Source organism: Cnephaeus nilssonii (genome assembly GCF_951640355.1).
Source record: "Cnephaeus nilssonii genome assembly, chromosome: 17".
NCBI classification, from domain to species: Eukaryota; Metazoa; Chordata; class Mammalia; order Chiroptera; family Vespertilionidae; genus Cnephaeus; species Cnephaeus nilssonii.
In genome coordinates this window covers 2964984-3239461 of record NC_137088.1, presented here as the reverse complement: position 1 = coordinate 3239461, position 274478 = coordinate 2964984, and the positions used below count along the sequence as shown (strand labels likewise).

The window sequence follows — 274478 nt, the reverse complement described above, 5'->3', positions numbered from 1 at the left end:
CGCGCCCCAGGCCACGCACCAATTAGGGGAGAGCTGCGATACATCTGTAGCAGTTTTTTTTGTTGTTGTTTTGAAACTGTTACGAGTAAAAGATAAATATCCAGTAAAAAAATCGCCGTGTAGCCCTGGCCGGTTGCTCAGTGGTTAGAGCGGCAGCCCATGGACCCAAGGACCGTGGGTTCCATTCCCGGTCAGGGGCACGTGCCCCGGTTGCAGGTTCCCCAGCCTGGTTGGGGCAAGTGTGGGAGGCAGCCAATTGACGTGTCTCACACCAACGTTTCTCTCTCTCTCTCTCTCTCTCCTCCCTTCTCTCCTCCCTCCTCCCCCCCTCCCCCTTCTCCCTCCCTTCTACTCTCTCTAGAAATCAATGGAAAATATATCCTCCGGTGAGGATGAACAACAAAAATTGGCCGTATATTCCTTGCAGATTTCCGTGCCTATGTTAAATACTTCCCTGGCTGCAGTCTGGCCTCTAGACCTAGCTTTTCCGGCTTATCTTCCTGACTGTTTCCAGCCTTACCCGCAGGTGTGATGTCATAGCTACTGAACGCCGGCTTCCCGGGCTAGCGCTGTCGGTTCCGCTTCGGCGCTGACCCCGTAGCCGCACGACCAGGAACCTCGGTGTGCGTCCAGTGGTTGCATTTTACGTTGTCTTCCCTACCCCGTGTCAGGGATCCTGCTGGTCAGCTGACTCCTAGCGCTTGCTGCCGGGAACCAAGTGCCTCTCATATTCCATGAACAGAACATCCCCTGACCCCGCGACTCATCGCCCTTCCCGGCGGGGGTGGTTCCGTTTCCGTGGGTGAACCCAGCAGCGCGGAGATGTTTGCAAGGAGCACAGCGGCACAGGGAGGAGGGAGACTGACCAGTTCCGGTCCTTTTAAAACAAAGTAAATGTGTTTTTAAACGCGCTTGTCAGGACAAAGGAGAAGGGGTGCCCTTCCAGAGAACGGGGAAGTGTCCCGTGAAGAGGTCGCGGTCACCCGGCCAGAGAACCCGGGCGTGTCTTAGTCACGGCAGCTGAGAGGCTGGGTCGTTTCAAAGAAGAGCGCCCTCAGAGGAAGCTGCCGATGGGCACGTCTGGCCAAATAAGGCAGGGGCCAGCCGGCAGCGTGGCCCAGCCCGGCCCCGGCGCGAGGCCAGGGCAACCAAGGAAGCGGGTTCTGAAAGTAGCGACCCACGCACGGGGATTCTCAGAAAAGCCCTCTTCGTTCCCGAGCGGGAGAGTTCCTGACATCGGCCTGATGTGTGTGCGGCCTCCCCCTCCCCTCCCCCTCCCCGGCGAGGGAAGCGCTGAGCCGGCCTTGAGCGCACAGCTCAGGTTGAACTTGAGGCCATGAGCTCGGTGACTCTGCAGAATTTCCCACCGCGGCCGATGGCGAGGGCTCTCTTCCCCCACAGGAGCGGTTCAGAGGGGGGGGCGGGGGCTCCGCCCTAGAGAGAGGGCCGCGACCCCACCCCAGGGCCCTTTCCAGTCGTGGCGTTCAGGCTGCGCCGAAGCGGCCTTTAGGAGCTAAAGGATCGCCTGTCCTTTCCCCTAATCCCTCTGAGCACCATGTTCCCCGTGGGCCACGGGAAGGTCACGCCATTTGCTCGACTTTTTCACAAGACGGTTGGGGCGGGGGCGAGCGATAACTAGGCGACGTGACCGAACCTTCCCCGCGATCTGGACTGTCCTAGTGCCGCGTGCCTCGCTCCGCCGCGCCCTCGGGTCACAGGCAGAGCCCAGGCTGAGGTGAGCCAGGGCCTCGCCTCGCCTGCCCGAGCCACGCAGGGTGGGACGTGAGCTGCCCGGCCTCCGGCCGCGGAGCGACTCCTCCTCCAAGAGAAACACACGCCAAGAGCCATGAAATGGTGACAGGACAGGTCAGCTGTCGCCACTATGACAACCTCCCAGCTATGGCCCTTCTATTAGAAGCTACAGTGTGTGTGTGTGTGTGTGTGTGTGTGTGTGTGTGTGTGTGTGTGTCTCCATCTATCTTCTCTTTTTTTAAGTTTCCATTTTTGCCGATTTAGGGGCATGGTGTTTTTATTCATGGTTTTTCATGGTAGTAATACAGGATCCGTGTAGAAAAACTGCAAAATACGGTAAAGTCAAAACTAAAAGCCCGGCTGGCGTGGCGCAGTGGTTGAGCGCTCATCTCTGAGCCAGGAGGTCCCAGTTCCACTCCCGGTCAGGGCACAGGCCTGGGTCGCAGGCTCCATCCCCAGGAGGGGGGTGTGCAGGAGGCAGCCGATCCATGACCCTTTCTCCTCATGGATGTGTCTAGCTCTCTCTCCCTCTCCCTCTCTGACGTCAATAAAAATATTTTTTAAAATAAAATGCCGTCTGTGTGCACCCCTCTGAGAGTAAGCCATGGGCAGCCACACCCCTGCTCCCCTTCCCCCCCTCATGGGCGCCTTCCCAGGTGATTTTCTGAAACCTGCAGGCCTGGTCTTCCCCAGAACCCTGCAACGACAAGTCACGGCCAGCCGCCGCTGTTTCCAATTTTAAAATATTTTTTTAAGTGACAAAGCCAGCCTGCCATCGATGCGTTTTAAGCTCTAAGTGACCTCGCCGGCTCCCCCAGCTCCGCCCGCTGGGCACCTGACCCCGGCGGCGGCGTTTGGGCGTTTGGCGTGTGGAGCCCCCGGCTGCGGGGCTTCCCGGGGAAACGGGTTTTTCTTTTCCCGCGATGTCAGCCTTTGCACCGTGGGCTCCGATGGGAACAAGGTTTTCACATCATGGCAAGCTCATTCTCATTCTGTAGAACTTCCTGAAGAGAGACTGCTCAAGGAAGCAACGAAGGCAAGCGCTGGTGACAGGACAAGCCCGTATTTAAAATAAAAAAGTCCAACGTGCCATCCCCTAAGGAGCCTAAACACAGAGACAGAATGGGAGCGTGTTTACGAATTGAAATGCATAAAGATACGTGTTTTTTTAAAGTTCAGAAATCGATCCAAATAAGGGATAAAAATGATACCACAAAACAGCATGGGAATATGGACAATTCCATCCTTGATACTGAGAGGAGAGGGAGCTTTTTGGGGGGAAACGCATAGCTTCAACCAGAACAAACTCCAAACGGATTTTTAAATTATTCTTTTTTTTTTTTAATTTTATTGATTTTCTACAGAGAGGAAGAGAGAGGGATAGAGAGTTAGAAACATCGATGAGAGAGAAACATCGATCAGCTGCCTCTTGCACACCCCCTACTGGGGATGTGCCCGCAACCAAGGTACATGCCCTTGACCGGAATCGAACCTGGGACCCTTGAGTCCGCAGGCCGACGCTCTATCCACTGAGCCACACCGGTTTTGGCCAAACGGATTTTTTTAAAAAATAAAAAAAGGCAAGCTACACGGTGGAAGCTGCTGGAGCCCAGGAAGAGAGCACGCTCCTGCTGACCTCGGAGTGCAGGTCCCCGCCACCGCGGCGAGGCCAACGCCATCGCAGAAAATGCTGATCGATTCACCTCCATCAGAAGAAAGCCGCTGTGGCGAAAGGCAAATGAGAAATGAGATAAAGATGTTTGCAACGCCTTTGGCTAATGAGCCTTTTCAAACTGAGAGAAAAAGGGTGAGCAGGGCAACAGCAACCCTGAAAGGAGAGAAACTGGGGAAAAAACGAGATGCCGTTTTTCTCTGCATTCCCACCCAAAACCTACAACATGGGTCACGACAAGCAGAAAACAAACGTCGGTCAGTACAGCGTTTAGCCCGACCGGCGTGGCTCTGGGTCAGCATCGACCTAGGAGCCAGGAGCTCACGGTTCGGTTCCTGACTGGGGCACGTGCCAGGGTTGTGGGCTCGATCCCCAGTGGCGGGGGGGGGGGGGGGGATGCAGCAGGCAGCTGATCGATGGTTCTCGCTCATTATTGATGCTCCTATCCCTCTCTCTCCCTTCCTCTCTCTAAAATCAATAAACACAGTTAAAAACAACAACAAACATTCACAAATACGTCTTACACCAATAACCCTGACAGTGAGTACTTCCTACACTTTTCTTTTTTTTTTTTAATATATTTTATTGATTTTTTACAGAGAGAAAGGGAGAGGAATAGAGAGTTAGAAACATCGATGAGAGAGAAACATCGATCAGCTGCCTTCTGCACACCTCCTACTGGGGATGTGCCTGCAACCAAGGTACATGCCCTTGACCGGAATCGAACCTGGGACCCTTGAGTCTGCAGGCCGACGCTCTATCCACTGAGCCAAACCGGTCAGGGCACTTCCTACACTTTTCTAAGAAGACCAGCGAGAGCGGTGAGGTGCTGCCCGCGCAAGGCGGGGCCAGGGCCTGCGCGCGCCTCCCGCGGGCCGTGGCTTCGGGAAGGCCGGCGACCGTGAGCAGCCTGGACGGCAGCAGTACCCCCGGGCGTGCCAACGGCAAGTCTGCTTCCCACTCAAACGGTTTCGTCTTTCTTGGGTTGCTAGGAAGACGGTTTCTTTAACCTGACAAGATAACAGATTTCTTCCCAACGCAACCGCGTGTTTATCTTACGTTTCGCACAAGATGTACCTTCGGTGCATCCAGATCTTCCGAGCCCGTCACGCAGCGTCTCGGTCTGCGCGAGCCAGGCAGGATCGGCCAGCACTGCCAAGAAGAGTGACGTCCGGGCCGCCCGCGGCTCCCGCTCTGACAGATTAGCGTGAGCAGCCCCTTTGGCAGGAGTGGCTTCTACCAGCTCCGCAGGAAATAATGTGATTTTTGCTTTTATGTCGTTACACACGGTCCACGCGGTACCTGGCTTCATCGTGAATAGTAAACACAGCCCGGACCGCCTCTGGTCGCTGGTCTCTTCGATGGAACTCTCTAATAAACAGCTGGTTATGACCTTAACACTAACTAGGGAAAGGAGCTAACCAGCACCTATTTTTACGGATTTTTTTCCTACTTAAAAAATGCAAATCAAAGAAAAACTCCTCTCAACACTTGTCAGATCCCTGTGAACGCTCCGTATAAATGGGCTGCGCCGATGCCAGGAGGAACGGGAGGCCAGATCCCGCTCTCCCACCCAAGCCCCCCCCACACACACACACACACACACACAGCATACAGCATACAGCAAGCCATTTAGCAAGAACTGAGAATGGACAGGATTCCCCGATTTCTCTGCACGGTGGCCAAGGTCGGGTTTCCGTCGTCACCCTCACAGTTGAAAAGCCCTCCGGCCGGCTGTTCGCAGCACAGAACAAGGTGAGTGTTTCCGAGCATCTCAGCTGCGGCCTCCGTGGGTCCCAGCGAGAGGCGTTCATCGCTCCGCAGGCCGAGAAACCGCGCTCAGGCCTCCCCCTCAGGCCCGCCCACGGGGCAGCCGTGGCCAGGGCCGCACGAAAGGGGTCCCACGGGGAACAGAATACGTTAAAAACGAACGCCGCGTAGAGCGTGCCTTGTTCATTATCGGGGTGCCCTGGAGCCGTTAGGGGGTCGTTTAGACTAGAGCCACCTTAAGAGCAGGTGCTTTCTACAGAAGCTGGCGCGGCCGTGGTCTGCGTGGATCCGGCCACTTAAGAAGGCCACGTCCTGACCCACGGGGGCAGCTGCTCGCAGAGAAAAGCCAGGTCCGTCTGTGCAGCAGCCCACGGCGTGAGGAGGACGTGGTGTTGCCTAGCAATGCGGCTGGGGCACAGGAACCACAGGGAGGACGGACTCACGCCCACGGGAAGTCGTGTTACTCATACACACGGCCACGCGCCCGCACACGCCTCTGACACCTCGGGAGGTGTGATGCGCTGTGAGCACAGTCACAGTCACAGCGGGCCCGGCCTCCGGGCGCGGGGACCCACACGCCCGGCGATCGTCACCTCCGCGCCACGGTCCGTGTGACGATCTGTCACTTTAGGGGGAAATGTGACCACAGCCCTCGCAGTCACAGGACCTGTCGAGAGAAGCAGCACCCACGTTCACAGAACAGATACGTCAACATGTAACGGAGAGGGCGCGGGCTTGACGCGTAGAAACCACTTGGATCGCCATGTGTTTTCATAAAAGCCAGGCGTGGGGCCAAGGCCGAGATCAGCCAGGTCAGACACCGGATGGCAGCCCCGACCCGGTCCTTCGCCTCGTGGTTCATGTCGCTGCCCCTGACGCTCCTCGCGGGTGAGATGGGAGTAACAGTCACAGTTAACGGGGGGCGTGACATGGAGGGGCCCGTGGGGGGGACAGAGACACAAAGCCTCTGGCCCGCCTCTCAGTTCCCCAGCGGCCACCAGCGACCCCCGCCCTGTGGTTTGGGGGGTGAGGACTGGGTGTCCGGCAGAGGGGATGAGGGCCTCAGGTCCCCTCCCTGCCTGAACCAGAGGCGAGGAGTCGCCCCGCCCTTTCCTCTCCCGCCCCGTCCGAGCTTCTTCCACAGTCAGAGGGCCAGCGGCCAACCCCGTTCTGAGACGGAGACCCAGGACCCCACGGGGGCCACTCCCCAAAGGGCAGGCCACCCCCAGGTCGGCAGCTCCAGGGCCCCGCCCCGAGCATCGCACGCCTTCCCCAGCCCTGTCCTCCCAGGTCACAAAGCGGGGGGTCCTCTCAAAGGACTCCCCCTTTCTTCTTTCCAGCTGACCTCGAGCGTGCCCTTGGACGATCCAGGTCTGGTAGCGCTGTGATTTTCTGGACGCACGTCGCTCCCCCGGGCTGTGTGGAGGGGGGCTGGCGGGGGGTGCGGGGGTGGGGGGAGCCATCCCCTCTGCCTGAGCTGGGAGCCCCAGGTCCCAGCAGGTGCCTCCCTGAGGCCCGTGAGAGAGGGAGCACGCTGAGCCGCCGCCCCCCTGGGGAGAGACGAGCAATTAGCAGGGCCCGGGGCAGCAGGAATGAAAACAAAGTGTGCACCCTCCTGGGGAAAGGCGGCTCCCGGTGATTTGTGGTGACCACGGAATCTCCTGGGCTCTGTTTTAAGATTAAATGTGAATCAGGAAACAACTTTTATTCTTTTTTAAATTATATTTTATTTTTATTGATTTCAGAGAGGAAGGGAGAGAGAGAAACATCAATGATGAGAGAGAATCATTGATGGGCTGCCTCCTGCACGCCCCACACTGGTGATCGAGCCCGCAGCCCGGGCCTGTGCCCTGACCGGGAATCGAACTGTGACCTCCTGGTTCATAGGTCGACGTTCAAATACTGAGCCACGCCAGCCAGGCAGGAAACAACTTTTAAAAGATATTTTAATTTGTGCCTAATGTCCTTTTTCTTCTATGAAGTTGGGCATTTTTTTTTTCTTCTGAACTGTGTCGAACAGAATTAGGTTACAAGGCCCATGGTTACGTATTACGTTCTAGAAAATTCCATCCATTGAGATAAGAATAATTTTTTTCCTTTGGCTTTTAACAGCCCTTGAGACAACAGTAAGTTAGAAGAGTCATGGAAGGAAGGATCCCATTTGTATTCGCAGCAAAAAGATTAAATTCCTGGGAATAAACTGAGGAGTGACGAGCTTATTCGAAGACAACTTATCTTTAAGCTGATGGGGGTGAAAAAGAAGAGTCGAACAAATGAAAGGGCATCCATATCTTTAGATTAAAAACAACAACATTCTAGCCTGGCTGTGGGAGCTCAGTGGTTAAGCATCGACCTATGAACTAGGACAGTGATGGCGAACCTATGACACGCGTGTCCATTTCTGATGACACGCGGCCGCATGCCGAGGATGAAACATTTGCTGCTCCTGAGGATGAAACATTTGCGACTAGAGTCTTGGAGTTAGTTTTTTCCTCAAAGTGACACACTACCCGAGTTATGCTCAGTTTTTTGGCGAAGTTTGACGCACCAAGCTCAAAAGGTTGCCCATCACTGGACTAGGAGGTCGTGGTTCGATTCCCGGTCAGGGCACACGCCCGGGGTTGCGGGCTCGTTCCCCGGTTGCGTGTGTACAGGAGGCAGCCGATCAATGTTTTGCTCTCACATGGATGTTTCTCTCTCTCTCCCGCTCCCTTCCTCGCTTTCTAAAAGTCAATTTTAAAAACCCTCTTTTCAAAAAAGCTCCATTACCAAACCAGATGCCGTTTCACCCGCCCCCTGGGAACAAGAAAGGCAGACTCCCTGTTGGAGAGCGCGTGGCCACACAGACACTTGGGGCTCACTGATGAGCGTGTAAGCTGGCGCGCCACCGCCGCGGGCTGTTGGGCACCGCACAGCCAGGTTGTGCACGGCGGCATGGCTCGGGTGGAGCATCGACCTCGGCACCAGCAGGTCATGGTTCGATTCCTGGTCAGGGCACATGTCTAGGTTGTGGGCTCGATCCCCAGTGCGGGGCCTGCAGGAGGCAGCAGATCAATGCTGATGTTTCTCCCTCATCGATGTCTCTGTCTCTCCCTCTCCTTCCCTTCCCTTTCCTTTCTCTCTGAAATCAATAAAAACATTTTTTTAAAAGATAAGAAAGGCCACGTGGCTGCCATCGAGTCCCAGCGTCTCCTCCCTAGCGACCCGTTCTGAAGGAAGCCACTGAGGGAGGGCGCTGTCTCCGACCCGGCGCCTCTGACACAGGCCTGCCCCGCCCTTCCCGGCAGCACCTCCAGGGCCTGACCGCGGCTCCCCTCTGTGCTTCCCGAGCCCCGAGGGCCCACGGGCAGCGATGGTGGTCCGGGCCCCAGGGAGGTCAGAGCAGAAGGGGGCGCAGGGCCGCCGGCCACGGGAGCAGGCAGGCTGAGGCAGCTCGGCACTCACCGAGGCCATCACACCAGCCCGCAGACGCCCCGCTGATGGGGAGGGTGATTACGGGTGAGTCAGCGCCGGGCCGGCCGGGTCACACACGGGGCTTGTGGTTCGGAGCTGCTGTCCTCCCGACACGTAGCAATTGCAGCGTGAACCGCTCAGGTCGGTCTCTCCTGCTTGGCCAACTGTGAGATTTCTGGAAGAAGGAAAGGACGTGGGGGAGGGAGAGGGGGAAGGAGAAGAGGAGGGAGTGGAGGGGGGGAGGGGAGAGACAAGGATAAAAAGGGCAAGCACTCTCCGAAGGCCCCTGAGAAACGTCTCACCCCCCTCTCTCCGGAGCCCAGGGGACCATGTTGTTATCTACCGCGGTCTGTGGTCTGCTCCCGTGCGGAGCGGGCGTGTCCCAGGGTTGATGCTTCAACTTTCTTTAAAAAAAAAAAAGTTTTTATTGATTTTTAGAGAGAGAATAAGGGAGAGGGAGAGAGAGAAACACCAATGATGACAGAGAATCATGCTCACCTGCCTCCTGCACGCCCCCCACTGGGGATCGAGCCCACAACCCGGGCATGTGCCCTGAGCGGGAATGGAACCGTGACCTCCTGGTTCATAGGTAGATGCTCAACCACGGAGCCACGCCGGCCCAGTGTCCACTTTCTCTAGAAACCTGAGTGCCTCCCTCCGCGGCCCAGGGCCGATGGCAGCTGCCAGGCCTCTCTCTGCTGGTCCCCACCACAGTCCCCGCCACAGACCCCCCACGGCCCCCCCCACAGCCTCCCTAGGACAGAGCAGGCCGCCTGAAGGCGAAGGGCAGCACAGAGGCCTTGCCGTCTGCACCTGCGCGCGTGAGCCCATGGGGTGCAGACGCGCCAGCCGTGGGGGCGCAGCTACCGCCGCTTTTCAATCCCTCTCCACGCCAAACCGCAGTGTGTCCCGGCGTGAATCGGGGTGCCGAGTCCTCCCGGGGCTCGCAGCGAGGGCCACCGCAGCTCCACGTCGTCCTGGGCCAGAGGTCTGCTCTGCAAAGCGCTGGGCTCAGCAGTGACCTGTGCTAATCCTGAGAAATCCCATCCTTCCCCCCTGAACTCCTGAGAGAGAACTCCCCTCCCCCTCCATTTCCAGGAGCGCTTATCTGGAAAGCTCTCTGCGGACAGTTACCCTTCGTCACCCTCCTGTGGGGTGGCTAACGTCTGCTGTCCCCATTTTATTGCCCAGGACACCGAGGGCATGGAGTGCATGGCGGCAGGACAAGCCCTGGGTCAGGGCAGCGCGGGGGCAGAACTCGCTGTTCCTGCGGCCTCGCCGCTCCCTGAGCCGCCATAAAACAGGCTTTTGAGAATCCCGCAGCGCTCCATCGGCGACCGGGGACGTGGCAACCGCACCTGTTCACGTTACTCATTGACCGGCAGCCAGAGCCATTCGTTATTAGACCCTCCGCCTAGCAGGAGCTCTCCCCGAATTCCTCGCTGGCTATAATCAATCAAACGCTTCCTTCCTTGTAACCCGGTGAGAGGGCGGCTCCAGCAGACCCACAGTCAAAGCTCCCTGCCAGGTCTCCCCCCACCCCGAGGTCCCTCTCCAGTCACCCAGGTGATCACCCCGGCCCTGCAGAGCACACCCCTGCTTCCTCCCGACCCCTCCTCCCTCCTCCCTCCTCCCTCCACCACCCTGTCCTTGGGAATCTCTTATCTTCAAGGCTCATGAGAATCTCCTCCCTGATGCGCCCCTCCCAGGTCCCCGCCTCTCTGCTCTCTTCCTTTGAAGCTTATCTGACACCATCTCCCGCAGGGCGGCTGGCTCCCCTGGGCCCCTGCCCCTCCGGAGGTGATCAGCTACTTCGGTGTTTGGTCACGTCTCCACGATCCCAGAGGAAAGACGCAGCGGTGGATAAGCGTTTCCTGCAAAGGCTGGTGTGTGTTGATTTTTATTATATGTTTATTGATTTCAGAGAGGAAGGGAGAGAGAGAAACATCAATGACGACAGAGAATCGTGGATCGGCTGCCTCCTGCACGCCCCACACTGGGGATGGCGCCCGCAACCCGGGCACGTGCCCTGACCGGGAATGGAACCGCGACCTCCTGGTGCACGGGTCGACGCTCAGCCACGGAGCCACGCCGGCCGGGCTGCAAAGGCTGGTTCCGTAAATGTCTGTGGCTTTGCAGCCGGGAGCAGGCTCCGGGCCCCGCTGCTGTCTCTGGTTCAGCCCTTTACAAATAGGAACTCCACCCTGGCCTCCCAGGTCAGCTGGGGCCTCGGTGTGTCCTCGGGCCCAGTCTGCGAGGTGTCCTATGACTTCACCCATGGTCTTGAATGATGGTGGAAACCACGTACGTACTTGCAGGAATGCTGGCGTGATTGGGGGCTGTTGTGCGCGTGTAGGAATAGCGGCGTTGGTGATCGGGGACGCTTTCTCCCGGTTTCTAGTAACTGCGAAAGGTCAGTTGGGGCACAGCGCCAAATATAGGTGTCCCCCCGAAATGCACACACACTGTAACAGCTGAGACTCCTTATTTCACTCCTGTCCAGTGTTAACAAGCCCTGTGCATCGTGTGGGGAGGGCCTGGGGTCGGTGGGCGGGCTGGTGTGAGTAGGAGGGGGCCCACCGGGGGGTGGGGGGAGGGGACATATGTCATACTTCCAACACTAACGATGAAACATAAACAAATAGAATAAACCCTGGACCTTTCTAGACTCTACACTTTTTGTCCTTTGAAGATAACTTACCTCCTCTGGGACCCGTATATTGATTTTGTTTTAAAAATCCCAACAGTTAAAACGCGGGGGGAACCAGCGTGCGGGTGGGAGCCTGAACTCGGCGTCCCGGCTGCGTCCCTCTGCGTCACTGCGGGGCCAAATTCCACCCCCGACGAGGCTCCCGCCCGCCGCGTGCGTGGCGCTCCGGGAAGTGGGTCATAAAACCAGCCGGGCGGCTGATAGGAGTGTGTTTCAAGGTGTTGCGAAACCTCCCGTTTGTTCCGCCACGGATGGCTCCGCAGCAGGATCCTGGACAAGTTAATCTTTATCAGGCTGAGCCTCCAGGAAGGAGGACCGAGAAACCGGCCGCACGTCTCGCTGGCCGGGGCCCGCGCGGCCGAGCCACAGGCCCTCGCTGTTCCGTCCTTCCCTGCATCGCGCTTGGCGGCGGCGGCGGCTAACGGGTGCAGTGCAGACCCTGGCTTCGCCGTCAGCGCTGTTGGGTTTCCTTTCTTTTCAGCCATGAGCCCTGGGAGCCTTTCCGAAAACCTCACGCTCGCACCCCAGCCTGGGTTCCGAGGGGACCCCGCCCAGGGCAGCGGGGCCTGGATTGCCGGTCCTTTGCCAGGTGCGGTTCAGGAAACGCCGCGGTGAAGCTGTCTTAAAGATGTCACCTCGGGCCCGGCCGGCGTGGCTCCGTGGCTGAGCGTCCATCTGTGAACCCGGAGGTCACGGTTCGCTTCCCGGTCAGGGCACATGCCAGGGCTGGGGGCTCGATCCCCAGTGTGGGGCGTGCAGGAGGCCGCCGGTCCATGATTCTCTCTCATCATGGATGTTTGTATCTCTCTCTACCTCCCTCCCTCTCTGAGATCAGTAAAATACATATATTTTATGTCACCTCTGCACGTGAGTGACCTGTGACCGTGTGTGGGAAGCACCTCGTGGTTCCATTGGCCCGTGGGGTCCGGCCGTCTTGGGAGAGCGCAGGTGCCCCGCCCCGGGAGCTGCCCGCACAGAGGGAAGGTGGGCGGGGCAGGCAGCCTGGACAGCTCGACGCCTCCCTTTGGACGGGGAAGCCCTCGTGTTTCACACAGAAAGTTCTGTTTCGCCAGGCGGCCGTGGGAGGAAGCAGAAAACGGCAAGAAGGAAGTTATACAATTTCCTTGCAAAAGTGCTCTTCAACACTCGAGCCGCTTAACGCAGCGGCCGGCAAACTCATCAGTCAGCAGAGCCAAAGATCAGCAGCACAACGATTGAAATTTCTTCTGAGAGCCACATTTTTTAAACTTAAACTTCTTCTAACGCCTCTTCTTCCAAACAGACTCGCCCAGGCCGTGGCATTTTGTGGAAGAGCCACACTCGAGGGGCCAAAGAGCCGCATGTGGCTCGAGAGCCGCAGTTTGCCGACCACAGGCTTAACACATACGAAGGCTCTATAGCCCGAGATAGTAGAGGGTTTGATTAAAAATAACCTTGTCCTATAAAAGCCTGTCTGAGCTACAGAAAACGATAAAGACACCTTTGTCTCATTAAAAGACAGTGGGCTTGCCCTAACTGGTTTGGCTCAGTGGATAGAGTGTCGGCCTGCAGGCTGCAAGGTCCCGGGTTCGATTCTGGTCAAGGGCATGTGCCTTGGTTGCAGGCACATCCCCAGTGGGAGGTGTGCAAGAAGCAGCTGATCAATGTTTCTCTCCCATCGATGTTTCTAACTCTGTATCCCTCTCCCTTTCTCTCTGTTAAAAAATCAATAATATATATATATATTTTTAAATCGTAGATATTAAAAAACAACAAGACAGTGGGCTTTAAAAAAGCTGACTCTGAGCAACAACAACAAAAATGCAGTGGGCTTTCGCGCTAGAAATAGCCACCACTTTAAAACTCTATCGTTTGACGTCTACGTACGTGTTCTATTCAGAAAATGCTGTTTCTGTGCCTACCCCGGCTCAGGACAGACAGGGCAACGCGCGGACGGTGCCGGGATCGATCTGCTTCCTAACCTTTGCACGAGGCCGGTGTCGAAACTGAGCAAGCAGCGTCGGGGGGTGCTCCGGGCGCCTGGGAAGTAGGTGAGAGGCCGCGGTCGGCCGCGGCGGCTCCTCTGCGGCTGGTGCGGCTACGCTCGGTCCGTCAGGAGGAATCCCGGCCGGTGCCCCTCGGTGAGGCCAAATCCGCCCAGCACTGGCCATCTTCCATGAGTGGCTGCCGGCCCCGCCGCGCTATTTCTGCTTTGTCGTCCCTGGGATAGCGTCCTCGACCCCTGTCCACTGGCGGTGGCTACATGGGACAGTGACAGGCCCGGCTGGCGTGGCGCAGAGGTTGAGCGTTGACCTATGAACCGGGAGGTCACGGTTCGATCCCGGTCGGGGCACAGGCCTGGGTTGCTGGCTGGATCCCCAGTGTGGGGCATGTAGGAGGCAGCCGATCCATGATGCTCTCTCATCATGGATGTCTCTATCTCTCTCTCCCGCTCCCTTCCTCTCTGAGATCAATAAAATATATTAAATAAATAAATAAATGGGACATTAAGGATGAAAGTTTATTCTTGCAGAACAGGCAGAATGCAGGTAATGCCCAACAGAGGTGGGTAAGGGTAGGTAACGGGGACATACATGTCGGGGAGCCGATAGATGGTGAGAACGGTAACGGGTCATAGCATGGGCGGGGGTTCGGCTCCGGCACCGGGCGCCCACGGGACAGCGATTTCACCCCTTGCAGCCTTTTGGAAGAATCAGCAGAGAGTCTCTTTTTCAAAGTGAACACCCCAGGACAGGCATTCTCTCAGCCTGCCCCGCCAGGGGCTCTGAAGGCCTCCAACTTCTTCCCTTTGTGAGCTGGCCGTCATCGTCATAGTCGTGAACACCTACTAAGCGCCGCTGCCTGCAGTCAGGTCTTACATGGCTCGTTTCCTCTCGAAGCAGCGCTAGGAAGCGAGTGCTAGTATGACCGCCTGCTCTGTGTGCCTTCGTCTCCCTCCCCTGCACACCTGGCCTCCTGTTTCACAGCCCTTCCTGTCAACACGGACCAGGGTGGGTGCGGCACCCCGTCAGGAGGGAGCCCCTGAGGAGGAGACGCGCCCAAGGGACGGGACACAGATCAAGGCCCCTTCCTAAAGCCCACGACCCCCCCCCCCCCCCCCCTCGCGCCCGCCTCACTCCCTACACAGCTCGGCTCCAACAGGGAGAAGCGCTGCCTTAGGTACCACATGCAGCCACGTAGGCCCTCGCTGGCCGGGGAGCGAACGCGCTGTTCTCCGCTGGGCCGGTGGCCGAAGAAGGCGCGATGGGTGAGGACACAGACTGGGCCGAGGAGTGAGCCGGGAGCAGGTCTGCGGCTCGGAGAAGCGTTGACTCGGACCGGAGGGAACAGGACACCCGCGGGGATGAGCGGAGCCGGAGCGGAGCGGGCCGCGGCCTCGCCAAGTGGCTTCCGTGGGCGCGGACGTGGACTTCAGGTTTGGGTGTTTGCACTTCGTTTGGGGCGGGTGGCTCTGCAGACCGGGCCTCCCTGGGAAGGGAAGCCGCCACTCCCGGGGCTCTGCGGGGGGTGCCGGGGGGCGGTGTTTGAAAAGTGAAGAGTCAGAGTCGGGGTGCAAGGTCGTGCTTTCACTCGAATGGCTCCGAGGCGTTCAGGACGTGAACGCCCTCCCTCCAGCCCAGGCTGCGGGGTCAGCCAGCCGCCCACCGCCAGGGAGCAGAGGTGGCTCCGCTCCGGCTCCCGGAGGCTGAGTCTGTTAAACTTCCTTTCCTTTCTCCTCCCTCTGGCCACGGAGTGGGGCCCTTGGGCATGTCTGCCTGGCGTTCCCGTACTTCCTTATCCGGGTGTGTTTTTCCTCCCCCGACTCGCGCCCCTTGGTTTTCAGTCCTGGGAGAGCTCACACCTGTATACTCTGCTTCGAACCCCCGTCGGGACGCGGCAGACAGACAGACAACAGGAAGTGCTCAGAGTGTTGAGATGGCAGATCACACGAGGCCAGAGTCCTTTGGGCTAAAGAGACAGCCCGGTGAGGGGTGAGGGGTTTATCCTGGAGACTCCTCCTGGGAGTCAGCGCCTCCAGCATTCGAGTGGCAGGGCTCACGACTGGGGGGGGGGGGGGGGACCAGGGGGACTCGGGGGCAAGGGGAGGAGGGCTGGGGAGAGCGCTGAACAGGCCCCGACTTGGTGGGCGGCTGTGATCTGAACGCACATCCACAGGCGTGGCTTCCTCTTCCTTCCCTGAACGTCGCCGTCACCCTTGGAGCAGTGTTGGTCTTTCTCTGGCTGAAGAGCAACACCTGGGAACCGTGTAAAACGGGCCTCGTTTGGCTGCATTGTTTCTACCGCTCGCGCTTGGCATTTTCTATGTCTGACCGCACCTGGGGCGTCGTTTCAGGAGAGCCGTGGACGGCGGTGTTATTCGGCAGCTTCGGTCGCCGGTCGTTGACGAAATCCAGCAAACGCTGTGGCTGTGTTCAGGGCCGCTCTGCGTCGCCCTCCTGGAGGCCGCACCATCCTCAGAGCGGGGAGGGCTGCCTGGCCGCCCGGCCTCCCACGCCTGAGGAAATGGCTGGGCTGCTCTCTCCTCCCCCCCCCCCGCCCCCCTCCCCATCCTGAGCCCCGGGGCCAGAGGCAGCTCCCGATGGCAGGGCCGGGGCTGGGGAATTCCTTCGCCCTCAGCTCTCACCGCCAGCAGCCCTCTGACCCTGGCCGCACCCCAGCAGGCACGCAGGGCTGAGCGGTGAGGAGACGAGGCTCAGAGGTGGAGTCTGTTTGGGATCTTAGAGCCATTCCGTTGGACACCTGGGCCAGGACACAGGTCAGCCGCGTTGTATGGCGATGTTAGCATGAGCCATTTCCACGGGGACCCCTGCCTCACCGAACACGTGGGAGGATGGAGAGAAGAGCATCTCTTGGCGCATCCAGCGTGGCTCAGTGGTTGAGCCTCGACCTATGAACCAGGAGGTCACAGTTCAATTCCGGGCCAGGGCACATGCCCGGGTTTCGGGCTTGATCCGCAGTGGGGGGCGTGCAGGAGGCAGCCGATCCATGATTCTCTCTCGTCGTTGATGTTTCTGTCTCTCCCTGCCTCTCTGAAATCAATAAACATGTTTTTAAGAAAGAAAAGCATCCCTTCGTGCCAATGATGGCAAACACCAGGCTGGCCCCCTGGGGGCGGATTCTCGGGCTTGTGAAAAACGTGTCATCCGAGCTCAGCTAAAGCCGCTGATTGGCAGCTGGGGGGTGAGGGCGGGTGGGGATGCCCGGCTGCCAGGTGGTCCCCCGCTGCAGCATACGCTCCACCTTTCCGTCAGGGCCACGGTCTCACGTAAAAACAAAACGCTCCACGTTTCCTGCTCCACGCTCCCCAGAGCCCCGGGAAACGCAAACGCGGTGCCTTCCCGGGCTGACATTTGGAAGCACCGTTCTCCTCCTTCCCTTCCTCTCGTTAGAGAGGAAACCACGCGGGCCACGGCAGGAAGCGCCCGGTGGGACCTGGAGAACGCGGGTCCCGGGCCTCGCTCGGCTGAGGGCTGCGCGGCGAGCGTGCCACCCCCCGGGGCCTCGCTCTGCACAGGAAACCTAGGGGGTTTCCTGTCTGCGCCCCGCGCTCTCTCCTGCCTCCGATTCTGTGATTCATTCCGAATGTGGGTTCCTCCTGCTCGCTGTTCGCTGTTGGTTCTGTGGGGGCTCCTCGTTCTTGGCTTCATTTCCCATCGCAACCGCTGTGTCCTCGCCCTTGATGGTAACCAGTCACACCGGCCCAGCCCCACGCTAACCTGGTAGCAAGTGTTCTACCTGTCAGCGCGTCCCCGCTGCCTCAGAAAGGGGGGAGCCGGCCCAGGTCGCCTTAAACCGTGGGAACGGTCTGCCCACCCGGAGAACCAGAGTGAAGCCATAGCTCAGTATTGGGGGAGGCTTCTCCATCCAGTTCTCTGTGGGGGTTTTTTTTTTTTTAATGTATTTTATTGATTTTTTACAGAGAGGAAGGGAGAGGGATAGAGAGTTAGAAACATCGATCAGCTGCCTCCTGCACACCCTCCACTGGGGATGTGCCCACAACCAAGGTACATGCCCTTGACCGGAATCGAACCCGGGACCTTTCAGTCCGCAGGCCGATGCTTTATCCACTGAGCCAAACCGGTTTCGGCTCTCTGTGGTTTTTGTCGACTCAATACCAACCCGGGTTCACAGCTTCTGTCCGCAAATAGCAGGAGACTGCGGTGGGTCTGGGCCTCGAAGAAGAATACCCCCCTCTGTCCTCCGCGCCAGGGGATGCTCCCTGGACCCCTCAGGAAACGCTCATTGGCCTAAGCGGGGGCACCCCGTCATTCCTGAACCCACTCCTGTGGCCCGAGGAGGGCTCTTTCAGGCTTAGACCCGAATGTGTCTGAACCAATCACGGGTCAGGGGGCAGGGCTACCAGCACAGGCTTAGACCAGTCAGAGCCCACCCCCGGAGCGGCAGCCCAAACCCTGACCTACATCAGGCTTCCGGGGCGCAGGAGAGGATGTTGGGGAGTCGGTCTCATTGTCCCGCTCCGTCCTGCCTGGTCACCGCTAAGAGCTCGGTGAGTGCGTGTTCTGCCCTCTGCACGCAAGGCACCCGGTTCATGTCTGTGAAACCGAAGGGACTTTCAGGTGACGGTGAAAACATAGACCCAGCCCGGCTGGTGTGGCTTCAGGGTTGAGCATCGACCCAGGAACCAAGAGGTCACTGGTTCGATTCCCAATCAGGGCACATGCCCAGCTTGTGGGCTTGATCCCCAGGAGGGGGGCGTGCAGGAGGCCGCCGGATGGATGATGTTTCTATCTCATCGATGTTTCTATCTATCTCTTTCTCCCTTCCTCTCTCTCTAAAAATCAGTAATAAAATAAAATAAAATAAAAACATGGATCCAGACAGAGGCATGCACGCTCTCCTTCCCTCCACTCTCTCTGCTCCGGCAGAGGCTGCCGCTCATGTTCCCTCACTCGCCCCGCTGTTTACACTCCGCCCTCTTATTTTTAGCCATAGCTTCCCTCCGTCTGCTGATAACCAAATATTTCCCGAGTAATACGTTTCTGAATATGCATGTTCTCTAAGTGGGAATACAAGCCGGCTTGCCAATCTCGCACTTACACTTGGCGTGCTGCTGGCCGGACTCCGAGAAAACGAGAGAATGTACGACAGCGGCGGGTCTGTTTCCCTCAGAGCAGAACCAGCTCCTTTGATTCTGACGGAGTCGGTGCTTCTCACGGACTTCCGAGCAAGCGCACACCCTGAGGTGCTTGGACGTATGGATCGTGTGTGTGTGTGGGGGGGTGAGCGGGGGACGGGACCCAATCCAACCTATAGGACTGAGACAAAGTAACCCAGGTACCCACTGAGGTTCTTGGGCGACGGAAATAAAATGAAACGGAAGAAGAAACACAAAATAAAAGTCCACTCATCAGAACGAGTGTCCGGGGGCACGGGAAAGCGCGTCCACGGAGGCCGCACTCCCGCCCACGGGGTGAACGGAAATGGAAGAGACGCGAAAGCCCCCCCCACACACACACCCCGGGCGTCTCATCAGTGTGACCCCGCCCTGTCCGCTCAGTGAGACGGCGTGGAACCAGGGGGTCACGGGCTGTCGGAGTGACGGGGGCTCTGAAACCTCCCCGGTCAGGAGCCCAGAGCAGCGGAGCTCGGCGCAGGTCCTGAGTGCAGGTCACAGGGGAGGGGGTGGCAGGTGAGAGGCGGAGACGTGGGTCTCTGGTTTTGATTTCTACCGCCATGACCTTCCAGGGGCCCCGAGTGAGAAGCTGGCCGGCCCTGCCCTCCCGAGGTACAGGACACCGTCCTCTTCGGGGACACCAGCTTACGTGGGGGCAGCCATGGCCGCTCAGGGAACAGAGATAACTCCAGACCCCAAATCCTGCTTGGAAAAGCGGCCCGAGACAAGCGCTGCACAGTAATTGGGGAAAGATTAGGTAATTATGAGGTGTGCTTTGTTAACGGCTTTCCCTGCGTCAGTTCCCTTTAAAATCGGGAGATTCGGGGTCTTTCAAAACATCACCGTCGTCGCAGAGAGAGCAGGCCCTGAGCAGTGCCGGCAGGCCCCCCCTCTGCTCAGTGAGGCGGTCTCAGCGCGGGCCGGCCGGCCGGGCGCCTCTCGTCTCCCCGGCGGCGAACGCATCGGACCTGACCCCCGCTCCGCGGAGGCGCGTTGGGCATATAAAGGCCACACGCCCCGTGTGCAGTTCAGTGACGCTTAGAAACGGTGTCGCGTGGAGCGGCCGTTGTCGTAAGCCAGGTGAAGGTGGTTCCATCTCCCGCAGTGAGGTCCCTCCTGCCCTGGGCGGGCGGGCCTGTTCCCGGCGCTCACCTAGGCCACCACCAATCCGGCTCCTGTCGCTATACACGGGCCTTTCTGGATCCTCCTCGTACGTGCGCGACGGGCTCGCTCCTGTGTGGCTTCTCTCGCTTAGCCCGTGTTCCTGAGGCCCAGCCACACTGTAGCTCGTGTCAGCACCTGCTCCTTCCGGGTCTGGGAGGATTCTGTGGCGTGGCGTGGCGTGGCATGCCACCCTGTGTCGATTTATCGAGGTTGTTTCCAGCTCGGGGCTGCCATGAACACAGCCCCTGCGAGCATTTGCGTTTGTGGGCCAGTCTGTGTGGACACGGTCTCGTTTCTCTGGGGCAGACCCCGGGAGCGGAATTGCTGGTCGTTGGGTCGTTTTGTGTGTGACTTTTTGAGAAATCGCCAGATGCCTTTCCACAGGAGGAAAGCGATGTGGCTGGTGTTTGAGATGAGGAAGGTCATTTGCTCAGAGCCAACCGCTCCTTCCTACACCCGCCTCCCGCACCCCCAGCCTGTCCTTCCGAGGGCTCGGGCCTGGACGCCAGGGGTCAGGGAAAGGCTTGGGGACAGGACCCTGGAGGCACTGCCACAGCCCTGCTGGGGTGGAAAGACATCCGTCTGTCGAGGGAGACTTTCTAAGAAAAGTCCTAACGGCACCAAATGTAAAGCGCCCGCAGCGACCGTTTGGTGGGGACGGAGCCTCCGGGAGGATGAGCGCTCGGAGGTGGGCGGCGGGGATGGCCACGCACGTCTCGAATAACCTAGTGCCGTGGTCAGCAAACGGCGGCTCGCGAGCCACATGCGGCTCTTTGGCCCCTTGAGTGTGGCTCTTCCACAAAATACCACGGCCTGGGCGAGTCTATGTTGAAGAAGTGCCGTTAGAAGAAGTTTAAGTTTAAAAAATTTGGCTCTCAAAAGAAATTTCAATCGTTGTCCTGTTGGTATTTGGCTCTGTGGACTAATGAGTTTGCCGACCACTGGCCTAGTGGCCCTGAGTTGTACGCTTCGGCGTGTGCATTGTATGTGTATTTCACCACAACTTGTTTTAAGCCGAGAACCGCATCTGGTCACGCCTCTCCTGCGCACGAACCCTTCTTCCCACCCACTCGGGACAGAACCCCGATTCCGGAGCGAGGCCCACAGAGTCTGCACGGTCCGGCTCCGCCCTCCTCCCACCCGCCCGCGCCTCGGTCTCGCTCGGTCACTTCTCGGCGGCCACTCTGGCCTCCCTGTCCCTGAACATTGAGCCTTTGTTCCCACTGGTCCCCCTGTCCGAGAGGGGGGCCCGATTTCTCCCGGGGGACCGTCCTCCAAGCCTCAACTCAAATTCACCCTCAGGCAGCCCCCCACGTCCCTCTGTCCCTCTGTCCCCGACTGCCTCGCTTCTCACGGCTGCCTTCCCCACCGAGTCCAGGTCCGCGGTGCTGAGCCCCCCTCGGCTTCCTGATACTCGCGCCCCCGCCCCAGCGGGCGGCCCGGTACGCGGCGAGCCCTGGATAAACATGTAGGTAACACGATAAACACATGAAAGGACCTTTCAAGTGCCAAGGAATGGGACTTAATTGCGTTTTTAACGATGCTGGGCTGGTGTTTAAACGTTCGTTTTGAAGTTGGCTTTCTAATAAAAAGCATAATAGCTCTCTTGGCCTGGTGAGTCCCCCATTAGTGACTTTTACAGGCCTCGTTCCCACGTGTAAGCGTGACGTGGGAAAGAGGGCCCAGGGAGACGCGTTTCCCTTGGGTTGGTTATTATTCTCAGACGCCCCTCAGAAGAGCGAGGCACAAAAGGTTACGATATTCCTTAAGCGCCTCCGCACACAAATTATAAAAAACAAAGATCACGGAAAAGGGACTCACACACCCTTCTGACTACACGTTTTCCAGAGCAACGTGAGTTCCTTCACTGAAAGTCGAAAGAACGAAGGCTCGGCTCTAAAATTACACCGGGGAGTGGACACACCGCTTCCTGAGAAAGATGGAAGCGCAAACACGGAACCCGCACGTTAAAATGCTGGGATGTCGATGGAGCCCGCCTCGTCCATCCTGGCTGCCTGGTCAATTCACGATTTGTAACCAACGTGGCAATTTCAGAAGCGCCTGCCTCCGCGTTACCCGTGTGAAAGCTGCAAAATGGGAGCAATTCGCCGGCGTCCCCACCCTCTGTCCGCAGGGAACTGGCGGTCCCGCCCGCCTGGCACCTGCGCGGGGCTGCCCGCCGAGGCCCCGTCCATCGTCCATCGTCCTGTCCAGCTGAGCCCTCCCTTCCCTCGCCCAGTCCTTCAAGCCGCCGAGACAGGCAGGAAATCTGATCAACTGAACCCTAACGGCGTGCTAATGGAACCCCAGCCTTCAGGGGGTGGCACAGGCTGTCCCCAGCCTTCCGTGTGCCCAGCGGCCCCCGAAAGAGAAGCCTCCATCAGAAGGCGCGGCCCCGGCTCCCGGGGTGACGGAGAGGCGCAGGAGGAGGCCGCGGCCGAGGTGGGGCGTAGAGTCCCAGGCGCACTTACTAACTTCCAGCCTTTGCGGCCATTCATGGTGTCGTGTGTACATTTGAGATCAGAAATGAGCGGGGCGAGAAAACAACAGAATGAGAGGGCCAACGAACTATCACCATGACGGGTCCTTGGGGCGAAGGGAACACCCGGTACTTAATCAAAAAGACAGAGAAAGAAGCATGAATATGCCGAACCAGGGAAGGGGGGCCCGGTTCCATGGCTTTGAAATACCATCCCTCAGGGAGAGAGAGCCAGGCTCCTGGGAGAAACGGCCGGCCCCGGGCTGAGGCGTCCCGGTCGGTCGGTCGGTCGGTCGGTCGGGGTGGGACGGCCTCTCCCAGGCAGTCAGGCGCTTCCAGGGGTGGGCGTGGCCTCCTGAAAAGGACAGAGGGGCCAGCCTGGCGGGACCTTCCTGGCCAAAATTCAGGCAATACGAGCATCAAAATAAATCTAAACAGGCATGGATTGTGACACACTGATTTTTCAGTTTTTTATTTTTTTAAATGTTATCATACTGCCTTTAATACGTTTTTATTGATTTCAGAGAGAGGAGGGAGAGGGAGAGAGAGAGAGAGAAACATCAATGATAAGAGAGAATCATGGATCGGCTGCCTCCTGCACGCCCCCTCCTGGGGATTGAGTCCACAACCCGGGCTTGTGCTCTGACCGGAAATCAAACCGTGACCTCTTGGTTCACAGATCGACGCCACACCCGCCAGGCAACATATTGATTTTTTTAAAATCCACAAGTCCATACTGTTACTAAAAATTAATGGTGGGCAGAGGGCAAGCTTTTTTAAAAACCGAGTAATGCCACCTAATTAACATAGAGGGAATGAGAGAAGTAGAAAAACCGCCCCCTACATCACCATAGTATAACTGACTCGGACAGAAATCACCGTGTGTGGAGGTTGATGGAGAACAGGGCAGCCTCACGACCTGGCGGGAATTACTCATTAATGGCACAGGGGACGTGCGCTGGGTAATTCCTAAGGAACTGCACGGTGATCTGGGCAGGCACCACATTCACCAAGTGATCACGACGAACATGGCCACTGACCGGTCGCGGCGATCACGGGGACCCTGAGCGAGGCACCGGCGAGCACGCAGTATTCCGTCAACAAGTGTCCACGCTGCTCATCGTTAGGGGCATCTGCTCCTGGCGCCTGGGCTCCCGAAGGACCAACAGCCTGGAAGACAAAAGGGGCGACTAGACAGAGGACAGCTGGACGTCATGCCCCCCTCGATGTCACGTGTCAGGCGGACATGATCGGAGACCCGTGGGGAGAGGTGACGATGGTCTACCCGTTAGCTAAGATCACTGCATCGCTGTCCACTCCTTGCGTATGATCATTAAATCATGGTCAGGCAGGGGACTGTCTTCGTTCTTGGAGATTTGCTTATAATGAGCTTAAGTATTTAGGGTTGAAGTGTCATCATGCCTACAACTAATTCTTACATGATTTAGGAGGAAAAAGGAAATATTTATGGCATTTCTGTGTGTGTGTATGTGTGTGTGTGTGTGTTGGTGTGTGTTGGTGTGTGTGTGTGTGTGTTTGTGTGTGTGACTGAGTGTGTGTGTGGTGTGTGAGTGCATATGGTGTGTATGAGTGTGTGTGCGAGTATGTGTGTGTGTGTGTGTGTCGTGTGAGAGTGTGTACATGTGAGTGTGTGTGAGTGTATGTGTGTGTGAGTGTGTGTGGTGTGTGTGTGTGAGTGCGTGTGGTGTGTGTGTGTATGTGTGTGTGGTGTGTGAGTGTGGTGTGTGAGTGCGTGTGGTGTGTGTGTGTATGTGTGTGTGGTGTGTGAGTGTGTGTGTGAGTGCGTGTGGTGTGTGTGTGTGTGTGTGTGGTGTGTGAGTGTGGTGTGTGAGTGCATGTGGTGTGTGAGTGTGTGTGTGTGGTGTGTGAGTGTAAGTATGTGAGTGTGTGTGTGCGTGTGTGAGTGCGTGTGGTGTGTGTGTGTGAGTGTGTGAGTGTGTAGTGTGTGAGGCCTGACCAGGGCTCGGCCTGCATGCATTCACCCCAACCTTTCAAAGCTCTGATGCGTGCGAGGAGAGCATGCTGATGGAGCCATATAAAGCTCCGAGTGACCTTATCAAGTCAGAGTGCCATGTATGGTCACATTGGGGATAAAGGCACAGCGAACTGTAGTCAGAATAACTGTCGTTCATCGGCCACTGGCTACGTGCCCGGGAACAGAATAGCTGCTTCTCGCACATCCTCACGGGACCCTCGCAAGAGCCCCTTCCAGGAGAGTCACCCTTACCGCGGAGATGGAAACGCGCGAGGGGCGTCAGTACGCCCTTTCCTCGGAGCGCGCTGTGAGCGCGTGTCTGCGGGGACCCTCGGGCGCATCCGTTCAGTGGTAGGATCTTCCCTCGCTGCCATCGCTCTGGCAAACACTTAGTGAGCGTCTCCTGCGTGCGGGTTCCTGCGGGGTGTGACGGGAAAGACTGAACAATTCCAGATGCCTCTTCCCCCGAGGACGCTCGGGGTCCAGTCCTGAGGGCCGGCGTGTGACTGGCCACACCTCTGCTGTCCCCGCTGTGTGGGTGCTGCCAGGTGCTCTCACGCACCATCCTGAGAGCCGCCTCGGGCGACTGGCCTGGCGTAGCTGGCCCCACGCCGGCGATGGCCTCGTCACCGCGACAGGTGGGCGGGGGTAGGGGTCTTGGTTCCAGAGGCCCCCCTGTAGGCCGGACGTGAATTGAGGAAACTGGATTATCAACAAACTTCGACAGCACTGATGGTTGAGTTTAACTCACAACATGTGCCAAGGTGCCAGCCAACACCTGGGTTACTATTAACGAACCTGCAGGCACCCCAGTGTTATCTGGGCCACCACCGCCATCTCTTCTGCGTCCCGCACCCTTCGGCCCTGACCCTCAAATCACACCGGTCTTATGCCCGGTCCTCGGTCGTGCCAAGCCCCTTCCCACCTCAAGGCCTCTGCCCCTGTGGTCCCCTTACCCAGGGCCCTTCTGGCCAATCTCTGATGGCTGCACCTCTCGCTCCTTAGGTCTCATCCTAAGGGCTGGTGGCCTCCTCATCTTTCACCCCGTTATTCTCTCTCTCGGTGCTTGTTCAGTTCCGTCTTGGCAGTCATCGTGTTCAGAAACTGATTTTACGTGTTTCCCCGTAGATGGTCTGTTTCCCGCCTCCAGTAGGACGGAGGTAACATTTGTATTTCCAGCACCACAGAAAGGCACATGCTGTGAACAACGTGTGTCCCCCTGAAGCTCACATGTGGAAGCCCTCACCGCAATGTATGTGATGGTACTTGGAGGTGGGTCTTTGGAAGGTCATTAGTGTTAGATGAAGTCGTGAGGGTGGGGCTCTCACAGAGGGATTAGTGCCCATATAAGAAGAGATACTGGAGAGGAAACTCGCTCTTTCCTTTTCTTTCTTTGCTCTCTCTCCCTCCCTCCCTCTCTCTCTCTCCCTCCCTTCCTCCCTCCCTCCCTCTACCCCTCTCCATGTGAGGACACAGGGGGAGGGCAGTTGTCTGCAAGCCAGAAGATTGCTCTCTCCAAAACCCAGCCATACGTGCCCCTGATCTTGGATATCCAACCTCCAGGACTGGGAGAACATAAATTTCTCTTATTGAAGCCGCCCCAGCAGACTAAGACAGCATCCACTAAATCTCCGTCGAATGAGCAAAGATATAACCTCCCGTATATAATCAAGAGCTAGCTACATTTTATCATCTGAATGGTCCTGGGTGATTTTTTTGTAACGTGTCCGCTGGCCAGGGTTTCATCCTGTATCTGCCAGGCCATCGTGACACGGAGCGTCATTACACACCCCTTGTCTGTGCCTCTGTGCGTCCGCTATCACAAATCCCTGTCATTCTAAACGTTATTGGGAGATACATCCGGGCCAAGCCCGTGTGCACAGCGCTCCGATCAGATGTCTGCACTAACCGAGCTTATCCGTCAGACAGCTTTCATTTTATTTTACTATTGTAAATGCTGGACAAGCCCTGGCTGGGGTGCTCAGTGGTTAGAGCCCTGGCCTGTACACGGAAGGGTCGTGGGTTCGATCCCCAGCCCCAGCAGGCCACGTGTGGGAGGCAAACAGTGAAGCGTCTCTCTCCCGTGGAAGGCAGGGGGAGGAAGGATGTGCGATCCTCGGCGATAAGAACTCAGCTGCAATGTGAACAGACCTATGGTGGCTGCCTGTGGGCTGAGGAGGCGGGGCCGCAGGGGCGCCTTCACGTACCACCTGACCTTGCCCCGCCCCCCCCCCCCCCCCCGGAGTCCTCACGGGGGAGAGTTCACCATGGTGGGCAGGGAGCCGGGCCAACAGAACTCCTCGAGGCATCTGGGCTTTCCCAGGGTGTGGGGGGCTGCCAAGGCCCATGAGGGGTGAAGGGGCCGGGAGAGATCCCCAGGAGTGCAGAAAGCCGGGGTGGAGGGCGGAGAGACGTGGAAAAGCCATCAGCTGGGCACAAAGCAGCGAGACCTCCCACGGTTCGCAAACCTGTTAGCTCAGTTTTGAAGTCCAGGCGGATCTCAAGAATCTCAGCGATGCTTGGACCCCAGGCTCCGCTGAAGTCCTAGCCCCGCTTCAAAATAACCGAGAGCAGTGGCGAGCCGAGCCAGAGAAGAACGCGACAGCAGAGCCCAGATCCAGGCCAATTACAGGTCCCACGGACGCAGCCGCTCACCGGGAAGGGGCTCGCGCTTTGGGGAGATAAATATTATTTGCTTTGTACCCTACTTTTCTTTGCTACATAATAGCCAGCATGCAATAAGAGAATTCAAGACCCTATGGAAATGCAAGAAAATTCCGCCTCGTGGTTAATATAGAAAAGCAGCAGTAGAAGCAGATACAGAGGTAGGTTAGCAGTTGAAATTGTCAACGTGGGATACAAAGTACCTATGACATAAAAACGTTAAAAAGACCTCATGGAGCCCTAGCTGGTGTGGCTCAGTGGATAGAGCGCCGGCCTGTGGACTGAAGGGTCCCAGGTTCGATTCCGGCCAAGGGCATGTGTCCCAGTTGTGGGCTTGATCCCCAGTGTGGGGCATGCAGGAGGCAGCTGATCAATGCTTCTCTCTCATCATTGATGTGTCTAGCTCTCACTCCCTCTCCCTTCCTCTCTGAAATCAATAAATATTTTTTTTTTTTTAAAAAAAGATCTCATGGAAAGCAAGGCAGCAGGCATGAAGAGATGGGGGAATTTCAACAGCGTCATTGAAACTAGAAAAAAGAACCGCTTGGAGAGGGTAGAAATGGAAAAACAGTATTGAGAATAAATTCATTAGATGACTCAACAGCAGAGGAAACTGCATCTGACAGGGTTGGGGCTAATTTTAAACAACCCAACATACATGTAAATGCTGTCCCAGAAATAAGCGCAGAGGGACAACATGGCGGGAGAAATGGTTGCAGCTTTACCCAAACCGATGAAAAATATCAACTCACAGAACCAAGATGCTCAGCACACCCCATGCAGGAGAAATACAGAGAAGCCAGGCCTAAACAAATCAAAGCCAACCTGCTGGAAAGCCGTGGTAAGAGCTAAATGGGAAAAGCAGTCAGGGGGAGTAAAAAGGCATGTCTTTTGTGATACAAAAGACAGGTGACTTTTCACTGGCATTACTAGGGGCCAGAAGACAATAGAACCTCTTCAAAGTGATCAAAGAAATGCGCTGCCCCATCGTACTTCCAAAAGGAAGATGAAATAAAGACCTTTTCAGACAGACAAAAGTGGGGGCTTCACCGCCAGCAGGCCAACAAACACTACACGGAGAGCTAACGGAAGTGTCTCTGCAGAAGAACCCCAGAAGGAAACTCAGATCGCAGGAAGACACGAAGAGCAGCAGCAGCAGGCAGGTGGGTCGATGTCAAAGACCTTTCACAGGGACATATCTCCATCTATACTTATCTCTTTGTGGATGGTATTTTAAAAGACTATTGACTGTTTAAAGCAACCCCCACATATTATATATATATATATATATATATGAAGAAATAAAATGTAGGAAAAGAGCACAAAGGTGGAGGGGGGAATACATAGAATTATATTGTCGTGAGGTTCTGACACATCTGTAAAGTTGTATACCAGTATTTTTTTAGATACTAAAAAAGGTAGACTGGGATGACTCCAGGATGCACAGCGTAATCTCTAGAGCAGAGATTCCCAAAGTGTGGTCCCCAGACACACATCAGCAGCAGCATCTGAGATTTCAGAGCGGAAGGGACATGGAGAGAGAGAGATAGAAACATCAATGAGGAGAGAGAATCATTCATCAGCTGCCTCCTGCAGGCCCCCCACTGAGGACCGAGCCTGCAACCCAGGCATGTGCCCTGACTGGGAATCAAACCGTGACCTCCTGGTTCATAGGTCGGTGCTCAACCACTGAGCCACACCAGCCAGGCTGAGTTGCCCATCTGTTTAGCTCTATCACAGGTCTGTTTTAATAAAACCTTCAGCTGTTTCTCGTGCATGTTAAGTGTAAGGACCACTGACCTAGAACCACCACCAGAATACACCGCCACGAAGTAGAACTCAAAACAGGAGATACAACAAAATGATGAAAAATTGCAATACGCCCAAAAGCAGGCAGGAAAGTAGGAGCAGAAACAAAGAATAAATGGGGTAAGTAGACAATAAATACAGAGGTGGGAGATTTAAACCCAGCCGTATTAATAATTACCTCAACTGTAAATATATTAACCATCCCATAAAAAGTCAGAAATTGTCAGATTGACAAAAAAGCAAGATACAACAGTATGCTTTTTTTACAAATATACAGTCCTACCTAATAATCCTACCTAATAATAGACAAATATGCAAATTGACCATACCTCCGACACACTCACAAGCCACGCCCGCAAGCTACGCCCACCATCTGATCAGAGCGAGTATGCAAATTAACCCAACCAAGATGGCTACAGCCACAGAGAGCAAGGTTTCCTAGGTAACAGAGGAAGCCAAGCTTTCCACCTGCCCTTGCCAGGCCTAAGCCTCCACTCAAGCTACAAGGTTTCAATTATAGAAGGTAAACAAATTCAAACAGAAATGGCGGCAGAATGGAGCTTGAGAGAGCAGGCCAGGGTTGCTCCCGGCAACAGGGGAAGCAAAGCTTTCCACACACCCTGGCCGGGCCCACCCGCTTAAGACTACAAAGTTTCAATTATAACCCCAACAGAAATGGCTGCCGACCGCGGAGGGAGCCCCAGGCGTGGCTCTGCTCCAGGCTACAAAGTTTCAATTGTAGAAGGAAAATAAATTCCAGATACCAGGGCCTCCACTTGGGTTGCCAGGGGGCGTGGCCGGCCTGCAAACCACCACAGGCCCCTCGCTCAGGCCACCCCATGCCCCAAGGGAACCCCCACCTGATCCGGGACACCCTTCAGGGCAAACCAGCTGGCCCCCACCCCTGTACCAGGCCCCTATCCTATCTAATAAAAGAGTAATGTGCAGATTGATCATCACTGCAACACACAATATAGCTGCCCCCATGTGGTCAAAGATCCTGCCCCCATGTGGACACAAGATGGCCACCACAAGATGGCCAGCAGGAGAGGGCAGTTGGGAGGCACCGGCCTGGAAGGGAGGGCAGTTGAGAAGGACCAGGCCTGCAAGGGAGGGCAGTTGAGAGGGACCAGGCCTGCAAGGGAAGGCAGTTGGAGGTGATCAACCCTGCAGGAGAGGGCAGTTAGGGGTGACCAGGCCGGCAGAGGAGGGAAGTTGGGGGCAAACAGGCTGGCAGGGGAGTGGTTAGGGGGTGATCAGGCTGGCAGGCAGAAGCAGTTAGGGGCAATCAGGAAGGCAGGCAGGCAAGCAGTTGGGAGCCAGCAGTCTGGATTGTGAGAGGGATGTCCGACTGCCCGTTTAGGCCCGATCCCACTAAACGGGCAGTCGGACATCCCTCGAGGGGTCCCAGATTGGAGAGGGTACAGGCTGGGCTGAGGGACAACCCCCCTCCATGCACGAATTTTGTGCACTGGGCCTCTAGTTCTATTATAAAGACACAGGTTGAAAGCCCAAGAGTAGGAAAAAAAATTAGTATGCAAACACTAAGTATAAAAAAGCAAATGTGGTTATGTTAATCTCAGACAAAGTAGACTTTAGAATAGTATCAATCCTAAATGTGTATGAAACTAAGAATAGAGTTCCAAAATGCATGAAGCAAAAACTGACAGGAATGGACAAAATCTACCCTCATCGTTGGAGAGATTTAAAGACTCCCGTGTCAGTAACAGCAAGACACAGAGACCAAAAAAATCAGTAGAGAGATATATTTGAGTAGAGCTGTCGACCAGCTTGACCCAGTTGATTTCATACCACATGGTAGAATCCACATTGGACGTTTATCAAGATAGGCTATATTCTGGGCAATAAAAAATGTCTGGCCCGACTGGCATGGCTTAGTGCTTGAGCATCGACCTATGAACCAGGAGGTCATGGTTTGATTCCCAGTCAGGCAGGGCACATGCCGCGGTTGTGGACTTGATCCCCAGTGGGGGGGCGTGCAGGAGGCAGCCGATCCGTGATTCTCTCTCATCATTGAGGTATCTCTCTCTCCCTCTTCCTTCCTCTCTGAAATCAATAAAAAATATTTGTTTAAATGTCTTAATACATGTCAAACATTTAAAACCTACAGCGTGCATCTTCTGGCACAATAGTAATATATTAGGAATCAATAATAGAGAGATCCCTGGCATAGCACACCTGTTTGGACAGATGAAATAAACAACAGTGGCAACACCAAAGGCTGGTAGGGTTACAGAGACACTAGGTCTCTCACACATTCCATCGGAAGCACCAAAAGCTGCCGCTGCTCTGACCAGTCTCTTTGAAAAACTGAACATGCGTTACTGTAGGGACCCAGGACTTATGCTCCCGGGCAACTATCCTGGAGGAGAAAACTTATGTCCACACACAACACATGTGCCCTCCTGTTCACAGGAGGTTTGTTTCTAGCCAACGAGGGCAACAGCTCAACTGTCCTCCAGTGGGTACGTGGCTAAACAAACGCTAGCCCGTCTCGATCATGGAAGAATATTACTCATAATCGGAAAGAAACTTGCTATTGAGACACCGCCACGTGGATGGATCTCAAGAGATTATGCTGAGCGGGGAGAGAAAAAAAAATCAGTCTCAAAGGTTACGTGCTCTAAGGTTCCACTTATATAACATTCTTTCAACGAGAATATCCTGGAAGTGGAGAACAGGTGAGAGGTTGGCTGGCCTTGGGTGGGGGGGGGGGGGGGAGAGGGTGTGGCTCGGAAGGTGTAGCGAGGAGGGACTTTATAGTGAGAGGACAGTGCTGCCTCTGGATGGCGGCGGCGGTTACATTAATCTACACATGTCATAAAATCGCATGGGGTTATGCAATACGCACGCCAACGAGTTCCTGCAAAACGAGTGGAATCTGAGAGCTGTCTGCGAGCTGGGCCGGTGCCGATGCCCTGCTCTCGATAGTGTGCGTTAGTTCCATCCGGGGGCCCCACCCAGGAAAACCGGGGGGAGGACTCGGGGAACATCTCTGTATTATTTCTGGAACTTTCTGTGACTGCACAGTTTTTTTCAAAAGGAAGAAGGTTAAGAAAAATGAGCAAATATTTGGAAATTAAACAACACTCCTCTAAAAACCTTTTATTCAAAGGAAAATCACAAAGGCTATTAGAACATATTTTGGCCTGAACGAGACTAAAGCAAAAACAAAAACCAAATATTGTGGAATACTGTGAAAACAGTGCTTTGAGAGCAAAAAAAAAAAAAAAATAGCTTTCAGCACGTATAACAGGAGAGAGGTTTGAAATCAATGACAGTGCCTTGCACCGCCCGAGACTAAAAAAGCAGAGCGAGTTAAATCCAAAATCACTAGACGGGTACACAGGACGAGCTACATCCTCTGAGTCCATCAACAAAACCTCCAATAAGTTAAGGGGTTAGAAAAAAATTGGAGGTTGCATAAACATGACCTCTGAGCAAGAAAGGTGGGGTTTTGTGCAGGGGGCTGTAACAGTAACCCTCGTGTCAGTCGCCCCGCCTAGGAAAGAAACGTCTGTCCTCCCCTCCCCTCGTACAAAATATGCTCTCTCCACACTTAGACGAACAGAGAGGGCCCGAAGTGTCAGCAGTGCCTGGCATAGCGGCTCGCGCTCCATCGCACACCTCTAGAGGGAGCTCTCGCCATCTGCAATGGGAGTGGCGCCCCCTGGAGTTGAGCAGTGCACAGCCAGGCAGCCATAGCACAGTGATCAACAGCACGCGCCCAGGAGCCCAACGAGCCTGAGGTCTGTTTCCAATCCTGAGGCCCGGGCCTACAGCCGAGGGCAGGTTATGTCCCCTCCCTATGCCTTCATTCCCCTCGTTTTTTCTTTAAATCCTCACCCGAGGATATTTTTCCATTGATTTTTAGAGAGTGTGGAAGAGAGAGGGAAAGACAGAGAAGTATCGATGTGAGGGAAACACATCGATTGCTTGCCTCCTGCATGCGCCCCGATCAGGGCCCGGGCCAGGGAGGAGCCTGCAACCGAGGGACATGCCCTTGATCATCAGTCACATCCGCTGGACTGTTAATATTTTCAATTAAAGGTCAGGTAAGGGCAATAAGTATGGAAAACTTTTAACAAATTCTAAGAATGAACCACGGAAGCGGCGACGTCTGGGTTCATACCAGTCTTGCAGACGTGGGCCGGCTGGCGTGGCTCAGTGGCTGAGCATCGACCTCTGAACCAGTCACCATTCGATTCCCCGTCAGGGCACAGGCCCCGGTTGTGGGCTCGAACCCCAGTGGGGGCGTGCAGGAGGCAGCCGATCCATGATTCTCTCTCATCATTGATGTTTCTCTCTCTCCCTCATCCTTCCACTCAGAGAGCAATAAAAAAAAAAAAAAAGCAATAAATACATGAGAAGAACGCAGAGACCCAGGACAGGCTGCATGGCCTCCTGGCCTGGGGTTCTGCTCGCTCCCAGCTCCGGGCAGCCCTTCCCTCCAGCGAAGGCTGCGATGGCAGAAGCCAGAAGTCTATTCCGGGAGGGAGCGAGGGAGGCAGGGAGCGACCGCTGCGCCCCGAGTGAGGTCATGCCAGTCAGCAGTTAGAAAAGCAGGCATTTCTCACACTTGCTAATGAGCTTGACGCTCGTGAAACATCAACAGGAAGTGGGAGCTCTCCAACGCGCCCCGGAGGAAACCCACTCCCAGTGTGGCCGCCGCTGTCAAGGTCACTGCCAAGTCTGATCACACACACACACACACACACGCTTGAGGTCCGTCCGCACCCCGCCGGGCGATGACCCCCTTTCTCAGCCCTCCCCGCAGCCGGCCGGGGCTCCGGGGCGGCGGGGCCGGGGCTGACCCGGCGCTGGGAAAGGCTGACAGTCATCTCTCCACTCCCGGCGGGCGGGCGGCGGGGCAGCGCCGGGGTCAGTGAAATCCCCGCCGGGCCTGGTTTTAGTCATGAATTTCCACCGGCCCCTCCCCTCCCGCGGCCCCGGGGGCTCGCGCCGCGGCCTTGGCCTGGCCGCCGCCTCCCCGCTCCGGGCCGAGCGAGAAGGTCACCGCGCCCGGACCTCGCCGGGGAGGCGGCGGGGCGGAGGCGCCCGCGGGGACGCAGGGGCCTGGGCGCGTGGAGGCCTCGCTGCCCCGGCTTCTCCCCCTCCTCCTTCCCCAGGCACCTCCGTTCGTAGGAAATAAAACTAAAAAACAAAACCACAAAACCGCAAAAAAAAAAAAAAAAAAAAAAAACCTGTATTTTTTTCTCTGCCAGCCCGTGCAGCCAGTGGCCCCGATTAATTCCCCAGGCTGCCTTCCCCCCGTGGCCCAACGGTCCCCCTCCCGGAGGTTCCTGTAAATCCGGGGCGGGATCTGTGTTTACGTCCCCAGGGTCTCTCCAGCGGCACCGAGTGGGGGGCGCGGGACGCGTGGGGAGCGAACGAACGCCACGCTCACGGCGCCGGGCGCGGACTTCCCCTCCCGCTCCGCGCGGCCCGCACACAGCGCCGCCAAGCCCCTGGCGGGCGCGGGGATGGCCGACCCGGTCTGGGTCCCCGGCCTGAGCCCGGCCACGTGAAGCGTCCCGCCCCGGCCGCTGCGGGGCAGGCGTCGCCACCCGGTTGTGTAACGCAGCAGCCGGAGGGGAGGCGACCCGGACGCCGCGCTCGGGGGGCGGGGGCGGGGGGGGGGGCGCAGGAGGGAGGGAACGCGGGGCGCCGCGCCCGCAGCCTCTCGGTGCTAGACTACGGAGTGGGGGGTGGGGGCACCCAGGGGGGCGCGCACGTGGTTGCCCGCGACCCGTAGGCAGTGCCCGCGGGCGGAGCTCGGGGGAGCGGGGGCGCCGCGCACACCCTCGGCGGTCAGGTGCGCGCAGCGTGCTCGCCGGCGGCCTCGGCTGCCCCTGCGCTTGGCCGCCAGCCCGCTTCCCATGGGGTGACATCCGCCCCGCCCCTCGGCCCCTCCCCGCGGCGGGCAATTCCTGGACGCTGGGCAGCGGGGTGGGGGCAGGGAAGCCGGGACGGGAAGAAACCCCAGCCTCTGGGGAAGGCAGGGGGCCCGGCGACTCCCTCCGCTGCGCGCGGGTTCCTGCGAGCGGCGGGCGGGGGAGGAGGAAGCGGGCTGGGCTGGAGCGAGCGAGGGGATATTCCTCTCCTGGCTTGAGTCAGACGCTGGCGGATCCGTCCTCCCCCGTCCCTCCCAGGAGACGGGAACTTACTTCATTTCCCTGGGGCAGGTTCGCCCACGGTACCACCCACCCCCTGGCTCCCCTTCCAGCCTCTGCGCCCCCCACCCCCCCGGCTGGGCAGGACCCAGGCTGCGCTGCCACCCCCTCTTCGGGGAAAGGCAGCCGCACCGCAGACACCTGGGGGCCCGGCCGGGGTGGGGGTGGGGGCCCCTCGCAGCCGCGAGAGCGTTGTCCAACACGTGAGACTCATGTGATGAAGGCGGGGGAGGGCGGGCAGGTCGCTCCTTCCCTCCCCGGCAGCGGCCAGACGTGCCTGGAGTCACAGGGTAGAACACGTAGCTCCAACCCACCCACTCGCTCCCATTTAACCCAGCCCGCAGCCTCTCCATTACTCCGCGGCTCCCCCCGCCCGGCCCCCGCCCTCCCCGCCCCCCCGCGCGCTCCTCGCGCCTCCCCGCCCGCCCCGCTTCTCATTCACTTGGCTCGCGCGGCGCAGAAGGCACCGGGAGCACACACCGCCGGGCTGTGCGCAGAGCCGGAGCAGCGGCCGCCGAGACCCCATGCACGCCCCCAACTGAAGCCAGCAGCACCTCGCAGCCGCAGCTCCCGGCAGCCCCGCGCATTTCAGGGAGCTCGTCCCCAGAGGAAGCCCAGCGGAGAGGGCTCCGAGGCGCCTCCAGGACTGCAGACAGGAGCGCACAGTGGCCCCGGCTCGCCGTGCCATGGAGCGGATCCCCAGCGCGCAGCCGCCCCCCTCCTGCCTGCCCAAGGCACCAGGACTGGAGCCCGGGGATCTACCAGGGTAAGTGGGCACCCCTGTCCCCTCAAAGCCTCAACTCCAGCCCTACGTTCTGCACCGCTCTCGGCTCGGAGCAGTTCCGGGCGCACCCGGGGGTTCTTGCCCGCCAGGCTGTGCAGCCCGGGCGCACGCACACTCACCATCCTCCTGGCCCCTCTCCCTGCAGGATGGATTTTGCCCAAATGTACCAAGTGTACAAGTCGAGACGGGGAATAAAGCGGAGCGAAGACAGCAAGGTAAGATCCCCCGCGCCCCTGGGAACCGCAGCCCCAACACGCGCTGAGTTTCCAAGAAAAGTTTTCTCACTCGGAGGCTGAAGGGGGGTCTGCAAGGTGCGGGCGCGGCGCCTCTCCCGCGCAGCGTGGAGAAGAAGGGGCAGGAGTGGGTGGTTCTGGGTGTGACTGCCGCGCTGCCCCGACTCTTCCCGAGCCGCGGGGTCCGAGGGGAGGGCCGCTCGCCCCGGCCTCGGCGCCCACCGCCTCCCCGTGCGCCTTGCAGGACACCTACAAACTGCCGCACCGGCTCATCGAGAAAAAGAGACGCGACCGGATTAACGAGTGCATCGCCCAGCTGAAGGATCTCCTGCCCGAACACCTCAAACTTACAGTAAGTGAGAAGCTGGCCGCGCTCCCAGCCGGCTCCCCCGCCTGGAGGGCGGGCGGGGGTCACTCGCCGCCTGCAGGCTCCGCGGGGAACTGCAGAGCCCAGGGCTGGGTCCCAGCCGGGCCGGCTCTGTTTGGGGGTACCCTTGCCCAGGGCTGGGGTTTCCGGGTAGCCTCATGCAAATGAGTGAGAACCGCTTGGACTTCTCCAAGTTGGCGCCAGCCCCAGCCGGCCTTCCCCTCTGGTGACGGATGTTCAGAGCTCCCGGGTTTTCCTGACTCGAGTGGACCACCAACACTCGGGTTTTATTTACCTCCTTTTCTCCCCCCTCCCTTTTTCTTTAATGAGAGGACTTGTTTTGATGTGTGATCTTTATGTCCCGTCCTTTCCTGGCAGTAGCCAATAGCTTACTAGCGTGGCGGCCTTTGGTGGGGGAAAGGGGGGAAATTAGTGTCTAGGGAGGAAGCAAAAGCCGGGGTGAGCTGGGCGTTAGGAAAGGGCGCCAGGGAAAGCCGCTTGGCTGCCAGGCGCACAAGTGCCTCCGGGGATGACACGGCCGCGGAGAGAAACGTTAGCCGGGTCGGGAGGGAGGGAGGGAGGTCGGCCGCAGCTGCTGGAGAAACGGTCCTGCCAGAGCCTTCTCCTAAGGTCGCGGCTGCGTCCCGGCGCCTCCAGGGACAGCGGCACGCGTCTTCCTACTCTGTCACCAGGAGTGTATATTTCCTTGACCTGTGCCTTTAAAATTAAACTCAGCCGCGGGGAAGCCCCCCCCCCCCCCCCCGCCCCGTGGAGACATTTCTCATTGCTACCCACTGTCCCAGAGGTGGCCCTGTGCGCTGCTGACGCAGGCTCTCTGCTTGCAGACGCTGGGCCACCTGGAGAAGGCGGTGGTGCTGGAGCTCACCCTGAAGCACGTGAAAGCCCTGACGAACCTAATTGACCAGCAGCAGCAGAAGATCCTGGCCCTGCAGAGCGGGCTGCAAGCCGGTGAGTGCCCGCGCCTGGCCCGCATCTCGGGGCGGGGGATGGGGGAGGGGGGGCTCCAGCACAGACAGAGAGCCTGCGGGCCCAGCGCCTGCTCACACAGCGTGTGCACGTGCTCGCTGCGGGAGATGCCGGGTGAGCGTCCTCAGAGGTCAGGCTTTCCGAGTGGAACGTGCTGTGCCACCTGGCAGGGCGGCCTGGCAGTCAGGTGGCCTCTGGTTCCCGGGCATTTTGGCTTCGGAGTTTCTGGGTTCTGGGAGTGTTCCCCCTTCCTTGTCAAAGGCGAAGGCCCCTAGAATTGGCATCGTGGGTGTCTGGCAGCCGTTCATTGGAGGAGGCAGCGCGGGCATGCCCCCGTGTTTTCCTGGGCCTCGGCTTCCTCGTGGCTCGGTGTGTGGCATGATCCTGGCAGGGTGACAGCAGGAGTTCTTCCTGCATTTCATGTGGTTCCCCGAATAGCCACGAGGTATCTCGGGGAATTGCGCAACCGAGCGAAACTACTGGCGTTTCATCACCTGCTACTCCCCTCCCAGAGAATCACACTCCTTCCAACCTTCCCTCCGCCATGCGGCCGGGGAGGAACGCGGGGTTCCGCTCCCTCACCCCGTCCTTCTCCGCCTCCCTGGAGACCAGGGGGCGAGCATCACAGAATCCCCGCACCCGCTCCTGCCGGTCCCCCGCTGGAAACAGGAAGATGTTCAAACCTGATTCCTTGGGGGTGGTGGATCGAATGCATGGCAGAGGCTGGAAAGAGCCTGTCGGTTTAGAGATGGCAGCACGACTGTCGTGGGAATAAGCCGCTGAGAATTAGATCACCCGAGGTGGCACCTTTCCTTCATTCTTTCGTTCCGCGGCCATCTGGCCTCGGTCCGTCTGGCTGCCGTGACGCGGAGGTTCTGACCGTTGCCTCTCTGGGTTAGAAACATGCTCGGCTGTCCGTTGCATGTCCCTTGCCCTGAGAAGCCAGGACCACCCACACGTTCCACAGGAGGGGGCTGGCTCGTCGGTTGATCGCGGTCTGTCTCTCTGATGGGTCTTAGGCAGCCATGACACTCGTTTTCTCCCCGGATGGTTTCGATTTGATTCCTCCCACTTCTCAGGGCGGTCCACATCCTCTCTGGCCGTGTTCCTTTTGGAGTCGGGGACACAGATGCCCACGTGTGTTCGCAAACAGGGGCGCCCCTGGCCTCGGGGGGCTGGTGTCCGGGTGAACCCCGGGGCCCTCTGAAACGCCTTCCTTTGCCTCCGTCTCCGCCAGGTGAGCTGCCGGGGAGAAGCGCCGAGGCCGGGCAGGAGATGTTCTGCTCGGGCTTCCAGACGTGCGCGCGGGAGGTGCTGCAGTTCCTGGCCAAGCACGAGCACGCGCGGGACCTCAAGTCCTCGCAGCTCGTCACCCACCTGCACCGCGTGGTCGCGGAGCTGCTGCAGGGCGGCGCCCCCCGGAAGGCGTCCGACCCGGCGCCCAAGGCCGCGGACTTCAAGGAGAAGCCCGGCGCGCTGGCCAAAGGCTCCGAGGGCCCCGGCAAGAACTGCGTGCCCGTCATCCAGCGGACGTTCGCCCCCTCGAGCGGGGAGCAGAGCGGCAGCGACACGGACACGGACAGCGGCTACGGAGGCGAGTCGGAGAAGGGCGACGTGCGCGGGGAGCAGCCGTACCTCAAAAGTGACCATGGACGCAGAGAGCGGATCGGGGCCATCAAGCAGGAATCCGAAGAACCCCCCACGAAAAAGAGCAGGATGCAGCTCTCGGACGACGAAGGCCGCTTCCCTGGCGGTGACCTGATCGGCTCCCCGTTCCTGGGCCCGCACCCACACCAGCCCCCCTTTTGCCTGCCCTTCTATCTGATCCCGCCGTCGGCCACCGCCTACCTGCCCATGCTGGAGAAGTGCTGGTACCCCACATCCGTGCCCCTGCTCTACCCAGGCCTCAACGCCTCCGCCGCAGCCCTCTCCAGCTTCATGAACCCGGACAAGATCTCGGGCCCCTTGCTCATGCCCCAGAGACTCCCGTCCCCCTTGCCACCCCACCCGGCCCTCGACTCTTCCGCCCTGCTCCAAGCCCTGAAGCAGATCCCCCCTTTAAACCTGGAAACCAAAGACTAAACTCTGCAGGGGGTCCTGCTGCTTCGCGTCCCATCCTCCCTTTCAAAAAAAAAGAAAGAAAAGTGTGTGTGTGAGCGCAGGGTCGTCTGCGGCAGGGAGAGGAGCTGGGGTGGGTGTGTGGGCCCTGTGTTGGTTTAGGACCTTGGGCCCCTTTGGGGTGCCATGAAGGATGGCCCGCCGCCAGGAGACTTGGGGGGATTGTAGCAGGACCTCAGGGCTCGGCCCCACTCAGAGAAGAACCCCTGGCAGCAGCCAGTCAGCTGGGTTTTCAAAAGCTCCAGAGGCTGGGCCTGTGAGTCAGTCTTCGCTCTGGGATCCGGCCTGTGGCTTTGAGAAAAAGGTACTTTCAAAGGAGGGCTTTCCACAGCCCGGTTCCCAGCCGGCTCCCGGCCCCACCCGCCGGCCTCGCCTCCTGGCCGTGACTCAGGGCGCAGGGAGAGGGCGGCCAGGCCCAGCTTTCCGCTGAGTGGCGAGGTGGCCCCGGGGCCTCGCACGATAGCGGTCTGGGGAGGTTTCCGCGGGCCCGCTCCCACCCCGCCCGCACGGCACAGAGAACGCAGTTCCCTCCCGGCTTTCGGGGCGGTGGGCTGGCTGAGGAACTGAAAGGGCCTCCGACAAGCCCAGCTGCCGGGGGTGCGGGCGCGGTCCCCGGGGGCCTCGGGCACCTGTTTCCAGGTCTCGCTGTCCAGGGAACCGCGCCAGGGCCTGAGAGAGGCCGACGCCTCTGTTCCCAGCGCCCCGAAGCGCCTCAGGCTGCGTCACAAATCGCTACCTTCCACCAGCCAGGACTCGGCGTTCGGTTCTGGCCTAAAGCTCCTTGTAACCAAGCTTCGCTGCCTGAAGGCCTGCCTGGCCCTTTAACAAGACCCTTTCTGTAGCCTAATGCCCTCCCTCCCCCCCCTGGCCGCACCACCACCACCACCACCAACCCCCCACCCCCACCCCCCAGCACCACCACCACCACCAGGGCACATGGAGTCTCCTTCCGAGAAGGCTTCAAACTGCTTGGTCCAGGGGACCTGTCCCGGGACGTGCCCAGCCGGGCCCGCACCAGCACGGCATTTTCCAGATGCACGACGCTTGTCCGCCGACCGTGTTCTGACTCTTCCTTTCCCCGTTTTTATTTTGGTATCAAGTCGTTGCCTTTATTTGTAAATCGGTTATAAATATATATTCTATAACTCTATTGACGAGGAGACTTGCAGGCGTTGGTTTGTATAACTACTTGATCTGCACCTCGAGGACAATGAATGTATCCCTGCTCCTGAAGTGGGGGCTGCGTCTCTTTTGCTCTGGGGAGAGGGACGGTGTTTATATTTTGGAGCCTTCCTGAAGGTGTGAGGCTGTAAATATTTTTACCGACGCGTCGATGTTACGTGGCTGTTTTAAAGGACTGAATAAAATCACGCTCTTCCCGTGGAAGGGGAACGCGGTGTCTTGCATTTCTTAGAAGAACTCGGTGGCGAGGTGTGGCTGGCCCCTGCCCTCTCGGGGTCTGAAGGCGGCACCCCGTTAACCGCGGCGCCCTGCCGTTCGGCTTCTCCCAGCCTTGTCTGCAGACAGAAGGAGCCTAGTCCACGTCGTAGGCAAATATTTGCTGAAGTTTGGTGTGGTTTTTTTTTAACTAACCTTTGCTAGAGGTTTGTAATCACCGTGTGCTTCCTTCCATGGTTAAGCGAAAAGGGCATCTCCCACCCCACGCCCCGTCCCCGGGCATCTTCCTTAGGACCTGGCAGGAGATCCAAGAATGGAGCCGGGGCCTCGGTGTCCGGGGAGCCTGCAGGAGGGGGGCCGCGTGAGGAAAGGGTTCGTACGTGGTGCGCAGTGGTCACTGACGCCGGGGTAGCCGGGCCGCCTGAATTTTTCGAGTCCGGCGAGGTCTGATGGATTCGCCACATCCTGTCTATCGCAGCCGAAGGCAACATCCCATAATTATTTTCTACATCCTTCCTGCGCTTCCTCTCCAGGGGCGTGTGTGCGCGCCAGTGAGGATTGCTGTTCCTTCGTCCAGGGCTCTTTTGAAAAGGAAAACGTTCCGTGGGAAGAGAGGTGGGAAGTGGCCGGGTCCACCATCCGTGCCTCACCCGTCACCCTCCCAGAGGCGTCCCGATGCCTCCGGATGCCAGTGCCCGGCGGGCCATGCTCCCGCCCCCCGCCCCCGGCCCGCCCTCCAGCCCTCCCTTGTCTGGGTGCCGGGCAGGGACCCCGCTGCCCCAGGCCCCTGGGCAGCAGTCAGCCAGGCAAAGGCACCCCCTGCCACCAGGAGCGTTGGCTCCAGGTGTCACCTTCCTGCCTCCTAGGAGCCGGCGGGCGACGCGAGCGTGGCCGGGCTGCGTGAGCCGCGGTGGCGGGGTCTGAAGGCACAGGGGTCCCCAGACAGCACGGTGCTCTGGCAGGAGCCCCGGGCAGGAGGCAGGGGGTGAGCGGTGGGTGTCTGTCACGCCCGTGGCCACCGGCCTGCCTTTGACTGGGCGTGAGGTTCTGAGTGTCAGGGAGCGGACACAGCCCTCCTCCTCCCAGCCCCTGGGGGCCTGAAACGCCCCTGAGGTCCTCCGAGAATCGCCAGACTGTTTTGTTTTTTTCCAGGTAAAGACCTGAACCAGTCAAGCTTATCCTGGGGATGGAGCTCAGGGCGGAAACCAAGACCAAACGCGTCCTGCGTGCCCCCCTCTCCTGGGCCATGACTCACGGCTCGCTGTGGGGACAGCAGGAAGTGGTTGGAGCGACCTGCGTTACAAAAAGTTTTGCGGGTTCAACACATAGTCAGCGGAGAAGCCCCCCCTCCGGCCCCCGCCCCGCGCCCCGCGCCTGCCCGTCCCACGGCCCTGAAGTGACAGCTGTGGTCCCTCGGCCTCCTCCTGCTTCTGTTTGCCCTTGACCTTCCTCCAGCCGAGCTGAGCGGGTTCCAAGTGGCTCCGAGGGAGACGGGGACAAAGAGGACCTCTGTTTGGAAAGGGGTGTGTGCGTGTGAGGGGGTGAAGCTCTGGTTTGGGGCCCAGGAGAGGCGGCGGGGGGGGGGGGCGCGGGGGGGGGGGCGCGGGGGGGGGGGGGCGGGAGGGAGCGCAGGCTGGGGCTCTGGCCGCGTTCAGACAGGGCGTGATCTCCGCCCGCCGGGATGGTCTCACCCGGCGCTGACCTGCCTCGCCTGTTGACACAACTTCACGTTTCCGACTGCAGCCTTTCATGTGCGGCCCGCGGCTAAATGCGGCTGCCGGTTCCTGGAAGCCGACGTGCCTGGCATCGCGTCAGCAGAAACCTGATCCCGGGGAAGCTGGGCACGGCGGCAGGCTCGCTGGGCCCCCAGAATAGGGCCTGGCAGCGGCACCCAGAGGGAGGGAATCCGGGCGCTCACCCGCCGCCCGCAGGGCAGGGGCGGGGCCGGGAACTGGATTTAGGCAGGGCCTGGGACAAGGGCCTCCTGAACCAGAAGCGAGCAGCTTCCCACGGGTCATCGCTCCTCACTGAGGCCTGACAGCCTGGAAGTGCCAGGAGAGGTGCTGACTGTTGTCATTCACGTTGTGTCGACAAGTAAAAGCAGGCTCAGAGAGGGCAGGGAGGTTGCCCAAGGTCACACAGCTTTTGAGTCGCTGAACCATGAATGGGATGGTGAGTAGGTTGGATTGTAGCTCTCCTTAAGGGGATCCAGGTAAAGGCTTTCCCGGAATCTGGCTGTTAATAATAATAATAATAACACAAATACCGAGCCACTACTACGACTGACAGCAAACACAATGGCAGCACTTACTACAAGCACTCTTCACAGCCCTCCACACACAGCACTCGCTTTCCACCGTAACTCACGAGGTGGAGGGAATGCGGGCTCCCCGCGCTCACGGCCACACAGCGCCAGCCCTGGATGGAATGTACACCTGGGCGATTCGGCTCCAGAGTCTGTTTGCCCCCTACAAGCCGCACGGCCCGCCTCGTCAAAGAGCAGTCACAGCGACTCGGAATAGTAAAAGCAGCGACCGCCAGCCACCACGGTCACACCGTATCTGAACGCGTTTCCTATGCCAGGCGCTCCTAAGACCTTCCGTGAATTCTCTCCGCTTCCTCCCGCAGCTGTGAGGGGCGAGTGTTCACCTGCGCGTTTTCCGGACGAGAAAGCTGGAGGTCAGGGAGGGAGGGGCATCCCCGAGGTCACACGCGTGGAATTAGGTGCCGCGCTTCGTGCGTGATCTCAGTTAATCCTCCCGGGAGCCCCGCGGGGCACCCAGGAGGCCATCAAAGCTCAGAGTGAAACTCTTTGCCCAACTCTTTTTTTTTTTTAAGTTTTTAATATATTTTTTAATTGATTTCAGAGAGGAAGGGAGAGGGAGAGGGAGAGAGAGAGAAACATCGATGATGAGAGAATCATGCATGGATCGGCTGCCTCCTGCACGCCCTCATTGGGGATCGAGCCTGCCACCTGGGCATGTGCTCTTTGACCGGAATCAAACCGGGGACCCTTCAGTCCGCAGGCCGACGCTCTATCCACTGAGCCACACCAGCCAGGGCTGACCAACTCTTTATTTGCTTCCTTACAAATACCATCCCAGGGTCAAAAGATGGGTCCTTTCTCCAGCTCCCTGTTGAAGCACGCGCCCGTACCTCATTTCTTCGTATTTTTATTTTTAAAAATACATGTTTATTGGGCAGGACTATCCCGGCGGGGCGAGGGGGGGTGGTGGTGGCTATAGGGTTACTGTGCTGAGAAGGAGAATCTGGGTGGAGGAAATTCCATGTCAAAGTGTCGGGGGGCGGGGGGGCACTGCTTTTCTCATCCCTTAGGGTTAGGAGAGGCGGGAGGGGCCTGGGGCAGCCACTACGCGTGGCGTGGACCGTGGACCGTGGGATGGGCAGTTCTCAGGGAGGGGAACCGGAGGGGGGGGAATGCAGGGAGGGGGGCGGGAGATGGAGACTGGGTTTCCGGCTGTCCCCCTGGAAGGGAACCTGGGCGGGTGAGCTGGGACACCAGGCCTGCAGCCCCCCCCCCCCAGCTCCCCCAGCCCACCCGCCCAGGCCCAGCCTCCGCCCTGGCAGATCCCCGCTCTGGCTGGTGGGGGCCACGCAGGCGGCTGGCGCGGGGAGCAGGGCCAGCGGGAAGGCCCGACGGCAGGCCCGGCCGTCACCTCACCCGCCTCTGTCCCCGGTCCCAGAGGGAGGCTGAGGCCACTCAGAGCCACACACACACACACACACACACACACCCTTATCCCAGGCCATCTGTTTGGCCCGCGGACCAGACCGCGGAGCAGGAGCAGGGAGAAGCCGCTCCCATTGGCTGAGGAAGCCGCCCACACCGCCATCCAGGCTTGTGAAGGGGCCGGAGGAGGGCCCAGGGGCTCCTTCCCCGATCCACGGGCCCCTCCCTTCCCGGAGGCTTCCGGGCAAAGTCACAGGTCGGGTGTCAGGCTGAGTCCCTGAGGCTGCAGCCCAGCGAGGGACCGCCAGCCGGCACTGCGCCTGTCCCAGGCCTGCTCCCACCTCCGTCCGCCTGGGAGGGGAGGGAGGAAACGCGTGCTTGTTTGTTTGTTGGGAGAATGAAGGCAGTTTTGAAACCTCATTGTGGATGGTGTATGGGGGTAGAAGTTATGCAAATGGGGAAGATGAAGGAAACATCAGTCCATTTCCGGGGGGAGGGGAGAACCAGGAGGTCACGGTTCGACTCCTGGTCAGGGCCCATGCCCGGTTTCGGGCTCGATCCCCAGTGTGGGGTGTGCGGGAGGCAGTCAATCCATGATTCTCTCTCCTCGTTGATGTTCTACCTCTCTCTTCCTCTCTGAAATCAATAAGCATGTATTTTTTAAAATAAAAACACGAAGAAATGAGGTACGGGCGCGTGCTTCAACGGGGATGAACCTCGAAAACGTGATGCTCAGCAGAAGCCAGACACACAGTCACACGCCCAGCGGTGGGGCTGCTGAGTCAGCGGCAGGGGCGCCTGTCCTCCCGATGGCCGTCACCAGACTGCTGACCCCCGGGCTGTGATGGTTCCCATTCCTCAGCAATCCAGGAGGGCTGCCCGGCCGGGAGGCAGTTTGCAAGAAACGTCGGAAGGCTTGGGGCACGTGCATCTTAGAGCGAGGGAGTCCACCTCAGGAGTCATCCCGAGGGGGTTAGGGATCGGGTTTGCAACGATGAAGGAAACTCCAAGGATGGTCAGCTCTGTGTCGCGCTTAGTTAAAAAGAAAGAAAGAAAGAAAATCAGAAAAATGGCCTAGAAGAGCCGGTTGAGTGGGTTATGGTATGTGTAAATGCTGGAATGCCAAATAGTCCCGATTGTGTTGGGAAAGGATAGTTATCCTTTATTCACTGTGAAGGGGGAGAAGGCAGGTCACAAAACAGTATGTTCAGAATGATTCTGCTTTTTCAATAAAGAACAACGGGGCGTCCGCCTCAGTGGCCTCGCCTGTAAAATGAGGACAGATAGCAGCTCACTGGGTTGTCATGGGGATGAATGAGTTAAAATGTCCAGGATGCTGAGACCAGGGTCTGGCATGGAGGAAGCGGTGAGGCAGGCCTAGCTAAGATCACATTGTCATCATCGTCATCACTGTTTTATTATTATTATTATTATTACTAGAGGCCCGGTGCACGAAATTTGTGCACGGGGGCGGGGGTCCCCTCAGCCCAGCCTGCACCCTCTCCAATCCGGGACCCCTCAGGAGATGTCTGACTGCCGGTTTAGGCCCGATCCCCTGGCAGTCGGACATCCCTCTCACAATCCTGGACCGCTGGCTCCTATTCACTCACCTGCCTGCCTGCCTGGTTGCCCCTAACTGCCCCCCCTGCCAGCCTGGTTGCCCCACGCAGCCTTCTTGTTCAGTCATTTGGTCGTCCCTCACTAACCCCCCTGCCAGCCTGGTCGTAGGCAGCCATCTTGTGAGGGTGTAACGGTCAATTTGCATATTACCTCTTTATTCTATAGGATTATTAATTACATTATACTTGCACACTGCAACACAGTTTTAACCGTCTTAGCAGGACTTGGAGTTACTGTTCCTTTGAGAATTTTTGCTTTTCAATATTTTCTTTTCTTCTTCTTCTTTTTTTTTTTTTTACAAGGAACACGTGTTGTTTCTGTGATTTGTATTGTATCACGAAGGGCTAAGACAGGACAGGGGTGGACTCCTGAGGCGGTCTTGGAAACCTGTACCAGCAGAGCCCAGGAGAGGAGGTGGGGAGAGAGGGCAGGGCTTTGGGGCTGCCAGCTCAGCCCTGGGCAGGGCCAGTCCTACTCACCAGGAATAGGGCAACGCCCTCCAACGGGCGAATGGAAGGGTCTGGGGGAGCTCCCCCTGCCCACAGGCCCAGGCTTCCAGTGGGGACTTGAACAAGCAGAGAGATGACCAAAAGGTGCACACACCCTTACTTGGCAGCCCAGGAGGGTCTTCAGAGGGGCTCTGACTCGCTCACGGCCGGGCGCCTGGTTCCCAGCGTGGGACGGAGCAGCAATGCGGTGGGTGTTTCCTGAAAGAACCAGTGAACCGAGGCTCTGCTGTGTGACTGTGCACCATCCCTTCACTGTCCCGAGACTCGGTTTCCTCCTCCAGCCAATGGGGGTGAGTGACACGTAGGGACTGTGTGAGGAGGAGAAGAAAAGCCTGTATGTGGAGTCTGTAGCACCCAGGCCACGTCGGGGCCATGGCAGGTGCACACGCACTTGCTGAATAAATGAATGAAAAAGACGGAGTGGCCCAGGCGCTTATTCACGCTAGAGTGTAAATGACTGATGGGCCCTTCCTTCCTAAGAGAATTCTGGTAGGGGATAAAGGGAGAAGCTAGAAGCGGTCTAGTACGTATACCAGCCTCTGCTGAGGGCTGTGCGAGGCACTCTGCACGCATTATCTTGTGTCATCTCCATGTTACACACACCGAAACCGAGACTCAGGGGGATCGAGTGACTTCCCTGAGGTCGCACAGCAAGCAGGTGCACAGCCAGCACTGAAACCGACGTGTGACTTCAGGTCCTCGCTGAAGAGCCCTGGGTGTCAACCTGGACACCCTGTGAGGAGGCACGAGGGTCCGGGGAGTCCATGGAGACGAAGTCCGTTCTCTGTGCCCGGTGCTGAGTTACCCAACCGGCAGACAGCCCTGCCCGGGCGCTAGGAAAGCAGGCCCCGCTCCCTCCACCCCTCAAAGTGGAGACGAATTTCCTTCTGATGGTTCAGAGAAAAGCGTTAGGATCATCTTGTGAAGACAATCAAGACCTCGCCCGGCAGGCGTGGCTCAGGGGTTGAGCATCGACCTAGGAACCAGGAGGTCACAGTTCGATTCCCGGTCAGGGCACAGGCCAGGGTGTGGGCCTGATCCCGGTAGGAGGCGTGCAGAAAGCAGCCGATCCATGATTCTCTCTCACCATGGATGTCTCTCTCTCTCCTCTCCCTTCCTCTCTGAAATCAATAAAAATATCTTACAAAAAGAAAATGGAGACCTTACGGGGTGTCCCTACATCTATTTAAGTTTAGTGTTGTTTTCTGTTTGCCTTTCCCCCTCCTCCCCCACCCCACCCCGGCCTGTCTAGACCGCCCAGCCCCTGCTGTGCCAGGCCCCACGGGAGTCTGAGAGTCCGAGGGGACAGAGGACAGGGCCCCACAGCAGGCACCGCCCCCACGGCTCCCTGCAGGCCCCCCGCCCTGACCGCGCTCTCACGGGACCGGCCTCAGACAAGGCGCTCACTGTCCAGGCGTGTTCCCAGCCACCGCGTCCCGGCCGCCGGGCCTGCGGCAATGACTCAGCCTTTCACTGGGGAAGAACGCCTGACTGGCCTGCAAGTCACTTTTTCCAGCGGGGCCTGGCCTGGGCCGGGTGGTGGGAGGCCTGCACTTCACCCTTTGGCGCTTGCTGCCCAGAAGGCGTTCCGGGAGGCGGGGAGGGGGGATGCAGGGGGGGGGGGGGGTGTCTGGGAAGCGTCGGGGCTGGGATTCCGGGGGGGGGGGGGGGGCAGGTTGAGTTGCTTCAGTTGAGTCAGAAGAGGCCTGGATGCGTCCACCCGGTCCCCCAGCCTTTCCCGAGGGAAAGGACCCGCCACAAAGTGTGAATCTGCATCCTCTACGTGCGCTGCAGGGGGGGCGGGGCCCACCAGGCCGCACTGTGACCCCTCACAGCCCGGCAGGCACCGCGCCGGGGCTGGACCTGGGGCACACCTGGCCCCCTGCCGACCAGAGTGCGTTCCCTGAAAGGCGATGCTCCCGGGCGCTGCTGCCTTCCGTGAACCTGCCCCACCCCAGCTCGATGCCGCGGTCCGGTTTCAGAGCCGCTCACTTTACCTTCCTGACTCCCCTCCACCGACCCTGTCCCGAGGTTGGCAGGGCCTCCCCTGCACCGCCAGCCTCCCAGTGCCCTCCCAGTGCCTCCCAGTGCCTCCCAGTGCCTCCCAGTGCCTCCCAGTGCCCGGTGGCAAGGGAGCGGCGGTGACCATTAGTCAAAGGCTGGCGAGGGCGGGGTGGCCTGGGTGGGGGTGGCCCTGGGTGGGGTGCTCTGGGCGGGGTGCCCTGGGCAGGGTGCCCCTGAGCGGGGTGCTCTGGGTGGGGTGGCCTGGGTGGACCCTGCAGCACTCTCTCTGCAGCAAACGCCGGCCTTGCACCGGCCTCTGGGCTCTGGCTTAGAACTCCTCTCTGACTCTGATGAGCTGAGTCTCCCCATCAATGGCTCATTGGTTCAGGCAGCGAGGACACGGTGCACAGCACAGTCCCAGGCCTGTCCTCGTGCAGCGGGGGGGGGGGGGGGGGGGGGGGGGGGGGGGGGGGGCAGGCACAGGTGCTCAGCAGATGATCACCCACGTGGCAACCACAGCAAGCATCGGGTCCAGGTGGGCGGGGTGCGGCCTGGGGTGGGGGGTGCCCGAATGGCTGGCCGCAGGATGGGGAGGAGCAGGAGCAGTTACCTGGTTGGGGTGGGGAAGGGTGAGGATGATGTGTGTTCGGAGTTGAACTCTAGGCCCCCCAAAAGAGATGCCGAAGTCCCAACACCCCAATACCTCCGAGTGTGACCTTCTTTGGGAACAGAGTCCTGGCAGCGGCGATGGCTAAGCGTGAGGCCCTGGGTGGTGGCCTCACTCACAGGACCGGGGTCCTTATCGGATGGGGGGGTGCACCGAGAGTGCACCCGGGAAAGGCCACGTGCGCGTGGAGCCAGAGGCCCCAGGGAGGCACCAGTACGCGAGGAAGCCAGGCGGCGGGCCCGGCTCCCGAGGCGGGGAGAGGCCCGGACCCAGCCTCCCCGCGGCCTCAAGGAACCGGCCTGCCGACGCCTGCGTCTCAGCCCTGAGACCGCACGTTTCCGTCCTTTAAGTCACCCTGTCTGAGGTCCTTCGTTACAGTGACCCCAGCAGCTAAACGAGCTCCAGACGGAACCGCAAATGGGAAAGGGGGGAGGGCGGGCCTGAGGAGCAAGCCGGGATGCAGTCCAATCCCTTTATCTCTCATGAGAGGGAAGTGGGCCCGTGCGGGCGCCTCGGGCCACAATAAATATAATAAAAATAATAACCACCGTGAAGATGCCGCGAACGGATGAGATAAGCCGGGAGGCAGGAAGTGCCCGGGCTGTTGGGATGAGGCCGGAGCCTGTCTCCCCGGGCGAGTCGGCGGAAACCACGGGCAGGACACTGGACCCTCGTCTGCCTCTGGGACCGCAGGCAAATGCTCTCCGTCTCGTACCCTAGTTTTTCCATCTCTTTATTTTTCAAATGGATTTTAGAGAGCAAGAGAGAGGGAGAGAGAGATAGAAACATCGGTGATGAGAGAGAACCATGGGTCGGCTGCCTCCTGCACGCCCCCTACTGGGAATCTAGCCCACAACCAGGGCCTGTGCCCTGACCGGGAATCGAACTGTGACCTCCTGGTTCATAGGTCGACGCTCAACCCCTGAGCCAGACTGGGGAGGACTTTTGAATCTCAAAGGAAGAGATGGACACTTAGGCCTGGACTCTCCTTGTGGTCAGATCAGCACAGTAACTGCTTTCTCGCACGGAGAGCGCTCTCTCTGTCCCACCCCTGCCCCCTTCCTCGTCCGAATCGGCCCCCTCAGCGCCGAGGCCCTCTAATCACTCCTCTGTACGGGCCCCGCCCTGCTGCCCATGGGAAGGTCAGCCCCGTCCGTCCTCTTTCCAAGCTACAGAATCTCCCCTTGGTAATGACCGGTTCTTAAGGCCAACGTGCCGAGGCCCGAGGGACCCAGAACTCCGGCCTGTGAGTTGGCTGAGACCCAGGCCTGGGCCAGATGCGCCGGGTGGACAGGCCTGCGCGGGGCTGGGGAGCCCGGGGCGGTCACTCTATCTGCTGGCTGCCTTTGCCGGGGGACTAGATTTCACCCGCTATCTGCGCCTCCGATCTCCGGAGCGCCCGCTGCACCTGGGGAGGGAACGGACTGCTGGTTAGCTTTGAGGCCGGGCCAACCCCAAGACAAGAAGAGGCACATCCCAGCTTCAAAGGGCCGCGGAGGGCCGGAGGCGGGGCAGAGCCTGGCACCCCCGGAGACCCCGCTGCGGCAGGCACACGGGGCGCTGGCCTGCGGGCCTGCCGCTGGGGTGGGGGGGCCCCACAGGGGAGTCTAAGTTGCCATGAGCAGATTTAACAGGAATTTATTTTCCGTACGGCCTCGTCTTTCAGGAGAACAGCCGCTGGAGTCTTTGGAGGGAAACCCAGGAATGAAAGTCCTTTTGGAGAGAAAAAAAAATGGCCTTTTTTAAAAAAAAAAAAATGCACCCTGGCTCTTAGACACATGAGAACTGGAATAACTTTGGAGCATTTTCTTTTTTTTTTTAATATATTTTTATTGATTTCAGAGAGGAAGGGAGAGGGGGAGAGAGAGAGAGAGAAACATCAATAATGAGAGAGAATCATGGATCAGCTGCCTCCTGCACACCCCACACTGGGGATCAATCCCGCAACCCCGGGCATGTGCCCTGACCAGGAATCGAACCGTGACCTCCTGGCTCATAGGACTCACACACGGAGCCCCGCCAGCCGGGCTGGGGCTTTTTCTCTGTTCCTAGAACCACGCTGAGCACGTGATGTGCATGACCTCCCTTGACCTCGGGACACCCTGAGTTAGCGAGAATGACTCCTGACCTTGTACACTGGGGAAACTGAGGCCCGGGCACTTTTTCAAGGTCACGGCTAATAAGGGGCAGAGCCAGGAGTCAAACTCAGGCCTGACATCAAAGTCCTTGCTGTTACCCACAATGGGGCACACACGCTCCGTGGAGCCGCTCCTGCGTTCGTTCCTAAAGCACCTACTGTGTGACGGGCGCTGCTTTGGACGCTGGGGATACGGCCGGGCGTAAATACCCAGGCAGAACGCCTGCCCTCTCGGGGCGCACATGACGCCAACGAAACCCACAGCGTGAACGGGCGGAGCAGGGCCACAGGTGCTCCTTGTCGGCTGGCCCGCCCCCTCCCTCCTCCGAGGTCCCTCGTTCAGCGCACGTTCCTGAAAGCCCACCAGGGGTCGGGCACTGGTCTAGGCGCCGGGGCCCGGGGTAACCGGACGGAGGCGGCGCCTGCCCGGGTAGGATTTCCGTTCTCATCGGAGCCCCTGTCCTCCCCGCCCGCAGCTGCGGCTCCGGCAACGGCGCGGAATTGATTTGGGAGGCGCAGCTGTCACTCAGCAAACTGAGCCGGGGGGGCCAGGCTGGCGGGTGTGGGGGTCCCGGAGGCCCTCGCCGTCCCTTCCCGGACGTGACCCCGGCCCGAGGCGTGTTCCCCAAACGTGACCCCGGCCCGAGGCGTGTTCGAGGAAGCACTAGGCTAGAGGTCCACGGCTCCAGGTCTCCTGTCAGCTCTCCCGGCCTCACTCGCCATGAAATGGAGACACTGGACTGGCCAGCGGGTTGGCAACATGCGATGAATCCGCCCGGAAAAGGGCTGGGAGCGCTGCTGGACCCGAGGCCTGCACGCGTGGCGTCTCCCCGTGTCTGTGACCACGAAACTTCGGAGAGGCTCCTGTAAGCTGCCCTCGGGGAGGCGCAGGTCACGGCCACGGCCAGGCTGCCCGTCCCGCCTGGAGGCTTTTCCCGGACAGACTGCCGATCCGGGCCACCACGGAGTCCCGGGGCCGGGCTCCTCTCCTCCCTGCCAGTGCTCACAGCAACGCTGACTGTGTCCCTGACGACACTCACTGACCTCTGTGAGCGAAGCGCGTACCCGGGCTCCGGGAGCTGGGATCCCCGGGGTCTGCCCTCGGGGAAGAGAATTCCCAGGAGAAGCTTCTCGACCCGGGCAGCGGCCCCACCCCACCCCGGGGCAGGGGTGTCGTCTGCTCTGTCTTCTGCTGTGTCCCCAGTGCCCGGAACAGCGCCCGACACATAGTAGGCACTCGGGTAACTACCTGCTGAAAACTGGATGAGCGGCAGCGATGGCGGGAGGGACGCTGGAGGGCTGTTCTGGGCGGGGTCTCTCCCTCAGCCCCGGAGACCGCCCCGCAGGAGCCTCCTCCATCAGCCCACCTGGGAGCTGAGACCCTCCTCCATCAGCCCACCTGGGAGCTGAGACCCTCCTCCATCAGCCCACCTGGGAGCTGAGACCCTCTGCGGGCCACCGCCTCCAGGGAGGGCCGTCCTCACGCAACAGAACAGGAAAGGTTTATCAGCGATCACCATCGCCCTGACCTGCGGCTCCCCACAGCACCCCTCCCGCCAGCTCTGGCCTGCTTCCTGGAAGATGTGACCCTGTTCTCCGAACCCTGAGCGGAGAGATTTCATCACGGGCTCAAGGCAGGACCGGGAGGGCCGGGTGGTAAGTCATGTCAGACCTGGGGTGGCTGGAGGGTCAGGGAGACGCCGGAGACGTCACCAAGGAGGTCGAAGGAGCCGGTCCTTCTGTTCGGCACAGAGTGATGGGTCCTGCCTGAGACAAAAATGAAAATGATGGTGATTCAAAGGTTTTTCAAAGTCACCGTCTGCTATAGTATAGAATCTATATTCTTTTTTTTTTAATATATTTTTATTGATTTCAGAAAGGAAGGGAGAGGGAGAGAGAGAGAAACATCAATGATAAGAGAGAAGCATGGATGGGCTGCCTCCTGCACGCCCCACACTGGGCATCGAGCCCACCACCCGGGCACGTGCTCTGACCGGGAATCAAACCGTGACCTCCTGGTTCCTAGGTCAATGCTCACCCTCTGAGCCACGCCGGCCGGGCAAATGGTACATGTTTCAAAACAGCAGTTGCCGGGCCTAAAACCAAGTGTGGGGCCTGCAAAGCTCAGGCCCCGCGTGGCTGCCCGGCCACAGGCCCTCGAGCTGCTCTGCAATGACCCCCTGCCCGGGCTGGGCCAGCTCCCAGCTGACACTCCCGCCCCAGGTCCTGTCGCCCACAGCCTGGGCGCGGGCAGGTGTGCGCCCGTCGCTCAGGTGCGGGAATGAGGCTCTGAGAGGTGACCGGAAGACGCACTGTCCTGCGGGCACGGGATGAGGGTAGGATTGGAAGCCGGGTCAGCGGATGCTGACTCTAACGCGGGGGAGGGGGAGGCCTGGGGAGCAGAGCCCTGGGTGTGCAAGGCGGCTCCCTCCTGAGGGCTGGGCGTTCTCCGAGGGCTCAGTGTGAACCCACAGGCCCCACGGGCCCTGGGCTGGGAAGCGGGCGTGGCTCTGCCTGTCCTGGGACGGGGAGGGCGGAGGGGCCAGGGCAGGCGCCCCTGAGCACGCCCAGCTCCGAGGCAGGGCTGAGACCTGAGTCAAAGGGGCGGAGCCGGGCCGGGCCTGGAGGCCGCACTTCCCAGACTGAAGTTCAGCCTCTGCCACGGACAGCGCCTGGCATGCCGTCCCTGCCCCGGGGCCGGAGGCAGCTGGCACCCAGGGACCCCGGCTCCCCTCTTCCCTGCCCCTCCTCCCACAGCCCTCCGTGGGCCTCCCGGAAACCCGGTCATTCCCGCCCCAGGGCCGTGGCTCCGTCTCCCCTCCAACCCTAGTTCCAAGGTCGCCTCGGGAAAACAGGCCTCCGCTCAGCGTCCTTTCTAGAACACACCGTACTCACCGCTGCTGTACGACATGGGGAAAAGAATGTGTGCTCTTTGAGCCTCGGTTTCCCCATCTGTAAAATGGGGTTAATGCCTATTTGAGATTAACCCTCACATGGGCGTGTGGGTTGAAATAAGGCTGCCGTTCACGGAGGGCTTCCTGTGTGCCAGGCGCTGCACTAGTTCCCCAAACCCGGTGTCTAGAAAGTGCTTGATGACTATTTTTTTGAATATATTTTTATTGATTTCAGAGAGAGGAAGGGAGAGGGAGAGAGAGAGAGAGAAACTTCAATGAGAGAGAACCAGCTGCCTCCTGCACGCCCCCTACTGGGTGAGGATCAAGCCCGCAACCCGGGCACGTGCCCTGACCGGGAATCAAACCGGGACCGCTTGGCTCTCAGATGGACGCTCAACCACTGAGCCACACTGGCCGGGCCGGGTAACTATTAGCCACAACCGTGACTTGTATTACTGTCGCTGCTACTGCTAAACTTCATAGGTTGGGGTCCCTGACGGGAGGGGCTGTGTCCCCCGAGAGGCACCATGGCACCTCCAGGCCCGGGGCGGTCCCGGCCGGAAGCAGGCACAGCCCTGTGGGAAGGCAGCGGCCCGGAGACGGGGCGGCTTCCTTCTCTGGATTCCTCCCTGGTCTCGTGACTCGCCCGTCCTGCTCCACCCTGGGAGCCCCGCCCGCCCAGCCACACTCTCAGAATAAGCCCCACGCCCTGCGTGCCTGGGTGTCACCGTTTCCTGCCTCTCCGGTCACGGCTGCCGGGCCCCGAGGGATTTTCCAGCTCAGGGCGAGGCCGGGGGGCCGAGGCCGCATGACCTCGGAGCCGCGATGCAGGCCCAGGGGCAGAAAAACCCCAGGCGGCCGCCCGCGCGCCGGAGGGGGGCCTGGGCGGGGGAACCGGGCCGTCTCTCGGACTTCGCCCCTTGCCCGCCCGGGCTGGCCGTGGCTTGCTGACGGCACAGGCTGTCCTGGCTCTTGGCCAAGGGCCTCCGATTGGCTGGGCCCAAAACAAGAAATACCACTTCGTGTCTGAAAAACCTACGGCCAGGCTGGATCCGAAGCGATTCCAGTTCAGGGACCTGCCCCCCCCCCGCCCCCCCACCCAGAAAGGCCGGTATCCTCCGCCTCCCCTTCCCCTCAGACAGCCCCGAGGACGCTCGTGTCCTGCGCTGACCCCTGGCAGCCTCGGGGACACCATCGCAGTCGGATACCGTCCCCAGAGGGCTGTGTCCCCGCCTGGGCCCTCGCCCTAATCTCCCTCTGATCTCCCCACTCCCTCCGCACCTGTCGAGGGAGCTGGCTTCCAGTCGGCCTGGCACTGACTCACCGTGACGCCGGGCCATGCCCAGCCTCCTCCGGGCCTCGGCGGCCCCCCTGCAAACTGAGGCCCGAAGGGTCCCTTTAGCTCTGACCCTGTGGGACTCGGCGTGCAGAGGTGCAAGCACGGGTCCCTACCGAGGCCCGGCCCCCACCATCCCCCACCCGGGCCACCAGGACGGGATGGCTTCCCTGGGGAGCTGTGCCCGGGACTGGCCTCTGGGATGGACAGAGGGGATGTTTGGAGGACGGAGAAGGCCGCGTGTCCACCAGTGTCCCTGCCGCCTGCAGGTGTGCGCGGCTGGGAAGGAAGCCATTCGGGTTCAGCAGGAAACAGGAAGCCCAAGGTCGCACGCGGGGCGGGAGAACCCGGCGTTCAGCCACGTTTGCCGCGTCCCCTGTGGGCACCGGCTCGCCTGCGTGAAACGGGGGTCAGGAACTCCGGGTTCCAGTGCAGGAGGCAGAGTCCTCAGCGAGGGCTCTCTGGCCCGAGTTCCCCGCTCCCCGAAGCCATGGCCGTTGAGCGCAGGCGTGCAGAGGGGGGGTTCGCTGCCCACGGCGCTGGCTCGGTCGGCGGGGCCGAGAGTCAGGCCTCAGCTCGTCCCCGGCCGTGGGCAGCCACTGAGCTGCTGCTGCTGACACTGGCGAGAGATTCTCCAAATGTCCTAACGGGGGACCGGGAGCCACATCTGGGCCCAAATTCCACCCCCAAACCTCAGTGCGGCTGCAGGAAGCGCGGCCCGCGGCCCACACGGGGCGGCACAGGGGCCGTGTTCTCTCGGAGGCGGAGGCAGGAGGGCCCCGTGTCCAGGACGGCAGCGCCAGGGAGGCCGGAGTGGACGCCTCCCCCCGGTGACCCCGGAGTGCTTTCCGCGGGGGAGAGGGGGTGAGCATATTGCCGCCGCCCTCCGCCGGGCCTTTCCAAGGCTAATTTCGTCCTCCTAAATTCGTTCCTTTCTAAATGTGAAATTTACATTCATTTTTAAATGACCACGGACATTTGCAAACATAGTCACAGTGGGAGAGAACAGTATTAAGAACCTCGTACCCGCCCGGCCGGCGTGGCTCCGTGGTTGAGCATCGCCCGATGAACCAGGAGGTCCAATGCCCGGTCAGGGCACATTCCCGGGTTGCGGGCTCCATCCCCAGTGGGGAGACATGCAGGAGGCAGCCCATCCATGATTCTCTCTCATCACTGATGTTTCTCTAAAATCAGTAAAAATATATTTAAAAGAAGAAGAAGAGGAGGAGGAGGAGGAAGGAGGAGGAGGAGGAAGAAGAAGGAGGAGGAGGAGAGACTCCTACCCAATACCTCATTTCAAGAATGATCCATTTATGGACACTTTTATTTTATTTGTGTTCCTGCCCCCAAACCGGATACATTTAAATCAAATTCCAGACGATCCACAGTGTCATCGGTAAATGCTTTGATTGGTTGCTTCCTTTTTAAAATGCAACTAATCCGTTCCAAGGGGGAAATGTTTTTAATTAAAAAAGAAACAAAATTGCCCACAATGCAATCACCCAGTGTGGGTTTGAACAGAGCGGCTCCGTCCGAAGGAGTCGCTCCGACTGGGTTCGGATCCTCTTTGTCACCTGCACGCGGGCGAGCCTGAGCCAGGGGCCTTTCGGAGCCTCGGCATCGAGGCCGGGGCTGTGAGGAGGAGGGTGATGGTCGCCGCTGGCTCCACCAGCACCGGGCGGTCCCGAGGCCCATGACGGGCTCGGCCTCGGAGCTGAGCCGGAGCGCAGCTGCTTCCCACAGACGCGCGGAAGACTCCGGAAGGCAGCGGCCGCGTGGGAGGGACGGACACTTGTTTGCCAGTGGGGGTTTGGGACCTCAGCTCCCGGCCGCCCGCATTGCGTCCAGGAGCGGGCCTCCGTGCCGGGCTGCTGACGAACGCTCACATTTGATCAGAGTGACTTTTGCCTTCGGATTCCGCACACGCCCTTTGCTGCGGAGGGAAAGGAAGAGGAAGGGCTGAGCGGCAGATGCGGCCTGGGCATGTCCACTTCACAGACGGGAAAACTGAGGCCAGCGCGGGAAGCCAGAGCTGGGATCCAGAGCTGGCCAATGGCAGGGCTGGGGCCGGGGGCCGGGGGCCAGCCCTGTGACCTGGACAGGCTGACCCCCTGCCCCTCGCCGGCGCCGGTCAGAAACCTCGGAGAGGGTTATGCGGTGGGACGAGCACGGCTTCACAGAATCAGGGCCATCAGGTCTCTCCCAAGAGACTTTCGAAAGCCAAGCTTGCAGGGACCCCTGTCCAGAGAGACGGAGGTCACGGCCGAGGTGACTGGCCCAATGCAAACGACTTCCCTCCCTGTTCTCAGGAACCCCGATAAAGGGCTTCCTTCCCCTTTCTCACCCCTGTGCCTCCGCACCAGCCCCTCCTGTCACACCACCCTCCACCCCCTCCACCCTCTGGCCGCCCGCACTTGACCTTGCCCGGGAGTCGGGGGCCACTCGACTCTGCTCGGCTCGCCGGTTCCTTCTCTTCTTTCTGACGCGGACGGGGTCGTGTTTCACTTCTCCAGGCGAGAGCGGGGGCCGGGGTGCAATACGCCACCGTCACCTCATTTCTGGCAGCTGCGGGGGGCCCTGGGGCGAGGTGTCTCATTCTGGTTCTGCCACCAGACCCGCCCCTCCACCTGGCCCGCTCCGGTTTCCTCTTTCACGCCCCGGGGAGAGGCCTGTCTGCCGCACAGGGCGGGGCGGAGGGAACCGTGATCGAGGCTCACGGGAACTGAGCACCTACTGTGTGCTGGGCCAGCGCAGGCTGGGTCTCACGGAACCCCCACGCAGAAAAACAAGCTCAGAGAGAGGAGGTGCTGGCCCAGGATCGCCCCAGAGCGGCGGATGGGCAGGTGGGAGCATGGAGCTCTCCACCAGGTCCCCACACCGTCTTCCTAAAGTGGCGCCTGCGCTGGCGGGTGCGGCTCAGTGAGCTGGGCGTCGCCCCATGCAACCGAAGACTGCTGGTTTGATACCCGGTCAGGGCACAGGCCCGGCTCCAGGCTCCATCCCCAGTACGGGGCGTGCAGGAGGCAGCCGATGGATGTTTTGCTCTCACATTGATGTTTCTCTCTCTTTCTCCCCCTCCCTTGCTCTCTCTCTAAAAATCAATTAAAAAATCTAGCCCGGCCGGCCGGAGTAGCTCAGTGGTTGAGTGTTGACCTATGAACCAGGAGGTCACAGTTCCATTCCCAGTCAGGGCACATGCCGGGGTTGCGGGCTTGATCCCCAGTGTGGGGCGTGCAGGAGGCAGCCGACCAATGATTCTCTCTCATCTTTGATGTTTCTTTCTCTCCCTCTCCCTCTCCCTTCCTCTCTGAAATCAATCTATATATATAAAAAGCCAGCAACCAGAATGCCGTAACAACTGAAAACTGGACCAGTCGCAGTGATGCCCACTTTGGCCAGCGAACCAGCCCGATCTGGGTTGGGGCCGGCCGGCCAACCTCCTGCAGCCCCTCCCCTGACCAGTCCTGCCCCCGATGGACCCCCCCACCCCCCTCTCCCCCTTTCTCCCCTTCTCTCCTTCTCTCTTCCCCCCCCCCCCTCTCCCCCTCTTTCAATGACTCCTTGGGTCCCAGTGGCTCCTGGTAATTTTCCTTCATTCAAAATAGTAGATCCTCTCCCTGTAGAGCACGAGGGTTTGTGGGCTTTGAGCACACACAGGGGAGGAACTGTTTGGTGGAAGGCGTACTCATGTGCTCTCGCCAAACAGACGGGCACACAGCTCCCCCCGCTCCCCCATCCAGTCTCCTCTCCGCAGGCCTGTCTGCTGAAAGGCATCCACCGCCGGGTTGGGGGGGGGGGCGGGGGGTGCTCCCCATGTGTGGAGGGGGCTGCCTGGCCGTGGGGTTGCTGCACGCCCCACACAGGTATTGGTTTAGTTGTGGTTGGTAAGAAGGCACGAGGCAGGACGGAGAGAGAAGGAGGGAGAGGAAGAGAAGAAAAAGGAGAGAAGAGATAGTCCAACAAGACGGGGCATGAGAAACGCAGAGATCGAGAGCACGCGAGAAGGAGGAAGACTCAGAGGAGGGACAGGAAGCCCGGCCAGTGCCGCTCAGTGGCTGAGTGTCCACCTATGAACCAGGAGGTCATGGTTCGAGTCCCAGTCAGGGCTTGGTTTCTGTTTCCAAAGGCCCACATCCCGTCCAAACGCTTCCCAGCTGCCCTGCAGCCCGCACAGCAGCCCGCGGTGTGGGCCACCCGGCCGTCCACGGTCCGTTCCCACCTCCTGCCCAGAGGAAGTGGCAGGCTGTTGAGGGTGCAGACAAATCAATAGGTGGTTCCCACACCTGTGATAAGGGTGATGCCAGAAGTGAGTCCCCGGTGAGTCAGCGCCGGAGGAGGGGCGGCTCCCTCAGCGGGCAGGTGCAAATCAGGGAAGGCTTCTTGGAAGAGGGGACCACGGGGCTGATTCCTGAGAGGTGAGTGGAACAGGTTCCAGAAGGACCATGATGAGGGCAGGGACTTCTCCTCGTGTTGCCTCCCAGGTGGTGGACACGGCTGTCGGCAGCCCTACCCCATCTCATCGAACTGGATTGTTCTTCTGGTTTCTAAGCAGAGGAGGCTGAACCCGGCCAGCGCGGCTCCGAGGTTGAGCATGGACCTAGGAACCTGGAGGTCTCTGGTCGACTCCCGGGCAGGGCACAGGCCCGGATTGCAGGCTTGGTCCCCAGTGTGGGGCGTGCAGGAGGCAGCCGATCCATGATTCTCTCTCATCATGGATGTTTCTCTCTCTCCCTCTCCCTTCCTCTCCGAAACCAATAAGAACATATTTTTTTAAAGCTGTATCTTTTAGAAGAAGAAGAAGTGTAGGTGTTTCTCTCTTTTCCGCGTCCAGCACGGAAAGAGAGCGGGTCCAGTTCCTGAGCAGAGGAGCTGGGGATTGAGAAATAAAAGAAAGAAAAAGACAAGACACGAAGATAGAAGGAAAAAAGCTGGGAGCCGGGTGGGACCACCGTCCTCTCTGATGGAGGGACAGGGACCCAGAGCCGATACAGCAAGTTTATTTATACCCCCAATACCAGGGGGTTTCCCCAGAACTTAGGATCAAAGGAGATCATTTGCATTCCTGAGTAGGCCTGAGCATTCCTGGTGCTTGACTGGGTTTACATATCAAAGTCCCACTACCGGACACCTGGGCAAAGGTAAGAGTCAGTGCTGATAACACGTCTGCCTTTTTGGTAAATGTGTCGCCTTGGACTCAGCTGACAATAATTTAAAGAATGCCCATATGCCTTCCCAGGGGGCCCTCTACAAAGAAGAAGAAGAAGGAGAAGAAGAGGAAGGAGGAGGAGGAGGAGGAGGCGGGGGGGGGGGGGGGGAGGAAACAGGCACAGAGAGGGTGAGTAGCTTGTCCGGGGACACACAGCCCACACGCAGCTCTACTGCAGAAAACTCCGTGGGAGAGCCGCAGGCCGTGTCCGGGGCCGCGGGGCACACTAACAGGACGGCAGGCAGTGCGACGGGGCTGACCTTCGGGGCGTATTAAGGACGCGGGGCAAGGAGTGTGGTTGGGGGTCCAGAGGCAAGAGGCTGGCGGGAGGAAACCAGGCCCTGCTGGGAGCCAGCCTTTTCCTGTGGTGAGAGGAGGCCCTGAGGCTCAGAGGTCCCACCGCCCCTGCTCCTCTCCCCGCCCCCACTCTATAGGAGAGGACATGGAGGCCCCAGCACGTCCCTCACTTCCCCAGGTCACACAGCCCAGGGGGGTTGGGGGGGGGGAGACAGGGCTGCCAAACCCAGGCCCGGGCGGGACGGGCCCACCCCGGGGAGTGCCGGGCGCAGGGAGCAGGCCCAGGTCCAGGCTTTCAAGGCTTCCTCGGAAGATGGAAGTGTTTTCTAAACCAGAGACATGGGTCCGCCCGCCTCCTTCCCCTCGCACACCGCACACCCCGGTGGGCCCACCTGGTTCTGGCCTCACCCTCCCACCCACCAGCCTCTTGCGAAGGGCGAGGACTAAGGCTCTTTTCTAGAACCCGGGCGGGCGCCCCCAGCCTGGGCTTCCGCTGGCCCGGCCGTGGGGGAAGGCGGCCCGGTGAGCGGAGCCAGGCCTGCGGAGCCGCCACCGGGAGGGAAATGAAGTCCCGCACAGCACGGCGGCCGGGCTGGGCGGGCCGGGCCAGCCGGGCGGAGGCCAGCCCACAGGACGGTGCCCAGCCTGCGCCCGGGTAGTGCCCGCACGGCTGGGCCGGTCTCTGTGCCGCTGCCCGGGCTGCAGCCCCACGCGAGGCCGCCTTGCCCGGCCCGGCCCCAGCGCGGGGCTGTCTGGCGCCTGACTCTGCAGCCGCCGCTGGGCCTGTGCGGATCCCAACCGCTGCCGGCTCCGGGAGACACCTCTGTGCCTACACAGCGCGGTGCCCTCACCCGGCCGGCCCGGGCCACGGGCAGGCGATCCCTGCTCTCCCGGGGCTCAGGTGACGGCGACCCACACGGGGCTGGTCCCCTCGGCTGGGCTGCGAGGGGCTGTCTGGGCATCTCGAGTGCTTAGCGGCATCGCGGGCAGCAGCCCCCCTGGACACGACCCCCCGCGAGGCCTGCAGACGTCACCTAGCGCCCCCACCGGTGGGCGGGGGAGCGCCCTGGGCCCGGGCCCGCGAGGGACACGCCGCCGGCCTCACGCTCAGCTGTCCTTCCCGAGGACGCGGCAGCCAAAAGGTGCGGGGAGACACGTTCTCAAAGACTCTGTCTCACCCGGCACAGCCTCAGACATGGGGCCCCGGCGCCTCCCAGCCTGCCGGCTCCGAGTCTGCGCTTTAACACCCTCCCAGGTAGCCGGGGCGCGGGGAGGCGCGGGGAGGCGCGGGGAGGCCTGGGCAGGGCGGGGCGTCGTGGCCCAGGTGCAGGCACTTCAGGGGTGCCGAGGTCCGTACAGAGAGGCTGGCTCTGCGCGCAGACGCGGTCTCTGTCCGCGAGCCCGGCCCTCGGGGTGCCCATCCGCAGAATGGGGTGTGAGGCGCTCTCCGGGGTGGGGGGACTTAGGGCAAGCCCCTTGCACCTTCCTCTGGGCAGCTCCTTGGCGACAGGTGGAGGGGGGGCAGGACGCCGCCCGGAGAGGGGACCCCAACCCCACGGGGGCCCCCCGAGGTGGGACCCCACGGAGCGGCTGGGCGGGGCCCTCACCCCGAGCAGGCGTGTGGGTGCGGGCACGGCGCTCACACTCACACTCAGGAGCCGGCACGGGAGCGTGTGTGCGGAGGGGGGCAGAGCGCTGCCGCCTGAGCGTCTGTCCCCACGGCCAGACATGGTGACACGGCCATCAAGGAGCTTTTCCAGGCCCCGCCCCTCCCCGTCCTTCCCAGGAAGCCCCTCCTAGGCCTCCCCCTGCGGCTGCCAGGGAGGGGGGGCCAGCCCTACCCCCACCCCAGCCCAGCCCCCAATGGATGGGGTAAAGCCCGGGGCTTCCCTCGGAACGTCAGGCATTTCTAGTTACAACGCGTCCAAAGTCAAGGTGCTTATCTCACCCGCCCCCTCCCCGCAGCTCCACCGGCTCCCTTCCTTCCCTTCATCAGCCTCAGCCGCTCCCCAGGCAGCCGGAGGGGTGACGGAGAGTCAGGAGGGCCGAGCCTGAACCCTGCTGAGAGGGGGTGAGCAGCCCCCCAGTCACAGTGGGGTTCAGGTGAAACCAATGGTACACCATGCGGGCCGGGATGGGTCGGCTGGGGATGGTTGTAGGGGGGATGGGGGCAGGAGGAATGGGTGCAGGGGGGATGGGTGTAGGGTGATGGGGGCAGGGGGGATGGGGATAGGGGGGATGGGGCAGTGGGGATGGGTCAGGCAGGGATGGGTGTAGGGTGATGGGGGCAGGAGGGATGGGTATAGGGGGGATGGGTGTAGGGTAATGGGGGCAGGGGGGATGGGGGCAGGAGGGATGGGTGTAGGGGGGATGGGTATAGGGGGATGAGGGCAGGGGTGATGGGGGTAGGGGGGATGGGGCAGGGAGGATGGGTGTAGGGTGATGGGGCAGAGGTGATGGGGTCAGTGGGGATGGGGGCAGTGGGGATGGGGGCAGGGGGGATGGGGGCAGGGGGGATGGGGGCAGTGGGGATGGGGCAGGGAGGATGGGTGTAGGGTGATGGGGCAGGGGTGATGGGGTCAGTGGGGATGGGTCAGGCAGGGGTGGGTGTAGGGGGATGGGGGCAGGGGGGATGGGGGCAGGGAGGATGGGTGTAGGGGGGATGGGGCAGGGGGATGGGTGTAGGGGGATGAGGGCAGGGGTGATGGGGTCAGTGGGGATGGGTCAGGCAGGGGTGGGTGTAGGGTGATGGGGGCAGGGGGATGGGGCAGGGAGGATGGGTGTAGGGTGATGGGGGCAGGGGGATGGGGGCAGGGGGGATGGGGATACGGGGGATGGGGGCAGTGGGGATGGGTCAGGCAGGGATGAGTGTAGGGTGATGGGGGCAGTGGGGATGGGGCAGGGAGGATGGGTGTAGGGGGATGAGGGCAGGGGGGATGGGGTCAGTGGGGATGGGTCAGGCAGGGGTGGGTGTAGGGGGATGGGGGCAGTGGGGATGGGGCAGGGAGGATGGGTGTAGGGGGATGGGGCAGAGGTGATGGGGTCAGTGGGGATGGGTCAGGCAGGGGTGGGTGCCTGGCCCAGAGGCCTCAGGGAGGGTGAACCCTGTGTCCTGCGGCCCCTTCCGGGGGAACAGCCAGAGTGCTGTGTTGGGGTTCCTGCCGTGGGCCCCTCTGGGGGAGACAGTCGTATTTCTGAGGGTGCATTCAGCCACGGGGAGTCAGAGGCCACGGCTGGGGGTGCATTCAGCCACGGGGAGTCAGAGGCCACGGCTGGGGGTGCATTCAGCCACGGGGAGTCAGAGGCCATGGCTGAGGGCTGCTTCCTGGCGCCGTGGCCTTGGGTAGGTCACTTAGTCCGTCCGCCCTCAGCGCCTCCTCCGTGCGGGGTCGCTTACAGCTAAAGCCCCTCGCGGCGCTGTCCGCACGGTAACACACAGTGCCGCCGCCCTCGCACCCAGCACCTGGCCTCGTGCGCCCGCTCCTTGGCAGTGAGTTGCTGGAGGCCACGCGGCTCGAGCGGAGCGGAGTCCACGCGGCCGGCTGAGGCCCAAGGCCCAGCGCCCCGCCAGGCTGACTCACACACAAACCAGCTCCCGCCCCCGACCCGCAGCCCTCCCTCCCGCAGGCTCGCATGTCTGCGCAGGGAGGGGACACCGACTCCCTTTGCCTGCCAGCAGCCGTTCCCTTTCATTCCGGAAGCGGCCTTTCCTTCTCAGCCTGGGCGGCGTTTCTGTTGAGAAAGAGGATTTCTCTCCAGTGAGGTGGTTATGCCGCTAGAATGTGGGCCTCGAGCCACTGGGGAGATTCTCGCCACCGCTACCACACCCCCACCGTGCGCCTACGAAGGCAGAGTTCAGAACCAGAGAGCAGCCCATCCCGAACACTATCACTTGGGCACCTGGATACAGCCGTGCCTGAAGCCGCCCCCCGGGTGTCTTTCCCCCTCTCGCTGACTCACATCCCATTTCTGTCCCTGGCAACCAAGAGCACCTGGTTGGCGAAGGCCGGGCTTGTCTGATGCGAGACTCCTGTACCTTCAGCCACACCAGGCTGACTCAACCGTATAGAGACGAAAGAGGGAAAAGGCAAAACAAACAAATAAAAACTTTCTCTTTCGTGCGCTTTCATCTTCTGGAGACGGCGCCTGGGTTAATGGTGCTGAATGAGTGTGCAAGCGCGTTCAAGGAAGCCCCGCCCATGTCCACTCGTTAATAGCCTGGTTACCTGCGTCAACACTAGGGTTCTCTGAGCCAACCGGCGCTGTCCGCGTGAAACCTGTGTCAGCGCCACGCAAACCTGCCCAGCCCCGTTCCCGCTGGCCCCGCGGGAGCCGGCCGGAGCTGTGACCGCCCCCGAGGCCACCTGCCTGTCTCGGCGGCGCCGGGGACGCGTGCTGGCCGCGGCCCCCCTCCAGCGCAGGACCCACTCAGCAAATATGTGCCCCCCCCCCGCCCCGGGTGCACTCTCTTAGGGTGTCCGAACCGGGATCAGCAAGAGAAGCAGGTCCGTCCGTCCCACCGTGTCTCGGATAGCTAGCATTCCAGCGAGCAGGACGCAAGCCCTCTCCCGCCCTTCCCGGGGCCGCGGACCCTGACCGGGCGGCCCGGGGCCCCGACCTCAGCGCGGGCTGCGGTCCCCCGAGGCCTCGGGAACCCATCTGTTGGGATGTCGAGTCACTGAGTCATGAGCAGGAATGTCTGCCGCTGAACATCGCACCAAAGCTGCTAGACTCGCAGCTCCTCTGGCGGGTGACCCGGCTGCCCCGGGAGGGGGCAGGGGGGGGGGAGGTGTGGGAGGCGGGGAGCTGCTCTGTGCAGACGGTCACCCCGGGATGACCTCACCTGCCGAGTCAGTGACTCACGCCCTCTGCCCCCTCCCGGCCAGCTCCCGCTCGCTCGTTGGGAATACCTGAGGGGGAGGCCAGCCTGGGCGCTCGCTCGGTGACAGGAAGCTGGGCGAGGAGCTATTTTTAAAGGCCTGACGCTGTCTTGCTGTCGGTCGGAGGCGGCACCCCTGATGTGGGTCTCCTGTTAAAGCTGCTCCCGCCAATCAACCCCGGAAAATCCCCCTGGAGCAGGAGACATTGAGTAAGAAGGGAGACCGCTAAGGCCGTGTTCTCTTCATTTATTTTTTAATACATTTTTAAATATATGTGTTACACCGATTCTTATGGATTTCAGAGAGAAAGGGAAAGAGGGAGAGAGAGAGAGAAACATCAGTGATGAGAGAGAATCATGGATCGGCTGCCTCCTGCGCGCCCCACACTGGGGATGGAGCCCGCAACCCGGGCATGTGCCCCGACCGGGAATCCAACTGCGACCTCCTGGTTCCTAGGTCGAAGCTCAACCCCCGAGCCACGCCGGCCGGGCTCTCTTTCTTTTTTAAACTTTCCTCGTTGTGGGGAAATATACAAACAACTGGATGTGTCACGTCAGCCACCACTGAGTGTGCCATTCTGTGGCTTGAGGACAGTCACACTGATGCGCAGCCACCACCATCTCCAGACCGTGTTCACCACCCCGAGCAGAAACTCCCCGTGAAGCCCGGACGCCCCACTTCCTCCCCCTCCCCCACCCCTGGGAACCCTGTGCTACTTCCTGTCTCTATAGCGCTGTCCGTCCGAGGTCCCTCCTCTGCGTGGACTCGGACAAAACGCGTCCTTCTGGGACCGGGCTGGCCTCGCCGAGCAGGTCTTCAAGGTCCGCCGTGGGGTGGCACGTGTCGGGTCCCTTCCTTTCTGAGGCTGATGAGAGCCCTGGTGTGTCCGCGCCATCACCCCTCCATCCATTCTCCGGGTGACGGACAGGTGGCTCCGTGCCACGTGGGGCTGTGGCGGGGGGCAGGGGGGTTTGTCCTGACAGACCGCTTGTTTTCTGTAGCAGCTGTCTCCCCGGCACAGTGTCTCGGAGTTCACCTGTGCGTTGGGACCAGGGTGGCCAGCTCTGACGACTTGCTTCTCAAGAGTGCCGAGAAGATGACGTGAGAGGCCTGGGTAGGGAAGTGCTTTTTAACGCTGAAATGTCCTGTAAGAAACATGTTCTGTCCTGGCTGGTGTGGCTCAGTGGATAGAGCGTCGGCCTGCAGACTGAAGGGTCCCAGGTTTGATTCCCGACAAGGGCACATGCCCGGGTTGCGGGCTCGATCCCCCAGTGGGGGGCTTGCAGGAGGCAGCCGATCAATGATTCATCACTGATGTTTCTATCTCTCTCTCCCTCTCTCTTTCCCTCTCTCTGAAATCAATAAAGATATATTTTTTTAAACATGTTCTTACCTTGTTTATACTATTCGCTTAGCAACGTTTCCCCCGGGGCGGTCACGGAGCCCGACCCTGGGCTGCTTTCTAACTATAATACGTTTTAGAGGGAAGTGGTCTGAATAAACGAGGCTTTGGGGGGAGGGGTGCGGCTTTGGAGGGGACATCGTACCCACACTTTCACACCATTCCCCGCAGAGCAGAGCGCAGCCGTGACCAGGCCGCCCTCCTGTTCGTGACCAAGTGTCGTCATTCGCTGTGGGGCCTGGACCACGGCTTCAGCCTGTTTGCCTCCATTTCCTTATCGGCAAAGTGGGACCAACGTAATGGACCCGACCTCAGCGCGTGGCTGTGAAGGTCACGCGTGGGAGTGACGGTAGGAGGCGTGGCACGGGGCCTGCGTGTGCGGGCATGGGGCCAGTGCTCGGTGCACTTCTATTCCTGGGCATTCCTTAGTCCTTCTGTTGGACTCTTTGTGCCCTGGACGCCCCAATTATTACAGACCAGTAGAGATGAATGCGGGGTCTCAGGGCGATGAAAAGGCAGGCGTCCAGAGGCCAAGGGTCACATCTGCCCTTTTAGCTGACGCTTCGGTTCAGAACTCCAGTTCCGCACTCAGATCTGACCCACCTCCCGGCTGGTTTCAGATCAGCGGGGCCTTCTGAGTCCCCTGCTCTGTCAGATAGGATGAGCCCGACCTCCTGAGCTTATGGCGAAGACTAGCGGGTTCGTGTCTCGGCAGCCTCACCTGTTTCACCGCCGCGGGCTGTGCGTGGCCAGCTCCCCCTCGGCCTGGGCCCGGCACAGCGAGGTGCTCAATATAACCTCGCCCAAGTGACTTCCAGCAAGCACCACCACCGCCACAAAAGTCAATCAATAAAATAAAACAAGCAAGCACCACTGCCCGGCCGGCGTGGCTCAGGCGTTTAGTGTCGACCTATGAACCAGGAGGTCACAGTTCAATTCCCGGTCAGGGCACATGCCCGGGTTGTGGGCTCCATCCCCAGTGTGGGGCGTGCAGGAGGTAGCCGATCCATGATTCTCTCTCATCATGGATGTTTCTCTCTCTCTCCCCCCTCCCTTCCTCTCTGAAATCAATCAATATATATATATTTTAAAGAAAACAAGCATCACTTCACTGAAAGAGGGAGCAGCCGGCCAATCTTCTGGAGAATCACGAGAAACTGCTCCGAGGAAGGATAAGCAGAGGAAGGGGAAGAACCCCTGGGGGGACAAAGCCCACCTGGCAGGCGCGTGCTGCCTTCCAGCTTCAGCAGCTTCCAGGGCGAGAGCCTCTGAGACCTTGGCCCCGCACCCAGGGTGCCAGGAGGCCAGGGCCCCGCAGGGCGCCCTCAGGGGACGGTCTGGACCACAGCCAGCGGTGAGCGGGCTGAGCACTGGGTCACTCCTGGGGGCGGGCTGACCTCACCCAGGCTGCCAGGATGCTGTCATCTCCATGACAACAGAGGTGAGCCAGGAGGTGCCGAAAGCCCCCGCCCCCGCGCAGCCCGGCCCCCGCGGGGGATTCTTCTGGGAAGACGGTGACGTCGCCCAGGACCAGGTCACCCAGGCTGGGCGGGCGGGCGGGCGCCCTCGGGAGGAGCCGCAGCTCCGGGCTGGGTCCTCCCCCGAAGGCCCCGGGGGAAATGTGCCTTTGCCCAAACCACTTCCCCCTGCTCTTCCCCGACGCCCCGGGAAAGCCCAGCATCCTGACCGACCGCACTTGGGCCAACGCGAAGGGCCAGGGGGCTCCCAGGCGCTCCCGGGACGCCCAGGTCGCCTGAGACACCGCCTGGATCACGAGGGAGCCCCGCGTCTGGGTGGGGTGGCCGCGAAGGCCTCGGGCGGCGGGGGCCCGGCCGGGCTGGTCTCCATCGCCCTCTGCTGGACGGACGGCAGAGTGGCCCTGGCGTGCCCGCGGGGACACTCCCTGGTGCTGCGGGGTGTGGCGGGACTGGAGCGCGGGGTGGGGCTGTCCTCCTAGCACAGACCAGGCCACCGGCTCCCTCCCGGAGGCCGAGGGACCGGCCCGAGCCCCGCAGCTGCCCCGGGACCGAGGGCGGAGGGTGCGTTGACACCCTCGTGGCCCGGTCTCCGTGCTGTGTAAGCGAGCTTCTCTCCACATCGTCCCGGTTCTCACCGTGGTCCCGACCCTGGCCCTTTCCGGGGGACGCACAGTCAAAACCATTTCCATCGCAAAATCCTACGGGAGACGGGCCTTTTTCGCAGTTTCTCCCCCACGCCGTGCAGCGGGGGTTTCCAAGGAGCACGGGAGCGGGATGTTGTAACAGCCAGAGCCCAGGAGCAGAGGGAGGGCTGTCCGGGAAGACAGGGTCCAGGAGAGCAAGGAGGCAAAGCCATGCCCTCTGCCCATCGACTCTTCCCGTGTGAGAAAGCATAGCTCCTTTCTTTCATAAACACATGCTCCCAGTAACTGTTTACTATTTCAAAGCGAATTAACAATATTTTTTAAATTTTTTTATTGATTTCAGAGAGGAAGGGAGAGGGAGTGAGAGAAACATCCATGATGAGAGAGTATCATGGATCGGCTGCCTCCTGCACGCCCCACACTGGGGATGGAGCCCACAACCCGGGCATGTGCCCTGACCGGGACTCGAACCATGACCTCCTGGTTCATAGGCCGATGCTCTGCCACTGAGCCACGCCGGCCGGGCCAATACTTTTTAAGCTCCCAATATGGCAGATGCTAATAGGTATAACCCACGTGACCAGGCTCTTTAGGGTCCCCAACATCCTGGAGACCGTAAACGGTCCTGAGACCACGCCTGGGAGCAGGGCCTCTGTGGACAGCGGCCTCTTCCTCGCCGCTGTCACATCCCTGTCTTTCCCTTACCCCACAGGCCTTGTCACTAAAGAAATTACCTTGTTTCATCGAACTGTCAATCAGCTGGGGATCCTGATCAAACTCAGGTTTGGATTGGGTGGGCGGGGCTGAGGGCCGCCTGGAACAAGTCCCAGGTGCTGGCGCCTCCGCTGGCCCCGCGGCCACGCGTGGAGAACCGCCGCTCCAGGGCTCGCTCCGTCCTGTCCTTCCCGGCGGGCTTGCTGGGGCCCCTCAGGTGAAAGGGACCGCATGGCTGTCGGGCAGCAGGGAGAGAGTTTAGGATGGTTGTCGGGCAGCAGGGAGAGAGTTTAGGATGGTTGTCGGGCAGCAGGGAGAGAGAGTTCACACCCTAGGGCCTGCTCCTCTTGCTGGGGGCTGAAGCCCAGTGGGAGACATGGACGGAGGTCAGCTCATTTGCAAATCGGGAGAGATCAGAAAAGCAGGAGTCGGCCTGAAGAGGAAGTGGGGGTGCCTTTGAAAATCGGCACGGAGCTCCGGACAGGAAACTCAGGAGCGATTCCACCAGTGAGCACCGAGCCCGACGTGCGGGGACCCCGTGGCTGAGGCTGCGCACAGGCGGGGTTGTGCTGCTTCGGGTCCGGGTCTGCTGTCAGCCGGACCCATCCTCCACTCCCCAAGCACGGGGTCGAGGGTTAAAGCATGGGCCTCTGAGTTGTCGTGAAGAAAGCCGTTACTGCGAGAGGGGGAGCGTTCTGCGTATGGCATGGAGCATGTTTGCATTGGGTGGGCATCTGTGACCGCGTCCGCCGTCAGACGGGAGGCGGCCTCGTGGGCATCAGCAGGAAAAGGAGCGCGCAGGCCGGGCCTTCCACGCTCAGGAGGGAAGAAAGGAGGCTGAGCACGGCTCGGGCAGGCCGGTCCTACCCCCAGGGCAGGGATCACCAGCAGAAGCTTCCAGAGGCCGGGTGAGTCACGCCGGGGTCTAGTGGGTTCCGGGGGAGAGCAGCGGGACCTGGCGGGTTCTGGGGAGGGAGCCGCCTTGCCCTGGACGCCCTGGCGTGTGGCCACCAGCATGACGGAGGGCCCCCGGTGTCCAACCTTCCCGTTTTTTGGAGAGAAGCCTGAGTCCAGGGTATTTTGTGAAATGTATCCTTTTTTTTAATGTCAGGGAGAAAATAAAATTAAACACGCAACCGAGCCAGTGTTGTGTGGGGCTAAGCAGAGCACACCCTCCAGGCCCTGAGACCAACGAGGTGGGAGCCGGGTGATGGCTGTCCTGGCTGAGCCCCCCCACCCCCACCCCCACCCCCACCCCCACCCCGGGGGCAGCACCTGAGCGGGAGGGCCGGGGCTAAGGCGGAAGGGCTGTGAGATGACAGCGTTTCTGCGGAAAAGGAGCTGCTCAGAGGCGGGGGCCTGGGAAACACGAGAAGAAAATGTGAGGGAGAGAAAGGGAGACGTGTGTGTGTGTGTGTGTGTGTGTGTGTGTGTGTTTTATATGTATATTTTTTTAACTGATTTCAGAGAGGAAGGGAGAGGGAGAGAGAGATAGAAACATCCATGATGAGAGAGAATCATGGATCAGCTGCCTCCTGCACGCCCCCTACTGGGGATCGAGCCCACAACCCAGGCAGTGCCCTTGACTGGAATCGAACCTGGGACCCTTCAGTTGGCAGGCTGACGCTCTATCCACTGAGCCACACCAGCCAGGGCTGTTTTTTTTGTGTGTGTGTTTGGTTTAAGCCACTGTCCTGGGTGACCTTTGGGGCCTCGTTCGACTCTGGGGCTGGAAGCTGCTGATTCAGAACGGCCTGTGACCCTGACACATACGCAGTTTGTCACAGCCCTCGGGGCCGCCAGCGTCAGACTCCTCTCAAGTTGACACAGCGAGGGGGGCAGACAGTGACCTGAGAAGCTGGAGGGCCGTTGAGGTGGTTCACCAACGGTGGCGGGGGGGGGGGGGGGGGGCGGGTAGCTGACACGCGGCGCTGCCCCCGGCCCTCTCTGTCCATCTGCCTCTCGGCCCTTCCCTCCCGCCGGGCGGCGCCGCGGAGGGCAACAGGCCTTCTCGCTGGCCCTCTGGCAGCACCTGTGGGACCCCAGGCCAGGATGGAAGGGGCCCTTTGAGTCCACCACCCGCCCCACTGGGGACGGAGCCCTGGGAGTGGCCGGGCCTGGGTCCCAGCTCCTCCCTGCAGCCGGCAGGGCCCAGCCTTCCCGGGACGGAGGCTCATTGGGAAAACAAGGCAGGCCCCTCCCCGCTGGGAGGCCTGGGAACGGGGCACAGGAGCCTCCGCCGGAATCTGATAGAGGAGGGACATCCGACCTGTTCTTATTGACTTCAGAGAGGAGAAGGGAGAGGGAGAGAGAGATGGAAACATCCATGATGAGAGGGAATCCTGGATCGGCTGCCTCCTGCACGCCCCCCACTGGGGATGGAGCCCACAACCCGGGCCTGTGCCCTGACCGGGAATCGAACCGTGACCTCCTGGTTCACAGGTCAATGCTCAACCACGGAGCCACGCCGGCTGGGCTCATTTAACGTTAAAAAGCGCAGATCGGACTGTTTCATTCCGCTGCCTGAAACCCCTCCGTCGGCTCAGGGGAATGTCCAAACCCCTCACTGAGGCCACGCGCTCCACCCTCTGCCTCGCTCTGTGGCTGCTCGGCACCTCCTGTCCCCTCAGGACACCGACCGCGTCTTACAGGCTTCCGGCTTTTTGGCAAATGCTGCCCCTCCCTGTGCTCGTCATAGCTGGTCCCTCCCCCCCCACCCCCCCATGTTGAGCCAGCACCTACTTTTCCTTCCCGGTGTAGCTTTGATATCACCTCTTGCATGAAGGCCTCCCTGATTGCCTCTGACAAACACCCTCAGTCATGCGTCCGCCTCCTTCAGAGCACCTCTCGGTGCCAAGGGATGGTCCTGTGTGGGCTGGCCCCTGGGCGGCGAGCTCCGTGAGGGGCAGGGGCCGCTGCTGCCGGTGCACCTGCATCCGCAGACCCAGCGTGACGCTGGGGCCTGGCCAGAGCCCGGGAAGTGTTTGCCGAGAGGCTCCAGCGCCTGCTCGCGGCCTCCTCCTCCCACTGGGGAATGTCAGACTGTGTCGGTGTCCGATTCTGTGACTTGGGGAGCACCTGGGTAAAGAGGGCGCGTGTCCGTGGGTGGAATCGGTTAACTTCCCGAGGGCGCTGCGTTTTATTTGAAGCCTGTGAACGGAAAGGCTAGCGGGGCCATCTGCTCGGGGAGCGGGCGGACTTCGAGCTGAAGAGAGGCTCCCTGGAAACGCATCCCTCCTGGGAGGCCCGCCCTCCGGGACGGCTGCCTGCTCCTCTCCCCTGACAGGTGCTCCTCCTCGCCCCCGACTGCGGCTCCTGCTCAGCGTTTGCTGCCGCGAGGGGGCTGTTGTGAGGACTGGACGCGGCCTCTCTGAGAGCAGTTGGCGGCGGGAAGAGCCGGTGTCATCCGGGGGCTCGAGTCTGGACGCCAGGGCTCAGAGCAAGACAAGTGGTCCCAGCTGCCTTGCAGAGCACAAGGCTCGGCTTTGCCGTCAGCAGGAGCCAGGCCTGCTGAGCGGGAGCCTTTTCTGGCCTCGCCCGCCCGCGGGACCGACCCGGAGGAGCTGTGCTGCCCGCCTCTGCCCGCCCTGGCGGGGCAATCCCAGCCGGCGCTGAGCCTCTGGGCGCGCCCGTACAGGCAGAGGCCGGCCTTTGATGATTGATGAGCCTCCTGTTTGCCAGAAGGTGCTGCGAGCCAGGACGCCACTTCCCCAGAACAAATCCTGCCTGGATTTCAAAGCAGCTCACGTGAGCACCGGCCCCCAACTCCCCCGGTGACGCTGACCTCGATGAGTAACTTCCCGGGAGGAGTTCTCAGGAAGCGAGGGCACTGCCTAGTCCTCGCTCACGGTGCCAAGCGCGCCACCCCTTCGCGCAGACATGGCACTCGGCCTCCACGGCCCTGAGAGGCGTGAGGGTGCCGCACGGGGCCTCTGTGAGCGGGGGAGGCCACGAGGCGGAGAGGGATCGTGGTTGCGATGCCATCCCGGTCGCTAATCAGCTGACGCTGAGGTGGGAGGTGGCCCTGGAGTACCCACTGTGATCACCAGGGTCCTTGTGGACTGAATGATGGGAAGGGGCCCTGGCCGGTTGGCTCAGTGGATAGAGCGTCGGCCTGCGGACTGAAGGGTCCAGGTTCAATTCTGGTCGAGGGCACATGCCCGGGTTGCAGGCTCGATCTCCAGGGCAGGATGATGCTCTCTCGTCATGGATGTTCCTATCTCTCTCTCCTTCTCCCTTCCTCTCTGAAATGAATAAAAGTCTATTTTAAAAAATAATGATAAATAAATAAAGGTGGAAAGGGGCCCCTGGAAGTCACAAAGGGCTCCCCCTAGAGGCGCCCGGACAGCACGGCTCTGTGGACACTTGGTTGTTTCCCGGGGAGAAGAGTCTGGCATCTCTGACCTCCACGCTGTCAGGGGACCCTCTTCCGTGGCCGCGTGTTTGCTGAGGTGTAACTGACATGGAACGCTATATTGGTCTCGGGTGTGCGCCGTGATTCCCTATTTGCGGCTCTGCAGAATGGCCCCCGCGGTACGTCCAGGTGCCATCCGTCTCCGTCCGAAGTTACCGGAGAGAGAGCCAAGCGGGGCCTGGTTTGAGAGAGGAGGGTGTGGAATCCCAGCGGTTCGAAACAGCGCCTCCCGGCTCCAGGAAGGGCCAGGCGAGTGTGGGGGGACAGGGAAGCCGCCCCCGGGGGGTCCCATCTCACGGAGTCTTCACAGGCACATGGGAGGGAGGCTCGCCCTGTCTCGCGGCCGAGAAAGGGGGATGCGATAGGCGCAGGACGTGCTCAGGGCCCTGCTCACCGCAGGCCTGGCTGTCGGGCTGTTCAGTACCATCACGGAGGAGGTGGCGGAATTAACGCGTTGTTGTTTAATCCTCACCTGAGGCTATTTCCCCCCAGTGATTTTCAGAGAGAGTGGGAGGGAGGGGAGAGAGAGAGAGAAACGTTGATGTGAGAGAGACACATCGATTGGCTGCCTCCCACAGAGGCCAGGATCACGCCTGCCACCGAGGCTCGTGCCGTGGATCAGGAATCGAACCCAAGACCCCTCGGTCTGCAGGCCGGCGCTCTAACCACGGAGCCACCGGCGAGGCTGGAATTAATTTTCTAAAAAGTCCTTCGGAGGAGGAGGTGCATCTGAGCTTTCGGCTCATCGGCCATCAGCCCTGATACAAACAGGATTTCCGAGCCTAAGCTGGCTCTTCGCCCAGCTCCCTCATTGACGTCAACCCCGGGTCCCTTTTTGCCCAGGGCAGGGCAGGGCCGGCTGCGGCAAGGGAAAAAGAGCAGGTGTGTTCATCTGCAACGGGATCCGGGACTAAATTTACCCCGAGGAGGGATGTGCCGAGTTGTCTCTGAAGCAACTCCCCGTGAACCCAGGGCCCGGCCATGCCTCTCCCCCCACCCCCTCTTGGATTAGCCTCAGCGCCATCAGGAAACTTGGCATCCGTTCCAAATTCAGCCCTTCGCCCGGCCGGCGTGCTCAGTGGTGGAGCGTGGACCTGTGGACCAGAAGGTCAAGGTTCGATTCCTGGTCCAGGGTACGTGCCCGGTTGCAGGCTCGATCCCCAGTAGGGGGCGTGCAGGAGGCAGCCGATCCATGATTCTCTCTCATCATGGATGTTTCTCTCTCTCCCTCTCCCTTCCTCTCTGACATCAATAACAATATTTTCTAAAAAATAATAATAAAATAAAGTTCAGCCCTTCCCCAGCCTTTGCTGATAGACACGCTGATTATGTCCTAAGAGACCCAATCGAAGAGTCCAGGGGGTGGGGGGGAGGGGAAGGTTCCGGGTGGAGCGAGAAGTGCCCCCCCCCCCACCAGCACGCGGCCCCACAGCTGGACCCCGAGTTGCTCGCGGCCCGACTCCCGGCGGGGCACTGACTTCAAAGCCCAGGCCAGCGCCTAAGGGCGCTCACAGGTGGCCCACCTCCCGCGGGCCTGAGCGCAGCGCCGCTCACCCCATCACCGCACCCTCCCAGCTGCTTTCCCAGGCGGTGAACAGCGGGGGGAGGGGAAGTGACGCGCATTCACCACGGGCCCTCGCTCTCAGGGCCACGCCCGCCTCCTGCTCCCTGGGAGCCAGGCTTTGTTTCAAATCCCTCTGAGAGGTCTGCGGGCGGCTGTGGACGGGAGGGTCCCACATCGGCTCGGGGAAGCGACCAGACACCGTGCCCCGGCCCCGCGGCGAGGGAGAGGTGGCGGCGGGCTGCACCACGCACCCCCCTTCCCCGGCCCCCCACCAGGATGACAGCTGCTTTAGAACGGGGAGTTGCCCCTTTTTAAAGTCACACCCAGGCCCACCAAGGGATTGTGACGGAGCGACCGGCGGGTTGGAGGTGTGCGTGTCACCCGCGCCTGCTGTGAGCAGCCCTGGGCGCTGCGGGGCCTCCTGCTGTCCAAAGACGCCGTCTGTCCATCCGTCCGTCCGTCCGTCTCCCCGGGTCCCTGCGGGTCAGCATATTTAAAGACAGACAGACTTGAACTTGTCCCTCGGCTCCCGCTCGGTGTGAATCACAGCAGGACTCTGCCCGGGGACAGCCCGGGTCTCGGAACCCGGAATAGCAGCCGGGCTTGTCACCGTCACGGTGGGGCCCACGTGACCATGCCCTAGGCCTGGGGGGCTGGGCGCGTAGCCCCCGGTCACCTCCGCTGACAGAGGCCTGAGTCGCGCCCAGTCTGTGGCCGGACCCCGGGCGGAGGCCAAGAGCAGGGTGGCCTCTCCCGCTTAGAGGAGAATGAAGTAACGGCCACAGCACACCGCTCCCATCCACGGACCCTCCGCTGTGCGGGTTTAGTGGGCGTGGCTATTGTTACTCCACTGATGAGTAAATGGCGCGATTATTCTCGCAACAACGCTTGGTGCTTAAGAGATCGGATGGCATTTCACGGTTACCATCGCCTCGCGCTGATCACGTGCGTCTGAGACGCGATGACAGCTTGCTGGGCCTCAGTTCTCCCATCTGCAGAATGGAGACCATAATAGTCTCTGCTCCAGAGAGCCACCGGGAGGATTGGGTCGGATCGTGTCTGTAAGGCCCTTAACAGCGTGGCGAGGGCTCGTGACTGGAGGGGTCACTAACTTAGAAGCAGAACGCTGGGAGACGGCTGTTTGTGGGCCTTCAAGAGCTGGCCCAGGAGGAGGGGGAGGAGGGGAGGGGAGGAGGGGGGGAGGAGGGGGAGGAGGAGGAGGAGGAGGAGGAAGAGGAGGGGAGGGGGAGGGTTGGCCTTGTGGGGCCAACTGCTCTCGGCCTGCACCTGGTCAGCATCTCGAAGGATCTGAGCTTCCCACTAGTGATGGTCGGAAGGAAAAACCAAGAATGAAATCACCTTTACAAGCAAAGTGCGCTTTCTCAGCCATGAGCCATATATGGTGGTGCTCGGTGGCCGCCCGTGGACTTGAGCCGGGCAGGGGGGCGTGGTGGTGGGTGGTGGTGGGCATGGTGGGTGGTGGGCGGTGGTGGGTGGTGGGCGGTGGGTGGTGGTGGGCGGTGGGCGGTGGTGGGTGGTGGGCGGTGGTGGGCGGTGGGTAGTGGGCGGTGGTGGGCGGTGGGCGGTGGTGGGCGGTGGGCGGTGGTGGGCGGTGGGCGGTGGTGGGCGGTGGATGGTGGATGGTGGTGGGTGGTGGGTGGTGGGCGGTGGTGGGCGGTGGGCGGTGGTGGGTGGTGGGTGGTGGTGGGTGGTGGGCGGTGGTGGGTGGTGGGTGGTGGGTGGTAGGTGGTGGTGGGCGGTGGATGGTGGATGGTGGTGGGTGGTGGGTGGTGGGCGGTGGTGGGCGGTGGTGGGCGGTGGTGGGTGGTGGTGGGTGCTGGGCGGTGGTGGGCGGTGGATGGTAGATGGTGGTGGGCGGTGGTGGGCAGTGGTGGGCGGTGGTGGGCGGTGGGCGGTGGTGGGCGGTGGTGGGCGGTGGGTGGTGGTGGGTGGTGGGCGGTGGTGGGTGGTGGGTGGTGGGCGGTGGGCAGTGGTGGGTGGTGGGCGGTGGGCGGTGGTGGGCGGTGGGCGGTGGTGGGCGGTGGTGGGCGGTGGTGGGCGGTGGGCGGTGGTGGGCGGTGGTGGGCGGTGGGCGGTGGTGGGTGGTGGGCGGTGGTGGGTGGTGGGTGGTGGGCGGTGGGCAGTGGTGGGTGGTGGGCGGTGGTGGGTGGTGGGTGGTGGGCGGTGGGCAGTGGTGGGTGGTGGGCGGTGGGCGGTGGTGGGCGGTGGGCGGTGGTGGGCGGTGGTGGGCGGTGGTGGGCGGTGGGCGGTGGTGGGCGGTGGTGGGCGGTGGGCGGTGGTGGGCGGTGGTGGGCGGTGGGCGGTGGTGGGCGGTGGGCGGTGGTGGGCGGTGGTGGGCGGTGGTGGGCGGTGGGCGGTGGTGGGCGGTGGTGGGCGGTGGGCGGTGGTGGGCGGTGGTGGGCGGTGGGCGGTGGTGGGCGGTGGTGGGTGGTGGGTGGTGGGTGGTGGGTGGTGGTGGGCGGTGGATGGTGGATGGTGGTGGGTGGTGGGTGGTGGGCGGTGGTGGGCAGTGGTGGGCGGTGGATGGTAGATGGTGGTGGGCGGTGGTGGGCAGTGGTGGGCGGTGGTGGGCGGTGGGTGGTGGTGGGCGGTGGTGGGTGGTGGGTGGTGGGTGGTGGGCAGTGGTGGGCGGTGGTGGGCGGTGGGCGGTGGTGGGTGGTGGGTGGTGGGTGGTGGTGGGTGGTGGGCGGTGGTGGGTGGTGGGTGGTGGGTGGTAGGTGGTGGTGGGCGGTGGATGGTGGATGGTGGTGGGTGGTGGGTGGTGGGCAGTGGTGGGCGGTGGGCGGTGGTGGGTGGTGGGTGGTGGGTGGTGGGCGGTGGGCGGTGGTGGGCGGTGGTGGGTGGTGGGTGGTGGGCGGTGGATGGTGGTGGGTGGTGGGCGGTGGTGGGTGGTGGGCGGTGGTGGGTGGTGGCCGACCCAGGAGGGAGGAATCGTTTTCAGCTTTCCTTCCTGCCGGGGCTTAGCACCGAACCCCAGTCCTCACCAGCAGATGGAGGGACGGAGCACCTGCTGGTGGGCAGGGCGGAGGGGAGCCCCCAGGCCTGTGCTGCCACCCGCTGCGTCGGCGAGGAGGGGGGACGCCGGTCTGTGCCGTGAGCGGGGCCTAGAAATGGGGGAGAAGTTGCTCCCAGACGCATCTCCAGTCGGGAATGTCGGCGCCCGGTTCCCTTGAGAGCTGAGTTGTCTGCGGGTCTGACTATGTCGGGGAGTCCCGGGCTCTGCCCTTCCACGTCCTTTCCGCTGATGTCCCCAGGGCTGACCTGCCCCAGGCGCCGGACAGCCCCGCGGAGGACACGGGAGAGGGCGCCGCCTGGTGTCTGCCTCGGGAGTGCTGCTCTGCTGGGAGGCCCGGGCCCCGGAAGCCCTGTGCCCGCAGGGGCCCGGGCGCAGAGGGCAGAGCCGCGCCCCAGGCTGGGCTCTGGGGCAGCCTCGGTGGGACGCGGTGTTGGAACCGAGGCCTGCAGCCTGAGCAGGAACTGGCCGGCAGAGTGGGTGCCGGGGACGTGGGTGACGGGACGTGGCTGGGGAAGCTTCGGGTTTTTCGAGAAACAGGGAAACGGCCAGTGTGGCCGGAGGTCAGACGCCGAGGGGACCGTGGGGTGATCAGGAGCTGGGGGGGGCGGGGGGGGGCGGGGGACGCCCAGGGCCGCCGCCTCCCTCTCTCTTTGTGTGGCTCCTCGTGGTCAGTGCTGAGGCGGCCCAGGCCCGCCGTGGGCCCAGGTCTGCAGGGGGGGGCTCCCCCCAGGCGCGGGGAGCCGAGGCTGTCTGGCCCCTCCCTCTCTTTTCTCTCTCTCTCTTTTTTAAATACGTTTTTATTGATTTCAGCGAGGAAGGGAGAGGGAGAGAGAGCTGGAACCATCACTGATGAGAGGGAATCATGGATCGGCGGCCTCCTGCACGCCCCCCACTGGGGATCGAGCCCACAATCTGGGCATGAGCCCTGACCGGGAACCGAACCGTGACCTCCTGGTTCATAGGTCGACGCTCACCCCCTGAGCCACGCCGGTCAGGCCCGGCTCTCTTTTCTCTCGGGTGCGGCTGCTCAGCCTGTCCTGGGAGCTCAGTGCCCCGCACCGAGCCCAGTGCTGCCCACCCTCAGAGACTGGGGAGCCGTGGCTCAGCCCCTCGGGGTGCCGGGTTTGCTCTGTGCCTGGTGCTGCCTCGTCTCCCAGGAAAGAAACCCAGTCCCACTTCTCACCCCGGCGCCAGTGTCCGGTTCCTTCTCTCGTTCTCGTCCATAACGATGAGAATGGCGGCCTCCACCGGCCCCGCCTCGCCCGTTCGTTCAACTCGGGGTGACCGTGGCTGCCCAGCGTCCAGTCCTCGGGCACCCAGGGGAGCGGAATTGGACAGGGTCTTGCTCTTGACCCAGGCACCCCGCCGAGCACCTTCCCTAGGATCCCGTCTCGTCGCCAGGACAAGCCCAGGCGGTAGGGACTGTCGTTTGTGCCCATTTCATAGATGAGGAGACTGAGTCAAAGAGAAGTTAAGCAACTGGCCCACGGGCACGCTTCTCAGCAGGGGGCAAGGCTGGGATTTGAACCTGTCTGATCCCAAAGCCCAAGTTCCTTTTTGTTGTTGTTTTCCCTCACCTGGGGATATTTTTTCCATTGATTTCCAGAGAGAATGGAAGGGGGGCAGGGGGGGAGGCAGAGAAAGAAACATCGCTGGGAGAGAGACATCACTCTCACACGTGCCAAACCATGTACCTACAACCCAGGTCCATGCCCTTGACCGGGAATCGAACCTGAGACCCTTGGTCCACAGGCCAACGCTCTAACCACTGAGCAACCGGCCAGGGCCCAAAGCTCTTAACCAGCACCCTCAGTTCCCTCCACTTGCCTCTCTCCCTCTCTCTCTCTCTCTCTCTCTCTCTCTCTCTCTCTCTCTCTGAATTTCTGAGGCTGTCCTTACACACTGTGATTCTTCTACAGCCGGGGACTCCTGGCTCCCTCCCCTGCTTTCCCGTGGATCCAGGGCACCTCCCTGCCCCCCCCCCCACGCCCTGTGTGTCCCAGAGGGCCTCTGTCCCTGTCATCTGACGCCTGGATTCCCCTGTCACAGCACAAGCTGCTCTTCGGAGCTGGAGTTTCACCCACAGCCTGAGGCTCAGCCTGTCACTCAAAGGGGCAGGTGTCCCCTTTTCCCAGCACCGTCATTTCTGCCTGGCGCACCCCTGGGTCCCCAGCGGAGGGACAGGGTGCAGCGGACGCGCTGAGGTGACCCAGGGAGTGACCGAAAGACCCGAGCTTCTCCTAAGGGTCATGACTTTAAGGACGTGTTTCCCAAAGGGGGTGCCATCCTCCTCAGAGGAAGTCCCCTTGTGACGGAGCTTTTGGTTCCCACAGGGACCCCAAGGCGGGGGGGGGGGGAGGCGGGGAGGGTAAAGAGGGGAGTCTCCTGTCCGCCTGGCTTTGGGGGGAAGCATTGTCTTGTGTCTTGTGTCCCCTCAAGATTTGAAATGTCCCCCCAGACATTGACACAAACTGAACCTATTTTTTTAATTATTTGAGCACAGACCCTATATTTTTTATATGTAAACACAAGCACCAGCACAGTTTTTTGGGGTTTTTTTCCAAATGTATACTTTAAAAAAAAACAATTTTTTTTTTTCAGAGAGAGAGGAAAGGAGAGGGAGAGAGAAGTAGAAACGTCAGTGATGAGAAAGAATCATTGGTGGGCTGCCTCCTGCACGCCCCCCACTGGAGATCGAGCCCGCAACCCGGGGTTGTGCCCTGACTGGGAATCGAACCGTGACCTCCTGGTTCATCGGTTGACGTTCAACCACCAAGCCACACCGGCCGGGCTGTCCACATATATTTAAAGCCAGGGGAGCTGACTTTGGAAGTGGCTGTATTTGCCCGTGTTTAGACATCTTCTTTGCAAAGATTCTGAGTGACACTAAAAAGAACTCAGAGAGGAAGAGAGAGAGCGAGAGTGCCCACACTTCCAATTTTATCTCGAGGCTGCCTTGCCCCAGAACAAGGTTTTAGCTTTTGCAAGCAGCTCGGAGGGCGCACGTCTGCGAGACACGGGGCACGAGCGCCACCTGCTGGCCACGGCTGAGCACGTGCCAGCGCGCCCTCAGGACGGAGGGAAGCGTGGCGTTCAGAATACAGGCTGCCCCCGGGAACCCCATAGAAATCGGGCCAGGCTGCCGCCAGGGGGGCCGCAGGGAGCACCTGGGTTTGGAGCAGACGGAGCGGATTGGAATCTCGCCTTTGCTTAAGCAAGTGGCACGTCTCTTCGCCTCTGGACTCCAGAGCAGCGAGCCCAACAACACTTTCCGCGATGTGCAATGTCCACCATCCGGCTGTTCCACGCGGCAGCCACGGTCACCGGTTTGATGACCAGCCAGGGCACAGGCCTTGTTGGGTGGGATTGTTCCCCAGCGTGGGCGTGCAGGAGGCAGCTGATCCATGATTCTCTCTATCTCCCTCTCTCTCTTCCTTCTTCTCTCTCTAAAAAATCAACTTTTGAAAAACTAGATATTTTTTAAAGTATGTTATTTCTGCCCCGCCTCAGTGACCTTAAGTTCCTTCTCTCCCCTAAGCCTTATGGTCCATCGCTCAGCTGGTCTGGGGCACACGGGCGTTGGGTAAAGACCTGGGATCTTTCGGGGTGGGGTGTGCTGTGAGAAACGGTGACGACAGTGTCCCCGGCAGTGCGTACCCTCTGCCGCCCGGGCTCTCAGAATCGGAAAAGAGCGTCTGGATCTTCCCCAGGGTTCCTCCCCCGCGGTCCTTCCCCGCGGTCCTTCCCCGTGGTCCTTCCCCGTGGCCCTTCCCCGTGGCCCCTTTCCCGTGGCCCCTTCCCCGTGGCCCCTTCCCCGTGGCCCCTTTCCCGTGGCCCTTTCCCATGGCTCCTTTCCTGTATCCTTTCCCATGGCCCTTTCCCATGGTTACGTCCCCGCTGTCCTTTTCCGTGGCCCCTTTTCCCGCAGTCCTTCCTCGTGGCCCCTTCCTGGTGACCTCTTCTCCATGGCCCTTGAAAACCTCCCGCCGGTGCAGTGCACCCCGCGGCCATCAGGGGGAGCTGGGGGACCGGCAGCCGCACTGGCTGCCCTCACCAGCCCACCTGCCATCCGGGCAGAGGTTCACTTACATCTCACTTTTCTACGCCTTTTTCTCTCTTTTTTAAAATATTTTTATTGATTTCAGAGAAAAAGGGAGAGGGAGAGAGAGATACAGCAATGATGAGAGAATCATGGATCGGCTGCCTCCTGCACGCCCCCCACTGGGGATCCAGCCCACAACCAGGGCCTGTGCCCTGAGCAGAATCAAACCTGGGACCTTTCCGTTGCAGGCCTATGCTCTATCCACTGAGCCACACCGGCTAGGGTGGGGGGAGGGAGTATTTTCTAGTCCAGTTGTTTTCAAATGAGGGTCTCCCTCCCCCCCTCCCCCCGGACATCTGTCAATGTCTGGAGACATTTCTGGTTGTTACACCTGGGGGCGGGGGTGTGGTACGGCACCTCGAGGGACGCAGGGATTCTTAGGGTGTGCGGTGTGGCCTGTTCTGTATGACACGGCGAGGGTGGATGCGTGACATACGCGTTAGTGCAAACCCAGAGAATGAACAACCCGAAGAGCGAGCCCTAATGGGCGTGACGGACTCCGCGAATAATAACGGAGCGATATTGGGTCCTGAACTGTAACAAATAGAACAGATGCAATTGGAGGGTCAGTGAGGGGTGGGGGAGGGTCATGGAAGTCCCTGTACTATCTACTCCATTTCTGTGAGCCTTAAGCTCCCCTATAAAGTAATGGCTCTTGCCAAAACTGGTTTGGCTCAGTGGATAGAGCGTCGGCCTGTGGACTGAGGGGTCCCAGGTTCGATTCCGGTCAAGGGCATGTACCTTGGTTTCGGGCACATCCCCAGTAGGGGGTGTGCAGGAGGCAGCTTATCAATGATTCTCTCTCATCGATGTTTCTAACTCTCTATCCCTCTCTCTTCCTTTCTGTAAAAAAATCAATAAAATATATTTTTTAAAAAATAAATAAAGTAATGGCTCTTCTGAAATAATGAAGAAAATAAACTGATGGACAAAATAGGCCCGAGACATGGAAGCGTGGAACAGACTGTGGAACCTCGGAGGGAAGGCGGGGGAGGAAGGGGGGGTGGGATCCACCAAAGGACTTGTGTGCGCAGATGCATGACCCACGGACACAGACAATAGGGGGTGGAGGCCTGGGGCGGGGGGCGGGCTGGACAAAGTTCAAGGGTCACTGGGGGGGAGGGGACCTAAGTGATACTTTCCACAATAAAGATTGAAAAATAAATAAATAGAACAAAGCAAAATGGAGAATGCCTCCCTTTCCCACGCTGGGCCGGCTCGGAGCAGTGCAGCCGCCGCGGGGAAACAGGAGGTTCTGGAGCGGGAGGCCCTGCAGCTTTATCTCCTCCAAACCCCCGACCGACGGGGAAGGAAGCCCAGAGGCAGCGGCTCACCCAGGCGGGGGCGGGCAGTTGGCGGAGCCCGTGGCTGAGCCGGACGGACTGGGACCTCCTACCCCGTTAGGGCGCCTCCTCCCCGCCCCGGCCTGCGCACCCACGCTGCACCTGCACCGAGTGCTTCCTGCCTTCGCGTTCCGTCATTCCCGAAAACGGCTCACTTTTTTCTTTCTTTCTTTTTTAATATTTTATTGATTTTTCACAGAGAGGAAGGGAGAGGGACAGAGAGTCAGAAACATCGATGAGAGAGAAACATCGACCAGCTGCCTCCTGCACGCCCCCCACCGGGGATGTGCCCGCAACCAAGGTACATGCCCTCGACCGGAATCGAACCCGGGACCTTCCAGTCCGCAGACTGACGCTGTATCCACTGAGCCAAACCGGCTTTGGCACGTCTCACTTTGTTCTTACGATGAGCGTCTGGCCCAGCTCTAGAAGAAAGAGGCGCGTTTGTCCTGACGGGAACTCCCTACCGCGTCCTTCTCTTCTCCTGAGCCCACACTCTCCGCTTGTTTATGGACTAGAGGCCCGGTGCACGGAGATTCGTGCAAACATAGGCCTTCCTTCCCCTGGCTGCGGCCCCGGCTCCCCTCCGGCCCCGGCTCCCCTCCCCACCCGGGACCCGGGCCTTCGCTCTGGCCCTGCCGCCCTCCTGTAGCTCCCTCCACCCCTACGCCCCCCCCCCATAGCAGGCGTCCCGCCCCACCCCAGCCACTCCACGCCTGGGCATGCGCGCTGCCCAGAGGCCCGGAACGGCTGCTGCGGGGTGGAACACCTGTGTCGTCACCATGGCGATGATGCAAGCATCCCTGCCTGGCCGCGGCCATCTTTGTCGTGTCAATTTGCATATTCCCTCCTTATTGGCTGTGGGCACCGCCATCTTTGTCCTGGGGTGGCGGTCAATTTGCATATTCCGTCTTTATTAGCTAGGCTTTTTCTTGATTTCAGAGGTGATGGGAGAAGGACAGAGACAGGAGCGTCAATGATGAGAGGGAATCATTGATCAGTTGCCTCCTGCATCGAGCCCGCAACCCGGGCATGTGCCCTGACCAGGAATCAAACTGTTCATAGTTCCATGCTCACTCCAGCCCGGTTAGGTTAGGGTCAGGGTTAGGGTTAGGGTGGGTTATGGTTAGGGTTAGGGTTAGGGTTGGTTAGGGTTAGGGTGGGTTATGGTTATGGTTAGGGTGGGTTAGGGTTAGGGCCAATTAGGGTTAGGGTTAGGGTGGTTAGGATTAGGGTTAGGGTGGATAGGGTTAGGGTTAGGGTTAGGGTTGGGGTGGATTAGGGTTAGGGTTAGGGTTAGGGTTAGGGTTGGGGTGGATTAGGGTTAGGGTTAGGGTTAGGATTATGGTTAGGGTTAGGGTTAGGGTTAGGGTTAGGGTTAGGGTTAGGATTAGGTTTAGGCCGGGGCAGCTCGCACTCCTTTTCACCGCCGGAGCTGCCTCTGCCCCTGTGGGTTATGTCTGAGACCTGAGTGACATCACGGCTGCTGACAAACTCTGGTTCTGGGCCTGACTCGGCCAAAATGCGGCACCCGTGCCCAGGCTCAGCGCTGGCTGCTGAGATGCTCCGAGGCGACAATTGGAACTGAGGGAACATCACTCCATTTTCTTCCTTGTCCCAAACTGTTATCCCATCAGACAAATACCAAGCTAGCCACGGGGCCTGAGGGACTGTGTTGCTTTAAGTAGGCTGGCCCTGACCTTAAGGAGATGACCACTTAAAAGAGGTTCCAGCTGCGACATGTGCTGCCTGGCCTCAGTTTCTGGCGGCTCAAATCGGACCGATCTCAGGATGCGCCCGCTGGGGCCGCGGAAGCTTCTCTTTTACACAGCAGCCACGGAGCCACGGAGCCACGGAGCCACAGAGCGAGGACGGGGGTCAGTCCTCTCTGCTGCCCGCTCCTCGCCGCCCACATCCTGTGGCTCGGACGCCTGGCCCTTGCCCGTGGCCTGCCGGCGGTCCTGTGTCTGCGCCCATGTTCCCGGAGTCCCAGGTGTTGAACTTAATTCTAGACAAAGTTCAAGGGGAAGCATGGACCCCACCCCACCCCGACTTCGTAGGCCAGTGGACTGACTCCCGCAGACAGTGCCTCCTCCGTTCCAACCTCGGTCGGGGTGGTGTCCGCACCCCCGGTCCCGGGTGAGAGCGGGGCCGCAGGCCTGTGCACGGCCCCGTGCTCCGAGATAATAACGATAATAACAGCCTTTACGAAGGGCAGCCATTGTGAGAGCTTCGTGCGGACGCCTTCGTTCCCTGCGCCCAGCGACCCTCCGGGCAGGCCACAATGCCCTCTCCCGTTCATGGAGGCACAGAGAGGTCAAGCAGCTTGCACAGTTCACACAGCCGATGGGAAGAGGAGCTGCTATCAGAATCAGTCCTTCCAACTGTGTAGGCTTCCTACAGCCAACACTCCACCGAGCTGCCAGAGTGAACTTCTAAAAACAGAGATGGGCCGGCCAGTGTGGCTCAGCGGTTGAGCATCGACCTAGGAACCAGGAGGTCACCGGTTCGATTCCCGGTCAGGGCACATGCCTGGGATTCTGGTTGGATCTCCAGTGTGGGGTGTACAGGAGGCAGATTATCAATGATGTTTCTATCTCTCTCTCCCTCTCCCTCTCTCTCTGAAATCAATTTTTTTTTTAAATTTCTTTTCCCAAAACTAATCCCCTGGTGTCCCATCACAGCAAGAATAGAATCGAACCAGGGCACCGGGCCTCCTCCTCCACCCACAGCCCTCCCGCCCCCTGCCTGACTCACCTGAGCGCCCGCGGACTATTGCCATCCTGGAGCGTCCCCGTCCCTCCAGATGCGGGCCTGGCTCTCCTTCCGGCGCCTTCCCAAGCCAGCGCCACCCCGCCAGGAGGGCTAGTCGGACCCTAACTAAAACCTGGCCACTCCCGCCGCCCCGTGCCCGCTTTTCCTTACAGAGCTCAGCACTGCGTGGCGGCACAGCGTCTGTCTGCTTATTGTCACACGTCTCCTCGCTAGCATGTGAGCTCAGGAGGGCAGGGATTTTTTTTTTTTTAATTTGAAAGCCTTGCAGATATTTTTATTGATTTTTTAATTAAGTTGAACTTTGGAACAGGCCATCATTTACGTGGTGGAAAGTCAAAAGGGAAGTTTCGTTCACTCCCATGCCTGCCTCTGGCGATCCAGTGTTCCCTACCCCCATAAGAAACCGCTTTGATTAGTCTCCCAGTATTTCCTTACACATCGCTTCTCGGCCTTCGGCTAAGATCAAGTGCAGTATTTCTTTATGCAAATGTAATACATATTTGTACGTATGAGCCCATGTAATCTTACTTTGCTACTTATACCAAAAATATCATAATAGACATAGGCTGCACCTTGCATTTCTTCCTTGAAAATATTTTCTGGATGGACATCACTCCACATCAGTTCACTGAGTGCTTCCTCATCTTTTTCAAAGCTGTGTAGTATTCCCTTTGGGGGACATCCTATAGCTGACTCCATGAGCTCCCTGCCGATAAGCACTGTGGCTTCCATTTGCTGCTATTGCCACAGACGCAGGGCAGGGACTGTTATGCTGAGCCTCATGCACCAATCTTTTTTTTTCTTCTTTATTACATTTATTGGGATGACATTGGTTAATAAAATTATAGAGGATTCAGGTGTACCATCCTATAATACGTCATCTGTATATTGAATTGTGTGTTCACCACCCCAAGTCAAGTCTCTTTCCATCACCATGTATCCCTCCTCTTCTACCCCCACCCCCCTCTCCCTCTGGCAATCACCATACAGTTGTCTGTGTCTGTGTGAATCCCCAGTCTTTATATATATATATATATATATATATATATATATATATATATATATATATATATATTTATTTATTGATTGATTTTTTACAGAGAGGAAGGGAGAGGGATAGAGAGTTAGAAACATCGATGAGAGAGAAACGTCGATCAGCTGCCTCCTGCACACCTTCTACTGGGGATGTGCCTGCAACCAAGGTCCATGCCCTTGACTGGAATCAAACCTGGGACCCTTCAGTCCTCAGGCCAACACTCTATCCACTGAGCCAAACCGGTCAGGGCTGAACCCCTAGTCTTGACGTCTTTCTGCACGGAGTCAATAAACAATGGTGGCAAGAGTGAATTAACCGCCCGCCTGGTGTGGCTCTGAGCATCGTCCCAGGAACCAAGAGTTTGCTGGTTCGATTCCCGGTCAGGGGCCCTGCAGCAGGCAGCTGATCGATGGTATTCCTCTCTCATCGATGCTTCTCTCTCTCCATCCCTCCCCCTTCCTCTCTCTCTAAAAAATCAATTAAAACACATTTTTTAAAAACAATGACTTAACACGAAGGAGGGCGTGGTGCAAAGGAGCGCAGGGCGGCCCCGGTACTGCGCGGAGGCCCCGGCAGAGGGCGCTGCAGGCGGCGGCCGCTCCCCGCCGGCGGGTCCTCGCCGCTCTTGCCGCGCGCGCCGGCGCAGGGACGGCGTGGGGGGGAGGGCGAGTCATATGACCCGCTCGGCTTCCTGGCTCGGCCGCCGCCGCCCGCCCGCGTCCGTCCGCCCGCGTCGCGCCGGGGCCCGCAGCCGTTGGGGGGTCGGGGCCGAGGCCCGCTCGTGTGGAAGCCGCCGCCCGCCCGCCCCGCGCCCGCCGCCGCCATGCTGGCGCTCATCTCCCGCCTGCTGGACTGGTTCCGCTCGCTCTTCTGGAAGGAGGAGATGGAGCTGACGCTCGTGGGGCTGCAGTACTCGGGCAAGACCACCTTCGTCAATGTCATCGCGGTGAGCGCCCGCCCGGGCCGCCCCTCCACCGGGGCCGGGCCGGGCCGCCGGCGGCTGCCGCGCGGGGGGAGGGCGGGGACGGCGGGGCCTCCGGGGCCGGCGGGAGCGTCCCGAGTGCCGGGCGCTGCGGTCGGGGCGCGGGGAGGGCGGACGTGCGCTCGTCTGGTGGTTACCACGCCGGGGGGATCGGGGCTCCCCTGGGGCTTGCTTGTGGGGGGGGGGGGGGAGCAGCCGAGGGGTTAGCCCCAGCCGGCCTGTCACTTCCCCGGGGGGTGGGCCTTGGCGAGCCCGCGGGCCCGGGAGCAGCAGGAGAATCCGGAGGCTCTGTCCGGCCGCCGCTCGGCCCCCGTCCTCCGGGCGCGGGTGGCCCCGGCTCCCGCGGGACCGAGATGAGCTGGTGGCTGCTGCGCTGGCCCCTGGACGTGCCGGGCAGAGGCGCAGCCAGTCCGGGCTGTGCCACCGCCTTCGGCTCTGCTTTTCAGGGTTCCTGTCCTCAAGCGGGGGGGATGGGGGTGGCGGGCGCGACGGATCTGCAGAAAGTTAACTACCTTGACAAACGGGGTGTGGGGGCGTCGCTTCCAAGAGGAGGGAGGGCACTGGGCGGGGACCGAGCTGATGCCCGGCCCAGGGGATGGGTGTCTGGAGGGGAGTCGCCCCGGGAACCCATCCACAGCGCGGCGTGGGTTCGGGAGCGACTGCGTGCAAGGGGTGCAGGGGCGAGTGTCCGATTCCGGTGGCTTGGCGGTTGCGGGAAGAAAGAAGAGGGGAAGAGCCTCGTCGATCTTTATTTAGAGCCCACGAGCTGCCGTGACTCAGTCTTCGCCGCGCCCGTCCGGCTGGTCCTGGCTGGTCCTCCTCGGGACGAGCTTGCAATTATTCCAGAGAGATGGCAGCGCTGCTTGCACCTTTGGGGTGACAGCTGGGGCCCTCACTTACTGGGAGGCTGGCCGTCCAACTGGTTTGCTTGCAGGAATGATGCAAACACGCTCCCTCATTGGAGAGAAGAGGCGGCATGTGACTGTGAGCCCTCGCACTAATGGAGCAAGGATGAGTAAGGCTCGGAGGGAGGCTGAGCAGCTTTCCTTTGAAGAACGGGGCCTATAAGTATAAGCAAGCTTACCTACGTGCTTGCCTCGCTTGGTGCTGTCTTTTCCCCTGGAGGTGACCGTGTCTCAGCAGGTGTCGTAGGGGGGAATGGGGCTCTAATGCCACTAAAATGAATGGGGACAACTTTGGGCTAACTCTCCCTATTAGGACCTTAACATACTTTATTTTTTTTAACATATTTTTATTGATTTCAGAGAGGAAGGAAGAGAGAGAGATAGAAACATCAATGATGAGAGAATCAATGATTGGCTTCCTCCTGCACACCCCCCACTGGGGATCAAGCCCACAACCAGGGCATGTGCCCTTGACTGGAATCGAATCCGGTCCGCAGGCCGACGACACTCTACCCACTGAGCCAAACCATCCAGGGCAGGACTTTGATATACTTTAATGTGCTGCGGGAAAGATCAGCTGAGTGCCTGTGAGCTCCGTTAACTGGGCATTCTTTTTTTTTTTTTTTTAATATATTTTATTGATTTTTTACAGAGAGGAAGAGAGAGGGATAGAGAGTTAGAAACATCGATGAGAGAGAAACTGGGGATGTTCCCGCAACCAAGGTACATGCCCTTGACCGGAATCGAACCTGGGACCCTTCAGTCCGCAGGCCGACGCTCTATCCACTGAGCCAAACCGGTTTCGGCAACTGGGCATTCTGTGATAGTCCCTGTCTATCAGACTTGGAGTCTCCTTACCCTTTTGACAAGACTGCATTGATGAGAAGTGTAGATCGGGGTGTTGCTACAATCAGTTGTGTGTGTTGCAGTGAAGCAGTTATGTCTGGGAAACCTCAACAGAACTTGAGCCAACCTTTGAGGGACTCAACCAGCGCAGCTTAAAATGAAGAGCGAGAGCTGTGAGCCAGGCAGCCCTGGGTTTGCATCTGGCTCTGCGCTCTGCAGCCTGTGTCCTCGTTGGTCTCTGCTTTCTCACCTGCGAAGCGGAGGTGATCATATGTTTCCCACAGAGTTGCTCTGAGGGGTGAGTGAAATGACGTGTGTGACCTGACTAGCATCGTGCTGCCCACAGAGGTGCTAGGTCAATGGTGACGGTGGGTTTCACTTGTCGTGGGTACAGCCCTTCCATGCAGAAACATTGAGAAGGGAATTAACTGGGGTCATGTCCTTCTTTCAATCTGTGTATCCAGCTGTGGGCTGCAGAAGTGGATTTATGGATTGAGGCAGGTAATCCCAACACATCACATCTCTCCCACCCGCATTTTAAAATTTACATTATTTTTAACAACAACAAAACTTCTGGGAAGCTGTTGAACTCAGAATGAACCAGTGGTTCCACTATTACTTTAACATTAGACTATTGACTGTGTATTGGCTAAGATGCTAGGGGGGAGATGAGGCTTCCGAAAATGTCATACTTTTTCTTTTTAAACCTCTCAGACTCGAATCTAATCTGTGATTCTCATGGAATATGTTGAGGGTGAGGAAAAGGTTAGTAAGTAAAGCTGATTTTACAGACTTTTAAATAGAAAGTGTGTCCAAAATAGTAAATCATGCATTATCTTTTTTTAAATCAATTTTATGTCCTTTGTATTTTGTATAAAATGTTTTATAGGCTCAAAAATACAGATGTGTTGAGCACTGTGTCACTTTTATTCAGATTCAACAAGTACCTTCTCAAATATGAGAAGCTTCCGGTGGCCGAAACCGGTTTGGCTCAGTGGATAGAGCGTCGGCCTGCGGACTGAAAGGTCCCAGGTTCAATTCCGGTCCAGGGCATGTACCTTGGTTGTGGGCACATCCCCAGTGGGGGGGGTGGGGTGTGCAGGAGGCAGCTGATCGATGTTTCTCTCTCATCGATGTTTCTAACTATCTCTCTCCCTTCCTCTCTGTAAAAAATCAATAAAATATAAAAAAATAAAAAAGAAAAGCTTCAGGTGAGGCCAATTTTCTTTGGGTAAAAATCCATCTTTTGTAAACATCAAATTAAAATTTGGCTGTATTTCTGTCTTAAAGGTTTAAAAAACATAACAGATGTTATTGAACTTACTCCAGTGGCTGGTGGAGCTGAAATACATACAGTAGGTTTGGTTCATTCTGAAATGTTGACTTACAGAGGGTGTCACTCCTAGAATGCACATTCTTGTGGCTTTAAAGCTGAAATGACAATTCCTTTTCCCTGATGTTCTGTGCAGAGGCACTTGATGTACATAGTGTGCTCTGTGTTAGACATTGAGAAAAGAGACGCCTCTCGTCTCTACTGCTCTGCATGGTGTCAGGGATGATACAGGGCCCGCAGCTCAATGTGCCGGCAGTTATTGCGTAATAAGTCATGTGCCCTATATGTGTAATGTATGTTGAGCAATCTTTATTTTTAACTGAGGCTTAGATGGGTCATAGGATAGTTGCTAAGAAATATTTAATAGGCTCTACCAAAATGTTATAGGGTAAGTTTTGTAGACATTGTGTATTTTTGAAATGAAGAGCAGTATAAATTTTTGTTTACATTTTTGTGACGTGTTATACCACAAAGGTTAATCCAGTGAAAAGTTTATTACTGCTGAGAATTAGGGAAAGGAAAATTTGGGAAGATTATAGAAATATTAACCTGGAATCATTTGTTTTGTTTGTTTTGAATCCTCACCCGAGGATATTTTTCCCTCCTTTGATTTCTAGAGAGAGTGGAAGGGGGAGTGAGAGAAACATTGACGTGAGAGAGACACACCAATCAGCTGCCTCCTACATGTACCCCAACTGGAGCTGGGGAACCTACAACCTAGGTCCGTGGTCGGCAAACTGCGGCTCGCGAGCCACATGCGGCTCTTTGGCCCCTTGAGTGTGGCTCTTCCACAAAATACCACGGCCTGGGCGAGTCTATTTTGAAGAAGTGGTGTTAGAAGAAGTTTAAGTTTAAAAAATTTGGCTCTCAAAAGAAATTTCAATCGTTGTACTGTTGATATTTGGCTCTGTTGGCTAATGAGTTTGCCGACCACTGTCCTAGGTGATTCCCTTGACCGGGAATCCAACCCAGGACCCTATAGTCCGAGGCCTGATGCTCTCATCACTGGGAAAAACTGGCCAGGGCATGGAATTATTTTTTTAAGAATTTGTAGAAACCTCAATTAAGTGGTCTAATTTTACCCTCATTTTATAGATGTAGCTAGGAGATCCAATATTCCTGCACCACAGAGCTAATTAATAGAGAGAGAAAATTGGAATCCAGGGCCAGTGCACTTTCTGCTTCTCCTGTCTGCCTCTGTAGATCCAGTTGAGGTTAGAATCACGGAGCTGTGAATTAGGAGATCTTAATCCTTAAAATCTCTTTATATATAAGTATGCTCCTCTTATGAGTCTGGATAGCATTATGTCATTATTTGGGGTAAGAATGGCAGAAGTAGTTCTTAGTGAAAATGTGCTGTGGCTCATTCTAAAGTTGAACAAGTCTGACCTTTACTGTGGACACCAGCCCTGCCCTGAGGGATTCTTGAACAGCTTGAGCTGCGGAGCCTGAGGTCCCGCCAGGGAGCCTCTCTTCAGGGTTCCTCCCCCTCCCCTGTCCCATCATATTTTCCCAGCAGACCCCGCACCCCCAAAGCCCATGTCTCATTAGCAAGCTGTTCAAGTGCAATAGTGCGTTTAAATACGGACCCAGGACATTTCACACCATAAAGCACTTTGCAGGTTTCTCCAAGATGAAGTGGATGGTCACTGAGCATGGATACAGAATGCATCTTGCACCTATAAAAATAGATGTTTAAGTGTTATTTTTAGAAGTTTTTTCTGATTATCAAAATCATACAGGGCCATTAGTAGACATTTAAAAAGAAGAGTGTAAAGTAAAAGACACCACCTACCCCCACCATCCAAGGTTGGCTGCTGTCAACATTTCAGAGTAGTTTCTTTTGTCTTTTGTAAATGCGTGTATCCAAATGCCCTTTTTAAGTTTTGAGATTATACCATCTTTTATGTGTGTATCCTGATTTGTTTTCTTTTAGTTACAGTGTGTGCATTTTTCTACATCTAAAACCACTTTTTCCATTTCTTAAGGCACTGTTTATTTTTTTCAGTTTTATTGAGAAATAATTGACATGCATCCCTGTATAAGTGTAAGGCGTACAGCATGATAGTTTCATTTACATGCACTGTGAAATGGTTACTACTTTGGGTTCAGCTAACATGTTCTCATATCTATCTATATATATATATAAAAGCCTAAGCGACTATCCAACCATTTGACTGGTAGCTATGACACGCACTGACCACCAGGGGGCAGACGCTCAACGCACAGGCATGGAAACATGGAACAGACTGATGAATATCAGAGGGAAGGGGCTAGGGGGAGGGCAGGAAGAGATTAACCAAAGATCTTATATGCATACTAGAGGTCCGGTGCATGAATTCGTGCACCAGTGCGGTCCCTCGGCCTGACCTGCAGGGATCAGGCCGAAACCAGTAGTCCAACATCCCCTGAGGGGTCCCGGATTGCGAGAGGGCGCAGGCCAGGCCGAGGGACCCCACCGGTGCACGAGTTCGTGCACCGGGCCTCTAGTAGATACAATAAAAGAAAAGAAAGAGCCCTAACCGGTTTGGCTCAATGGATAGAGCGTCAGCCTGCAGACCCAAGGGTCCTGGGTTCAGTTCCAGTCAAGGGCACGTACCTGGGTTGCAGGCTCCTCCCCAGCCTGGGCCCTGGTCGGGGCGCATGCAGGAAGCAACCAGTCAGTGTGTTTCTCTCACATCGATATTTCTCTCTGTCTTTCCCTCTCTCTTCCACTCTCTAAAAATCAGTGGGAAAATATCCTCAGGTGAGGATTAAAAGAAATTTTTTTTAAAAAGAAAGAAAGGAAAGGAAAAAAGTTCTCCTTATGATGAGAACTCTCGGGCTTTCCCTCAACAAGAGCAGTGTTAGCTGTAGTCATTATGTTGTATGTTAATTACATACCTACGACTTAGCCTATAGATGCAAGTTTGTGCCTTTTGACCACCTTCCTCCAATCCTCCCTCCCTCCACCCTCTGCATCTGGTAACCACAAGTCTGATTTTTTTTTTTCTATGTGTTTTGGGGGGTTTGTTTTGTTTTTCAGATTTAGTGAGATCTTCTAGTATTTGTCTTTCTCTGTCTAACTTATTTCACTGGGCATAATGCGCTCAAGGGCCATCCATGTTGTCACAAATGGTAGGATTTCTTCATTATTTATGGCTGAGTAACGGTCCATTATGTATGTACCACAAGTTCTCTGTGCACTCATCCGTCAATAGAACACTTAGGTGGCCTCCATGTCTTGGCTACTGTAACTAATACTGCTGTGAGATGGGGCGCGATGTCTTAATGCCTTAGTTTGCATTTCCTTTGGATCTCTTCCCAGAAGCGGAATATCCAGATCATATGGTGTTTTTATTTGGAATTTTTTGAGGATCCTCCATACTGTTTTCCATAGTGGCTGTACCGGTTTACAATCCACACCCAAGCCAGCATTAGCTATTTCTTGTCTTTTTGATGATGGCCATTCTAACAGGTGTGAGTGATCAATATCTCATTGTGGTTTTAATTTGCATTTTCTTAATGACTAATGATGTTAGGCAGCTTTTCATGTATCTGTTGGCCTTTCATATGTCTTTGGAGAAATGTCTATTCAGGTCTTTTGCCTGTTTTGTTTTAAGTATGTTTTTATTGGTTTCGGAGAGGAAGGAAGAGAGAGAGAGAAACATCAATGATGAGAGAGAATCATGTATCAGCTGCCTCCTGCATGCCCCCCACTGGGGATCGAGCCCACAACCCAGGCATGTGCCCCGACAGGGAATTGAACTGTGACCCCCCCTGGTTCATAAGTCCATGCTGTGACCGCCCCCCCTGGTTCATAAGTCCATGCTGTGACCCCCCTGGTTCATAAGTCCATGCTCGACCACTGAGCCACGCTGGCCGGGCTTGCCTGTTTGTTAATTGCCTTAGTAGCTGTTGGGTTTTGTTTTGTTTTTCATTTTGCTGTCGAGTTGTATGAGTTCTTTTAACATTTTGGATATTAGTCCCTCATGAGATACGTGGTTTGCAAATATTTTTCACCATTCCATAAGTTGTCTCTTCACTCTGTTGATGGCTTCCTGTGCTGTGCAGAGCTGTTTAGCTTGATGTAGTCCCTCTTGGTAATTTTTTATTGTGTTGCTGGTGCTTTAGGTATCATATTCACAAACTGTTACAAGACCCATGGCAAGGAGCTTTATTTCTGTTTTCTTACAGAGTTTCATGATTTCAAGCTTACATTTAAATCTTTAATCCATTTGAAGTTCATTTTTGTGAGTGGTGTGAAACGTGGGTTTCATTCTTTTACATGTGAACATACATGCGATGAGTATACAGTTATCACAGCATTGCTGATTGAAGAGCCTGTGTTCTCGGCTCTGTTGTCAATATTAGTGGACATATGTGCTTGGGTTTGTTTCTGGGCTCTGGATTCTTCCCATTGGTCTGTTTGCCTATTTTTATGCCAGAATTACTGTTTTGATGACTATAGCTTAGTGCCATGGTCGGCAAACCGTGGCTCCGCGAGCCACATGCGGCTCTTTGGCCCCTTGAGTGTGGCTCTTCCACAAAATACCACGGCCTGGGCGAGTATATTTTGAAGAAGTGGTGTTAGAAGAAGTTTAAGTTTAAAAAATTTGGTTCTCAAGAGAAATTTCAATCGTTGTACTGTTGATATTTGGCTCTGTTGACTAATGAGTTTGCCGACCACTGGCTTAGTGTATAGCTTGAAATCAGGAAATGTGATGTCTTCTGCTTTGTTCTTTTTTTCTCAGAACTTCTTTGACTAGTTGGGTCATTTGTGGGTCCCTATAAATTTTAGAAGAGAGTAAAACTGTTTTGAATGCCTTCATAATTAGTTATGGCACCTCTTGTGGATATATCACAATATATCTGATCATTTCCTCATTATTGGACATTGGTATCCGGGGTTTTGCGGTTGTACATCAATTCGATCTGCAGTTCCTGAGGATGGGTTCCAGAGTTGACATCGCTGGGGTCAAAGGATGTGAGTCTATTTCATATCAGATGGCCACTTTACTTCCCAGAAAACGCATTCCCGCTAAGAAGGTCTTCCGAACAGATTTCATATATAAGGTTGGACTTCAGTAAAGAACTTTGTCCTTTGATATTTTTAGGGCAAAACATATTTACTAGTAGTTTGTCGGTAAGGTGAAATACAGCAGCAGTATTTTAAAAGTATCTTATTAGATAACTAGAGGCCTGGTGCACATGCACCAGTGGGGTCCCTCAGCCTGGCCTGTGCCCCCTCGCAATCCGGGACCCTTCGGGGGATGCAGGGATGGGGCGGAACCGACAGTCAGACATCCCCCAAGGGGTGTAGTAGTGCGCAGAGCAGCAGGTGGCCAGGGAGGAGCTGAGCCCACGCCCGGGCCGGGTGCCATGCCGCTCCCGCTCACCCCAGCCTCACTGCGCTGCTTGGTGAGCTCGCTGAGCGGTGCTCCCGCTGTGGGAGCGCACTGACCTCCAGGGGGCAGCTCCTACATTGAGCGTCTGCCCCCTGGTGGTCAGTACGCGTCATAGCAACAGGTCGGTCAACTGGTTGACTGGTTGCTTAGGCTTTTATATATATATAAATTGCTGTGAGTCTGTGTTTAATGTTTTAAAAAGTAAACTTTGCAATCAAGCCATATAAATACAACTCATTTCCTTTAGCTATCACAGTCTAATTAGTTTTAACACTTTGCACTCACTTGCTTTTTTCTCGATTCCTTTATTCTAATGCTAACCGTGTCGAGTCACACTCGACATCCGAGTGCAAAAGGTTAAACTTACTGGTGGATTGCATTAGAGGTTTATCTTCCAGAATTCTGACATATTTCCATGTGATCCTTACCATGTGGGATGCTGGTTTTTTGGCATGGTGCGGGGAGTTAAAAAATATTCTTTATGAAATCAGAGTCTAAGAAGTCTGCCAAGTAGACCATTTTTGAAGCTATAGTATATGAATTTTTTAAGTTGTATGACTTGAGTATCATTTATAATTACAAAAATTGATGCATGCCCTAGCAGGTGGGGCTCAGTTGGTTGAGTGTCGTCCCATGTACTGAGAGGTCACAGGTTCGATTCCAAGTCAGGGCACATGCCCTGGTTGTGGGCTCAATGCCCAGGTTTCGGGCTCCAACCCCAGTAGGTGGCATGCAGGAGGCAGCTGATCGATGATGTTTCTGTCTCATCGATGTTTCTATCTCTCTTACCTGTCTCTCCCACCGCCACCCAAATAAACAAAGGGGAAAAGGGCCAGGGGCTACCTTAAAAAAAAAAAAAAAGACACAGTTGAGGACAAGAAATTGTGTTGGATGAAGGAGAAAACGAAAGGCTGGAGAAGTCGATTGAATCCGCCCCACAAGGCCGCTGCGGAGCACGGGAGCCGCTGCAGGGTTGTCCGAACTGAGGACGGCCTGTGTTCAGAGGGTGGGTCAGGGGCAGTGCAGGGACTGCAGAAGGGAGGTGATTGCAAGGTTGTGACAAAGGTCTGTCTGGCTGAGACAGGAGGATGAGGACGTGGAAAGACGAGCGTTATTATGGGAGTAGAGTGGGTACAGTTAGCAGTTGGATCAGAGGTGCAGGGCAAAGGGGAATTTGTAGTCTAAGACCTTTTTAAGGACTTGAGTGAGTGACGGGGAATATGATTTTGCGATCAACAAGTAGCGGGGACGGGGTGGAGCAGGGGGCTGTGGGGCAGCAATGTACTCTAGTTAATGCTGAAGGGATGCTTGCTCGGGGAGGGCATTGATGCTGAATTTGGATACAGTGTGACCCAAACTGAGAATTAAATGCCATCAGTGCGTATCGCTATCCTCCGGCGGAGTAGGAGCCGCGATGTACGACAAGCCGTTGAGCATCCAGCCCTGGTTTCTCCTGGGAAGACCGGGGTGTGGGGTGTTTGCCTCGCTGCTGCTGGTTGTTCGGCGCAGGACTGAGCGGGCTGTTCTCTGCTCCTCGCGGCGCCGGGGCTGACTTGGTTTCCCTGTGGTGCGGGCGCCTCAGTGGTCCTAACCAGGCCTCCAGGCGGCTGGGCCGGGGCCGTCCTGGGCTCACGCTCCCTCGCAGCCCTGGGCGCCTTGGCTCTGATCGAAGAGCCTGTTTCTGGGTTTGTGGCCTGTCTTTCTGCTGAGAGGGGAGTGTGGGAGCTTGAAGACGGCGAGCCTGAATAAAGGATGGCCGATCTGGGACTCCGGTGCTGGGAAACACGCGATAGTGTTGGCTTCAGAATGTCAGTGTCCTTTCTTGTCAGGTTACCTCACTGATACCTCACCGTGTGGTGGAAAAGACAGTGTGACGCTCAGTCTTCCTGTTCCGGCGGCTGTTGGGTGTCTGCGCACAGACCCACTCGCGGTCTGCTGTGGGTTGGCAGTGTCAGAGACCGCACCGTGTGAGACAGACAGGAGGCGACTGGCACCTGCGCCGTGGTGTTCTTAAGCTGTGACCACGAAGGTCGCTCCTGACAGCCTGCCATCCGTCAGAGGATGTTTCCTGGGTCGGCCACACAGTCCTCGCCGCAGTCCACTGCGGGCGTGCTGGCCGTCGGGGCAGCCTGCCGGAAGGCTGCTGTTCGGTGGGTCCTCGTGGAGGGACACTTGCTTGCAGTTGCTGGTTCGGGCGTGGCCAGAAGAGACTGACTCTGAGTTGGCGTTTTGCTGCTTAGGCTGTAGACCAGCCGTCGCCAACCGGTGGTCCGCGAACCACTGGTGGTCGGTCCGTGAGGTCCGAAAGGTTGGCGACCGCCGCTGCAAACTCCGAGCCTCGTATTTATTTGCGACCTCTCAGTTGACCATCAAGTCGGTATTTTGTTGTTGCTGTTGAGCAAGCTAACATTCACTGCAAGCTTCTGCTCAAATGGTGACCTTGCTTCCTACCACCAGCACCGTAAGCGCCTGGAGCGTGCCACTGCAGGAGAAAGTGGCACTGGGGCTTTGGAGTTCAGACCTGGGTTCAAATCCCAATTAGGCCACTGCTTAGCTGTGTGTGACCTTGTGACCTTGACCTCAAGTTTCCTATTCTATAAAATGAGGTCAGTAAAGTGAATGGTGTTATGCTGCTATCATCACTATTATTATTAACTAGAGGCCTGGTGCATGAAATCCATGCACTGGGAGGGGGTGGGTCCCTCAGCCTGCCCTGCATCCTCTCACAGTCCGGACCCCTCGCTCCTTACCGCTTCCACAGAGGCGGGAGAGGCTCCGGCCACCGCTGCTGCTGCTCTCCAGCCATGAGCCCAGCCTGGCTTCTGGCTGAACGGCACTCCCCATGGGAGGGCACTGACCACCAGGGGGCAGCTCCTGCATTGAGCGTCTGCCCCCTGGTGGTCAGTGCACATCATAGTCAATTTTGGTCAATTTGATGTTAGGGTTTTATTATATAGGATAGGATAGTCTAAGTCAGTGGTTGGCAAACCGCGGCTCTTTGGCCCCTTGAGTGTGGCTCTTCCACAAAATGCCACGGCCTGGGCGAGTCTATTTTGAAGAAGTGGCGTTAGAAGAAGTTTAAGTTTAAAAAATTTGGCTCTCAAAAGAAATTTCAATTGTTGTACTGTTGGTATTTGGCTCTGTTGACTAATGAGTTTGCCGACCACTGGTCTAAGTCAGCGACACGTATCCTAGCTAATAACAGTGACGTGGTCTTGCTGCAGTGGTCGCGTATAACTGGGAAACATTCTTGTTGCTCCTGCCTCTTCCTGGACTCCTAATTGCCTGCCAAGCTCCCCGCCAGGTGGTAACAAGTGGGGGTACCGGCAGCTGCTGAGTAAATAATGATGTTAGCATCGAGAAGGCTCTGCAGTTTGGAACCTGAGCAGTGTACAATGACTCAGTATTTCAGACTGCCGTCATTTCAGAGCTGAGTGTCAGTGTGAAGCAGTGCTGATCACACTGATGGGCCATGGGGTGCTGAGTGTTTCTTCAGAGGGACTTGGCCATGACAGAGAACGTGGTCAGACGGCGGCCTTTTCTAGCCACACCCCTACTGCCAGAGGCGCTGGCAAGCGTGGAGGCAGAGGTGTCCACAGCTGTGTGAACAGAGCTCACAGATGGCATGAATTCCCGTCTTAAATGATTTCAGGGAATTAGTCACTTCAATGTTTTAAAAGTAAACAGTTACTAAGCACGCGTGGGGGAGGCACAAAGCAATCCACATGAGGTTGTTAGGGCGGGTGAGGTTGTAGATCTGGGAGGCAGAAAAGGCTCCAAGCGGCAGCACAGGCTGACAGATGACCCCCGTTCAGGGGATCCTGGTGGCGCCGTTCGCTGCCTCCGGGGCTGGCGCGCAGACACGGTCTTGCTTCCACCGCTGCCGCCGTGGGTTCCTAGACTGGTCTCCACGGTGAGGCGGGAGGACTGCCTGTCTGTTCACGCCAGGGGTGGGGATGGGGGTGCTGGTAGCTTCCTTCATCCTCCAGGCAGAGAGGAGAGCAGGTACCAGCCGTGCGTGCTGTCACCTGGCGTGAGGCGTGACGCGCTGGGATCCTGGGTGCATGTGGAGGACCTTCCACTCCTAACGCCTCAGGGTTCTGAGGAGCAGTAGGAGTCGTGGGTTCAGGTCTCAACGACGAGGCGGGTTCTGGTGGCTCCTCAGTGTGTCGCTGGCATTCTCATTGCCGGCCTGAGCGGCCACCCGTGCACGTGCGGCTCCCGCGAGCAGGACGCGGTTTCCCTGGAAGTAGAAGGAGGCGCCGGGGAATTGTGTGAGATGTTCATCCCAGTTAGGTCTGCCCAGCCCGGAAAACCGCCCCGTCTGACTTCCCGCAGAGAAGTGGAGCTGATCGGGAAGCAGAAGGGGTGACACCGAGGCATCGAGCGAGTCCGCTCACTGCCCGCAGGCGTCCTGTCCCCGGTTAGGGGTGTGGCACAGAGCGAGCCGGCCCGGCCTCCCTGGTCGTTCTCGTGTAGAGGTGCCAGGGCCGCGGCATGTTGGCACCTGCTTTCTGTGCAGACTGCCGTGAGCTGGGTGCTTCTCTGGGGGCCGGGCACGTGGATTTTAAAGTTAAGCTCTCCTGTTGGCTCTTCAGGAGCTCAGCCTCCTGCCTAAGTCCCGGCACGTGGTTCCTGTCCTACATTCTGGGTCCGGGGACGTTGGGGCAGGTTTCCAGGCAGCTTAGCCCGGAACCGGGGTCGGGGTACAGCCAGAGAGAAAAGGCGCCCGAGGGAAGCAGCTCTGTGCGGAACCGGGACTGGTCTGGTCTGCAGTTTGAGGCCGGAAGAGACGGTTCTGGACCCCAGGAGACTGACTGGTGGGTCCCTGCCGGGACCTGACTCCTCACCTTGCCCACCAGCGTTTGGGTGCACAAACTGACAAGACGACTCCACAAGTGGTTCCTCAGTCAAGGACTGTTGTTCCCCAATCACACCCAGACCGTCCGCTTCCACAGCTCGGCCGTGGACTGGCGTCAGCTCTCTCACCGGTGATGGATTCGTACGTCCTGGCCCTGTCTCATGTCATCGGACTGCTTCAGAACAGTGTGTCAGCCTTTTGAAATTGTAAACTCTCTCTTGGTATCAGGGTCATACTGGACTCAAAACGAGTTGGGAAATGGACCTGTTTCTTCTGTTTGGGGGAAGGAATTAGAATTGGTGTCATTTCTATTTAAAACGTTTGGCAGAATTCATCTGTAAAACCGTCTAGGCCTAGAGATTTCCTTTTAAAATTACTAATTCCCTTTCTTTTCCCCCCAGTCTTTTTATTAAGTTGTGGTTTAACATAACACTCAGTTTCAGGTGCACAACATAATGACTTCATATTTGTATGGACGGCAAAATGGTCACATGGTGAGGCTAGTTAACGTTCATCACCTCACATAGCTACAGATGTTTTTTCCTTGTGACGAGAACTTTTAAGATCAACTCTCTTGGCAACTGTCAACTATGCAGTACGGGACTTATAACTGGAAGTTTGTACCTTTGACCCCCCCCCCCCCCCCCGCCCTTTACCCTTCACCCCTCGCCTCTGGCAGCCACCAATCTGTTCTTTGTATCTATGAGTTCAGTGTGGTTTTTTTGTGTGTTTTTTTAAATAGATTCCACATGTAAGTGAATGTACCTGTTGGCCATCTGTAGTCTTCTTTGGGAAAATGTTTCTTTTGACCCTCTGACTATTTGTTAATACTTTTTTTTGTTTTGTTTTGCCATTGAGCTATTGGATTGCATGAGTTCTTTATATATTTTGGATACTGGCCCCATATCAGGTAGATGATAGGCAAATATTTTCTGCCATTTAGTAGGCTGCCTTTCCATTTTATTGATTTATTTTGCTGTTTGGAAGCCTTTTAGCAGTTTGACATAGTCCTACGTGTTCGTTTTTGCTTTTGTTGCCATTGCTTTTGGAATCAGATCCAAAAACATCTCTAAGACCAGTTTCAGGGGACTTACTCCCTGTTCTCTCCTGGAGTGTTGTGGGTTCAGGTCTTACCGTCAGTCTCTAACCTTTCTGAGCTCGTTGCTGGGTGTGGTGTAAGACAGTCGTCTCATTTCATCCTTGGACTGTGGGGTGTTCTCAGCACCATGTATTGAAAAGACTGTCCTTTCCCCCATTTTACCTTCTTGGTTCTTTGTCCTAAATTAATTGACCATATAGGGTATAGCAAATGTAGGTTTACAGTTGTGAGTACTTGAAACAGAGTTTACTTTCGTATTACTTATTAATTATTGTATTTGCTATACAGAAACTCTAAACCTACTTTTGCCCCACCCTGTGTATGTGTGGGTTTACTTCTGGGCTCTTTATTCTGTTCCAAATATTGCTTTGACTATTCAGGGTTTCATTTCTTTAATAGATTTCTGAATAGTCTATTCAAGTTTTTCTCCCTGGGTGAGTTTTGGTAAATTGTGGCTTTCGAGGATTTCGTTAGAGTTGTTGAAATTATGTGCGTAGCGTTTATCGTATTTCCTTATCTCTTTAATATTGGTAGGGTTTAGAGATAGCCCTTTTTTCATTACTAATATCGGTATTTTTATCTCCTGTTTTCTTTTGTCAGTTTATCCATCTTTTTAGAGAATCAGCTTTTGGTTCTATGATTTTCTTCTATGAATTTTCTGTTTTCAGTATTATTAATATTTACGGCTCTTAAGATATTCTTTTAGCATTTTTTTTTATTGCATTTAGAGGGGGAGAGAGAGAAATGTTGATGTGAGAAACATCGATCACCTGCCTCCTGCACGTCCCCTACTGGGGATCGAGCCTGAAACCGGACATGTGCCCTGACCTGGAATCAAACTGGTGACCTTTTGGTGCCTGGGACAACTCTCAACCAACTGAGCCACACCGGCCAGGGCTGCTCTTTAAGTTGTACAGTATAATGAATTGACATTCATCTATTATGAATTGATTATCACAGTAGTTACTTTAACATCCATTATCTAATATAAATTCAAAAAAAAAGAGAAACAGAAAAGGAAAAAAAGGTTTTTTCCTTGTGATGAGAACTCTTAGGATTTTACTCTTAACACCTTTCAAATATACCAATCGGCAGTGTGAACTACAGTTATAGTGACACTAGTAGCCCATTTGCAGGAAAAATCCTGCAAGCGGCCACTGTGGCCGCATGCGCTGCCGCTGCCGCCGCTGTTGCAGCCGCCGCGCCTGCACCCACACGCCTCTGCCACCCGCCCCGCCGGGCTTTCCCTCTGGCAGCCATCTTGCTTTCCGCTTTTCCTCCGTCTTCCTTCTAAGTTGTCTTCAGCCTTCACTCCTCCCTCCCTCCGCATATGCAAATTAACCGCCATCCTTGTTGGGTAATTTGCATACTCACCCTGATTGGCTGGTGGGCGTGGTTTGGGCGTAGCGAAGGTGCAGTCAATTTGCATATTACTATTTTATTAGGTAGGATGTGTTCTTTCTCTCGTTTCTGTGTTCTAACACACACTTGAGTCTGCGTTTCTGAGCACCTCTTTAGCTGCACCCCACAGATTTTGATGTTTTTTATTGAGTTTAAAATATTTTCTAATTTTCCTAGTCATTCCTTTTTGACCCATAGATTAATTATATATAATCAAATATTTTATTTCCAGGTACCTTTGTATTATTTCTAGCGTAAATCCATTAGCGTCAGAGAACACATTCTGTGTGACTTGAATTCTTTTAAGTTTGTTAGGTTTTGTTTTATGGCCAGAATGTAGTTTATCTTGAGTGACTGTTCCACATTCACTTGAAAAGAGTGTGTATTGTGCTCTCTTTGAGTGCGGTATTCTGTACATGTCAGTTAGGTCCCGTGTTTCTTAAAGGGCCATGGCGGTGGGCCCTTGGCCTTCGTGGGAAATACAGCCAGACATTGAGCGGCTTCCCCAGTTAGCAAACCGTGTATTTGCTAGGGCTCTCCAGCGCCGACTGGGGAGAGGGTCACTTCACACTGTCCGGCCTCATCAGAATTCCTGAAGGTCGAGCGACCTGCCTGTGGGGGTGGCCCCGAGCGGCTGGCAGGGGACGCGCCCTAGGAAGTAGTCCCAGACCAGCAGCTGCGCTGCCCTTCGGCGTGTCTGGATCTGGGGTTAGTGGGGCTCCTGACAGGCACAGCGAGCACAGAAAACAGCACTGGGGGCGGCTGGGAAGGGATCCCTTCAGGAGCGGGGTTCGCAGGAGGGAGAGTGTTAGGCCCCTCGTTGGAATTGTGGGTTTGAGACCATTTTAGTCCTCAAGAGTGGTCTTTGGAGAGGAGGTTGCTGCAGAGCGGCTCTCTTGGTGTCGCAGACAGTGAGGGTCATTGAGCCGCGACAAATGAGTTGAAGTAGAATGATAGCAGGCTCTTAATTAGTAGGTAGAGACTCCCTGTGCCGTTTGCTTTATAAAAAGTCCTAACCTAGCGGATTTTCATGTTATATTCCGTGTTCATAGCCTGATGTCAAAGAAAACTGGAGACTTGCACTCCGTGTTCCTGTTACCCAGAAAGAACTGGGTTCAAGTCCATGTTGCTGCTGCTTGGGGTGTTGTATATCCTGTCGGTGTGAAGAAAACCTACAGCAGTCAGCTTGAAAGTAAAAACTTTGCACCCCCAGTCCTGCCAAGATAAGCCTGGTTGCTTGCCAGATTACTGTAAATTTCACAGCAACAAAAAGACAAAACCAAAAACCCTAGCAATGTCACAGTCAACCTGGAGACTGCTTCCTTCCTGGACCCTGAGGGGTCAGGAGGGTCCTTCCCGGATGGAGGTTGATCAAGAGCCCGCTGAGGGCATGGGCAGTGCCTGCGGGCCTCGTAGGCCCCGTGCAGCTCAGCCGTGAGGAGTTAACGTTGCGTCTGGGGCTGGAGTGGGTCTCCTCGGGGGTGAAAGGATGCCATGCCGTGTCTGCTGAAGGCCAGCTGCTTGGGAGCAGAAACTGCTCTCTGCAGGAGCTTTTGAGACTCAAAGAAGGAAGCGAAGCCGAGGAAGGGAGTGGCGAGCGCGGGCGATGGAGATGGATTGGGCCCTGGCCAGCAGCAGCTGTGCGGGATGGGGCGGGAGGGAGGGGGCGGCCCTGACATTGAACGTTGCCTGCCACTTGGTTCTGTGTGGTGAGTACTGACCCCTCAGTACTTCCTCCCAAACCAGCAAACCCAGCGAGTTAGAGAGACTTATTTAACTCTGATTAATAATCGTTAACTGCCCAAATGAGTCTTAACATTGGCTTTTAAACTGGTGTCGGTGGGAAGGAATTTTGTCTGTAGTTGGAAGTAAGTCCGGGTTTGCACATAAGGCTGGAGAACAAGTCCTTTTCTTTGGGGAATTACTTCAGGAGCGAGTGTTCAGAGTGTTCTGGATTAGGAGAAAACGGGCATCATGTGATCCTTGAAACGCTCCTGCAGCTGATGCCGACCAGAGGGGTCCGCTGGCTTGTGCACATCAGAGCCCAGCGAGGCGGGCGGGAGTTCCCGCAGAGACGGAGGAGTTCCTGCACAGAGAGGGGGGAGATCCCGCAGAGAGAGGGAGGAGTTCCCGCAGAGAGGGAGGAGTTCCCACAGAGAGGGAGCAGTTCCCACAGAGAGAGGGGGGAGTTCCCGCAGAGAGGGGGGGGAGATCCCGCAGAGAGAGGGAGGAGTTCCCACAGAGAGAGGGAGGAGTTCCCGCAGAGAGAGGGAGGAGTTCCCACAGAGAGAGAGGGAGGAGTTCCCGCAGAGAGAGGGGGAGGAGTTCCCACAGAGACAGGGAGGAGTTCCCACAGAGAGAGGGGGAGGAGTTCCCGCAGAGAGAGGGGGAGGAGTTCCCGCAGAGAGAGGGGGAGGAGTTCCCACAGAGAGAGGGGGAGGAGTTCCCGCAGAGAGAGGGGGAGGAGTTCCCACAGAGACAGGGAGGAGTTCCCACAGAGACAGGGAGGAGTTCCCACAGAGAGAGGGGGAGGAGTTCCCGCAGAGAGAGGGGGAGGAGTTCCCACAGAGAGAGGGGGAGGAGTTCCCGCAGAGAGAGGGGGAGGAGTTCCCACAGAGACAGGGAGGAGTTCCCACAGAGACAGGGAGGAGTTCCCACAGAGAGAGGGGGAGGAGTTCCCGCAGAGAGAGGGGGAGGAGTTCCCGCAGAGAGAGGGGGAGGAGTTCCCACAGAGAGAGGGAGGAGTTCCCACAGAGAGAGAGGGAGGAGTTCCCGCAGAGAGAGGGAGGAGTTCCCACAGAGAGAGGGGGAGGAGTTCCCGCAGAGAGAGGGGGAGGAGTTCCCACAGAGACAGGGAGGAGTTCCCACAGAGACAGGGAGGAGTTCCCACAGAGAGAGGGGGAGGAGTTCCCGCAGAGAGAGGGGGAGGAGTTCCCGCAGAGAGAGGGGGAGGAGTTCCCACAGAGACAGGGAGGAGTTCCCACAGAGAGAGGGGGAGGAGTTCCCGCAGAGACAGGGAGGAGTTCCCACAGAGAGAGGGAGGAGTTCCCACAGAGAGAGGGAGGAGTTCCCGCACAGAGAGGGGAGAGATCCCGCAGAGGGAGGGAGGAGTTCCCGCACAGAGAGGGAGGAGTTCCCACAGAGAGAGGGAGGAGTTCCCGCACAGAGAGGGGAGAGATCCCGCAGAGAGAGGGAGGAGTTCCCGCACAGAGAGGGGAGAGATCCCGCAGAGACAGGGAGGAGTTCCCGCAGAGACAGGGAGGAGTTCCCACAGAGAGAGGGAGGAGTTCCCGCACAGAGAGGGGAGAGATCCCGCAGAGGGAGGGAGGAGTTCCCGCACAGAGAGGGGAGAGATCCCGCAGAGGGAGGGAGGAGTTCCCGCACAGAGAGGGGAGAGATCCCGCAGAGAGAGGGAGGAGTTCCCGCACAGAGAGGGGAGAGATCCCGCAGAGACAGGGAGGAGTTCCCGCAGAGACAGGGAGGAGTTCCCGCAGAGAGAGGGAGGAGTTCCCACAGAGAGAGGGAGGAGTTCCCGCACAGAGAGGGGAGAGATCCCGCAGAGAGAGGGAGGAGTTCCCGCACAGAGAGGGGAGAGATCCCGCAGAGGGAGGGAGGAGTTCCCGCACAGAGAGGGGAGAGATCCCGCAGAGGGAGGGAGGAGTTCCCGCACAGAGAGGGGAGAGATCCCGCAGAGGGAGGGAGGAGTTCCCGCACAGAGAGGGGAGAGATCCCGCAGAGGGAGGGAGGAGTTCCCGCACAGAGAGGGGAGAGATCCCGCAGAGAGAGGGAGGAGTTCCCGCACAGAGAGGGGAGAGATCCCGCAGAGACAGGGAGGAGTTCCCGCAGAGACAGGGAGGAGTTCCCGCAGAGAGAGGGAGGAGTTCCCACAGAGAGAGGGAGGAGTTCCCGCACAGAGAGGGGAGAGATCCCGCAGAGAGAGGGAGGAGTTCCCGCACAGAGAGGGGAGAGATCCCGCAGAGGGAGGGAGGAGTTCCCGCACAGAGAGGGGAGAGATCCCGCAGAGGGAGGGAGGAGTTCCCGCACAGAGAGGGGAGAGATCCCGCAGAGGGAGGGAGGAGTTCCCGCACAGAGAGGGAGGAGTTCCCACAGAGAGAGGGAGGAGTTCCCGCACAGAGAGGGGAGAGATCCCGCAGAGAGAGGGAGGAGTTCCCGCACAGAGAGGGGAGAGATCCCGCAGAGACAGGGAGGAGTTCCCGCAGAGACAGGGAGGAGTTCCCGCAGAGAGAGGGAGGAGTTCCCACAGAGAGAGGGAGGAGTTCCCGCACAGAGAGGGGAGAGATCCCGCAGAGAGAGGGAGGAGTTCCCGCACAGAGAGGGAGGAGTTCCCGCACAGAGAGGGAGGAGTTCTGCAGAGAGGGAGGAGGGCCGTCACTGGAGGGAGTGCCCGCACCCGGTCACAGGTGAGCTGCGCTTCCAGGGGGTGTTGAGGATAAAACCATTCCTCGTGGTGGCCCTGGTCGGCGCTGGTCACTGGTCGTTGCGTCTGGTCCTGGTGTCGGCCACGGTGCCCTTCATCTGGTTTCACTGCTTCTCAGTAGAGCGTTCCTCTTTTGGGGTTTGTCGGTGTTTTCTCCGGACGAGGGTCAGTTCCTGCGTTCTCCGCTGGCACACTGCACCAGGCACATGTGTCCCTCGGTGTCCTGTGGTGTCACTCTGAGGCAGGGCTGTCGCTCTGAGCCTCGGTGATGGGATTCGGATTGCCCGGGTTCGACTTCTCACTGTGACTCCAGCGCCCCTCCAGCACTGGCGGTCTGTGGGGAGAGACCCCGTGAAGGCCACGGGATACCCTGCTGCCCAGCAGCACTCCCCGAGACCTGGCATCCGCTTGCCTTCAGTTTTAAGCGCTTCACAGCAAAAAAATAAAAATGTAAAAAGTTGTTATTCTTCTTACTAATGTCTCTGGAATATAAGAGCAATATTATTACCAGAAATTCCACATATTAGAGACTATAAGGCACCATCATGCTGCCAACTAGGAAAGTGAGTACTGGTAGCCTGGCTGGCGTGGCTCAGTGGTTGCACATCGACCTGTGAACCAGGAGGTCACGGTTCCATTCCCGGTCAGGGCCCAGGCCCAGATTGCGGGCTCGATCCCAGTGGGAGGCATGCAGGAGGCAGCCGGTCCATGATGCTCTCATCAGTGATGTTTCTCTCTCTCTCCCTCTCCCTCCTCTCTGCAGTCAGTCACAATATATTTATAAAGAAAGAAAAAAAGAATGAGGGCCGTGAGGCCGTGGCCCCCCCGGAAGCGAGCTCCTCCGGGGGGCGCAGAGCCGTGCTGCGAGGCGGATGGCTGCTCTAACCACGTCTTCTCTTCCTCAGTCAGGGCAGTTCAGCGAGGACATGATCCCCACCGTGGGCTTCAACATGAGGAAGGTGACCAAAGGCAACGTCACCATCAAGGTACGTCACCCCCCCTCCGTCCGGGTCACCAGCAGGTGCAGCCGGGGGTTCCTGTTGGGAGACTTTTTGCGAGAGTGTTTGCAGTTCCTAGCTGACGAGCGGCCTGTGCCCGGGGCGTGGGAAGGTCCTCGCTCTCGTCCTCAGAGCTGCAGGGGGCGCCCGCAGAGCACTGGGCGCTGGCAGAGCCACTGTCGGGGTGGGTGGTCCTGGGAATGAACCCTCTTCAGAGGGTGTGGGACATGGGGTCGGTTCTTTCCTGAACAGTTGTGTGTAGAAAATGAGTAATTTAGTATATTTGGGCAGCAAATACGGTAACCAGTTTTCCCTGTCTTTACTTCTAAGCCTTAAAATTGAAACTATAACAAGGGGAACGTTTACTAATTTAACGTAATTTTGTTTTTAGTAGAAGCCTGAATCCTGACTGGGGGCTGTCTGGGAGCGGCCCTGTTTCAGGTGGGGGTTGGTTTGGTTGGCTCAGTGGCTCATGGGAGTCTGCTCCTAGGGCCTGGCCCCTGTGGCCATTTCCCCAGTCCGTGGGCCCCAGCCGCTGGTCACTCAGCTCCCGTGGAGCTCATCCGATGCAGCTCCTCGCTGCTCATGCAGGTGCTCCCACGCGTGTTCGCAGGGCCTGCCGCTCAGCGGGAAGCCTTTTGAGGGCAAATACCATGACGTGGGCCCCTATGTCTGGAATAGGAGGCCTCATAACGGCATTATTGGGGGTAGGGCTTTCATGTGGTAAAATTAACGTATGTAAGAAAAACACTAGGTAGGAATGTTGCCTATGTTGTTTACAGAATTATTAAAAAAGATTAGGCATTAATGTATATATCTAGTCAGACAGTTAAATGTTAATAGATTCTGAATGAACCGTTTTCTGTCTTGGCATTCAAATCTGGATGGTGCGTGATCCTGGAGATTCTAAATGTTATGTCAAAGGTATACACAGTAGTCCCTTATCTGCTGTTTCAGCTACCCCCGGCCAACCACTGTCTGACAGTATTAATGGGAAATTCCAGAAATAAACAATTCAGAAGCTTCAATTTGTGCCACCCCACTCTGTCCCACGCGGGGCACGAATCGTTCCTTTGTCTGGCATATCCACACTGTATGTGCTACCTGCCCTTTAGGCACTGATAATTGTCACAGTTGTTCTGTTTTATTATCACTTATTGCTGTTCATCTGACTGTGCCTAAAGCACAAGTTGCACTCATCATAGGCACGTACATAGAGGAAAAACGAGTAAAGAGTTCGATACTGTCCGTGGTTTCAGGCATCCACTGGGGGTCTCGGAACATACTCCCTGCAGAATGGGAGGACTACTGTATTTTCAATATTGGAACTTCATTGGTAAACAGGCAAAACACGCATTGCAAAAAAACTAAATCTTTGCTCAGCGGAACTTGTTAGGTTCTGTGTGACATTTTAAATGTGAGCTTCGCGTTTCGAAGGGGCCCCAAGAACTTCAGATTCAGAGCTGGCCTGAGCTCAGGTTTCTCAGAGGGATGTGGCTCGTTGTGGAAAGAGCCGTCTGCCTGGTCTTCCTCCTCCCGCGCACGCGTGATCTGAAATGTCCGTGTTGAGAGTGTCTGTCTTGCTTGCAGATCTGGGACATAGGCGGGCAGCCTCGGTTCCGGAGCATGTGGGAGCGGTACTGCAGAGGGGTCAATGCCATCGTGTAAGCCCTTCTAAAAGCCCATTTAGGGGGCGGGAGCGGGGTGAGGGGTCAATGGGGGAAAGGGGGAACAAGTCAATTTAGGTTTCAAGGAAAAGTGATGTTTTTAATACTACTTCCAAAGCCTCCGTTTTTATTTTCAGTAGTAATAGTCGTTCTTAGAAGTTTCTTAGTGTAATTCATTAACTTGAGACTTTAAAATACCTGATCGTAGAATGAGAGTCTTATTTATGTTTTTGTTTATGCTTCTCTATGCTAAGGAATATAATTCTGTTACTATCATGTATTAACTCCTAAGACGGTCTATTTAAAAGTATTTTGGGGTGCTGAGCTTTTTATCTAGGATTTTATTTTTTTTCCCCATATCCTTTCCCATCTCTCCCCACCCCCTCCCTCTAGAGCTTTATTTGATGAGCAGCTTCAGTGGTGTAAATGTTAACAGTGAACATCTGTAATGTTAATGGTGACCATCACAGAATGTGGCACACTGAGATCATGTGTGTTTCAGTTACATGATAGATGCTGCCGATCGCGAGAAGATAGAAGCCTCCCGCAACGAACTCCATAACCTTCTAGATAAGCCACAGCTGCAGGGAATTCCGGTGAGTATGCGGTGCTCGCTCTCACCCCTCGCCATTCACAGCTAATGTTCCTGCTGGCTGACGTCAGCGCCGCACCGGCTGTTTTCCTGAGCGCCTGCCATGTCCCGGGCGCTGCGCCGCTTCTCCTCTCCTTCCTGGTCGTTTATTAAAGCCCCGGGAGCCGGAGCCGCCCCACCCTGGAATGGTCAGACGGTTGTCTGAGTCCTGACTTCAGTGTAAGAACGGAGTGAGGTGGAGGAGGACCACAGGCGCAGCATGGGGAGCGGGGGCGGCTGTCCTGCAAGTGACTGCAGAGAGGAACAGCCCCCGACGCCGGGGACTGGAGGGCAGGCGTGGGAGCATCCCTGCGTCCTGGCCGCAGCGTCAGGTGGAGGTGGTGCCCTCGGGTCAACGAAGGGATGTTGGCAGAGGACCAGCTGCAGCCTCATGCGAGTCCGTGGGTGTCAGACACGAGGTGTAGCCCCCGCGTTACCCTCACAACCACTGCGCGTGGTGGGACCCTCCTTAAACGCGGCGGTTAGCGCTCAGGCCACCTGGCCGCGGGCATGTCGCACGCCAGGTCTTGCATCTGTGTCTGTCAGACTTTGAAGCTGCTCTTTTCCTTCCGCAGTAAAAGCCAGGTGTACACGCCCGAGTAAAGGCAGGTGTACACGCCCGAGTAAAGCCAGGTGTACACGCCCGAGTAAAGCCAGGTGTACACGCCCGAGGAAAGCCAGGTGTACACGCCCGAGTAAAGGCAGGTGTACACGCCCGAGGAAAGCTTACGTACACGTTCACATAATTAATAGCTTACAGATAAAAAATGGTTAGAAATTGTTTCTCCGCCCCTGGTTGTTAAGATCACATTTTGGCAAAGACTTGTTGAGAAATAGCAGAATGCACACGTACACTTAGTTTAAGTAGAAGTTGGCAGCCACGTGCTAGATAAAGGCATCTCCGTGGTGGGAGTAAAAATAATGCTGATGTGAGTGATGAAACGAGTGAGCGAGGCCCGCAGTTACACAGGTGCTTTACGATTACGGCGGGGGGGGGGGGGGTGTCCCATCTCATTCAGCACCACACGGACGAGTCTGACGGCTTCTGTGGCATTTCCTCGTTACGTTCACTCTTAATATCTTGTCTTTTACAGGTGCTCGTCCTTGGGAACAAGAGAGATCTTCCCAATGCCTTGGACGAGAAACAGCTCATCGAGAAGATGTATGTCTTGCGCGTGAGGGGGGCGGTGGGGTGATGGTTCTGAGCTGCCCGTGCCGTTCGCCCGGCTCCACTCAGCGGCGGGCGAGCCGTGGCCAGGGAGACCCTGGCTCCAGAGGAGCGAGCCCTGGCATTTCAGCAGTGATCCTTCCGCTCCGGGATAAACAAGTAGAACTGAGCAGAGTGAGGAGGCTGGCGGCTGCTCGAAGGGCGGGCTTACTCTTCATTCTGCTTCTTCCAGGAACCTGTCTGCTATTCAGGACAGAGAAATTTGCTGCTATTCCATTTCTTGCAAAGAAAAGGATAATATAGGTAAGAAGTGGCAGGTGTTTCTGGAAGGAAGGGCTACCCCGGAAGGGGCATCTAATGGCATTTCTGTTCATTGTCCCCTTCTGTGTCTGGCTCCTGTACAGAGCCCTGCGGCTGCGGCTGCGGCTCAGGAAGACAGTGGGCGCCGGCGCCGTGGCGGCCGGTGTCCCGAGTCCGGCTGCGCTGTGAAGGCAGCGGCTGTGGCCGCACTCGGGTTAAGCAATGGGGTCCACTTGGGGTAACGTGCTCAGACCTCGCACCCAGCTTTGCTCTAGAACACAGTGGCATTCTGGAATAAGACTTCACGAAGGGCCCTAAACATTGTTTTCATCGATGGGACCGGCACATGACTGCCTGTGTTACCCCCTGTTGGCGGGTGACCCCAGATACCCTGTCCCTACTTGGAGTCTGTCCTGATGGCCTAGGCCCGCCACAGCCAGCACCACACCCTGGGCGGCCGGAAACAGTTTGTTCTTTCAAGGTCAGGAGGCCGGATGCCCGAAGTCCAGCAGGGGGCGTGCGGGAGGCAGCCCGTCAGCGGCTCTCATGCTTCTCCTTGGCCTCCTCCATCCCCTCAGCCTGCCTTGCTGCCGGCCTCCGCGCGCTCCTGTCCCCGTGGACAGCTCTGAGCTGGCAGCCCTCCGCGGCGTCCTCCGGCTGCTCGTGTTGATCTTACTAAATAAACTTGGTTTCCCTGCTTACAATGCTCCCACACCTTGCTGTAGACGTGGGAGTAAACTCCACGTTTCTTGGTGCCTAGAATGGCACTCACGGCTGTCTGGCTCCCTGTAGCCCTGTGGGTCTCCGCCCAGGCCGGTGTTGCTCCCCGGGGGACACGTGGCAGTGCTGGGCGACATGATTGGTTGTCACAACCGAGGGGGCGGGCGGAATGCATTTAGTGGTAAAGGTCATGGATGTTGCAAAATACTCTACCGTGCCCAGCAGAATCTCCTTCCTTCCTCCCGGCAAAGCATTAACCAGCCCAATGCCAAGGGGGGGGGGGGACCTAGCTTTATCAGTGAGGGCCCCCACCCCCACCCCGCCCTCTGCCTCAGCCTCAGCCGCTTCCTATCACTTACAGCCGCTCAGAGAGCCACACGTTTCTGGTGGCAGGCGGCCCGGTGTGTGCTGGGAATTGGCTGCGTTTTAGATACTCTCTCTGGTGTTTAGTTTCTTCACTTCAGTGTCTTAACGCCTTTTTCCCCTCCCTCTTTAGATATCACACTTCAGTGGCTTATTCAACATTCAAAGTCTAGAAGAAGCTGAGAAGCGGCCCCGAAGTCTTCCGGTCCTCCTGGCTCTGACCCTAGAATTGCTGTCCGTCCCTCTGAAGTTCTTCCCGGAATCCGGTCCTTCCTGAACCCAAGAAACTGCCTGTCAGAGTTCATTTCTCATGTGCACTGCGGAGCTGTGTCCCAACCTCCCCGAGCGTCAGCCAGAGGTCACGTGCCGTCGGCACAGAAAGCTTCCTGCACACACACCGTGTGTGGGGCTTTTTAAAAACATACTTTTGACCATCTTAAATCAAGAAAATTGCATATTTCTGTTCTGGTCTTTCTGGGCCAGATTTTATATTGGTTTTCGGTAAACGTCTATCTATTATATTATAGTCCAGTAGCTTAACCTGATACTGACTTGATACAGCATGAAGTTTCTAGTGCCACACACAGTACTTAGAAAGCCTGTAGCCTGACCCACGTGGGGGTAAACATAACGTCTACACGTCCCACGATGCATGTGAAATGTGTGACTGCACCTCGGAGTTGGAACGGCCTGGGGGGCTGAGCGAGGCACCGGCCCACGCCCCGGGTTCTGTTCGCGGTGAGACCTTCCGTGTGGGCTTCCACTCTGCCTCGGGCCTGCTCGCAGGGCGGGCCTGGGCGGGGCTGTTTGTATCTGTCCGGATCATTACTTCCCTGTTTTCCTTTTTTGCTGGTTCAACACACTTTTTTAAGGGGTTGGGAACTGAAGATTTTCTCAAAAGCTTTCATGAATTTAGAGCATTCCGGCCAATATAATAAAACGTGTGGAGATCTCAGACTTGGTTCTTCTGTCTCAGTCGTGTGTCAGGGCAGCGGCCTGACTGTCCGCCACGGAGTCCGCGTTTAGCACAGACGCTCACACGAGGAGGTGCTAGTTCTCGTCCTGATGGGAGGCTCGGCCCCATCGCCGGTGCCGTTCGGCATCTCGGTTGTGGTGACGGCCCCAGGCCTGCCTGCTTTCCCTAACCTCTGAGGGCCCATCGCACCCAGCCCTGAGGGCCTGAGGCTGTTCCCCGCTTCTGAGAGACAGATGGAGGCGCGGAAACGTAAAACGAACCCGTTTTGTAGAGTGGGGACCTCCACGTCATACAGGGACATGCTGCTGCTGGCTCACCGGCCCCTCCGTGGCGGGGCTGCGCCCGCCTGCTTCCATGACCTCGTGTGTGATTGCTTTCTGTGGTGCAGCAGCACTCATGTGGATGATGCATCTCCACGTGTGTTCAGTACTCATGTGGACGGCACATTTCCATGTGTGCTCAGCTCATGTGGATGATGCATCTCCACGTGTGTTCAGTACTCATGTGGACGGCACATTTCCATGTGTGCTCAGCTCATGTGGAGGGTGCATCTGCACGTGTGTTCAGTACTCATGTGGACGGCACATTTCCATGTGTGCTCAGCTCATGTGGAGGGTGCATCTCCACGTGTGTTCAGTTCATGTGGACGGCGCATCTCCACGTATGTCGAACACTCATGTGGACGATGTATCCACGTGTGTTCACTCACATGAACGGCACATCTCCACGCGTGTTGCGCGCTCAGAGTGCGGCCGCAGTAAGTCCTAACGAGCAGCGGCTCTGGTTCACGCCTGCCCGGCCTCCCTCTGTCCCTCAGAGCGCTGCGTGGGCGCAGAGCCTGCCGTCTCTCCCGCCACATCGGGAGCAGCAGCTCGCCTCTCAGTTCTGTCCTCTGAGACGCTCACGCCCTGGGGGGGTGGTTCTGTGCGGAGGGACAGTTCAGCTGCTCCTGCGGCTCAGCGCCAGGCATGGTCCCTGCAAAGAACGGCGACTTGCTCGTGCCTAAGAGGAGGGCTCGGGACTGGGAGGTGAGACGGGACCGCCGAGTCCGCGAGTTGACCTGTAGCTAAAGCTCGCGTGTCTGTGTGTCTGGCCATCGCTCTCAGCATTTCAGGACGACCAGACACGGCTGACACGCTCCTGTGCGCTCCCCTCTGCGTGGGAACGCTTACAGCTCCTGCGCTTTGCGAACCGGGTTTGTTACTTGGGTGGCTGCGTTTTCGTCTGTTCCCGCTCTTCTCCGCTTCGTCAGGGAACTCGCGTTTTGAGGGTTGTGTTGCCAGTTCTCACTTGGACGGTGCGTCCTGTGGAGGTGTCACTCCTGGGGGAGGGTGACGATCGTTCCAGGGCGGGGCCCACGGCGGGTGCAGGAAGGGAGCTCAGCTCCCAAACAGGTAAACGGTTCCTGTTCCGTGTCCACGTGAGGGAGGCTGATGGGGGGGGGGGGGTGCCCGAGGTGCCCGAGCTCGTGACCCGTCAGGATGCACCACATTTGGGGCTTAAAGAGCTAGTTACGCATTTTATAATCCAGTCGTAAAAATCAAAACAAAACGCGACTAGTAAACTGAAATCGCAAGACACGCCTACGTCAGTTCCCGGATGAAACGATTTAACTCTGAAACGGTGGTTTCCCACAAAGGCACGTTTTCAAAGTAAAGCATTTGGCCTATTGGCTGGTATGTTACCTTTTGCGCTGTGAGAGTGAACGTGCGTCTCATCAGAGCTATTTGAGAACAGATACGATGGCCAAGCCGCTGTGCTTCAGGGGCTGAGCATCGGCCCAGGAACCAAGAGGTCACAGTTCGATTCCCGGTCAGGGCACGTGCCCAGGGTGCAGGCTCAGGCCCAGTGGGGAGGTGCAGGATCCATGATTCTCTCATCGATGTTTCTATCTTTCCCTCTCCCTTCCTCTCTCTCAAAGTCAATAAAAACATTTTTTTAAAAAAGAGAAGTGACATTTTGTATTTTTACTCAGAGAAGCTCAGCTTGGCTTTTCCTGTGTCTGTGCTGTCGGTCTGGGCAGCCACACCCGGTTGGCCAGCTGGGTGCGTGTTAGCTCCCCCCGGACAGAAGTCCCGGGATGTCCGGCTAAAAGTCTCTTAGTGAATCGGAGCCATTCAGTCAAGGAATCAATTTGGTTTTCTTCTCGCCACCCTTCTATCCAGGCGGTTTTTGAAGGAGAGAGTGAGTGTGTGGGGGGCTGGGGGCAGGGAGATAGTCAGCTCACTTCACTTTGAGTCTAAGGTTAGATCTGCTTTAAAACCTGAGCTTTCTAAAACGAGTCCCTTTGCTTCTGTCACGTCGGTTGATTGGACGGGGCCACTTCAGTGCTCCTCCTCTTGACTGAGGAAGGAACTGCCTGTGTGTTCTGTCCACAGAGGATTTCACTTCACTAAGCCCCAGTGACGTGGTCATTCCAACCCCGCTGGGTCTCACGGGTGGAGACTGGAGTGAAGTTTACATTGACTGCAGCCCTAGCCTGTGGCTCAGTGGTTAGAGTGCCGGCCCTCAGACTGAAGGGTGTCGGGCTCCATTCCAGTCGAGGGCACATTGCAGATTCAATCCCTGGCCCCCGTCTCTCCCTGTCTCTCCCCTTCCCGCCCACTCTCCCTTAAAATCAATGGAGAAATATCCTCCGGTGAGGAGGAACAAAATAAAAATAAAATAAATTGACTGTAGCAAGCACCATAGCTGTAACAGCCAGTTGGCCAAGTGATTTACTTGACATTTGCTCTTGTGGGGAAACGGCCACGTTCAGAATTTGGAATTTTTTCACGTCGTCGCAAACTTGAAAGGTCGTGCGCCCAACAGGTACATGAAAAGGAAGACGGCGAAGCAAACGCCGGCCTCGCCAACGTCCCGGCCGAGCAGCTCTGCGGCGTGGGCGTGGGCCTGTGGGTGCTTCCTCTGATCAGTGAGCTCCTCTGTCCAACATCCAGCTCCTCATCCAAACTGGCCCTCCTGCCCTGGCTGGTGTGGCTCAGTGGATAGAGCGTCGGCCTGGGGACTGAAGGGTCCCGGGTTTGATTCCAGTCAAGGGCATGTACCTTGGTTGCGGGCACATCCCCAGTAGGGAGTGTGCAGGAGGCAGCTGATCGATGTTTCTCTCTCATGGATGTTTCTAACTCTCTATCCCTCTCCCTTCCTCTCTGTAAAAAATCAATAAAATATATATATATTTTAAAAAACTGGCCCTCCTGCCTTGGCCCAGGCGAGCGGAAGGGCGGAACAGGCAGACGGAGCGCCTGGGAGTGCTGTCATCCAGCAGCAGGCTCCTGCCATGTCTCCAGTAGAGGGACCGGGGACATAGGAGCCTGACGATGGCCTAGGCCTCCTGGCAGGGCCGGAGCCAGGAAGGGCCGCCTCACTTCCCGGGGCGTGTGCACCGGAAGGGATGCAGCGGGAAAAAACTGTCCTTCGAGATGTCAATGTCGCCCCCCCAGGGTGGCTCTGTGCTTGAGCGTTGACCTCTGAAGCAGGAGGTCACGGTTTGATTCCCTCCCGGTCAGGGCACAAGCTTGGGTTGGGGGCTCGATCCCCAGGAGGGGCCGCGCAGGAGGCAGCCGATCTGTGATTCTCATCATTGATGTTTCTGGCTCCCTCTCCCTCTCTGAAGTCAGTAAAAAGACATTTTTAAAAACGTTCATGTCGCTTGGTTCTGTCGCCTAGCGCTGAGAGGAGGGCTTCTCTCCTCCGCGTGTGGCTGGTGAGTGCTGAGCCCCTCTCCGGCCCGTGGCGTTCCAGCCTCCGGGGACCGGTCCCGGATTGCTGAGAACTTCCCCGCTGCGGGCTGTGGCCTGGCAGCCTCGCCCTGTGGACGGTAATGAAACGAGAGACAGAAATGCCCGCTTACCTCCTAAATGTGTTTCTTCCGCGTGAAAATAATCCAAACAGAAACGCTCGCGTTTTGTGGCTTCACGTTTTGACAGTCACGGGCTGCGGGTCGCACGCACCTCGCAGAGTGAAACAGTGACTTTCATTCTGTCTGAAAACACGCCGCCAGCACAGGGCTTGTATTTCGGGAGCCACTTAAAAGCGGGAGCGTTTCTCCGACGGCAGAACGGACGTTGGTACACGATGTGGGGACACCCACTCGGGGGGTGGCTCAGGGCCGCTGGGTGGCAGGGTCTGCGGGAGGGTCGGTGGCGTTGGCGGCACCTGGGCTACGGCCTTCCTAAGCGCCGAGGGCGGGCCGGACAGCAAAGCCCTGAGCTCCCTCCGAACATGGGGGCGGGGGGAGAGGAAGGGGCGCTGACCATAGTGCCCCCTGCAGCCAGCTCTCCTGGGACCCTCCGAGGGGCTGCAGGCCCTCCGCTTCGTAAATCGGGAGCACGCGATACGCTCTCGTGTCTCCATTTTTTGTTGTTAATCCTCATCGGAGGGTATTTTTCCCATTGCCTTTTCAGAGAGAGTGGAAGCGAGGAGGAGAGAGAGAGAGAGAAAAACATCGACTGGTCACCTCTACCAGGGATGAGAAGTGAACCCGAAACCCAGGTTCGTGCCCCTGACCAGGAACCGAACCTGGGACCCTTCGGTCCGAGGTCTGAGCTCTGACCACTGAGCTACCGGCTCAGGGCTCTTGTGTCTACCTTGTGAGGGAGTCCGTCGTGTCCAGCTACAAGCACGTGAGTTAGGTATCTCCCTTCTCTGTCTGTGTCCTCCTCTCGGGAGAAGGCGCCTGCCGCTACTGGTCACAGCGGGAGCGGATTGGGGAGCACGCCTCTCCTCGCCCTTCACGGGGGGGGGGGGGGGGGGGGGGGGCGCTGCCGTCCCTGCTCCTCTGGAAGCATTGGTAACCGCAGGCACGTGGCACAGGGGCGCTGAATGTCAGTTCTTTTTTTTTTTTTATCCTCACCTGAGGACATGTTTGTTGATTTTTAGAGCGAGAGGAAGGGAGAATGAGAGAGAAACATCGATTGCTTGCCTCCTGTTCACACCCCAACCTCCTGGTGTACGTGATGACGCCCTAACCCACACACCAGGGCTGACGGTCAGTTCTCTATCAGCAGTGGCTGCATTTCGTTTAGTGGTTTACTAGTGGGAAGGAAAGCTCACCTTTTTCAATTTTGGACAAGTTGATTTTTAATAGGCAAGTCACATCATTCAAAAAAGTGAAAATACGCCAAGAGTCGGGCCGGTGTGGCTCAGTGGTTGAGCGTCGACCTATGAACCAGGAGTTTGATTCCCGATCAGGACACATGCCCGGGTTGCGGGCTCCATCCCCAGCAGGGGGCGTGCAGGAGGCAGCCGGTCCAAGATTCTCGTCACTGATGTATCTGTCTCTCCCTCTCCCTTCCTCTCTGAAATCAATAAAAACATATTAAAGAGCCAACAGCACTGCAGCGAGCCATGGGGGGACGTGCGACCACTCCCAGGAGCGTGCCTGGGCCAGGGGGTAAGCCCTCCGTGCGTAAGCCGGGGTTGCTCCGGGCCCTTCGCGGGGCGGACCCGTTTCCTACCACCTCTGTCCCCGTGTCTTACCAGCAGTGTGTTGGCAAACCTCTGGGTTTCTGCCCATCCGGTAGGTGGGAACGGTAATACACTATTCAATTTTAAACCAAATGTGCAACTTAGCTCTCTCACCGAGCTGAGGAAAAATACCTCAATTCTAAAGTTGGCTCTTCCCCAAATTAATAGTGGGGTAATAGGAAAAGTACTATTAATCCCCTTCTTTTTTCCCTTAAGCTTATCCCCCCTTCCCCCTATACCACAAGTATAGATTGCTCCCGAAAGACACAGTAACCAGTTTGAAAAGCCACTATTCCATCACGTGGGTGTTTTACACCATTGCTTTGGATAATTAAGCATTTCTAGCTTCCTAGAGCAGTCAGAGCCCTCCTGTGGTAGACTCGTCTAACCCTGGTGTTGGCCTGGGAGGCTCTGGGACCCGCCGTCGGGCGAGGGCTCCCCCTGGCCTGGCAGTGTTAGGCACCCAGACTCACCAGGCAGGTTCCGAACACTGGACCGGGAGTCGCCACTGACTCACAGTGGAGGGTGTCTTTAAAGGCACCGAATCCTTGTTGACCAGGGCACCTCCTTCAACAGTCCACGCAAGAGGGAGATTGCACTTGGGTCACCCCATGGGCTGGGACCCCACCCCGCGGAGATTTAAGACAGCCACGTGTAGAAGCAGGAACAGGTTGGGTCAAACAGAACTGGAATTAGACGTTTAGCATTTTAGGCCTTGTCCTACTTCAGACCCCGTTTCCTTAGAGACACCCCCCTCCCCCCGAAATAGGGCCTTGGAAATAAGAAGGGCTGAGTTTCCTTCATCCAACAGCCGTCAGCTGTAGATGTGCCAGGTGGGGACTTGGACTAGACTCTGGTCTTGGGTCACTGAGCTGAAGGGTAGTCATGACTGGGCTCACTATGTATGTAGCCCTGTTGCAGGTACACTATATATTAAACCATTTCATTCTCACAACTGGCATATGCCATACTGTTCTCATCACTCTTGTGTGGTTTTTTAAAATGTATTTTTATTGATTTCAGAGAGGAAGGGAGAGGGAGAGAGAGGCAGAAACATCAACAAGAGAGAATCATTGATCCGCTGCCTCCTGCACGCCCCCCACTGGGGATCGAGCCCGAAACCCGGGCCTGTGCCCTGACGACCAGGAATGGAACCCTGACCTCCTGGCTCATGGGTGGACGCTCAGCCGCTGAGCCACGTGGCCGGGCAGCTGTGGCCAGTTTCCCATGAAGAGCATCTTTTAGAGTTTGGCGGTGTTCTCTGGCCATAAAGAGATTTGTTTTCATGCGCTTGTTTCTGATGTGAGGACTGGAGCTGTAATCCGTGTGGTTTATAGCTGACCGTGGCAGAAGATCAAATTGAAAACTTTTCAGTTGAAATTTGCAATAAAATAGCTTAGGAAGGAAACATACAACAGGAAGGCAGACCCGGAAGTTCAGGATCAAGCACTCAGGTTGGCCTTGGGGTGGGTGGGTGCCTCGCGCCTTGGGGAGAGAAGAGGCAGAATCTGGGCAGGCAGAAGACGCTGGCTCGGGCTCTCTTCGTCTTCTTTTGAATGCCTGGGAGGGATTCAGGTGAGGATAAGGCTCGGTCACAAAACGGGCCTACTGTGTGCGAGCCCCTTGTTGTCATCAAATGTTTCTCTACAGCAGAAGGGCCGGGCCCTGAGGAGGTGATGGTGTGCCATGTGACGGCTTTATCATCCTCTGACTCACTCCCCTGGTCACTCGGCCAGTCTCTGACTTGGGCTTCCCAGCAGGCCTTGCTTCCAGGCACGCAGGCTAAACCTATGGAGGGCAAACCTTAGCAAACGTTTCCAAACGCAGCCAACGAAAGCAAACAGAAACCCCTGTTGGATCGTTACATGAAAGTCACAGCCACTCAGAGCAGGCCTGTGCAGCTGCTTCCTTAGAGGACCTACATACGGAGGAATAGAGAGATCTGATCAGGAATCTAGACCACACCGCCGCCACCACCACCACCACCACCACCTGCGCTCTTTTCTCCTTTCTTTTTAAATGTATTTTTACTGATTTCAGAGAGGAACATAGAGGGAGAGGGAGACAGAAACATCGATGATGAGAGAGAATCATGGATCGGCTGCCTCCTGCACGCCCCACACCCGGGATCGAGCCTGCATCCCGAGTATGTGCCCTGCCCGGGAATCGAACTGTGATCTCCTGGTTCCTAGGTCAACGCTCAACCACTGAGCCACGCCAGCCGGGCCTTTCCTCTCTTGTCTTTTTTTTTTTTAATTTTATTGATTTTTTACAGAGAGGAAGGGAGAGAGATAGAGAGTCAGAAACATCGATGTGAGAGAAACATCGATCAGCTGCCTCCTGCACAGATGTGCCCGCAACCAAGGTACATGCCCTTGACCGGAATCGAACCTGGGACCTTTCAGTCCACAGGCCGACGCTCTATCCACTGAGCCAAACCGGTTTCAGCATCCTCTCTTGTCTTTAATTGATGAGAGAGAGAGAGAGAGAGAGAGAGAGAGAGAGAGAGAGAATTTGTTGTTCCATTTATTTATGCATTTGTTGGTTGATTCTTGTATGTGCCCTGACTGGGATTGAACCCAAAACCTTGGAAGATATTCTAACCAGCTGAGCACCCACCCAACCAGTTCCCCTCCCCTCGCCCCCGTTCCCCGTGGCCCCACCCGCTCTTTTTAAAAGATGGAATGTCTAAGATAAAGGCAATACAACCTAACTCAGTATTTCCTGAAATTGCCTGATGCTAAGAATCCCCCAGCAGCACCCGTTAACACACATTCCTGGGAGCCTCTGGTGGAGTTCAGTAGGTCCTACACAGGATCTGAGAACATGTGTGTTACAATATGTGCGCAGTTCTTGCAAATGAGGGTGTTCTAACAAAAAGAGCAGAACTGCCCTCAAACCGCAGCTTGAGAGCCACATGCGGCTCTTTGGCCCCTTGAGTGTGGCTCTTCCACAAAATACCACTGCCTGGGCGAGTCTATTTTGAAAAAGTGGCATTAGAAGTTTAAAAAATTTGGCTCTCAAAAGAAATTTCAATCGTTGTACTGTTGGTATTTGGCTCTGTTGACTAATGAGTTTGCCCTAGCCGGTTTGGCTCAGTGGCTAGAGTGTAGGCCAGCAGACCTGAAGGGTCTCGGGTTCAATTCTGGTCAAGGGCAGTACCTCCGTTGCAGGCTCTGCCTGGCCAAGGCACCTGCAGGAGGTAACCAATCAATGTGTCTCTCCCTCATCGATGTTTCTCTCTCTGTGCCTCTCCCCATCCCTTCCACTCTCTCTCTCTAAAAAAAAAAAAAGAATTAAATGGGGAAAAAACATTCTCCAGTGAGGATTAACAACAACAAAAAGAGCAGAATTTTGTGCAGTCTTGAGCTAAAGGGTAATATCCTACCCTCACCATCAGCAGACAAGTTAAAAACCCCGCCTGCTGGGGGGAAAGGTGAAGGGATTAAGAAGTTCGAACTGGGAGTTGGTTACAAAATATGAGGATGTAAAGTACAACACAGAGAATATAATCAATAATATTGTAACAACTACGTATAGTGTCCAGGTGGGGTGCTGGAAATATCGGGGGACACTCTGTGAATTATGTGACTGTCTAACCACGCTTCCGATGCTGTACACCTGAAAGTGATATAAAATAATGTTGAAAGGCAACTGTAATTGAAAATTTAAACACACACACACACACCGGCCCTAGAACGTCCGTGTCCCTCCTCCAGCTCCTAACTGTCACCTCCTCACCCCACAGCGGGCGGGTCCGGGCCACGTCTCCGTCCCACGTCCGCCGGGCGCTCCCGTGCCGCCCTCCCATTGGCTGGAAGTTCCGTCGCCCGGAGCCGAGCGGCCTCCACTCGCCACGCCAGCCCGTCGGGACTCCGGCCCGCCCAGGGGCGTGGCCTCGCGCGCTGGGCGGGGCCAGGGGCGGGGGCGTGGTCAGGAGCGGGGCCGGGGGCGCGGCGGGCGGGGCGCGCGGACTCGGGGCGGCCTATGGCGCGGGAGGCAGTGCGCCGCGCCCCTCGGGGCCGGGCCGGACCGGGCCAATCCCGGGCCACCCGGCGGGCGAACGCCAGGCCGGGCGGGCCGGGCCGGAGGGCCGGGGGCGGGAGACAATGGGCCGGTTCCTGGTGCGTCACCCCGGAGTTCCTTAAAGGGGAAGCGAGCGGGGCGGCGGGCAGCACGGGTGCGGCGGCGGCGGCGGCGGCGGCGGCGGAGGGCCCCGCGCGCTGGGAGGATGCCCGCGGCGCCCGCGCGACCATGCAATGGCGAGCGCTCGTCCTGGGGCTGCTGCTCCTGCGGCTCGGCCTCCACGGCGCGCTGTGGCTCGTCTTCGGGCTGGGGCCCAGCATGGGCTTCTACCAGCGCTTCCCGCTCAGCTTCGGCTTCCAGCGCCTGATGGGCCCCGACGGCCCCGCGCCCACCGCCCCGGGACCTGCTGACCCGCCCGGGGCTCCGGCGGGGCCGTCGTGGCTGCAGCCGCCGGGACCCGGGGCGGCGGCGGCGGGGCGGCGGCGGGCTCCGCGGCGGCCCCGGCCGGGCGTGTGCGGCCCGGCGCACTGGGGCGACGTGCTGGGCGGCCGGGGCCGCGGCCCGGACGAGTACGAGCGGCGCTACAGCGGCGCCTTCCCCCCGCAGCTGCGCGCCCAGATGCGCGACCTGGCGCGGGGCATGTTCGTCTTCGGCTACGACAACTACATGGCGCACGCCTTCCCGCAGGACGAGCTCAACCCCATCGACTGCGGGGGCCGCGGGCCGGACCGCGGGGACCCGTGAGTACCCCTCCGCCCGCCGGGGCCCCGGGGATGCCAGGGCGCTGGGGGTCCTGGGCCGGCGCCCCCGCCTCACGGGCCGGCCCCCTGGAGGCCTCCTGGACTTGGGGTGCGGGATGGGCCGGGCCCGGAAGTGAAGAACTCCGGGTCCAGCGCAGTCTCTCTGACAGATGGGGAGACTGAGGCTCGGGGCCCCGGGGGGACAGTGGCGGTGCCAAGCGGTGACTAGGGGGCTCTAGACGCCCGTCTCCGCCTCCTCCGTCAGATGAGCGCACAGGAACGTGAAATCCCCTTAAAGGCAGTTTGAAAACAAGCCTGTACCTCTCAGCCCGGCTTTTCTATTAAAAATGTGAAGACCCAGGAGTTGGCCCGGACAGGACTTCTCTGGAGCCCCCAGGGCGCTGAGGCAGAGCGGGGCGACCGCCTTCCTCCCCAATGACGGGCTGCTTCCTGGGCTGAGGCTGTAGGCGGGAGGGAGCGGGAGAGGCTGGCCAGACTTGGGGTCCTGGTGCTCGGTGAGACTCCTTGGCGGCTGAGTTGACTGTCCCCTAAATTCCCCCGCTGGTGGCAGGGCTGTGGGGGAGGTGGCCAGCCTTGTTTGTGCAGGCTGAGCTCCAGGGGTCACTGCGCTGACCTCAGAGTCCAGGAGTCCAGCACACCCAGGAAGGGCCTGCTGGCCGGAGGGAGGGGCGTGCCCCTCGCTGACCCTGTCCGGCCTGATGGGTGACCGCCTCCCTCCGGGTCCGGGTCCTCTCCCTGAGGCGGGAGGGAGCGGTGGGCTGCTGTCCCTGGGACCGCGCCCTGTGGTGCCGCTGGACATGGGGCCCAGGTGTCTCTCCACCTGGTGAGAAGCAGCAGAGCCGGGTCCTTAGGGCTGAAAGGGAAGTCCAGACAGGAACGGGGCTGGAAGAGGTTTTAAAATGGTTGGTTTATCTGCACATGCACGCCCTGAATTGGCAGTTGGAGAGCATGGTGTTCAGTGAGGCAAGGTCACATCCCAGGTGCACTTCAAAAGACGGGGCCCTCCTAAACTGGAGGGAACCGAGGAGCTATTTTCCTCGCTTTCCTATCAGTCTTATACATATAAATGTATCTCTCTCTCTCTCTCTCTCTCTCTCTCTCTCTTTATTTTAGAAAAAGTTTTATTAAATTTTGAAAAAAAGTTGCTGGGTCTTTGCCGATGGCGGGAGTTCATGAGTTGTCTTGTTGACGGTCCTGGACTGTATGCCCATGTGCTTTCTTCTGGTCTTAACGTTTCGAGAAACGTTAACATTGGACAACAGAAAGCCTAAAAGCTCACCAGATATTTTTCGTTGCCCTTTCACGCCAGCTCCTGCCCACACACTGTCACGGAGCGGACGTCAGCGTGTGGGGAGCATGTACGTCCCCACTGAAGCGTGTGGGATCCCAGGGGGGCGAGAACCCGTCCAGGAAGTGCCCGCTGTCTCTCTCCGCGGTTTTCTCCGGTTTCAGAGACAGCGGGCACTTCCTGGACGGGCTCTCGCCACCCAGGTCCTCATTACGGTTCCCTCGGGCCCACCCCGCACCGGCCCCGCTGTTTTCCCGTTTCCCTGCGCGGGGTGGGCCCGAGGGAACCGTAATGAGGACCTGGGTGGATCACGCCGTCAGCTGGGACTCTGGTGGTCAGGGAGCGAGTGGGTGCCAGTTGTGTGGGTCTTCGTGGACCTTAGGGACCCCCTGGAGACCTGGGCCCCGCTCCAGCGAGGGGAGGCGGCCGGGGATCGGCCTGCTGGTCCGCGGTGGTTGTGGGTGGCGGGCGCAGGCCTCGGTTCCGGGGCGAAGTCTGCTGGCCAGGGTTTCGGTTTGAGTGTGCGGTGCCAGTGTGGGGACCTTGAGGTCGGGTTGCTCTGGGACACGTATGCTGTTGGCAGGATGGCGCCAGGAGGGTGGCGTTTGGTAGGGGTGTCGTTGGTAAAGGAGGTGAGAGCCTGGGTGCTGTGGCCGGGAGGGACCCTCACGCTGGACCCTCCGAAGAGTGCGGAGCCCTCTGCTCCCTCCCCTTCCCTTCCTTAGCTCCTCCCTCCCGGGCGTTGGTATTTCCAAGAAAACTGTAGAGCCTGAGCTTTGTCCTTGTGGCTCCAAAATAATAGGGCACATCCACACCCCAGACAAGCAACCTGTAATGCAAACCTTTCGGGCACGTTTAAAATCGCACGTATCCCGGTGACTCTTCTCGGGTGTATCTTAGGGCTCATTTTGAAGCTACTGCGTGGCACCGCTGTCAGAGTCAGACGTAAACCGTCCAGACACAAAACCTCGGCCCTGAACACGTGTTTCTTTTATTTTTCAGTTCCATTTTTTCCAGGCTTATCTGGCCATCTCGTTTGACTTGGGGCGGGGTGAGCAGTTAACTCGGAACCTGAACTCTAAAAATAGCAGGTCTCTCTGTCCGGCCGCCCATTGCTATGCAAAGCCGGTTCCTCTCAGTCCCCCATGCGGGGCAGAGCTTCCAACTCAGAGTTTCTTCCTTCCTTCTTTTTTTAACCCTCACCCGAGGGTATGTTCCATTGATTTTTAGGGAGAGTGGAAGAGAGAGGGAAAGACGGAGAGAAATATCGATGTGAGAGAAACGCATCGATCGGTTGCCTCCTGCACGTGCCCCCACCAGGGTCGGATGCGGGGAGCAGCCTGAAACTGAGGTACGTGCCCTTGACCGGAATTGAACCCGGGACCCTTCGGTCCACAGGCCAATGCTCTACCCACTGAGCCAAACTGGCTAGGGCCAAACTCAGAGTTTCTTCCAGTCCTTTGGATATTATTTTCTTGCATCCTGTGAACAACAATAGTCCGGGTCTTGGGCACATGACCCTTCTCTGCTTTCTCCCAACCCTATTGCTATTCAAACAAAAAAAGCAAGTCTTACATTAACAACCCCCCACACCGACTCGTTCCTAGGCGCCCCTGGCTTCGCGTGGCCTCATCTTCATTCCTCGTTCTTTCTAAGATCCTGTCCTCCCCGGGGTCAGGGCCAAGTCCTTCTGTGATGCCGCCGACCTGTTTGAAGGTGACTTTCCCTGATCGACTCATTCGCCTTCCTCTCCCTTCGCCTGTCCCCCCCCCAAGCCCTTGAACACCCGTGCCCTCTACCTACACAGCACCAGGCAGGCTCCTGGAGGATGTGGGACATTTGCTTCCTACGTGGATGTGGGTCTGTTCCACCTTCTCTGTTTGGGGGCGATAAGAACCTTAAACATTCGCCGTGGGGGGAGGGCGCCACGGGGAGAGTTGATTCTGCGTCGCTGCGTTCGGCAGCCGGTTCGGTGGGAAGTGTGTGCCGCCAGCCCAGCCTGGCGCTGAGGATGGAGCTCTGGGCGTGAGGCACTTAGCCGAATCGAGTCAGGCTGGCCACGGGTCAGGAGCATCTACCGAGAACAAATCCGAGGGCTTACCGACACCGTGGTTTGGCATAAACGGACTCACGATAATTGGTGGTTTAGGCCAAGAGGGTTTTTTGGTTAATCCTCATCCAAGGCTATTTTCTCACTGATTCTTTTTTTCCCCCAGAGTGGAAGGGAAAGAGGGAAGGAGAGAGAGAGAGAGAGAGAGAGAGAGAGAGAGAGAAAACATCAATGTGAGAGAGACACATGGATTTGTTGCCTGCCGCAGGCACCCCGACCAGGGTCGTGCCCTTGACTGAAAATCGAACCCAAGACCCTTCTGTGCTCAGGCCGTCGCTCTAACCACCGAGCGGCCCAGAGGGGTGTGCAGCCTGCTTTTTTCTTCATTCCCTCCCCGTTGTTGTTTTGCCTTTCCCGGCACATTTTGAAAGCGTGGACAGCAGTTTGATCGAAAAGAATTCAAAGTCGGAAGGCACACCTTAGCTTCTGAGTGACTGTCTGACTGAGGGGGAGAAAGGCCGCCCGGTCATTGCGAGCACGTGTTTTCACCGTGACAACGTGTCATTGTTCATTGTAGTGACAGCTGGGACATCGGGTCGAAAAGTATTCTAAGACTGGGTCCGGCCCTCGCTGGTGTGGCTCAGTGGATAGAGCGTCGGCCTGCAGGCTGAAGGGTCCCAGGTTCGATTCCGGTCAAGGGCATGTACCTTGGTTGTGGGCACATCCCCAGTAGGAGGTGTGCAGGAGGCAGCTGATCGACGTTTCTCTCTCATTGATGTTTCTAACTCTCTATCCCTCTCCCTTCCTCTCTGTAAAAAATCAATAAAATATATTAAAAAAAAAAAAAAAAAAGACTGGGTCCAGCCCTAGCTGGTTTGGCTCAGCGGATAGAGCATCGGCCTGTAGACTTGAAGGGTCCCAGGTTTGATTCTGGTCAAGGGCACATGCCCGGGTTGTGGGCTGGATCCCCAGTGGGGGGCGTGCAGGAGGCAGCCGATCAATGATTCTCTCATCATTGATGTTTCTATCTCTCTCTCCCTCTCCCTTTCTCTCTGAAATCAATAAAATAAATGAACTGGGCCCGTTTCAGTTGTAGCCTGGGAGGAGAGGCACAGTCAGACCTGGGAAGGTGGGCAGTGATGGGCATGGGGGGCCTTCCACGCTGCACAGGTGGCGAGGGAGGTCCGTAGGACTCGCTAGCTGGATGCCAGGTGGGGAGGGACCGTGTCTGAGGGGGTGGGTGGCTGGAGGCCTCGGTTTCCCAGCAGCAGAGCCGTGAAGTTCAGCATCGACGCCCAACAGCCTGGGGTTGGCGGGCGGCGCCTGAGCACGTCCCTGCCTACCTTGACCTCCACCCTTGCACACGTGTGCCTCTGGGCAGGCGTGCCCTCGGGGGCTTGCTGTAACCCCGGCTCCCGTCTGCGGGGGACCGTCTGCGATCGCGGGCGTTTAGAGAGAGTGGACGCACAGCAGAAGCAGGCAGCAGCGGCTCCTGGTTCCTCGGCCGTGGCCGTCTGGCTCGTGGCTTGTGAGGGGCGAGTCGGCCGGTGCCTAGACAGCCTTCCGCACAAGCTCGTTTTTGACGACGGGCCCAGCCCTGGCCGGCGGCTCAGATGGTGGGAGCATTGTCCTGTGCACTGAAGGGTTGAGGGTTCGATTCCCAGTCAGGGCACATACCTGGGTTACAGGTTCAATCCCCTGTTGGGGTTTGTACAGGAGGCAACCAATCAATGTTTCTCTCTCTCCCTTTCTCTCTCAAATCAATGAAAACATGTCCTTGGGTGAGGGTTTAAATAAGTAAGTAGATAAGTAGGTGGGTAGACAGATACAAGACATGGACCTGGAGTGTTTTTTTGTTTGTTTGTTTTTAATATATTTTATTGATTTTCTTACAGAGAGGAAGGGAGAGGGATAGAGAGTTAGAAACATCAATGAGAGAGAAACATCAATCAACTGCCTCCTGCACACCCACTACTGGGGATGTGCCCGCAACCAAGGTACATGCCCTTGACCGGAACCGAACCCAGGACCCCTGAGGCCGACGCTCTATCCACTGAGCCAGACCGGTTGGGGCGGACCTGAGGTTTTGCTGTACAGCCTGTCCTAGGTTAAGTGGCCTAACAGGTCCAGCACAGCAGCAAGGCCTGAGAAGACCAGAGGGCGTGGTGAGCGCCCTCCTGCTTCCGGCCAGGCCCGTTGCGTGTCCCAGGAGTAGGGACCGTGGTCGGGGTTGAGGGGAGACGCCAGGACACCAGTGACGATGGAACTGGGCTCCCCCTTTGGTCCGTAAACCGTCGCTGGATTTCCCCCCGACTTCCATCTTTTTAAGCTTCTGTGGCTCCTCTCTGGGTTGTGGGATGGGACAGGCCATCCCTGAGCCCAGACCTGGTCGAGCTGCGCTGAGACTCACCGTTCCCCCTCCCTGCCCGCCGGTGCACGCACTGCTGTCCGTGCCGGAGTCTGTTAGGCAGAACTGCCCTCTGCCCAGGGCCTCACCTCTTGCACCCCTGACGCTGGGTCTCCAGGTTATTTCAGAAAGGGGAGCGGTGCCCGGCCGGCGTGGCTCCGTGGCTGAGCGTCAACCTAGGAACCAGGAGGTCCCGGTTCGATTCCCGGTCAGGGCACATGACTGGGTTGCGGGCTCAGTCCCCAGTGGGGGGCGTGCAGGAGGCAGCTGATCAGTGACTCTCTCATCATTGATGTTTCCCTCTCTCCCTTCCGCTCTGAAGTCAATAAAAAAATATTTTTTTAAAAAAACAGAGAGCGGAGCGGTGTTGGTGGGGGCAGTGTCCTGGTCGTGTCACAGCCATTCTCAGCCTCCACGGGGCGGTGGGGCTTTGGGGTGAGTGTGAGTGAAACACGGCATGAAGCTCATTTTTTCCCCGAGGCCAGGACGGTGAGATGCTGAGGCTGCGCGGAGGGCCGGCTCCTCTGGGTGTGGCCGGCTGGAGGGGCTGACTTCCCAGCTGGAGGACTGGGGGCCGGGCTCCCCCTCTCTGCTCCGAAGGATCTAAAGTCAGAGCTGCTGGAAGCTGAACGGAGCGAGCGCTTAGGGCCATGAAATGGCACCCGAGACGGCAGGACTCGCACTGCCCCTGCCTCCCGCCGGGGTCTCCCTCCGCGGTAGTGTCCGCGTCTGGCTGTTCTGGGGCGCCCACCTGTGAGGAGTCCCGGGTGGATGAGCGTGGCCAGCAGGGTTCGGGGCTGACGGGGGCTGAGTGTCCTGTCCTTCCTCCTCTAACACAAGCGCCTTTGTTTCCTTTTCAGCTCCAACCTGAACATCAATGACGTCCTGGGCAATTACTCGCTGACGCTCGTGGACGCGCTGGACACGCTGGCAGTAAGTCCTCAGCCTCGCTGTTCTTTTCATTAATCCAGAGGTTTGGGGGGTCGTTACCCTAGCTCCCCGCAAGGACCGGAATTCCAGGAAACCTGATACTCAAAATATAGTCCTAGATTTCATAACTGTTGTTTCTTTTTTTTTTATTTCAGAGAGGAAGGGAGGGAGAGAGAGAAACGTCAATGATGAGAGAGAATCATTGATTGGCTGCCTCCTGCACGCCCCCTACTGGGGATCGAGCCCGCAACCCGGGCATGTGCCCCGACTGGGAATTGAACCGTGACCTCCTGGTTCCTAGGTCGGTGCTCAACCACGGAGCCACACCGGCCAGGCCTTAACTGTTGTTTCTTTTCGTGGCCTTGACGCCCAGAGCAAGAAAAGTATTGCTGGTGAAATGAGGGAAAATGTGATGATTTGGGGAAACCTATTTTTCTCCCAGTTTTTCACTATTTTATTGCCTCAGAGAATCAAAAGAGCATTTCATTAGCGCCACAGTGACCGTAACCTTCAGGGCAGGAAATGGAGGTTTCAGAAGGAAAAGACGCGAGCTGAGGGTCGGCGGGTCCCCTGACCCCGTGCGGCCCTGAGCCCCGGCCTCTGCCACGGCCTGTCCTCGCGGCCCGGGCTCTGGGCAGACCCACAGGCTCCCCTCGGTGCTGCCTGTGCCCCCATTGACGGGGGAACAGGAGGCCTTGGACCGGCTGCAGAGCAGGTGGCGGCCGTGGCTCTGTGGCAGGTGCTCAGTGCCAGGCCTCGCGGCCTCTGCCACCTGGTGCGGCTCCCAGGGGCGGCTCCGGTCTCAGCCTGCGTGTCCAGCAAGCCTTCGCCCTTGGCACATTCCTACTGTGGTCTAAGCTTGTGGGCGGTTACAGCGGGGGAGTGAGTTGTGCAATGCTGGCGAGGTTTGCATCAGCGCCGGCCAGCACGGCCAGCACGCTGCTCGCGGGGAGGTGCCAGAACGGGGCAGGAGCTGGAGAGCTCGTGTGCATTCCACTGGGCCCCGTCTAATGGGGCAGCCGGGGTGGAGCTGCCAGGCTGGGGTTGCCAAGCACTTGTCTCCCAGGATCTCCTCCTGCATCTCTGACTCCACCCCCTCGTTCGCCATCCCAACCCGATGTGCCCAGACCGGTCCGTTTGGCCCCCGGAGGACTGACCTGTCGGGGGACTGACCTGTCGGAGATGGCAGCTGACTCAGCCACAGTGCTGCTTAATGTCCCGGGACTCCGGCACAGCCGTGAGAGCCCCGCCCGCGCCCTGCGTGCCTCCCGTCCCCCGGCCGCGCTCCTGGCGTTCAGGCCTCCTTGTCACCCACCGCACTCCCCGCCTCTAGAACAGGGTGTGTGCAAAGCGACTTTCTCCGGCGCCAGCGTGTCCCAGCACGGACCCCAAGGGCCTCCTCTCTGAAGGGAGGAGTCTGTCCCCAGGGAGCTGGCAGAAGTCTGCACGTCTGGCATCTCGGAGGCTCTGACAAGCCCCAGTACGGACACCTCTCTGCCTCCCCGTCCAGCCCAGCCCGAGGGAGGGCCTCGGACCTGCTGGCTGACCTGACTGCCTGGCCAGTCACAGTTGCCACTTCCTTCTTCGCCTTCCTCTCGACCTGAGGCCAGACTGGCAGCTGCAGCTGCCCACAGGCAGAGGTGCTGCCCAGCATCTGGAAGGAGACAGACCCCTGTGGTTTCCGCTGCACAACATCCGGCCTTCGCTGGGCTCGCGCGTCTGTTGAGGTTTCCTTTCCTCCGGGAGCAGGTCAGGTGGCTCCCACGGATGTGCAGCGGGCCCTGGGAGGCAGTCCCCTGGCCCGGCGGCCGGCGGCAGCCGCAGCGCCATGGCGCCGTCTTTTACAAAGAGAGAGCTTGCGGGCCAGAGCCGAGCCGCCTGTACGCGCTCTGCCTGTGGCGGGGAGGGGACAGCGAGGGGCCGAGGTCCGCAGACCAGGGAGCTCGGGAATAAGGCACACCGGGGAGAAGTGTGTCTCAGAGGTGGTTTGTTTTTCCTTGTTTTGTGTGTGTGTGTCCTTATGATGTCATCACAGTTCCGGGATTGTCATAACCATTTTTTAATATATTTTTATTGATTTCAGAGAGAAAGGGAGAGAGAGAAACATCAACGATGAGAGAATCATTGATCCGCTGCCTCCTGCACACCCCCTTCTGGGGAATCAAGCCCGAAACCCGGGCTTGTGCCCTGGACTAGAATCTAACCCGGGACCCTTCAGTCTGCTCTCTCCACTGAGCCAAACCGGCCAGGGCTGTCATAAACTGTTGAACAGCATGAAGGCATTTCATTTCCGATGAATCTAAAAGGTGTGTGCAGTTTGCACTTCACACGGAGAGAGCAGCCTGGTGTGACGTCATGCCGACGCATCCAGTAGGGACGTGGTTCTAGGCCCTTTTGTAAAAATTGGTTTTCATTGATTAGAGAGAAAGAGGAAGGGAGAGGGATAGAGAGATAGAGAGATGGAAACATCGATTGGCTGCCTCCTGCACGCCCCCTACTGGGGATCGAGCCCCCCACCCGGGCATGTGCCCTGACCTGGAATCAACCAGCGACCTCTTGGTTCATGGATGGAGCTCAACCACTGAGCCCCGCCCGCCGGGCTGGGGTGTGTTTAAAGGGACCGAGCTGATTGTCTCCTGTGTTTTGTTTGTTTTCAATGCCCCTGGACTTGTGCTTTGCTCCAAAAGACAGTACTTCTATTTCTCCGTGTGGAAACAGCCGGGCCACAAGCCACCGCCGCTCCCAGGTGCTGGGTCTCCTGGGAGCTGGCCCCGCCCCGGGTCCTTCAGCCCCGCCCCCTCTGTTACAGATCATGGGGAACGCATCCGAGTTCCAGAAGGCGGTCAAGTTGGTGATCAATACGGTGTCGTTTGACAAAGATTCCACCGTGCAGGTCTTCGAGGCCACGATCAGGTGAGGCGGGACCCGAAATGCTGGCGGGCGGGCGCCTCTGTGGGGAGACGCTCCCGGGAGGTCCTCCGGCCACGAGGTCGAGGCAGAGGCCACGGAGGCCGCGGGTGCCCGGCCACGAGGTCGAGGCAGAGGCCACGGGGGCCGCGGGCGCCCGGCCACGAGGTCGAGGCAGAGGCCACGGGGGCCGCGGGCGCCCGGCCATGTTACCCCTTCGCTCTTGACGTCTCACAGTCCTTGCACTTCGGACTGACCGGAAAGACGCACTTTGACGGGGGTGTGAGGGGGAGTCCCTCCTGCGGGTCTGGGCTCGTGTCCCTCCTTCGGGGTGTCTTGGGAAACCCCTGGGAATTGCTGAAGGAAATGAGCGCCCCGTCTCCGCCGCCGCCACAGGGAGGACCACTGCTCACCGCCCGGCGTGGCTCCTGGCGTGTGTGCCGCTGACGTTGTGGCCCGCGTTCCGTGCCCAGTGTGGTATCTTGCCTGTTTAGCTCGATATATTGTGACTGTTTTTCTGTCATTTAAACTTATTTTAAAATATATTTTTGTTGATTTCAGAGAGAAAGGGAGAGGGAGAGAGACATAGAGACATCGATGATGAGAGAGAATCATGGATCGGCTGCCTCCTGCACGCCCCACACTGGGGATCGAGCCCGCAACCCGGGCCTGTGCCCCGACCAGAAACCGAACTGTGACCTCCTGTTCATAGGTGCATGCTCAACCACTGAGCCACACCAGCCAGGCTCATTTAAACTTTTTGAAATTTGTATTACTGCATAGTATTCCAGAGGTCACGTTGAAGTTAGGAAAGCGTTCATTCTGGAAAGCAGTGGCTTTTCGGGGACATGGCCCTCAGCTGGGGCTCCCCTGCGAGTAGGTCTCCTCCTCCCTCGCCTCTGTGGAGAGGCTGGAGAAGACTCCTCCGTTGCTCGGCGCCAGAACAAAAGATTTCGTCTGTGCTGTGTTGCCGGTTCTGTTTCTTAGAAGCCACGTGTTCCCCCAAGTGAGGGAAGCCAGCGCCATGTCTTAGCATAAAGGTCGTGTTCGCCTGAGAGCGATTCGAGCCTTCCCCCCTCCCTCACTCCCCCACCCCCCCCCCCCGCCTTGGCTGAGGCGGTGAGATGACAGACCTCGGCTGTTACTTCCCGTGGCCTCATCCCCGGCCCCCCCAGATGAGTGCCCGTTACTTCCTGTCAGTAAAGGTGGTGACTAGGAGCAGGCGGTTCTTCCCGGCCGGGGAGCCCCTCAGGAGGCCCCAGGCCCGCCCCCCGAGCGCCGGCAGCGTTCGGGTTGCTCTGTCTCTCGAACGGGATTGTGCGCGTTCACAGCGAATGCGATTCTGCGTTTCTGTGTCCCTCCTGCCACCAGGGTCCTGGGCAGCCTCCTGTCCGCCCACAGGATCATCACGGACTCCAAGCAGCCCTTCGGCGACATGACCATTAAGGACTACGACAACGAGCTGCTGCACATGGCTCACGACCTGGCCGTGCGGCTCCTGCCCGCCTTCGAAAACACCAAGACGGGCATCCCCTATCCCCGGGTAGGCGGCTGGCTCGCGGCCCGTCTCCCTGAATGGAAATCGCTGTTGAGCAACATATTTCGGGGGGAGACGGGCTGATACATAAGGGGCAGCTGTGTCTTTGAGAGAATCTGGCCCTCCATACGATGCAGACGTTTTTCCATTCTTCCGGCATTTGCTGAGCACCTACTGCGTGCATACCTGCCGCAATCTCCTCCTCAGGACAGAGCTGTGTGCCCGGCTCAGCATCGCCCTCCACGGGTGGGGTATTATCCCCCGTGGGTGTGTCTTCGTTTCCCCGGGGCACATCTCCACCCGCACCGCCCCCCCCGTGGCTGCCCTGCGGGTTCCTTGAGTTTTGCCACAAACCCCCCCACACACCTTTTTTAAAGACTTTTATTGATTTCAGAGGGAGGGAGAGACAAATATCAATGATGAGAGAGAATCACCGGCCGGCCGCCCCCTGCACTCCCCACACCAGGAATTGAGCCCATAACCCGGGCATGTACCCTGACCAAGAATCGAACTGTGACCTCTTGGTTCATAGGTCGTTGCTCATCCACTGAGCCACGTCACACATGAACCTCTGTCTCTCCCGTCCCCAGGTGAACCTAAAGACGGGGGTGCCTCCCGACAGCAATAACGAGACGTGCACGGCCGGCGCCGGGTCCCTGCTGGTGGAGTTCGGGATGCTGAGCCGGCTGCTGGGGGACTCCACCTTCGAGTGGGTGGCCCGCCGCGCGGTGAAGGCCCTGTGGAGCCTCCGGAGCAGCGGCACGGGGCTGCTAGGTGTGTGCGCCTCCTCCGGCCACGGGACTGTCCACCTGGGCCCCATCCCTCCCCTCCTCCTCCTCCAGCCACGGGACTGCCCACCTGGCCCCATCCCTCCCCTCCTCCTCCTCCAGCCACGGGACTGCCCACCTGGCCCCATCCCTCCCCTCCTCCTCCTCCAGCCACGGGACTGCCCACCTGGGCCCCGTCCTTCCCCTCCTCCTCCTCCGGCCACGGGACTGCCCACCTGGGCCCCGTCCTTCCCCTCCTCCTCCTCCGGCCACGGGACTGCCCACCTGGCCCCGTCCTTCCCCTTCCCCTCCTCCAGCCACGGGACTGTCCACCTGGGCCCCGTCCTTCCCCTTCCCCTCCTCCAGCCACGGGACTGTCCACCTGGGCCCCGTCCTTCCCCTTCCCCTCCTCCAGCCACGGGACTGTCCACCTGGGCCCCGTCCTTCCCCTTCCCCTCCTCCAGCCACGGGACTGTCCACCTGGGCCCCGTCCTTCCCCTTCCCCTCCTCCAGCCACGGGACTGCCCACCTGGGCCCCGTCCTGCCCCTCCTCTGGGGCGCTCCCTCCCCTCCTCCCCGGAACCACTGAATCTGAAACGTGAGCACTCGGCGATCGGCCCTCGGTGTCTGCCCGCCCAGTGTCCTCCGGGGACTTTGCTTAGAGGGCGGTTGTGAGGTTCGATGGGAAAAGCAAAAGGACACCCGTTTCCCTTTCGCATTCAGTGTTTCCCCCGTGTTGGCTCAGGGTCAGGCTCCTGCTGCCGAGCTGCCTTGGGGGCCCAGCTCCCCGTCCTTGTGCCAGGGGTGCTCGGGGCAGGGGCCCCGGAAGGGGCTGCCCCCGACAGCGGGAGCCTGACCCGCTCCGTTCGTGTCCGCAGGCAACGTCGTCAACATTCAGACGGGCCACTGGGTGGGGAAGCAGAGCGGGCTGGGCGCCGGGCTGGACTCCTTCTACGAGTACCTCCTCAAGGCCTACATCCTCTTCGGCGAGAAGGAGGACCTGGACATGTTCAACGCCGCCTACCGCAGCATCCAGAGCTACCTGCGCAGGGGGTACGTCCGGCCGCGCCCGCCGCCTGGCGCCGTCCCGTGCAGGTTCCCGGCCCCGCTGCCTCGCGCTCCCGCTGCCTGCCCCTCGTCTGGGGGTGAAGAGGTGCAGTGGCTGCCTCCTGCTACATCGCAGGCCCCCAAACTCAGTGCTCAGAGCCGCAGCCCACCCCTCACAGGGCCTCAGGGGGCAGTCCCGGCTGTTGGCGGGGCTGCGCCTTGTCGAGGCCGGTCAAGCCGCACCGTCCACTTCCGGTGCACATGGTGGCCGAGCCGCTGGCCGGCGGCTGGGGTCTCGGCAACTCGGGCCTCTTGTAGGCGGCTCCTGGCAGCTTCCCTCGGAGAGAGACCATGTGCTTCCGTGACCCGTTCTCAGTGACAGACCGGCGCTGCCTGCGTCTGACCGCGCAGCCGACGGGCCGGGCCAGGACCACCAGGGCGGCAGCCGTCGTGCGGGGCGGTCACCGAGTCCCGTGGACCCTTTACCCTCCAGAGAGCTGCTGGGGTTGGCCTTCCCCTGCCGAGAGCCGGGGCGTGGCCCAGCCCGCCCTCTGCCGGTTTAAGCCGCCTTGTCCGTGCCTCTCAGCTGTGCATCCGGCGGCTCCCCTGACATCACTGGTGTTTCTCGCTCGGGGCTTCCCGCCTGGACCCGTCCCCCAGGGGCTGCCGTTCCGCTCACAGGCTGTTTGGCCAGAGCTCGGCCACTCTCTGCTTTGGGGAGGGGCAGTTTTTCCTGACTCTTAGAGAGGGAGGAAGGGAGAAAACATCGGTGTGAGAGAGAGACACCCACCAGTTGCCTCTTGCCTGTGCCCCAACTGGGAATCGAACCCACAACCTCCCGGTACATGGAACGCTGCTCCGACCCACTGAGCCCCTCCGGCCGGGCACCCCTTTACCTTTTAAAGCCCCAAGTGGACTGAGGAGCCGGCCCTCGGGCAGCTGGCTCGGAGGGGTGCCTGCAGCCGTGGCGTGGGCCCTGGTCGGGAGAGACGCCGTTTTTATGCTGAAGTAGCCAGGCCTCCCACGCAGGTCAAACCCCACGCAGACCTGCTGTGCGCCCCGTGCCCTGCGTGGCCCGTCCGTACGCTGAAGGTCCCAGTGCTTCCTGCAGAGGGTGAGCTGGGGCCGCTCCGGGCTGAGCTCCGACCAGTGGTCGGCACACTCATTAGTCAACAGAGCCAAATATCAACAGGACAACGACTGAAATTTCTTTAGAGAGCCAAATTTTTTAAACTTAAACTTCTTCTAACACCACTTCTTCAAAATAGACTCACCCAGGCCGTGGTATTTTGTGGAAGAGCCACACTCAAGGGGCCAAAGAGCCGCATGTGGCTCGCGAGCCGCAGTTTGCCGACCACTGGTTCCGACTTTATGCGCATTCAGGTGCTACCTGTGCAGGGGCCAGAATTGCGGGAGAGGTGGTCTGTCTGCAGAGCCTTAAAGAAGGGGTAGGCCCTGGCTGGTTTGGCTCAGGGATAGAGCATTGGCCTGCGGACTGAAGGGTCCCAGGTTCGATTCCAGTCAGGGGCATGTACCTTGGTTGCAGGCACATCCCCAGTAGGGAGTGTGCAGGAGGCAGCTGATCGATGTTTCTCTCTCATCGATGTTTCTAACTCTTTATCCCTATCCCTTCCTCTCTGTAAAAAATCAATAAAATATATTTTTTTAAAAAAGGGGGGTAGGATTATTTGATGACTTCTTTAAAAAATATATTTTTATTGATTTCAGAGAGGAAGGGAGAGGGAGAGAGAGATAGAAACATCAATGATGAGAGAGAACCATGGATCGACTGCCTCCTGCACGCCCCTCATTGGGGATCGAGCCCGCAACCTGGGCATGTGCCCTTGACGGGAATCAAACCTGGGACCCTTCAGTCCGCAGGCCGATGCTCTATCCACTGAGCCAAACCAGCTAGGGCTTGATGACTTCTTTATATGATACAGTCGTGCATTTCACGGGCTGCTCGGCCACAGAGGCACGTGACCTCGGGAGGAGTTGGGGAGGAAGGCGAGGAGCCTGTGGCCACCGTGGCCCAGACTGACAGCAGGAGGCATCTCCCAGGCCGATGTCCACCGAGGCCAGAGAGCAGACTCACAGGGTCTGAGGTCAGGGCTCAGCTTGTTATGATGACGTGCATTTGCCTGGAAGACCAATGCTGAAAGCCCGCTTTTGTGCTGGTTTTTTTAAACATATTTTTATTGATTTCAGAGAGAAAAAGGGAGAGGGAGAGAGATAAAACATCAGTGATGAAAGAGAATCATTGTTTGGCTGCCTCCTGCACGCCCCCTACTGGGGATCAAGCCCCCGCAACCCGGGCATGTGCCCTTGACCGGAATCCAACCTGGGACCTTTCAGTCCGCAGGCCGACACTCTATCCACTGAGCCACACCAGCTAGGGCTGAAAGCCAGTTTTTAGCATTTTTGTACAAATGACCAAAGCCACTGAGTTGGCCAGGAAAAGGTGAGATAAATAAAATTCTAAAAAGAAGGGGGGGGTAGGAGGAAGGTTCATGCTGACGCCATGGAAGCGGAACTCCGGGGTCACAGGGGGACGAGCCTGGCCTGTCACCATCCTCTCTCACCTGCGCTCTGCTCGCCGCAGCCGGGAAGCCTGCAACGAGGGCGAAGGGGACCCCCCGCTGTACGTCAACGTGGACATGTTCAGCGGGCGGCTGATGAACACGTGGATGGACTCGCTGCAGGCCTTCTTCCCGGGGCTGCAGGTACGCCGTCCTCCCTGACACGCACGCTGGGGCGCCGGCCCGCCCTCCTACGGCCGCGCTCCGGCTCCTGTGGATTCGGGAGGGCCGTGGCAGGACGTGGCTCAGTGGTCCTGTTGGTGGAGTTAGTTCCAGAAGGTTGGACGGAGCCACAGATAAGGGAAGCCGTGCCGAAACGTGGCCCGGGGTCGGGTTAGGGTGTCCCCGCGGCTGTCTTGTCTGTGATCACAGCGAAGCCCTGGCGGTGCTGTGCCCGTCCTCCTGGCACTGATGCCCCGGGGAGGCCTCTCCTGCTCTGGGTGCTACTTTGGGGTTGTCTCCAGCCCAGGGCGGGTATGGGTGTGGGGGAGGGGAAGCCAGAGCCGTGGGCCAGCGTCCTAGCCCGGCGGCCGGTGCCTCCGCAGGTCCTGATCGGAGACGTGGAAGATGCCATCTGCCTGCACGCCTTCTACTACGCCATCTGGAAGCGCTACGGGGCGCTCCCCGAGCGGTACAACTGGCAGCTGCAGGCCCCCGACGTCTTCTTCTACCCGCTGCGGCCCGAGCTGGTGGAGTCCACCTACCTCCTCTACCAGGTGCGGTCTGGCCCGCGGCGGGTTTCGGCGCCGGGCAGCTGGGGCCTGGGGGCCTGGTTCTCGGGGAACCCCTGCTGGTTGGTGTGGGCTCTCGTTTCCTGGTCGTTCTGACAGTGACCTGCCCAGGCGTCCTGTCAGCGTCACGCGTGGTTCCACGGGCGGGGACGGCTTGCAGGCTCGATCCCCGGCCTGGTCGGGGCAGGGTGGGAGGGAGACAACCAGTCCAGGTGTCTCTCATTTCGGTGTGGCCCGGCCGTGGGAGCTGACGTGAGCTGACACTTAGCCCTGGACGCTGTGACCCTCAGCGGCGGGGCCCGTGCCCTCCTCTGGCCGTGACTCCTCACGCAGACACCGGCAGCCCGCGACGCTCGCTGAGGGCCGGTGATGCGCCTGCGGCCCGTCCACGCCCCGCCCCGCCCCGCCGGCTCACGCGCGCTCTCCTCTCCAGGCGACCAAGAACCCCTTCTACCTCCACGTGGGCATGGACATCCTGCAGAGTCTGGAAAAGTACACGAAAGTCAAGTCAGTTTTCCCAGTTCCTCCTCCCGCTGTCGGAATCGGGTTCGCGGGGAGCCGCTCCGGGGAACGGGGTTCTCGCACGGTCACGTGGCGGGCGGCTCCCTCGTCTTGATTTGCAGGGAAGTTGCTTCCTTTCTGTGTCAGCGCCTGTCCCTGCTCGGCGGGTGGGGGTGCTGGCAGACTGTGGGACTGTATTCTTCCCACGTAACTCTCCCGTTTCACATGTAAAGCACACACTGGTACTGTCCTGGGCTGCCACGTGCAGAGAGCAGCACAGTCTTTACGTCTGTGTGCTCATCGTTCGTATGTATTCGTATGTAACGTGTGTGCATGCATGTATTGTATAAAAAAAGCTATTTCAGTTTTGTGACCTGCTTTTTTACCGAGCAGTGGGTCCTGAGTATTTTTTATAAACTGCCATCTTAGACTTTCCAAATGATACGTCAGGTCTATAAATATTAGGATGGAAAACGTTAATCAGTCCTGAATTCGTCCCAGTCATTTCTCGATGTCACGTATGCTCTCAGCAAACCTGCCAGCACCCGCCCCCGCCGCCCCCCCCCCCCCGCAACCTGGCGATTCAGCCGCCAAATCCATTTGTGTGTTTTTTAATACATTTTATTGATTTTTTACAGAGAGGAAGGGAGAGGGATAGAGAGTTAGAAACATCGATGAGAGAGAAACATCAATCAGCTGCCTCCTGCACACCTCCCACTGGGGATGTGCCCGCAACCAAGGTACATGCCCCTGACCGGAATCGAACCTGGGACCCCTCAGTCCGCAGGCCGACGCTCTATCCACTGAGCCACACCGGTCAGGGCCGCCAGATCCGTTGTTAAACGAATGTGCAGACCGGCTCGGCTAAGGCGGACAGCGCTGAAACCGGCGTCACCTGTTTGCCGTGGGCATTTGCTGGCGGGGCCGGTTATTCCGTGACGACTCCCGCTCCGCTGCGTGGTGAGCGCGCGCCTCGAGGGAGCAGGCAGGGCTGACGGGCTGCTTTGCAGGTGCGGGTACGCCACGCTGCACCACGTCATCGACAAGTCCAAGGAGGACCGGATGGAGAGCTTCTTCCTCAGCGAGACCTGCAAGTACCTGTACCTGGTACGTGCTGGGGCCCCCCGGGCGCGGCAGTCAGCTCGGGCCTGGCCACACGGTGTCGCCCGTGCCCACGGGCCCTGCTCCACGCGGGACAGTGCGCTGGCCCAGGACACGAGCACAGAGGCCGACCCGGGACGGCAGTCTCCCCGCGGCTCCTAACCGTGCGTGGAGGGGGCACGTCCGGTAGACGGAGATGTGAGATCGCAAGGTGTGCGAAGGGGGGTGACGGTCCGCGGGGACCCACGTCTGTGGGGTCGGAGGCTTCCCCGAGGAGAGCGCGGGGGCTGGCCTCTGACGGTGTGACCGTGGCCACAGGCACATGCTCGTGTGTGTGCAGACCAAGGGCCGCACTGGAGGAACCGCAGGAGCGCTCACTGTGCAGTGTGCGTACATGCGGTGACCCGCCTGGCTCTCGGGGTGACGGGCGGGGCTGCGCTCGGACCCCGTCCTGGCTCCTTCCCCGTGCTCTTCCCATGTTACACGCTGCCACGTGCACACGTGGTTTGCATGCACGTGTGTGCGCACGTGTGGTGTGTATGCACATGCGTGTGTGCACCTGTGCGTGGAGCCGCTGCGCTCAGCGTGGCTGCCCACAAGGACACGCCCTCAGGCCCAGGGGCGGGGTGTCCTGGTGGGGGCAGCGAGGAGGCTGAGGCGGAGATGCCGAGAAGGCTGTGTCCTGCGCGGCGGCCCCCGGCGGGGCCCCTGTTGGCCGCGGCCCTGCTGACTCAGGGTCTTTGGAGGGAGCTTGGGGTCTGGTGGCTGGGACGGTACAAGCGGGTTTGGGAGGTGCTGGTCCCACGCTTCGGCTCCTGGCGTCACCGTCCACAGGAGGCAGCAGAGGGCGCCCTCGTCTCCCCGTGGGAGGACGGCTCTCCTGCCCCCGGCCCCTGTGCCCACGTCCCCCCAGCGCAGCCCGGCCTGGCTGCACCCCATGGCAGCTGCGCTGGGGGGGTGCTCGCAGGGCGTGTGGAGCAAGCGAAGGAGGCCCCTGGTCTGGGCGCGAGGACCCCGGGTCGGGGAGGAAGCTGGGCCGACCCTGTCCCGCTCGCTGGGTCTCGTTTGTCCTCGTCTGTAACCTCGGTGACGGCAAGGTGTCTCCCACCTGAGACTCTAAGTGGCCGCTCACCGGAGTTTCCTGAGCACCCGCCGCCCCCCCCACCGGCCCCATCCCGCCGGGCCTTCCTGGCGCTCCCGCCCCTCCCCCAGCACAGCCTGCGGGAGGGACCGCCTGCGGGAGGGACCGCCCTGGGCCGTGTGCACAGCGCCGGCCGGTGCCGACACCGGAACGAGCAGGTGGCCCACGTGCCGGGGATGCCGAGATGGACAAAACCTTCCCCCCCCCCCCCCGCCCCGGCGTCTGCCATGTGAGGGGTGCAGACGGTTCTGGGGCTCCAGCCCGAGAACTGGGGAGCACATGGGCTCACCCCGGGGTTCCGCAGACGGCCCAGGTTTGGGCCTTCGTCCTAGGCCTTGGGACTCTAGCCGGGGTCGGGGGACATCTGGGGTGAAGCAGAAGTGGTGCCTCAGACTCGCGCCGGGCTGGGACCGCGGACGCCTTCCCAGACGCCGGTCCCTGGAGCGCGGGGCAGGCAGCTCCCGGGGCCGGGCGCACCGGGGTCCACCTGCCGGCGTCCAATGGCGTCTCCTCTCCCGCCAGCTGTTCGATGAGGAGAACCCGGTGCACAAGGCTGGCACCAGGTACATGTTCACCACCGAGGGCCACGTGGTGTCGGTGGACAGGCACCTGCGGGAGGCGCCGTGGAAGGAGTTCTTCCCCGACGAGCACGGGCGCGCAGCCGGGACGGCTCTGCACAGGCCGGCGGCTCCCGACCTGAAAGTCTTCAACTCCAGCTCCAACGTGAGTTGCTTTTCGGGGGTCGTTTTGGTGTGGACGGAGAGAAGACGCCCCTCATTAACGGCTCAGACGGGTTGCCTGAGTTTCACAGAGGCGGTTAGAGGTGGCGTCAGGGTGTGGGAGCCGCGGAGCGGTGGCCAGTCACTCCCGGCCGAGGGGTCGATGTGCAGACGCTCATGTGATAGACCTCATTCTGTCACACAGCGCTGGGGGTGGGGCCGATCGAGGGGCCCCGGTTCTAGATAGGACATGGCTGGTGGGGAGACCGGCTCCTCCCCAGGAACTTGAGGAGGGGAGCCACCTGCCGGGGAAGCCTGGAGGGCTTCTGGAGGAGCTGGCTTTTCAGTAGGTCCTGGGTGGGGAGGAGGCCCCGCAGGAAGGGTGTTCGGGCAGAAGGAAGCGCAGGGGGTGGGCGGGCGATGCCGGGACCAGCTGCGGGACTTGTCAGGGCTGGCCCTTCGAGGAGAGGAGAGTCCCCATGGGGGCGTGTTCCTCGGGGTGGTGCCTCCAGACAACACGTTTGGTCCTGAACTCGCTCTCCGAGGGGGAAGAGGCCTCCAGTTACCACAGAGACGCACGCGTGCGCGGTCAGGTTCTGGCTGAGGACGAGAGGACCCGTAAACCAGAGGAGCCGCAGGATTCTCAAAGGGCATGTTTTCTGCAGACCTGGGTGGGGTGGGACCCGGGTGCCGCTCGGAGTCCCGGCCACTGCGCCCGTGCGTGGACGTCAGCCTCCCGGGTCCCCGCTGTGCCCCTGGGAGGCGAGGACGCTCCACCACCCGTGCTCCCAGCGGGGCACCTGCTCCTCCAGGGACAGTGGCCATGTCTGGAGCGTCCCGGTTGTCACCTCTGGGGGTGGGGCCGGGTCATCTCGTGGCAGAGGCCAGGGATGCTGCTCGCACCCTGCCTCACCCGGGACATGCGACCCGTCTGCAGTGCCCGGCCGAGTGGCCAGTCGGCTCCTCCAGCCCCATTTCCTGAGGCTCCGCACACGGAGGGTTTTTAATACTTTTTTATTGATGTCAGAGAGGAAGGGAGAGGGGGAGAGAGACGGAAACATCGGTGATGAGAGAGAATCATGGATTGCCTTTCTCCTGCACCCCCCCTTACTGGAGGTCAAGCCCCTAACCCGGGCATGAGCCCTGACCTGGAATTGAACTGTGACCTCCTGGTTCATAGGTCGATGCTCAACCCCTGAGCCACACTGGCCGGGTCAACACATGGATCTTTAACTCGAAATTCCCACGGTCCCATTTCTCTAGTGCAACCGCGTCCCCGACGAGCGGAGGTACTCGCTGCCCCTGAAGAGCGTCTACATGCGCCAGATCGACCAGATGGTCGGCCTGATCTGACCCGCGCTGCTCGGGGGCCTGCGGAGCCCGGACCAAAGCGCCGCGTCGGCCACGCCGGCCACGCCGGCCCCGTGTGAGGTGGAGGCCGGAGTCTGGCCGACCACGCGCCGCCGGATCTGTCGGCTCCTCGCCCACATCCAGCGGCGTCCTGCCGCCCTTAGTGTCTCTGTTCAATAAAATGCCGTTTCCTTACGGGTGTGATGTGAGGTGAAAGGTCCGCAGGAGTCGGCCTCGGAGGACCTGCTGATGCCACTCAGCACCGAGGACGGATCTTCGCGGCTCGGACGGCGGGCCCAGCGTCTCCTCCCCTCGCCGGGACGCAGTGTCGCCGCCTCCGTCAGCGCCTGTGGATGGAATCCGCGCAGAGGGCCTGCGGTCCCGGGGCCTCCCAGCTTACTGCCTCTTGTCGTCCTTTCTCTCTGGTCGGATCACTGGGCTCTCGCGGTGCCGCCCGTGACTTTGGGTCACGGGGGGAGAAGCCGTCCAGCCACCTGTTTGCGCCCCGGAGCCTTCGCCGTGTTGCCGGTTCTGCGCCGACGAGGAGCGGTCCCGTGCGGCCATCGCACCGAGAGCGTAGCAGGGGGACCCCCGGATGCGTCTACTTCACTGGGACTTGCCTGAGGGGCTGCGCAGCTCCAGAACCAGGTGCCTTTCGGGGAGAGAAACACGCCTGAGCCCGCCTGTGCTGCCGCCCGCCGCGTGGCCACGGACCCAGGATGCTCAGCTCTGCCCGTGCTCGTTTCTGTCTCCCGTGTCTCGTGCCAAGTGACTGAGTCAGGGCGGGCGGTGCCCGGGCCCCGCTCTGGAGCGACGCTCCGCGGCCGCGCCTGGGTCAGTGCCTTACGTGGTTTCGGTTTGGGCCGCGCGGCATGTCACAGCTGCCGCCGTGGCTTGAACAGGCGTGTTTTGTGTAGCCACATGGCGGGACGGAAGGGTGGGGGGGGTGGGGGTGTTAGGGAGAGTCTGCAGCTTCCTGGCCAGTCCTGGCCTTTCCCCCTGGTGGTCTCGGCTCCCGAGGAGGAGCCTGAGCTGAAGCCGTCTCTTCCTTTTCCTCCTCGTCTCCTCGTTCCCGGCCAGAACGAGAGCCCCTCGCGAACCTGCTGCGCGCCGAGCCGAGGGGAGCGAACCTCACCTGCTTCCGTGTGGCCGCGGGGACCTGAGCCCAGAAGAAGGGTGGGAGTCTCTCACCGCCCCCCCATCACATGGCCCACCGGCACTGCGCGCTTCCGACGCGTTCCTCCGTCTCAAACGAGCCAGCGCGGCGCAGGCCACGGCCGCACCTCCCCAGCGGGACGCTCCTCCTCCTCGGAGCGCTGTCCTGTCTCCAGAGGCGAGCCGCTCCGCTCTGTGGGGTTTAAAGGGGTCTCAGTAATAGCTGTGTCACCTCCATCTTCCAGCGTTCTCTATGCAAATTGTTTCAAAGTAGAAGAACCAAACGCTTCTGTCCGGCCCTCTCCTCCTCGGTCAGAAGCGTTCTGTCGGCCTGGTCTCCGCTGCTGAATAGAGTTGTCTTGGAGGGTCGTACAGATTTCAAATGTTCCATGGACTCGGAGAACCCCAATGTCCCGTGTTGGATGCACAGGCAGGCCGAGCGGGTCCTTCCCCCTGCGCCTCCCCCCCTGCGGCTCCCCGCTACGCCTCCCCCCTGCGCCTCCCCGCTACGCCTCCCCCCTGCGCCTCCCCCCTACACCTCCCCCCTGCGCCTCCCCCCTACACCTCCCCCCTACGCCTCCCCCCTGCACCTCCCCGCTACGCCTCCCCCCTGCACCTCGCCCTGAGCCTCCCCCCCTGTGCCTGCCCCATACACCTCCCCGCTACACCTCCCCCCTGTGCCTCCCCCCTGCACCTCCCCCTGCGCCTCCCCGCTACACCTCCCCCCTGCGCCTTCTCCCGGGATAAGTCGAGCTGACTCCTCAGCACCCATTTGGGACGATGGGTCACAGGCAAGAAAGCGGGTCCCCGAGCGTCCGTGTGTTTTCTCTCTCGTTGCCGCCCTGGCTTCCCTCCCGGCTCGGGGACAGCCCTGCAGCTGGGCCTGCCTTCCTCCTCACACCAGGCCGGGGGCCCGCCCCAGGGCCTCCAGGGACCCGAGACGTGTCCTGCAGTTAAGGTGACCAGATCGTCCCGCTTTTGGCGGGACAGTCCCGATTTTTAACAATTTGTCCCGCGTCCCACAGCGTTTTTTAAAAAGTCCCTATTTTGATTCTTTCCAAAAATAGGGACTTTTTTAAAACGCCGTGGGACGTGGGACAAATTGTTAAAAAGCGGGACGATCTGGTCACCTTACCTGTAGTGCGTCTCGCACCCTCTGGTGTCCGGGCCCCGGGCTCGTCCTGGGTGGGTTGTTACGGCACAGCGGTCCCAGCTGAGTGCCGGGTGGCTGGGGGCCGGGGGGCCGGGCCAGTGGTCCGCGGGCTGCCCCTGGAGCCAGGGCGCGCCTGCAGGTCCGGGCTGTTCTGAGGGCGGTGCGGGCAGGAGGCTGAGCGGGCGATGCCAGAGGTGCCCTCGCTGGCTTTGCCCCAAACGCCTGGCTCGGCCGTCACCCCGGGGACAGCTGCGCCCTGCCCGCTCGTGGTCCACGTGATCTTTGGTGGGCGTGAGGAGCAGGGTTCGGGAGAACCTTCGGGAAGGCGGCCTCCGGTTCCGCCTGGCTCTGGGGCAGGGGGGAGGTGTAGCGGGGAGACGGGAACCCCACTTCCTGGAATGAGAGGTGACAGGAAGTGCTGCCAGCCAGCGGTGCCACCTCTGAGAGGCCGGCTTGTCACCTCTCCCTGCAGGTCGCCTGGGCCGCGGTTGGGAGCTCCCGCGCTTCTGTGCGCGCACGGCTGGGCCGCAGGTGGCCAGGGCAGGCCCGGCCTGGGGGCAGGTGTGCCGTCGGGGCCGGAGCCTGATGCCCCCTCTGCCCCGAGCACTCGCCTCCGCTCAGTTTACTGGTTGATCGAGGCTCACATCCGACCTTCCTTCCCTCCGGGTGCTCCGGCGCTCTCTCTGACTCGGAGTGCTGATGGCGCCTGTCTGAAACCTTGTCTTCCCTCCCATCCCGCATCGGCCGCCCGGCCTCCCGCAGGCAGGGCTCCTGTGGAGTGGGCGCGGCGGCGCGGGCGGGCTCAGGGCTCCCCTCCCCGGAACGGCTGCGAGGCTGGTTCAGCTCCTGTGGAACCTCCGCCCCCGCCCCTCCTCAGGCAGAGAAGTGCTTTTAAAGGTCGTCGTCGTTTTAAGTAGCGAAACACGCCGCGTTTTTATTTATTACGCCCAAGAAACGTAAATCTGGCTTTTGGAAAGAAAGAGTGGGAGCTGGGAGCCTCTGGAACGGGCGCTCCTCTGACGTGCAATAGGCTTCGCGCTGGCGGCGCGTTCCGGTCTGACTGTAGTAAGATGTGTTCACTGAAGGGAGCTTTCTGTAAAAGGACCAAACGCTGTTTTATAAACGCACTGAGGCAGACCTTCCTCTTTGGAGTTTACTGGGATTTTTATGAGCCGTTTTTATTAAAAGGTTCGCTTTTTTGGCGTCGTTTCGTTTCTCCTTTCCACGCGCACAGACATGCTGCCGCGGAACAGACGGGGCGTCTTCGAGGGGAAGGATAACATCAGGTGCGTCAGCTTTTCACAGCTAAGCCTCGCCCTGCCCCGCTCTGCCGCCTTCACTGCCTGCCCTGCACCTACGGGGGGGGGGCCTTTTAGACGGGGGGGCCCCTTTAGACGGGGGGGCCCTCTTAGACAGGGGGGCCCTCTTAGACGGGGGGGCCCCTTTAGACGGGGGGGCCCTCTTAGACAGGGGGGCCCTCTTAGACGGGGGGGGCCCTCTTAGACGGGGGGGCCCCTTTAGACGGGGGGGGCCCTCTTAGACGGGGGGGCCCTCTTAGACGGGGGGGCCCTCTTAGACGGGGGGGCCCCTTTAGACGGGGGGGGCCCTCTTAGACGGGGGGGGCCCTCTTAGACGGGGGAGGCCCCTTTAGTAGGGAGGCCCCTCTTAGACGGGGGTGGGGGGGCCCTCTTTGACGGGAGGCCCCTTTAGACGGCAGCGGTGCCTCCGGAGGGTTTGTCCCGCCCCCCCCACTCCACCTCACTGTCAGTCACTCTCAGTTCCTGTTGCCATTCGCCGGGTCGGTCCAGGTTCCGGACCAGTCTGTGTGGTCAGCAGGGCGGTTGTTCCCCCACCCTTTCACGGGGAGAGGGGGTGGCACGTGCCCTCGATGTGGGGGCACTGCCCAGGGAAGCAGGCCAGGGCGTCTAGGGGACGGGATGGGACCTCGAAGGTGGCTGATTCTGCCCCTGTGGCGTCTTGGGGCCCAGCTCTGTGCACAGGCGGCTCTGAGGAGCCTTTTAAAGAACTGAATGCCCCGGGGCGAAGGAGAGAGCCCCGAGGCTGGCAGGACCGCCGATGCCAAAGCACAGGCGTGGGAACGGCGGCCTGCCTTGGGGTCCAGTGGCTCCGTGGCCTCTCTGCTGTTGCCGATCCTCACCCGAGGATACTTTTCCGTTGATTTTAGAGGGAGTGGAAGGGAAGGGGAGCGACACAGAGGGAGAAGCATTGATGTGAGCGAGATGCGTCGATTGGTGGCCTCCTGCATGGACCCCAACCGGGCTGGGAATCAAGCCTGCCACCGAGGCACCTGCTCTTGACCGGAATCGAACCCTGGACCCTGCAGTCCTCGGGCCGACGCTCTTCCCACGGAGCCCAATTGGCGAGGGCAGCGCTGTTACCTCTGAAGAGGCTGAGCAGGCCCAGTACGCTGCCCAGGGCCCCCGAAGAGCCATCTGGCCCTCCAGGAGCTGTTATTGTGGGAGCGGAAGAGGCGCGCTGCGTCCCCATGGGGCCCGCCTCCCTGCGGCTGGGGCATCGTTCGCAGCTTGTCCCGTGGAGGAGGTTTCACATCCACCCTTGGGGCCCAGGGGTGCTCGCGTGCCCGATTAGGGGATTCTGGGTTTGGGAGAGGCCTGCCCTCTGATAAAGGGACGGGGTGTGGGGTGGAACTGGCAGGTCACAGTCGGGGCATTTTAGGTGAGAGTACAAACGCATACTTTCCCCTCCTTCCTGTGCCCCTGAGGCCCGGCCAGCAGGTTCCATATCGGCTGTGACTTCCGCTCACGTCCACCAGAGGCCACTGTCGCTTCACTTTCTCTAATGGTGCCTTTTTTAAAAAAAAGACCAATTCTAACAACCGTGGTCCAGGAAGAGCAGCGTCCGCATGTTTCCACACGCGTGCAGACGTGACGGCGTGGCCCTTTGGGGTCCCGTGCTGTGCCCTCGGCGTGTGCCAGCAGAGACGATGACGATGATGACATTGGGTGTCTGCAGGTCTTCCCCACACGATCAAGCTCTTTCAGGTTTTTAAATCTTTTTCAAAATATATTTTTATTGATTTCAGAGAGGGAGGGAGGGAGAGAGAGAGAGAAACATCAGTAATAAGAGAGAATCACTGAGCGGCTGCCTCCTGCACGCCCCCTACTGGGAATAAAGCCCGAAACCCAGGCATGTGCCCTTGACCGGGAATCGAACTCTGACCTCCTGGTTCATAGGTCGATGCTCAACCACGGAGCCGCGCTGGCCGGGTGAGCTCTTCCATATTTACCTCTCAGTTAGGACTCACGGTGCCCATCTTGGGGTTCTCATTTTCCAGACAGTGCCTAGACCAGTGGTCGGCAAACTCATTAGTCAACAGAGCGGCAAACCGCGGCTCGTGAGCTGCATGTGGCTCGCGAGCTGAAGTTTGCCGACCACTGACCTAGACTCTTGATTCCAATAATTACAGGCTCTTGTCGTTCCTTGTGATTAAGCCCCTAGGACAGGCGTCCTCAAACTACGGGCCGCGGGCCACATGCGGGTGTTTTTGCCCTTTTGTTTTTTTACTTCAAAATAAGATCTGTGCAGTGTGCATAGGAATTTGTTCATAGTTTTTTTGTAAACTCTAGTCCGGCCCTCCAACGGCCTGAGGGATAGTGAACTGGCCCCTGTTTAAAAAGTTTGAGGACCCCTGCTCTAGGGCCTTGCACAGTGTTCACGTGGGTCAAGCATGTCAAACTCACGGCCGGCGGCCACGGGTTTGACATGCTTGACGTGGGTGGTTGAACTTCCCCTCGGGGCGCTCTGTCCGCCTGCAGGCCGGGGGTGATGGCGTGTTGTGGGTAAAGCCTGGCCGTGTCTCTGGGCGCCCAGGGGCACCGCTCAGCTTCGGCTCTCCTTCCTCCAGCCCCTGGCGCCAGCTTCGGCTCTGGGGATCGGGAGCCCCAGTCCCTGGGGAGCCTCACCCCGGCCTGCAGTGCCCGTGGTCCGAGCTGGGTCTGGGGAGCTCACCCGGCCTGCAGTGCCCGTGGTCCGAGCTGGGTCCGGGGAGCTCACCCGGCCTGCAGTGCCCGTGGTCCGAGCTGGCGGCAAGCAGGCAGCAGTACCTGGAGTCCACGTTGTGGGCCTGGCTCTGGACGCTGCTCCTCTGAGCTGGGCGAGTTAGTGAACCTCTGTGTCTCAGCTGCCTCACCTGCCAGGCGGGGCGGATTATACCACCTCAGTGGGCTTCCCGGGACGGGAGCAAGGCCTGGTGTGCAGGGGTGGGTGTCTCGGCAGCCCTCCTCCCCTCAGATCAGTGCCTCTGTGGCAGAGGCCGGGTTCTGAGAGAGCTCACAGAACACGTGGTCCCGACCTCATTGCCTGTGGTACGACCCGTGGTCCTTGGGCCAATGGTTCTCAAAATTGCGTCAGAATCTCCTGTCCTTCCCCGCCGGCCTGGCTCAGTGGTTGAGCGTCGACCTATGAACCTGGAGGTCACGGGTTCAATTCCTGGACAGGGCACATGCCTGGGTTACTGTTCGATCCCCAGTAGGGGGCCTGCAGGAGGGAGTCCATCGATGATTCTCTCTCATCATTGATGTTTCTATCTCTCTCTCCCTCTCCCTTCCTCTCTGAAATCAATAAAAAGCATTTTTTTTTTATTTTTTTTTTTTTACTTTCCAAAAACGAATCTCCTGTCCCATCCGAGATGCCGGCTCCCCCTCAGGAAAGCATGGCTGGCCGCCAGGTCCTCCCTGCTGCGGGCTGAGTCAACAGGACGCCCTCACCCATGCAGGCTGCCCTCACCCATGCAGGCTCCACCATCGCTGAGGGCCTGGGGGGACAGAAAAGCAGGGGAGGGCGGATCTGCTCTGCTGAAAGGGGACTCCCGCCTCCTCCTGCCCTGGGACACGGTTCTCGGCCTTTGGCTTGGACTGGAACGCCCTCAGCTTCCCTGAGCCTCCTGCCACGGGCAGCTCGCTGATGGTGGTGATACCGGAAAGCGGACCCGGCTGTGGTGGGTCTGCCTCCGGCCAGCCCGCAGCGTGTGGGTTCCTGACTTCCTGCAGGACAGACTTCACAACACGCGTCCAGGTGATGGCGAGGGAGCGCTCGTGAGGGCCGGGACCGTGAACCAGGAAGGGCCCAGCGTGGAGAGGCAGCAGGGGAGCCCAGGCGGCCGCCCTACCTCTCTGCAAAGTCAGAGCCAAGGGGCCTGGGGACGGGGTCAGGGGGTTAGCCTGGGACCAGCTGCCGCTGCCCAGTGCTCCCCAGATCACAAGCCTCGGGGTCCTTCAGAGGTTAGGAGATGCACGCCTGCGGGCGAGCGAGAGGGGAGACGGAGTGGCGAGGCTGCCCCAGAGTAAGTGCCCGCCCTGGGCCTTTGCCTTGAGCTCTGTCTCCTGAAGGCGGATCTTAGGGGCGGTCCCAGCAGAAGAGTCATCCGTTTCCGGCTGTGCCCTTTCAGGGTTGAGGTCTTCACTGATTGGTCAGCGCCAGGGCAGGGGTCCTTCGTCATTGCAGCTGGTCTTGGCTTCGCCCGCCGGGTGTTGCTGCTTCTCTGGGCCTGGAGCTGAAATACAGCCGCGGCCTCGATGTGATCACTCGGGAGGTGACCTTCTGCACCTGCTGTAAGTGCTCGGCCGGTGGGTCCAGCTGTCGGGCTCAGTTTCCCTCTTCTCCCTGTCCTGGCTCCCTGGCCCGTCTCATTGGGACTTGTCAGCCCCTATAATCAGGTGAGGCCAGTCTCAGCACAAACCTCTTTCTGCATATCTTTTTTAAAAACAGCCCCCTGGCGTGTTGCTAACCAGTTCCTGGATGGCCGAGTCCGTCTCGCCAGGGGTTGGGAGGTGGTGGCCAGAGGACCCAAGTTTGAGAGCCACATTCTTGGGAGTTTCCTGCATCTCGAGGCTTACTTCCAAGGGTGCTTTCAGCAAATTTGCACATCAGGCTGGTCTAAGCCAGTCCTGGGACCCCCCCTGCCCCCCACCCCCAGGACCCCCTGGCGCTCAGCAGCTGCCCGCCAACTTTGGATACGCCCGGAAAACCGTCCCTGAAGGCAGGAAAGCTCCTTCTCAAAATGTGGTTCCCACCCCGGCTGCGTAGCTCGGTTGGTGAGAGCAGCATCCTGCACGCCAAGGTTGTGGGTTTGATCCCCGGTCAAGGCACATACAAGAACCAACCAATGAATGCATAAATAGTGCAATGACAAATCGTTCTCTCTCTCCCTCCCCTCCCCGCCCCCCTCATCAATAAATAAGCCCTGGCCGGTTGGCTCAGTGGATAGAGAATCAGCCTGTGGACTGAAGGGTCCCAGGTACAATTCTGGTCAAGGGCACGTGCCCAGGTTTCGGGCTCTATCCCCCCAGTGTGGGGCGTGCAGGAAGCAGCCGATCAATGATTCTCTCTCATCGTTGATGTTTCTATCTCGCTCTCCCTCTCCCTTCCTCTCTGAAATCAATAAAAATGTATTTTTAAATCAATAAATAAAAAAGAAAAAATATGCCGAAACCGGTTTGGCTCAGTGGATAGAGCGTCGGCCTGCGGACTCAAGGGTCCCAGGTTCGATTCCGGTCAAGGGCATGTACCTTGGTTGCGGGCACATCCCCAGTAGGGGGTGAGCAAGAGGCAGCTGATCGATGTTTCTCTCTCATCAATGTTTCTAACTCTCTATCCCTCTCTCTTCCTCTCTGTAAAAAATCAATAAAATATATTAAAAAAGAAAAAATATGCCACGTGGTTGCAGAGCAGCAGCAGCCCCTGGGACCTTGTCCCAGACGCCCCTGGGTGGGCCTCCGGGATCTCCACTCCCGGCTCTGCAGCTGCGCAGCCAGGGGCCTTCCTCCCACAGGTGGGTCAGGGCCCTGCATCCGGGGCGGCTGTGAGGGGTGAGAGGTGGGCTCCTTGACCCCCTCCTGAGCGGGCAGGTGCTGGGCATCATCGGGTCTCTTACTCTCCCCGCTCACGTGCCTAAACTGTGTGCTGTTTACGGCCGGTCGAGAGGCAGGCTTGGTGTTTCAGCCCCCGCCCGGCGCCCTGCTGGGCACGGGGCCTCGGGAGGAGACTGCCTTCCCAGAGATGAATGTTCATCGCAAATAAACATCAGAGCCACGGGAGCAAGCGCCATCGGGTGGGCGGGAGGAGCGTGGGGGGTGACACTTGTTTTTTCTCGGGTGACAGAGAGGCCATGTCTGGAGTCTATATTTCACTGTCTCCTTGTTCTGGGAAGAGGGCCTTGATCTGCACCTCCTGCCACTCAGGTCCCCTCTCCTTCCCCCGTTTTGGGGAGGCACATGACGGGGCGAGCCCTTGTCTCCTCCTGCGACAGTGGCCTCTCCAATGGGCCCTGTGCTGCCAGAGGAGACTCAGTCCTGGGCCTTTTTCTAAAAAACGACGGGAGAGAGAGAGGAAAACTGCTTTGGTCACTGCTCACCTCCTGGTGTGGGGTTCTCAGGGGCCCCGGGGGAGGAGCTTCCTGAGAACAGAGCCCACCCTGGAGCAGTCCGGGTCACAGTGGATGGCCAGATCCAGCCAGGCCCAAAGCGTTTGCCCCGGGCTTTTTAGGGTGGTGAGCTAATACTTTCCGTTTCCGGCTGGAACTCATTTCATTCCCGGACGCTCAAGGGTTGTGACATTAAGCACAGAGAACATGGGCCCGTTCAGGGGCGGCGTCACCTCTCCTGGTGGAGAGGATTCAGCAAGAGGGAAGAATCTTCGTGTCAATTCCATGGGGCATATATGCCAGAATTTTTAATTAATATTAATATATTTTAACTAAATGAATATATTTTTATTGATTTCAGAGAGGAAGGGAGAGGGAGGAGAGAGAAACATCAATGATAAGAGAGGATCATGGGTCGGCTGCCTCCTGCACGCCCCACACTGGCGATAGAGCCTGCAACCTGGGCATGTGCCCTGAGCGGGAATCGAACCTCCTGGTTCCTGGGTCCATGCTCAACCACTGGGCCATGTCCAGTTGGGAAATTTGTTCATATTTGTATTAGAATTGTATTTTATTGAGAAAAGGAAAAATGTCTGCTGGACACTGTGCTTCTTTGCAAGAGGGGGAGGGAGGGAGACACTGTACCATCTGGACTGTAAGAATGAAGATGAGAAGAACCGACAGCCCCCAGAATTGGGGACTCAGTCACACGTGTCTGAAACACAAAATACGGACACAGTTAAGCAAAGGCAAGAAGCTGGTTCCTCGCTGCATCCCAGCCACCCTCACTGGGCACCACTATGGGCTCTGATTGGGCCCATGATCGTCCTAGACTCGTCCCCGGGGCTGATGCCAGACAAGGCCAGGCTGCTGGGTGCTGACCAGTCGTTAGGAGCCGGCAGTGTCTCAGCTCACCAAGCTCTAGCCCTCCTGCAACCTCCGGGCCTTTGCACCTGCAGGTCCCCCAGAGGGGAAAGGCCGGCTCTGACGGGGACCTCCAGGTCTCCACTCCAATTTCGCTTCTTCCTAGCGGCCCCTCACATGCTCATGGCCGCCAGCCGGGCAGGTCAGTGGGTGAGCCCCCAGCGCAGGGCGGGGGCGCCTCGTTGGTGCCCAGTCCCCGCAGGAGGCGCTCAGGCAAGGTCTCCGGGCCAGGGGTGCCGCGCAAACACACGCACGCCCATCCACGTGCGGACCCCTTTCCCGGCCACAAGTGGGGGGACCTGCGGACCCCGCCGGCTTGCAAACCCAGCTGGCCCCGAGCGGACAGGCTCGCGCACGCGCGCACATGCACCGTTCCCCGCCGCCCCCCGGAGGCTGGCTCGCGCATGCGCGCGGACACGCCCGTCAGCTCCGCGCCCGACGCCCACCCGGAACAAGGAACGGCCTGTGCGCACGCGCGGCGCGAGTCCCCGCCCCTCCCGGCCGCGCCCTGGGGGCGGGGCTAGCCGGGGGCGGGTCCTGCGACACCGCCCGGGAAGCAGCGCGAGCTGGGCGGCCCCCGCCACATCCTCCTCCTCCGCCTCCTCCTTCTCCGGGTCTGAGCCAGCGGAGCGGAGCCAGGGCCGAGCCGAGGGCTCCGAGGGCGCGGGCGGAGCAGGGCACGGAGCCATGGCGCACCAGACGGGCATCCACGGTGAGGGCGGATGGCGGGCGGGCCGGGGGCAGAGGGTCTCCACCCGCCGCTGCGCCCCCTCCCCGGCTCCCGGCTCCAGGCTCCCGTCTCCTCCCGAGCACCAGCGCGGGGAAGCTTCCTCTTCTCTTTTGCAGCCGCGCGTCGCCTGGGGTGGCACATCTGGGGGGAGGGGGGCTCCCTGTGCAGAGTTGGGAGTGGGTGTGCATGTAGGTACCCAGCTGGGGCGGAAGTTTCCGTGTTGTGTGTGCCCATGGGGGTGGATGTCCCTGTGTGTGCCCATCTATGGGTCTGTGTGCCTCTCTGGGGGAGGGTGCACCCGGATGCGCACATCTGGGGAAGTGTGCACGCATGTTCACTTGCCTTGTGTGTACAGCCAGCCCTGTGTGTGCCCAGCTGGGTGCACATACACTAGTGGCTGGATGAATGGACACAGTAACATGGGACCATCTGTAGACATCAGTGTTTCGTGACTGTGCACACGTCTGTGGGTGTCTGTGTGCACAATCTGGGTGCATCTCTGTGCATTTGTTACCATGGATGCATGTACCGGGTGTGTCTGTGTATGGCTTGTGTGGGTTTGTGTCTGTTTGAGGAGGGGGCCCTGACCTTTGGCTCCTCCCACACTCCTGCAAGCTAGGCTGGGGACACCTGGGACAGGGCCCTCAGAGTGGGATGGGAGCGTGGCAGGTCTGACCTTGACCTCAGGTCCCCTCCATTTTCCACTCTGATCTGTGTCTGCCAGGGCCAGACTTGGATGGTTCCAGTTCCAGGTTGGGAACACAGAAGAGGGTCCAAGTATGGGGTTTGTGGGGGAGGGTCTTGGCCCTGGACACTCCAGGCCAGCTTCCCCCAAACCCAAGCTTCTCCAGACCAGCATCACCCCCTTCCCCCCAAGGGCCCCCGTTTCTTCCTTGGACAGGCTGCAAGAGAGGCCGTGGCTGGGAGCCAAGCGTCCTGACCCTCCCTGGGCCTCAGTGTCCCCCTCCCTGGCCCGAGAGGCTGCCTGGCCTGTGCAGAAGGTCCAGACGGTCTGCCCAGGGAGCCTGGTGGTTTGGCCCTCAGCCACTCTTCCCACCACACCAGGATTCCCCCCCCCTGACCCCCCCGCAGGGCCACCATCGACCAGCCTGACCGCCTGCCTAGATCTCGGCTTGTGGTTGTGGCCACTTGCTGGCCAGACAGCCCTGAGGGTTTCCCTGGCCCCGTCCCACAGGACAGCAGGCCCGGGCCTGGGTCAGGGCCAGCCCCCCCCAGCCCCTCACCCGGTGGGCCAGCCTCTCCCAGGGAGGCGTTGGCCAGCCGGTGACTCAGCCCCACAGGAGAGAACAGTTGCCCGCTGTCCCTTCCTTCCCCTTTGCCTGGTCATTGCTGCTGCCCCAACGGGTGCGGGGGGGGGGGGGGGCGGGAATCGGAAGCGAGGGTTCCTCCTGTGAGCTCCAGGCTGACAGTCCTGTGGTCGCGGCCCCACTCACTCTCTCGTTTCCTCCTGCCTGTGAGCAGCCCACCCCTCACTGCCGGCCTGGGAGTGGGAAGGAAGTTGGCCCTGCCCCGGCCGGAGGTGTGAATCTGCTGACCTCAGAGCAGGGCAGGGAGGGACCCGTAACCTGAGGCTCCCAGGTGGGGGGTGGGCAGGCAGGGGGCGGGGCAGGGGCATGAATCTTTGATGAGAGGCTCAGGTGTCCCAGGCGCGGCCTCTGGATTATTGATGGTGGCTGAGGAGGCAGGGGGGTTATCTCTTCCCCTTCTGGGGTGTCACTGCCCTGGTAACAGGAGGAGGGGCGCGTCAGCCTCCCCGTGGGAGAGCTGCTCCCTGGCCTTCCCTCGCAGGTCCGAGCAGGCAGCGGGCGCCCCGCGCAGCGGCCGGCGGTCACTAGACAATGAGTGTGTCCTCAGTGGAAGCCCCTCTCTCCCGCTTCCTCCTCACCACGGGGAGCCCCACATAGGGAAGCGTGTGAGGGTCAGTGAGGTCAGGGGTCACGTACAGCGATGGGGAAGGTGGCGCCCCAGAGGCCAGGTCCTCACCGGAGACCTGCTCGGGCCCTGCAGGTGGGCAGCTCTGCCCGGCCCCGTGGGGCTGCCCCGAGCACCAAGGAGCCGCGGGCTCAGCTGGGACCTGCCCACCCGGCGGCCTGGGAGGGCGGTGCCCGGCCCGGGTCTCAGGCTCAGGTCGCCCTGCGTGAGGGGCGCCTGAGGACGTGACCAGCGTGTGTTTCCTAAAGGCCCCCCCTGGCCCCCGAGCCGCAGGCCCTATAAATACTCTCTGACCTCAGCCCTCCAGCGGTGTTCCTGCAGGATCCTCCTGACCTCTGGGAAGCCTCAAGGTCATGCTGGCTGGGCCTGTGCACCCAGAGACCAGGCCGGCCCTTCCCACCTGGACCTGGGTTTCTCCCTGAACCACAGTGGGTCTGTAACGTCCCGTGTTCCCTAGCTCCGACCACGGTCCTCACCTCTGCACTAGGGTCCCTAGTCATTGGCTGTCACCTCCCAGCTCTGTGGTCCAAGGACCAAGACAGAGTCTGTTTGGGGGAGTTCCTGGGAGTCACTCCTCCTCCATGAAGCCTTCCGGACTGCCTGGGGGGCGGGAGCTTGTTGCCCCCTGTGTCTGCGCATGCCTGTGTGTTTCTGTGTAACCTTTATACATCCTTTGCCTGCAAACATGCCTTCGCCGAGCTCTGTGTCTGCCATTCGTGTGTGTGTGTGTGTGTGTGTGTGTGTGTGTGTGTGTGTTAGAACCCGGGCATGGTGGCTGGGTGTGTGTGCGTGTGTCTCAACGCGAGTGTCCATTTGTGTTAGACCAGCTGAGCGTGTGCTTGTGGACAGGGTGTTGGCATTCACACTCCTCTGTCACCTGCACGTGTTGACGTGTTACGTTCACACATGCAGGGCTGAGTATGTACCTGTTTGTTGCCACATGCACCATGCACATGCGTGTGCATGTACACACGTGTGTGTCAGTGGGCATAGTGGTCATCGGGGAACTGTTCACGTGCTCCTGCTGGTGGTTATGACAGGACTGAGTGTCTCCCTGTCCAGCTCGGCGCTGGCCTTCCTCACACCGGCCCGGCCTGCCCAGAGCCCGCCCCCTCCTCGACGGGCTGTCCCGTCCCCGCTGCCCTGTCACCAGAGCGCCTGCAGCCAGGCGGCCACTCACCCGCCACCTCTGCTGGCTAAATTTGGGAGCTTATGTTCAGCCATCTCAGGTTCCCGGTCACATGGGGGGCTGTATTTAACCCAGCTCCCCGCTCAGCCACCAGACCCCGCAGAACAGAGCAGGCCCCGACCGCGTCCCTGTCGCGTCCCTACCCACCGCCGCTCGCCCTGCCCGCCGCCGCTCACCCCCACCATGTTTCTTGTGCTTGTAGCCACCGAGCAGCTGAGGGAGTTCTTCGCCAAGGCGCGGGCCGGCTCCGTGCGGCTCATCAAAGTCGTCATTGAGGACGGTGAGTGCCCCTGGGAGCGGGGACGGAGGTGGGCGCTGAACTCGCTCTTCTCCGGGAGGTGGGGACACGGACCTCCAGCCCACGCAGGGCCTCGGTTTCCCCCTCAGGGAACGGGAGGCGCCTGTAGAAAGCGCTGGAGGTGGCGTGGTCATTTCCGCTTCCTGTTAAACAGCAGGAAACTGAAGCTGAGGGGTAGCAGGCGGGCCTGGCCCTGGGGTCCTGTCCAGCGCCCCCCCCCCCCCCCCACACACACACACAGGCTGTGTAGGGAGAAATGGGCTGGGCAGGGGGCAGGGAATAAGCCAGGCCGGGCCCTGCCCCATGTGGCCAGTGCCACTCACCTCCGTCGGTGGCTGGCAGGCCTAGACTGGCGTGGCTGCTGGCCAGGGGGAGTCCTACAGAGAAGCCCAAAAAATGCCCCACAGAGGGGAGAAGGACTCTGAGCTCCAGATGGGTGAATTCTGGGCGTGACTGGGCCTTGGCCTGGACCGGGGTACATGCACTTGTGCGGGGGGTCGGGGGGTTACAGCTGAGGCCGGAGGTGGGGAGGGTTTGAGCTGAGGCCGGAGGTGGGGAGGGTTTGAGGAGGCAGAGGAGCAGACGACGCTTGTGGGGCCGGGATAGAGGACTCCTCTCCTCTCCCCGTTTGTCTGTGCCGAGGGGCTGTCCCCGGAGACGAGGGTAAGACTCGGACTGGGACTGGGCTGCCGCCCCCCCAGGTCCTCCGAGCACTGCAGTCGCGGGCCCTTCAGGGGGCTCCCCGAACGGGCTTGGTGCCCCGATGGCTTTTCATGCATTGAATGGGCTCCAAGCAGGGTCTGCCCAGACGGGATGTCCCCCCAGGTCTGAGCTGGAGGACTCTGGGGGGCGCGTGCCACCCAGTCCTGCATGCAGTGGTGGGCAGCTGGGCGTGCCCAGAGGGTCCAGGCCCCCTGAGGGCAGCCACTGCCATCTCCACCTGAGTGTGGCCCCGCTCCTGGGTTTTCTAGAGAAACCAGGAATGCCACTTCCGACGTAAAACTTCCGGGTGTGCAGACGGGGCAGCCTGTTGAAGAGCACTGACCGCGCTGCCGGCCGACTCAGCCTGCGGCCCTGGCTTCCGCCCCGGGCCCCTCCGAGCTGTGGGAGGGCAGGCGAGGCGGCCGAGACCCGCAGAGAGGTGGCTGGGCTGCTGGGCCTGGCATGTCGGGGCCCTTGCCCCCATCAGGGGCCTGGTAGCAGGTGCCAGACCCCTGGCCCGGGCGTGATTGTCCCCTCGCCCCGTGGGCTGCAGCTGTGAGCCCCCCCTGAGCACATCTGCTCTGAGAGGCTGTGCGGGGGGTGGGGGCGCGTACGGAGCAGCGAGCTGGTGGCCGTGAGGGCCCCACTGTTGGCGGCAGAGGGCACGCATCTGCGTGTCTTCATGTGATTGCGCCCAATCCTGTGCGGCATCACCGTGGCCGTGGCCGTGGCCGTGCGTGTGTGGAGGGAGCAGACCCTACTGGCAGCTTTGTCACCCACTCACCCACTCACTCACCCACTCGTGCTTCAGTCACAGGCTCGCCCTTCAGGGACTGGGGGCTCCAGGGAAGGGGGGAGGGTGGCTAGAGGTGGGAGGTCCAGGCGGGTGGGGGTGGGGGTGGGACTCGGGCTCACCCCGCCTCTGCCCCCAGAGCAGCTCACGCTGGGTGCGTCCCGGGAGCCGGTGGGCAGCTGGGAGCAGGACTACGACCGGGCGGTGCTGCCGCTCCTGGACGCCCAGCAGCCCTGCTACCTGCTCTACCGCCTGGACTCCAGGAACGCCCAGGGCTTCGAGTGGCTCTTCCTCGCCTGGTCGCCTGACAACTCCCCCGTGAGTCCCGGGGCCCTGCCCAGTCCCGAGATGGGGGGAAGGGGACCCTGGGGCCGATCCTTGGGGGTGGGGTGGTGTGGGGACGTCGGGACCTGCTCCAGGGCGGCTGGAGGGACAAGGCCCTGGGTCGCCTGCAGCCCTCCTGGTCTGCCAGTCAGAGGACGGGCTGGGCAAGGGCTCCCCCTGCTGTCCGAGCCGCCCCACTGCCTCCTCGCCTCCGCACGGCGCCCTCTGCCGGGGGTGTGGGCACCGGGCACCAGGCGGTGACCTGCCGCCCCAAGGCCCTGCCTGCGGGAGAGACCGCCCTGCCTGGAGGGTCTCACGGCGTGTCCTCGCCGCTCAGGTGCGGCTGAAGATGCTGTACGCGGCCACCCGGGCCACGGTGAAGAAGGAGTTTGGGGGCGGCCACGTCAAGGACGAGCTCTTCGGGACCGCGAAGGTAACGCCTCCAGCCGGACCCTCCGAGCCCGGGTCACAGGCCTCAGAGGACGGGACGGGTTCAAGGTCACAGAGCGAGTGGGCACCAGGCTGGGGCTTGCGTGGGGAGGGCTGCGGGCCCGGGCTGCCGGCTGGGTGCTCGAGGGCTCCCGGCAGCCCGCCCGAGGCGCCCGTTCATGCCTCCGCACCCGGCAGGACGACCTCTCCTTGGCCGGCTACCAGAAGCACCTGTCCTCCTGCGCGGCGCCCGCCCCGCTGACCTCGGCCGAGAGGGAGCTGCAGCAGATCCGCATCAACGAGGTGGGGGCGCTGAGGGCTGGGGGGGGGCGGGGGGCGGGGGGCGGGGCCTGTGCTCCCCGGCTGGCCGCGGTCAGGTCCGGCAGGGGAGGCCTCGCTCACTGATCGCTGCCCCAGGTGAAGACAGAGATCAGCGTGGAGAGCAAGCACCAGACGCTGCAGGGCCTCGCCTTCCCCCTGCAGCCCGAGGCCCAGCGGGCGCTGCAGCAGCTCCGGCAGAAGACGATCAACTACATCCAGCTGGTGGGTGCGCCCCGCCAGGACCGCGACGCTCAGCGCCCCACCTCACCCCCGCCTCCCGCACATGTGTGCAAGCGTGCACACCCGCATCCCCAGCCTGTCCATGCAGCTCACCCGTGTGCCGGCGGGAACACCTCCCCGCCTCCGCCCCCGCCCCTTCCTGCTCCCATTTGGGTGCAGCTGCCGTGTGTCATGGATGCGCTCTGTCCCCTGCCCTGACCCTGCTCATGGGCGGGGGTCTGTGACAGTCTCCCCCTCTCTCTGCCCGCACACTGTACACACTGGGTTCCGCTGACTCCTTGGCTCTCAGCCCCTTCCTGTCCCAGACTCCCTCCGACCCCCACCCCCCACCCCCAGGCAGGCCCTCGGCCCCTGTGGTCCAGGCTGCCCCCTCTGGGGCCGAGTGGCTCCTCCTCTCCGAGACCCGGCCCCCAGCGGCCTGGCGCCTGAGGGTGGGCTGGTCCTGTCCATGGCCCCGGGGGCACCTCTCTCAGCAGACCTTCCCCAGGGGAGTGGGGGCCGGGACCTCCATGGCGGGTGGGCCTGGGCACTGCCTCACCCGGCGCCCTCGCACCCCCTGCCCTCGGCAGAAGCTGGACTTGGAGCGGGAGACGATCGAGCTGGTGCACACGGAGCCCACGGACGTGGCCCAGCTGCCCTCGCGCGTGCCCCGAGAGGCCGCCCGCTACCACTTCTTCCTCTACAGGCACACCCACGAGGGCGACCCGCTCGAGTCTGTGGGTGAGTGGCGCGGGCCCGGGCGGGGCAGGAGCGGCCCCGGGCGGGGCGGGCACGGGCCTGGCTGCCGCGGGGGCCGCCCGCTCACCCCGCTCCCGCCCCGCCCCGCAGTGTTCATCTACTCGATGCCGGGGTACAAGTGCAGCATCCGGGAGCGCATGCTCTACTCCAGCTGCAAGAGCCGCCTCCTCGACTCCGTGGAGCAGGACTTCCGGCTGGAGATCGCCAAGAAGGTGGGCGCGTGCGTGTCCCCCGAGGCCGTCTCCCCCCTCCGCCGGGGCCTGGGGTCGAGACGGTGGAGGGGCAGGGCCACTGCTGCCTGCTGGGGGGAAACGGAGGCCCGGTCCAGGGCTGCCCCGCTGGCTGATGGCCTGGGCGGGCCCGAGCCCTGGCTCCGTGTCTCCTGCCCCGGGTCCGGAAGGCAGGGTGACCAGGGTGTGCGGGGCAGCGGGCCCCAGGCTCCGTGTTCCTGGAGGTGGCCGTCCAGGTGGGGGTCGGGGAGGAGACCCCAGGCTGGAGTGTGAGAGAGAAGGGGGTGCCCCAGGAGCGGGGGTGGGGAGTCTGGGCCCCGCACCGGTGGGTGACACGGCTTGCCCCTCCCAGATCGAGATCGGTGACGGGGCCGAGCTGACGGCCGACTTCCTGTACGACGAGGTGCACCCCAAGCAGCACGCCTTCAAGCAGGCCTTCGCCAAGCCCAAGGGCCCCGGCGGCAAGCGCGGCCACAAGCGCCTCATCCGCGGCCCCGGGGAGAACGGGGATGACAGCTAGAGGCCACCGAGCCGCGCCGGCCGGAGGACTGTGGGGCCGCCCGCCGCCCGCTCCTCGCCACCTCCCTCCCTCCCTCCCCGTCCGGGCTCCGGGGCAGGGCCGCCTCTGGGGCGGGAGGGCTGGTGACGGACCACGCTTGCCGCTTCCAGGAGCCACTGGGCTGGCGTTCGCGACCCTCCCCCTTGCCCTCCCTGCCCCTCACCTGTGTGCCCGCGTGTCAGGGGCCCTGCGTGGCTGTCTCCGGGGCCTGGCATGAACTTGGTCCCCAAGGGAACTGAGACCAGGGTCCCAGCACAGCCCAGAATCCTCTGGCCACAAGCGGGGGGGTCCGTCGGGGCCGGGCAGGGGGTCACGGCGGGTGAGATGGTTGAATGCTGTATTTTTTAAAGAATAAAATATTTTTAAATCAACACCGGAGTCTGGCCCGAGGGATCCCCGCTGGCCCTGGGCATTGGGAGGCCCCGTGCGTGTGACGGCCCCTCCCCCACGCGGGAGGTGTCAGCAGAGACTGTGTCTGTGGGTGCGAGGACGGCGCCTCGGAGGGGTTTGCGTGTGGCCGGGGGCTCAGTGCGGGAGGCGGCACCTCCCTGTGACGGGGGGGGGGGGGGGGGGGCGGTGTGTGGGTTTCTTCTGGCTGCTCCAAGTTCCCCAAACGCACTGGCTTTGTATATTTTTGTTGATTTCAGAGAGGAAGGAAGAGGGAGAGAGAGAGAGAGAGAGAGAGAAACATCAGTGATGAGAGAGAATCATGGATCGGCTGCCTCCTGCACGCCCCCCACTGGGGATGGAGCCCGCAACCCGGGCATGTGCCCCAACCGGGAATCAAACCGTGACCTCCTGGTTCACAGGTCGACGCTCAACCCCTGAGCCACACCCGTCAGGCCAAACTTACTGGCTTTAAACAACACACGTGCACTCTCCTGCAGGTCTCACACGCGGGGAGTGCATCCAGGCCTAAAGCCGGGCGTGGGCGGGGCTGGCGCCCGGAGGCCTCGGGGGAGAATCCACCTGTTCCCTCGGCCCCTTCCTCCCCCTCCGGAGCCCGAGGCGGAGCGTCTGCGTCCCACGATCCGGCTTCCTCTGCCTCTGCCTGGAAGGACGGCTCTAATTATAGCCACTTCCCCTTCCTGGTGCTGCAGGGCCGCTCCTCAAACCCGTTCCTCCGCCTGCCCCCTTTCTTGTGGGATAAACTCACAGGCGGGCAGAGGGACAGGGGGCTCCCTGGGGGCACTCCGCGGCCTGCCCCGCCGGGAAGCTCTGCCCACTGGGCTTCCCGGCCTCGGTGGGGCTGGGCTCTGGCGGGGGTGCCTGGGCGTCTGAAATCTTGCAGTGTCCAGTTGGTGTGTGTGCACGCACGCATGGGCTTCCCTGGCAGCTCACAGGCACCTCGGGGACCTGGGTTCTGCCCCCGAGGCAGACGGTGGCTGCTGGGAGGGGAGAGGGCCTGGGTGTTTGGTCCCAGGGGCCCCGGGAGAGGTTCCCTGGGGCTGGGGGCTCAGCGGGGGGTGCAGGGGTGAGGACCCGGGTCGATGGCGGGTTCAGCCACTGACCTGGCACTGTCCTTGCTCTGTGGGCACAGCCTGGGCGAGGGCTCGGGTCTGACCCATCCCTGCAGAGGTGGCCGAGCCCTGCCTCCCCCAGCCGAAGCCCTTTGCGTCTTCCACTCATCATCACTCAGAACCTCCCTGTCCGGCTGAGGGCGGGACAGCCACAGGCTCAACCAGCAGAGCACCTACTGTGTGCTGGGCACCGGGTGGGCCTTGGGATACAGACAGAGAAGGTCCGATGTGCCAGCAGGGCAGTAAGACTATGTAATAGACGACGCAAAAGCAAGGAAATGGCATGTTGATCGGTAAAAACTTACAAAAAGGAAAACAGCCAGAAAAGGGGCTCGGCCCAGGATGAAGGTTTAGACAAAAGGCAGGGGAGGCCCTGCTGAGAGGCCGGCGTGTGAGGGAGACATGAGGGAGGCGACGGAGGGTCTGAGAGAAGAGCTTCCAGGCAGAGGGAACTGGATGCTCACAGGCCCCGGGAGGTAGCGTGCCCACGTGTGTCCGGGCCGGTGTGGCGGAGCGTGCCCACGTGTGTCCGGGCCGGTGTGGCGGAGCGTGCCCACGTGTGTCCAGGCCGGTGTGGCGGAGCGTGCCCACGTGTGTCCGGGCCGGTGTGGCGGAGCGTGCCCACGTGTGTCCAGGCCGGTGTGGCGGGAGCGTGCCCACGTGTGTCCGGGCCGGTGTGGCGGAGCGTGCCCACGTGTGTCCAGGCCGGTGTGGCGGGAGCGTGCCCACGTGTGTCCAGGCCGGTGTGGCGGAGCGTGCCCAGGTGTGTCCAGGCCGGTGTGGCGGAGCGTGCCCACGTGTGTCCAGGCCGGTGTGGCGGGAGCATGCCCACGTGTGTCCAGGCCGGTGTGGCGGAGCGTGCCCAGGTGTGTCCGGGCCGGTGTGGCGGAGCGTGCCCAGGTGTGTCCGGGCCGGTGTGGCGGGAGCGTGCCCAGGTGTGTCCGGGCCGGTGTGGCGGGCGCGTGCCCACGTGTGTCCAGGCCGGTGTGGCGGAGCGTGCCCACGTGTGTCCAGGCCGGTGTGGCGGAGCGTGCCCACGTGTGTCCGGGCCGGTGTGGCGGAGCGTGCCCACGTGTGTCCGGGCCGGTGTGGCGGAGCGTGCCCACGTGTGTCCGGGCCGGTGTGGCGGAGCGTGCCCACGTGTGTCCGGGCCGGTGTGGCGGAGCGTGCCCACGTGTGTCCGGGCCGGTGTGGCGGAGCGTGCCCACGTGTGTCCAGGCCGGTGTGGCGGGAGCGTGCCCACGTGTGTCCAGGCCGGTGTGGCGGAGCGTGCCCAGGTGTGTCCAGGCCGGTGTGGCGGAGCGTGCCCACGTGTGTCCAGGCCGGTGTGGCGGGAGCGTGCCCACGTGTGTCCAGGCCGGTGTGGCGGAGCGTGCCCAGGTGTGTCCGGGCCGGTGTGGCGGAGCGTGCCCAGGTGTGTCCGGGCCGGTGTGGCGGGAGCGTGCCCAGGTGTGTCCGGGCCGGTGTGGCGGAGCGTGCCCACGTGTGTCCGGGCCGGTGTGGCGGAGCGTGCCCACGTGTGTCCGGGCCGGTGTGGCGGGCGCGTACCCACGTGTGTCCAGGCCGGTGTGGCGGAGCGTGCCCACGTGTGTCCAGGCCGGTGTGGCGGAGCGTGCCCACGTGTGTCCGGGCCGGTGTGGCGGAGCGTGCCCACGTGTGTCCAGGCCGGTGTGGCGGAGCGTGCCCACGTGTGTCCAGGCCGGTGTGGTGGGAGCGTGCCCACGTGTGTCCAGGCCGGTGTGGTGGGAGCGTGCCCAGGTGTGTCCAGGCCGGTGTGGCGGGCGTGTGCCCACGTGTGTCCAGGCCGGTGTGGCGGGCGTGTGCCCACGTGTGTCCAGGCCGGTGTGGCGGAGCGTGCCCACGTGTGTCCAGGCCGGTGTGGCGGGAGCGTGCCCAGGTGTGTCCAGGCCGGTGTGGCGGGCGTGTGCCCACGTGTGTCCAGGCCGGTGTGGCGGGCGTGTGCCCACGTGTGTCCAGGCCGGTGTGGCGGGCGTGTGCCCACGTGTGTCCAGGCCGGTGTGGCGGGCGTGTGCCCACGTGTGTCCAGGCCGGTGTGGCGGGAGCATGCCCAGGTGTGTCCAGGCCAGTGTGGCGGGAGCGTGCCCACGTGTGTCCAGGCCGGTGTGGCGGGAGCATGCCCACGTGTGTCCAGGCCGGTGTGGCGGGAGCGTGCCCACGTGTGTCCAGGGCAGCACGGGGAGGCCGGGGCGGTAGGGACTGGTCAGGGAGGCAGGTCCTACGGGGCCTTGGCCATTATGTGGGTGTGGCTTTGGCTCCAGAAAGGGTCACAGAGGGGCCTGAGCCGGGGAGGGGGGGGTGCTCCTGTGACTTGGGGCCCATGGGAACAGGCGTGGGCGTGAGCACAGAAGCCGGCCACCCGTGAGGAGGGGCCAAGGGCATTGGTCTAGGCGAGAGATGGCGGGCGACGGGCATGTGCCGGCGGACCTGAAAGTGGAGCCCAAGGGCCTTGCTGAGGGGCTGGGGCCGCTGAGGCTCGGGCCCGAGGAGCGTGGAGGAGCCCATTGGGAGCCGTGCCAGGCGGTCCAGTGGCCCAGCCGCGGGGCTTGTGCTCGGACCGGCACCAGGATGTGGGGGACGCAGACGGGGAGGCCCTGCTCCTAGGGGGAGTAGCAGGCTGGGGGGTGCAGGTGCAGCCAGGGGAGGCTCAGCTCCCCATACCAGGCCCCAAAGAGCTCTGGGGACGGGGCCACCGGGCCAGGGAGGGCAGGTGCGGGGAGGAGGCGCTGGCCCGTGTGCCGCCTGCGGGGCGTGAGGGTGAGAGGGGAGGCCCGGCCCGGTGTCGGCATGCCCGCTGGGTCCGGCACTGTCCCCGGTGCCAGTTCCTCGGTGAGCATCGCCTGGGCTTGGGCCCCGTGTCTCCCAGGGTCCCCGGGAGACAGGTGTGAGGCCCAGGCAGACGGGTGGCCTCGGGGGGACAGGCTGGGGCGAGGGAGGGGAGTGAAAGAGGAAGGAGCGGGCCTCCTGGCTGCCATCTGCCTATGCAAATGGCCTGACTCATTGCACGCCCCCCGCCTGGGCAGGGAGGGGGCTAGAGGTTGTGAAAGTCTCACTTCCTCTGCTGGCAGCAGTCTCAGCAGGAAGGGACCGGCTAAGCGAGACCCTCTGGACAAGCCCCCTCTCCTTGTCATGGTAGGACCACCACCCTCGGCCCCCCCGGGGAGGGGGCAGCGGGGACCAGGGACGGGGGACGGGTGGGGAGAGAGGTGGGCTTGGCAGCTACAGTAGGGGACGCGCTGTCACCCACATGGCCCGGGGCACGTCCTGGGCCCCAAAGACATCAGAGCAGAGCCCGTCTCTGAGCAGAAAGCCCCAACCCATTGCGCAGACGAGGAGCCGAGGCCGAGGGCTCGCTCCGTGTGGCCCGGGGGCTAAGGCAAAGCTGGGCGCCCAGGCCTGGCTCCGACCCGCAGCAGGTCCAGGGCTCCTGGGCCGAGGGGAAAGAGCTGGGCAGTGCCCGCCGGTGCCCAGGCCCTGGATGGTCCCCGGCCTGGACCCCAACGAGAGACCCTCATTCCTGCCTGGGTCTTGGCCAAAGGGAGGGGGAGGGGTTGGGGAGCAGCGGGCGGAGGGGGGAGGGGGCTCCTTGCTCAGGAGAGAAGAGAAATGGGCTGAGGACGGAGGGAGAGTGGGGAGGGGGGCACCTGCGGGCACCTGGGGCCTGCGGGCACCTGCCTGGCTCTTGTGCAGCTGGGGTTTGGTTCTGAGTGAAAGTCTGGACCATGAGTCTGGGTTCCGGGTCTCAGAAGCAGTTCTGAGTCAACGGCTGAGTCCCCGACCCAAGTCCAGGTTCCCCAAGCCTTGGAGGCGGGAGGGGGGTGGGCAGAGAGGCGGGAACCTCCCTGGGGAGATCTGGGGGGGACTCTGTGACCTGGGTGGGGAGGTGAAGCTGGGCTGGTACTCACGCCCCCCGTCCCCCCCCTCCACAGGGCCCCGGCCATGGCGCCCTGCTGCCCCTGTCCCTCCTGGTTCAGGCCCAGGTGCTGGCCCTGGCCCTGGCCCAGGGCGCGCTGCCCGCCTTCCTGCCCTGTGAGGTCCAGGCCCCCAACCACATCAACTGCGAGTGGCTCTTCCTGACGTCCGTGCCCCACTTCTCGGCGTCCTCGCCCCGGGGCAACGTCACGAGCCTCTCCCTGCGCTGCAACCGCATCCGCCACCTGCACGAGGCGGACTTCGCGCACCTGTCCAGCCTGCGGACGCTCGACCTCAAGTGGAACTGCCCGCCCAGCAGCCTCAGCATCATGCACTGGGCCTGCCACATGACCATCGAGCCCCGCACCTTCCTGGCCGTGCCCACCCTGGAGGAGCTGAACCTGAGCTACAACAACATCACCACCGTGCCCGCCCTGCCCCCCGCCCTCCGGACCCTGGCCCTGAGCCGCACCAACATCCTGGTCATCGACGCCGCCAGCTTCCGCGGCCTGCACGCCCTGAGCCACCTGTTCGTGGACGGCAACTGCTACTACGAGAACCCCTGCGGCCGGGCCGTGCAGGTGGCCCCGGGCGCCCTCCTCGGCCTGCGCAACCTCACCCACCTGTCGCTCAAGTACAACAACCTCACGGCGGTGCCCCGCGGCCTGCCCCCCGGCCTGCACACCCTGCTGCTGGCCTACAACCGCATCGTCTCCCTGGGGCCCGCGGACCTGGCCAACTTCACGGCCCTGCGGGTGCTGGACATGGGCGGGAACTGCCGCCGCTGCGACCACGCCCGCAACCCCTGCGTGGAGTGCCCCCCGGGCTTCCCCAAGCTGCACCCCGACACCTTCAGCAACCTGAGCCACCTGGAGGGCCTGGTGCTGAGCGACAGTTCCCTCTACAGCCTGGACGACCGCTGGTTCCGGGGCCTGGACAACCTCTCCACGCTGGACCTGAGCGAGAACTTCCTGTACGAGTGCATCACCAACACCACGGCCTTCCGGGGCCTGGGGAGGCTGCGCAAACTCAACCTGTCCTTCAACTACCACAAGGGGGTGTCCTACGCCCACCTGCGGCTGGCGCGCTCCTTTGGGGGGCTGCGCGCCCTGGAGCACCTGGACATGACCGGCATCTTCTTCCGCGAGCTGAGCGAGTACACGCTCCGGCCGCTGGCCGGCCTGCCCGCCCTGCAGAGCCTCCGTCTCCAGATGAACTTCATCAGCCGGGCCCAGCTCAGCGTCTTCCAGGCCTTCCCCGGCCTGCGCCAGGTCGACCTGTCCAACAACCGCATCAGCGGGACCCTGGGCCCGAAGGCCTCCACAGGGGAGGCGGATGCCGGGGAGGCGGGCTGGCGGCCCCCGGGGAACCCCGCGCCGGGTCCCGGGGACACCCCCGGCTCCGAGGACTTCAGGCTGAGCTGCGAGAACCTCACCTTCACCTTGGACCTGTCGCGGAACAACCTGGTGACGATCGAGCCGGAGATGTTCGCCGGCCTGTCGCGCCTCCAGTGCCTACGCCTGAGCTACAACAGCATCTCCCAGGTCAACGGCTCCCAGTTCGTGCTGCTGACCAGCCTGCAGGTGCTGGACCTGTCCTACAACAAGCTGGACCTGTACCACGGCCGCTCGTTCACGGAGCTGCCGCGCCTGCGCGCCCTGGACCTCAGCTACAACAGCCAGCCCTTCAGCATGCAGGGCATGGGCCACAACCTCAGCTTCGTGGCCCAGCTGCCCGGCCTGCGCTACCTCAGCCTGGCGCACAACGCCATCCACAGCCGCGTGTCCCCGGAGCTCCGCAGCGCCTCGCTCCTGGCCCTGGACTTCAGCGGCAACTCCCTGAACCGCATGTGGAACGAGGGAGACCTCTACCTCCGCTTCTTCCAGGGCCTGAGCCAGCTGGTCAGCCTGGACCTGTCCCGGAACCACCTGCACGCCGTCCTGCCGCACAACCTGGCCTGCCTGCCCCCGAGCCTGCGGCGGCTGCGGCTCCAGGACAACTGCTTGGCCTTCTTCAACTGGAGCAGCCTGACCCTCCTGCCCCGGCTGGAGAGCCTGGACCTGGCGGGGAACCAGCTGAAGGCCCTGACCAACGGCAGCCTCCCCGCGGAGACCCCGCTCCGGAGGCTGGACGTCAGCCACAACTGCATCAGCTTCGTGGCCCTCGGCTTCTTCGCTCTGGCCACGGGGCTGCGAGAGCTCAACCTCAGCCACAACGCCCTCCGGACGCTGGACCCCTCCTGGTTTGGCTCCCAGGTGGCGGCCGCCCTGACGTCCCTGGATGTGAGCGCCAACCCCCTGCACTGCGCCTGCGGGGCGGCCTTCGTGGACTTCCTGCTGCAGGTGCAGGCGGCCGTGCCCAGGCTGGCCAGCCAGGTCAAGTGCGGCAGCCCGGGCCAGCTGCAGGGCCGCAGCATCTTCACGCAGGACCTGCGCCTCTGCCTGGACGAGGCCCTGTCCTGGGACTGCTTCGGCCTCTCGCTGCTGGCCGTGGCGCTGGGCGTGGCCGTGCCGCTGCTGCAGCACCTGTGCGGCTGGGACCTCTGGTACTGCTTCTACCTGGGCCTGGCCTGGCTGCCCCGGCGCGGGCACCGGCGGGGCGCGGACGCCCTGTCCTACGACGCCTTCGTGGTCTTCGACAAGACGCACGCCGCCGTGGCCGACTGGGTGTACAACGAGCTGCGGGTGCGGCTGGAGGAGCGCCGCGGGCGCCGGGCGCTGCGCCTGTGCCTGGAGGACCGGGACTGGCTGCCCGGCAAGACGCTCTTCGAGAACCTGTGGGCCTCGGTCTACAGCAGCCGCAAGACGCTGTTCGTGCTGGCCCACACGGACCACGTCAGCGGCCTCCTGCGCGCCAGCTTCCTGCTGGCCCAGCAGCGCCTGCTGGAGGACCGCAAGGACGTGGTGGTGCTGGCCATCCTGAGCCCCCACGCCCGCCGCTCCCGCTACGTGCGGCTCCGCCAGCGCCTCTGCCGCCAGAGCGTCCTCCTCTGGCCACACCAGCCCAGCGGCCAGAGCAGCTTCTGGGCCCAGCTGGGCGTGGCCCTGACCAGGGACAACCACCACTTCTACAACCGAAACTTCTGCCGGGGCCCCACCACGCCCGAGTAGGGGGTGGGGGGCAGCCGGCACACCCAGCCCCGCCTCCGCCGTGTCCTCTGCCTGGGATGCCCCAGCCTGCCTCGCTCTGCAGAGGGGCCGAGGCCCCTGGCATACAGCAGGCACTCAATAAATGCTCCTGGCAGGCCCCACGGCTACCGGCTACGCGGAGCTCCGGGGTGTGAATGGGAGGGAAGAAGGGGGAATTCCCAGGCTTCCTGAAGGGAAGAAGGGCTAGAGGCCACTGGGGGTCTGCAGGGGAGGGAGCTGCCAAGGGTGGTTGTGTTGCGGGGCGGGGGGGGTGTCTTCGGAAGGTCACGGAATGTGGTCTTTTTTTAAAAAAAATAAAAATAAAAAAGAACACTTCACAAACTTGCGTGTCATCCTTGCGCAGGGGCCATGCTAACCTGCCCTGTATCGCTCCAACTTTAGTACGTGTGCCGCCGAAGCGGGCACCGGGACGGGGTCTTGGTCTTCCCAGGAGCAGGTCTTCCCCCTCCTCTGCGTCCCAGCAGTGCCAGCCGCCTCGGTGGTCTTTTGACCTCAGGGTCTGCCTCCAGGGAGGCGGCAGCCCGGGTCCCAGGGGATGGATGATGGGAAAAGGCCGGTGGTGAGTTCAGAGGGGCGACTGCGCCCCCTGCTGGCCATGCCTGTGCTGTGCCCGGCGTGGCTGCCCAGGGTGGGAGAGGAAGGCCAGCAGGACGACCCGCAGCAGCAGCAGCCCCAGGAGCAGGGAGCCACAGAGGGTTCCAGAGGGAGCTCACCACCCACCCCTCGCTGCTTCCCCTGGCGCACATGCGGGGCCTCTGTCTGGCGTCAAAGGGACATCTAGGTGAGCCTCCGCCTGTCGGCAACGCTGGGCCCTCCCCGGACCCTGCCTCTCACCGCGGAGACCGAGACGCAGCCACATGGGGTCAGAATGGAGAGAGAGAGAGTGTGTGTGTGTGTGTGTGTGTGTGTGCGTGCGTGTGTGTGTGTGAATTTCGGGACACCACAGGGAGCCCCTACAGCCAGGGTCCCTGCTGCGCGCACGTGAGAGCCGTGGGTCAGGTCAGGCCCGGAGCCACTGGGCGCTTCGTCCTGGGCCAGCTGCCTCCCCATCCCCACAACCAAGCCTGTGCTTTGGGCGCAGAGACGCAGGCCGCCTGACTGGGAGCCGGCCCGGGCGGGCGGCAGAGTGGAACCAGCTTGACTGGCCCCGGCCACCGTGGGACCGCGCGGCTGCTCAGGGCCCCACGGGAAGGCTGAGCCGGCCGCAGCCTGGGCTAACCTGCAGCCTGACTGTGGGCAGCCTGGGGTGGGGCGGGGGTGGGCGTGGCCGCTCTGCCCTCACGGCTGGGCGAGGATGCCGGCCACCTTCCTCTTTCTGACCCGGGCGCAGGGGCTGGTGCCGGGCTGGTGCCTGTGGTCCGCTTGCTGCAGGGAGAGGGGAGGATCTGACCCAGCCCAGGCGCTGCCTGTCCGGCGGCCGACGGCTCGGCTCCGGGAGGAGCAGGTGAAGGCCAGCGGCCCGCACTCCCTGGCCCTGGGCCCGCGCCCGGGGGAGGAGGAAACAAGAACTGTCCTGCCCGGGGCAGGGGGCGCGGCTGGGGAGGCCCCTGTGAGCGGCTCCGGGATCCGGGCAGGAAGCAGGCCCTGCCTGCGGGAAGCCGATTTGCCTGCCTCTCAGAACCACTGCGTCTGCCCGCGGCCATCCCAGGTGGAACCTCCCCCGCCCGGGCTCCCAGGGACCAGCTCTGCCAGGTGGGTGGTCTTGGGCAGGTCTGGACTCCCATGTGGAGCCTCCGTTTGCTCATCTGGACATGGCGCTGGCCACAGCGTGATCAGGATTCGTGGTAACGTGTGGGAAGGTCTGATAAACCTAGCAGGCCCTCCTGGGTCATTACTAGGGATGGGGGTCAGGTGGCTTTGCTGTTTTCTCTCTCCACCCAGAGCCAGGGACCCCCACTCCCCTACCCCCCAGCACTGAACAGGGATCAGAGACAGATGGCTGACTCAGAGGCACGGGGAGCAGGGAGACTTGCAGAGGTGTGGGCAGGAGACAGGACACCTGGGAGGAAACGCACCTGCTAAGATTTGAAACGGCACCCACCCCTCCCCTCCAGGGGAAATGCCGGAGGCTTCTAAACGCTCTTGGAAAACTTCCATGACACCATTCGTGCTCACAGGAGCTCTTTCTTCATGTCCTAATCCTCACCCGCGGATATTTTCCCATTGATTTTCAGAGAGGGGGGAGGGAGGGGGAGAGGCAGAGAGAGCGAAGCATCGCTGTGAGAGAGACACATCCATTGGTTGCCTCGGAATTGAATCTGGGACCCTTCAGTCCGAGAGCCGAAGCTCTAACCACTGAGCACTCCGGCGAGGGCCACAGGAGTTCTTCTCAGGAGCCGGGCTTCTCATTGTCACTCGGGTCACAAATCCCACCCCTCCCCGGGCCATTCCCTCAGCCCCTGAGCCCCAGCAGCAGCGAGGAGAGTCCAGCTGACGGCCGTGGGCCCCGCGGGCTCTGAGTCTTGTGAGGAGGACGGGGGCCTTCAGAGACCTGGGCCCCACGCCAGAGGACGAGTCCCACGGGAAGGAAACGGCCCGAGGGGGTGGCGGGCGTGGGACCTCGAGACCCCGGGAACACTGAGGGCTCCGTGGGGCGGCTTCCTGAGCAGAGAGATGCCTGGGGAGCCACCGTGCGGGTGGCCGGCCTGGGTGCGCGGCTCCATCTGAGGGGACCAGAGCCGGGCTGAGAGGTGCATGTGTCCCCTCCCAGCCCTCGGCGGAGGGGGGGGGGGCGCCAGCACAGCACCCCTTTCTGGAGCCACGAGCGGGAGCCCAGCGAGAGGTTCTTTGTCCTCAGCGGCTTGGGCTTCGCCCAGCTCACCTGTTCCTCCGGGGAAAGTAGGCCGGATGCCATCGTGGTTCCTGCTGTGGCACCACCTGGCCTGTGGCATCCCCTGGCCCCCTCCTCACTCAGCTATGGCATCCCCTGGCCCCAAGGTCGGCAAACTCATTAGCCAACAGAGCCAAATATCAACAGTACAACGATTGAAATTTCTTTTGAGCCCAATTTTTTAAACTTTAACTATATAGGCAGGTACATTGTTATTAACTTAATTAGGGTACGCCTAAGCTGGCCTTTGCTAAAAACTCAAGGGGCCAAAGAGCCGCATGTGGCTCGAGAGCCGCAGTTTGCCGACCACTGCCCTGGCCTGTGGCATCCGCTGGCCTATGGCATCCCCTGGCCTGTGGCATCCCCTGGCCTATGGCATCCCCTGGCCTATGGCATCCCCTGGCCTGTGGCATCCCCTGGCCTGTGGCATCCGCTGGCCTGTGGCATCCCCTGGCCTGTGGCATCCCCTGGCCTGTGGCATCCGCTGGCCTGTGGCATCCCCTGGCCTGTGGCATCCCCTGGCCTATGGCATCCGCTGCGGGAGGAACCAGGTCACTGGCTGCAGCCGGGACCCCAGGGCCGTGCTCTGCAGGGAGGGGCGTGATGTGGTTCAGACTCAAAGCTCTCGGGTCCTAGCCGGTCCCCCCCAAATCCGTGTGTCGAAGCCCCAACCCCTGTGTGATGGCGTCTGCGGGAAGGCCTTTGGGAGGGAGGTTTAGATGAGGGCATGGAGCGGGACCCTCACGGCGGTCTCGCGAGAAGAGGCAGATCGCCGCGCCGCCCACGTGGGAGGAGAGGCCGTGCGAATTCAATCCAAGCAGAAGGCGGTGTGGAGGGGAGAGCTCCCCGGGAGCGAGTGGGCCGGCGCCTGGCCCCGGGGCCCCAGCCTGCAGAACGGTGAGGACTCCGTGTCTGTTGCCGAGTCTGTTCTGTGGCAGCACGTGGGCTGAGGCCGCCCCCGCCCCTCCCCCGTTCCCTCGCACACGCTGGCTCAGTGCCTGCCCGTGCAGGGCCGTGCTGGCCGCCGGAGAGGGTCCCTGAGGCGGTGACCGTGCCTGCCCGGGCAGCGTGGGGGGCTGGAGGCCAGGTGATGGCGAGAACCCGCGAGGGGCTTCCCCAGGACGGGGGCCGGGCCGGGTGTCCTCAGGCCCCTTGTCTCGTGCGAAGAGAGGCAGCCCCAGGACCCAGGGTAGGAAACGCGGGCAGAGAAACAGTGGCTACCCCCAGGTCCGGGCGCCAGAGACCTCCCGGGGCTTTTGAGGCGCAGAGTGCCCGCCCACAGGTGACGCAGGGGAAGAAATGAGGTGGGAGGGCGATGCGGCTGGGACCCCAGATCACCGTCAGCTGCGTGAGGAAGCGTGCCGAGTGCGGCCGGGACCCAGGACCGTGCTCTGCGGGGAGCGGCAGGATGTGATTCAGACTCAAAGCTCTCGGGTCCCAGCGGTGTGGCTCAGTGGATGGAGCATCGGCCTGCAGACCCAAAGGTTCTGGGTTCGATTCCGGTCAAGGGCATGTCCCTCGGTTGCAGGCTCCCCCATGGCCAAGTCCTGGTGGGGGCTCCTGTAGGAGGCAACCCATCGATGTGTTTCTCCCACACCGATGTTTCGCTCTGTCTTTCCCTCTCTCTTCCACTCTCCCTGAAAATCAATGGGAAAATATCCCAGGGTGAGGATTAAAAAAACCCCACCACCACCGCCAAAGCTCTCAGGCAGCTCTGTGGGGTCGAGGCCGGGCACGTGTCGGGATGATTGGTGGCGTGAGCCATGGCAGCCGTGCCGTGGGGGTGACGGGAAGTGGCCTGGCCCCCGATGTAAGTGGGAGTGGGACTGGCTAAGAGCCTCGGAGCGGCAGCCCCGGGTGGCCGCAGGTGTTGGACGGCTGGGTGAGACCATGTGGGGGGGGGGGGGCAGGGTTAAGTGCAGGTAGAGGAGGAGGAGAGTCGGGAAGTCGTGGCCTGGAAGCCTAGGGGAGAAAGGCCGAGGACAGCCCCCTCCAATACCACCGGGAGAGCCCGTGGCAGGCAGACGGACCGGCCACAGCGGCGAGGCGCCGGGGGAGCGGAGCCGTGGGGACAGGGGGCCGTGGGGACAGAGAGCCGTGGGGACAGGGGGCCGTGGGGACAGAGGGCCGTGGGGACAGGGGGCCGTGGGGACAGGGGGTCGTGGGGACAGAGAGCCGTGGGGACAGGGGGCCGTGGGGACAGGGAGCCGTGGGGACAGGGGGCCGTGGGGACAGGGAGCCGTGGGGACCGGGACAAAGACCAGGGGGACCAGCAGAAAAGGGCAGGGCTGCCGCTGGAAGGGACCCGTCTTAATTAAACTGGCGGGGTGACGTTGGTTGGTACATAACCTGCGGGTGTGCACTGTGCCTCTGTGAACCCCGGGGCACGCTCACCACCCCAAGTCCCGGCTCCTGGTCACCTGGATCCGACCCTCTCCATCCTGCCCCCCTCCCCGCCCGCCGCCCCCCCCCCACTGGCAACCACCGTGCTGCGAGCTGTTCCCCTTGTTGCTTTACGTCCCACAGGGAAGTGAAACCATGTGGTTCTTGTCCTTTCCCGTCCGACTTGATCAGCACGGAACTCTCACGCGGCGGGTAGTAGACATGGCAGTGCCGTGTCTTATGGCTGCGGAGTAGTCCGCGGTCTGTGTGTACATCTTCACCCCCTCATTCCTAGGTCCGGAGTTGGGGTGCTCTAAGGCAGTGACAGTCTGATGCAGGCCCACGGGGCCGAGCAGGAAGGGGAGAGATTCATGGAGAAGACAGAGCTGGTACCAGGAATGTGCAGGCAGCAGTGGGCCCAGGACAGGAGGGAAGGGGTCAGGGTGCAGAGCACAGCCCTCCCAGTCCTGGCGGGCACGCGGGGCAGGGGCGGGGGCAGGAGGCCCCACTGGCGGGAAGTGAGTCGAGGCAGCGGCCGGAGGGGAAAGGGAAGCAGGGGCTGCGGCGGGTCGCTGGGCGGCGCTGCCACCAGTCGATTGGAGATGAGAAACCGAAAGTGAAATGTCACTGCGATGACTATCAGAGCCGCGGGGCTGCGGGCTGCGGGCTGCGGGCCGGGGGCCACCAGGCAGCGGCTTTCAGAGGCGGCCGGGCTCGAGCCGATGGGAGGCCCTGCCGTTGCCGCAGGTTTGAAGCCGTTGCCAGAGATGTGTGTTCTCACACATTTTATAAATCTCAGCCACACACACCCAACCTTAAGGAAAAGAAAACGTAGCCAATCACAGGAGGACCCAGCATGTAAACAGAATTTATTTTCCCGACTGTGCCTTCACTGTAGATTAAAACTTAATATAACTTAGTCCACACAGACAGACGACATGGAGGCTATGTGGAGGGGGCGGCGGCCGCGGGCGGCTCAGGACTCAGGCCTGCGCGGAGACCAGCTTGCTCAGGCCGGAGAAGTAGGATCGCTCCCGCTCGCTCATCACCTCGAAGTGCAGCGGCCTCCGGCAGAAGTTGCACTCGGCCGAGGAATGTGGCTTCAGGTCCAGCCCCACGCGCTTCCACGTGGCCAGCAGACTCCCTGGGAGCAGACAGTTCAGGGTTAAGAGGACTCTGCACCCGAGAGAAATGGAAGCGCCCCATCCAAACACGGACACGGGTGTTCGCAGCAGCGCGCTTTCCGTACGCGTCAGAGTGGGACCTAAATGCCCATCAATCCACAGGCCCATGCGGCCCAGTGTCCGAGGAGGACGGCTTGGGAAGAGAGAGATGGAGCCCTTCTCCCGCTATGGCCCGGGAGGGCCCTGCAAACACCGAGGAAGCCAGGCCACGGCCCACCGGGACTCCAGCCCAGAAGTCCAGGCAGGCAGTGGGCGGGGTCACGGTGTGGGGGAGAGAAGGTGCCACTAGTGGCTGTGCATTTCTCTCTGGGGTGATGAACGTTCTGGAATCAGACAGAGGTGACAGCACACAGCACCCTCCCTTATCCTCAGTTTCACTTTCCAGTTTGTTACCTGTGGTCAACCGTGGCCTGGAAATATTACGTGGGAAATTCCAGAAATAAGCAATTCATACGCTTTAAACTGCACCCCCCGAGTAGCAGGGTGAAATCCCCACGCTTATCAGAGGGGGTAGGTGTGGGGCGGCCAGGCGTGCAGCTGGCGCTGGGACCCCACACTCTCGGGAAGGAGAGCGAGCGAAGCCGGACTGGGGAGCCAGGACAGGCCCCGCCTTGGAGGCCTCTCCCCGCCCGGAACACCACCACCAAGGGGCAGAGGGCCACCTGGGGGACCAGCAGGCTCCCTCAGAGCTTCCGAAAGGACTCTGCCGCCTCGGAGTGGCTCAAACACCCGTGTCGCTCCGTTTCGGGCTGCCTGGGCGCGCTCTGCGACTCAGCGCGCTCCGTGGGAGGCGGTCCGCACTCACCCAGGAAGTAGTCCATCATCTGGGGGGTGTGGTGCGGGGTGGGGGCGATCCGCAGCAGCTCCTCCCCCCGGGGCACCGTGGGGTAGTTGATGGCTTGCACGTAGATGTTGTGTCTGCTCATGAGCTCGTCACAGACCTCGGTGTTTTTAGCAGCATCTGCCACCTGCGTTGACAAAAGGTCAAGTCAGAGCAGACGGCCCCTCTTAGCAGAGCTTCTAATGAGCCGGCGCCGTGGGGCGAAGGTTCGAGCAGCACGGCCAGCGGGGAGGCAGTGCACCGCCCCAGACCCCACCCCGAGGGGTGCGCTCAGTGGTCTCCCCAGGTGGGCGGGGCAGCGGCTACCACGGGTGCCGCCAGCTGGCCCCAGCGGACGTGCACACCTGGTGAAGGCGGCGCGGCAGCACTGCGTTACCCACACTGCTCCCGCGACACCAGCAGCGCTGCTGTTTGTGGAGGACAATGACCTAACAGGAAGCCGCGTGTCCAAGCCAGCGAGCTCTGGCTCCGGGGTCAGGGCAGTGCCAGAAGGGACGCTGCCCCAGCCCGGCCGCCATTCGCCCCGCCCGACCTCAGGAGGCGAGAACCCAGCGTGTCAGCCTGGGAGCACAGCCCGGCCCGCCCGGCCATTACCCACCCGGACGGGGATGATGTGGCTGGGGCAGTGCACCACGGGCAGGCCGGCGTCCATGAGCATCTGCCGCAGCAGCTTGACATTGCGCTGGTGCTGGCGGCGCAGCGCCTGGCCCTCGGCGCTCTTGAGGATGCGCACGGACTCCAGGGCCCCGGCCAGCAGCATGGGCGGCAGGGAGGTGGTGAAGATGAAGCCGGCCGCGTAGGACCGCACGGTGTCGATCAGAGCGCTGGTGCTGGCGATGTACCCGCCCACGCAGCCGAAGGCCTTGCCTGCGGGAGGCGGGAGACACAGGCTGTCAGTCCTCAGGCGGCGGCCCTGCGTGCGCAGCAGAGCGCTGGAGCCTCGGGCACCCGCTTCACCTGCTTCATTGGACCTAAGACTGAGGAAAGCTGTCCTCCCACCTCCCAAAGGGGGACTGAGGACATCGGGAAAGGGTCCTGCCCAGTCCGTGCCGCCCTGGCGCCTGGTCCCAGGGCCTGACCCCACCCTGGCGCCTGGTCCCAGGGCCCACACGCCACGCTGCTGCCTGGCTCGCCGGCGCCCTGCCCTCCCCTCCCCCACGTGCGCTCTGGGACGACCTCTCCCTGTGAGCATCACCCTGGAGGTGGGACTGTCACCCAACAAAGGCGCTCACTGTTTTGGTGGGACCGGTATGATTTCCTACTTCAGTAAACACAGAACTGACAGTCAGCATTTATTTACCAGATAAACATGAAAACTCAGAACCGGGGGCGGGGGACTGGGCCAGCCTCGTCTTTCATCCGTGCTAAGTCCTTTATGTAACCTATTCTCAGGTTTCAGGGTCCGGCTCCGGTGCCCTGAGCCCTCAGTTCACTGCTCCGTAATTAACATTCTTGCTGGGACCCCCTGCAGGGCTGGGTGGCTTAAGCTCTTCCTGGGAATTTCCTTCTCGGGCCTTCCCATCTCTCGGCTGAAGGAAGAGCTGGTACTGTGGGATTAGGACGTGAACCAGGGCTTTTTCCAGGAGGGGGGCCCTGCTCACCGTTCTGCCTGCACAGGGTCTGCCTGGGTCGCCGGGGTCCTGGCTCCTACACGGAGCTGCAGGACGCGCCCTTCCCTCCCCACCTGCTACTTGGGCCTTCAAGGGCCTTACTAACGTGAAGTCCTCAGATTTACCCGATTTACACCCCACCTCTTTAGTGCCCCGTGGGCAAAGAGGATGTCCTGTTTCCACAGGATCCCTTCACTTCTCCAGAGCCGGGGGGGGGGGGGCTGTTCTCCCTGTCCCACCGAGGACGCTGAGGCGCAGACGGCGAGAGAGCTGAGCAGACAGGACTTACACGAGTCTGGCCCCGGGAGACCCTGCCTCTCGAGGAGGGGGAGCTGTGAGGTGACAGAGCTCAGCACCACGACACCGAACCTCTGGTCCTACAGCCGCTCGGACAGCAGCACTGGAATTCCAGTTCTGACCCAGGGGACAGTCGGAGGCGCACAGCAAGCGCTGCGGCCGGTGGCGAGAGCCACAGCTGTCTGCATGGGCTCAGTCACTTGGATCCTGGGAGCCAGGCTCCAGCTCCGAGGGGTTCTGCTAGGCTGCGCCAGCCCCTCACTGAGAAAACAAAAACTCGCCCCAAAAGTGGCCCCGGCTTCCTACGCTCCCCGCTGGCCCCGCCAGGCCGGCCAGCCCGTGGACTCGCTGGCCCCGTGGCGCTCAGTGCAGGCAGCAGGGCGCGCAGAGCACGTACCGAGTGTTCCAGAAATGATGTCCATCTTTGGCATAACGCCGTCCCGGTCGCCAATCCCTCCGCCGCGGGCCCCGTACAGCCCCACCGCGTGGACCTCATCCACGAAGGTGATCGCCCCGAACTCGTGGGCCACGTCGCACAGCTCTTCCAGCGGGCACACGGCGCCTGCGGGGACACAGACCACGCTGAGGGCTTGGCGCCTCCGACTCCTGTCCTGGTGAGTCAGCTGGAACTAAACGACACGTTCTAGGTATCATCATTAACACTTCCCAGTTTCCACGTGAACTTGGGGTCTTAGAACGGGTAAAAGCCAGAGCAGAAACTCTACATTTACCCAAATCTATCCAATGTCCACCGATGACAAACCCTAGCAGACAGGTCAAAGGAAAGAAATTGCAAAGCCAAAACAGACACGTTTGAAGAGTTCAAAAAAAAGGAAACGAGGAAAAGAAGAGAGTTCAAGCCAGTTCGTCAGTTCAGGTGCAGACTCACCGTCCATGGAGTGGACGGTTTCGAACGCGACGATCTTGGGGACCTGGGGGTCGGACCTCTGCAGCAGCTCCCTGAGGTGGCCGACGTCATTGTGGCGGAAGACGTACTTGGGCACCCGGCTGTTCCGAATCCCTTGGATCATGGAGGCGTGGTTCCCCGAATCAGAGTAGATCTCACAGCCTGACACAGACGAAAAAGGTTTAGTTACTGCCACCTGCACCGCAGACAAGCTATTTCCTAGAGTCTACAGCCAGGGACAACCACCTTCGCTCCGAGAACGCTGCTCTGCCCGCAGGAGCAAGCCACTGCGAGCCATTTCTTCCTGGCAAGCTCCCGACTAGGCTTCTCCTTCGAGAAGGCCCCAGGTGAGGTGCAGGGCCAGCTGCAGCAGGCGGCTAACCTGCTTTTAAATCGCTGCCTCGCTCCAAACCCAGTCAAAGGAGAGCTACAAACAAGGAGAACCCCAGAGGCTTTTCACAGAGCACAACGCGCATCGGGAGCAACCACCTTACCCACAAGCCCTTCGCTGACCCTTCGCTGGGGTCACGTTCGGCTGGAACTTAGAATGTACACGTGCCAGCACTCATGCCCAATTCGACAACAAATGCCCAGATGCGCCACTCCTCCTAACTGGTGCTGGTTAAGCCTCTTTGCTGTCAACAATCCTCACACTAACCCCGCCGCCCGCAGGGGCACATTCCAAGACCCGCAGCGGGTGCCGGAAACCACCGCACCACACAGCACTGCTCTCTCCGGCGTGCGCACCTGCGCTCGAGTTTAGTTTACACACTGCAACCTCGCGGGCGGAATGCTTCCTGACAGCCCTCAGCCGCCTCGCCACGCAACTTCTTTTTGTAAGAACGTTCCCCTCGTCCCTGAAGGGAGCGCTCTCTGCTGCTCTGGGCACGTCCGCGTCGCCCGCAGCCCCTGCGCTTCGGGCCGTTACTAAGTAGGGAAGGGAGACTTCAACACCTGCACCACCTTATCGTGACAGCGAATCTGAGGCTGAGACGGCCACCGAGCGACTAGCGGCGGGAGCCGTGCGGCCGGGAGACCTGGCCAGAGCGATGAGTCAGGGCCCAGGAGGGACGGACAGGACTCTGGAGATTTCATCACACAACTCAGAGTTACACCCAGTGGAAAACCTGTGAATCACTTATTTCTGGAACTTTCCATGTAATAATTTTGGACTGCAGCTGACCACGGGAAACGGAAACCACAGGAAGTAGGGACTGGGGCTCCCTGACCACCCCCCAGCGCCAGCTCCCCTACCTGGCATCATCTTGGCCAGGGTGAAGAGGGTCGAGTCGTTGGCCACGAAGCAGGAGGAGAACAGGAGGGCCGCGTCCTTCCCGTGGAGGTCGGCCAGCTCCTGCTCCAGGTCCACGTGGAACTTGCTGGTTCCAGAGATGTTCCTCGTGCCCCCGGCGCCGGCGCCATGCTGCTTCAAGGTGTCCCTTCCAAAGCAGGCAGACAGCACGTAAGCCCCTGCCAGTGTGAACAGGACGCCAGCCGGTCCCCCCTCCGGGCCTAGGAGACACACTCCTGTTCTGGACCCCTCGCTGTGAACCGGGGCCCAGAACTCTCTACCAGCGTCGTGTCTGGATGCGGAGGAGACGGTCCCAAAGGGGAGGGTGCCTCCTGGGCCACAGCGTCCGCTAAGTCACCTGAGCGCTCAGCATCGGCCGAGGCTTCTAGCTGTGCCTCGGCATCGGCTACAGAGAGGGGCCCCCGGACGTGGCTCCCTCCGCCTCTGCAGACCAGCCACGCGGCGTCAGGACGGACCGTCACTGACCTCGAGGGGCTCCCGGCAGCAAGCAGCTCCCTGGGCCGCTGGCCACGGCACCCTCCCGAAGGACCCGCGTGAGATCGACGCCTTTTGAATGTCTTTCTGACGCAGCAGGAAGTGGACACAGGTGTACGCTGAACCCATGACCTCCAACTTCACACACCAAGGGGCCCCAACAACTGCTTGCACGTCAGGTTTGAGAGTCCCCGTGGCCGTTTAAGGCTGAGAACAGTCCTTCGCTGTGGCCTTCACTTTCAGCTGCGGCCCCACCCCCACGGGAGAGCCAGTCCCGGTAAATCATCAGCGTCCCACCGAATACTGCCCCCAGGGCCGGACACCGAGGGCTACTCACATGACTGCCCCGCACACCCGGGGGTGGCGGCTCATGCCCAGGTAGTCGTTGCTGCACCAGACCGACACCTGCTTCCTGCTGACGGAGCCCGAGTAGTCGTCCGCCATGGGGAAGAGCTGCGCCCGCCGGTTCACGGTTTTGAAAACACGGTAGGTGTGGTCGTTCTTTTTCTCATCAATTTTCTTCTCAAAGAAACGATCATACTGGAAAGTGGAAACAGCTAAAGCCCCAACGAGACAGCAGAGCCGGTGGTTAGGAAGCACGAATGGGCTTGGCTGAAAGACCCGGGTCCCACCCCAACTCAGCCACCGAGGAGGTGCTGGGCAAATGAATGATGTGTTCATATGGGCAAGTGACAGCACGTCCTCGCCCGGAGACTGTGCCCGGCCAGTGCTTGCCACCGTGCCAGTGTGGACGCAGCACCGAGAGAAGGCAGGCACCAGCAGGGCTTGGACTATGGCCAAGAGCACCTGCTGGCATCAGGCAGGGCCACGGCTTCAGTCCACACCTCACACGGGACGTGGTGGTGAGTGTGATGCGTGCTGAAGTCCTCAACTCTCCTGCGTCAGGCAAGAGCGTGAGACTTACACTTGGGCAGGTTATCCTGGAGCAGGTGGGACACCCTTTCCGGCCTTTGCTTTCGCATCATGTCCTGGAAGTTCTTCAGCAACCCACTCGGCTCCCCTCCGTCCGTCTTCACGCTGATCACACTGGGGTTCACTGAGGCCTGGGCAACCTCTGTAACAAAAGCGACAAGAGGCAAGGGGACCCACGCTGCATTCCGAGTCCAATACCTTCCGTCACGCTGTCTCTACGGCGGGCAGAGCCCATCGTGACCGCAGGGAGTTTTAGCTGGGGGTGTGAAGCTTCACTCCCCCTCGGCTCCTGATTGGCCAGAGTCAGAGCCACCAGCCAGCCTCGGCGGATGTTCCGGGCCAAGGCTCTCGAGCTGGCTGGCAGGTCTTCCCCAGCCATCACACCCCCAACCCTCCCCTCAGTTCCCACTGCAGAAAACAGTGCCAGCCAAGGGCAGCATTTCTGCTAGGGACGTTTTCCGGGGACCGTGGGTGCTCCACGGAGAAGCCACGCTGGGATGAAGGTTGCCACTCGCTAACCATCCGCGAGACACAGCGCGGGAGCCCCAGACCATCACGTACTGCAGTGACAGTGTTTGTGCCTTTACTCCCACCGGACGATGGGGAGAAACAAAGGGGAGGTGGAACGGCCATGCCTGCAGGGTGTGCTCAGAGAGCAGGCGGTTCCTGTAAAAGCTGGACACCCCGCCCCGACAGAAAGCCCCACGTTGTGCAACGCAACCCTCTTCCCGTAGCTTCCTCCTGGGCTCTGCAGGGGACGGTGTTGACACAAATTCTCCCAACGGCAGCTTGTAAGGGTCCGAGAGAGCCACGAGGGCGTCTCCCGCTTCCCGGTTACCTGTCCTCACGGCGTGCATCTCCTGCACATCCTCCTGCAGCTCCAGGCTGGCCTTGCGGAACACGCTGCTGCCCTGCTGGCTCATCTGGGCTGCCAGGAAGGGGCATTTGCTCGCAGCGCCCTGGCTTGGGGCCGGGTGTCCAGGGGGAAGCTGCGTGCCATCTGCAGCCGGCGGGGAGCCGCCCGGAGCCTCGGCCTTGGCAGCTTTGTCCTCTGTGGGGGGAACGGAAGAACTGAAGCCCCAGCCTTGGTTGCTTACCTCACCAGAAAACCACCTGTTTCTTTCTCTTACGGCCCCAGACAAACTTGGTACTCACTCTCCCCACCACCACCAGACACAAATCCCTGGCCATCAATCCTGCTGCTGTAGCAGCGGCTCTTCTGCCTCACGGGAAACAATTCCTCTCAAACGCAGTTTTCCGGTTTCAGACAGCCAGGGCTCTTGAGTGGGACTGTTCCTGGTAAATCTACCCAAACACACTCAGCGTGCTTCCTGAGGTCACACTCTCAAAGGTCACTGAAGTGTTCATACAATTTCTTCTCTGCTAATATTTTCTTTAAAAAATTATTTTTATTTTTATTGATTTCAGAGAGGAAAGGAGAGGGAGAGGGAGAGATAGAAACATCAATGATGAGAGAGAATCATTGATTGGCTGCCTCCTGCACGCCCCCTACTGGGGATTGAGCCCACAACCAGGACACATGCCCTGACTGGGAGTTGAACCCTGACCTCCTGGTTCATAGATTGAGGCTCAACCACTGAGCCACACCGGCCAGGCTTTGCTAATATTTTCTAAACAGATTCTTGACAGAGAAGCCTGCTGTTTCTTGACGGCTACACGATTGGTTTTCTTCTTAACACAGGAAATCAGGCTAAGCGTAGGTCATGAGGTCACTGCCTGCCAGAGCTCGTCACGGCTGTGTCCAGGCACACACCTCCTCCACTTTCTCATCAAACTTCACGGACGTCACACCGTGGGCTTCTAGTTACCATGACGTCCCTCTTCCCTTGAGCAAATCCATCCACCTTCCTTCTAGAAAAGTCTTTCTTCATCATTCTGGAATATCCCGGTGAGTCACAGGCTAGCCTCTCTTACAAGCCGAGTGATGTGTCACAATACACTTTTCACTGAAATCTTCCATGAAGGAAAGTTTAAAAGGCTGCTTTGAAATTCGCTCCATTCATTCTAGTCAATGCAGGAAGTCTAGGAAAATGAAGAGTTCCATCATTCAAAACAGAGCCTTTGTAGCCCTGGCGGGCGTGGCTCGGGTGGTTAGAGCGTCCTCCCATTCAGGGCTCACACCCAGGTTTGATCCTTGGTCAGGGCATGTGCGGGAGGCAACTGATCGATGTCTCTCCCCCCCCCGCCCCTCTCTTTTCCTCCCTCGATCCCTCCCTTCATCTCTCTGAAGCCAATTTTAAAAATTGATTACAAAAAAAAAAAAAGCAAAAGACATAGTCACTATAGACATTTGGGTGTAATCTTGTCCCCTGTGCACATTTAAAAATGTTTCTCCTCTTCAGTAGATGCTTGTTTATTCTGCTCTTTTCACTACGAATTTCTGCCTCAACTAGGAGTTGTGAACGTCATTGGTGAGGTTCAGGGCAGCCTACCCAGTGGACAGGCCACATGCCACTCGCCTATTGCCCTCCAGCTGGGGACACAATGGCACAGAGGGCTCTGACTGCTCAGAGAAAAAATAACTCCTGAGCAAAGGCCAAGAGGAAAAGCAATCCTACAAAGGACGGAATCCTTCCCACTTAAAGAAAAAGACACGCCCCTCCCACACGCCCCACCCGAGAACACCCCACGGAGCCTGGGAGGCATCGGAAACGCTCACCCCCTCCTGGCACAGCCGGACCACACCTGAGCCACCTCTGATCTCTTCACTAAACACAGACATGTTTAAATTGTGTACAAAGTAAAGATACACGTGTTAAACAATCCTGCTTTAACAAACTCTGTATGATTCTCCTTGCATGTGGTTCCTGGAGCAACGCATAGGCAGAAATGTGACCAGCATTGGCCAGGGGCTGGGGGAGGGGGAGGGGAGTTCGTGTTTAATGGGGACAGAGTTTCAGTTTTGCAAGATGGAAAGGGCTCTGAAGATGGTGGTGATTGCACAACATCGGGAATGTACTCAAGGCCACGGAACTGGACGCTTAGGAATGATTGATGATAAAAAAAAATTTTAACCCTAAAAATAATAATTTTTAAAATTATCTAAAAACTGATTGAGATGGTACATTTTGTAACGTACATTTTACCACGATAACAAATAATATATAAAAGCAAATTAGGAGAAAAAAATCATAACTTTAAAAGCCAAAAAAAGCTTCCCCTCAATTCTGCTTTGAACCTAAAACAACTCTAAAAATAGTCTATTCACTTAAAAAAAAGAAAGCCAAAGGGCCAAATCTTTCGTGACGGCCGGCCGGGACAGAACACGCCCACTCTCCACTTCCACGGACAGGGCACTGCCGCCACGGAAACCCGTCAAGTGGCCGCCGGCCGCCGCCCTTTGGAGACAGAAAACCCCAAGCGCCCACCTGGGAGGTTAGGGCGACGCTGACGTGAGATAATCCCCCCGAAGAACTGAGCCCGGCACCGAGTGACCCCCTGGGTTGGCATGACCCCCACCCCCTGTGGACTGAACCCCACTGGGTGGCTAAGGACACTCACTCTCCTTGGCGGGAGGGGTTTCCTTGACCTGCTGGCAGTGCGCTGCAGACGCTGACAGGGCCCGGGGGGCTGGCTTGGCCCCCACTTCCATCATCTTCGGGCAGTTCTGGGCATAAAACAGCAGAGACTTGCCCGCCTTCTGCAGAAAGGCCTGAGGCACGCGGGAGAGGAACGGGCAGCGGCGCACGACAGTCTCCATATCGGTCCGCCGGGAGGTGCACTGATCCTGCGGGGAGGTGAGTGGCACGGACACTTGTTAATAATCGGGCAGACACCCCGGCAAGGTCACTGGGTTCGGGTGTCGCCTGTAATTCACAGCAAGGGGGCCCGGGGGTGCTAAGAAGTCTCACCCGACGATGTCCAAGAACAGCACGGAGACGGAACTCCACTAAGGAGCGGGGGACACCTCTACCCAGGTCCCCCAAAGCGGCCCAGGTCCCCGCTCCACACAAAAGCACTCGCGAGGCAGCTCTCCCGAGCGGAGCAAACACTGATTAATACCCAAGGGGTGGGACAAGGAGGGACGAGTGCGGAACAGGTTTGGGAGGTCGGCGGCTCCCGGAGGAGGATGCACAGCGCCGACGGGACACCTTAGCACACACCCAGGTGCAAGAGCGAGGCCAGGGGAGAAGCCATCGTCACCCACCCGGGCAGAAAGGGCTCCTCCCGGTCTCCCAAACCCTAGGCGGCCCCCAGCGGGGCCCCGGGACAGAGGCAGGGTGTCCCGGGAGCTGGGCACAGCCGACAGGGGGGCGCATGGAGGGCGCGGGCAGCGGGCAGGCGCCGGCGGCAGCTGCGGGGCGCGGGGTCTGGCGCGCGGTGCTGGCCCGGCCGGCGGCGGCCAGAGGTCACCCGGGGTCGAGGGCTCGGGAGCCGCGGGGAGGAGAAGGGGAATTCCGAGGCGGCCAGTTACACCGGGAAGGTCGGAGGGCGGTCCCAGAGGCCAAAGGTCTGGGAGGAGAACCCTGACCCCGGGCGGCAGGTGACCGGCGGTGGGGGAGGGGGTCCCAGCGCCGGGGAGCGGGGCTGGCGCGGGCTGGAGGCCACGCGGGCCCGGAGCGCGGACCCTCACTCACCTGCGCCGGTCACTGTGCGGAGGCGGGGGCGACGGTGGCGGCGAGAAGCAAGCCGACGAGGCCAGGGGGAGCGGTGCCCTTGTCCGCGAGAAGCCGTCGGCCGCGGGCGCTGTCGTCCTAATATAGGGCGGGAGGGAGCGCCGCGCATGCGCCGTGGCGCCGGCTCCTCCGCGCAGGCGCGCTGCGTCGCTCCCGGAGTCCGCGGCCTTGGTGGGACCCGAGGGTCGGGCGGGGGCGCCGGGCTTCCAGGATCGGGGTGGGGGCAGGGGGAGGAGGAGGCTCGGCGGCGGGAGGATGACTTCATCCTGCACACACACACCCTCACCCCACCCCGTGCCGCTTCCCACTGACCAATCCGCGCTGCAGAACCCACCTCCCCCTGTGGGGGCCGTGCAAGGGCAGAGGGGGGGGCCGGGGGGGCCGGGGGGGGGGGGAAACAAGGGTCGCTGGGGTTGGAAGCCGGACAACTTGGACAGAGGAGGAAGGGGAAACGCGGGGTTCAGGACCAGAGTCTGGAGCAGAATCCACGCCCCCCCAGCTCTCTTTCAAGATTGACGGAGGGCTCCCTGGAGGAGGTGGGGCTGGATTGCTCAAGGTTGCAGTGCTCCTCGGGGTGATGTGCAAGGGACCGGATGGGGGGGGGGGCCTCGCAGTGGGAGGAGCAGAAGCGGAAGGAGGCCCAGCTGTGGCCCTTTCTGGTCCCAGATGAAGGAACAGAGCTGGATGGAACTTGCACACACTCCCCAGCCCTGAGACCTGGGGTGGGGGCGCGGGGACGGGGTGGAAGCACAGAGCCTGACACATAATTAGAGTTTGACACATATTAGTTATTTTTATTTTTCATCGTGGGCTGTCCCAAGTGCCTTGCTGGCTACCCTGGGCACCGGCTGGGTGGCTCGGACTCCAGCCCAAAGTTGGCTGTGCCTCCTTTGAGTGTCCCCCAGACCACACCTGCAGGGTAGAGCTTGGCCAGCCCCTCTCAGGAATGCCAGCCCAGCCACCGTGCTCCACACCCTTCCCAGCTAAACTGAGGCCGGGCTGGGCTGGGCCTGTGCCAGGCTCAGAGGGGCCCTCCTCCACGCTCGGGAAAGGGCTCTCCAGGTTACTCAGTGCTCAGTGAGGCATTCCTAAGAGGGAGAGAGCCCAGAGCGACCGTGGCCACGCTGTGGCCAGGTGCTCGTTCCCTCTCTGAGTCGCAGAGAAGGCCTCTGGGCCCGGAGTGGCACTGGGACCAGTGCAGGGGCCCAGGATGAAGGCTTTGGCCTGGGAGTTCAAGGCCCAGCTCTGACCCATCCTGCTGTGGGGCCCTGGGCAGGGCCCATCCGCTGGAGGGAGTCCAGGGGAAAGGTCAGCATTTGGACTCAGGCCCAGCCAGTGTGGCTCAGTGGTTGAGCGTCAGCCTATGGACAGGGGGTCAGGGTTCGATTCCCAGTCACATACCGGAGTTGCAAACTCGATTCCCAGTGTGGGGCGTGCAGGAGGCAGCCCATCAGTGATTCTCTCTCATCATTGATGTTTCTCTCTCTCTCTCTCTCTTTCTCTCTCTCTCTCTCAAATCAATACAAATATATTTTTAAGAAACAATTAAAAAGACACATTTGGACTCAGACCCAAGTGCAGCTCGAAGTGAGTGCAGGATAAAGATGGTGTTGAATGCTTTGCCCATCTCTGGGCCTCACTTTCCTTATCTGGGCAGTGGGGTCATAACCCCTGTTCTGAGAGACCAGAGGCAACGCAGAGCAGGGAGAGAGCTGGACGGAGGGCGGGGGGGGGGGGGGGGGGGGGGGAGGGCTGCACATGGGTCCCAACCCCCAGCTCTGGCTCTGGCCTCGGGCTTGGCCTCGGGCCGCCTCCACCCCTCTCAGCTGGGTCTCCTCATTGTCAGGCCCTCCCAGCCCTGGCACCTGTGGCTGGCAGGAGGGGCAGGTGAAGTCAGGGATTTCACCGGCTCATTGTTTAACAAGTCTCCAGCCCTCTGGGAGTTTCCTGTTTGAGAGAGGGAAAGGTTGGGAAACAAAGAAATAGGATGTTGGAAACAAGTCCAGATGGAGGAGGAGGCTCTTTCTCCAACACACTCTGAAGGAGGGGGATCCCCGCTGCCAGGAAGCTTCCAGAGGGGTGTGCTGCCGGGAAGGGGGGCTGCGTGGGGCTGGGAGGCGGGTGAGGCCCGGAGTGGGAAAGGCCCAGGCGGTCCCCATCCCTGGGGGTGGTGTGACTCAGCCCACAGCTGGCTGCAGGGGCCTTGGGGCCCGGAGGTCAGACTAGGGGTCCTGAAAGAGCCACAGAGCTTCCCGGGCCAGGGCTCACGTGCCACCTCCCCACCCCACCCACACACACACAGGACACGGGTGGACAAGCATACTCTCGGGTCACACCCCTTCGGTTCTGCCCCAGGAATCTGCGTTTTTGTTTTTTGTGGGGTTTTTTAAATAAATGTTTATTGATTTCAGAGAGGAAGGGAGAGGGAGAGAGAGAGAGAAGCATCAATGATGAGAGAGAATCATGGATCGGCTGCCTCCTGCACACCCCACACTGGGGATGGAGCCCACAACCCAGGCATGTGCCCTGACCATGGAATTGAACCGTGACCTCCTGGTTCATAGGTCGAGGCTCAACCCCTGAGCCACGCTGGCCTGGCGGACTCTGCGTTTTAAGCAGGCCTCTTTCCTGCTAATGTCCCGAGGGGGGGGGGGGGGCGGGTATCTTGGGGTCACATTTTCCACTTAGAGAGCAGGAGAGGCAAGCCATGAGTTAATCCTGGCTAGGCTGCCTCTGCCTCTGGGATCGCAGGCAGATCACCCCGAGTCCTAAGCTTCAGTTTTTGCAAACGCCCTGAGTCGGGGTGTCCCCAGTCTGGCAGAGTTGTGATCCCTCCGCGGGCTTCATTCAGGCGTCTCTCCCCCTCTCCCTCCTCCCTTTTCCCTTCCTTCCCTCCAGCCCTCCCTCCCTTGCCTCCCCTCAGAGCTGCAGTACAAACTCATCTTATCACCCCTGCGCTGGGCAGGGAAGGCCAAGCTGCTGGAGCCCAGGCGAGGCCAGGCCCCATTCTGGGGAGGACACTGAGCCCGGCCTCTCCCTCCCCCACCCCAGCCTGCGTCATCTGCACCGTCGGGGCTCTTGCGCACAGCACCCACCCAGCAGTGAGGAGGAAGGCATCCATTGCACCCCTCTGGGACCAGGAGTTATTTTTAGCTGGCCCCGCTGTGAGGGTCAAGCCGCCGAGGGACCTTGGGCAAGCGCACCGCTTTCCTCTGGGCCTCAGTTTCCCCTTCTGTCCGCCGCCTAAGAAACCCTGCAGCCTTCCCCTCAGGGAGACCTGGGTGGACGTGGGACCGTCTTGAAGACGGACAAACCTCCCTCCTACGCTGCTGACGCTCCGTATGGCCTTGGCCTTGGGCTCGCCCAGAGCCCCAACTGCTACCAACAATGTGGTCATCAACCAAGGCAAAGCCTTCGTTTCCCTCTTTCTTTCTTTCTTTCTTTCTTTCTTTCTTTCTTTCTTTCTTTTTTATTGCTTTCAGAAAGGAAGGAAGATGGAGAGAGAGATAGAAGCGTCAATGATAAGAGAGAATCATTAATCGGCTGCCTCCTGCATGCCTCCCTCTGGGGAATGAGCCCGCAACCCGGGCATGTGCCCTTGACCGGAATGGAACCCGGGACCTTCAGTCCTCAGGCCAACACTATCCACTGAGCCAAATCGATTAGGGTGCAAGGCCTGCATTTCTTTCCGGTCCTGGAGGCATTGAAAGGCCTGCCCAGCACCCCTTCTGCCCAGACGTGGGGGAGCCGGGACAGAGGAGGGAGAGGCGGGGAGAATGGGGGGGGGGGGGGGAGTGAGCAAGGCTCAGGGAGCAATCAGGAGAAAGCCAGCAGGGTGACACGGCAGTGGGCAGTGTGGCCGCCGTAACAGCTCCGTTCAGATGTTTGGCCTGGCGCTGGGATTATACACACGACCTCAGCTCTCGCGCAGCAGCGGGCCAGGATAACGACCAGCCCCACACATGGGACAAAGGTGCAGAACGGTTACGTGACTTGCCCAAGGTCCCACAGCCGGCGCGTGGAGAGCACGGCCGGCCTGCTGACCAGCCTTCTAGTCCAGTGCCCCACCCCAGGGAGGTGAGGAAGCCGGGAGAGGGGAGGCTGGGCTGCAGCCAGGGGTTCAGGTCTCCGTGGAATCGGGGATGGGTCCAGTGTGGGTAGGCAGAATCTTCTAAAAAAAAAAGAATCCTCTAAAAAAAAAAAAAAGTAATTCCGTAATAAAAACCACTGCCTTATTGGATGCGGTTTCTCTTTTTTTAATACGTATTTTACTGATTTCAGAGAGGAAGGGAGAGGGAGAGAGGTAGAAACATCAATGATGAGAGAGAATCATGGATCAGCTGCCTCCTGCACGTCCCCTACTGGGGATCAAGCCTGCAACCCGGGCACGTGCCCTGACCAGGAATTGAACCGTGACCTCCTAGTTCATAGGTGGACACTCACCACTGAACCACACCGGCCGGGCCTGAATGTGGTTCTTATCTCTCACTGCCCCGAGGAAGCTCCCGAGGTTCTCCAAGTGGAGGCGGCTGGTGTGGGTGTGTGATTAACATCTACCACCAGCCAAGGAGATTTTCCTTGAGGATGTGGTGGGCGACGTGCATTCAGCTGAAGGCCTTGAGCCAAACCGCCTCCAGGTAAGGACTCCCCCGACCGAGGTTCCAGTCCCCCAGCCCTACAGCCTCCACAATCACGTGAGCCCAGTCCTAAAATAACCCGAAAAATCGGATCTGGCCCCGCCGGCGTGGCTCAGGGGTTGAGCATTGGCCTATGAACCAGGAGGTCACAGTTCAATTCCCGGTCAGGGCACATGCCCGGGCTGGATCCCCAGTGGGGACTTGCAGGAGGCAGCCGATCCACGATTCTCTCTCATCATTGATGCTTCTATCTCTCTCTCCCTTCCTCTCTGAAATCATTAAAAACATATATTTTTTTAAAAAATAGGTTCTGTTTATCCGCAGAACCCTGGCTGATGTGCTTCTACGATCGAGGTGGGAAGTGGGCGTGGGGACCCTGCGACCCGGCTCTGGGCTGGGCGGGACCAGCACCTGGAACCCAGGCCGCTGGTGTTAGGATTCGGGTGGATGCGGGAACTGGGGCTCGGAAGTGACTGTCCGCTTCGGCACCCGAGCAGCCGCCTGCCCTCCTCTCTCAGTGTCTCCTTGCCCGGCCACCCACCCCTCGCCCTTGCCCAGGCCCTCGGGCCCAGGCAGCCAAGGGGCCACGGGCTCTCCCTCTCTCCAGGGTTCCCTTTGGGCCTAAAGCCCTGGAGCCGGGGTGGGGGAGGTGAGGCCAGAACCACGCTGGGGCCCCGCTGGGACCGAGTTAGCAGTTTCTTGTGCAACACTCGAGGGCTTGTGACACGCCAACGTTCCCAGCCCCGGGGCCAAGCGGCCTTGAGAGCCCTTGTGACTGAAATCAGCCGGGGCTGATGGCTAAATAGCCACCCCACCTGGGGAGCGTTCTCCACCCCTCCCCCACCCGCCCCGCACACCCAGCAGGCTGACCCCTGCAGGGCCAGAGGCCAGGGCAGCGGGTGGCCTGGGGGCCCCTGGGCTGAGGGGCAGCCACAGGGGCCTGGCCTTCTTCCCATTTTTTCAGGAAAGCCTTCCATCCCGATTTTTATGTGCGCACTTTGCATTCTCACTGTGTGTGTTTTTAATAAGAAAAACGTATTTGAATAGATAATATTTGTGTATGGTAAAAACGCAAATAGCATGTATGGCAGGGAAGCAAAAGGTCCCCGGTCCGTGTGGCTCAGCTGGTTGGGCGTCGTCTGTGCACCAAAAGGTGGCTGGTTCGATTCCCAGTCAGGGCACATGCCCAGGTTGTGGGCTCGATCCCCAGTCGGGGGCATGCAGGAGGCAGCGGATCGATCGATGTTATGCTCTCACCTCCATGTTCCTCTCCTCTCTCCCTCTCCCTTCCTGTCTCTCCAAAAATAAATAAAGCACCCTATATAATAAAACCCTAATATGCAAATTGACCGAACGGCAGAACCACCGGTCGCTATGACACACACTGACCACCAGGGGGCATACACTCAATGCAGGAGCTGCCCCCTGGTGGTCAGTGCGCTCCCACAGGGGGAGCGCCAGAAGCCAGGCTAATGGTTGGCGAGCGCAGTGGCGGTGGCGGGAGCCTCTCCTGCCTCCGCTGCAGGTGAGCAGTAAGGAGCGAGGGGTCCCGGACTGTGAGAGCCCCGGACTGTGAGAGCCCCGAACCGTGAGAGGGATGTCTGACTTCTGGCTTAGGCCCAATCTCCTCGGGAATCGGGCCTAAGCCAGCAGTCAGACATCCCCTGAGGGGTCCTGGGCTGCAAGAGGGCACAGGCTGGGCTGAGGTGCACAAATTTTGTGCACCAGGCTTCTAGTTCTTTAAATAAAATAAAGAAGTTCCTCTCATCTGGGTCTTTCCCAAGCTGGCAGTTCTCCAGGGCCCTTCCAGAAAGATCTCCCTCATTCACTCAGGGACGGGGAGCTGAAGCCCTCCAAGCCCTCGCGGGAGCCGCAGAGGCTGGTGTAGCTGGTGGGGGACCCTGAGGGCAGCACAGGCAGCTGGGCCAGCGGAGGAGCCCTGGAGCCAGCCCAGAGAGGGACCCTGTTCTGCGGGTTTGGGATTGGGGGACAGATCTGGAGCCTTGAGGCTCAGCCCCAGCCGAGGCAGACCCCGGGCTTCAGGCAGGGTGACTGCCAGACCCAGTCATGGGGGCCTGGGGGCGGGGGGGGGGGCGGACAGCCACGACATTTACCCAACCTCCCCAACTTCTGGCTCCCTGCAGCGGCTGGTTGTGACACCAGCTCAGAGCTTCCCTTCAGCTAACGGCCGCCGTCCCCCCAGCCCCGGGTTCCTCTTTTCTGAGCCACCCACGTCGGGGTCCGTTGGGACTTTGCCTTCATGGCTCTGACCTGGGGGGCTGGTGGGGGTCAGCGGTGCTGCTGGCTCACGGAGGTGCTCTGAGCGTTTGAGGAAGGAAGGGGCGAGGGAACAAATGCGCAGGTGCGAGCGCCCGTGAACGAAAGCGCGCAGTGGGCGACTGCACGCAGGCTCCCTGCACCCTGAATGCAGGCGGGGGGCGGGAGAGTGGGGGGCGGTGCTCAGGCCCCGCGGTGAGGCCGACTGTGGGCAGGTTATCAGCAACGAGGCAGGCGTGGAAAGGGGGAAGCAGATGGCTGGTCAGCACACAGCCCACAGATGGGCAGGAACCCGAGCGAGGCCACTCACCAGGCGCCCGGCTGCTGGGGCACCTGTGGGAGCCTGCCCCAGGGCGGGCGGCGAGTGCCCACAGCCCGGGCACCCCGCCACCGCACCGCCTCCGTGTTCCAGCTCTCGTGGGCCCGCCCCGCGGCCTGCACAGCCTCCTCCACGCCTCCCTCTGTGCTCACGCTGGGGCTGCCGTCTGATCCCGGGCCTGGCCTGTGGACCGGGTACGTGTCAGCACCCCACGGAGGCTCCGTGCAGCTGCGCTGGGGTGGGGGCTTCGGGACAGACCACAGGGCATGTGGCACGTCCTCCCCCCCAGATCCCTCCTCCCCCCTGTCCTCCTGCCTCCGGTGGGCAGCCCATGGGAAGATGGCATTGATGTACTCTGTCTGGGTAACAGCATGCGGAACATTGTCCCAGCCTGCCGTGCCTTACGGACAGAAAGCCTCACAGACAGAAAGATGTGACTCCAAAAAAAAAAAGAAAAAGAAAGAAAGAAAGATGTGACTCCCAGGGTTAGGAGTTCCTTGGGCCGAGTTTCTGCCCACCGTCACGGGGGCACACGCCGGGTGTTCCTCATCCACGCCTGGTCCCAGTCCCAAAGGTGCCAGAGCCACTAACACCTCCTCGTGCACAGCGCATGCCCAGCAGCACTCACCCTCACAGCCACCGGCAGCTGCGAAGTCACAGCATTGCGGGGGGACAAGGACAAGGTCATGCACGGTGTCACACCCACGTGCAGGGTCACGGGATGGTGGACGCTGCATCGCCCCTCATCCTTACTGCCAACCCCCAACCAAGTGTTCACCAGCTTCCTGGGATGGGGCCTCACAATCCCTCCCTCCGCCCCCCCCCGCCAAGTCCCTGACGAGGCCGGGGCCGTCCTGAGCCCTGACGGTCCCGCCCTCAGCCTCCTGTTCTGCGGCCATCCTGCTCCAGGTGCCCGCTGACACTACCCACTGGCCAGTGCGAGCCCAGAGAGTGCCCTGGGCATTCCAGTCAAGCTGTGTGACTGTAACAGTCCCTTCTTCTCTCGGGGCCTCAGTTTCCCCCCCTGTTTAATGGGGGCGCAGACCTGCGGCTCCCAGTGTTGTTTCTGGCACTTACGATGGGGAGAGCGACACTCCTCTCTGGCACTTCCTGGGCCCCGGGCTCCTGGGCGCAGGGCCATCTGGCCCCCGAGTCTCTGCTCCACGTTCTGGCTGCATGCCGCTTGCTGATGAATGGGCCCTCAGCAAGGTTTCCTGGGAGCCAAGCCCAGCCCAGCTCTGCTTGAGGCCCCCCAGCGGCCCTGAGCCGGGCCTGATGCCTGGCTGGCGGCAGGGCCAGAGAGGGGCTGTCCAGCTTGGAGACCAGGCCGGCAGGACTGACCGCCAGGGACCCCACCCATGCCTCCAAGCAACACATTGGCCAAAGAGCCTTCCGGAGAGACTGCCAGTAACTGGCCGGAGGCCCCCTCAGGGGGCCCCTCCCTCTTCCCTTCTTGTTCCTGACCCCCCAGACTCCTGGGATCCCGGAGCAGTTCAGGAGCGAGTATGTCCCCCAGACCTCGGGAAAGGTCGATGGGTTTACACATCACCCCAGTCCAGCCAGGGGCGCCTGGAGCTTCGTGAGCCTCCGAGAGGGCAATGGAAGGCGGCGTCCTGCCAGGCGTACTTGGGGGTGGGGCAGGGCCGTGGTGGGGGAGAGGAAGCCAGCTGAAGTGTGATCCAGCGGCCTTTGTCGTGCAGGGATTAACAGGTGATCTCTGAAAATAAAGGCTCCGGTTTGGGCAAGGGGAGCGGGTTATATAATCAGCTGGCAAGCAAAGGTGAGCCTGTGTCTGGCTGGCAAGTGTGGCAGAGCCTTTCACTGCCCTGCGATTCCAGGGCCTTTAGGGGTGCCGGCATGAGGGGTACAGGGGGAGGGGAGGGCCAAGGACATGAGCTCATTTCCCACACACACCCCCAGCCCCCTCCTCCCTGCCCCAGGGGGTGGGAGCACTGGAGCCACGCTGCTGGAGGGGGGCCCGCGATCCCCGAGAGCTCTGAGCCCCACCCCGGGTTCCAGGCTCAGCAGGGCCCCGCGAACCTGCGTTTCTCCAAGTTCTCAGGGTGCTGTCCGGACCACACACAGCAAACCGTTATCTTATCGCCAGCAGCAAGAGGGATTCCCCCTCCCTTCCTCCCTCCCTCCCTTCTTTTCTTCCTTCCTTCCTTCCTTCCTTCCTTCCTTCCTTCCTTCCTTCCTTCCTTCTTGATTTCAGAGAGGAAGGGAGAAGGAACAAGAGATAGAAACCTCAATAATGAGAGAGAATCATGGATCGGTGGCCTCCTGCACGCCCCCTACTAGAGATTGAGCCCACAACCCGGGCCTGTGCCCTGATGGGGAATCAAACTGTGACCTCCTGGTCCGTAGGTCAATGCTCAACCCCTGAGCCACGCCAGCTGGGGCTGGGGCTGGGGCTGGGCCAGGGGGGTTTTAAAGCAAACCTGCCTGGCCTTCCTCCTCTGATCAAAGCCCCCCCCTCCTCCCCCCCCCCCCACCCCCCGCCGCCAGGCTCCCTCTTCGCTGGGGAGGAGCCACGGGAGTCTGCAAGGCCCACCCACTCAGAGGACCCCGAACACCGGTACTCTGTCCCTCACCCCCTCCCAGCAGATCGCCACCTCGGCCCTTGCGGTTGCTGTCCCTCTACCCTGGGATGCCCCTGCCCAGGTCTTGTGGGCAAGCCCGCCCTCCTAAACCCTCCCTTCTCTTCCCAGCCCACCCTGCCAGCCTGCTCTTCCCCGAGGCCCTGCGTCCAGACCTCTGAGGCCAGGGCCACGCCATCTTGTCCGCAGTGCTTGGCAAAGGTGGGAGAGGGAGGTTTAGGGGAGCCCTTACATGAACGGAGCCTGGAGCCGCCCAGGGGCCTCCAGCGGGCCTGGAGTTTGGGCCTCCCAACCAGCCAGGCCTGAGCAGCTGGGGACCCTCACACGGGGGCACGGAGTGGGGGTCTCTAGCCGGGTCTGGTGCCTGGGTGGGGTGGGGAGGGGAGGTGCCCAGGCTGGGGCAGCGGGCAGAGCCCTGTGAGCAGCGGGGCTCTGGCCCTGGCTCCCTGAGGCTTATCAGTGCCGACCTGTACCTGTCCTGGGAGCACTCGATGTCTCTGACGCAAACCCAGAGGTCGTGGCGGTGCAGGTGAGCTCGGCTCAGCCAGCTGCCCGCGTGACCCCGATGAGCTCAGAGGGTGTCTGGTGGCAGGGCCTGGCCTAGGGGTGACCCCACTGGGCAACTCGGGGAAGGAGGGTCAGCCCAGGCGTGTCTGACTGTCGGGGGCGCAGGAGTTATGGGGCGGGTGGGAGAGTGGCAGACCCTCTCCAACCTCCTCCTCTGGGAGGTGGGGGTGGCTGGCCGGCATCTGTACTGGGGTCATCGGGCCTGATTCTGGGTCCTGCTTCCCCCCATGATGCTGTGATGGCTGTACCCCTCCCCCGCCCCCATCATGCCAAGGCTGTGGGTTTGAGTAGCCTTGGGGGTGAGGACGATCGGCGAAAGTCCATGACGTCAGTGGCGACCTTGCTCAGGATTCCCAAGGAATTTTCTGACGCGCACAGCTTTGACGTTGGGATCCTCCTGCCCGGGCGCTGCCGGGGGGCCCTGGGCCTTGCTCTGACCGCTCTGCCTGGCAGGTGGGCGGGCTGCAGGCTGAGCCCCTGGGTCACCTGTCCCAGGTGTAACTCCTTGAGCGGGGTTTGGCTTCCTGTGAACTCAGATCTACACACGTGTGCACATGTATGTGGGTACCTGCAGGAAAAGTCCGCCACCCTGAGCTCCACAACCTCCCCCCTCCTGCCCTTCTTCTTTTTTTAAATATGTTTTTATTGATTCCAGAGAGGAAGGGAGAGGCAGAGAGAGAGAGAAACATCAATGACGAGAGAGAATTACTGATGGGCTGCCTCCTGCATGCCCCCCACTGGGGATGGAGCCCACAACCCCGGCATACGCCCTTAACTGGAATCAAATCAGGGGCCCTTCAGTCTGCAATCCGACGCTTTATCCACTGAGCAAAACCGGCTAGGGCCATATACACACGGCCTTTCTGATGTTGAGGTGTGTCCCCGCTATCTCCACCTTGCTGAGAGTTTTGGTCCTAAACAGATGCTGGATTTTGTCTGATGCTTTTTCCGCATCTACTGACAGGATCATGTGATTGTTAGCTTCCTGTTGTTTCTGTCACTCCCCGGACAAGCGGACCCGGTCCCAAAGCTCCATGTGGGAGGGGTCTCTATGGCTCCCCTCAGCCGCCCTGCCCTTCGAGCCTGGTCTTCATGGTGCTGTCTACCTTTGGCCTTCCCACCAAGCCTTCCTCCTGAGCCCACCTGCTTGGACCCTGCTCCCCAGACACGGCAGGTCAGCCCTGTCGCCGGGCCTTTGCCCGGGCTGCTCCCTGCATGGGACGGCCCTCTGCCTCTCTCCCTCAGCCGACACCTGTGCGCCCTGGGTGCCGAAGGTCAGACCGCCCTGCGCCCTCACAGCAGCTTTTCCCGTGACCTTAACCTCCCCCCTTCCCTCCAGCGGAGAGCAAGTCCTGCCCATCACAGACCCTGCTGCAACCTCTGGGCAGTCCTGTCATGATCCGCTCACTCACTTGGCAAATGTGTACGGTGCCCGCTCTGCCAGGCCCTGTCCTGGGTGCAGCCGTGTGCTCGCATCTGCTCCCCGGAGCGGGCATTCTCGGGGGAGAAGACAAGGAACCGACCAGCCCAGTGTGTCCGGTGGCCATCTGTCGCTGGTGGAAAGAAAGCAGGGGCAGGGGGAGGCGGTTGGCATTTTCAGGAGGGGGGTCGGGGACGGGGGCCCCGAGGAGGGGATGTTCGAACGCAGTCCCGCGGGAAGCGCTGGGTTGAGCTGAGTGGATGCTGGGACAATGGCCAGTGCAAGAGGCCTGAGAGGGGGGTGTGTGGGCACCTTTTGTCCAGAGGACAGTGAGGACACCGCGTGGCTGCGACAGAGAGTGCCGGGGGTGGTGGGAGCGGAGGCAGAGAGCGGGCCAGGCCTTCAGAGCAGAGGTGTGTGGTGTGGCCGAGGTCCAGCCAGGAGTCACATGGAGCAGGGGCAGCCCAGCACCAGCTCTGGCTGACGTCACAGCGCATGGAATTCCCCTTCCCCCGCCGGGGAGGGTTATTGTGATTGTTTTACATTTGAGGACACAGAGGCTGTGGGGTACTCCTGCTAGATCGCCCAGCCCAGAGGCAGGGTCTGGACTCCCCCTTACACCTGCCAGGGCCTGGCCCGCACCTGCGCTGCCCCCTGCAGGTGGTGCGGCCTGAGAGCGCGGCCGGGCTTTCCAAGTTCTAGCCCCTCTGCCCCACCCCCCTAGTCTTGGCCCTTGGGCAGGGGGCTCTAGGAGTGAGGACAGGGAAGGAGGCTCTCATGTTGGACACTGTCTGTGGGTTTTGCACCAGGACAGAGACCTCCCTGCCACCAGGGCGCTTGAAAAGAAGCTGTCTTCCAGGCCCCCCTCCCCATGGAGGCCCCTCCACATTGAGGTTTCTCCAACATGAAGCCCCCGCAACGTAGAGGCCTTACTCAGAAATGGAGTCCAGTCTGATGGAGGAGGCATGGGGTGGGGGTGGGGTGCTCAGGCAAAAAGTGGAGGCACCTCCTCAAAAAATTAAAAATGGAACTCCCATTTGACCTAGTGATCCCACTTCTTGGAATATACCCCAAGAAATCAGAAACACCCATCAGAAAGGATATGTGCACCCCTATGTTCATAGCAGCACAATTCACCATAGCAAAGATTTGGAAACAGCCTAAATGCCCATCAGCAGATGAGTGGATTAGAAAACTGTGGTACATCTACACAATGGAATACTATGCTGCTGTAAAAAGGAAGGAATTCTTACCATTTGCAACAGCATGGATGGACCCGGAGAGCATTATGCTAAGCGAAATAAGCCAGAGAAAGATAAATATCACATGATCTCACTCATTTGTGGAATATAATGAACAACATAAACCGATGAGCAAAAATAGAGCCAGAAGAAAAAAATACTTTAGAATATAAGTAATCCCGTTATTTGCAGATTTTTAATATTTCCTACAATTTTTGTGATATGATACTATGTTAGTACAGTTTTGGTAATATTTAAAATCTTTTTTCTTGAAATATTAATGTTTACTGCATGTAATATTATTATATTTAAAATAGTTTTTCTTGAAATATTAATGTTTATTGCATGTAAATTATATTTAAAATCATTTTTCTTGAAATATTAATGTTTATTGCATGTAAATTATATTTAAAATCATTTTTCTTGAAATATTAATGTTTATTGCATGTAAATGGCTAATTATTTTGTAAAAAAAAAAAGGGTGGAGGCACCGATCTTGGCTTATGCAGGTTGCGCCAGTGGCAGATCCCGGGTTGTCTGTGTGATGTCGGCAGAGTCAACCTCTGCATTTCTTGGAGAATAAATGAGCAAGAGAGGGTGGGGCGGCCCCTGCTCCTCCCCGATGATGAGCACGGACAGGAGAGAGTGGGACACGGAGAGACGGGGGAGGGGGAGGGAAATCTCCCAGTGCCTCTCCTTTGAGCAAGCCTGACGTTTGAAAAGCATCTTCCAGAAGGGTCTCCCCAAATTCAGTTTTGCAGATTACAAGCTCCTGGAGATGAGGGGTGCTCCATGGCTGGGACGTCATCCTTTGAGCAGTGTGGAACAACTTCAGGGTGTGAGTGATGCTAAACTTGTTTTAATGTCTTCGTGTCTCAGTAAAAGGAGCCTGAACATTTCTGGCATACAGGCCCCAATTCCATGCCGCATCACAGTGAAGGCTGGACACATGTGGCTGTTTCTTGTGTCTGGCCCTAGATCTTCCAGGTCCAAAGGAGACCTATTCCCCCCCAGTCCAGCTCCGTGCTCGCGCCAGTTTCTGAGCGTACTGAATCGGGCTCTGGCTTGCAGGCCCAGGAAACACCACCTTAAGCCTCAGGTGTGGTCAGAAACACAGGGCCTGGCTTTGTCCTAATCAGTGCTGGGATCTGCCAAGTCAGCCTGCCCAGGAAGTGATGGATCTGTGAACAAAGGGGCTACGTCATGAGCCTGACAAGCTATGGGGGGAGGAAGGGCGACACGGAAGCCCCGACAAGTTCAGTGCCGGAAAGGAACCCCACAGGATGGTCTGATCATCAATTCCCAACTGGGCAGGCCATGGCAGGCAGTCACATCCCAGGCCCATAGCTCCCTGAGCAAATGTCAATCTTGACCTTAAGTGAGCCCGTCCATTGTTTTTATGCATCTAGGATAATATGCCTTTGAAATGGAGTTATTTTCTTTTTTATTTTATTTTATTTATTGACTTTAGAGAAAGGGAGAGAAACATCAATTTGTTGTTGACTTCTTTATGCATTCGTTGGTTGCTTCTTTTTATATATATATTTATTGAATTTTAGAGAGAGGGGAAGAAAGAGAAGCATCCATGTGCAAGTGGAACATAGGTCAGCTGCCTCCTGCACGCCCCCTACAGGGGATTGAGCCCACAACCGGGGCATATGCCCTGGGGCAGTGGTTGGCAAACTCATTAGTCAACAGAGCCAAACATCAACAGTATAACGATTGAAATTTCTTTTGAGAGCTGGAAACCGACTTCTGTGCATGGGCCATGATGTTTCAATCGCACGTGGTATTTTGTGGAAGAGCCACACTCAAGGGGCCAAAGAGCCGCATGTGGCTCGAGAGCTGCAGTTTGCCGACCGCTACCCTGGGGCAATGGAACCAGCAACCTTTTGGTGCACAGGATGGCTCTCCAACCTACTGAGCTACCAGGCCAGGGCTTCAGAGTGATTTTCTTTTCCAGACCTCTGGAAGGCACAACTGCAGGTACCAGAGCGCAGGCCCACCCTCCCTGTCATCTCGTTGCCTGCACACCATCTCTTTTTACTGGGAAAGTGAATTAACTATCCTGTACCCACCCACGTAGAAGAAGTATGTGCTTCTCCATCTTCCTTTTTATCCAATCCTGGAGATTTTCCCACTTTGCTTTCTCCCGATTCTGTAATCTACCTCCGGTGGAGTTCATGTAGCGTCTCCTCTTTTGATTCTAATGTATAGAATAGCTGCAATACTGCCATTCTCCCAGCATTTTCTCAGTCCGCTGAGATTTTGCTCCCAGGCACGTCCTGGAACACTGTGGCTCAAATAAACTCATAAAAGTTTTCTATAGGCCGGGCATTGTTTATAGAGGTTTCCTGAATCTTTGGAAACATCCGGTCCAGGTCAGGCCCAGGTGGGGAAGATGCCGGGAGTGCGGTGCGGTAGAAAGGCCTGGCTTTCCCACAGCACGAAGTGGGCAGCAACGGCCTCTGGTGGCCAGGCCCCTGGACTGTCCCCTTCGCTTGTAAGCATGTGATTAATTTACAAAGGGCTTCGCAGGGCTGAGGAGTCTAGAGACGGCCAGGCGCACCACACTCCCTCCCGTTACAAATGGGGGAACCGAGGCCCACAGAGCGGGGGTATTTCCCCCCCCCCCCCCCCGAGGTCGCACACGAAGCACGGGGAGCACTGAGTATGGAACCTGGGTCTCTCCACTCCACGGATGAGATTCCAAGTGTCCGGTGTGTTTGTTAAATCGGCATTTGTTTTCAGCGCGTTCGGAGGAGCGAATCATTTAAGGAATTCCCGAAGGGCGAAGAGTTGGCTCTTAATCAGGAGCTGAGCGAAAACCAAGCCTACCGGGCGCTTTAAGAGGGTAAACAGACCAGAACTCACTTCCGGGACTCTTACTGCTTTCGCCGCCGCTGGTTAATCACGGGCTCTCAATCCCGCCCTCAAGGCATCTTGGGAAATGTAGTCCCAGTTCCCTCCAGACGTCAGGTGGCGGCCGTCTTGGAACTGCATTTCCCAGAAAGCTGTGCTCGCCGGCTCGATAACCGGGCTACGGGCGGGTGGGGCGAACGCCTCGGCCAGGGCTTTGGAAATTCCCAGGGAGGATGAAACGTCGGTGGCCAGAGGCCTTGGGCGGCGCCGTCCATAGGCCGCCTGGCCTGGCCAAGGTTGGAGCGGAGGCCGTGGAGCCGGCCCTACAGCTCTGTTTCCGGTAGGGGAGCAAATAGCCAAGGCGCCGCGTCTCCTTTAACCGCGGTGGGCGGGGCGAGGGGACGCGACCGGCGTTGCTATTGGCGGCGGTTGGGGGCGCGGAAACTGAACGCGCCGCAACGGCAGCGGCTGCCTCCTCGGGCTCCTGCGGCGCCTCGGGCGCCCCGGGCCCCGCCATGGCCGCGCCCTGTGCGGTAAGTGCTTGCTGGCGGCAGCCGCCGGGCCTTAGTCTCCGCGCACGGACCATGGGTACCTGGCCGGGGCACTGGCTGCGGGGGACGGGGGCCTCCGGGCCCCGAGCCCGTCTCCACGGCCCCGGTTTCCCGTCTGCAGGGCGCGCTGGGTCGGGGCGCCTCCTGCGTGCCAGGCCCTGTGCGGGCGGCCGGGCGAACGTTCCCGCGGAGGCCAGAGGGGTGGTTTCAAACTTGCAGGCCTCCCGGCTGGGTCGAGAGTCCGGGAGGCTGGGTGGTGGCCTGTGGGTCCCCGTAGGCACCTGGGGACTGACGTGAGCCGAGGACCCAGGCATGCGGACCCCTAATCTAGTGCTCTTCCCGCAAGACGCCCCCCCCCTTCGTTCCCAGTATATACAAACCACCTTTTTTTTGGGGGGGGGGGGTGAACCACAGAGTCCATGGGGTTGGGGGAGAGGGTGTTGGGAGATGTCAGGGGTCCCCGGGCCAGGGGTGGACCTGAACTTGGCTCTGCCCACGGAGCCTAGAGGTGGGCACTGTCTTACTCTTGTTCTTCCCAGAGAGTCGGGCAGGGCAGTTGCTCTGTTGGGGGCCCTCCCCCAGCTGCCACGCCCTCTGTTGTTGAAAGGGGGACGCGGGCAGGTGTGTTGGGGGCGGAGCTGGGCACCTTTGTTCTGGTTACAGCTCTGTAGGGTGGCAGTGGCCCCGCGGGGCTCCCTGGTGGTACTTGGGGCAGCGGGAGGTGTTTGCAGGCTGGGAGCGATCTCGGTGCTAAGGCGGGAGCTGCCCTTGGATGGAGAGGCCCCCACGTGGGCCTGCTCCTAACTCCTGGCCGGATAATGCTCTTGGAGCAATGGCTCCCGGCTTCCTGAGCGGGGGCCCGGCCTGGGGCCTGGCGCTGGGTGGGGTGGAGATGGTGGCGATGCCAGGGGTCTCCCCGGGCTGACCTTTGGGTTCACAGGCCATTGCTCAGTGGGATGGAGCGGAAGGGGGTGCGATTCTTGAGACGCGGGCTGCTGAAAGGCACCCATTTTCTCTCTTTCGGTCTCGAAAAAATAACAGACGTTATTCACGTACCATGAAATTCACCCTTCTAAAGTGTGAAGCTCAGTGGTTTTTAGTGACTTCACAGTGTTTATTATGCAACCATCACCACTGTCTCATTCCAGAACTATTTTGTCAACTCAGAAACCCCCATACCCAGTGAGCAGTCACCCCCTTCCTGTTTCGGGCTCTCCCCCAGCTCCTGGTCAACGCTAACCTATTTTCTGTCTCTTCGGCGCATTTTGTATAAATGGAATCAGACAGCCCTAGCTGGTGTGGCTCAGTGGATAGAGCACCGGCCTGCGGACTGAAGGGTCCCAGGTTCGATTCCGGTCAAGGGCATGTACCTTGGTTGCTGATCGATGTTTCTCTCTCATCGATGTTTCTAACTCTCTGTCCCTCTCCCTTCCTCTCTGTAAAAAATCAATAAAAAGTACATTTTGTGTAAATGGAATCAGACAAAGCGTGGCCTGTGTGTCTGGCTCTTTCACAGGAATATGTTCTCTGGGCTCACCCGTGCTGTAGCGTGTGCCGGTGCTTCGTGCCTCCCCCGGCTGGGGGCTCCGTCACGTGGGCAGACCCCGTTTTGTTGATCCATTCATCCAGCGAGGCGCTGGGCTTGTCCACTTTCTGCCCGTTAGACTGAAGTGCTCGGCACATGGGTGTGCCGGTCTCTGTGTGGCACGCTCTCAGTTCTTCCAGGTGTTCACCTTGAATTGCTGGGTCATTTGATAAATAACTCTTTAATTTTTTGAGGAACTGCCTAACTGCTTCTTACAGGGGCTCGTTTTTCTTGTTCTTTTTTTAAAGATTTAAGAAAAGATGTTGTCTGTTCTGGCTCTCTCACATTTTCATATGAATTTTAGGTCAACTTGTCAAATTCTGTAAAAAAAAAAAAAAGCCGCCTGGGATTTTCATCGGGATTCTGTTGAATGTGTAGAACTATTTGGGGGATTTTATGCCTTAAAAATATCAGGTTTCCCAAACGGTGGACATGGGCTATCTTTCCATTTAGCTGGGTTTTTTCCCCTAAGTTTCTTTCAATGGTATTTTATAGTTTTCACTGGATACGTCTTATACTTTTGTTAAATCATTCCTATTTTACATCTTTGAAGTGTGTCATAAATAGAACTGTTACCTGACTTTCAGATTGTTCCCTGTTGGTATACAAAAATACAATTGATTTTTACATATTGATTTTGTATCCTACAACCTTACTGAACTTATTTGTTAGTTCTAATCGTCTTTTAGTGGGTTCCTTAGGATCCTATCTACGGTAATAAAGAGGGAATATGATAATTGACCATCACTCCGTCACAAAGATGGCTGCACCCACAGCTGAGGCCAAGTTCCCATAAGGAGCCTTAACAAGCAATCAGCAGGGACCTGAGGCTATGCCCTCCCCCGCCCCTGTGGGGCTTGACAGGGGACCTCAGGCTGTGCCCCCAACCCAGCGGGGCTTGACAGGGGACCTCAGGCCACACACACCCTCACCCCAGCACTGGGCCAGGGGACCTGAGGCTCTGCCCCCCACCCAGCGGGGCTTGACGGGGGACCTCAAGGTGTACCCCCAGTGCTGGGTCGGGGGAACTCAGGCTGCGCCCTCTCCTGGTGGAGCTTGACACGGGACCTGAGGCTGCGCCCCCCTCCCGGTGCTGGGCCGGGAGACCTGAGGCTGCACCCCCCTGCCTGGCAGGGGTTGACGGGGGACCTCAGGCCATGCCCCCCACCCAGTGGGGCTTGACGGGATCGCAGGCCGTGTCCCCCACCTGGCGGGGCTTGACGGAGGACCTCAAGGCACACCCCCCGCCCTGGTCTGGGTTGGGGGACCTTAGGCCACGCCCCCCATCCTGGCACCGGGCCAGGGGACCTGAGGCTACGCCCCCTGCCCAGCAGGGCTTGACAAGGGTGGGACTGGCTAGGTCTGGATCTAGCCCAATGGGGGGCTGGCCGGATCTGGGTCTCATGCGATTTTGAGGTGCATGTGGGTGGTCAGGGACTTGACTCTGGGTCCCATGGTGAGCCCCAGACTCTGACAGGAGGAAGGTTTTTTTATACATTTTACTAATTTTTTTTTATTTCTGACACTTCTATTATAGAGAAAGGGCAAATAGCAATATTAAATTATTTCCTCTAATTAATCCCCTTTTACTGTGCTCGAATTTTGTGCCCCAGGCCACTAGTTTCTTTATATAGGGTCATGCTGTGAGTATTGTAACCCGCACCCCCCCCCCCCCACCCCGCCGCTCGCCCAGAAAGCCTCTTCCTCATCCAGCTGTCCCACGTTTGGCCCTGTCTCCCCCAGGAGGACCCCTCGCTGGAGAGGCACTTTAAGGGCCACCGAGATGCAGTTACCTGTGTGGACTTCAGTCTCAACACGAAGCACCTGGGTAAGGAACCACCCTGTCCTGGGCACTAGCTTATGAGCTGCGAAGGCCAGGGGTCCCCCAGGGAGGTGTGGCCTGGGGAGCAGCGCACTGTGAGGACCCACATGCTCCCTCTGGACCGGCATCGCGCTCCGGGCAGCCCGCTCTCTGGGCGCTGGGCTTCGAGGTGTGAGGCTCAGAGAGGTTGGGCGCCTTTGAGGGAGGGACTGGGGTCTGTGGTTCCCCCTTGAATCTGGCCTGTGGAGTGGGCCCTAAACAGCGCTCCCTCTCCTCAGGCCTCCACTGAGTGTTGTCCACAGTGATGTGGGCGCCTAGGAGATGCCTGCCAGAGGGAAGGATGAGGAGCAGGCCCAGCACCCCTCCCCCACGCCCTTGTGCTGCAGCTGTGCCCTCTTGAGCCCCCAACTTGGCCGTTCGGGGGTTCGTACGCAGCGGCCGTGGCTGTGTCTTGCTTGTTTCTATGGGCGAGATTCCCTCTTCATCTTAGGGTCCAGGTCCCCGCCAGAGGCTGCTGGTCTTGGAAACTAAAATCATTTTTGGTTCATTGTGGGGACTCCCCATGGCTTCTGAGGGGTCGAAGGCCCATTGGGTTGGCCTTGCTCTCCAGTGCCCTCAGGGTGTCTGGGACCTGCCGCCAGGGCTGGTTCCCACGGGGCCTGCTCCACAGGCCTGGTCGGCATTCACTGGAGGTGTGGCTGTTCCCGTGGGGCAAGGGGAGCTGCTGCGCTCCTGTCCCTGTCGCCCCAAAGCCCTGCTGGGGACTCGAGGCCCACAGAGCCGAGGGTCACGGGTTCCGCTCTCCTCAGCCAGCGGCTCCATGGACTCGTGCCTCATGGTCTGGCACATGAAGCCCCAGTCACGTGCCTACCGCTTCGCGGGCCACAAGGACGCTGTCACCTCTGTGAACTTCTCCCCTTCCGGACACCTGCTGGCCTCGGGCTCCCGCGACAAGACCGTCCGCCTCTGGGTACCCAATGTGTGAGTTCCAGACTTTGTGGTCCTTGTCTGCGTCTGGGGCCCTGGGGCCAGCACTGTCCCCACCCCGGTCCCCATCCTGGTCTGGACTGGTCACCGTGGGACATCCCCCCACTCCCGAGGAGGTGCCGTCGGGAGCTGAGGCCTCAGTGGGGGCCCTCCCATCAGGGTCGGAGAGGAATTGGGGGCTGATCCCGGCCATTGTGGAAGCGACACGCCGGCTGCTGCTGCACGTGGGTGCCGTGGGGGCTCTGGACGCTCAGGCCCGGTGGACTTAGGGGAGGGCTCCCAAGGGGGAGGGCCCTCCCGTCGCTGATTCTGGGTGCCTGTCCTCGCAGCAAAGGTGAGTCAACTGTGTTTCGTGCCCACACGGCCACGGTGCGGAGCGTCCATTTCTGCAGCGACGGCCAGTCCCTCGTGACAGCCTCCGACGACAAGACCGTCAAGGTGTGGTCCACCCATCGCCAGAAGTTCCTGTTCTCCCTGAGCCAGCACATCAACTGGGTTCGCTGTGCCAAGTGAGCGTCCTGCCCAAGACTCTCGGAGGCACCCGGGGGGGGGGGGTGTACAGAGGGCCTGCCAGGCGCCAGCACCCTGACCTTGGGCAAGGTAGCACTCCCTAATCTTCCTGAACCTCGGCTTCCTTATCTAGGAAATGGGAACAATAATACCTCTTCCGTTATAAGTTGTTGAACAGCTTCACTGAGCTGATGGGTGACAAGTAGTTATCCGGTTGTCATGGTGACCGACACCAGGGCTTAAACAGCCCAGGGCAAGACAACAGCGATAAGATGACGTCAGCACTGCCACCCCGTTTCCTCTGACTCCTCCTGGCAGTCCTGGGGGGTGGGGGTGTCACTCGGTTTGCATGAGGAAACTGAGGCTCAGAACAGGGCAGTATCTTGCCCCGGGCACAGGGTGGGTGCAGAGCTGGGTCCAGCCCGTCTCTGCACCGAGGTTGCCTCCTTTCTTCTCGGGGTGCTGCTCCTCGGGTGGATCTTGTCCCAGGTCTGTCGGACGGGGCCAGGCTTCTTGCTGGCCTTTCCTTTGGTGTGGGGAGCAGTGCTGAGGGGCCGGGGTGACCCAAAGGACCTTTCGGAGGCCATAAATGTGTCTGCTTCCAGCTTTTTCTTTCTTTCAACAGAGGTCTCACCTGTCAGATCTCTGATCCAGTGGAGGAGGTTGGGGGTGTGGGACACTGGGAACCACAGGAGTCATGGCTGTGTTCTGGGGACCCCATGCAAGTTCCATGTTCTCCAGGGCACCTGTTCCCTTGCGCTGGGAGGTCCCTGAGGCTCTGAGGCCTCACCGTCAGGCTCCCGAGAGAGGAGGGGCCAGGCCAGCAGACAAGTGGCGGCGCCCCGGAACCCCACATTGTTGCAGGCAGCTTGTGTGTTGCTGACCCACTGGGAGTCAGAGACTTGGGACCTGGAACAATGCGGGCTTTAGGCCACCTTAACACTGACAGCACCGGCAGTCCCTGCGCACATCGCCTCTCCCCGCCATGCGCGGGCCTGCCCTCCTGTGCCTGCCCCATCTCAGAGGGGCAGCCGCGGCCCAGGGTCACTGGGGTCAGAGCAAGGCGTGTGGCCTGCTGGTTCCTGGGGTCAGGTGGTGGCAGTGCAGGAGGGTGGCTGTGGGAGGTGGGGTGTGGCGCCCGTGACAGCTCAGCCTGTGGTGTGACTTGCCTTGTCTGACTCAGGTTCTCCCCCGACGGGCGGCTCATCGTGTCCGCCAGTGATGACAAGACTGTCAAGCTGTGGGACAAGACCAGCCGGGAGTGTGTGCACTCGTACTGCGAGCACGGCGGGTGAGTCCCCGGCCGCCTCCGCCTGCGGAGCTTCAGAAAGCAGGGGCCAGGCAGCCATCTCTGCCACCCCCTGGCTCCAGCTGTCCTGGTGGCTGGAAGGTTCAGCCCACCCCTACCAATAAGGGGGAAGCTTAACCCCTTGGGGTGGGCTCTACCCCGGGGCACGTAATTCTTGGGGCCCCTCTTTTCACCCTCTGCTTCTCAGAATTGTGATGCCTCTGAAAGCAGGTGAACCCACACCCCCTAAAAGCGCGCAGGTGTGATCCCTGTGCGGCGGTGGCTTTATAAGTGAAAGGGATCGCGACCTTGTAGCGGGCGGTGGCTCTTCACACTGCCGTGTCATCGGGAGCAGGAGGGGCCTGCAGCTCAGCAAGACTCCCCTCTTCTGGGTTCCTAATGCACCCGAGCTTCTGCCCTCGCAGTGAGCCCCTCTGAGAGCTGGCCATGCTACCCAGCTGGGTGTCCTGCCTGGGCACACTGAGGGCCCCAGGCCCTGCTGGCCCTCGCGTGGGCCTCAGCGGGCAGGCCTGCCTGCCTCCAGCCCTGGCGAGGGCGCCGTCTCTGCCCCGGAGCCCCGAGCAGCGCTGACCGTGGTCTGAAGACTGCTTTCTGCCCTTGTGTTTCGAAGTCGGTGCTGTCACCGCTCCTCCTCGCTCTCCTCGGCACCTGCTGCAGAGACGGTGGGGGGAGCATTCTGGGGCAGCACGGGCAGATGAGAGAGAGCACAGCCTCTGACGTGACGGCCCTGTCTCTCCAGCTTCGTCACCTACGTGGACTTCCACCCCAGCGGCACGTGCATTGCGGCCGCCGGCATGGACAACACGGTGAAGCTGTGGGACGTGCGGACCCACCGGCTCCTGCAGCACTATCAGCGTGAGTGTCTGCGCCCCGGGGCTGCTGCCAGCGCTGGCTCAGTGCCGCCTCGGAGAGCCTGTGGACAGCCCTGTCGGTGGGGGAGCCTGGTCCGTCAGGATCTCCAGGGGCGGGTAGCCTTGGCCAGGAGATGGACAAGCCCTTTGTCCCACTTAGGAGTGGCAGAGGCGCATGCTCACTGCAGGGCCAGCTGGGGAGGGAGCCCTTCTGGGTCTCTGGCCCAGGCTCCTCTCCAGGGGCACCTCAGGCGCGGCCTGTCCTGCCTCCCCCTGTCGTAGAGGCTCTGCCCCCAGGGCCACGCTGGCAGCGCTGGCCTGCGAAGGGGCCTAAGTTTAATGTTCATGGGCTCACTTCCACAATTCACACTGAACACGGGAAGGACACGTCTGGACAAGGTATGGGCCTGCGGTTCAGAGCAACACCCCACAAGCCCTTCCTAGTGGGTTCTCCGATGCTGGAGGACAGCACTTTCTTGGGGTAACCAAAGTGACAGGCCTCCAAGAAGGGGGAGCAGGTGGACTTGAAAGGCACGTGGTGGAGGGGGCTCTGCACCCACGTCCGTGTCCTAGCTGCGTGACTTGGGTGGGTCGTGACCCCTGGGCTTCCTGGGGCAACGACGGGGCCTCTCACAGGTGGTGCTGGGAGGGTAGAGTTGGTCCGTGGAAGAGCTTGGAGAGTGCCTGGCACGAAGTGGGAGCCAGGGAAGTCCGAGTGACCATGACCAGGATGCTGCTGATACTAGGGCTCAGTCTGGAGTGGGGAGGTCTGGTGTCCTCGCAGGCCAGGCTCCGTGGTCAAGGCCTGTAGTACCCTGCACGACCACCAGGTGGCAGGGCCAGCCACAGGAACCAATTTTCTCCACAGAGCCCTGGCGTTTGTCACTGATGATGCCCCTTTCAGAGGCTTCTAGAACAGCTCCTAGAGCTGCAGCGGGGGTCTGCCCGCTACCTGGAGGCCACGCCTCTCCCCCCGCAGGCTTAGAGGCCCTTCTTCTGCTCCAGGCCTGAACTGGACGTTGGGGAAGGTGGGCAGGCACAGAGGAGCCCTGGCGTCAGCCGGAAGGGCTTGGACAGGGAGAGTGGGGAGGTGCAGGGTTAGGAGCGCAGGCTGCCCCGTCTGTGAAGGGATGGCACCAGTGCCCTGGTTACGGGTTCCTGAGGATGGTCATGCAGTGCGGGGAGTGTGGTTGGGGAGGCCGGGCCCGCCTGAGGGTCGGGAGCCGGGTCTGCTGGTGGTGGGTGCAGCAGTGGGCGTCCATTGGGGAAGGCCTTGAACGCCGTGCTCTGGCCCAGTTCTAAAGATGCAGGCTGGCTGCCGCGCTGGGACCGGCCGTCCCTGGAGTGAGGGATGAGCGGCACCTGAGGACCAGTGCCGAGAAGTGCGTGGCCAGAAGCAGTGAGTGGGTGGCAGGCGGGTGGGCTGTCCGTGCCCGATGTCCGAGTGGGGGCTGAGCGTCAGCGGAGCAGGTCCGGCCGGGATGGGTTTGGAGCAGAGGTAGGAGCCAGTGCTGTGGGTGGAGGGGCCAGCTGGGCCCGGGATCTAGCATGAAGAGGGCTGCGGCCCTCCCGGGTCCATGGGAGAACAAGGCCCACAAAGCAGCCAGAGGGAGGGCTGCGGCCCCTCCCGGGGCCATGGGAAAACAAGGCCCACAAAGCAGCCAGAGGGAGGGCTGCGGCCCCTCCCGGGTCCACGGGAGAACAAGGCCCACAAAGCAGCCAGAGGGAGGGCTGCGGCCCCTCCCGGGTCCATGGGAGAACAAGGCCCACAAAGCAGCCAGAGGGAGGGCTGCGGCCCCTCCCGGGTCCACGGGAGAACAAGGCCCACAAAGCAGCCAGAGGGAGGGCTGCGGCCCCTCCCGGGTCCATGGGAGAACAAGGCCCACAAAGCAGCCAGAGGGAGGGCTGCGGCCCCTCTCCCAGCACGAGGGCTGAGGAGGCAGAGCCGGGTGAAGAAAGCGGGGTCTCCTGTAGCGGGCGGTGGGGGGGCGGGCACAGAGCAGTTGGGAAGGTGGAGGTGCTGTGGAGAGGTCCCTGGGGTCCTAGGGAGCAGGCTTGGCATTGGGGGTGGGGGTGGGGGAGGTCAGCGACTGGCAGGGCTGGGGCTCGGTGGCCTCAGGGGCCCAGGCCCGAGGGACCCTGTGGGGAGGTTTCAGCCTGGCTTTGCTGCTGCCTTTCCTTTGTGCCAGCGCCACTCGGTGAGCCCAGCACTGCTCCCTGCCGCGATGTAGGTCAGAGGCTCCGGGGGGCTGGGGTACCCCGCAAACAACCGAATTCCCTTGGAGCTTCAGGCAGGGTACGTGGTGGTGTTCACAGGGCAGCAAGCCCCTCCCCCTACCCTAAGCGCCAGCAGAGCCTGGTGGTTGGGGGGGGCCACCCTCTTTGTTGCTGGAGGGAGCTGGCCAGGTCTGCTATGGTCACCGGCCCCCAGACAGCTCGGTGGCAGCACCTTCTCCCGAGAGGCTCTCCCCTGCCCAGAGCGAGGCTGATTCTCCAACCTGGCAGCTGCGCGGTGCTGTCCCTGATCCCCAGGAAACCCCGGGGGAGGTTTTAAAGACACAGTAACAGCCAGGTCACCCCAGTGACGGGTGAACCCCAGGCACTCCTGAGTGGGCTTTGGGTGTGTGAGGTTGTTGGCTCTATCGGAAGAATTCCGTTCGCGATACTGCGTGGCCAGCTGCCCCAGGGTTGTGCTCCCCGCAGGCAGGCCTGGCCGCCGGGTGGATGGGCCCCGTGCGCTGTAGGAGGGAGCTGGTGCAGTTTGTCTCAGGCGAGGGGCTGTTGCTGCGGGGCGCTCTGGTTTCCCAGCTCAGCAGGGAGTCGGCAGGTGCCGGGCCTGGGAGCGCCCGTCCCGCGGAGGTGGGTGAGGCCCATACGTCCAGCCACACTAGTTGTTCAGACATGTGGGCAGCAGCCCCCGCCCCGAGCCACAGTGTGCTTTGTGGCTTCCAGGCACGTGCAGGTCTGTCACCCCGTGGCCGGCCTGGGGGTCAGTAGGCTGCTCCCCGTCTCACAGGGGCAGTTTGAGGCTTGCCCACGGTCATGCAGCGTGAAGCCGAGAATCTGGGTCTGCGACTCAGGGCCCCTGAGTCTGGCTTCTGTCCACCATCTCACGCTGGGCTCCTGGCACCAAGTTGATGCTAGTCATTGGCTTGCCCAGGCCCCTGAGGGCTTGGCCTGGCCTCGCTGGAAGCGTTAGCTAGAGCTCCCCGTTCTCTGTCCCCTAGGCCGCAGCCTCCCCCAGGTGTGGTCACGGGGTTTTACCGCAGCTGTGCAGCCAGCTGTGCCCCTTGGCTTGGCCTCTGAGACCAAAGGGGCTGGTCAGCGGCAGTGCAGTCTCCCCGCGCCGGCCAGCTCATGGCCCTCCCCCACCAGCCCTGCAAGGCATCCACGTGACATTCACGGATCGAGCAGCTGTCCTGGGAAGTCCTGTGGGGCTCCCCGGAGCTCCTCGGAGCGAGGGCCACCCCGCCCCAGCCTCGGGTGGCCTGATGGCCCGTCCTCAAGCCTCAGCAGGGCCCCGGGCCTCCCAGCCACGCCTGACGGGTGCCTCTTCCCCAGTGCACAGCGCCGCTGTGAACGCCCTCTCCTTCCACCCGTCGGGAAACTACCTGGTCACCGCCTCCAGCGACTCGACCCTGAAGATCGTGGACCTCATGGAGGGCCGGCTGCTCTACACGCTCCACGGGCACCAGGTGAGGGGCCTGCGCCGCGTGGAGTGGGGCCATCGAGGCGGCAGTTTGTGGTCCCCTCGCTGCCTGGGCGGTGGGGTGAGATGCAGGAACAGGTTTGCCCCCATCAGACCTGTGACCTCCATCAGAGTGCTGGGCCTGGCCCGCAGCTGAGTAGGGACTAGGGGGTTCAGTGGGGTAGGAGGGGGCAGGCGGCATCTGGACGTGGTTGTCAGACTCCCCTGGGCTGGTTGAGTGCCGCCTGTCCCCTCAGGACCTGGGCATCTCTTGGTCCCGCGGGAGTGGAGCCCTGTAGCCACTGCCCTGCTGGCCTCGGGGTCTCCAGGCTCTGCAGGCACCGCCGCCTGGGAGCCTCAAACAACGAGCGGGAGGGAGGCCTGCGCATCTGCGGGAACCCCTGGGCTCGGGGCGGCTGTGTGGGAACCCCTGGGCTCGGGGCGGCTGTGCGGGAACCCCTGGGCTTGGGGCGGCTGTGCGGGAACCCCTGGGCTCGGGGCGGCTGTGCGGGGCAGCTGTGCGGGAACCCCTGGGCTCGGGGCGGCTGTGCGGGAACCCCTGGGCTCGGGGCAGCTGTGCGGGGGCGGCTGTGCGGGAACCCCTGGGCTCGGGGCGGCTGTGCGGGGCAGCTGTGCGGGAACCCCTGGGCTCGGGGCGGCTGTGCAGGGCACCTGTGTGGGAACCCCTGGGCTCGGGGCAGCTGTGCGGGGGCGGCTGTGTGGGAACCCCTGGGCTCGGGGCGGCTGTGCAGGAACCCCTGGGCTCGGGGCGGCTGTGCAGGAACCCCTGGGCTCGGGGCGGCTGTGCGGGGGCGGCTGTGTGGGAACCCCTGGGCTCGGGGCGGCTGTGCGGGGGCGGCTGTGCAGGAACCCCTGGGCTCGGGGCGGCTGTGCAGGAACCCCTGGGCTCGGGGCGGCTGTGCAGGAACCCCTGGGCTCGGGGCGGCTGTGCGGGGGCGGCTGTGTGGGAACCCCTGGGCTCGGGGCGGCTGTGCGGGGGCGGCTGTGCAGGAACCCCTGGGCTCGGGGCGGCTGTGCGGGAACCCCTGGGCTCGGGGCGGCTGTGCGGGGGCGGCTGTGTGGGAACCCCTGGGCTCGGGCGGCTGTGCGGGGGCGGCTGTGCGGGAACCCCTGGGCTCGGGGCGGCTGTGCAGGGCAGCTGCACACCTGAGTGGGGCTTGCCGGGGTCTGCAGGTCTGCTTGCTGTGCCCCTAGTAGTCCGGCCCCTCGGCTCTTCTCCCCCAGGGCCTGAGTCCCGGAGGCCAGGCCTGGTATCCGAGGGCCCTGGGCGGCTGGGGTGCAATGCCCTCTCTGAGCTCTGCAGTCTTCCTGTGCCATCTGCCCGGGCCCTGCCAGAGAAGCAGGAGGAAAGGGGGTCCCTGCTACTTGCTGTATCCAGGACCGACTTGGGGGTCAGGACTGCCCAGGAGCCTCCTCCCCCAGCTCCCCTCGCTGCAGCAGGAAAACCCCGAGCAGAAGGGCTCTCCCACCAACCGCGGCTGCCCTCCGGAGCCTTGTGCCCCGAGCAAGGCCCTGTAGCTGTGTGGCAAGCGGGGAGGCAATGCACTCGAAATAGAGGCTGATTTTTCTGTATTTTCTGCAACATCTCAAGCCATGCTCATTTGGTTTAAGTCCCAGAGCTATTTGGGAGAGGGTGGTGGGCGGGATGTGGGTGGGAGTTAAATCTGGTGTTTGTGGCTGTGCAGTTGGTGTTCGTGTCGCTGTGGAGTGACTGAATGGCACAGGGACCACTGGCATATGGTTCCACGCGCCCCAGCTGGCCCACCGTGCGGGCAGGCAGCCATTGCTGAGCCCGGAACCCCACCCAGGGCTGCTGTCTGTGCTCGGGAGCTTGGTCGTTGTGCAATCACGGGCTCAGATACAGATCCACCGATGTTACTGCAGCTTGTGCATACGGGGGCCCCGCTGGGCTGGGACAGTGGCCACCAGGGGGCCTGGCCTGCGGGAGGTGAGGCAGCGGTGTGACTGGCCTGGGCGTGTGGGCCACCTGGGCTGCTCCAGGGGAGGGACGGTCATGCCTCCTGGCCTGGATGGTTAAGAGGGGGAACAGCCCTGCCCAGTTTGCCTACAGACCCAAGGGTTGCAGGTTCAATCCCTGGTCCTGGTCAGTCGGGGCAAGTGTGGGAGACAACCAGTCGATGTGGCTCTCTCACCTCTCTCTCTCTCTCCCTCTCTCCCCTTCCCCTTCCCTCTCTCTTCCACATCCCCCCCTCCTCTGCTTTCTCTAAAAATCCATGGAAAAAATATCCTCGGGTGAGGATTTAAAAAAAGGGGCGGGGGGACAGCTCATTAGTTTCAATGTGAGTAACCCAGCCGTCGGCCTGGCCTCTGTCCCCTGCCTGCAGCCCACGGTTGAGGGCTGGGAGCGGTGTCCTGGCCACGGTCAGGAGAGAGCCTCGGCGTGCCAGGGCAGCAGCTCCGCCCGGAGGGCCTCCTTGCTGACAGGGCCACCTCTGGGACACACAGCAGCTCAGCAGACGCTGGCGAGCGAGCGAGTGCCGGAGCCTCCTGGGGGGTTGCTAGGAGGAGGGTCTGAGTGCGGTCAGAGGCCAGAGCGCCCGCTGCCCCGGCCGGGACCGGTCACTGCCTCTCGGGCTGCTGGCCTCTCCTTGGGAAGTGGGGACAGTGGTGCCAGCCCAGCGTGGCTGCCAGGGTGGGCTGTCCTGCTCATTGCACAGCCCGTGACCTGGCTTCGTCCTGGCAGAGGTCTGAGGGTGGCGCTCACGCCCGGGTTGGGGACCGAGGCCGAATGAGCCCTCAGCCCTTTGTCCGGGGCTGCGGCCGCTCAGCTCCGGGTTTCTTGCCGTGCTTCTGGAATCTAGGGTGACCTTTGCGTGCGTGCTTTCTCGCTTGTTCACAGGGTCCGGCCACCACTGTTGCCTTCTCCAGGACGGGGGAGTACTTCGCTTCCGGCGGCTCCGACGAGCAGGTGCGTGAGGAGCGGCCTGGATCTCCGGGTGCTGACTGACGGGGTGCTGACCGACCGGCCGGGCTGAGGGGTTCGGGGAGGCGGGGCCCGCGTTCCTCGTGGCTTTCAGTGGCCACAGAGGCAGGAGCTGGGGGCGGGTGCTCAGACCCAGGGCCCTTGCCTCCCCAGAGCAGGTGCCGACCCCCATGGCAGGGTCTCAGAACATTCACCGCTCACGCCAGCCTGGGGCCTGGCTGCTGCCACGGACGAGCTAGAACAAAGCTTTAAACCACTTCTTTCTCCTGGTCATGTGTGAATAGTGAGGTCACTAGTGGGTGCTTACTGTGAGCCAGGAGTGTAGGGCACGGGGCCGGCGCTCTGCCTCATGTAGTCCACACGACAGCTGTGGGCAGCCCTCTCACCCCCCGTCCTGTGGCGAGGAAACAGTTTCAGCAGAGCCGGGGTGCCCTGGAGCCCCCACTCCGTGGTCGGTGCCCTTGGCTCCTGGCTCACCTGCGTGCTGTTGGCGGGGCGGGGGGGTGTCAGCATTTTCAGACTCCAAGGCTGCAGAGGACACTTGTGAGGAGGGCCTGGCCTACTTGTCACCCTGTGGGCTGAGGCCCTGGGGTCTGGCCCAGGCCTGGCATCTGGGAGGCCTCGGGGGCGTTGATGACTTGCCCTGGGAAACCTCTCCAGGTTCCCAGGTGGCGCTGTCTGTCCAGGGAGGAAGGGCGGCCATTCTGAGCCACTTCTGACCTGGTGGGCCGCCCAGGAGGCCTCTCCTGATGCCGGGCCTCAGCTCTGACCGCTCAGCCACCCTCCCAGGGAGCCCAGCTGCAGCCCCGTGGACGGTGTTGGTTGTGTGTCTGCCATGAGATGGGGGTTGGGGGACGGGGGTTTCCAGCAAAGCTCAGGTGAGAGACGGCAGGCGTCTTCCCAGACCTGCACTAACCAGACGAGGGAGGAGGAAAGCAGGGGGACCCCGAGCCTTCCCTGGGCCGGGAGGCCTGGCTCGTGGCGTGGGAGTCAGTAAATCCACGGCACACGGCAAGTCCTGGTGAAGACGGGCACACGGTCCAGGAGGCAGCCTGGGAGCACGCAGGGCTCTGTCCACACTGGCCCGTCCCCGGGCGGCTGCTGCCGTCCGCGCCCACTGCCTCCCTGAAGTCGGTTCTGAGGGCCTTGGGGTGACCTCTGCCAGCGTCCCTTCCTGTCCTGGTGGCCCTTTTGCTGCTGGAATTGGCCCCGCGGTGGGACGCCCGGGGCACGCTGAGTTTGCGTCTTGTGTGGATACTCTGCCCGCTGTCCTGGAAGTGGGCCTACCCGAGGGCAGCCACACGAGGCTGACACCCTCAGCAGGGGGCGCTCTTGCCGCCCAGGAGCCTCCAGACGTGAAGGTCCTCCCAGTGGGAGGTGAGCTAAAGCGGGTTACCCACTTCTCCCTGGTGCCAGTGTCTGTGCCGAGCTGGGAGCCTCCCTGCAGCCCTGTGAGGGGGGAACTAGGATTGTGCCCTTTTCACAGAGGAGGAAACTGAGGCAGAGAGGTTGAGTCCCTTGCCTAGAGTTGGGTGGAACCGGGATCTTCACTCCCGTGGTCTGGGCTGGAGTCCACATGTCCACCACTTCTCATGGCCGCAGGCAAGGCCACCGCTCTTGGGACCCCTGTTTTAGTGGGGAGACATGATAAGTGAGGAAAGGGACAGATTAGGCAGCGACCCCAGTGCTCTGAAGGAAGTAGGGGCCTGGTGAGAATTAGCAGGGCCGGGAAGGCCTCTGAGCAGGTGGCGGTGCAGCGGCCGGGACAGCCCAGGCAGGGGACCAGCAAGGGCAGGGGCCTGGTGGTGGCCCGTCCAGGTCCCCTCCAGGCCTGTCCAAAGGCCCGCTCTGCGGAGGTGGGGCAGGTCCCACAGTTGAGTTGGGTGTCAGGTGGGGATCACTGTCCTGCCTCTGGCCCGGAGCTATGGGGGCGGCCTGTGGGCCCATCTTCTCCATGAGGAGTGGCGAGGGCGTCTCCCCTAAGTCTGTTTGCTCGTCTCGGCAGGTGATGGTCTGGAAGAGCAACTTCGATGTGGATTACGGAGACGTCGCGAAGGGGCCGAGGCCTCCGGCCGCGCTGGCCAGCTCCTCCAGGAACCTGGTAAGCGGCCTGCAGGCGGGCGTGAGCCTGGCGGCCTGGGTCACGGCGAGCTGCATTGGGCTCGGAGACGGTGGGGGTCAAGGCTGGTCACGGAAGCGACTAGTAAGACCTTGTCATTTAGCGAATACGCTTCGGCCCTCGTGGTGTTGCTTTGTTTCAGATTTGGGGTGAGCAGCCAGGGCGGGAGGGCCGCAGCGCAGGCGGGCTGCTGGGGCCTGGGCCCGGCGGCCCACTGGGCGGGGTGTTGCCACGGCACCCACTGCGGGGGTGAGGCCCGAGGCACGGTTCCTGGAGGGCGCAGGCTGCAGCCACAGCTGGGCCTGTGGTTCTCACTTCCTTTTGTTTAAACCACGGAAAGGAAGTGCCTCAGCTACACGCCATTTCAGCGCCGTGGTGGTCAGAGGGCACTCCGTGTTCCTGAGTTAAGACAGTCAGTGACGTTTGGGGGAACCGATAACTGAATAAGGTGCATTCAGCTTTGGCTGAAACCCACACTGCAGCCGAGGTTGTGAGCCGGAGGGTCCCAGGCCCCAGTGGCCGCAGGCCGGGAGCTCCCTCCTGGCCCCGGAGGCAGCGTGGCCTCTCCACCCCCGGAAACTGGCCCGGACAACAGGAAGTGGCTTGTCCAAGGCCCTGCGTGCCAAGGCTGCCCAGAATAGAACCAGGAAGCCTGGTCCATCCAGCCTTTGGCTACTAGGGACCCCCTCTTCCCCACGCTCCCGCCTTCCCCAGCCCAGGGGAGGGCGCCCCCTGTCTCTCAGGAAGGCTGGTAACACCAAGGGGAGGACCCCACACCCCTCTTCTCGGAGTTGTGAGGAGAGGGACTTGGACAAGGGCGGGGCCTCTCGTCCTTGGTCCCGGCTCAGGGATGGGGGTGGGCACCCTTGCTTTCCAGAACTGTGGGGCCTGGTCACCTGGGAAGAGGCCTGTGGCGGGAAGCCAGCAGGACAGGGCAGGGTGGGCATCCCCACGGGGCTCTAGTGGAGGGAAGCATGTGGGCTCTGGGGTCTGAACCCTGCTGTGCGGCTCCAGGCAAAGACCCCACTTCCCCGGCCTGGGTTTACGGTAAGTAACCAAAAGGACCTCTAGCAACTGGTTTTCTTCAGGGAAGACCCGCTCCAGCCCACGGAGACTGTCCTTGCCGTCCCGCCTGTGGGCTCGCCTGCATGGGTCAGGCCTAGTGAGTGGGGTGGTGGCTGCCAGGGGCTTGGCTTCTCAGGGAGCCCATGAGCACCATTGCTGTGGGCCCTGCCCCCCAGCTCTCGAATCTCTGACCCCGCCCCTGGCTCTGCATACTCCAAGGACCTTGGCCCTGGAGTCACGGCCGGGCATTTGAGGACTAGGAAGCCCATCGGGCCAGGTGCTGGGTCTTGCATTCCTGACGGTGGGCTTGTTAGAGTGTGGCAGTTAAAAGCGGGGGGCAGACAGGACGGGCAGCCCCATGAGCCCGAGACAGCCCCCCTGCCCGGACCCCCGCCCAGGACCCGGCTCTGCGTCGCTCAGCTCCTGCTGGAACGAAGGCCGTCCCCGAGCCTGCTCTGAACGGGCCTGTTCACTGCGCAGCTATTTTCAGCCTCGGGGGGATTCACAGCTTATTTTTAGGCGCTTTCCACGGTGAAAAGCAAAAGCGGTTTCCCAGCCCTTCAGAATGTAACGGGTCCCCCTCTCTCTTGTCTCTCGGCCGCGTTGTGATGAGGGCTTTGCTGTGGTCGGGGCGCTTCCTCTGCTTGGGGGGCCGCAGAGGAAGGGCTGAGGGTGGGCAGGAAGCTGCGAGGCTGGAGCGAGGTTGGAGGGTTCCGAGCAGGAGGCCTCCCGGAGGGGCTGTGAGGCCCGCGAGCATCCGTGCAGCCGGTCCTCGCCCGCTCCCTCCCTCCTGCTGTCTGCTCTGGGGCCTGTCCCTGAGGCTTAAGGACCTCTGTGTCTTGGCTGACCTTGGATTTGGCACCTGCCCCTCAAGTCCCAGCTGCCACAGGACTGATTCTGCCTCAACCACGGAAGCGTTTTAAAATCACTTCGAGTAGCAAAGACTCATCTGTTCTGGTTTGTTCTTGCCCTCCCTCCACACATCTCTGAGCCTGTTATGCAATTGGGAAGGAAGGCTGTGGGAGGGGGGAGTGTGGGATTCTGGGTAACTCAGTAAACCGAACACCCACTCAGTGAGTTCTTGGGGCTGGCTGTCCCCCAGCAGACAGACCTCACTCAGGGCCGAGGCCCTTTCTCCTCACCTCACGTGGGAGCCAGGCCCTCCCTGCTGACCTCCCGCCCGTGGCACTGCCAGTGGCATTGGCCCCGGGCCTGGCGCCTGGCGAGTGCCCAGCAAGCGTTAGCTATTTTTAAAGTGTTCCTTTTCCTTCCTCTGTCCGATCAAGAGCTGGATGACCCCTGCCCCCAGTCAGGGCGATTGTGTGTTCAAACCAAGGTGGGGCCCACAGGCCTCTGCCTCCCGCCAAAGCCAGCCCTCGAGGGGGTGGACACAGGCCTCTGCTCCTCCCGCCCCTGGACGTCTCCGGGCAGGTGCTCAGGACCCGGGCTCAGGGCAGAGCCTCAGGGCAGGTGCTCAGGACCCGGGCTCAGGGCGGAGCCTCAGGGCAGGTGCTCAGGACCCCGGCTCAGGGCGGAGCCTCAGGGCAGGTGCTCAGGACCCGGGCCCGGAGGAGGAGGCCTCCGCCTCCCTGAGGATGGTCTGTTCCTGCTCTGGGCTCCTCGGGTTCTGAGGGTGGAGACCCAGCCACACCTGCACCCTCACTTCTGCTCCCACGGTCTGTTTTGGGGTGCTGCACAGGGCTGGGCCTGACTTAGGGGTTCTTGGGCCCGATTCCTGGCCCCAAGGGTCTTGGCCCCGGACCTTGCCTGTGCCGAGGCTCTGGGGGTCCAAGGAGTCGGCGTTGCGGTGGGGGAAGCGTAGGTCGCTTCCTCAGGGAACGTGGCAGACGTGGTCCCTTATGACAGCGGAGGTTTCTGGCTGGCGCTTGCTTTCCAGGAGAGAAGTGGATTTGAGGGAGTGCTTGGCAGGTGAGGGGGGTGGGTGTTGGGAGCAGGAATGAACCCCGATTCACATGTCTTAGAGGGAACCGCTCCTTCCTCCCCGAGTTCCTGTTCTCTGGGCTTCTCAGACTGTTCAAGGGGCTCTCGGCAGCGGGTGCATCAGAGGACGCCACGTGCGTGCGGGCATCTGGCACCAGGGCCCAGGCTCCGCACGTCGCCTGCCTCTGTCGCCTGCCTCCGTCCTGGGCTCGGCCTCCGTGGGGCCGAGATGGGCCTCTTACGTGCTGGGCTCTGGCTGAGGAGCGGCCCCCAGTGCCCTGCGTCCCTGTGGACGAGCCCGGTGAGAAGCAGTGGCTCCCGAGCTTCAGTGCAGTCTCCCTGGGGGCTTGTGAGAACCCCCTCCCCACTCCTCCCCCTCCCCCCGCAGCCCCAGTCAGCGCAGTAAGGAGTCTGCGTTCTCACAGGCGTCCAGGTGACGCTGCTGCTGGCCCAGGGACCACAGCCAGCCACGCTGCTAGAAGGCAGCCGCCCACTGTGACGCTGGCATCGAGGGCCGCGGTGGGAGGAGAGTGTCCATCGTAGGACGTGTGCAGGCTCCTGGGCGACCCCGAGGAGAGGCCTTGGGCGCTGCGGGCGGCCTCTCCCCAGAGGAGGGGTGTGCTGGGTCTCTCCCCGTGTGGTGCCCCCGCTGTGGGCTCCAAGCCCAGAGGCCCTGCGGCTCTGAGTCAGCCGGCGGGAGAGTGCGGCTTCACTTCCATCCAGGGTGTCGGGAGGGTGGGCCAGCGCAGCCCTCCTGGGCCTGCGGCCTCTTCTGTCCTGTCGTCAGCGCTGCTGCATCTGTCCAGCCACCTGTTCTTTCATTAAAATATTTTCTAATTGATTTCAGAGAGGAAGGGAGAGAGAGAGAGAAGCATCAATGTTGAGAGAGAATCATTGCTCAGCTGCCTCCTGCACGCCCCCTACTGGGGATCGAGCCAGCAACCCAGGCATGTGCCCTGACCAGGAATTGAACCATGACCTCCTGGCTCATAGGTCATTGCATAGCCACCTGTTCTTGAATCCACAGGCCACCTTCCTCCTGCCCTCTGCCCTTTGCCCTCTGCCCGGCAGATGTGGTGCCTGGGTCGGCTCCCCTCTCCAGAGCCTGCGGGCCTTTGGGGGAGCGGGCAGGTGACAGGGTCTGATACCTGAGCTTGAGGCGACCTGGGTGCCTCGCTGACAAGTCCCCTCCAGGAGAGCCAGCAGGGGTCATAGGTGTGACACAGAGGCAGAGGTGGGCACGGCCTGAGGCCCCTGAGTCTCCTTCCCTCCCTCCCTGCCCCTCCCTCCTTCCTCTGTCCTCCTCCATGCTGCTTTTTCAACCCAGAAACCTGCCAGTGGAAGAAGGGATCCAAAGTGGAGCAGCCTGGGTTGCTTACGTCTCACTGATTCGTTGGGCCATCTTCCTGTTCCCCCGCAGAGCTGCACTCCTCCTTCGCAGGTGGCACCTCCTCCGTGCAGTCTTCCCAGGACGCCAGCAGCTGTGAATCCCCCCGCACCCCACCCCCCCCATCCCCCCGGCACTCTGCTCGCTGGGGCAGCCCCTCTCTGGAGGCAGTTACTCAGAAGCCTCCCTCGTGTCCTGGGGGCCGGGGTTTGCTCTCCGTGGTGCCCAGCACGTGTCTGGAACAGGATGCTCAAGACGTCAGTTCAGTGGACACGTGGGCAGCGTGGGGGAGCGTGAGGCTAGAGGCGGCTCTAGCCAAATGTCCTTTGGCATTTTGAGGGTCCCCTGTCTAAATGGAGGAACTTTCTTGCCTGGTTTGTTGGGGGGGTGGCATGGCATGGGGTGGTCTGGGCAGCCTGGGCAATGGAGGGGGGTGGAATCTGCGTTTCTGGACGAGAAGTTTCCGTCCTTTCCGTTGTCAGTGGGGATAAGCCCTTTGCAGCGTCTGTCTTCCAGACCGGATGGCAGCCTGGCCCGTGTGGTGTAGGGTGTTGGGTAATTCTCGTGTTTGTGTTCTCATTGGTTACCATGGGGAAATCAGAATAGAGTTTCCATGGAGATTTCCTTTAAATGAGTCTCTGTGAAGGTGCAGACATGGCTGCGGGCTCACTGGACGCCCAGGTGCCCTCGGGGCTTTGTCTGCGGCAGGGCCTGGGCTGCTGTGAGCACGCGTGGATTCGGGCAGATCTGCCTCCTGTGCTTGGAAAGGTCAGGACGAGCGGGGTGACCCTGAGCCTCAGCTTCCTCTTGGGGGTCCCACTGTGTGGCCTCGGCTCTGCAACCATTCCGACTGCCCGGGAGCCTTTTTATTATTATTAAAACAAAACAAAAAGCCACATTGTGGAGATTTCTGAGCTAGCACAGACAGTGGAGAGAGCAGTGTTAGGAACCCCATGTACCCGGCTCTGGCTGCAGCCTTCACCAGGCGTTTCGTCACCTCCCGCGTTTTTAGGAGAGCTGGAGGGTTTTCATTTGATCCCAGATATATCATTTTACCCCGAATAAAGGCATTTCTCGGTTATATAACTGCAGTGCTCTTATCACCTCCAACAAAAGTACTAATTCCTGAGGACCAGTGCCTCGTCCATATTGACGTTTCCCACATTGTGTGTGTCTAATAGGACGTGGAGGCTTCGAGAAAACCCGCTCCCTCCCCGCCGAGGTCCTGGTGGTCAGAGGTGCGCTGTGGGGGGCGGGGGGAGCTTCAGGGCCCACCCCCCGTCCTCTGGGACAGGTGTGACTCTGAGCCCCAGGAGCCCTTGTTCTAGCCAAGATGTGCCCGCAGGTGGCCAGCTCCTGCCAGCTGCCTGATGGGGGGGGGGCAGCATCCGCTGGGGGCGCTGTTTCTCTTTGCTGCCCGCAGGGGGGATGGAGAGGGGATGTAACCTGAGTTCACCCAGCTCCTTGCTGCTGTATTTTCTAGGACAGGGCGCTGTGAGACCGGGGATGCCCTCGGGCGGGGTGGGGGGGGCTCTGGCTCCTCCACAGCCCACGCCTCTGCAGGGGAGGCAGGGCCAGTGCGTTATCTGTCTTGGCGGGCTTTGCTCGCGTCCTGAGGTGCTGCACAAAATAGGAATTGCCAAGCCTGGGAGCAATGCCCGGGTGCGGCCGGTGCCTCACGCTCTCCATTGAAGTAAGTGCAAGGAGAGTTTAAAATAGCCAGCCTTTGTCCCGGCTTTTAAAGATTCACTGCAGCAGTTCCCTGAGCTGTCTGCAACGGGATATAAATAAACGCCACTGCTCGGCGTCTCCCAGAGAGGTCGCTCTGCCGCTCAGCCTCGCGAGACGCCGCCTCTGCGGGGCAGCCGCACGTTCCCGTCCGGAGCCACAGTCCCTGAGATGAACCACACGGGGCGTGTCACCTGGCATGGGGGACACCCGCAGAGGTCAGCGCCACGCAGAGCCAGTCCTGTTCGCACGAGCCGCCTCTGTGGTGTTCCTGTCAACCACGCGTGACCTCACCCCACTTGTGAGAAAACACCAGACCCAAACGAAGGGACATCGGGCCATAGAACGGGTCAGGACTCTCCCACAGCGCCAAGGTCGCGGGGGACAAGGTCACGGAGGAACTGACAGATCGCAGCAGGCGGCGGTGAAGCCACTGACAGCCTGAGGGCCTGGTGGGCTCTGGGCCAGCGGGGTCCAAGGACGTTAGCAGGAAAGCTGGGGCGTCCAGTGGGGCCCTCGGTTTGGCTGATGCCATGGACCCAGTGTTGATTTCCGGGGGTGACCATTGTCCTGATGGTTCTGTGAGATGTTAATACTGGGAAACCTGCCCAGCCAGCGTGGCTCAGTGGCTGAGCGTCAGCCTATGAACCAGGAGGTCACGGTTCGATTCCTAGTCAGGACACATGCCCAGTAGGGTGCGTGCAGGAGGCAGCCGATCAATGATTCTCTCTCATCATTGATTTCTATCTCTTCCTCTCCCTCCCTCTCTGAAATCGATAAAAATATATTTAAAAAACTGGGGGAACCTGGGAGAAGAATAGATGGCAATTCTTTACCACTTTTTGCAGCTTTTTTCTAAGCCTAAAATTAGTTTAAAGCGGTCTAATTTTTTAAAAAACCTACAGTCAATACCTGGGCTTGATCAGAAGCCTTGAGCTCCTCGTGTGGCGGCCTCAGTCTCGATGTGGGACCGAGGTGTGTCTGTCTCGAGGCAGGAGTGGGGGACCGAGGTGCTTAGCACCAGCGGGAGTGCCCTCGGTCGTGTGTGTGTGGAGCGGAGCCGGGCAAGGGCCGCCCTCCCGGGACAGGTGGTGGTCAGCGGGAAGCACCCTGCCCGTCTGCACTCACTCAGCCAGCAGGCTGGCTCCGGGGGCCGTGGGCAAGGTCGCCAAGCAAGTTGAAGGTTTTAGGAACCAGAATTCCTCTTGGGTTCAGGGCTATGTTTAGAACCAGAAGTTCCTCTTGTTGGACTCCAGGCCGGAACCCTAAATTACAGGGCAGACAAGGCTGCCGTGCGTCTAGCCCACAGTCCGTGTGGGGATACGGCAGCGTGTTTTGAGCTTGGACTGAGAAAAGAGCCGCGCTGTTTTCCACTTAAGACGCTGGAGGTGAGGGTGAGCCCAAGTGAGTGCTCTGCGCCCTGCTGTCCTCGCCAGGCCCGAGGAGCGAGCAGGGAGGCGGCCAGGCAGGGCGCCGTTAACTTCCCATGAGGGCGCTGGCCAGGCCAGGGGCTGGGTGCCGACTGGGAAAGGCCTGGCCTCGCGCCTCTGCGCCCTCACTTGGACTGACGGGTCGAAAGACTCCGTTGAAAAGGTCTCATCATGGGTGTGTGTGTGTGTGTGTGTGTGTGTGTCCGTCTTCCTGTTCTGCTTTGGGAAGAGTGAGTGCTTTGGTGTTCTAAGTGGGCAGTGGCCAGGCTCTCCCTGCCTGTCGCTGAAGGAGGTGGCACCGGTGAGAGCCCAGATCTCGGGCCTGGGCCCCTCCCTGTCCATGTCCCGTGGACCCGTGCCTGCTACAGAGCTTGTTTCTGGAGCGGCCGGGCAGGGTCAGTGTGAGGGATAAGAGAAGAGCCTGGGGCAGGTGTTAGTGACCACCCACCCACCAGAGGGGGAGCTGTCGGGTCAGCTCCTGGCCTCTCCATGGGAACTCCAGCCGCTCCTGGCTGCTGGCCAGGTGTGTGGCCCCTAAGTGGCTGAGGCCTGATGTCCGCAGACTGGACAGCCGCTGCTGGGGATCCTGCCCGGGGACGCCTGCTCCCCTGACGACTGGGAGGCGAGGCTTTGGGAACAAAAGCTCTGAAGTGTGACGCTGGCTCTGCCTTGGGAAACTGTGCCCCCGGCCCGTGTGGACCGCATGGGCCGCCCCTCGGGTCTTCAGCCTGGGCCTTGCCCACTGGTGCTGGCGCGTGAAGAGGTGGTTGGCACACTGGGTAAGAGTGGTAGCAGTTGGTGTCATGTGGCCGGCAGATCGGGCTCCCATTGTAACTGCATTTTTTAAAAAGCCAGTCGTAATATGTAAAGAGTAACATCCACCATGTGTGAAAGTGGCCACACAGGCATGTAATCCCCACATGTCAGCGTGTAGAGTGACTCCATCCCCGAAGTTCCCTCGTGCCTCCTGCAGCCAACCCCCGGCCCCCCTCCAGCCGCGGCAGCACCCGCTGTCACAGGCCCGCGCGCATTGCCAGCCGCGCATACAGGGATCACGCGGTTCCGTGTCCTTCAGTCCGCTTCCTTTCACTCGGTCTGGTTATTTTGAGGCTCGCCTGTGTTGTTACAAGTACCAGCTCACTGCTTCCTATTGCTGCCTGTTGGGGCCGCTCCACAGGTGTGTGCGTGTGCGCTCGTGTGATTTTAGTCGTGACAGACGCCACCGGGCAAGGCCGCTCCTACCCTCTGACGCTCAACAAGGCACCGATGCAGTTTCCCCCGATAGGGGCGTCTCCCCACTCTTGCCCGCCATCTTAGCTCTGCGTTGTCTTGTTTGCTGAGCTCTTGGGGAGATGCCACATCTGGAGTGCCGGTGCGGGGTCACGGTGAGGGGTCACGCGCCGGGCGGGCTGTGGGCCCTTCGCCTGGGAGGTGTCATTGCACAGGAATGCCGCTGGGGGGCGCTTGGCCGTCTGAAGTGTGAGTGTTTGTGAGGGCCTGTGCTGTGCTCAGCCCTGTGCCCGGCAGGCATTGGGGGTGGGTGGGGGGCCAGAGTGTCAGACCCGGGGCTGGGTAAGAGCAGCTGGGCCCATGGAAGCATGTCCCTCCCACAGGGATTGTAGGTTCCCAGACCAAACGGGTACCGACCACTGTGTCCGCGGGTCGGTGGCTCGTGGGCCACATGTGGACCGGCATGAGTCTCCTGAAGCCACTTGCCCGCAGTGTGGTGGGGTTGGGGGAATAATGTCTTCTACATTTGGGGTCTGAAGGATCTTTGGCAGAAACCCCAGCCCTGGCAGGAGCAGCCCAGGGCCTCCAGTACCCTCCGGCCCTCCTGCTCCCCTCCCGCTGCTCCGAAGGGGGGGCTGCAGAGGGGGCGCCCGCGGAGGGGTCCCGCCTGTGGCCCCGCCTGTGGCCGTTCCTCCTGAACATTCGGACTCATTTCCTCCACTTGCCCGTGGTGTCCCAGCCCTTCGTAGGGGCGACTCCTCGCTCCGTGTTCCCTCCACGCTCAGCCAGGACTGAGGGCCCCTCCTTTCACTGTCTTTAGCCAGAAGTGGACTTCCACGTCCCGGGCAGAGCCAGGAGCCAGGAGTCGGTGCAGAGCGCGCCGAGGGAGCCCGCCAGCACGCCGCAGGCGCTGACCAGCACGCTGGAGCACATCGTGGGCCAGCTGGACGTCCTCACCCAGGTAGGCCACGCGACCGCCGGTCCACCCTCGGCTGCAGTCAAGGCAGGGGGCCCAGGCTCTGGTTGGAGCTGGCCCTGCCCTTATCCTCGGAGCCGCCTGGTGTGTGTGTGAGGGGCGTGGGCGTGGTGAGCCCTGAAGGAGGTGAGCCTGTGGGAGGTGTTGGCCGTGCTTGGCCCTGTGGCGCTGGGGCACTGACCACCCTCATCACAGGACAGACGTGGGCCCGCCCCGTGGAGCGTGCGTGGGTCTGGCAGCCCCTAACAGCCTGTGGGGCAGTAGCTTCCGTAAAGGGCCCTGATGAGGTGGCGGCCAGCAATGTGGGGGGGCAGCGGGGCATTTCATCCTGGGGAGCAGCGTCCTGGCCGAGCGAGCAGCTCGCCTGCAGGCCTGGGGGCCCTGAGCATGTCCAGGCCACGAGCCAAGCCCCACATGCAGGTGTGGGGGAGGTAGGGGTGGGGCGGACAGGCAAGGTTTAAAGGTCCTCAGGCCCTTCCCCCCTTGGCTTCGGGTGCAGGCCCCTCTCTTGGTTCAGCTCGGGTAGAGTGAGGGTGTGGGAGGGACGCAAAGGACCCTTGAGTCTGTGACAAAACGGACACAGGGCCACAGCCTCCTTCCCCCTGGGCCTGGAGCGAGGGAGGAAACCCCCCGTGTCACACGGCCTCCAGCGTGTCCCAGTGTCCCAGCGGGGACTGCACACCTGGACCCACGGAAGGAAAGGCAGGAGGGAAAGGCTGACATCAGTGACAGACCGGGGGGGGGGGGGGGGGGGCGGGCCTGCGGCTCATCGTCAGACATCTGGAGCCTGTGAGCCTGAGAAGGCCCGTGCCGGGAGGGGAGCAGGCCTGAGACTCAGGCATCGGAGGGGAGGGGAGGGGAGGGGAGGGGAGGGAGGGGAGCAGGCCTGAGACTGAATAGGCCCCGCCGACCTGTGGGAGCTGCGCCGCCAGGTGCTCTCTGCAGCGAGGGAGGGGCCGGGAGGAGGACTGCATTAGGACCTCGGAGGACAGACTTCAGAACTTCCAAGTCTGAGAAGATGTTTAAAAATAGCTCCCTTGGATCCAGAGGAGTAAAATGCTAAAAATGCTTCCTGTCGCTGTTTTTGGGGTGCGCGTGGAAGGCTCGTTCCGTGTCAGCATTCGGAATGGTAGTAACTGAGGAGCCGGCTCGGGGAGTTGGCGAGGATGGCCCTTTGCTTCGAGACACCATGCCCCCCGCCCCGTGGTCCTGGCAGTTCCCTATTTGATGGGCTACTCAGGCGAGGCGTCCCGCTCCACGCTGGTGGGAAGGTGGCCGAGCTCAGTCCTCCAGGTGTGCCCCAGCTGAGCTTGTTGGGGAGGTATAGCGTGAGTCAGCCCCCCCCTGCCCCCCCCCCCCCCGTGGTCCCGTGCCGTGTGTGCAGACTCTGCCTCGCTTGCAGGCGGCAGTGCCACAGGCAGGGCGGTGGGTGCTGTGTGCACAGGAGCGGCCCCTCCACGTGAGCACGTGGCCCCCTGGCCCGGCCTGGGTCTGCCGTCCTCCCTCCCGCACGGATAGGGCCGCCCTCGGCCAGCGCCTCCGTCAGGAGAGGCTCCTCTGTTAGAGCTGCTCCCGGAGCCGGACTCGGCACCCTCTGCTCTGCGCCATGGACACACTGGGCGGCTGACGCCCGCGGTCCCAGCCCTGTCTCTTCGTGGCAGTTGATCCGTAGGCTCCCCTGGCTTTGCACATGCAGAAGCGCTGGGGGGCTGGGGGGCAGCTCTGTCTTCATCGTCTGCACCGTGACAGAAAGCCCCCCTCCCCGACAGGCTGCTGGGCCTGGGAATGGCCAGGCGTCTCTGAGATTCTCCTGTGAGGCCCAGCAGGCCTGGGGCGGGGGAGCGGGGACTCCAGATTTGCGCTCGCTCTCCTGGGAACCCCTGTGCCCTCCAGGAAGGGTGAAGCCCAGGCATGGGAGGGGCTATGTGAGTGCTGTGGTGAGACAGGCAGCCCCGAACGGGCCTGCATGGCGCTGAGCTGTCCACGTGACCGCTGACCCTGCAGCCCATGGCGCCCTCCCAAGTGGGGCGCCGCTGGAGGAGGTGGGGGACAGCTACGGGCAGGCCTGCCGCCTCCCCTCTCTGCAGAGGGCTGTCCAGGCGGGCCTGACCCACAGTAGCCATGGCTGGATGGGGGAGAAGCAGCAGAAGGGAGCTTGGAACGGAGGAGGACATGGCATTTGGGAGAGCCGACTGGGCCCAGCTGGTGTGTCCAGAAAACTGGCCACGGGAGCCCTTTTCCCCCCGGGGGTTCACAGGGCCACAGCCTGGCCTGTCTGCTGCACCAGGTCTCCCGTCCACGGGGCTACCACGCGTGTCTCTGACTCAGGACAGGTGTGTTTTATGAGGTCCTGGAAAATGAATCCTTCAAGTGGACGGTCGGACAGGTCAGCCTCTGAAGAAACGATGCAGAGGCCAAGGCCAAGGCTCCCGCCGTGCGCGGCCCTGTGGGGACTCGCCTTGGAGTCAGCACAGCAGAGCCCGTGGCTGAGCGGAGACCAGCGCCCCGCACCCTGGGGCCTGCCCGTGGGGCACAGCTGGCACAGAGGAGCGGGGACGCAGCCAGTGTCGGCGGCGTGGGGCTCAGGTCCTGGTGCACTGCCCCACGGGTCCCCGAGCACCCAGTTTTCTGGGGGGGGGGGGAGTGAACCCACTTTGTATAGCTTCTCCTTTGGGTGGTGTGGAAAAGCCTGTGTTTCTCTCACAGGAGTTGCTCTAAGGCCACGAGGAAGGTGAATTAGTCCGGATCCTAACCCCGTGGCTAATCCGCAGGGGAAGATGGCGTCTCCCGCTGCTTCCCGCAGAGCTGACTCCGCAGAGGCGGCCGGGGCAGCGCACAGGAAGCCCCGTGCCCTGAGGTCACGGGGCGGGGGGGGGGGGGGGCTCCAGGGACAAGCCCGTTGTGTGTTAGCAGCAGACTGTGGGGCGAAGGGGCCGGTTAAAAGTCGCGGAGCCAGGGAGATGAGGAGGGATTGCGTTAGAAACGGCTTTCTGCGCAGCAGCTGGGTGGGATCCTGGGCAAGGGAGCGCGTCAGGCTTCAGCACGAGGGGAGTCCCCACTCCTTCCCTCGGAGCGTTTAGTCCCCACGTCACTCCTGAGGTGGGAGGGGAGGAACAGCACTTCCTGGACTCCTGTCCCCCTGGGTGCACCCCCTTCCGCGGAGGCCAGGAGTGTCCTCCCTCCAGCCTGCCACCGCTGTCTCCGCTCCAGCCCGCCAGGTCCAAGACCCCAGCTGGGGGCGTGTTCTTCCCCGGCCGGCGGGCTCGCCCCACAAGGGCTGCCTTCGGGCCTGGGAGGCTGGTTCGGGGCCTGCCCTCTGTCCTCAGGGCTCGGGCACTCGGCACTCAGCGTGCACCTATCGTGTGGGGAGCTGGGCTGGGAGAGGAGGCCAGTGGGGAGCAGGAAACCCGTCCCCGTGCGGCTGCCGTCAAGCTGCGGCAGGAAGCTGCCCGAGCGCTGGCCTTTGCCCCGGGCTGAGACCGGAGTCCGGGCCGGCTGGGCTGAGAGGCAGCGGGCCAGCCCTGCCCGTGCGCGCACACGCACAGACACGCAGTGAGCGGCAGGAGCCAGGCCGGCGCTGGGCCCAGCGGCCCCTTTGTTTTGATGGCTCAGTAGACCCCCCAGCAGGGAGAGCCCCTTTTAGTGCATCTGTTTTAGATCTTTAGAATCCTAGTGAAGTAAACCATGCCGAGGGCAGATTAATTCCACGTTTCCCCGTTTGTGCAGTGAAACCAAAGGGAAGTGCGGCATTCTGTGCGGCACAGTCGAGACGGGCGTTGAGCCAGTGGCTGGCCCAGGGTGTTTCTCTGGCCTGGCACCAGTGCCCGGTGACTGTGCCCTCTCCTTGAGACCAGGACACCTGGGACCCTCTGTCCCCCAGTCATCTGGCTCCTGCCTTGGGGGGCTCGGAGGAGCACACATCAACGCAAGCCTGGAAATGATTAAAGGGAACTTTCCGTCACAGAAGCAGCCAGACCACCATGTGCCCCAGTGATTCCAACCTCCCAGGCCTGACCACAGGCTGGCGTGTTCCGGGCCTCGTCATGCCCCATCGGGGCCCAGAGCTCCCCCAAGAGCCCAGCTCAGCCATGGCCCTCGTGAGGGTAAGAGGTGCGGAGCCATGTGCAGCCCTGTGCCCAGCCTGGCACAGACAAGTGCCACCTAAACATTGGCCGTTAGTACAGGATCACAGTGCCCTGCGAGCTGCAGTGGACAGATGAGGGATCTGAAGCTGAGTCCACTCAGCAGGTTCAGATTCGCACCCTGGCTCCACAGCTCTGGCACCCGTGTCGCCGTGCCTGACTAGGGTGGGGACCAGGAGACACCCTGATGGCACTTCCCACGGACCCACAGCCGCGCTGCCCCGGGATGTGCTGGGCGAGGCAAGCTCCGGAGGTGGGGCCGCGACCTGGAGGACTTCTCGGGCAGGAGGACCGGAGTAGGCCCCGGTGGGCGGGGTTTGGGCAGGAAGAACGTAGCCACAGGCAGCACAGGCCTTGAGTGCCAGGTGAATGCCACACCACCCGAATGCCAGAGCCGTCGGAAGGGCAGGGACGTGGCGGAAGCAATGTGGAGGCCCCAGGAATCACCAGGAAGGCGAGGTGTAAGGATGGGGACGGTGGGGGGGGGGGGGGGCGCCTGGGCAGGAGGAGCCAGCTGGGGCAGAGGTGTCCTGCCGGACACAGCGGCCGGGGGTCTCGGGTGGGGTCTGACCGTGGTATTGTTTTCACCCCCGTCAGTCCCTGCTGAGCTCCCCATCCCCCTGGCCTCTGCCCAGCGACTGCCTCGCCCAACACTTCTCTCAATCTGAGCTTCTGCCCACCCGTGGCCCTGGCAGCTTCCAGGCAGTCTCAGCTCCCCTCACCACTGTGCCCCCAGCCCAGCGGGTGCTTGAGGGGGTGGCAGTGGACGGAGGGCGGCCCTGTGCCTCCGTCATCATCTGGCCCAGCCGCCCTGTCCACCTGTGTCGCCTGTGTCCATGCTCCAAGGAGGCCAGGAGGGAACTTCGTCCACAGAACCGGTTCCCACGCAGGGCCCTGCTTGGAGCAGGATGTGGGTGCGGAGAAGTCCCGAGATGGCGGGATTAGGGGTCAGTGGGAGCCGAGAGCCAGGCGCACCCGCAGAAGCACTTTGTAAGGCCCTGGCCAGAGAGCTGAGAGATGAGACAGAGTGGCTGGCTGATCACCATTCTTTCCTCCTTCCTCCAATGTGTCAGTCCTGGGGGAGCTGCTCTGCCCAAAGCCAGCCCAGACAGGACCGGTCCTGTGGCCTCGCCAGGCCTGGGAGCCTGGGAGCCAGTCTTGTTTGCTGCATGTGGCAGGCACCTGAGAGACGTGTGGGAGTGGGTGACGTCAGGGGGCTGGTGGGTGCCCCTTGGCCCCTCGGGCTTTGTAGAAGCCACGGCTCCAGTTTTCCCACTACATCAGCTCGTGGGGCGCACGCAGGAGGTGGTGGCAGTGGCCGTGGGAGGAGGAGCAGCTGCTAGAAGGACCTGGCTCAGAGGGCGCGCCCTTGGTCAGCGTGGAAGCGCCTGTTCGCGCCCTCGGCTCACTGCTGATGGTGGGGCCGGGCAGCCCGGTCAGGCCCAGGCCAAGCCCCTTCCCCAGAGCTCACTCCAGAGCCAGCGTTCTGAAAATTGGCCACCGGCCTGCAGCACACCATCCTCCCTGGCTCCGCCTGCTCAGACCTGTGAGTTGGGGGACAGGCCAGGGAGTAGAGGCTTCCCCTTTCCTGTCCCTTTTTGGCTGAGAGCCCTAGAGCCCTCTTCCACCTTCCTGTGGCCCCCGCATTCTCTTCCCTCTTCAACCACTCTGGTCTCCTGGCACTTGTACGACTGTCATGTTCTTCTCTGCCCCCGGGCCTTTGCACCTGCTATGTTTTATTTGGAATGCATTTCCCTCGACTTTGAGTGTCTTTTTTTTTTTTTTTCACTTACCATTTGAATTTTATTTTAAAAGCATTTTTAAAAGTTGGATGTCTCAGGAAACGTAATGAGATCTTGTGACCAATGGCCGCCAGGCCCCGTCATGGTCGAAGCCTCCTTCCAGGGCTGCCAGGCAGGCATCAGCCCCAGAGCAGGAGGTCCTGCAGGGGCCCAGGCTCTCCTCGGAGCTCAGTCCCCTGGGCCAGACTGACACCCTGCACCCCAAACAGCCACACGTGAAAAGGGGGTGAGAAAGAGGCCTGAAAGGAAGTGGAAGTGAGAACTGAGAAAGAGCTGCCAGAGAATGAGGACAGACCCACCTCCAGAGGAAACCGGCGAGAGGCAGTGGGGGCTGGGCAACAGGCCCAGCCCAGGGAGAGCGCGCAGCTCGGCTGGACAGGGACAGGGCGGCGTGAGGGGCCTGGGCCGCTCCCTCTTCCGACCCGGGGTCCTCCTCGGGGCACACCTGACTGCCTCCGCAGGGCAAGCTCCGCCCTGCACCCCCGGGAGCCCAGGGAGAATCCTGGCCACGGCCACGCCCCCGAGCCCCTCACAGCGCGGCCCTGCACACACACGCCAGGAGTGGAGGCTCACCCTCGGTCACTTGGAGGCCAGCAGAGATCCACACCCAGGCCCTGGCCCACACGGGGCATCCGAATTGGCCGATTTGGGCCGTTGGTGGGTGTGGGGGACTGGGAGCGGGGCTCCCCTGTTCTGGGTCCCAGAGCCCGAGGACCCTGAGCCCGCCGTGGGCAGACCCCTGGAAACTCCGTGCCCAGAGAAGAGGCGGGAGGCTCGGAGAGGTCTGCCGGACCCTGCCTTGTGCTCCCCGCCCGGAGTCGGGGCCAGGTGCCGACAGCGCCGCAGACTGGCGTGGGGCAGCTTCTTTGGGTCTCACTACGGCTCTTTGGGACTAAAAATAAACAGCATTTTTGTGCTGCACTCGGAGGCCCTCAGGGTGTCAGAGGAAGTGTCTTACGCACCTCGAGCCGTGAGGGCGGAGCGCTGGCCCTGGTAACGCCGCCCCCACAGGACAGAGGACAGCGTCTCCCCTCGGCAGGGGCGTGGGGTTTGAGTAAGACGCCCTGGCAGCCTCTCCCAGGAGGATTTCCCGGGGGGGTCATGCCGGACACCCCTGGCTCGTGATCTTGGTTTTGGTCCCCTCAGCACCCTCACGCCTGTGGTGGCCTGGCATCCACTGCCTCCGCGTTGGGAAAGTGGGTCCCTGTGAACAGTTCAGGGGGAGGGCCGGGAAGGGAAGGCAGGCTGGCTCCCGCCGTGCCTGGAGGCCGGGCTGTCGGGAAAAGTCTGGATGAAGACTGATCTTGAAGCTTGGCTCACTGAGTGTCCCAGCAGCCAGTGGAAACTTCAGGAACGCTGGTTGGTCTGGACCAGCCAGGGCTGTTTCCACTACTTTTCCGAGATGCAGACCCTCCCCCGCCGGAGGGAGTGACATCCCCGGTCAGCTCTGCCTCGGGGTTGGGTCTGCTCACAGTCCAGGCAGCACTTCTTGGGCCTGCCCTGCGGCCGGGTGCGGGCCCCTGCGGCCGGGGTGCGGGCCCCTGCGGCCGGGTGCGGGCGCTGGGAGGGTTTACAGCAGCCTGAGTGGGAAGCGCCCTCCCAGAGGTCTCGCGCTTCATTAAGCGAAGGGACTGGACCGAGGCCCAGTGCCTCTCGGAGCCCTCGGGGAAGGTGGAGAAACCTCTTGAGAAAGCCACCGACAAACGGGGAAAATTCATAGAAAGTTTGTTTCTTATCTGACCCATTTCGATGCCTGCCCACAGTAGACTGGCCAGTGCTGGGTGTGGGCCTGGCACGCACAGGCTCCCTTAGTGGGGCGCAGATGTCATGGCCGGCCTGGGTCGGGCTGAGCAGTGCTGGGGTGCGGTGACAGGTGGGGCAGGCCAGTGGGAGAGGACTAAGGGCGTGGGCCAGCCCCTCTGGGGAGCACACCGGCGCCCAGAGCCACTGTCCTGAGCCAGAGCGGGTCCACGAGTCTTATTTTTGTATTTCTAGAGAGAGAGGAAGGGAAAGAGACATCTACACATCCATCGGCTGCCTCCTGCACACCCCCCCCCCGCCCCCCCCGGGATCGAGCCTGCAACCAGGGCATGTGCCCTGGCCGGGAGTTGAATGGGCGACCTCCTGGTTCATGGGTTGATGCTCAACCACTGAGCCACGCCAGCCGGGCCACGTCTGCAAGATTGGCCCACGAAGGACGTGCAGCCCCAGCAGCTGCGGGCGTTGGAGGCCGGCCATCGTGCCGGGCGTGCTGGGAGCAAGGGCTCAGCCTCCGGAAGCCGTCGTGGTGACAGGCATTGTGGGCCGAGCCAACAAGCTGGCCCCGTGCTGTCACCTCGGCTCCAGGACTGCTCTGAGCTCAGCGCCACCCTCCACCCTCCCGTCACCGAGGAGAAAACGGCTCAGAGATGAGTTAGTCTTCCCGGGCCTGAGGTCTGGGTGGCCCCGGTGGGGGGCCTTCGTTTGTGGGCGCCGTGCCCTCACCTTTGGAATGAAGGTGGTTGCTGGTGTCCGGTTGTTCATGGACAGCTGCCCCCAGAGGAGGTGGCTCTGCCCCCAGACTCCAGTCTAAACGCCAGGCCACCAGGGCCAGGAATTCCTGACCTTGGCTGTCTCGGAATGACAAGGGCTGTGGGACCCGCCCCCTCCTTTCCCTCCCGGTGCCTTGTGGTGCCTTGTCCGGCCCACGACATCAGAGCACGGGCATCCAGAGCCGGGAGGGGTGGGCAGGAGGGCAGGAGCTGTCCGAGCAGCCACCAGAGATGAGGGCAGCCCCCGGGGTGGGAAGAGCCATCAGCTGGCCTTGGGGCAGCGGCAGGGTTGGCTGCGGGTCCCGGGGCCGCCGGTGGCGCCCTCTGAGCCTGCCCCCTGTTGTTGCAGACGGTCTGCATCCTGGAGCAGCGGCTGACCCTGACGGAGGACAAGCTGAAGCAGTGTCTGGAGAACCAGCAGCTAATCATGCAGAGAGTGACACCGTGATCGGGGGTGGAATCAGGAGCTCGGTTGATTGGGGTTTGTACTGTGGGACTCAGGTAAATAAACGGGGTTCAACTCTGCAGGAATCAGGTCCGTCCCAAGCCCAGGGGTCATGCCTCTGCCCACCCTGCTGCCCGCCCCTGGCGGCCCCGCCTAGCCATGGACGCCCGTCGGCACGGCGCGGTGCACAGGCATGAGGGACCACGTCCGGTTCGGTGGAGGAGCCGCTGGGAAATGTTTGCTACTTTGGAGTTGAGTCTTAAGGCCCAGCCTTCCAAGGAGTGGCCCCAAGCCACCCTGCTCCCCTCGCCTTCCGGGGCCTTGTCCTTCTCTCTGCCACGTGCCCACTGTTCCTGCCTCAGCCTGGGCGTGGACTCCGGGGTGGGTGAGCCTGAGTCTTCTCTGACTCGGACCGACGCCTGTGCGGGCCCACCTGACTCGGTGGGTCCAGGAACAAGCACGCCGGCCTCGTGGTGGCTTTGATTTCTCCCTCTATGTTCACCAGGGCAAACGAATCTGAACATTAAAACGGACTTCATTGAGGTTGTCGTAGAAATGGCTCATTCTGAGTAAGGCCTCGTCAGCCCCATCCCCAGGGCCCATACGGCAAAAATGGCCCTGGTGCGTCCCTGCACAAGTCTGCTCTGAGGCCAGGACACCCTTGTTTGCTGCCGTTCGGGGTGTTGGGGAGCAAGGACAGTGGGAGCCCCTACACACCACCCCTTCCCGGCTGCCCCCCCCCCCCCCCCCCAGTTTCCATCCCCCATCGCAGGCATCTGATTCCCATTGGCTCCCGGGGTTTACAGGGGCCCCGCCCTCTGCCTCCGTGGGAAAGCCTGGCCAGTTTCCTGTGCCTGATGTCCGTCCCTTCAGCACTGGGCTGGGGCGCAGCCAGCCCGGGAGGGTTTCATCCTCCAACACACCTGCCCTGGGGGCGGGGGAGGGGGTGTCAGAGCCACTGAGCTAGTGAGGTTCCCGGCCTAGTGTCCAGGTGGGAGCAGAGCCAGACGCCTGCTGAGCGACAAGATGAGGCAGCTGCTGCCTCCCGCTGGGTGGGGGCCGAGGCTGGCTCCGCTCAGGCTCAGGCTCTGCCTTTGGCCCGCTGTGTGACCTCCACGTGGCAACATGACCTCTCTGAGCCTCAGGTTCTTGTGGTAAGTGGTGGTGATAAGCCCCCTGCAGGTGGCTACAAGCTGGGTGCTGCCCTAACCGGCCTGGCAGGTGCTGTAGGAGGCCCCCAGCCCTGCTAGGACGGGCCGCTGTTAGGACGTTAGGACGTGCTCTCCGGCGAGCAGTGGGCGGGGAGGAGGCTGCAGTCCTGGGGGTGCCTGCCGGTGTGTGGTGGGCAGGTACAGGCCTTCAGGACACACAGCTTGTGGGGCCAGCCTTGTCATCCCCTCCATGTGGCTGTCCTGACCCTGACGAGCCCACTGCTCTCCACATAGCAGCCCGAGTCTGTGAGAGTAAAACACACACTAAAAAGGCTTGTAGGACAGCTCATGCCATCCCTGCCCAACGCCTTCCAGTGGCCACAGCACCCGCCACAGCCATGACACCTGCTGGATCCCCACCCCCATCTCCTGCCACTGGTCACTCCCCTCATGTCCCTCCGGCCACACCAGGCCAATTCCAACCCCAGGGCCTTCGCACCTGCCATTCCCACTGCCAGGAATGCTCTGACTTGACCAGTTTGTGCTTCGGCCTCCTGCTCCATCACATGGGGTGCCGGAAGATTTGCTCAATTTGCACAAAGTTCTATGAGCAGGCTTCGTCCCTGCTGGGCTCCGGACCACGACCTGGGAGGGGGCTGAGGTGGAGCTGAAGGCCGGGGCCCCAGCATCAGAGTCCTGCCAGCTGCAAGGCCCACTCCAGGCTCAGAGAGGTCATGTCGCCAGCAACCTGGGGCTCCTGCGAGGGGGACGCGTTGTACCCCATGAGGCCCTCAGGCTCCACTCCCTAATCGCCACTGAGCACCCCACCCCATACGCCAGCCTGGCGCCCACACAGCCTTTCCCTGAGGAGGCTTCAGATGCCAGGCCAACCTGGGTGCCCATGCGCAGCCCCCCTGGGCAGGGAGGGAGGATGGGGCCGCCAACCCACAAGCCAGACCTCCCGGCCCACCAGCTAGCGGGGCGGCAGGCCGAGGTGTGGGTTAGGGCGGCAGAGTCCGTGGCCTCAGTAAACCCTGAGCTCTGGTAAGGGGGGGGGGGGGGGGGGGGAGGTCAGCCGGTGGATGTGAATGAGCCGTGGCTGCTGGCTGACTGGCTGTGCCGGGGCCTCCTCATGCCACGCCCCCCTCCTATAGTCCCGCCCCTAATGGCCCAGAACCCAACCAAGCGGAGCCAGGGATGGGGGGCTCTTCTGCCTGAGGAGAGGCCTGGGCCTTCTAAGGGGTCTCCCCACCCCAAGAGACCACTGGGGCCTTCTGCAGGGACCTGGGAGGCTGGGGTCAACCTTGCGGGGGGGCGGACTTCTAGGGATAAAGTCTTCGGGCTCTTGCCTCCTCTGCCCTTTCCCTTCGTCCTCCTCTTCCTCCTCCAAAGCACATGTTTCCCATCCCGGCCCAGGCCCCTCTCCCCTCCCAGCCCCTTCCCACTTCCTCTCGGAGGCATCCGCTGCATGTGGAACTCATTAGGAGACTCAGGCTGTAACCCAGCTCGGGCCTGGACGTGGGGAGGGGCCCTGTCCACAGCCCCCAAGCGGAGAGCGGGGGTGGGCACGGCCTAGAGCTGGCGGGGCCGCCCAGCCAGGCGTCCGGCTCCTCTCGCCCCTCTCCAGCCTGCTCTGCAGCACCCAGTTAATCGCCCCCCTCCCCGGGGCCCGGCCAGGACAGCCGGGCCCACTGGGCAGCTGGACCCCTTGTGAAAAGCAGACCTCGGGCTGTGACAGCAGAGAAGGCTGTGGGGTTCTGAGCGGCTTCTCATCTGAAGACGCAGAGGGGAGTCCAGAGAAGAGAAATGGGGTGTGAACAGCTGCCGGGCAGCGTAAGGCCCCCTTTTCCCTGAAGAACACGCTGAGGGCATGGGCCCGCGGGCTGAGCTGGGAGTAGAGGTTGTGGGGAAACCGATGCTGTGGTCACTAGAGTTAGGGAAACGCCAGATGAACAAAGTAAAGGCCGCTGTGTGCCTGCAGTACTTGTCAGAGCCTTTAACGCACTCCTGTGCTGTGCGGCCGGGGCCACAGCGTTCACGGCGGTTCCCAGACCTCTGACCACACGAGCCTTTTCATCGGGGCGTACCTGGCGGGCAGGGGTTCCACGGATCCCACTTTGGACAACGCCGCAGGAAGGGCCCTGAGGCGGCAGGAGGCCTGGGTCAGAGCCTGGAGGGAAGGGCTCCCTGAGGTCAGAGAGCACAGGGTGGGGACTGAATGGGGTGACAGCGAAGGCCGGGCTGCTGAGGCCACGGCGTGGGGGGAGCACCACTGGAACCACGCAGGGCCGGTGACCGAGGTCCTCCCTCCCCTTCCTCAGGAGAGGGCAGGCGTGGCACAGGCAGAGGCGCCAGGCCGTGAGCAGAGCCTTGCCCACTGGAGGGACCTGCACGGGCAGGCCTGGGTGCTGGGCGTGTCCCTCCCCGTCGGGCCAGCCTCGCCTCGGAGCCCACTCTGCCCACACTCGCTGCCTGCCCGGGGTGGGGGTGGGGTGGGGTGGGGTCATTGCCTGCCCTCAGGCCCTCTCTCCACTGTCCAGGCACAAGAGGGCTGAGCCAGGACACGTGCTCCGCCCAGGGCGGGCCCCTCACCTGGTGTTTCCTCCTGCCTCACAAACGTCTTTTATTTTTAGTGTTAATACTAGAGGCCCAATGCACGAAAATTCGTGCAAGAGTAGGCCTTCCTCATCCCCCCAGCCCCCCCACTCCCCTGCCGGCACCAGCTTCCCTCCGGCACCCGGGGCCCGGGCTGCTTCCTTCCTGCCCAGGCTTCGTCAAGAAAGACGTCCGGAAGACGTCCAGTCTAATTGGCATATTACCCTTTTATTATTATAGATATTTGTATTCATTTCAGAGATGAAGGGAGAAGGAGGGAGGGATAGAAATGTCAATGATGAGAGAGAATCATTGATCAGCCGCCTCATGCACGCCCCACACGGGATTGAGCCCGCCACCCGGGCATGTGCCCTGACCGGGGATTGAACCATGACCTCCTGGTTCAGAGGTCGACGCTCAACCACTGAGCCATGGACGCTGGACATCACGGCATTCTTGAATGATACAGAGGAGGAAACTGAGGCCCAAGGCGGGGGCAGTGATCGAGTCAGTATTAGCACCAAGTCTCTAGGCCAAGCTCCCCAATCTCCACCTCCGCCCCCCCACATCTCACCCAGCCCTGTCCCAGCACACACGGCACTCACTCGGTCATCCGAGGGCCACGTGGGACTGTCCCGCTGTGCCCAGTGCAGGCCTGGCAAGTGGCAGCACTTGCCCTCATCTGGTGCAGGCGACCAGGCCAAGGCCACCTGCCACCTGCAGTGCAGGGGGGTGGGCTCTGAGCCCAGTACCTTAAGCCAAGGAGCCCCTTCCCCGACAGCCCCATGTAGGCCCTGCCCGCGGCCCTGCACCCTGGGAGTTAGGTGGGCAGAAGTATTGCCCCCCTCTGGGGATGGAGCGGCCGAGGCACCTCCAGGGGCCACCCGATTGCACAGCAGGCAGTCGGCTGTGTCCCCAGCTCTGTGGGGGATCCAGCCCGCTCCCCAGCCTGAGCTCCTGGGCTGGGCCTGGTGGTTGGGGGGGTGGGGGTGGAGGGCTGAGGTTCCCAGGAAGATTTCTAGGGAGGACTCTACCTCTGGCCAAACTGCCCTCTCCTCTCCTCACCCCTCCAGCCTGGGCTCTGCGCTGCCCTGAGGACTCAGGCCAGGGGCCGCCCCATCTGGAGACCAGAGGAGGGGGGGTGGGGAGAGGGGGCAGGGCAGTGCTATCCTCTGATAGGAGACGGCATAAGCCAGGACTGGGGCCTCAGGCAGAGCTGGCCCCTGGCCCCTGGCCCAGGAGCCCTGAGAGTCAGAGTTCATTGGACCCCTCCTCGCTCCCAGGAGACCCTTGTTCTTACAGGAAGGGGGTCTCCCAGGTCGTGGGGCCCCTGTGGCAAGAATAGGGCTGGGAGGGGCCAGGCCAGGAAGGAGAGTCCCCAGACTTCCCTGGTGCTGTGGGCTGCCCGCCTGGGAAGGGAAAGCCGCACGCCAGGCAGGTACTGGGCCGCTGGCACTGTCCGGGAAACGGGCGGGGCGGGGCAGGCACTGAGGCCTCAACCCAGCGACCTCACCCCTGAACCAGGCACCCACTCCCAGGACGTTTCCCAGCCTCATCACGGCCACGTGGTTCCCGTCACTGTCGCCATTGATGCCTCAGCGCCTCCCAGGAGGGATTCTTGAAAAACAGGGCTGTGTGGGCCGTGGGTGAGGATCAGACAGGCCTGGGCAGCAGGCGGACGCTAATGAGGCAATTAGGCCGGGCAGCTACAGAGACCGACCCGCACCGCCTCTCGGCCGCCCTCAGCAGGCCCGGCCCAGGCCCTGGCACATCCGCCCGCCCGCCAGGTGCTGGGAATTCCCAGCCTCACAAGTTGGACGGGCTTGACTGGGGAGCCGCTGGCCCTCCTGATCCAAAGCTACAGGCTGGTTGGGCAAAGCCAGACGGGCCCGCCCCCAGCCCCTTGCCATTTCCCTGCCGCCATGCCCTCCAGCCTCCACCACCCCCACCCCCACTTCAGCCACCGGGGACCCAGGCCCTTTCTGGAGTGGGGGGCGGGGCGCACACTCAGGAGGATCAGAAGCTTGGAACAGAAGGCCTGGGTGACCTGGGGCCAGACGGGCAGGCAGCTGAGGACCCCTGCTCCCCAAAGCCCAGGCCTCCGTCCTCAGAGTCCGTGTGGGCTCATGGGGTGCTGCCCAGAAGGCCTGCAGCGGGGAGGGGATGTAAGATCACAGGGCTCTGGCCTCACCTGGGGCCTGGGGGCGGGAAACTGGACCCAGCTCCCCGGCTCCGGGGGCTTCTCTGACCCTCCACGGCCTCAGTGCCAGTAAGTGGGGCTCCCGGCGGAGTCAGTACCCCGACCCGGCCCAGCCCCTCCTCCAAGTGGCAGTGCGCAGGACTGGAACCCAGGCCTGAGCGGGAGGAGAGCCCTCACTGAGCCAGAGGCCTGGTGGGGCCTTCTGGCCAGGGCGTCCTCTCACCGAGGGTCATGCAGGACAGGCTGAGGCCCGCGGGGAATGCAGTGAGGGGCTTCAGAACCACCCGCGTGGCGGGAGAGCCAAGGGCACCTTAAATCTCAGGACCGTGTGCGGACAAGAGCCTAGGAGGCCGGAGCCCTGGGGGCGGGTGGTGTGGGGCAGGGTTAAAAGGCAGCCAGAGGAACGAGCTGGAGAGGAGGGTTCGAGGAGAGGGGCCACTGCGTGCAAAGGCCCTGAAGAGAGCGGGCAGGACAACGGAGGGGCTGGGCAGCGATCGGTCAGAGGAGGCCCGAGCGGGGGAGAGGGCAGGGCCAGACCAAGGGCCATGCTGGCCACCGAAGGGACTGTGCTGGGACCCACGTAAGGCTTTGGAGCAGGGGAGGGCCAGGTCCGATCCGCATTCTCCCCGATCCCTCCGGCTGCTGTGAGCGCGGACTCTGAGGATGGAGCAGGGAGCGGAGATGGGGCTGGCGAGATGGTCCCGGAGAGGGAAGGGGCCTGGGCTGCGCAGAGACTAGAGAGAGGAGCGTTCGCACCTGGGCCCTGGAAGGACCGGCCAGGGGACATGGAAGGCCTTTGACAGACAGCACCTAAGCTGTGCACGCCCAGCCCCTCATTATGCGCGAGTGGCTGCCCTACCTCCAGCGTGTCCCCCGCAATGGTGGCCCAGACACGGGAACAGCTGGTAGAGCCGGGGCTCGCTGCGGCCGTGCCTAGGCCTCCTCCCGCAGGGGCCACAGCGAGAGCCAGCGCCGGGGTCTCGGGCTGGGGCTCAGCCCTGTGCCACAGCTTGACTTACAACCATGGGGCCTCCGTTTCCCCATCTGTCAAATGTGTGGACAGCCCTCCCAGAGCTGATGCAAAGCCTGGACCTGGGGCCCAGGGAGCGTGATGGAGACAGTCAGGTGTGTACCTGCCCCCGGCGCCCAGAGCCTGTGGTGGGAAGTTCAGAGCTGGGAACCCCGGGGGGCGCATCCACCCTCCCTCAGGCCTCCTCCCACTCTCCGTGTTTATGTTTCCTTCCCATCACCTGGGCCACCACCATGACTCAGCCCAGGCCCAGTGGGTAAGTGAGTAACCGGCTTGGGCGGGAGCCAGGCCCTGGGGCTAGACAATTTCCCTTCCTGGGCCTCAGCGTTCCCATCTGTAGAGCAGACGGGCCGCTCCGCCACCTCCCTGGGGAAACTGGGGTGAAGGCAGGGCGGAGGGGGTGGACACTGCGGCGCAGGGCGTGGCCTTGGCGCCAGGACAGAAACCGGGCCGCTTGACATCAGTCCCGAGTCAGCCCCGTGCACAGCTCCCAAGACTCACCTGCCAGGCGCCCAGCCCAGCGGGGCCCCGGCCCCCTTAGGGAACCTGTCCCGACAGGAGCTTGAAGTGGAGGGAGGGTGGGGCTCGAGGCAGCCGGTGCCCCACCCCAGCCCCCTGCAGACCGAACTGCCCTTAGGTGGGTAGAGAGGGTGGCACAGGGGCCCCACGGGGAGGATGAGTCGGGGCGCAGTGTGCCGTGGTGCCCCTGAGAAGCTGCCGCTGATGTCAGAGGTGGGGGCAGGGAATGAGGAAGTGGTGGAGGCCGGGTGCTGAGTCTGGGGCGCAGTAGGGAGCAGGTCGGGTGAAGTGAGCTGGGGGTGGGGACAGAGAGCCCTTGGCTGGTCTGGCTATGAGTTGAGGCCTTAGCACGTGGGTCTGAAATCCCTTGTCTACCACAGTCAACCAGCTGGTCATGCCTACTTAGAAGGGTTTTGAAGCCGGCAGATGGCTCGGCAAGAGAGAAAGTGCTGGGATTGACTGGTAATGTCTGCAGGGACAAAGCTTTGCAGAGTGGTGGCTGGGTATGTGGCTGGGAGAGTGGCCGTGGGGGGAACCCACATGGGGAGGTTGACCAAGGGCCTGGGGTCCCTGCTGGTGAGGAGCTGGGAGAGGGAGCAATGCTGTTGGTCTGTCCCGCTCTGAGGCCCACGCACTGTCCTACACACTCCCCGGCCCAGGAGGTGCTTGGGACAGGTCTGCACACATGGAGGGGTCTGTCTTCATCCTTCTCCCTTTGCCTCCTCCCGGCAGCGGGGGGGGGGGGGGGGGGGGGGGAGCCCTCAGCCTCCTGGCCCTGGCGACCCTCCGCCAGGTCCTGTCTTTGATTTTCCTTGGCGAGGTCCTCTCTCCCAAGGGCCCCCCAGTCTGGGTCTCAGGCAGGGCTCCGATGGCACCCCCACCATGGAGCTGCCCTGGGCAGCCCCTGCCCCTGCTCTACACTCACCGTGGGATGGGAAATGGCCCCTCTCGGAAAGCTGCCTCCGGGGAGCAAGCAGGAGCTCACCCTAAATGAGTGCTGGCCTCTTAGGATAGGAGGGCAAGGACTGACCGGCCCTTCTCCCCTCCTCTCCTCTTCCTCCTCCTCCTTCTCTTCCTCTTCTTCCTGCTCCTCCTCCAGTGTATGCCATTCAAAACATGGTGCCCGTCTCCGAGAGATCGGGGACACCCGTGGGAAAAGGAGCGTCTGCTTCTAAGATGCTTAGGCTATTCTTGGTGACACAGCCCCGGGTCACTAACGCATGCAGACGTGTATGGGGTGCACGTCTCAGCTCACATCAAACATCCCACCATTACAGCCAAGCCTCGCCCACTGGCACGGTCCTTCACCGTGTGCTCGGGGCGGCTCCTGACATGCCTCAGGTTCGGGCCTGGCACCTGGTGAACAGGGATGCCACAGAGATGGCAGGAGGAGGAATGGGCTTGTGAGCAGGCGCCGCTCCTGGGGCTGCAGGTGAGAGGGCCTGCCCCTGAGGGCAGGAACGGCCACCGTCCTGAGAAGGAGGCCTGTCTCGGATCCCAAGGCCTGTCCCCCGGCACCAGGTTCCCGCTCCCAGCATCCTGAGGGAGGCTTGAGCGGCAGGGCAAGTCCCTGGGCAGGGACAACGCTAGCCTCTTGCTGTCCGACCCTGGGCAGGCTCCTGCTGGGCTCTGGGCTTTGTATATCAGAGGTTCCGGTCCCCCCACCCCTGCCCCACACACCCAGGGGCAGCCCCCTGACCCATCCTATGCACTTGTCCTGCTGTTCGAGGCTGGAGGCTGGGCTTCCGCTCAGGAACCCTGTGATGGGGCCCCGGGGCCCCGCACGTGGCCGTGTTCATTCTCCTCCATGCCTGTGCTTCCGCTGTCACCCCTCCCCATATGCTCTCCCGCACCTAGCCAAACCCTGCCTCTCTCTACATCCTGCCCCGGGGCGCTCTTCCAGCTCCACCCAGGTCTCTCCTCCAGGGGTCTGTCCCCTCCGGAGGAGTGCAGAGGGGAGGCAGGAGCCGTGGCAGCCAATGTGAGGGTGGCAGGAATTCCTTTCCTCTCTCCAGGGCCGTTCTCCCTCATGCACGGGGCCAGGGACTGTGGGGTGCAGGGGAGGTCATTTCACTTGTGCCCTCACTAGTGAGAGCACTGGCCAGGCCTCCCTCCGGTGCTGCTGCAGGGAAGTTCCTCCACCCTGAACGGTTCTCTGGCCAGCAGGTCCCTCCCGCCCCGGGTCCTCAGGACTCCTCAGGAGTGCTGCCTCCATCCCTGGCCACCAGCGCCTGCCCTGGTGGGAGAGAAGCAGCTCCCAAACAGAGAGGGTGTGCGGACTGGCTGGGTGCTGTCCTGGCCAGCGCCCTTCTACAGCCGGGAAACCCAGGCCCAGAGAGGTGACAACCGCACAACCGGGCAGCAAGGGGCAGGGCAGAACCTGGGTCCCGGCCTCTCAGGCCCTGGAAGCTTCCCACAGGTCCTAGGAGCCCAGGGAGGAGTCCGCCCAGCAGCCCAGCACCCGGGCGGGAAGAGCATCTGACAGTCATGCTGTGGGTGCCTGGGGCTGCCTGTGGGAGAGGCCCCTGCTTCTATGCGAGACAGCCCGGTGGCCCGGGAGGAAGCCCTCGGGTAGACCACCCTTCGCAGGGAAGACTGAGGAAGCGGGACTCCTCCAGAGCCACTCTCTTCGTGCCTTCGGTCAGCGGAAAGCTCAGCCCCTCCGGGCTACGGAGGCAAATCTCAGCGCCTCGGCCCCCACCCCTGACAGCCCCGGCTCCCTCCAGCTCCGGGTGGAGGCCAGGTGGCTGTGAGCCCATTGGCCTCGGACAGAGCGGGAGGGGTGAGCCCGCAGGAGGTGGGGGCGCTCTGCAGCAGGGGACGAGCTAGACAGACCACGGGGTCCGGCCGCGAGCTCCCTACGCGGGTAGCAAACCCGACTCAGTAGGAAAAGCGCGGCGGTCCCTGCGCACGCGCACCGCTCGGGTCGAGCCGCTTTGTTCCAGCGCTACCTGCGGGTCCATTCTCCGCCTCCGCCCCGCCCCGCCCGCCGGCGAACGGCCCGGCCCGCTCCCGGAGGCCCCGCCCACTTCCCGCGCTGGGTGGAACCCGCCGCGGGCCCCACCTCCCTCCCACCACGCTCTCCCTTGGCCGCGATTGGCCATCTGCGCGACGCGCTCCCGCCCACCACGAAAGCTGATTGGTGCATTGGGGAGGAGGAGAAGAGCCGATTATAAAGGAGCGCTCCCCCGCCCACCCGCCCCAGTGCAAAAGTCACGTGGCGCTTCGCTCGGCGCCTGTCACCGCTCCGCCTGGAAAGCTTTCTTAAAGGGCTCGCTTCTCCTAGGACTGGTCCTTTCAGGATTTCTCCACCCCTGCCCGCCCAGGGTGGCGCGGCCCTGGGCCGTCCTGCTCCGCCAGCTGTCGAGGTGCAGATTCCCGGTCAGGCCTGCTGGGGTGAGACCTCGCTCAGGTCTCGAAGCCTGTGGCCATCACAGGGACCGTGCAGTCACCTGAAACGGTGGCCGCCTAAGCACACTGCCTGGCACGTAGTAGGCGGTCAGTTTCCTCTCATAGAATGAACTCACTGAGAGAATGAATGAGTGGGATTGACAGACAGGAAGAGGGGAGGTGGCTCAGCGTGACCGCCCCAGCCCCGGGGGACTCTGCTTCTGTTCTTGTGGAGAGCGGGTGCCAGGCGCAAGGCGCCCCCAAGGCAGCCCTTCCCCGTAGGGCCCTGTAGGGTTGGGAGCGCGGGTATAGAGGACCCAGGAGGGCGTCTTGGCCGGGCCCTCTAGGCGGGTCAGAGCGGGTTCTGGGCAAGGCGAGACAGCGGCGGCGCCGAGTCAGGGCGAGGGCCAGGGCGCACCGGCCGCGTGCGCGCCCGCGTACCGCTTGGGGAGGGGCGGCGGAGGCGCGGCGCCTTTAAGTCCAGGCGCCGGCCCTGCGGCCCCGCCCCCTGGAGGACGCCTCGGCGCGCGACCGCCGGAGCCGCCGTTTAATTGGGGCTGTCAGGCCGCGGCGCGCGCGGAGGGCCGGGCGGGACGGAGGCCGGGAGGCCGGGGCGGAGGGCGCGCAGCGAGGCGGGAGACGGGCGCCGGGAGACGCGGCTGGGGCCCGCGCGGCCGGGGCGCCGTCCCTGGGCAGGGCTGCCCGGCCCCGGCCCCGGGCCACCCGCGCTCCCCATGAAAAACCAAGTCCGCGGCCCCCCAGCGCGGGCGCACATGTCGGCCTCGGGGACGGCGGCGGCTGGGGGCACCGGGGCGGGGTCGGAGCCCGGTGCGGGATCCGGCGCGGGCACCGGGACGGGCGCGGCGACGGGTGCGGGGACCATGCCGTGCAAGAGCGCCGAGTGGCTTCAGGAGGAGCTGGAGGCGCGCGGCGGCGCGTCCCTGCTGCTGCTCGACTGCCGGCCGCACGAGCTCTTCGAATCGTCGCACATCGAGACGGCCATCAACCTGGCCATCCCCGGCCTCATGCTGCGCCGCCTGCGCAAGGGCAACCTGCCCATCCGCTCCATCATCCCGAACCACGCGGACAAGGAGCGCTTCGCCACGCGCTGCAAGGCGGCCACCGTGCTGCTCTACGACGAGGCCACGGCCGAGTGGCAGCCGGAGCCCGGCGCGCCTGCCTCGGTGCTCGGCCTGCTCCTGCAGAAGCTGCGTGACGACGGCTGCCAGGCCTACTACCTCCAAGGTGAGGGCGGCACCGGGACCCCCGGCCGGGCTAGGGGTCTCCCGCGGCTCCCTGACGCCCCCGCCGGAGGCGGCTTTCTCTCCTCGCGCTCAGCCTGCCCCGCAGGCGCCACGTCGCCCCCGGCCCGCATCCGCCCCTCTCCGGAGCCCGGCCCCTAAGGTTTAGCCTGGTGTGTGTGTGGGGGGGGGGGGGGGGGGGAGCCTCTGCACCCCTTTCTGGGTCCGACTCGAGCGGACTGAACAAACTTTCCCCCGCCTGGGCTTTCCTTTTAACTGTTGTTGGCGCCATAGCAGCGCCCAACTTCCAGCTGAGCCCCTCGGGGGAGGGAGGGACCCATCCTGGGACCCTCAAAGGCGAGAGGCACCCAGGTTCCGCTCCTCCAGCCTGGAATGCGTGTCCCTAGAAGGCCAGGGTCCAGACAGGAGCCTCTCAGCACCCTCGCCGCCCCCAGGGCACAGGGACATTTGGGTTGGGGGACTGAGCATTCCCGCAGAGCTCGCTGCTTGGGGGTCACCGCCTCTTGGAGGCCTCTGCGGGGGGCTGTGAGGAGTGTTCCTTGCCCTGGCCTTAGTTTTCTGGGCCCCCAGACCCAGACTGCTGCCCCAGAGCTTGCAGAAGAGGGAGCAGCACTTGGGGGGGGGGGGGGCCGCGAGTGGCTGCAGCCGGTGTTTCCAATTAACATTCCAAAATGGCCTCTCGCTGGCAGCGGGCGGCAGGCGGGAGGGAGGGGAGGCTTGCGGCACCCTCAGGCCCGAGCCTAGCTGCAGGCGCTCCCCACCTCCTCCCTGTAAAGCCCCTGGTGGTCCTCCCCCTCCCTGGGTCCAAGGCTTGGGGGGTCTTGTGTTCTGAGGGAGGGTTTTGGAGAGCTGGAGCTGGGGCCTCTTATGAATCTGCCCCCGAGGGGGAAATGACTGGCCAATACAGACTCTGGTTGGGGTGGGGGCAAGCTCTGGACTCCCAATCCAAGGCTCAGGCCTCTGCTTCTAACCGGGACACAGCTCCGGCCTCTGCAGTCTCATCTGTAAGCGGTTTGCAGACAGACCTGCCCGTGCTGGCCTGCCATGGGGTTGTCTGCTTTCCCTTACCGCTTGGCCGTTATTGGGCAGACCCAGGGCCAGGTGCGCAGAGGAGCTGCAGAGGAGGGAGGAGCTGGGGCCTGTGCTCAGGCCCCTAATGCTGGTGGTGTGGCTGGGGCCCTGAAGACTAATGAGTAAGGGTTTGGAGCTCAGGCATGTTCCTTCACCTCCTGGGGCCTCAGTTTCCTCATCTGTGAAGTGGGTCATAGCACAGATGTGGGGAAAAACAGGAGAAGGTACATGTGTGACTTATGGGCACAGCCCATGTTGGCTGTTGTGATGGTGCTTGACACGGGGACCCTTGAGTATCGTTGGTCTTGTGCGGCCCCCATCTGGGCCGGGGCACTGGCCAGGGGCACGGACGGCCTCTCACCCAGGCCCTGTCTTGCCCTGGTCACAGGTGGTTTCAACAAGTTCCAGACAGAGTACTCGGAGCACTGCGAGACCAACGTGGACAGCTCGTCCTCGCCCAGCAGCTCGCCACCCACCTCCGTGCTGGGCCTGGGGGGCCTGCGCATCAGCTCTGACTGCTCAGACGGGGAGTCGGACCGAGAGCTGCCCAGCAGTGCCACCGAGTCGGACGGCAGTCCTGTGCCGTCCAGCCAACCGGCCTTCCCCGTCCAGATCCTGCCCTTCCTCTACCTCGGCTGCGCCAAGGACTCCACCAACCTGGACGTGCTCGGCAAGTACGGCATCAAGTACATCCTCAACGTCACGCCCAACCTGCCCAACGCCTTCGAGCACGGCGGCGAGTTCACCTACAAGCAGATCCCCATCTCCGACCACTGGAGCCAGAACCTCTCCCAGTTCTTCCCCGAGGCCATCAGCTTCATCGGTAGGTGCTGCTGTGCTGTGGGTGGGGAGGGTGGGCAGGCGCGGCAAGATGCGTACAGGACTCTGGGTGTAGCCCACGCCTGACTGGGTACCTCTGGGCCTGCCGAGGCCTGTGTGTGCCCTGCGTGTGCCAGCGTGTGCCCATGGGTGTACCCGTGCCCGCTGTGAGTCACCGAGGCCCCCGAGTCTGGGCAGCCCCTGGGTCTCGGGCACCTCGGGCCCCCCCGTGCAGCGTGGCCTTTCCGGCTGCTGTTTGAGGCTGAATGAGCCGGAACATCACAGCTCTCAGGCCTCCCACGGGTCTCGCTGGCTCTGCCTCACGCCCCAGCACACGTGTCTGCAGGCGGGGCTGTCACGGTGCCTCCGTGGGCCCTACTGTGCACCTGAGTGAGTTCACGGGGGGTCTGGAGCCAGAGGCCTACCCCAAACAGGCAGCTGTTCGAATGTGGGGACCCCGAGCGCCTTGGTGGGGCCCCAGATGCTCCCGGCGCTTATTTGGAGTAAATGGGGTGTAGAGAGAACGTGGGGGAGGCGAGGAAGGCCGCCCCCAGAGCAGCGTGTTCCGCTGTGCGGCTTGGAGCCTCCTACAGCCCAGCCTCAGCTGACTGGGGCTCCACGAGCCGCCTTATCTCTGGCCCCATCCTGCTTCCTCCTCGGCCAGCTGGGCGCTGCTGGCCTGGGGGCCGTCTTCCCGGGCCCCCCTCACCCAGGGAGTGGGGAAGGGACCAGTGAAGGGGGACCCGGGCTTCTCCCCGCTGTGACCCAGAGCCTGTGCCGCCTCCGGGGGCAGGGAGGGTGGCCAGGGCGGTCTTCCCTGCTGGCGGCCCTCCTGTGAGGGCGTTCGGGTGTCAGCTGGGCTGGGCTGGCTTTAATAACAGGAAGTGGGAGGCTTCCCCGCCTCATCCGCTTACTGGGAACCAAAACTAGGTGCCTGGCTGGGAGGAAGGAAGGAAGCGGAGGCCTAGGGGAGGGGCTGGGGCTGCCCGCGAGGACCCCCTCCCCCGCTGCGGTGCTGCCTCAGCGTCTGTGCTGGCCCCCGTGAGGGAGGGGCGGGAGGGACCCCGGGTTCCCAGGGCCTGGGGCTGGCTTGTGGCTGCCTTTCTCCTTCTTGAAAGCCCCTCTGTCTGGGGAGGGGACGGAACAGGGTGTAATGGGGGAACGTTATTCCCCACTTGACGAGCGAATTGAGGCCCAGGCGTCATAGGACTCAGCGGGACAGGATCCAGCACCAGCCCCCCACGGCTCAGCCACACCCTGAGGCTAAAAATAAAGCGCGGAAGTGGTTTCACTTTGGATCGCACAGGAGTGGGTTTGGGGGCCGGGGCCGGGCGTTGCCCATATCCTGGTATGTCACCGCTGGAGGCCCATCTCTACCTGCCTTCTGCCCCCAGTCTCAAGGTCAGACCACACCGCTCCACATGACGCCACAGCATCTGCCTTCCCCTGCTGGTCTTGCCCCCTGTCAGTCCCTGAGTCTGGATTAAGCACCTACTGAATGCTTAGCCCTGGGTAGCCCTGGGGGTGGGGAGGGAAGCTCTGCCAGGCCACAGGCTGTGGGCACCACGTGAGGGGCGATCTGTGACCCCCGGGTGGGTCATCGTGTAGGAGTGCACTGATTGAGCACCAACTGTATGCCTGGTGCCCAGTGAGCTCACAGGCAGGGAAGTGGGAGCTTGAGGGCCCTGGGCTGCCTCTTGTTGATCTGTGGCCTTGGCGCGGCTGTGGCGCTGAGAGGGGCAGCTGCCCTGGGTCCAGGGGAGGAGAGAGCACAGGGGAGTGGGTCAGTGGCTCCACCTGTTTGTTGAGCTCCTTCTATCCGAGGCAGAGGAGCCTGAGAGCGGGGTGGGGGGGGGGGGGGGGGGCAGAACCTGGTTGGTTGGTGGAAGATGTCACTGGCTTGTAGGCCCGGGGGGAGTAAGGGGGCCCATTTCAGTGAACCCCACTTGTGAACCCTCAGGTGAGGCCCTCGTCCTCCCTGGCTAGCCAGAGCCAACTGCGGGGCCGGGGCCCCTGCCCCTTTCTGAGGGGTGCCCAAGGGGTGCCATAGTGGGTGCTATGACTTGGGAGGAGCCTCTGTGCCTGGGGCTTGTCACTCTGTCCCTGTGTCCGTTCCCTCGTCTGTAAATCAGCTCATAGCCGTGGGTGCCGGCGGTGCCCTCAGCTCACTGTGGCAGCGGAGGGAGCAGCGGGGATCGCCGTCACAGCCCTGTCTGGGCCTCGCTTGGCTCGGTCCCTGTAAGAGGCCGGCTCACGGGCCTGCTCTGAGGATGAGCCGCTGAGGCACGGCGCCCAGCGGCCTGGTGCTGACGCCTGGCAGAGCCCTCCCCGCGGTCCCGCCATGTGGGACTTCACCCGGTCCCGCAGGAGAGAGCCAGCACCAGCCAGTCCGCACGCCAGGTGCCCGCCCTCCCGCGGCTCCTCGGAGGAGGCGCCCTGACCCTTGCCCGTGTGTTTCAGACGAGGCGCGCTCCAAGAAGTGTGGCGTCCTGGTGCACTGCCTGGCGGGCATCAGCCGCTCGGTGACGGTCACGGTGGCCTACCTGATGCAGAAGATGAACCTGTCACTCAACGACGCCTACGACTTTGTCAAGAGGAAAAAGTCCAACATCTCACCCAACTTCAACTTCATGGGGCAGCTGCTGGACTTCGAGCGGACGCTGGGGCTGAGCAGCCCGTGCGACAACCACACGCCCAGCGAGCAGCTCTACTTCTCCACGCCCACCAACCACAACCTGTTCCCCCTCAACACCCTGGAGTCCACGTGAGGCCGGCACGAGGGCAGGGCGCGGCCTCCCCAGGGAGCCGAGGAACCCGGACATCGCCTGTGCCCGGAGGCCAGGCCGAGGGGTGCCGAGCGCTCACCATCCAGACGGAGCCCAGCTGCGCTCCCCGCGCAGGACTCCGGAGGGGCCCTGCCTCAGACTCAGGGCTGCGGAGTCAGACGGGGCCTCGTCCTGTCCGTCCTGTCCGCAGGCCACTTCCTGCGAATGGCCCAGCCAGGCGGCGGTTTTTAAAGACACCACGGACCCAGTTTACTTTTTACTTTGCAGGTAAACCCAAGCCCCAGGCACCGGAGGCCACGTCTTCTTGACTTTTCTTTTTAATGAAAAGTGTTCTTTTCAGGCCACGTGCAGCAGTGGATTGTATAAACCAGTATTTCACCCCGTTCTTGATCCTGCGAGAGAGCAGTGTTCTCAGTTTTGTTTTTCTTTCCATCTCCAAATTGCCGTTATTGGCTTTTTGTTTTCTTTTTTTAATGGAAAAGACGAACCCCGTGTTGACCTTGACCAAATGCATTTTGCACATGTGTGAAGCCTGTTTCTGCAGCGGGCCCTTCTCCAAGGGGGGACCCCGTCGCCCCCACGTCCCCCAACCCGGCCCCGCCCCCGTGGCCTGCGCTGGTCTGGTGACAGCTGCGGGTTGCCATGGGGCTGGGCCAGTGGCTCTGCATTCTCTGCCCTCCCTCCCGCCCCTCGGTCCCGCAGACTAACCGCGACAGGAGCTGTCCTGCCGTTGGGAGGAAGGGGGGCGGGGCGGGGGCACGGGACGCAAGCAGCAGCATTAGCCCTCTGGGCTCAGCGCCTGGGAGGGCCTGGGCCTGGGCCCCGGCCTCTTCTCTACAAACCCACTACTTCTGTCTCTTTGTTGGTAACAGTGGAGGCCCAGTGGCTGGGGGAAGCTCAGGTGGGGGGCCCCGCCCTGCCTCCCAGGTGTCTCCCTCCCCCTGGCTGTTGCTTTGGGTCAGCTGCCACTCCCAGCCCCTTGGTCCAGTGAGGCCTGCCCAGCGCCCATCTTGCCCATGCCTCCTGCGACCAGGAACCTCGTCCCCATCCCATTTCTGTCCCGGGCAGGCGCGGAGGGGCGAGGGTGGGTGGACAGTGAAAGGGGTGCAGGGCTCTGTCCTCCGGCCCACCCCCAGTATCCACAGAACAAAGCCACGGATTCCGTTAGCCTCTCGGTTTTGTTCCTTCTCCAGCCTCAGTTCTACCGGGTGTCGGGACCGCGTGGGGCCAGGGCGGGGAGCAGGCGGCCGGGCCCCTGAGCGGGGCCGGGCCCCGTGGCCCCTCTGCCCCACTGCATCTTACCTCTCGGGGGTTGTCTTCAGGGATTCTTCAAGGCAGCGGATTCAAATCTTGCCACAGTCGAGAAATTGACAAAAAGGTTCCATGCTGTTCATGGTTCTCTTTCTCTCTCTCTTTTTACTTTTAAAAAGAAAAACCCAGAAAGATGCGTCAGATTTGTGTAAATTGAGAGTATGCCAAGAAGGGCCAGTTTTGCTTTATGACCTTATGAAGGAAAATTTGTGACCCTACATATATGTACACACACACACACATATCCCGAGCCAGCGACGGGACTTTGTTTATATTGCAAATAAATATTATTTTTTCTTTAAAATGAATCGCGGTGTCTGAAGGGCCAGGGACCAGGGGACACTGGCCAGCGTCCCAGCGCCTGTTCTGTGTGAAGTGGTGGCTGGGTCTCCCGGCACTGGCTCCGCTCAGTCGGAGGTGCCCACAGCCAGGAGTGCCGCGTCTCAGGGAGAAGCGGGGTGTGGGCATTCCACGGCCCCGGGCACTGGCAGGCCGGGCATCGGCTTTCGCTGATTGGCTGACAGGAGGAGGAGGCTTGGGGAGGTTTCTCGGACCAAGGTCCCAAAGCTGAGCCCTGCTCAGCATCTCCTGAATCTGTCTGCTGGGACATGGTCCGGGTTGCCCAGGGCTCTGTGGGTGGGACGGGGTGCACACTGATCACCCTCCCCCACCCCTGCAGGGCACCAGTGGGACATGAAACCTGTCAGGGACGGGTCACCTGCTGCTTCTGTGGAACTAGGTGACCTGCAGGTCCCTGAGCCTCCCTGAGCCTGTTCCCATCTCTGTTGAGGGGGGCCAGTTGCCCAGACACCCAGTGTCCACTTCCTGTCAGCCTGGGCCTCCGGGGGGAGTTGGCCATCCACCCAGGCCCTCTGGGGCTCAAGGACAGGCCTGCAGGGAGCCGGGGAGGGCCCGCAGGATGGTGCCGTGCCCGGGGGAGTGAGGCCCAGTGGGTGACAGCCCCGTGTTACAGACGGGGAGAGGGGCTTACGTCTCCTTCATCTCTAACTGGATTGAGTGACCCAATCAGGGACAAGGAGGCTTGGGCGCTGACTCAGTTTCCCCATCTCCGCCTCTCACGTGATTTGATCCCTTCCTTCCAGGTGACCTTTCCCAGGGGTCGCTCCAGGCTCTTGCCCTCCCTGCCCGCTCTCTGCCTGGAGGGACCGGCCCCAGAATCGTCGCACCGGCAAGCCTACGGTGCAGGGTAGAGGGCCGGCTCTGAGCAAAGGGGCCTGGGCCACGTCCCGCTGTGTGGCCGCCAGCTCCTACCCCTCTCACGTGGGATGTGGGCACTGCTGTGCAGCCAGCAGGCCCGCTGGGGGGGGGGGGGGTGTGTGTGACTTGTATCCTTGGCAAAGGGGTGGGTGCTGCTTTAGCTCTTGCACTTCCTCAGGGCCCTGGTCCTTCTGTGCCAGGGGCGGGCGAGGGGGTGGGAGCCTGGGCAGGCAGAGACTGGGCCTTTGTTCGTTCTCACTGCCCTCGGCCAGGGCTGGGGAAGCCCGCGGGTGCCCGGCTGGGGGCTGGGCCCTCGACAGGCTGAGTAAGTTCCTGGCGGTGCCAGCGTGCCCAGGCACAGGATGGAGGGAGGCAGCCTCGGGGGAGAGGCCTCCCCACAGGGCCCTCCCCAGGCCAAGTGGCCTCTCTGACCCTCAGTGTCCTTAGCACTGTGCCTGCCTGGGGCCAGGGGCCAGGTCCTGGCTGGCTGGCTCACCTGTGACCTTGGGTCCTCACTGGGTGACCTTGGCCTAGGCCATGCTTACTCTGCGTTCACCCTGAGTCCCAGGTTCTCGCTTCGTGGTCCCTGTGTTCGGACTCAGGGTCCCCTCGGTGCTCGATATCCCACCTGCTCCTGCCCCGCCCCCGCCCCCCTTGGCCCCTGTGCAGCCCAGGCCACCTTTGGCTGAGGCCCTGGGTGCCTGTGTCCCCCGAGCTCCTGGACACCAGCTCTCTGGGGTGGAACTGGCTTTGTCTCTGTGTCCTCAGCCCCATCTCTTTCCTCCTGACCTTCCTGACCCTTTGCCTCCCCTTGGGCCCCTGTTTCTTCTCCATCTCAGCCCAGTTCGCAGCGACCCCTCCCCATTGCTCAGACACCTCTCAGCATTCCCACGGGAGGAGGACCTGAGCCACCCACCCGCTCACACATTCATCCCGCAGCCATTTCCGGTGGGTGCCGGCTGGGCCGCCCGGGAGTGGGAACATGCCCAGGGGGTTCAGTGACGTCAGGCTGGGCGGCAGGATAATGGGGCCTTCTCTTGTCCTCTGACAAATGAATCAGGTGCAGCAGCGGCGGTGACTAAGGCCAGACACAAGAACGGGCTTGCAGCATGTGCAGAGTCACCTGCGGGCGGTCTGGCCAGACCACAACAGACGTGAGCACTTCCTTAGGGTGGGTCTGCTGAGCGTGGGGGCGGGGGGGGGGGGCAGCCGCAGGAGAGCCGCCACCCCACAGCCCCTCCCAGCGAGCAAACAGCCATTCATCCTCATGGACGGGGCAGGAGGGGGCGGGCAGCAAGCCCATGTGGCCCCTGCCCCTTCCCTGCTGCCGCCACTGCCTGGCACCTCAGGCCTGTCTCCCCCCCCCCCCCCGCCCCCTCTGCACCGGGCTGCCCTCCGGTCAGGGTGGATGTGGCCACAACATCAGCCCCCACAGCCAACCTCTCAGAAGCCAGAGGCCTGGCGGGAAGCGGGTGCGCCCGGAGGGAGGTGCTCACATGAACCTCCCGCACCCAGGAGCCTGGGTTGCAGGGGGGGGAGGGCGGGGGGGGGGGGTTGTGGTCTGATCTTTGACACATTTCCCCACGGGTTCTGGGCCTCCTCTGGGCACAGCCCTCTCACCTCTTCCCAGAGGCCCCCTGGGACCGCTCCCCTCTGACTGCTGGTCCCCGGAGGACCTGAGAGCTGGGAGAGTCCAAATCCTCCTGCTCCCCAACCCTGTGCAGACGGGAAAGCGAGGCTCAGACGGCCGGAGGGGGACCAGGTAGCAGTGAGGCTTCCCCGCCTGCTGCCTGAGTCGCTCCTTCCAGACCCTGCCTCCTCCATCGGGCTGGGAGCTTCTCCCGCCGGCCCTGCGAAGGGCCAGATACTCATGCACAGACACGTGCACACACACACACACACACACACACACACACACACACACACGGCCCCCTCATTTCTCAGGTGGAACAGACCCAGCAGGTCTCAGTGATGGAGGAGCCGCCTGCCTCTGGTCCAGCCTCCTGGTACCCGAGCAAGCCTGGCGGGGTGAGCGCATCTCCTCCCCGGGGAGGCCATTAAACCGGCATTAGCAACCCCCCAGGGGTGAGAGGAGGCCTCGGCCGGCCCCTCGGCCCCTGCCAGGACCCCTTTGCCCAGGCAGCCAGCCCCTTCCCCGCTGCCCACCCTGCAGCTTCTGGGCAGCTCCCCATCGCCCTCCACACCCATCTCCTCTGCCCACTGCGTCCACCCCTGCGGCAGGCCAGGAGCCAGCAGACCCCTCACCAGGGCTGGACGGGGAGAGCCGGGCTGTGGTGGGAAATAGTCCGGGGACACGTGTGCAGGGCAGGGCACAGGGCGGGGGCCAGGGGGCCGAGGAGCAGCGGCCTGAAGCCTCATGGGAGGCGGGGCCCATGGGGTGAAGGGAGGGGCCCAGCTGTCCCACTCCGGTCCGTGGCCCGAATGCTTGCCGCAGCGCAGAAGGGCGAGTCTCAGCCAGGACGTGCGTGGGTCCGTGGTGGAACCCTGGCCTGGAAGAGGGAGTCCCCGCTCACCTGCCCCCCTCACTGTGCACCCGCACCCCGAACACCCAGAGAGGAGCAGGGCACTGCGGTCCTCGCTCCGCTGGAGACCGCGGGCAGCACGGCCCTGGTGGGCGCTCTCCGGGCCTCGGCTCCCCCGGCCGCTCCACGGGGACCCCGGGGCTCTGAGGGGAGAAAGCAGGGGGCAGGGCCTTCCTCTCGGCAGAGGCCTCGGGACTGTGACCGCCCCCTGCAGAGGGCACCGCGGGGAGCGCTCTGAGCTCAGACAAGCCTCCTCCCGCTCAGTCCTCCGTTTCCCCATTTGCACAGGCGAGAAATGAGAGTAATGACCCTGAGGGGCCTGGCCCTCAGCCTCGGGACTCGGTTCTGTCCCAAGGGCGGGGCGGCCTGGCACCCGGAGGAGCCAGGAGCCAGTGGCAGCCCGAGTGGAGGGGGCTAGGGGCCCCTCTCTGCTCCCGGCTCGTGTCTGGGATGGTTTGAGTGTGGATTCTGTGTCCTGGGGCTGCGGGAAGGGCCTGATCTCCGTCTGCTCCCTCTCACTGTCTGCTCAGCCTTCCTGCATTGCTCCCCAAAGACCCTCCTCACTAGCCCCCCCCCCCCGAATCTGCGCCCTGCCCATCCTGTGCCACACCCCACAGCGAGGTAAGCCTGAAGCTGCGGCAGCCTGGCCCCGGCTGGGACTGGGGCTCCTGTGCGGGACTGGCAGCAGCAAAGGCCCAGGCACATTTCCCTAGATCCCCAAGCCAGGCCCGCAGCCCTCCCCTGCCCCCCACATCGCCCCCAGGCCCTGCAGCCCTCCCTGCCCCCCACATCGCCCCCAGGCCCTGCAGCCCTCCCTGCCCCCCCACATTGCCCCCAGGCCCTGCAGCCCTCCCCTGCACCCCATGGTCACCCCCAGGCCCTGCGGCCCTCCCCTGGCCCCTGGTCACCAGCACTCACTGTGTTCTTTGCTGGCCCTCAGCACCCCTGGTCTGGGACTCGGTGGAGTGTTTTTTCCGGGGCAAACACCTGGGCTCCACTTCCCAACTGGTTTCCAGAAGGGCAGGAGGACCCTTGGTGTTCACGCTGGGCTGTGCGTGGCCGTGTTGCGGACGTAGCAGATCCTCTGCCGGGCGTCTTTGGGCCTCTGACCTTTGACTGCTCCCAGTCCTGACACCACCTGGGCTCCCTCCCCTGAAAGCAGCCCCGTGAGGGAGTCAGCCCCCTTTCCCGAAGGGATGGGGCGCCGCCCTGGCCGGACAGGGAGGAGGCAGCGGGCTGCCCTGGCATGTGCCGGCTGCAGGGGCCGAGACTCAGGGAACCCATGGGAGCAGGTACGGGGCCTGGGGGGCTCCCAGAGAAGGGCATTGCCGGTGAAGAGCCTCCTGCTGCCCGGCCTGCAGGCCTTCGCACAGCCTTTCCGCCCTTGGCATTCTCTGCATCACCCGCACCTCCTGCAAGCGGCTTCCTCTCTCCAGCTCACATGCTGCTTCCTCCAGGAAGCCTTCCCAGACTCCTCCCCCAACCGGGGGCGCCGGTGCCTGCTCTGGCTCCCTTGGCCCTCTGTGCAGCCCCATCCCCTGGAGGCCTGGCTGGCCAGGGTGCTGGGTCCGGCTGGGATCAGCAGTTCTCTGGCCACTGTCCGGGCCACCTCTGGACGCCAGGCCTGTGGCCCGTGCGCATGGCGTGTGTCAGAGAGTACATGCCGCCCTGTGTATGCCACATGCCCAGGTGCTGGTTCTGCGCCTGCTCAGCGCTCCGGGGGGAGGCTGGCACCTCTCCGCCCACTGACTGGATCTCCTGCCTCTGCGCCCACCGCGGTCGCTGCCTTCCCCTTTGGTTGCAGGGAAGGGCTGGCAGCTCCTGCTTACGAATGCCTGCCTCCGCCTCAGCCAAGTGGAGGGGTCCGGAGGCCACGCTAATTGATTAATTAAGCCCTCTCGGTTAATTAGCTCCGTCCCTCCAGGGAGGAAAGGCGCACTCTGGAGCCAGCTCCCCTCTGGGCTGGGGGAGGGCTAATTGGCCCGGGCCGGCTGAGCCTGCTGCCAGGTGTGGGGGGCAGCGGGGAGGTGGGCGGGGAGAGCAGCTGTGGGCACTGAAGCCGTCCAGGCCTCCGGGCGGGCAGAAGGGGCCCCCAGCTCCGGCCTGGACAGGCCACTCCTGCTGACCCTGCCCGGCCTCTGGCTCTTCCCCGGAGCCCGGAGGGGGCAGGAGCCAGGCAGATGGGACGGTCCACAGTGCCGTCCGCGGCCCACACAGGGCTAGGGAGACTGCAGACCTGAGGCCTGGAAGGGCCGCATGAGAGCTTGCTGGACACGGAGGCCAGGGCAGCGTGGAGCCGAGGAGGGACCAGTCAGGTTTGGGTTCAGTAAAGGCGGGGAAGCGGGGGCGGCGGGGGGAAGGGCTGCTCGGGGGAGAACGTGGAGGGGCTGGGAGCTGGCAGGACGGAGGCTCAGGTGTCCAGAGAGAATGAGGCCCCCAGGGGTGGGTACTTGTGGGAGGCTAGTGCTGTGCGCCTGGGCCCCCCCTCCCTTCTCCTGGCCTCTCTCCCCTCATCTGCGAGGCGGGGGACATTTCCCGAGGCCGTGGCCTCAGGCTCGGATGTCCCCGGCCTGTGTCCTTGTCCCAGGACCAAGCACCTCTTCACCCCCCACGCTCTCCGCCGGCTCCCAGGCAGCCCTCCTCCCTGGCTCACATGTGTGCAAAGAGCAGAGCCCAGCCCCCAACACGGGGTCCCCCCCCACCCCGGCACGTTCTGCTGTACTGTGGGGCCTCCATGGGGTGCACACTGCGCTCAGGCTGGCCTGGGAGAGGAGGGGACGGGCCAGGGGTAGGAGGCCGAGAACCTGGGCACCCGACCGCCGCAGGCCGCGGGCAGGGCTGCGCCTTGGCACGAAGCCTGCCCGGGCCGGTCCTCGGCTCCCGAGGGGCTGCCCAAGTGCGAACAATGACCCTTTCACGTCACGCCTCCTCCCGTCACAGCAACTTCGGCCGCCGCCGGACAAAGGCCGCTTCATCCTTGTTGGGCTGGATCAACAGCCGCGGCCCCCACCCGGCCGGCCTCCGGGAGCAGAGGCCGGCCGCCCGGCCCGGCACCTTCTCCCCATGTGGCCTGGCCACGGCCATCCCAGAGACCCTCCTCCGTCCTGACGTGTCCCTCTGGGCTCCATCAGGCCGGGTCGGAGCGGTTCGCCAGGAGGATGCCAGGTCCCTCCCGGCCCAGCCTCCGTCTTCCTCCTGCGAAGGGCCGGCTGAGGCCGCCTCCCGGGCTCCATTCCCATCTGCACCCCAAGGAGTACGACTTTCCCCTTGGGCTCTGTCCCAGCCGGGCTGGCGGGCCCCCAGGAGAGAGGGGCGGGAGGGGCCCTGGCCCAAGGGGAGGGGAACCAAGGAGGCCTCTTGGGCCTCTCCAGGCCGACCTTCCGGAGACTTCCGTGGGGTGGGCTACCTCAAGGCTCCCTCGGCTCGCCCCTGGGCTGGCCCCGCCCTCCACGAGCACCTGGCTGCAGAGGCCGGAGGGCCAGGACCTACCCAGGTGTTCCTCCTACACGGCAGGCCTCCTGCCTCCTCCCTTAGGGCCGCGGGCCCTGAGCCCAGCTTCCTCCCTCTCCATTCAGCAGGGAGAGGGGCGCCCTAGGGAGGAGGTCCCAGTCTGGGGGCCAAGACAGACACTGCACCTGGACCCCCTTGGTCAGAGCTGGGTCAGGGGGAAGCCTGGGAATGAGGGTGTCAGGGCCCAGAGCAGGGGCTGGGGTGGGGGGAGAGGGGGGGGACCTGGAGGAGGTGCCCACAGCCTGGGCCTACAGGCAGCCGTGGGGTGAATAAGTCACCACGTGATGGAGGGCAAGGGGGCTCTGTTCGCTGGCCCCTCCAGAGGGCTCTGCCAGGGGCTGGGGCACCACCACTGGGCACACCTGCCCTCGGGGCCTGGATCACCCTTCTGCTCAAGGAGGGCATAAACTCCATCCTGGGGGGCTCTTTCCTCTGGACCCTGAGAGTGGCTCCTGGTGTTGGGGGGACAGCCAGGGCCATGCCGTTTCCAGTTCACAGATGAGAGCCCCGAGGCTCCCAGGGGAGACGGGGTGGGAGGGCAGGAGCGGGTGGTGAGGTCTAAGCCGCACAGCAGGCGAGCAGCAGGAGAGGCTCGGCCACGCAGGAGGGAGCGGAGGCTGGGGCGGCTCTCCCCTGGGGCCTGGTCTCAGGGTGACCCACCCGGTGCTGGCAGGAGGCTGGCTGTTGTGTGTGGCTTCGGGGGACTGAGGGCCAGGCCTGCTCCCTGGTTCCTAAGCCGCCCGTCTCCCCACCCTGCCCGCCAGGCCCAGCGGCACCGACACGCAGTGCCCATTGCTCTGCCTCACTTCCTCTGACTAAGACTCAGAATCACCCCCCAGGCGACTGGAGCCTGGCACCGCGGCAGGAAACGCCCGGCCCAGCCCTCCCCGGAGCCTGCCTCCTGCACCCCCTCATCAGGGCTCCAGCGGCACAGGGTGGGGAGGGGCACTGCCCCAGTGAAGGGTGCGGGGCGCGGGCTGGGCCAAGGTCAGGCAGCCTGGGAGGGGAGGCGGGCACTCTCCCACCCACACCTGGTCCGGGGCCCCTCTGTCCTGGCTGCCGGTCTTGCTGACCCCCAGGCTCAGAATCCTGGTCCCTCAGGCCTCCCCGCCCACGGAAGCCAGGGCCCTGGGGGCTTACGGGCTGAGGCCCTGCAGATGGCCAGGCCTGGGCTCTGAGAGTTCCCCCCTCCTTTCGTCGCTAGGCGGCCCCTGGCCTGTGGCCCTCAGGGACCGAGAGGTGGGGGCGCCTCAGGTGCCTGGGGAGCCCCCGGGAGCCTGGCCGATGACCCCGGGCCCTGGGATGACCTGCAGCCGCCTTCGGGCTGAGGGGTGAGGGGCTGGGGCTGCGGCACGTCCCCCCCCAGGAGAGGTCTGCCTCCTGGGTGTCTGGGGCCCACAGAGACCCTCGCTCTATGCTGAAGCCTCCCTCGAGCTCTCCAAACCCCGCGGCCGGGTTCGCAGGATGCTAAGTGTGGAAACTGAGGCCCAGCCAGCCCCAGCCCTGGTCTGGGCAGGAGGGACGGAATGGGGGTGCTTGTCTGGGCAGGAGGGACGGAATGGGGTGCTTTGTCCCGAGATCCGGCCCCTCCTGGAGAGGCTTAGGGACAGGCTCCCCCAAGGCCCGGCTGCGCTGCCTTGGCCTCTGTGGCCAGCCAGCTGCCTCTTACTCGGGCTGGTGGGCTGGCATCGCCTCTCCCGGAAGCCGCCTGGGCCCCAGGCCGAGCTAAGTGCCCGTGCTGTGCCCCCCACGCTGCCCACCAGGGCTTCGAGGGCTTGCATGTCTGTGGCGCCCTGTGAGCCCCCAGGAGGGCAGGGCTGCCCGCATGCTGCTGTGTGCACAGAGCAAGGCCTTGGCGTGGCAGGTGAGCTTTCCCTCCGTGTGTGTGTGGGGGGGGGGGGGGGGGGGGAGGTAGGGCGGGGGAGTCCAGGCTGCTCTGTCCCAGGCCACAGATGTAACTGAGCTTCCTGAGGGGGGGGTGGCTTCTCTCCTCAGAGCTGCCTCACAGCCCCCCAAGGGCGTGGGACCCGAGATGCTTTCTGGAGGCCATTTGGCCACTTGAGTCCAAAGGCCTAAAAATATGCATAACCTTTAACCCCAGGCCCCTTCCTGGGAATCTGCCCTGAGACAGTCAGCACTTGACGGAGAGCAGAGCAGTCAGCCCAGGCCTGAGGCGGGGGCACCGCCTGCTGCGTCTGAGGAGCGACTCTGGGCCCAGGCTCCCCATCTGCAGTGTGGGGCTGCAGACACTCGGCCATCACGGCTCACCCCCCTGCTCCACGCCCCGCAGGCATGGCTGGTTGGCCACGGAATCTCCCTGCGGCCTGAGGTGCCCCCGTGACCTCTCCCCACGGAGCCCAACCCCCCTTTACTCGCCCCGCAGCCGGGGTGCCCCCCCCCCCCCGTGACCTCTCCCCACGGAGCCCAACCCCCCTTTACTCGCCCTGCAGCCGGGGTGCCCCCCCCCCGTGACCTCTCCCCATGGAGCCCAACCCCCCTTTACTCGCCCTGCAGCCGGGGTGCCCTGAACCTCTCCGGGGCTGGAGGAGGGTGGGGCACAGCAGCTCCCCGCGTTCTGGAAGAAAACTGTCCTTCCGGACGCTGCTCTCGCAGGCTCAGGGTGGGGGTGCCCGGGCACCACGTCCGGAAACAGGACGTGGGTCTTGACCCCGAAGCCACCGGCCCCTGAATCGCATGCATCAGCCCCCGAAGCTGGCGTCCAGCGTCCCCCAGTGGGACGGCGCGTGCCCACAGGCAGCGGTACTCTGGCCATACCCCCATCCTCCCGCGGCTCAGCCTGCGCCCCACATCCTCGGCTCTCCCCTGTCCTCCCTCTCCTGGGACGCGGGCCTTCTCTCTCCCCATCTCAGAGCCCCTCCTCCAGGGAGTCTGCTCAGATTTCACCCCTGGGAGTCCTGCACCCCGTTGCCTTCCGGAGGTCGTTGGAGGCCTCTGCCTCCCGGTGGGTCTTGGTCAGGGCAGGAGGGTCGGCTCTGCTCTCCCAGGGCAGCGGCCACGCCCTGCTCGAGTCCAAGGGGGTCTGGGTAGGTGTGAGGCGGACGTACTCCTCCAGACGGGCTAGTGGGCACCTGGCAGCCCAGCCCATGTCCCCCTGGAGCCACGTTCCTCCTCTTCGCTCATTGCTCAGCCTCAGCTCCGCGTTAGCCGGGGCGGCACAGGCAGGGCCCAGCTCCCCGCGCACCCGTCTAGGCCCATCGAGGTCCGGGAAGGGCAGGGCTGAGCAGCCCCAGGATCATTGGTTCCTTCCCCGTGTCCAGGCTCTGCTGCCTGCAAACCCCCGGCTTTTCCGACAAGAGGGGAGGGAACTGCTCGCCTGTGTGCTCCCGTGAGACAGAAACAGAAGCTGTGGGGCGGACTGACCGCAGGTCAGTGATCAATCCATCCGGTCAGCGCTGCAGGCCACATCCGGCCCAGGGCGACCTGCTTCCCAGAGCTCCAGGCACCGAGTCCGGCTCTCCCTCCTGCCCAGCTCTGTCCTGGCACTCACCGCCTGTTCCCCTCGAGGGAGGCATTGTTCTCCCATCTTTTAGGCTCCTGCTCTGGCCTCCCCCAGCCCCGCAGCCTCTGCCGCAGCCTCAGATGTGCCTGGAATGCCGAAGCCGGACTGCCAGTCCACTCCCCCCGCCCCCCTGCGGCTCGGGCTCCACGCCAGGCCAGGCCACCTCTGCCTGCACATGCGCCTGCAGCATCTCTCCGACCTCAGGGACCCCAAGGGAGGGGAGGGGGGACTCAGCTACAGCCCCACCTGGGAGAGTGGTGCCTGGGCAGGGCCTCACCACCAGGTCCAGAGCCAGCAGATGAGCTTGGCGTCCTGTGGCCTCAGGTGTCCTGAGAAGCGCACAGAAGCCCGAGGGCCCAGACGCGCTCCGTGTGTGTGCAGAGTCCGTGTGTGAGCAGAGCCCGTGTGTGAGCAGAGCCCGTGTGTGTGCGGAGCCCGTGTGTGTGAGCAGAGCCCGTGTGTGTGAGCAGAGCCCGTGTGTGTGCGGAGCCCGTGTGTGTGAGCAGAGCCCGTGTGTGTGCGGAGCCCGTGTGTGTGCGGAGTCCGTGTGTGAGCGGAGCCTGTGTGTGAGCGGAGCCCGTGTGTGTGAGCAGAGCCCGTGTGTGTGCGGAGCCCGTGTGTGTGTGCGGAGCCCGTGTGTGTGAGCGGAGCCCGTGTGTGAGCAGAGCCCGTGTGTGTGAGCAGAGCCCGTGTGTGTGCGGAGCCCGTGTGTGTGTGCGGAGCCCGTGTGTGTGAGCAGAGCCCGTGTGTGTGCGGAGCCCGTGTGTGTGTGCGGAGCCCGTGTGTGTGAGCGGAGCCCGTGTGTGTGCGGAGCCCGTGTGTGTGTGCGGAGCCCGTGTGTGTGAGCGGAGCCCGTGTGTGTGTGGAGCCCGTGTGTGTGTGCGGAGCCCGTGTGTGTGTGCGGAGCCCGTGTGTGTGTGCGGAGCCCGTGTGTGAGCGGAGCCCGTGTGTGTGAGCAGAGCCCGTGTGTGAGCGGAGCCCGTGTGTGAGCGGAGCCCGTGTGTGTGTGCGGAGCCCGTGTGTGTGTGCGGAGCCCGTGTGTGTGAGCGGAGCCCGTGTGTGTGTGGAGCCCGTGTATGTGTGCGGAGCCCGTGTGTGTGTGCGGAGCCCGTGTGTGAGCGGAGCCCGTGTGTGTGAGCGGAGCCCGTGTGTGAGCGGAGCCCGTGTGTGAGCGGAGCCCGTGTGTGTGTGCGGAGCCCGTGTGTGTGTGCGGAGCCCGTGTGTGAGCGGAGCCCGTGTGTGTGAGCGGAGCCCGTGTGTGTGTGCGGAGCCCGTGTGTGAGCGGAGCCCGTGTGTGAGCGGAGCCCGTGTGTGTGTGCGGAGCCCGTGTGTGTGTGCGGAGCCCGTGTGTGAGCGGAGCCCGTGTGTGTGAGCGGAGCCCGTGTGTGTGAGCGGAGCCCGTGTGTGTGTGCGGAGCCCGTGTGTGTGAGCGGAGCCCGTGTGTGAGCGGAGCCCGTGTGTGTGAGCGGAGCCCGTGTGTGTGTGCGGAGCCCGTGTGTGTGTGCGGAGCCCGTGTGTGAGCGGAGCCCGTGTGTGTGAGCGGAGCCCGTGTGTGTGAGCGGAGCCCGTGTGTGTGTGCGGAGCCCGTGTGTGTGCGGA

General features: G+C 61.1%; 8 protein-coding genes across 10 annotated transcripts; 7 read left to right on the top strand and 1 right to left on the bottom strand.

The window, feature by feature from the left end:
- The first annotated feature begins 34670 nt into the window (after positions 1–34670).
- On the top strand, positions 34671–40679 carry BHLHE40 (basic helix-loop-helix family member e40). The gene is made up of 5 exons (XM_079794978.1): positions 34671–35564; positions 35728–35797; positions 36060–36167; positions 37028–37151; positions 38407–40679. Exons 1-5 carry the CDS (start codon positions 35485–35487, stop codon positions 39249–39251), a joined length of 1227 nt encoding a protein of 408 aa, XP_079651104.1. The 5' UTR covers positions 34671–35484; the 3' UTR covers positions 39252–40679.
- A 48426-nt stretch (positions 40680–89105) lies between these two features.
- ARL8B (ARF like GTPase 8B) lies at positions 89106–116489 on the top strand. The gene is made up of 7 exons (XM_079794526.1): positions 89106–89381; positions 110593–110673; positions 112276–112349; positions 112855–112948; positions 114078–114145; positions 114384–114454; positions 115668–116489. Exons 1-7 carry the CDS (start codon positions 89259–89261, stop codon positions 115715–115717), a joined length of 561 nt encoding a protein of 186 aa, XP_079650652.1. The 5' UTR covers positions 89106–89258; the 3' UTR covers positions 115718–116489.
- A 9622-nt stretch (positions 116490–126111) lies between these two features.
- EDEM1 (ER degradation enhancing alpha-mannosidase like protein 1) lies at positions 126112–151328 on the top strand. Of its 2 annotated transcripts, XR_013814832.1 has the most exons (13): positions 126112–126745; positions 133372–133444; positions 136251–136354; positions 137720–137891; positions 138476–138659; positions 139531–139705; positions 142302–142422; positions 142824–142994; positions 143443–143516; positions 144521–144617; positions 146275–146475; positions 147735–150637; positions 150669–151328. XR_013814832.1 is itself a non-coding variant. In XM_079794898.1 (12 exons), exons 1-12 carry the CDS (start codon positions 126234–126236, stop codon positions 147822–147824), a joined length of 1974 nt encoding a protein of 657 aa, XP_079651024.1. In that variant the 5' UTR covers positions 126112–126233; the 3' UTR covers positions 147825–151328. The 2 variants fall into 2 exon arrangements, 1 of the variants encoding a protein (XP_079651024.1); XM_079794898.1 differs by having other exon boundaries at positions 147735–151328.
- Positions 151329–159021: 7693 nt separating this feature from the next.
- Positions 159022–167272, top strand: TWF2 (twinfilin actin binding protein 2). The gene is made up of 9 exons (XM_079795461.1): positions 159022–159167; positions 162530–162607; positions 164260–164438; positions 164782–164877; positions 165072–165176; positions 165291–165416; positions 166004–166154; positions 166263–166384; positions 166755–167272. Exons 1-9 carry the CDS (start codon positions 159143–159145, stop codon positions 166920–166922), a joined length of 1050 nt encoding a protein of 349 aa, XP_079651587.1. The 5' UTR covers positions 159022–159142; the 3' UTR covers positions 166923–167272.
- Positions 167273–171572: 4300 nt separating this feature from the next.
- Positions 171573–175714, top strand: TLR9 (toll like receptor 9). The gene is made up of 2 exons (XM_079794496.1): positions 171573–171631; positions 172429–175714. The coding sequence occupies exons 1-2, from the start codon at positions 171629–171631 to the stop codon at positions 175519–175521; spliced, it is 3096 nt and encodes a 1031-aa protein (XP_079650622.1). The 5' UTR covers positions 171573–171628; the 3' UTR covers positions 175522–175714.
- A 5897-nt stretch (positions 175715–181611) lies between these two features.
- On the bottom strand, positions 181612–193069 carry ALAS1 (5'-aminolevulinate synthase 1). Its single transcript, XM_079795132.1, has 11 exons — positions 192929–193069; positions 191853–192078; positions 189169–189381; positions 188323–188472; positions 187735–187954; positions 186866–187050; positions 185594–185773; positions 185102–185266; positions 183396–183664; positions 182762–182924; positions 181612–181916 (listed from the first exon to the last, which is right to left on the bottom strand). The coding sequence occupies exons 2-11, from the start codon at positions 192049–192051 to the stop codon at positions 181756–181758; spliced, it is 1905 nt and encodes a 634-aa protein (XP_079651258.1). The 5' UTR covers positions 192052–192078; positions 192929–193069; the 3' UTR covers positions 181612–181755.
- Positions 193070–209105: 16036 nt separating this feature from the next.
- Positions 209106–244667, top strand: POC1A (POC1 centriolar protein A). 2 transcript variants are annotated; one of them, XM_079795761.1, is made up of 11 exons: positions 209106–209423; positions 212770–212854; positions 213662–213829; positions 214165–214344; positions 215529–215636; positions 216394–216509; positions 220067–220200; positions 223075–223143; positions 225164–225259; positions 234879–235019; positions 243859–244667. In XM_079795761.1, the coding sequence occupies exons 3-11, from the start codon at positions 213669–213671 to the stop codon at positions 243955–243957; spliced, it is 1104 nt and encodes a 367-aa protein (XP_079651887.1). In that variant the 5' UTR covers positions 209106–209423; positions 212770–212854; positions 213662–213668; the 3' UTR covers positions 243958–244667. The 2 variants fall into 2 exon arrangements, with proteins under 2 accessions (XP_079651887.1, XP_079651886.1); XM_079795760.1 differs by having other exon boundaries at positions 213658–213829; positions 243859–244665.
- A 10708-nt stretch (positions 244668–255375) lies between these two features.
- DUSP7 (dual specificity phosphatase 7) lies at positions 255376–262396 on the top strand. The gene is made up of 3 exons (XM_079795334.1): positions 255376–256084; positions 257561–257995; positions 260452–262396. Exons 1-3 carry the CDS (start codon positions 255574–255576, stop codon positions 260757–260759), a joined length of 1254 nt encoding a protein of 417 aa, XP_079651460.1. The 5' UTR covers positions 255376–255573; the 3' UTR covers positions 260760–262396.
- The last annotated feature ends 12082 nt before the right edge of the window (positions 262397–274478 follow it).

Excerpts from the sequence above, each read along its gene's own strand:
- BHLHE40 (XM_079794978.1), top strand. The coding sequence starts at position 35,485 with ATGGAGCGGATCCCCAGCGCGCAGCCGCCCCCCTCCTGCCTGCCCAAG. Across the intron at positions 36,168-37,027 it reads CCGAACACCTCAAACTTACA|ACGCTGGGCCACCTGGAGAA; the intron begins GTAAGTGAGAAG and ends CTCTGCTTGCAG. Across the intron at positions 37,152-38,406 it reads GCAGAGCGGGCTGCAAGCCG|GTGAGCTGCCGGGGAGAAGC; the intron begins GTGAGTGCCCGC and ends CGTCTCCGCCAG.
- ARL8B (XM_079794526.1), top strand. The coding sequence starts at position 89,259 with ATGCTGGCGCTCATCTCCCGCCTGCTGGACTGGTTCCGCTCGCTCTTC. Across the intron at positions 112,949-114,077 it reads CACAGCTGCAGGGAATTCCG|GTGCTCGTCCTTGGGAACAA; the intron begins GTGAGTATGCGG and ends TGTCTTTTACAG. Across the intron at positions 114,146-114,383 it reads AAACAGCTCATCGAGAAGAT|GAACCTGTCTGCTATTCAGG; the intron begins GTATGTCTTGCG and ends TGCTTCTTCCAG.
- EDEM1 (XM_079794898.1), top strand. The coding sequence starts at position 126,234 with ATGCAATGGCGAGCGCTCGTCCTGGGGCTGCTGCTCCTGCGGCTCGGC. Across the intron at positions 136,355-137,719 it reads GTCTTCGAGGCCACGATCAG|GGTCCTGGGCAGCCTCCTGT; the intron begins GTGAGGCGGGAC and ends TCCTGCCACCAG. Across the intron at positions 139,706-142,301 it reads CAGAGCTACCTGCGCAGGGG|CCGGGAAGCCTGCAACGAGG; the intron begins GTACGTCCGGCC and ends TGCTCGCCGCAG.
- TWF2 (XM_079795461.1), top strand. The coding sequence starts at position 159,143 with ATGGCGCACCAGACGGGCATCCACG. Across the intron at positions 162,608-164,259 it reads CAAAGTCGTCATTGAGGACG|AGCAGCTCACGCTGGGTGCG; the intron begins GTGAGTGCCCCT and ends CTCTGCCCCCAG. Across the intron at positions 165,177-165,290 it reads AGCAGATCCGCATCAACGAG|GTGAAGACAGAGATCAGCGT; the intron begins GTGGGGGCGCTG and ends TCGCTGCCCCAG.
- ALAS1 (XM_079795132.1), bottom strand. The coding sequence starts at position 192,051 with ATGGAGACTGTCGTGCGCCGCTGCCCGTTCCTCTCCCGCGTGCCTCAG. Across the intron at positions 189,382-191,852 it reads AACCCCTCCCGCCAAGGAGA|AGGACAAAGCTGCCAAGGCC; the intron begins GTGAGTGTCCTT and ends TTCCCCCCACAG. Across the intron at positions 181,917-182,761 it reads GATGATGGACTACTTCCTGG|GGAGTCTGCTGGCCACGTGG; the intron begins GTGAGTGCGGAC and ends GTCTGCTCCCAG.
- POC1A (XM_079795760.1), top strand. Across the intron at positions 212,855-213,657 it reads TCTCAACACGAAGCACCTGG|CCAGCGGCTCCATGGACTCG; the intron begins GTAAGGAACCAC and ends CGCTCTCCTCAG. Across the intron at positions 223,144-225,163 it reads CCGGCGGCTCCGACGAGCAG|GTGATGGTCTGGAAGAGCAA; the intron begins GTGCGTGAGGAG and ends TCGTCTCGGCAG.
- DUSP7 (XM_079795334.1), top strand. The coding sequence starts at position 255,574 with ATGAAAAACCAAGTCCGCGGCCCCCCAGCGCGGGCGCACATGTCGGCC. Across the intron at positions 256,085-257,560 it reads CCAGGCCTACTACCTCCAAG|GTGGTTTCAACAAGTTCCAG; the intron begins GTGAGGGCGGCA and ends CCCTGGTCACAG. Across the intron at positions 257,996-260,451 it reads CGAGGCCATCAGCTTCATCG|ACGAGGCGCGCTCCAAGAAG; the intron begins GTAGGTGCTGCT and ends CGTGTGTTTCAG.